The sequence below is a fragment of the Pan paniscus genome, chromosome 5, assembly GCF_029289425.2.
Source record: "Pan paniscus chromosome 5, NHGRI_mPanPan1-v2.0_pri, whole genome shotgun sequence".
In the NCBI taxonomy this organism is placed as follows: domain Eukaryota; kingdom Metazoa; phylum Chordata; class Mammalia; order Primates; family Hominidae; genus Pan; species Pan paniscus.
The window spans coordinates 122,139,796-122,428,153 of NC_073254.2; positions in this window are offsets into that span (position 1 = coordinate 122,139,796).

Here is a 288,358-nt window from a genome sequence, read left to right on the forward strand (position 1 = left end):
CTGTGAGGGACCATGCCATGAGGGACGGTGCTATCTGGCTCAGATACTAGCTTTTGCCATGGTCTTCACAACCCACAGACCAGGAGATTTCTTAGGGTGCCTACACCACAAGGACCCCGGGTTTTAAGCACAAAACTGAGTGACTGTTTGGGCAGACACCGAGCTAGCTGCAGGAGTTTATTTTCATACCCTGGTGGTCCCTGGAACACCAGCGAGACAGAACTGTTCACTCTCCTGGAAAGAGGGCTGAAGCCAGGGAGCCAAGACTCTTTCTAAAGTAAATAAAGTGCATAGTTTGTGTGTGTGTACACACACAACACAAATATATATATACCCACATACATATATACACAGTGTATATATATATACAAGCTATGTATATGTATGAAAAGCTGATACATCTATGTTATTATCAGAGACGATAGAATTTAAAGCAGAAAACAATACTAGAGAAAAAGAGGAACATTTCATAATAATAAAATGATTAATTCATTAAGAAGATATAATATTATTAAATGCATATGTAATCAGTAACAGCAAAAAATTCTTAGAACTAAGGCAAGAAATAGATAAATCCAAATTCACAATCACAGATAAACATAATTACAGTGAAAACAATCATGGTTTAAACCTATATTCTAAAGATCTTTCCTGGTAATTCATATAACAAATAAGTCAGCAAGGATGTAGAAAATTTGAAAATCATTAATCCATTTGACCTAATTGAGTGTTAGGGAACACTATATGCAACAGTTGTAGAGCTCTCATTATTTTGTGCATATGAAACATTTACTAAACAAGAACATTTTCTTGGTGTATTAGGTTATTCTCACATTGCTATAAAGAAATATCAGAGACTGGGCAATTTACAAAGAAGAGAGATTTAATTGGCTCACGGTTCTGCAAGCTGTACAAGAAGCATGGTCGTATCTACTTCTTGGGAGGCCTCAAGGAGCTTTTTGCTCATGGTGGTAGGCAAAATGGGAGCAGGCACATCTAATGGCTAGAGCAGGAGAAAGACAGAGGGGGAAGATGCCGCACACTTTTCAATACTCAAATCTTGCAGCAACTCACTATCGAGAGGATAGCACCAAGGGGATAGTGCTAAACCATTCAGGAGAAACCTGCTCCAGTGATCCAGTTACCTCCCACCAGGCTCTATTTCCAATACTGGGGATTACATTTCAACATAAGATTTGGGCAGGGACACATATCCAACTATATCACTGGCTCATAAAAAAAAATAGTGAAATTAAAAGTTTTGTAATCTTTGACTACAGGGTATTAATAGAAATCAAGAGCTTAATTAATAATGCAATATCTAGTACATCTGCAAATAATTGAAAATTAAATAACACACTTATAAATTAGCCATAGTCAGAGAAGAACTACAAAAGAATGTAGAAAACAGTTTATAATAATTTAGGTGTCTATACAAGAAAAGAAAAAAATAAAATTAATGATCTAAGCATTCACATTAATAGGCTTAAAAAAGAGCAGATAGTATGCAAAATGATTTTGAAGTAATAATAAACATTGAAATCAATGAAATTGGAAATAAACAATCATTAGAAAAACATTTAAAAGCCAATAATTTGTTCTTTGAAAAAATTAAAAATATTAACTTCTAGCAAAACATCACAAAAATCAGAGAGAATACATATTAACATATAATAATTGAAGGACAAGAAATCACTATAATTTATATAGAACAAGGATAATATAAAAATATGAACAATTTGGCTGACTCTCTTTTCGGACTCAGACCGCCTGCACCCAGGTGAAATAAACAGCCATGTTACTCACACAAAGCCTGTTTGGTGGTCTCTTCACACCGACACACATGAAATTTGGTGCTGTGACTCGGAACCTCCCTTGGGAGATCAATCCCCTGTCCTCCTGTTCTTTGCTCTATGAAAAAGATCCACCTGCAAACTCAGGTCCTCAGACCCACCAGCCCAAGGAACATCTCACCAATTTTAAATTGGGTAAGCAGCCTCTTCTTACTCTCTTCTCCAACCTCTCTCACTATCCCTCAACCACTTTCTCCTTTCCACTCTTTAATCTCTCCCTTCTCTTAATTTCAATTCCTTTCATTTTCTGGTAGAGACAAAAGAGACACGTTTTATCTGTGGACCCAAAACTCCAGCGCTGGTCACGGACTGGGAAGGCAGTCTTCCCTTGGGGTTTAATCGTTGCAGGGAAGCCTCTCTGATTATTCACCCACGTTTCAGAGGTGTCAGACCATGCAGGGACACCTGCCTTGGTCCTTCACCCTTAGCGGCAAGTCCCGCTTTTCTGGGACAGGTGCAAGTACCCCAGCCTCGTATCTCTGCACCCCGATCCCTTATTTTCATGCCCTAACTTCTTATATCTCTGCACCCCAATCCCTTATTTCCATGCCCCAACTTCGTATCTGTGCGCCCCGACCCCTTTCCTGCTTTTCTGGAGGGTAAGAACCCCCGAACCACTTCCCTCCGTGTCTCTACTCTCCCTTTTCTTTAAACTTTCCTCCTTCACTATAGGCAATCTTCCACCCTCCATTCCTCCTTCTTCTCTCTTAGCTTGTGTTCTCAAAAACTTAAAACCTCTTCAACTCACACCTGACCTAAAACCTAAATGCCTCATTTGCTTCTGCAATGCCGCTTGACCCCAATACAAACTCGACAGTAGTTCCAAATAGCCAGAAAACCACACTTTCAATTTTTCCATACTGTAAGATCTAAATAATTCTTGTAAAATAAGCAAACAGTCTGAGGTGCCTGATGTCCAGGCATTCTTTTACACATCGTTCCCTTCCTAGTCTCTGTGCCCAATGTAACTCGTCCCAAATCTTCCTCCTTTCCCTCCCACCTGTCCCCTCAGTCCCAACTCCAAGCATCGCTGAGTCTTTCTAATCTTCCTTTTCTACAGACCCATCTGACATCTCCCCTCCTTGCCTGGCTGAGCTAGGTCCCAATTCTTCCTCAGCCTCCATTCCTCCACCCTATAATCCTTTTATCACCTCCCCTCCTCACACCCGGTCAGACTTACGGTTTTGTTCTGCAACTAGCCCCCACCCCCCGCCAAACCTGCCCAGCGATTTCCTCTTAAAAAGGTGGCTGGAGCTAAAGGCATAGTCAAGGTTGATGCTCCTTTTTCTTTATCCGACTTCTCCCAAATCAGTTAGCATTTTGGCTCTTTTTCATCAAATATGAAAAACCCAGCCCAGTTCATGGCTCATTTGGCAGCAACCCTGAGACGCTTTACAGCCCTAGACCCAAAAAGTCAAAAGGCCGTCTTATTCTCAGTATACATTTTAGTACCCAATCCACTCCCAACTTTAAATAAAACTCCAAAAATTAAATTCCAGCCCTCAAACTCCACAACAGGACTTAATTAACCTCACCTTCAAGGTGTACAATAATAGAAAAAAGGCAATTCCTTGCCTCCACTGTGAGATAAACCGCAGCCACATCTCCAGCACACAAGAACTTCCAAACGCCTGAACTACAGCGGCCAGGCATTCCTCCAGGCCTGCCTCCCCCAGGAGCTTGCTACAAGTGCCAGAAATCTGGCCACCAGGCCAAGGAATGCCTGCAGCCCGAGATTCCTCCTAAGCCGCGTCCCATCTGTGTGGGTCCCCACTGAAAATCGGACTGTTCAACTCACCTGGCAGCCACTCCCAGAGCCCCCAGGACTCTGGCCCAAGGCTCTCTGACTGACTCCTTCCCAGATCTTCTCAGCTTAGCAGCTGAAGACTGACACCGCCCAATTGCCTCGGAAGCCTACAGGACCATCACAGACGCTCTGGGTAACTCTCACAGTGGAGGGTAAATCTGTCCCCTTCTTAATCAATACGGAGGCTACCCACTCCACATTACCTTCTTTTCAAGGGCCTGTTTCCCTTGCCTCCATAACTGTTGTGGGTATGGATGGCCAAGCTTCTAAACCTCTTAAAACTCCTGAAATCTGGTGCCAATTTAGACAATACTCTTTTAAGCACGCCTTTTTAGTTATCCCCACCTGCCGAGTTCCCTTATTAGGCCGAGACACTTTAACTAAATTATCTGCTTCCCTGACTATTCCTGGGCTACAGCTGCACCTCATTGCCACCTTTTCCCCCAGTTCAAAGCCTCCTTCACATCCTCCTCTTTTATCCCCCCACCTTAACCCACAAGTATAGGATACCTCTACTCCCTCCTTGGCAACAGATCATGCACCCCTTACCATCTCATTAAAACCTAATCACCCTTACCCCACTCAATGCCAATAACCCATCCCACAGCACGCTTTAAAAAGATTAAAGCCTGTTATCATTCACCTGCTACAGCATGGCCTTTTAAAGCCTATAAACTCTCCTTACAATTCCCCCATTTTACCTGTCCTAAAACCAGACAAGCCTTACATGTTAGCTCAGGATCTGCGCCTTATCAACCAAAATGTTTTGCCTATCCACCCCGTGGTGCCAAACCCATATACTCTCCTATCCTCAATACCTGCCTCTACAACCCATTATTCTGTTCTAGATCTCAAATATGCTTTCTTTACTATTCCTTTGCACCCTTAATCACAGCCTCTCTTCACTTTCACTTGGACTGACCCTGACACTCATCAAGCTCAGCAAATTACCTAGGCTGTACTGCTGCAAAGCTTCACAGACAGCCCCCATTACTTCAGTCAAGCCCAAATTTCTTCCTCATCTGTTAGCTATCTCGGCATAATTCTCATAAAAACACACATGCTCTCCCTGCCAATCGTGTCCGACTGATCTCTCAAACCCCAGTACCTTCTACAAAACAACAACTCCTTTCCTTCCTAGGTATGGTTAGCGTGGTCAGAATTCTTACACAAGAGCCAGGAAAACACCCTGTAGCCTTTCTGTCCAAACAACTTGACCTTACTGTTTTAACCTAGCCCTCATGTCTGTGTGCAGCAGCTGCCGCTGCTTTAGTACTTTTAGAGGCCCTCAAAATCACAAACTATGCTCAACTCACTCTCTACAGTTCTCATAACTTCCAAAATCTATTTTCTTCCTCATACCTGATGCATATAATTTCTGCTTCCCAGCTCCTTCAGCTATACTCACTCTTTGTTGAGTCTCCCACAATTACCACTGTTCTTGGCCCGGACTTCAATCCGGCCTCCCACATTATTCCGGATACCACACCTGACCCTCATGAGTGCATCTCTCTGATCCACCTGACGTTCACCCCATTTCCCCACATTTCCTTCTTCCCTGTTTCTCACCCTGATCACACTTGGTTTATTGATGGCAGTTCCACCAGGACTAATCACCACTCACCAGAAAAAGCAGGCTATGCTATAGTATCTTCCACATCTATCATTGAAGTTACCGCTCTGCCCCCCTCCACTACCTCTCAGCAAGCCGAACTAGTTGCCTTAACTTAAGCCCTCTCTCTTGCAAAAGGACTACGCGTCAATATCTATACTGATTCTAAATATGCCTTTCATATTCTGCACCACCATGCGGTCATATGGACTGAAAGAGGTTTTCTCACTACACAAGGGGTCCTCCATCATTAATCCCTCTTTAATAAAAACTCTACTCAAGGCCGCTTTACTTCCAAAGGAAGCTGGCGTCATTCACTGCAAGGGGCATCAAAAGGCATCAGATCCCATTGCTCTAGGCAATGCTTATGCTGATAAGGTGGCTAGACAAGCAGCTAGCTCTCTAACTTCTGTCCCTCACGGCCAGTTTTTCTCCTTCACATTGGTCATTCCCACCTACTCCCCTGCTGAAACTTTCACCTATTAATCTCTTCCCACACAAGGCAAATGGTACTTAGACCAAGGAAAATATCTCCTTCCAGCCTCACAGTCCCATTCTATTCTGTCGTCATTTCATAACCTCTTCCATGTAGGTTACAAGCCGCTAGCCCGTCTCTTAGAACGTCTCATTTCCTTTCCACCATGGAAATCTATCCTCAAGGAGATCACTTCTCAGTGTTCCATCTGCTATTCTACTACCCCTCATGGATTGTTCAGGCCTCCTCCCTTTCCTACTCATCAAGCTCTGGGATTTGCCCCTGCCCAGGACTGGCAAATTGACTTTACTCACATGCCTTGAGTCAGAAAACTAAAATATCTCTTAGTCTGGGTAGACACTTTCACTGGATGGGTAGAGGCCTTTCCTACAGGGTCTGAGAAGGCCACCACAGTCATTTCTTCCCTTCTGTCAGACATAATTCCTCAGTTTAGCATTCCCACCTCTATACAGTCTGATAACGGACCAACCTTTATTAGTCAAATCAGCCGGGCATTTTTTCAGGCTCTTAGTATTCAGTGACAGACTAATGGTCTATTAAAAACACACCTCACCAAGCTCAGCCACCAACTTAAAAAGGACTGGACAATACTTTTACCACTTTCGCTTCTCAGAATTCAGGCCTGTCCTCGGGATGCTACAAGGTACAGCCCATTTAAGCTCCTGTATAGACACTCCTTTTTATTAGGCCCCAGTCTCATTCCAGACACCAGACCAACTTAGACTGTGCCCCAAAAAACTTGTCATCCCTACTATCTTCTGTCTAGTCATACTCCTATTCACCATTCTCAACTACTCATACATGACCTGCTCTTGTTTACATGGCCAGTTTACACTGTTTCTCCAAGCCATCACAGCTGGTATCTCCTGGTGCTATCCCCAAACTGCCACTCTAAACTCTTGAAGTAAATAAATAATCTTTGCTGGCATGACTATGCTGAATCTCCTTAGGCACTCTCTAATCAGATGTCCTGGGTCCTCCCAATTCTTAGACCTTTTATACCTGTTTTTCTCCTTCTCTTATTCCGTTGAGTTTTTCAATTCATACAAAACCATATCCAGGCCATCACCAATAATTCTACACGACAAATGTTTCTTCTAACAACCCCACAATATCACCCCTTACCACAAAATCTTCCTTCAGCTTAATCTCTCCCACTATAGGTTCCCACGCCACCCCTAATCCCGCTCGAAGCAGCCCTGAGAAACATCGCCCATTCTCTCTCTCCGTACCACCCCCCAAAAATTTTCGCCACCCCAACACTTCAACACTATTTTGTTTTATTTTTCTTATTAATATAAGAAGGCAGGAATGTCAGGCCTCTGAGCCCAAGCCAAGTCATCACATCCCCTGTGACTTGCACATATATATGTCCAGATGTCCTGAAGTAACTGAAGAATCACAAAAGAAGTGAAAATGCCCTGCCCCACCTTAACTGATGACATTCCACCACAAAAGAAGTGTAAATGGCCGGTCCTTGCCTTAAGTGATGACATTACCTTGTGAAAGTACTTTCCGTGGCTCATCCTGGCTCAAAAGCCACCCCCACTGAGCACCTTGTGACCTCCACTCCTGCCCGCCAGAGAACAAACCCCCTTTGACTGTAATTTTTCTTTACCTACCCAAATCTTATAAAACGGCCCCACCCTTATCTCCCTTGGCTGACTCTCTTTTCCGACTCAGCCCGCCTGCACCCAGGTGAAATAAACAGCCATGTTGCTCACACAAAGCCTGTTTGGTGGTCTCTTCACAGGGACACGCATGAAAGGCCCCTTTCCGGTAACAAAGGTGCTATCAAGAAACAGAGAGGGGTTGGTTGATGCTTCTTAACCTTGTTAATATCGAATTTTCTGCATCTGAGTAGTGCTTTGAAAACCCCGGTAAGGTGTAAGACATGGGAACTTTTGTGCCTATTGGAAACCAGAATATGCCACACCAAGGTATACAGAATTATTGAGCCAAAGGCAATGAAGGAGGAGATGCAGGAAAGCACTCTGCCCTCCATGTGCCTAAAAGCAGGATATAAATGTGCAAAGGCAAAGGGTTTCCATGCCCTCACCTACCACAGAGAAGAAATGTTAACCCTTTAAGACAACATTAGCCGGTGGAGATGGTAGCAGTGGAATCTACATTAACCAGCTTTCCTAACTTGCTGTTAATTGCCCTTAGTTTACCTTTCCACAAGTTGCTATTCTGCACATTCAAAGTTCCTTTCCTTTGTTTTGTCGCTTCTCTAAAATTTTCCTTTACTTTGTTAAAGATGCTATATAAGCTGTAATTCAAATTCACCTCTATGAGAATTACTCATTCCCTGGTATCTCCCATGTATATATAAAATATACATGTTAATAAAAAAAATGAACAATTTCTTGTCAAAATTGGAGGGCATATATTATTTAGTTTTAGGATGTAATATAAAACTATAGCAATCAAGATAAAGTGGTATCGGCATGAGGATAAACAAATGAATTGATTGAACAGAATAAAGAGTCCTGAAGTGGATCTACAATTGATTTTTGACCAATTTGTTGAGGTACAATAGTCAGCAGTCTCTGAATTGGAGATGTAGAGCTGTGGCTCTGGGGATTTCAAAGCAGGAAAAGTTCACAGGAAAGAGTTCTATAAAAGAGAAAACTGCACATGGAAATAACTTGGGAAATTTGTAAAGTCTACTCTTTAGGAATCTGTAAATAGTTTTAATTAATGAATGTGTATTTTAATTAATTAATGTATATAATTAATGTATGTAATTAATGAATGTGTATAAGAAACCTAAACAAGGGTAGCAAAAGAACCACACAAAATAATCAGGGCAAATTATACATAAAGTTCACAAAGGGCAGAAAATAATACCTGTTTACAATAGCTGAAGTGGAAAATCTTTTTATTCCAGTGATCAGTTAGAGCTGGCTTTGGCAACTTTGGCCTGTTAGTCAAATCTGACCTATGATCTATTTGGGGATAGAATTTGAGATAAATAATTTGTACATATTAAACAGAGGTAAAAAGCAAACATACACACATAGAAACAAATAAATACGTTACAGAAATCATATATGACTTACCAAGCATAAACTGTGCACTGTTATATACAAATACAATTATACATGTTTCTTTTACAGAAAAATATTTGCTGGTCTGTTAGCTAGAGTATGATAAGGGTCTTTCTCAGCAGTGAGGGAAATTAATACTAGATCAATGTTTCCTCTTGAAAAAATAAAAATTAAAGCCTTGAAAGCAGGACTCAAAAATAACAAGTTATTTTCAAATAGCGTAACTGTGTTCTGAAATAAATCTCAAGAAGAAATAATATCCAACATCTACAAATATAAAATTCACAATGTCCAGCATCCAAAAAAAGTTACTAGATATGTAAAGAAGCAGCAAAATACTACCCAAGTGAAACGAAAAGTAAATCAATAGAAACTGACCTAAAAATGAAATAAATGATAAAAATCATTTAAATAGCATTGAAAACATATATATATATGTTAAAGAAATTAAAGTATGAAGATCCTAAGTCGAGAAGTCACACACACACACACACACACACACACACACACACACACACACACAGTCTCCTAGAGATGAAAACTGCAATGTCAGAGAAAAAATACACTGGATGAAATTTATGGTAGATTAGACACTTCAGAAGAAAATATTAGTGAAATTAAAACTTAGCAATATGAAGCTTACAAAATAGAATACAGACAGGAAAAACTTTTAAAAAATCGAGACAACAATGAACTGTGAGACAACTTTAACTGAACAACTAGATGTGTGATTGGTGTTCCTGAAGACCGAAGACAAAAATTATTTGAAGAAATAAAATAAGAGCTGAAAATTATCCAAATTGAGTGAAACTAGAAAGCCACAGATAAAACCAGCTTAATAAACTGCAAGAGCAAGAAACATGATGAGAACCACTAAGGTCATTAAGGTTATATTGCTTAAACCCAGTAACAGAAAACCTTAGAAGCAATAAGAGGAAAAAAAGCAAATATAAGGGTGACAAGTGGCTTTTTTTTCAGAAACAATGCTAGTATACCCAGCATTATTAAGTAAGTTAACTAGCATAATATACCTTGGTATAATTCTTATCTTTCAGTAGCATAAAACAGTGGAGCCACGTCTTTAAAATAATGAAAGAAAATATCTGTCAACTTGGAATTTTTTGCCCAGTAAAAATATTTGTCTAAAACAAGAGGGATAATGCATGTTTCAGACAAAAGGATATATGCACTACAAGAAATGTTAAATGGTCTTTTAGAAAAAGAAAAATAAGGGGAGGAAAACTGGATCTACAAAAGGGATAAAAGAGTGTTAGAAGTGGCAACTACATGGGTTAACAAAAAGACATTATTTTTCAACATCTTCAAATAATAATTGACTATTTAAAGCAAAACTAATAAGAACGTTTTCTTGAGGATTATAACATGAAAAGTAAAATACATGACATCAATAACACAAAGCTCTGGAGAGGAGAGATGGAAGTAAGCTACTCTGAGGTCATTATACCATACATGAAGTAGCATGATATCACTTGAAGAGAGAGTATATTAAGCTAAAGATATATACAATAGATGCAAAACAACCACTAATATAAAACAACAAAATTATAGTTAATAAGCAAACAAGAGAGTTGAAATGAACTAAAAAGGATTGCTCAATTAATCCAAAAACATCAGAAGAAAAATAACAAAGAAGAAATATCATACACAATAAGAAGAAAATAAATAATAAGAGGGTAGATATAAATTCAAACGTATTGATAATCATAATTAATGTAACTTCCAAATTATCCAATTGAAGGGAAAATATTGTTAGATTGAATAAAAAATAAACAATATTTTCTACATACAAGAAACTCACTTTATATTTAGGTACTATAATCTGTCAGCCATCAAAGAACAAAAGAAAGATACAGTATGCTAACACCAGAAGAAAGTTCAAATGGCAACATTAATATCAGCAAAAAAATAGATTTCAGATCAAATAATCATACCAGGGATATGGGAGTTTATTTCATGAAAATAAGGGTTTCAATTCATCAAGATCATGTAGCAATTTTAAACATTTATATACCTTAACATAGTTTTAAAGTATATTTAGCAAGTTTTTATAGAACTTCAAACATAAATAGGCAAATTTTCAATTATAGTCAAAAATTAGTAAGGGTATAGAAAACTTGAACATTACCATCAATCAATTTTGTCTAATTAACATTTATAAAACACTTTCAACTGACAAGAACAGAACACATTATTTTTAAGTGTACATGGAATATTTACCAAGATTGACCGTGCATCAAACCATACAAACTGTCTTATTAAATTAAATAGCCTTTAAGTAAAACAAAATACATCCTCTGACAACAATGGAATTGAGTTGGATATCAATAACATTTTATTTCAGTGTATTCAAGAATTTAAATATATTTAAATATTTGAAAAATACTACATTCTAAACAATTTATGAGCCTAAGAAAAAAATCAAAAGAGAAATAAAGATATTTTAAACTAAATGAAAATAGAAACCTAACATTTCAATATTTGTTTGGTGCAATTACATCCAATCGCAGGAGAAAATTTGCAACACAAAATGCTTTTTTAGAAAAAAAAATCAATAACTTCAGTTTCTTGTTTCCTTTGGTAATCTAGAGAGTGTTCTATTGATCTTGTTTATCTATTCAAACAATCAACTCCTTGTTTCACTGATTCTTTGTTTGAATTTTTTGGTTTCAATTTTATTCTGCTGTAATTTTGATTATTTCTTTTCTTCTGGTAGCTTTAGGTTAGTTTTTCCTGTTTCTTTAGTTCTCAAATTATGATGTCAGATCTTTATTTTGAGATTTTTCTAACTTTTTGATGTAGGCATTTAGTACTATAAACTTTCCTCTTAATGCCACTTTTGCTACATCCCAGAGATTTTGGTATGTTGTGTCTCTATTTTCACTTATTTTAAAGATTTTTTTTTTTTGCCTTAATTTTGTTGTTTAACTGGAATTCATTGAGGGGCAAGTTGTTTAATTTCCATGTTATTTTGTGGTCTTTAGAGATCTACTTCGTAGTGATTTCTATTTTTATTCTACAGTGGTCTGAAGGTATTGTTGGTATGATTTTGATTTTTTTAATTTATTAAGAGTTGCTAAATGACCAAGCATGTGGTTGGTTTTGGAGTATGTCCCGTGTGCAGATGAGAGGAATGTATATTCTGTGACTGTTGGGTGAATTATTCTGTAGATGTCTACTCAGTCCAAATGGTCAAGTGTTGAATTTAAGTACAGAATTTCTTAGTTAGCTTTCTGCCTTGCTGGTCTTTCTAGTGCTGTCAGTGGGTTGATGAAGTTTCCCAAGATTATTTTGTGGCAGTCTAAGTCTTTTTTAGGTCTAGAGGTAATTTTTTTAATAGATCGAGGTGTTCTAATATTGGTTGCATGTATATTTAGGATAGTTAAATCTTCTTGTTGAATTGAATTCTTTATCATTATGTAATGCCTTCCTTTGTCACTTTTTACTGTTGTTGGTTTAAAGTCTGTTTTATCTGATATGAGAATAGTGACTTTTCCTCTTTTTTGTGTTCTATTTGTGTGACAGATTTTTATCCAACACTTTACTTTGAGCCTATTGGTGTTGTTACATGTGAGATAGCACTCCCGAGGCCAGCAGAAAGGTGGGTCTTGTTTGTTCATCCTACTTGGCACTCTGTGCCTTTTAAGTGGGGTGTTTAGACCATTAGCGTTCAAGGTTAATATTGATACATGAGATTTTGATCCTATCATGGAATTGTTTGCTTTGTAGTTTCTATTGTGTAGTTGCTTTATAGGGTTTGTGAACTACATGCTTTAGTGTGTTTCTTGTGGTAGCAAGTATCTTTTTTTTTAAAATTTCTATGTTTATAACTCCCTTAAGTATCTCTCATAAAATTTATCTAGTGGTAATGAATTCCCTTAGCACTTGTTTGTCTGGAAAATATTTTATTTATCTTTCACTTATAAAGCTTACTTTGGTGAGATATGAAATTCTTGGTTTGAATTTCTTTTCTTTCAGAACGCTGAAAATAGGCACCCAGTCTCTTCTGGTTTCTAAGATTTTGGCTGAAAAATCCACTCTTACCCTCATGTGGTTCCCTTTGTACATAATCTGACCTTTTTCTCTAGCTGCCTTTATTATGTTTTTTTTTTTTTTTTTTTTTTTTTAGCATTGGTCTCGAACAGTGTGGTGACTATTTGCCTTAGTGATGTTAGTTTTGTATAGCATCTTGCAGGTGTTGTCTAGATGTTTCTTGAATGTGGATGTCTAACTCTCTAGCAAGATTAGGAAAATTTTCTTAAATTACTCCCTCAAATATGTTTTCCCAGTTGTTGTTTTTTTTCTTATATTTTTCTCAGGAATGCAAGTAGTTCACAGGTTTCATTGCTTTACGTAATCCCATATTTCTCAAAACTGTTCATTTTTAAAAATTCTTTTTTCTTTATTTTTCTCTGAGTTGATCAGTTTGAAAGATCATTCTTCAAGCTCTGAAATTCTTTCTTCTGCTTGGTCCAGTCCATTAATAAAGTTTTCAATTGTATTTTGAAATTCTGTAAGTTTTTTTAATTCCAGAATCTCCAATTCATTTCTTTCTGAGATGATTATCTCTTCATTTATTTCCTTGATTGCTTGAAGAGTTTATTTGTGTTGATGTTCGACCTCATCTTGAATCTCATTGAGCTTGCTTGAAATACATACTTTGAATTCTTTATCTGTCATTTCTGAGTTTCCATTTTGGTTAGGGACCATTGCTAGAGATCTAGTGTGATCCTTTGGTGGTATCACTACATTCAGATTTTTCATTTCGCAGAATTCTTGCTCTGGTTCCTTCTCATCTGCGATACTGGCACTTGTAATTTTTGTAAATTTTTCATGCAGGTAGGATATTTTTTTCTTTCTTTCCCCATGATATTATTTTCTTCTTCCTTCCCCTTTCTCTCCCCTCCGCCCCGCCCCCTACCAGGTGGTGTGATTGCAGAGAATATTGTGTAGGGTCTTTTGGCTTTGCTTCTATAGCCCTATGCACTTCTCTCAGCAGGTTTATATTATGTGAAGTTCAACCTACAAGCCAGTAGAGGGCCCCGATGGGTCAGAGCTTGTGGTAGTCAGTGCTGCTGGGTAAATATTTCATCCTTGTTTACCTGGAGAATTTCTCTGTTACCTTAGGCAATGGACTGACTTATGGAGCACTCAGTGGTCTGAGCTCCCTCTTCAGCCCAGGAGGGAATGGGGCAAGATGGGCAGGTCTGGACCAGGCAGGTTCTCTTATAGACCCCTCAGTAGCAGGCATAAGAACCAGCATTGAGGGAGAATCAACTGGGCAGCCACCAAGCATTCAGAGGTGTGCCTGGGAATGGAGTTGAGAAAACTCACCCCAAATTTTCTGCACACAGATGGGGACAGCCTAAACTCTTAATCCAGGAGAGTGAGTGCCACAGATGCATGGAGATCTTCCTGAGCATGAAGCAGAGAGGGCCTCCTTGCACTCAGATCTCTGCACAGGAAGGGCGAGGTGGCTCAGGCTGATAAAACAGGCAAGCAGGTGCTCCGAATGCTGAAAGATTTATGTGGGCATGAAGCAGAGAGGATTCCCCTGCACCAGAGTATATGCATAGGAAGGGTAGGCTGACTCAGGCTTCTAGTCTGGGTAAGCAGGTGCTTTGAATGCCTGGAGATCTGCTTGGGTGTACAGTAGAGAAATCCTCATTGCATTGTGATCTATGTCCAGGAAGGTTGAGGTGGCTTAGGCTGCTGATCCAGGTGAGTGAGTGTTCCAAATGCCTGGAGATTTGCCTGGACATGGAGTGGAGAGAGCTCTGCTGCACTAAAATCTATGCCCATGAAGGGTGAGGAGGCTCAGCTGAACCAGGTGAGCAAGTGCTCCAAGTGCCTAAACATGTGCTTGGACATGAAGCAGAGAGGGCCCCCTGCACAGGATCTCTGCACTGGGAAGGTAGGCCAACTCAGGCTGCTAGTCCATGTGAGCAGGTGCTCCAAATGCCTGGAGATCTGCCGACATGTGGAGCAGACACGTAGGTGGGTTGGAAGGGTGGGTTGGCTCAAGCTTCTGGTCCAGGCAAGTTAGTGCTCTAAATGCTTGGATTTCTACCTAGGGCAGAGTGAAGAGGGTCCTGCTACACCAGGATCTCAGGGAAACAGGCTAGGACACCCAACAATGACACATGAAGACTGATTCTAGGTCACCGAGCTGGCCCTGGCTGCAAGTCTTATTGTCCAGGAGAAACTATAACTGTAGCAACTCTCCTCCCACCACAGGCCTGTGACAGAAGACAGCATAATTCCAGTACCTACTTTTGAGATGCTTTCCACAGTACTGGTTGTGGAAACCCCTACTGTGCTCCAGAGCAGACACTTCAATCTCTGGCCTGAGATTAAAATGCCTGCACAGCTACACTGTTGAGGCACTAAAGAATGGCTGACTTTGTCCCTGGATTAAAAATAACATGCTGCTCTCAGTTTTATGTCAGGGAAAATGCCTGTAGCTTTTCCTGGCGTGTTTTTCTCACAGCATCTTTAAGTCTCCCTCCCAAGTTAGCTCCAGGGCTTGGAAGAAACAAAGTTCTTTCCCATAGCCTGGGTTGTTTAGATCCCCAGTGAAAAGGTGAGTCACAGTGCGAGGCTCCCTGCATGTCTCATGTCTTGAGGCCTCACTCACCTTTGTCAGGTGGATGTCATCACAGGGTTTATTTGTCTGCATTTTCCTCCCCAGAATCTGGGATATCCTTCCTTATTCCAGTGGATTCCCATTATCCTTCCTGAATTAAAGCTCACAGAGTTGATCTTTATGCACTATCTAAATATTTTGAATTGGCAGAAGTATGCAAAAATCCTATAATCTGCCATCTTGGAAAAAATACAAATTCAAGAATTGTATTCTTGAATACAAAGACAAATACAATAATTTATTTTTTTCAGATGAGAAACTCTACTTGATTATTTATTTATTTATTTATTTATTTATTTATTTATTTATTTTACTTTAAGTTCCAGGATACATGTGCCATGGTGGTTTGCCATTGAGATTTTAATAGGAACTTCATGAAATTTATAGATCACTTTAGGCAGCATGGACAGTTTATCAATATTAAGTCTTCCCATTCATGAACACAAAATGTCTTTCCAGTTGTTTGTGTTTAGTGTAATTTCTTTCATCAGTGCTTTGTAGTTTTTAGTAAACAACCCTTTTCCTTGTTAAGTTTAAGTATTTTATTCCTTTTGCTATTGTAAATTACATTGTTTTTCTAATTTTTAAATAAATTTTATTGTACTGTATGGAAGCACAACTGATTTTTCCATGTTGATTTGTATCCTGCAAATTTACTGAATTTGTTGATTCGTTCTACCAGCTTTTTTTATGGAGTCATTAGGGTTTTCTACATAAGCAAATGTTATCTTCAAACAGGAACACTTTTCTGTCTTACTTTCTATTTTGAATGCTTACCTTTAATTACTTCTTATTCTACCTTTAAGATGAGTCTTTCTACTTATAATCTGAACCATTCTGTTAATTTTATACTTGAATTACCTAATGGAAATCTTCTTGCCCTCATTTTTGAGTTCTTTTTTTTATCATCCACACTAGAACACATTCGAGACTGAGTGGTGCACTATTAATAGTGTCATATTAATAATATGACAAAACAATAGTCATAAACCTATTTATGGTTTATGGACTGCTTGACAAATTGAGATGCCACATTACTTATTTCCAGCTCTTGGAGGACATTCACAGTGGCATGTTTTGAACCCCTCTCCAAACACTCCCCAACACAGTAGCTGAAAGGCCATGCTATATATTCATTTTCTGACTATATATTCAAATGTTGGTGGTGAAACAATTATGAAAACAGAATCTTATTTAAACATTTTAGAAGGAAGAGAACGTAAGAATGGACAAATAGCTAAATAAAGCTAAATTCCTAATCATGGTATTAAGTACCTAAGCCCTATATGTCTCTGAGATAATTGATATATTATAAATATGTAAAATATGACATCTTTTTGAACTTATTTGGATGTCTTCCATGAAGCTATACATTCCGTTTATAACTGTGAGAGTTCTGATCTGTTTCTATTTGTAATTATCCAAGTTCAATATTGATTTCTGGTTCATTTGCCCTGTCTTTCTTGCTCCCATCAATTCAAAATATGTGCTCTTATAAGAGATTTTTGTTTATCTTTCTTTTTCATGAAGTTCCAATTATTGAGTTTCTAAATACACTCTGATTTCACATTAACATTTTATTTTTCTGTAATATGAAAATAAAAAAGAAACAGAACCAGCTCCTCTTTACGCATGTAGAGATACATCCACAGATAAAAAGATGCATTCTATTTCATGGATTTTCCAACGTCTTTCACCTGTATAAACTATATTTTTCTCATTGCTTGATATTAAAATAAGAAAAATTATCTTCTACAAATAATTAAGTTTGAGTCAAAATACCAAGTCAAAGTGAACAGAAGTTATGTGAAGTATTTCCAACTCATTAAATTTTAACAAAAATTAAAATTAGGTCATGGGAAAAGAAATTTATCTAAATTCATATGGTACTTTTTTGAAAAAGCATGGATATGTCTATATTCTCAGTTTACTAACATTCAATATAACAGTGATTCTTGAGGTGACTTCCTCGATTTTCCATTAGGAATATAAAAGGGAAATAAAAAGAAGTAACGAAATGGAAAAAGAAAGAAGGAAGGAAGGAAGGAAAGAAGGAAAGAAAGAAAGACAGACAAACAGGAAGAGAAGGAAAGAAAGAAATAAAAAGAAATAAAGAAAGAAAGAGGGGAGGGAGGGAGGGAAAGAAAGAAAGAGAAAGAAAGAAAGAAAAAGAAAGAAAGAGAAAGAGAGGAAGAGAAAGAAAGAAAGGAGGGAGGGAAGGAAGGAAGGAAGGAAAAAGCAGAAAGAAGAGAAGAGAAAAGGAGAGAAGAAAAGGAGGAGAGGAGAGAACAAGAAAGACAGGAAGAATGAGGAGGAGATGAGAGGGAAAGATTTAAAGTTAGAGTGACAACAAAGAAAGATTCAGAAGAGATGGCAATTTTTTGATTCATAATTATAGTTGTGCCTTTTTTAGGAGATTGTAGCTGGCTACCATGATGAAGAATGGGACTTTCTCCTCCTTTTTTTTTTCTCAGATTGCGGTATTAAGCGTGGATTCTCTAAATGGTTCTGTTGCTGTATTTAGCTGCTGCTGCCACCCAGGCCTTGTCTGGCCACCCATGAAAGTCAATTTGCCACAACCCCTAAGCCTAGGGGCTTTTTTACAGGCCCATTATGACAGCTGTAGTGGAAACCCAAGGAGTTCCAGTACACAGGCCTGCCATGACTAGGTTCATGGATGCTTTGACTTCTTCCGCCACTTCTGGACTTACATGAATTGCCTCCCTTCTGGGCATGGGATCTGCAGTCTCCAGCAGCTGACCAAATTATCTAACACATCCCGGAAGCATAAGAGATTTAGTGCTTCCTGGGGAAAGCTTTGTGCTATGTGAAGCAGAAGATGGGAAAGAACGTGTAAGTGCCTTTTGCCTCTCTCAACCTCCAGGGTGTTCTGATGTTGAGTTTCTACACATCTCATGTGACTGACCAAACAGTAGTTTTCTTGTGAAGTGGAACCAACTCAGTAACTAACCAGTCTGTTGCATTTTCTTCCAATACCTTTCCTCTCATTATTGTCTTTCTTACCTATAATTCCACCTCTCAATAAAACCGTGGCATATAAGCTTTGCCTTAAGCTGTTTTCCAAGGAAACTATCCTAAAACAGAGCATCTGTTATTCCATATTGCTAGAAAGAAAAGTTCACTTTTATATAGACTTTTATAGATTTCATAAATTCCTTTTATTCAATCAATCATATCAACTTTTTATCATTTTTATCCTAAATGTATCTGAAATCCGTCTCTGTTTCTGCACCCCTACTCACACTGCCTCAATGTGGACCATCATCATCTCTGTCCTGGAATATAGTACCAGGCTTCTATTTACTATATAACGTCTTCGTGTATTAATTCTTTTTGAGTTATTCTATTTTCAGTGTTCCATCTGCAACATGAAAAGAACCTTAATGTTGTTGGACAATAATACTTTTCTCTGATTCTCCTAGATGCTTAGTTCCTACATTATCAGATCTTCTCACGTAATCTTCTCCATGTGGACCATCATCATCTCTGTCCTGGAGTATAGTGTCAAGCTTCTATTTAGTCTATAAACCTCTAGTCTAGTTCTCTGATTCATCCCCCATGCAACTGTCCAAGTGATTTTTCTAAAGCCTAAATTTGAACATGCTTTTATTTTGCTTTAAATCCTTTCAATAGCTCTCTGTTGATGATTAAGTAAAGTTTAGTGTTATGATAAGCACATTGGGCTCTGTGATCTATTTCTGATTCTCTGTGTCTTTGTATCTTTACTCATCCCTGCCCTGTCTGCCTAGGAAACTTTACCTGCCTTCTCTTACTCTAGTTAAATCTTACTCCTTCTTTAAGGCAGTAGTTCTTGACTTGTTGGGAGTCATAGGCCTTTTGCTTTTCAAATGAAACATATGAAGTCACTCTTTCAAGAGAAACGTACGCATATAAATATTGCACAACATTCTAAAGTAGAGTAGACTTTCACCCTGTCCCCAAATCTACTCATGTATATAGAAGTTCATCTCCTCTATATAATTACCCCTACATTGGGGTTCCACTCTCTTTACGCTGAGATCACTTTGAGAACTGATGCTGTGCTTACTTCATTTCTGATTCAGTAGTGCCTGTCACATAAGTGGCGTATATTTATTTGTTGAAAAAACAACCAACTGAATTAAGCTCAGTGGACAGGCTTAACAGTAGAATGTAAGACATAGAGGAAATAAATTGGTTAACAGGGTGTTAGAACAATTTAATTCACAAAACGTTTAAACAATAGAGAGAAATATTTAGACCTAATATGAATATTTTAAGTGGCAGAAACCCAACAATAACAAATTTATTTTTCAAAATCGTTTGTATCATTGTGTTCAAAAGATTCAAGTAAACATATTGAATTATAATACCCAGCTAGTTATTTTGAAATTAAAATTACTACCTTAGTTTATTACACTTCTCTATACGAAGAAAAAAATGAGACTGAAGAAAAAAATAATACAGAGGGCAGGAGGAAATCCTTGGAGGTGATGAATATGCTTAGAGCATAGATAATGGTGATGGTTTCATGGCTGTATACATCTCTCCAAATCATCAAAATGTATACATTAAATATGAACAGCTTTTTGTATGCCGATTGTACCTGAGTAAGTTTTTTAAAAATAATGGCACCCTGATTTGGGGAAAGATTCAATGTTTAGGATTAATACCGAAGTAATTATTTTTCTGCCTTTAAATATAAACCAGAAACATTTAAATTAGGCTTCTCAGCTAAATCCTTAAAATAATACAGTAGATTCAATGATCACCTGGGTTAACTTTTTCCCCTCAAAATCATAAAGTAAGTATATCTAAAATAACATGTCACCTTTCTGCAAACTTGTATATAAACTCTGGTGCTATCATCTTATATTTACAGACATAAAATAAATGCTAAAATTCTTTGGACTTGACTGTATCATTTTTTATTATCTATTAAATCACTCTCAATACACCATAATCACAACTTTGCAATTCTGCTTTCATTAAAAATCTCTAAAACATTTTTTCTGTCAATTTTTAAATAATAGGACAGCATGGCCTTAAGGATAAAATTGGAAAGCGATTATTAAATTGGACATGCCTGTCTGTAATGTGAAACACTATACTTCTCGGCTCTTCATTCAGAGAAGATCAAGCTCAACAATACATAGTACAAATACACTACCTATGAAATGATAATAATAAAATGATAATGTGTAAAAGCACCTTATGAGTAAAAACTCATAAAAATCTTGTTATTGTTGTTTTAGACTTGCTGGTTCTATGACCATGTGAACCAACTCTAAAATCTCAATCTCTGTCTCGCTTTCTCTCTCATCCACATATCCTATTGATTGTTTCTCTGGAGATTCCTGATTAATACACTGGCTGTTACTCATTCTTGTACTACTCAGATTATGATATCTTTGATTCCTAAAATGTCCTGATTTACAGTTTCTAAACTTTCCTCTCTTCCAGTGATTTTGTTTCACCTTTTTAGCCACTTAAAACAGGAAAATATCCTAGAGCTAGTTGTTACTAAAATGGCAACATCTCCATAATCTCAATTTTAAATATCCCACCCCCTAAGCACTTTCTGATTTCTTTGCAGCTTAATCCCTTTAGTACTTCTGTTCTAACAATCCTTCAACCTCAATAAGACCTATAAACTTTGGTTTACTCTCTTTCATTTGTGAGTGTCCTCTGTTCTCTCCTTAAGAGTTAACAAAAGGTTAACAACGATAATAACAAGAATACTTTCTTATGATTACTCTTGAGTTTTAAACACTATTTTGCATAAACAAGTCTTTTGGTCTTCTCAAACTGCCATAATTTGCAGCCTCACTGAAATCCAGCTTTTTTGCTACTTTTTGTCTGAATATAAACATGGCTGAAGAAAATAAGTGTATTGATTTTTCTAACTTTAAAATTATGATTAATTGCCTCAAGAGGAGGTCCACTCTTTTTAACTTTCTAAATGCTTCCTTAGAAGATCAAGGCATATGGATTCTATCAACAGGATCCCTTACACCTTCAAACTTCACTTTCGATTTGACAAATGGTAAACCCTAGTACGCAACCAGAGGGAAATTGGGAGAGTGAAGATAGATAATCTATTCTCTTGGTTCCCTCCCTCAAATTTATCTTGAGCTGTCTGTCTTTTGCGGAAATGTCATTGATAGCTGCCATTCTACCAGTACTAGTAAGTGTTCTCAGTTACTGGTAGCTTCTCCCAGTTTTAGCAATTCTTTTTCTCATGTCTTTCAGACTAGCAGTGAATTCCTGGAACATTCTACCCCTGACATACTGCATTAACCATTATAGTTTCTCTGCACCTGCACCTTTGTAAATAACCTCTTTGTGTATTAATTCTTTTTGAGTTATTCTATTTTGAGTGTTCCATCTGCAACATAAAAGGAACCTTAATGTTATTTGACAATAATACTTTTCTCCCATTCTCCTAGATGATCAGTTCTTACATTTTCTAATCTTCTCAAGTAATCAGCAACTCCCTTCTACAACCTCACTCTCAGTTTATGATCTCTGAAAAATCAAAAAGAAAATCTCAGTAGAAAGTTCGTAATCTCCCACCTCCACCAATAGCTCTACTCGATATATTTAAATCCATACAATTTACTCTTTAGCATTAATTCTTCCATCATGGCTAATTGGAAGTCATAAATGTGGTGCCACTGAGGTTGTAACAAGGTGAACACAATCACCTCTTAGGATGAGCCATGCTAACTGGCTCCATCAGACACTGTGTAGGTAGGAATTTTATAAGTTTATTCACTACTCTTTACCCAGTTTCTAAAATAATGTCCAGCAAATAGTAGCCGATTAATTAATATTTTCTGAACAGGATGAAAATAGTAGTTACTATAATGAATTAAGTAGTTAGTCAATACATTATTTCTAAATATCGTTAAGTAAACATGATTATGTGCAGGCACTTGGGTGTATACTTTTATTTAAACATATCTGATTAGCTATTACTTTAAATTATGTTTTAAAATTCTCAACTTTAATTGAAATGTTTCATTTTCTAAGAAATATTTTATTATATTGTTAATAATATTGATATTATTGATATTAATAATTAATCATTAATATTATTAATATCATATTAATAATAAGTTGTTATATCATATTTTACTTATATTGTTAACTTGAGTCTATCTAAGAAAACATAATTTTTTCTCTACTTTACTATATTAACTTTTCCACCTAGGGAGTAAATAGTTACATTAAGAGAAACAGCAAATGCTAACAATTATTTTGTATTGCGAATATAAATCACAATTAGTTAAAATAAAGACTGTGTTCTACAAAATACAATTAATACTATATTTATATTCCAAGTTTTCAGCAGAAGCTGTGGCAGAGTAGAATAACTCAAAGTGGAATATTTAAATAGTGAGACATGAAAACACCCAATAGACCTGAGAATATTTTTATATAAACATTTACTTACTTATTTAATATATTTCCTGCTCTTTAAGCACCTTGCTGATAATTTTCTTTCAAAGCCAAATAGTGTGATAAGTACAGGCAGAAGAAATCCATGAAGATAGAAAGTCCCCAGACTCTAGATTAAGGTATATTCCTCAAATTTTATAAATTCTATAGACTATGAGCTCCCTTTTTAAAGCATACTTTACAGTCCTTCTGGTAGTAAAGATAGCCTTCAACCTGAAAAATCAGTGTATATTAAGTGCTGAGAGTGAATTTCCTTCACTTACTTAATGTAATTCCTTATACTTATTTTCTGAATATTTGTATGTGTAGAAGAGAATAATACATATTTAGTAAAAAAAAAAAGCATGGGCAAAAATAGATCAATTATAAATGTATCAAACTGTTCTCAGGATATTAACAATATTTTGACAGTTGAAATTTCAGAAAGAAAAAATATAAGACAGATTTCTGCATGGTGCAATATATTGTTCATTAGGGTCTATTATGTGAAAAAATAGACCTCTTTTTCAAAGAGTAGATAAAACTTTACTAATTTCCAGACAGAAGTTTCTATCATATTTTCTCATTTTAAAAGTTAAATTGATGCTTCTTGTGGTAGGCTAAATAATGGCCCTCACAGACATCCATGTTCTAATCTCTGGAAGGTGTCAATATGTTATTTTATATGGTAAAGGGAATTTGCAGTTGTGATTGGGTTAAAGATATTTAGATGGTGATATTATATTGGAATATTCAGGCAAGTACAGTGTAATCACCAGTCCTTATAAAAGGGAAGCAGGAGGCGGGAGCTTGGTGGCTCATGCCTGTAATCCCAGCACTTTGGGAGGCCGAGGCAGGCGGATCACCTGAGGTCAGGAGTTCAAGACCAGCCTGGCCAACATGGTGAAACCCTGTCTCTACTAAAAATACAAAAATTGGCTGGGTGTGGTGGCACATTCCTGTAATCCAGGCTACTAGGGAGGCTGAGAATTGCTTGAACCCGGGAGGTGGAGGTTGCAGTGGACGTTGCAGTGGAGGTTGAACCTGCCACTGCACTCCAGCTTGGGTGACAGAGCGAGACTCTGTCTCAAAAATAAATAAATAAATAAATAAGAAACAAGAGAGAAAAGTTGGTGATGTGACCAAGGAAACAGAAATTGGAGTGATGGAGCTACAAGCTAAGGAAAGCCAGCAGCCTCTGGAAACTAGAAGAGGAAAGGAACAGATTGTTCCCTGAAGCCTTCAGAAGAAACCAGTGCTGGCAATCCCTTGATATTAGTTAGCCTTGCAAGACTCATTTCAAACTTTTGATCTCCAGAACTAAAAGAAAATGAATGAGTGTCATCTTAATCCACTATATTTGTAGTAATTTGTCACAACACCAATAAAAAATTAATATACTTTCTTTAAAAGTAGTGATAAATATCTTTAAGTGTATGCATTTAAAAATAATTTGAGGTGTTAGAAACCTAAAACTATCTGTGAATGCAAATTGTATATATAGATAGATGTACACACATATATAATGCAGATTATATACATACATATAATTACATATATGATGAAAACATAAAGAGATAATTTGTAATCTCCTCTGGCACATTATGGATAGGAAAAGTTTAGAGCACTTATGATAAGTTTACTTTCTTTAGTGATAAATGTTTTCCACAAACTGTATAAATTATTTAATTTTTTTTTAGCTGGAGTGCCTTATTTTTATTTCAAACCCACTGTATACAGTACGCGTTTTAAGTTACAGGTATAATAATAATACTCATTGAAATCATCGACTATTTTGCTTTATAACCTCATAGATTGGAATTATCTAGATACTAAATCTTAGTACATTATACCATATACTCTGTTCAAAAATATTTCTATTTTGTTTCAATCTTTTTTAGCTGTTGGAATGCCTGGACTGGGGAAGAAGAGAGATGTAGAAAAAGACTTGCATAGAAACAATTATATAAAAGATAGTAAATTTCTTAAACATATAATATAATAATTATTATTATACATTATATTAGCAAGCATATTAAAACTTGAAAGAAAATCATTTATGCTGAATAAAAATCAATATTTAGTGGTAGAGATAAGATATGAGAAAACTTGATTATATTGATTGTAACATCAATAAAGTTAAATACCAATCCTTTCTGCTAAGTTTTATTATGTAATTTTATCTTTTGAATACTACCTTCCAGTAAATATGGATTTTTAAAAGAACAAATCATGAGTCATTGTCTATTGATAATTGCCATACTGAACAGTTATTAATTTAACAATACAAAATAAAAGTAATTTTATAATTTTAAATATGTTAACATGGATCACACTGAGAAAGCAAATATTTTTTCTTTGTACATTACCTTTTTGGAGAAGCATAGAAAAGAAGCATTTAAGTGTTCTTTTGAGAATCTTTTCTAAATTTACACAGTAATTGAATTAATAGCAAACATTTTAAGGTGGGCAAAGGCATGAATCTATTTAGCACAGAAGAAAGAATAAATGATGAATACACATAAAAATAGGTAACAATATTACTAATAAACAAATGCAGCATTAATAGTATTTTCAGATCCCTTATGTTGTGTATTAAACTGGAAGATTATTTACAACATAATAATCATCAATTTTGTTGTAATTCAAGACAATGACATACTTCTACTCCCACAATGTTGGAGGGAGTCTACAGTGGTATAGACATCCTGGATGGTGAGTTGGCAATAAGTGTGTCTCAAATTCCTGGCAAGTATTAACTATAATATTTAATTTTAAAAATGTGAAAGTGGAATAATAATACCAATTTAATGAAGCAGGAATAATCTAGGAAGGAAACCTGAAAATATGATTCCAAATTCTTCTGATTTTGTGTAATATGACGATATTAAATTGCTAGGAAGATTGTGTAAACTGCAATTAAGGTTTTCCTAAACTGCTAAATGAGATTATTTGAGTATGAAACCTGAGGGAGATAGTGAAAAGCAGATTCTTTCCATGTTTTAACAGAAGAATCAATACAAAAAGGAGTTAAGAACTTGATGTAATATTTATAGAGAAACAAAAGTAATGGAGAGTGTGATGCTTTTAATAAAAATCTCATTGATATTACTATAGGATATGTTAAAATAGTTTGTTTTCCACTATCACAAAAGATAAGCTGTGTCTTTCAAATAGCTGGATTTTACATACCTCCCACCATACTGTGTAAACAAAGGCCCTTTGAAGTGCTCACTGTTATCCATGCAGGAGTAAGTCATTAGTATTTGTGAGAGAAAAAGATGAAAAAATTGCGAGGGAGAAAGCATTAGAAAGTACATTTTTTATTTATTAAAGTATTGAACCATAAAACTTAAATTTTATGAAATATTTTAAATTCCTAAGATACATAGTGTTACAAAAACACCACTTCAGTAGCTTTACTTTTACTGGAAAGCTACAATCTTTTTTTTGTAGCTCAAGAGTTTTGCACTTGCTTTCATTTTCTATAGGATCTGTCTATGTGAGGAAGATTTATCAGGATTCTGGCATTGCAAATAAATGAAAGGTTGATAAAAACACAACAACCTCTGAAAACTTTCTAAAAAACTATGTCAGTGTTGTGGACATGGTGCATTTAACATGAGCACTGCTTGAAACAAAACAAATTGCAAAACCTTTCTCTCAAGAAAACTAAAAAGTCGGGTTATTTCTTTGTATACATAATCCACCACTTTATCCTTCAAGATAACTTGCATTATTCTTTTTTCTTATTTAGGTTTACATTGCTATATTAACAAATTATCACAAATTTAATTACTTTGTGTTAGTCCACTGTGCATTGCTATGAAGGAATACCTGAGGGTGGGTAATATATAAAGAAATTTACTTGGCTCGAGGTTCTGCAGGCTATATAAGCATGGCACGAACATGTGGTCTGCTTCTGGTGAGGCCTCAAGAAGCTTTTGATGATGCAGAAAGCAGAGTGAGCCAGCATATCACATGATAGGGAGCAAGAGAGAAAGAGGAGGGAGTTGCCACAGTCTTTTAAACATCCAGATCTTGCATGAATTCATTTCCATTCCTTGTTGTGGGGAAGGCCCCAAGTCGTTCATGAGCGATCCCCGCCCATGATCCAACACCTCTCACTAGGCCCCACCTCCAACACTGGGCATCACATTTCAACATGGGATTTGGAAGGGACAAATATCCAACTCATATCAGACTTAAAGCACAAATTTATTTTCTCACAGTTTCCATGTGTCTTGAGTTTAGGCATGATTTAACTGGGTCCTCTGTTCAAGGTATTACAAGGAGGCAATCAAGTTGATCTGTCTCTACGGCTTCTTTCCTTTCTGAAGTTGAGATCCACTTTCAAGCTCACATTGTTGTTGGCAGATTTCATTTCCTTGTAGCTTCAGGAAAGGTAGATGCCCCTGTTGTTTGGTTGGCTGTCAGAGGGTTTGCTCTTAGCACTTATTTCCTAGCTCTCCTCCCAGGTTCTTGCTGCAGGGTTCCATTTTATCTTCTGACTACAAGAAAGGCTCACCTGATTAGATCAGACCCAACCAGATAATCTTCCTTTTGATGAACTCATAACTAACTGATTAGTAGCCTCATGATGAGAGTAATATCCCACGATATTCACAGGTTTTGATGACGCTCAATGTTGAGAATAGGGATTACACAAGGTGAGAATACCAGGGAGTAGGAAACATTGGGTCCTCTTAGAATTCTGTCTATCACAGATGTATAAGTGCTTGTTTGTTGCTTGATTTAATATATACAATCATTAAACTTTCCACTTAAGCATTGTATGCCTGTATCAAAATATCTCAGAAATATATACACCTACTAGGTACCCACAAAAACAATAAAAAACACACTAAAAAACTAAAAAAGTAAATGATGATATTCATTCTGCTTTACAGAACCATTAATTTTGCCAATAAAACGCAAAACGATTTTCTAAGACTGCTGCTTTGAACTTTTGGAAACCATCTTAGAATTTCACATATTCATTTAAGTTCTTACTTGAAGATATTTAAGTTTCTTTTCTAACATTTTTTATCATAAAATAAACATCTCCATAAGATCTATTGGCATGAGTAAAAAAGTTTTTGATTACTGTTTTGTTAATAATGACTTGATTAAATTTTATGAAGTTATGCAAGAGAAATGTGAACAAACATAATGCAATATTAATTCATAACTTCATAAAATTTACTGTAATATATACTGTACTACTGCAATAATTTCATAGCCACCTCCTGTAGCTATTGTGGTGAGATCAAGTGTTGTGAGCTTAAAACGCCATGTGATGATAGTCATCTCCCCATGAGAGGTTTTCTTTCTAGTAAGTTGCGTATTGTAGTAAAAGGTGATCTGTTTTGGTTCTCGCATACCTTTCATTGTGTTTAGTGCAAAACCATAAACCTGAATAACACCATGACACCCATATGAAGTGCCCCTAGTGATACTGGAAGTGATTCCAAGAAGCAGATAAAAGTTATGACATTACAAGAAAAAGTTGAATTGAGTGATATATATCATAGATGGCTGTCTGCAGCTGTGGTTGCCTGCCATTTCAGACAACTCATTTTGAAAACAGACAACACTATTGTAAGTTTATGTTGAAACTCTAGAAGTTTATGTACTGTATCGAAAATATGGCAAGATACTATAAATATATTTTCTCTTCCTTGTTATTTCTTAATAACATTTTATTTTCTCTAACTTCCTTTATGAATATGGCATATATTTAACATGCAAAATATGTGTTAATCAACTATGTTATTGATAAGGCTTCCAGTTAACATCAGGCTATTAGTAGTTAAGTTTTTAGGCAATCAAAGGTTATAAATGAATTTTCTACTGAGCAGAGGGTTGTCACCCCTAACCCCCCATTGTTCAATGATCAAATACACACACACACACACACATATATACAGACAAATATATATGTGATATGACATGTAACATATGTCATATATAGTCTGTATATGTGTGTGTGTATATATATGTATATAATTGTTTTCTAAATTATTTAGGAGAAACTTGAAGATATTATGTCCCTTTATTTTTGAAATGCAATATATTGAAGGCTTATTTAACTTTCTAAAAAAACATTCTTCCTCTAATTAGGCAAAAATTTCATTTTTGAACATTTATTCACTGGCTATAGTTTTGCTACTGTGGCCACAGATAGTAAATATAATGATTCACATACAAGCCTCTTAATTTTTGAAACCCTATTATGTTTTTAAATCTTTCCTTAGATTTCATTACTATTACTCAGATAACCTGAAGTGAGACTGCTGCTCCTTTTCCACACGAGTTGGATTATTGTTGTCCTTAAATTTGTTATCTTCCCTACACTTTCACCACCAGGTCCTGACCAACAGGTACTTTTTCTGCATAATGGAATTTCCACATTTATTCTTCTGGTTACTGTGTTGTACTCATGTACAACATGTACTCATGCCTGTTTAGGGCAGACAAATAGTCAATTTTAAGAACTAATGATAAATTATTTTCCAAAGCGCTGGTATCAATATACACTTATACTGTCAGTATGTTAATTACTCTGCTCTACAACCTCGGCAAACATTTAAATTTTGCAAAGTTGTTAAGTATAAAATGTTTTCCTGTTGTAGCTTTAATATACATTTCCTGATGTTGAACATCATTCCTTATATTTATTATTTGTGTTTCTTTTGAGTAAAATACCTACTCATATTCTTTGCTCAGTTTCCTATTAGATTCTTTTTATCCTACTAATTTGAAAAAGCAATTACACTAGTTTGTATACAAATGCACTAAGAGTTTCTGTTACATCTTATGAAATATTTCCTTCTTATTGGCAGGGGGTAGAAGGGGTGTGAAGCTTGTCTTTTCATTTTTATAGTGTCTTAAGATAACAAAATTTTATAACTTTATTGTAATTTAATTTATCATTTTTTTCTATTATAGGTTGCCTATCTTGCTCATAATAAAAACAAACAGTTTTCTTTCCCCAGAATAATGAATATATTTTCTACCTAGTTGTGAAGTAATTTAAGCATTTGTATTTCACATTTCAACTAAAAATCCATTTGGAATTGCAGGTACTGATAATTCTGTTTTGTTTTGCTTTAGTAGGGAAAAACATTTTTTATTTAGAAATTTATTCTAGCATGTCTTTTGATAGTTTTCTTCACCACTGATTATAAATACCTCCTTGTTACATATGAAGTTTCCATATATATATATGTATAAGGATCCGTCTTCCAAAGTTCAGAGACCACAGTCCCGATTGCACACAAAGGTTCAGGAATGGTACCTGTTCTTACCAGCCAGATTGGAAAAAGCCATAATTCATGAGATATTACATAGAGTATAGAAAAGAATAATGACTCAAAAGTGGAGAATAAATATTCCTAGACTAAGCACCCATTTAGAGATCCTAAAAGCAAGATTTGAAAAATATCAAGTGTTTTCCAAGTAACTTGACTGCATTGCAGGAAAAAGCTCAAGAATATTTATAGAAACACAGAAATGTCCAGCATCTAAAAGGGTAAAACCATAATAATTGGAATCAAATAAAATTTACAAAGCATGCAAAAATTGGAAAACTATGACACATAATGAGGAGAAAAATCAGTCAATCCAAACTGTTAATTGTAACATCTGTCATTTTTGATAAATTTTTCTCTTTGTGTCATATTTTTCTGTAACCATTATATATAATATGTAATACAATAAACAAATCTAAAATTTTGTAATACAACAGATAACTGAATTATAATGGGCCAAAAGTTTGACTTGATGCTTTGCTAAGAATTATAGTACAGTCACTTCATCAAAGAAGATATGCAGATGTCAAATATGCAGATGAAAAGATGCTCAACACCATTAGTCACTAGTAAAAAGCAAGTTAAAACCACAATTAAATACCAGAATAAAAGTATTAATATAGCTACAATTAAAAAAACAAAGATTGGTCATAAAAGTGTTGGCAAAGTTGTGGAGGAACTAGAGCTTGTATAACTGCTAGTAGAAATGTAATATGTTACTACAACTATAGAAAATTAAGCAGTATCCTAAAAAGTTAATTATATCCTTACTGCATGATGTAGGTACTCTATTCCTACATATGTACTTAAGAGAATTGAAAACATATCTCTACAAAGACTTGTACATGAATGTTCACTGCAGCTTTATTTGTAATAACCACAAACTAGAAATAAATCAAATGCCTGTCACTGGGTAAATGGCTAAATAAGCTGTGAAATATTCCTATAATAGAATATTATTCAGCAATAAAAACTGAGCTATTGATACATGCTTTAGCATGAATGAATCACATATTAATTAATCTGATTAAAAATGTCCAACAAGAAAATAGTGCATGTTGTATGTTGTAATGTGTATACAATGTTAGAAAATGCAAACTAATATATAGTGGCAGAGCAAAGCAATGTTTTCCTCAGAAGTAGGATGTGGGAAAGGGTATGAGGGAGGGACTCCAAAGGATCAAAAGAAAACTTACAGAGCAATTGAAACATTTATTATCTTGAATGTGGTGAGTTTTCCATAAGTTTATATATTTTTCAAAAGTTATCAAGTCATTCACTTTAAATATGTGTGGTTTATTCAACGTCAATTATACCTCAATGAAGCTATTTTAAAAAAATAACTAGATCCAGCTCCTGGGGAAATTAATATCTCACCTTATTATCTGTGAAATAAAATATTTTTTAAAATATTTATCTATTTTTGTTGCTTTTTAATAGCAAGGTTTTTCAGGATTTGTAGTTTGTCATATTGCTAGAAATGGAAACATCTTCCTAGATTTTTTTTTTTCTCCACAATTTCGGCCATGAGCTATTGATGAAATATGGCTTTCAAGCCTAATTATAAGAGCACAGTTGTACCTGTCATTTTTTTTCTAGTTTTTCTTCCTCATGAATATGTGCCCTGGACTTTTGAAATCTTTATTATTTTTTAAATCACAACTCATTAACTAATCTTACCACTCTTGGGAACCACCTCTCAACTAAATATTCCCTCTGTGCTTGTGTCCTGTTCACCAAAAAAATGTTAAACAGGACAGAGACATGGAGAAAGGCTAAAGAATTCCACCAACTATTACCTTCCATTGGAACTGAATCATCAGAATGTTTGTTTAACCTAATTCCAAATTGCCTAACACACTATTGCCATATCCTTTATAGAAATTTGCTTATCTATAGTAATATGATGATATACCAATGTATTAACTCTGAAAAATAGGAAGAGGATTCGATTATTGCTTTAACAGCCTCTGGGGTACCCTACTTAATAATAAATTCCAGAATTTGGGAAATCTTATTTGCTAAATCATTTTTCACAATTCATGAATATTTTCTTCTGCCGTTACCCTATAATCTTTGCTTAAAGATTTTCGGTAGCATTGCTCTTATTATCGTGTTATTTGCCTGGAATGAAACTAGCCAAGATCAATATGTCTACTCCATGGAATTACCTTAGTGCCCCAGATTTCAATATCATGATTCCCTGAAAACTCTTTAGTTATACTTAATGGTCAACTTGCTATGCTTAGACTAAAATTCTCCTATGAATTGGGGGGATATTTCAAAATGCAACACAGGTGCAGAAAATATTACAAGTTTTTATCACTTGGGATAATTCATTTAGATATGAATTCACATATCTAATTCAAATTTCTTAAGTAAGATTTTTGATTTGAGATGGATTTTTCCAGTATTAATGATGTCTTTCTTCTTTAGATTGAATATTGACATTATTTATTTTAAAATCTTTGTTCACACTTACACTCACATTCCATGAATATAAGTTATGGAACTTGAGATACAGCATTTTTGTGTTTCCTGTCTAAGAAAATTTATTGAGTAAAACGAACTATCTGGAAAATAACATACATCATCTTTTGTTATTTTGTAAAACCTATTTTAACACTCAGCCCCAAGCAGAGATGGTATCTACATTTAATAACAGCTACTTCAAAGATATGCAGCAACATATTTGCATATGCTACCACTAGAATAATTTATCTGCTTAATTTATGGATATTAAAATTAATTGTAAAATGCCACTAAGGGAATTTGTCTTTTGATGTTCTCTGTAGGGGCAAATTTACATTTTGAGATTAGACATTAAAAAAAAGAAAAACAAAGCAGAAAAGAATGTATGTTATGTTTTTATCATGTGATTAGTGAGTAAGGCACCCGTATATCTCAACATATTATTAATTGAGTGTTCTTAGGGATCTGTGTTTGGAATATACCAGAGGAAGATATTTTCAGTACTTTATGAAGAGCTCAATTTCCCTTCTTAATACATAATGCTATGGCTGCTGCATTTTGCTCTAAAGGATATTATACCAGGCATGTGAATATTATGGAGGTATTTGCTGGTAATTTATCATTTAAAGGTTAAAAAACCTTTTAATTAGTAAGTATGTAATAAGAAACTTAATGAAAATGTCTAATGAATTTCATTTCACATAAAAGGATTTTTTTGTCCGTGAGAGTCAAAGTCAGAAGTTGACCTCTTGGCCTAGAATCATCACATCCTTCTTCATAATTAAGTTTTCAAGTATTTTCACGGCCCTTAAGTAACACACTCTTCTGGGTTGTCAGTTCATTTAATTCTCTCCATCCAATGTTTCTAAAGAATTTTTCAATCTCAGTGGATATGGCTTGATAATCTCCCAACAATACACCACCATATCACTGGTCTCTTAAAGTGCTGCCAACTCACGCATGGTGCTAAAGTAGCCTCATTGAAGTGTGCTGAGAGGACAGAGTCAGCCACTTTATTGCCCAGTAGTGGCCTTAATAAAAAGGAAAACAAAATAGAATATCTGAGTGTTGTTTATGAGATATAAAATCAGCTAGTTGAAAAGTGGAAAATACAGTCTGTTTTGGGCTAAATTTAAGTATGCACCTGCTTTTTTCTTAAGCTACAGAGGTAAGGAATTTCTATGAGTTCATTGTGAAAGCATAACTATTCACAGGGTAGGAAGAAAATGAGAAGGATGGTAGAAAGCAAGAGAAATGTACAGAGGGAGTAAAAAGAATAAAGGGGATAGGTGCACAAATAAAAAACGGCAGTGTGACATGGGTTTATAGTGGATACTCTGATAGATGTCTGGCCCTTGTGCTAGCAATTAAATTGAATAATTGACTCATGCAAATAAGAATAAATATAACCTCATTTTTGTAGAGCTCTTGATATCATCCTCTAATATGACAACAGGTTATGTCACATTTTTTCAAAATGAGGATAATAAAAAAATTAATGAGAATTGTCTTTGAAAATTTGGTACCTATATCAATGACCTTTTATACTCATCTGGCTGATAGGTGTCAGGGATAGGATATTAGTTTCCTAATCTTATCATTTAGACAGCTACTTTATAGGGTTTCCATATACACTCAAAGCTATATGCTACTATGAAATAAAGTATTATTTTATTAACATCTAGGGAACAGCAATGGATAGGTCACATACCCCAGAAGGGCAGTTTTCTTCTCTGGCCTTCTGTAGTATAAGTTTTTCCATCAAGCAAATGGATTTCTGAGGATATAAGTAAGATCTCTTTCTCCTCCCTCTAAGCAAAAGAGGTTTTGGCCAGTAGAAACAAACACAAACCCATTTACTAATGGAACAGAATTAAAGGTCAAGCTCTAGAAAGGAGGACAGGAAATGGAAGGAAGCTGATTGTATATGGATTTAGAAAGATTAAAGGTAGCTATTGATTTTTCCTCTTGTAACTGGAGGAGAAAATGTGAGATAAATGTTATAAATGTCTTAATATTCTGTACCTTATCATGAACTTTATGAAGGTGTTCAGAAGAGTCACATGGAGGAAAGAGTGTCTTGTTTACATGAGTCACATAATCAGAGGAAAGAATATTAGTCCAAGGATTATTATAAAGTCCTGACTCACAAGTTTGTCCACCTTTGAGTAACTAATAAACATTCAATAAAATTGTGCCTTCAGTAGTTCTCAGTGCTGAAATGAGTGTTCCCTATTCTTGTGAACATTACAATTTGCCTGGAAAGATGAAGTGTCCTCATATGATACCTTAGGTATCTCATCAAAGTTTGGTAGGTAACAGTAAAAAGCAATTCACAAGTAGGCAATTGTTGATAAGGAAGAAGCTGGAATATACTGCAAACCTTTCTCAACTCTTCCCTTATGTGCTTTGTGAGTTCAAGCAGAATAAATCTAAAAGAGACTTTTGGAGATACCCGTACCCTAATCTCCATGCTGTCCCTTCTTTTCAATTTTCCTTCCTACTCCACACTTCTACTATCACATTGTCAGTATTTTCTTAACTTTTCTCTTTACCCCAAAGTGCTGGTTCTCTCAGAGAGAGATAGCAACAAATCCTGATATTTTGATTGTAACTTTTCACTCTATCCTGGTAAATTTTCATCATGGATTTACTGGATTTATTATTCTAAGGGGGAGCTTTACATCTGTAATTAGCTTTGCATGAATTATCTACAAATAAAGCTTTTTATCTTGCTAACATTTAGTGTTTTTAATAATAAAACTTCAAAATCTTACTCAACTAGTGAATCTTGTTTTATTTACTTACACTAGGTTTAAAGAGAGATGGAAAGAAAAGGAGAAAGGAAAGAGAAAAATACGATTAATGAATACACTAAATAAAAACTTTTAAGAAGAAAGTTAAAATAATGAATATTATACTGAAGTAATGACTGTATATCTGATGCTGAAGGAATGACAAATGAGAAAAAGGTATGTGTAGAATGAAATAAATTGGACAGATCTTATGTGAATGTTTGTATTGTGTATTTTAAGAAAAGTAAACAACCGTATTGCTGGAAAAAAATAAAAAAGTATATTTCAGGTGAAGAGAAAGAAGGATAAGAGTGAAGGCCAGGAATAAGGACTGGGGAGAAACAAGCTATACAGAAAAGATAATGAGAAATTCCGAATAACTGGAATTGAAAGGTCAAACAGAGAAAACTTGAGATGAACATTTACTAGACAAAATAATGGGAATTAAAATATTTTAGTCCAATTTTGAAACATTTTAACCAACGAATCTTCTAGAACAGGGGAGGACAACCAGTTATTTGTCAAAACCTATTTTTTTCTTCTGCCATAATTAAGGGATTTTCAGCTGGGTGTGTTTAAGCCATTCTTGCACTGATTTGAGAAAATGCCTGAGACTGGGTAATTTATAAAGAAAAGTTTAATTGATTCACAGTTTTGTAGGCTGTACAAGAAACATGGCAATAGGCATCTTCTCAGCTTCTGATGTGGCATCAGTAAGCTTAGGGGAAATCATAGGGGAAGGTGAAGGGGAAGGGCACAGGTCACATGGCAAAAGCAGGCACGAGAGAGAAAGAGAACACGTGTGACGGGAGAGGTGTCATACAATTTTAAATGATCAAATCTCACGTGAACTCAGAGGAAGTGCTCACTTGTCACCAAGGAGATGGCCCAAGCTATTCATGATGGATCTGTCCCCATTATCCAAACACCTCCTACTAGGCCCCACCTCCAACACTGGGGATTACATCTCTGCATGTAATTTGGGCAGGGACAAATATCCAAACTATATTTTTCTGCCCCAACCCTTCCCAAATTTCATATCCTTCTCACATTTCAAAATACAATCATGCCTTCCCAATAGTCCCCTAAGGTCTTAACTCATTCTAGCATGAACTCAAAACTCCAAAGTCTCATCTGAGACACGACAAATCTCTTCCATTTATCAGCCTGTAAAATGAAAAAACAAGTTAACTACTTCCAAAATATGATGGGAGTATAGGCATTGGATAAACACTTTCCTTCCAAAAGAGAGAAATCTCCCCAAAGAAAGAGGCTACAGGCCCCACGCAAGTTCGAAACCTAGCAGAGCAGCCATTAAATCCTATAGCTCCAAAATAATCTAGTTTGACTCCACATCTAATATCCAGAACACGCTGGTGCAAGGGGAGGGCTCCAAGGTCTTGGGCAGTTCAACTCCTATGGCTTTGCAGGATTCAGTTCCTCAGGCTGCTTTCACAAGTTATTGAGTACCTGCAGCTTTTCCAGGCACAGCATGCAATCTGCCAGTGGAACTGCCATTCTGGGGTCTGGTGCCTCATTCTCCGAGCTCCACTTGGCAGTGTCCAATGGGTACTCTGTGTGAGGGCTCCAACCCTACATTTCTCCTTGGCACTGCCCTAGTAGAAGTTCTCTGTGGGGGCTCTGCCCCTGTAGCTGACTTCTGCCTGGGCACTCAGGGTTTTCCACACATCCTCTGAAATCTAGGCAGAGGAGGCCAAGATTCCATCACTCATGTACTCTGTATATCCACAGGTTTAACACCACGTGGAAGCTGGCAAGGCTTATGGCAGCTTGAGCTCTCTGGAGCAGCGGCATGAGCAGTATCTAGGGCCTTTTGTGCCGAGACTGGAGCCAGAGTGTCCTGGATGTAGGGAATAGTGTTTCTGTGGCCTAGCTCAAGAAAATATTCTTCCCTCTTAGGCTTCTGGGCCGTGACGAGAGGGAATGCTGCAAAAGTCTCTGAAATGCCATTGAGGCCTTTCTCACATTCTCCTGGCTTAAGCACACACTTGGTTCTCTGTAAGTTATGCAATTTCTCTAGCAAGTGGTTGCTCCAAGTCTGCCTGAATTCCTCTTCTGAAAAAGCTTTTCCTTTCTCTGCCACGTGGCCAGTCTGCAAACTTTCCAAACTTATATTCTCTGTTTTCCTTTTAAATATAAGTTCCAAATTTAAGTCATTCTTTTGCTATTACATCTAAGCATAGGCAGTTAGAAGCAGCCAAACCACAGTTTGCTGCTTAGAAATTTCTTCCACCAGATACCTTAAATCACCACTATGAAGTTCAAACTTCCACAGATCCACTGGGCATGAAGAGAATGCAGCCAAGTTCTTTGCTAAGGCATAAGACAAATGACCTTTGCTCCAGTTCCCAATAAGTTCCTCATTTCCATCTGAGACCTCCTTAGCCTGGATTTCACTGTCCATATCACTATCAGCATTTTGGTCATAACCAATTAACCAGTCTTAAAGAAATTTTGAACATTCCCTCATCTTCCTGTCTTCTTTGAGCCCTCCAAGCTCTTCCAACCTCTGCCTGTTACCTAGTTTCAAAGCTGCTTCCACATTTTCAGATATCTTTATATTAGGTTAGTGCAAGAGTAATTGTGTTTTTTGCCATTACTTTTCCCCCAACCTAATAGCAATGCCCCACTCCTTGGTATCAATTTTCTGTATTAGGCCATTCTTGAATTGCTATAAAGAAAGAACTGAAACTGGGTAACTTACTACACAAAAGAGGCTTAATTGCCTCGTGTTTCTGAGGCTTTATACAAAGCTTCGTCCTGTCATCTGCTTGGGTTCTGGGAAGGCCTCAGGATGTTTACAATCATGGCAGAAGGTAAAGTGGGAGCAGCCACTTTACATGGCCAAAGCAGGAACAAAGAAATTGAAGGGGGGAGGTGTCACACACTTTTAAATGACCACCTCTCACAAGAATTCACTATAATGAAGATAGCATGAAGCCAGGAGGGATCTGCTTCACATGATCCAAGCACCTCCCACCAGGCCCACTCCCAGCATTAGGGACTACAGTTCAACATGAGATTTGGATAGGGATAAATATCCAAACTATAAAATATTGCATTTATGTGTCTTTGTATCCTACTGGTTTTGCTTCTTTGAATCTGTACTATTACATCTGCTTAATGGGAATATACTGTCCCTTCACTTCTTCATGTACACCTACAAACCTACTTGGGATAAAAACACAAAAGTGAAGCAAGGCCAACTGAGACCATGCAGAAAAGGACAACACACTAGAGGATAACATAACAAGTTGGAATTTAACTGTGTTTCTAAGAAAAATCCTATGGAACCAAGTTGTCTATCCATCTTGGACTGCCTACCAATTTCTAGACTTTTATAAAAGAAACAAACTTCTATTTTATTTGAGACACAATATTTGGAGGTCAAAATACTTACCATAGAAGCTTATTTTATATGCAGTAATTACAGCACTATGTTTTTAATGGATAAAAAAGGCATTTTAGAAAGGTTTGGGCACTCATATGTTTGGTCAACTGGATCAGAAAGACTGGAAATGAGGTAACATTACCTGGGATGATGTTGCTGCCATGCCAGTTGGATATTGTTGTTTATAAAGTCCCTTACAACAATCAGGAATTGCATCTTTATATAGGATGCTGAAATATTTTCAATATGAAAAGCAAAGGAATATCAGAGAAATATACTTAGAGGTGGTTATATAATTTTACCACATATATAGTTCTGGAAAATGGTGTGGACACTGGCCAGTAGAATATGTTCAAACTTTTATGTGACCATTGAAATGAGTTAATTACTCTTAGGACTTCAGTTTTGTCAGACGAGGGATTAGCTAAAGTTTCTTCTACTTCTGAAATTCTATGACACTACGTTTGTTCTTATAATGAGGTATACAAATTATGGGGGGAAAAGGTGTTCAAAATTGTTTATCTATACTCGTGATTATTGCTAAAGAAAAAAACATTTCACATAAAATGCTAACTTCCACATGGATGCTAAAAAAAAAAGCCTGCCTACTCTGAAGGGTGATATATTAAAAAATTTAATAAATAGTACCTAGGATTGTCAGAATTAGTAGCAGGAGTTTATTTGAATGCAGAACTGGGAACTAAACTCTGAATTAGAACATATCACAACTTACTAACTATTCCTCTTGGCTGTTTCTTCAAGATTTGAAGCCACTTTTTAAAGAGTTCAATTGTTGAAACTAAATAATTTTGTTCCTTATGATTACAATGCATAAGGTATACCTTTAAAATTAATTATCCCTGAAGATCCACGGAAAGGAAGACCACACTGTAGCCATATTAAGTTACACAGTGTTTCCTAATTATCCCCAAACTCTTCCTTTATTCTAGACCTTTGTTTATGCCAATTTATTTTTCCCAGAATGTAAATCCTCCAGAACCTTTCATGTCTTCAAGACATATCATTATGCTGTCATTGTGGCTTCTCCCTAGCAAGATTGGATTAATGAATGACTCATGTACTAGACTAGTCTTCTGTATTATTCTCTTTTACATGAAGTATATACTCTACTAGGTTTCAATTGCTATTGCCCATCTGTGATTGGAACACTTAGCCCTGCTCTTGTGAAACCTCAAATAGACACAGTGGCATGCTAAAAAAATGGAATGCAAATGTGTAACTGTGACATAGCAAGAATATCCTTAGGTAGAAATTTGAATGTTAATGTAGTACTTTCTGGGTAAAATGGTGTTTAAGACAGTAAGTCCTCAGTTTTGAGCTGCTCTGCATGGTGTATTTTTCACTCCTTATTTCATACAATTAGAACTTTGAGCTCACCCCATTAAAAACAAGGAAGCCATTCTCTTAACATATCCTTTAAGACCTCTTGTGTATTATTTGCTAGTTTAGTAATAAACCAAAGTAGACAAATACACTTTTTTAATTAACAAAATTAACAAAATTTAATTAACAAAATTTAGTAATAAACCAAAATAGACAAAAACACTTTTTTTAATTAACAAAACCTAACTTATTATTTTTATCAGAGACAGCCTGTGTGGTTTTTCCTGGCTCATGCTGCTAAATAAAGTCTCTGGCAGGAAAGAGAGAGAGTATTTTGCCTTATTCATTGTCATAGCACAAGTCTCTTTTCAGTACCTGTCATAGAGTATGCAAAATAAAATATTTATTAAATAAAATGTGAGCTAACATGGCCAGACTCCTTTTCTTTTTCTTATTAGCTTACTGACAATTTCAATATGATGCCCAAAGGCATATCAGATCCAGAATTTCTAAAATTTGACTTATTAATTCCCAAAACTATGTCTTTTATATGATTTGTTATCCCATTAAATGACAACATAAGACCCAATATTGCTCCACTAGAAAAACAGGAATCTTCTGTTCTCCCTATTCAGCAGCTTTCTTCATTTAGTCATCAATGTCATCAACTAAAGTTCATCTGAAGAGGTATCTCTCTATCTAAATTTCGTCTTACTCACTGTGGAATTCACACTGCTTATATTAGTGGCCTCTTGTCAGGAAAGTTAGTATGTATCAGAATTGCTACCTTCCTAGGTAGTGTTAAATGTTTTAAATCATAATTCATTACTCTTGCTTTTCAAAAAAAAAAAAAATTACCACTCCAAATTCCAAATCCTTGCAAATGGACTCTTATAATTAATCTTAAAGTTAAATCTGAACAGCAGCACCTGCTACTGCCTCTTATCTCTATAAATATATATCAAAATCAGAAGACATAGAACAGAAACCCAAACTAGATATGAGATTTGAACTATTAATAGCATTTAGGAAACATATCTATTAATAACAAAAATGATGGATCTGGATTGCAGAAATCAATAAACAACCACACAAAATACCAATTAGATAAACACACAACAATGGGGAAAATGTAGTAATTCTGTTTTCTGAAAGATAACAAGTGAATCCACTTCTTTTTTTTTCTTTTTTTTAAATTATACTTTAAGTTTTAGGGTACATGTGCACAACGTGCAGGTTAGTTACATATGTATACATGTGCCATGTTGGTGTGCTGCACCCATTAACTCGTCATTTAACATTAGGTATATCTCCTAATGCTATCCCTCCCCCCAACCCACAACAGGCCCTGGTGTGTGATGTTCCCCTTCCTGGGTCCATGTGTTCTCATTGTTCAATTCCCACCTATGAGTGAGAATATGCGGTGTTTGGATTTTTGTCCTTGGCGATAGTTTGCTGAGAATGATGGTTTCCAGCTTCATCCATGTCCCTACAAAGGACATGAACTCGTCATTTTTTATGGCTGCATAATATCCATGGTGCATATGTGCCACATTTTCTTAACCCAGTCTATCATTGCTGGACATTTGAGTTGGTTCCAACTCTTTGCTATTGTGAATAGTGCCGCAATAAACATATGTGTGTATGTGTCTTAATAGCAGCATGATTTATAATCCTTTGGGTATATACCCAGTAATGGGATTGCTGGGTCAAATGGTATTTCTAGTTCTAGATCCCTGAGGAATCGCCACACTGACTTCCACAATGGTTGAACTAGTTTACCGTGCCACCAACAGTGTAAAAGTGTTCCTATTTCTTCACATCCTCTCCAGCACCTGTTGTTTCCTGACTTTTTAATGATCCCCATTCTAATTGGTGTGAGATGGTATCTCATTGTGGTTTTGATTTGCATTTCTCTGATGGCCAGTGATGATGAGCATTTTTTCATGTGTCTTTTGGCTGCATAAATGTCTTCTTTTGAGAAATGTCTGTTCATATCCCTTGCCCACTCGTTGATGGGGTTGTTTGTTTTTTTCTTGTAAATTTGTTTGAGTTCATTGTAGATTCTGGATATTAGCCCTTTGTCAGATGAGTAGATTGCAAACATTTTCTCCCATTCTGTAGGTTGCCCGTTCACTCTGATGGTAGTTTCTTTTGCTGTACAGAAGCTCTTTAGTTTAATTAGATCCCATTTGTCAATTTTGGCTTTTGTTGCCATTGCTTTTGGTGTTTTAGACATGAAGTCCTTGCCCATGCCTATGTCCTGAATGGTATTGCCTAGGTTTTCTTCTAGGGTTTTTATGGTTTTAGGTCTAACGTTTAAGTCTTTAATCCATCTTGAATTGATTTTTGTGTAAGGTGTAAGGAAGGGATCCAGTTTCAGCTTTCTACATATGGCTAGCCAGTTTTTCCAGCACCATTTATTAAATAGGGAATCCTTTCCCCATTTCTTGTATTTGTCAGGTTTGTCAAGGATCAGATGGCTGTAGATATGTGGCATCATTTCTGAGGGCCCTGTTCTGTTCCATCCATGTATATCGCTGTTTTGGTTACTGTAGCCTTGTAGTGTAGTTTGAAGTCAGGTAGCATGATGCCTCCAGCTTTGTTCTTTTGGCTTAGGATTGACTTGGCAATGTGGGCTCTTTTTTGGTTCCATATGAACTTTAAAGTAGATTTTTCCAATTCTGTGAAGAAAGTCATTGATAGCTTGATGGGGATGGCATTGAATCTATAAATTACCTTGGGCAGTATTGCCATTTTCACTATATTGATTCTTCCTACCCATGAGCATGGAATGTTCTTTTATTTGTTTGTATCCTCCACTTCCTTATCATGTCTGATTCTTGGCTCAAAAAATAGATAAAAAGGAGAAATTAATGGAAGTATTCTATAACATTTCTATATCATGTATATTGTGTTTTGAGTGACTGAGAGTGCTTTTTCTCATACCACCATCACTATCCCTGTTGGTATGTATATATAACCACCTGAAAATGACAAATCACAAAATCATCTGGACAAGACACAGAGCAATGGGAAAAAAAAAGGTTGGATGAGATGGTGTGGCAGAAAGTCACTTCTCCAAAAGTCTATTATTCACAATTATTAAGCTACAGGTCGGGGGAGAGGGAAGAGGAGTCCAAATAAAGAGGTATTGTACACTTTAGATGATCTTTTTTCTTATTCTTTTTCTGATTAGGTTTGCAGAGAGTCAAGAAACAGTGGTGGTGAGGTAGGGATGGAGAGAAATAAAAATAGTTGCCGACATTTTTATAGCACTTTCTAGGTGACAAACAGTATTTTTATTTTATTTTATTTTATTTTTTAGTGAGAAATGAGTTGAATATTTAATTGCCTGTGTTTTAAATGGAATCACAAATTTTCTTTTTATTACTTTTTTTTTTCTTTTTGAGGTGGAGTTTTGCTCTTGTTGTCCAGGCTGGAGTGCAATGGTGTGATCTCAGCTCACTGCAAACTCTGCCTCCAGTTTCAAGCGGTTCTCCTGCCTCAGCCTCCCCAGTAGCTGGGATTACAGGCACCTGCCACCACACCTGGCTAGACAAACATTATATAAGGACTTTATACACATTAATTTAGTTAACTCTCACAACAACCAATAAAGAAGGTATTCTTTTTATTTTCATTTTTGAATGAGGATATTGAGTCACAAAGGTTTCAGGTAACTTATTCAAGGTCAAACAGAAAGTGGCAGAGTTGGAACTCAAGCTGTGGTTTCAAAATCCATGCTCTTAACTATGCTACACTAGTAAGATAATCTTGGTTCAAGAATGCTTACTAGACATTAGGGATCAAGCTAGGAATTATGCTTTCAACCTGCTTGTAAGCTTATCTGTGAAGGAGACTTGAGCAGGCCTCAATAATTAAGGTTCCAGACCAAGTGGAGTACATATATTTCTCTGAATGTGCAGAACAACCAGTAAACTTTAATGAACACTCTATAACTAAAATATAATCTTGATTAGGGTATAATCATAGAGGCCTCTGAAAGTTATTTAATAAAACTTACCTTAGCAAGATTATTTAGAAATATATTTACATCATTGATAATATTCAAGCAACCCGCCATGATAGAGAAATGAATAACATAAAGAGGATACAAACTGAGATAAAAAATAACACATTGTGTGTGAGATGAATGAATGAAAATCACCTAAACATATCACAACATAATATAAATATCACAGTAATATAAGGATGAATAAATAGTGTAGAAATTGGAATGTGTACTTTAAGGGTAACATTCGTAGAGATTGCTTAAGAATGAACAAAAATGATTAGTGAGAGGCTAGTATATATGGAAGAAGCAGATATCTGAGCTGAAAATTGTATGTGTTTCTGTGAAGGCAGAAAATTCGAAATGGAAGTCATAATCAAAAACGTGATTGAAGAAAACATCAGTGAAATAAATATTCTCAAAGGATGGCTCACTGCAGCTCCAACAAAAGCATTTCTGCAGCTCAGATGAAAGCTGTTAAACTATAGCTTTCTAAGTTGTCCTAGTGCAGAAAATCTTCTAAATGAATAAAAGCATGGAAATTATGAGGGTACCACCCAGTGAAACCTGGAATTAACATATTGTATATATGTTAGATATACACACAATTATATAATTCCCTTGTTTTATAGCCTGAATTTTTATCTGAAATATTTTTAATTTATTAAATATACGTTTACCAAAATAATTTCTAAATTCTTCCGGGCACTACTTATTTAATGAATTCTGCAATTTTATTTGCTCTTGGTAATGATATACTAAACTTTTTTATGGTAACATTATGGCACATATCCATTATTTTATTCTTAGAATAAATTGAGGTTGATGGTTTACTTAGTGTATACATTCTTAGGGATTTTTCCACTAAGCCTCAAAATATTTAAAATGAATAAATGGATTGGCAAAAGGAGTGTCTTAGGATCCAGTTTTTAAGTGAAAAATATAGATAGATAGATAGATAGATAGATAGATAGATAGATACATACATACATACATACATACATGCATACATACATACACACATGCATAAATAAAGCAAATATAACACTGTCTTTTAAATTTATTTTATTTTATTTTAATTTCAGGGGGTTATATGTGCAGGTTTGTTACATGGGTAAAAACTGCATGCCACTGAGGTTTGGTGTACAAATGATATCATCATCCAGGTAGGGAGCATACTACCTGCTAGGTAGTTTTTCAACTCACATCCTTCTCCCAGCCTCCCACCTCAAGTCGTCCCTTGTGTCTAATTTTCTCCATCTTTGTATCCATGTATATTCAATGTTTAACTCTGGCTTATAAGTGAGAACATGTGGTATTTGAATTTCTGTTTCTGCGTTGATTCACTTAGGATAATGGACTCCAATTACATCCTTGTTGCTGCAAAAGACATGATTTCATTCCTTTTTATGACTGCATAGTATTCCATGGCATATATATTGCATTTTCCTTGTCCAGTTCACTATTAATGAACATCTAGACTGATCCCATGTCTTTGCTGTTGTGAATAGTGCTGCAATATTCGTGAGTATGCGTAATGAGTGCATGTGTCCTTTTGGTAGAACAATTTACTTTCCTTTGGGTATATTCCCAGCAGTAGTATTGCTGGGTCAAATGGAAGTTCTGTTTTAAGTTCTTTGAGAAATTTCAAAGAACTGACAACAGAAATATCAACTTAAAACTGAGCTGCTTTCCACAGTGGCTGAATTAATTTACACTCCCACCAGCAGTGTATATTGCTCCCTTCTTTCTGTAACTTCACCAGCATCTGTTATTTTTTGACTTGTTAATAATAGTAATTTTGACTGGTGTGAGATGGTATCTCACTGTGGTTTACATTTGTATTTCTCTAATGACTAGAGACATTGAGCATTTTTTCATGTATTTGTTGGCTGCATGTATGTCTTCTTTTGAGAACTGTCTGTTCATGTCATTTGCCCATTTTTTTTAATGGGATTCCTTTTTGCTTGTGGAATGGCTGAAGTTCCTTATAGATTATGGATATTAGACACATAGACCAATGGGACAGGATAGATAACCCAGAAATAAAGCTGCTCACCTACAGCCATCTGATCTTCAACAAAGTTGACAATAACAAGAAGTGAAGAAAAGATTCCCTATTCAATAAGTGATGCTGTAATAACTGGTTAGCCATATCCAGAAGATTGAAACTGAACCCCTTCCTTTCATCATATACAATAATCAACCCAAGATGTATTAAAGACTTAAATGTAAGATTTAAACTATAAAAGTCCCCAGAGCAAAATTTAGGAAATACCATTCTGGATATCAACTTTGGCAAATAATTTGTGACTGTTTCCAAAAGTATTTGCAATAAAAACAAAAAATGATGAATGTCACCTAATTAAAGAGCTTATGCAGAACAAAAGAATTATCAATAAAGTAAACAGACAACCTATAAAATTAGAGCACTATCTTTTTTGTTGTAACTGATTTTGTTTTCTAATGTCAAGTAGTTTTGCAATATAGATTGAGGGTAAATGTTTATCTTTCTCCTAATTCTATAAATTCCTTAATAATTGGCATAATCAATTTTTATATATTTTTCCATATTACTGGATCTCACACAACTTTTTTTCTGTACTCCAATTGTCAGACTACAAATGCTCCATCTATCTTTCCCATAAATCACTTAATCAAGTGAAAATATGCATTACTATGAATTATTCATTGAGGAACTTTTTCTATTACATTTGTATAAATCCTGAAGATATTAATAAATCTGATATATAGCCGCTGTCTTGGTGCTATTGGTGTATATATTAATTGTATAAAGGAACCTAGAAGTATATATTCATTTATATGCTTGGTTTCTAGAATGAGAGATTTAGCAAGCAGGGTATTAAATAATCGTGATAGCTTGCAATTTGAAAACATCAAAATATACATTTTTTCATGTAACCTCAGAAAATATCAGGGCACATAGCCTGTATCACTCTAGAAGATAGATACCTAACCGATAATATAACAAAAACTTGGAGAGAAATATGCTGGCTCATGGAAAAAAAAAATCACTCTCATTGTCACTGCCACCATTGAACCCATGTGCTTTTCCATCTTTGGCTTCATCCAACATTATCTCAGACTCCTCCAAAGTTAATTTACCTGAAGCTCTGTTCTGACTGTGTCATTTTTTACGCTCTAAAATTTCAATAGCTTCTCAATAAATAGCAAACACCTTCGGCTGGCACGCTAGATTCTTAGTAATCTGGCTGCAGCCCACATTTCTTGCTTTATTCTCTCACAGTCATCTTATTGTAATGGACATACTTTTATTGTCCATAATCTAAGGGTTACTTTTGTCAATTTTTGTCCACTTTATTGTTTCATCATGAATTTTTTAAACACACGTTGGACTCTATTAATTTTCCTTTTCCTTTAAGATTGGTAAGATATTACATTGTGGAAGTATTAGTTTAGAAACAATCTACGTTGAATTCCAGATCCACCACCAACTTTTTGTGTGGCTTTAATATAGTATTTGACACTCTGCTCTTTGGCATCTTTATGAATAATATGTAGAAGATGACAGTCTCTACCTCACTGAGCCCCTATTACCCTTACGTGGACATTTTTTGGCACAGAGGAAAAAATTCAGGAAATGTTAGCTCTTGATACTTCACTAAATGCTTTTACAAAACTTAGTCTTAATTTGCATTATGCTTATTTGCATGCAAACATTATTTTTGTCTCTTCTAGACTATGAGCAACTGATGTCTCCAAGTGTGACTTATTTCTCCTTTTATTGTCTTAGTGCTTAACAAATCATCTGGCTCATAGTAAGATAAAAATATATGCTAATTGAATAAAGTAATCCCAGGTTCTATTAAGGTTGTCTAGCCAAGGAAATTTTGCCTCACAGAGCTTGTTGCTACTTAAAACATTCAGAGAGGTTGGTTAACTCACGCAGTAGGATAATGCAGAATATTAACAAAGTTAGAGGGAGATAGGAACAGATGAGCTCTGAGACTTAATCTAATGCTAAGACTCTTAGATCAGTAAATATCTAACTACAGTCATACAAAATAGAGAAAAAAACAATTATTTGTTGGTGTTAGAGCACCATATTTATTATAAAATTACATGATATTTGGGGTCAGATAAATGAATAAGGGGGAAATAGAAATTATGATGTTTACATTATTTTAGCCAGGAATTATATTAAAATATATAGTTTCCAAACATAATACTTGCTTAATTATGCCTACTAAAAAGTCTTTGTCTGGTGGCAGTTAGAATACACAGGAAATACTGAAATTTAGATGTCCAGTGAATTAGCTGTGTAGTTTTGAAACTATCCCTTAACCACTCAGGATCTGTTTTCTCATCTATAACACTTTACCTTGGACCATGTAACCTTAGAATCGAAAGTTTATAAAAGAAATGAGGAAACTCCAAGCTCTTTAATATACAAAATGTGAAATATACAAAAATTATATTTCTTAAGAATTGTAGAAATTTAGAAGCACATAAATATTCAGCAAAATATGTGGCCAAATTCCTGACAAGCAAACTCTGGTGTATTTGCTCATCAGCCTAAATTAAACTGCAATTGTACCCAAAACAGCCTTATATGTCTATGAGCTTCTGCCAATATGCAGTTGGATCTCTCTTCTGCAGCTGTCTATAATCCACCAAAGAGACAAGTGAATACTGTTGTCAAATTAGAAGTGAAGAAAATGGCATCATTAAAGCAGAATGAATAAATTATGATAGCTCTAGAAGAGCATCTTTAACAAATAAACAGACATAGCAAAAGTATCAACTACTATTTTTGCACATGTACAACTTCAAAAATTTTTAAAAGATGACATTTTAATTTAATAGTCTGTAATTTTATTTTAGTTATACACATTACCTTTGTCATTGTTAGGAAGTTTTATTAAGAAGCCCTGGGAAAATTAAGACTAATAAAAAGATTCCTAAATGTGAGGTCAGAAACTCTGACATTTTAATTTTGGTTCTTTCACTGAGGATCCACTATTAATAGTATTGGATCTTGGCTTAAGTGTAAATTAAGACTAGATTGTATAAAAATTTTGGATTTTTGTAAGCACTCTATTTGATGTTGGATATATAAACCAAAATACATTTATTTTTACATTGCATGCATTACAAAAAAGGTGTATATAATTATTTTTCTATATTGTAGATTGGTTGAGGTCAATTTGAGGTTATTGATGGAACCAACTTGGTAAACACAGACAAGTTATATGTTTCAGGGAAATGGGATTAGAAACTAAAGCAGATGAAAGATTTAAATATTCACTGCAAATATCAGATAGGATCAATGCAGATATTACTTATATCAGTGCTAGAGTCACCCGAACAAATAAAGCATTCTTGTGTTTTTAACAAGTGTATTTGAACTGCATACTCTCTTCAGATATTTAAAAGGGGACTTGGCAGCACTAGCAATTGTTAATAGCGAAAATATGAGAACTGGCAGCAACAATTCAGCAGGTAGGCAATATTACAAAGGATCACTTAAATTGGCACTCAGAATTTAAATGAAAAGCTACATGAACTATGTATTTCAAAATAAAAGCTGCTAGATTGTCTGTCACATCTTAGACTACTTTTAAAGGTTATGTTTAGAGAAATGATGAAGGAATGAGATGGCAGGTGGTCAGAGCAGGCAGCAGAAGTAGTTTGTTTTTTACTTGAAATGATGCATAGACAGGCAGCAAAGTGGGAACCTGAGCCTGCAGTGCAGGTGCTAATTATTCTTTCAGTGGCACCAACAGAGGTCAGGATTGAAGCCTGATTTATAGCCTATCTTGGCTAGTACTGACCAGGCATAAGTAATGCTGGATGCCAAATGCAATGGGGACACTAGAGGGGCTCAACAATAAATAGCAATGATAATTTTTTTAGATGAAAATTTTTGCACCTCTGTCCTATTACTCTTTTCGCTAAGTAAGGATTATTCTGAGTTATAGAATGTGGATTTGTGCTGACATTGACTTTAAAGTTTGTACTAGATTTCAGTATAGCCTGACTAAATGTATTTGTCCTTTCCCCACTTACACCCCACCCAAGTGTCTCACTGTCAGCCTAGATCACATAGTGACAAGCATCTCTTATGATAAAATTCTTCTAAGAAATTAAGTACCTAAGTACCTATAATTTACATCTTTCTAAGAAAATAAAAATTAAAAACAAAACAAAGAATATGTTTTAGAATGTTCTTCCCTACATGCCTCACTTGTCAAATTTGTACTTGTAATTTGAGACTTGAGTTCAACACTGCATGGTGTATGCAGTGAGAATGAGCCTTCTCTTTAACCTTCCACCTCAAAAGTTAAGCACATTTATGTTATACTTCAATTTGTGTTTATTTGTTACTTCTTGTACTAGGCCTTGAAATCCTTCATAGCAAGGAATGTATCTCAATTGTAAGTGTTGAGTGAATGTAAAAATAATCTATAGATGATCGGGTTGCTTGACAGACAATGAGCTTAATCCTACTATCTTGACAACCAAAAGTAACAAGTCCAGGCTTATGGGTTGAAAATGGTGGGATTGCCAAAAAAAAAAAGTAATAATGAGTAACTTTTAAAGTCAAGGAAAGCATAACAGGGGTTTTCAACCGTTGGTATGCATCAGAATCTTGTGAGAACTTTTTTTAAAGTGCTTATATTGGAGTCTTACTCCAGATGATCCTGATGTATAATAAAGTTTGAGAACAATTGTGAGATTCTGACTCAATTGATCTGGAGTGCAACTTAGGCATTCATATTTTCTCTAGAGCTCTTCAGATGATTCTGATACATAGCCAGAGCTGTGAACCATGGGAATAATAAAAGGGAGAAATAAAAAGTATATACATAGAGAAATATATATATTCACAAGGGGCAAGAAGAACAGAATAAATAAAAACAGAATGAAGAGAAAAGAGTGTATAAGATTGTAAAAAATGTTGATTCAGCTAACTTTTTGTTTGTGTTGACTGTGCTGACAAGATGAGCACATTACAGAGGGAAGTAGAGTGTAGAGCCTTCCACTAGGAGTGATTAGGTTATTCTATAAAATATAGTGACAGTCTGAATGCCATATTATTCTACTTTGTGAAACAGCTTAACCTTAGGTCTATGTTTTCCCAGATCATCATTTATACTTACATAACTATACATCAAACACAATATTATTTAAACCTTAAACAGTCCTTTGAGGAGTAAGCATTCTTACACTCATTTTTTTATAGATATGTAAACTGAAACCCAGAGCATTTAATTAACTTGCCTTGAGTCACACAACAAGGGAGTGATGCAGCTGGGATTAGAACTCAAGTCTCTTTCACTGTACCACCCTGTTTCTCACAGGCAAAACCCTTAGGATATTAACATCATAGAGTATGAATCATAAAAAAATTCTAAAGGCTGTAATTAAAGTCCAGTGTAGAGATGTTACTCTAAATGGTTTATATTCTATGCCTATTTCTTTACTTGTGTTGAGACATACACAAGAGGAAACCAAAAGGAAGTAATATACTCTAATGCCTATTACTAGCTGAGCATTTAATATCCATTAATCCATACATCTTTTAAAAATCCCAAATAATGGGCCAGGCACAGCAGCTCCCATCTATAATTTGAGCAATTTGGGGGTCTAAGGCAGCAGGATCTTTTTAGCCCAGGAGTTCGAGACCAGCCTAGGCAACATAAGGAAACTCCATCGCTACAAAAAATTTTTTTAAAAAATTAGCTTGGTGTGGTGACACGTGCTGTGGTCTCAGCTACTCAAGAGGCTGAGGTTGGAGAATCTGCTGAGCCCAGGAGGTTGAAGCTGCAATGAGCCATCATTTTGCCACTGCACTCCAGCCTGGGTAACAGAGACCTGTCTCGAAATAAATAAATAAATAAATAAAATAAAATAAATCCTGAATGGTGAGTATTATTATAACTGTTTATAAACAAGGGAATTCTCATTTGAAATTGATGTGAATGATAACCAATTCTCTCCGAAATAGATATGAATGGTGACCAAGTTCACACAGCCAGGCAGCACTGGATAAAAATCCAAAACCAGATCTGTATAATCACAAAATAATTTGACTACATTCATTCTCAGCATAATGGCACCTCCTTTCCTCAAACATCTGGAAGGAAAAACAATGAGAAATTATGCCTGAATTATTCTGAGTCTGAAAGAAATGACAAAGAGTAGGATAAAACAAGGTAAGTTTGGAATGAAAATAGTATGAAAAAGTGGAGAAATGTGAATGTCAATTTAAAAGTGCACATTTAAACGTTATTAAAAATGACAGGCTTTTCTAAAAACAAACGGAATCTAGGGGGGATTCAGAGCAAAATGGCAGAATAGAAGCCTCCATCGATTTTCCCCTGCATAAGGACACCAAGTTAACAACTATCTGCACGTAAAAAAACACCTTCATAAAAAACAAAAATCAGGTGAGCACGCAGAGTACCTGGTTTTACTTTCCTATCACTGAAAGAGGCACTGAATAGATAGCAAACACAGTTGTGATTGCCAACGCCACACCTCCCCAACACCAGGCAGCCACAGCTTGCAGAGAGTGTCTCTTGAGCACTGAGGGAGAACGAACATGGCAATTTTGAAACATTGAACTCGGCGGTGTCCTATTAGAGCAGAAAGGAAAACCGGGAGCATTGAAACTGACCGTAGACAGAGAGGAATTACCGATCCCAGTAGTTTGAACTTGAGTGCCTGCAAACCTTGCCACCAAGGGCTATAGCACTCTGTGTTTCCAAGTAAATTTGAATGACTGTCTAGGCCATAAAGACTGCAACTCTTGGGTGAGACCTAGTGCTAAACTAGGCCCAGAGACAGTGGACTGAGAGAGCATACAGCATATTGAGACACCAACTAGGACAGCCAAGGGGGTGAGGGCATCATTCCTCCCCTAAATCCAGTTTGCACAGCTCGTGGCTCCAAAAGAGACTCCCTTCCTTCTGCTTGAGAAGAAAAGAGGGAAGAGGGGGGAAGACTTTGTCTTGCATCTTGGATACCAGCTTAACCACAGCAGGATAGGGCACAACACAGAGTTGTGAGGCCCCCGTTCCAGGCCCTAGCTCCCAGATGACATTTCTAGACACACAGTGGGTTAGAAGGGAACCTGCTGCCTTGAAGGAAAGAACCCAGTTCTGGCAGCATTTATCACCTGCCAACTGAAGAGCCCTTGGGCCCCAAATAATCAGCAGTGATACTCAGGTACTACATTGAGGGATTTAGATGCACCTCTGAGACTTGCTGGCTTCAGTTGTGACTCAGCACATTACCAGGTGGGGTGGTTACGGGGCAAAACTTCTTCTGCTTGAGAAGAACAGAGGGAAAAGTAAATGGGGTCTTTGACTTGCACCTTAAGTATCAGCATGACCTCGGAAGGCAGAGCACCAAGTGGACTCTTGGGGTCCTTGATTCCAGGGCTTGACTCTTGGACAGCTTTTCCGGACCTGGCCTGGGCCAGAGGGGAGCCCACTTTCCTGAAGGGCAAGCTCCAGGCCAGGCAGCATTCAACACAAGGGGATTTAAGAGCCCTTGGGCCTTAAAAGAACATTGGCTGGTAGTCTGGTGTATGACTCATGGCCTGGGGTGGTGGTGGCTAAGAGGTGAAGCTCCTTTGCCTTTGGAAAGGAGAGGGATAAATGGGAAGGACTGCATCTTGTGGTTTCAGTGCCAGCTCAGATGCAGTACAACAGAATACCAGGTAAACTTTTAAGGTTTTTGACTCTTGTATCTGACTTCTGGCCAGCAACTTTGGACCTACCCATGGGCTTGAGGACCTCACCAACCCAAAGGGAAGTACACAGACCTGGCTGGCTTTGCCACCTGCTGATTGTAGAGCCCCAGGGCCTTGAGCTAATATAAGCAGTAGCCATGGAGTGGTTACAGCAGAACTTGGGTGATACTCAGTGCTGTGCTGACTTCAGGCCTGTCTCAGTGCAGTGATAGTGGTGGTAGCCACAGGGGTGCCTGTGTCACTTTACTGCCAGCTTTAAGTGGCTCATAAAGACAGAGTGAGAATCTGGGAGAAAGGGAAGGGAACAAAGAATCTCTGCCTGGTAGTTCAGAGAATTCTCCTGGAACTTGTCCAAAATCATCAAGGGGATATTTGTATAAATCCATAAGATCCACAGCATTACTGAGTTTGGGGTGCTCCCTAAAGTAGATACAGCTTATTATATATACAGATAACACCCAAGTCCTTTCAAACATTGGAAAAGCCTTCCCAAGAAAGATGCTAAAAATAAGCCCAGATAGAGAGGACTGTAATAAATACCCAACTCTTCAATGCCAAGACACCAGAGAACATCTACTTGCATCAGAACCATCCAGGAAAACATGACCTCGCTTAACTAAACAAGGCAACAGAAACAATCTTGGAGAAACAGAGATCTGTGACCTTTCAAGTAGATAATTCAAAATAGCTGTGTTGAGAAAAATTCAAAGAAATTAAAGATAACACACAGAAAAATTTCAGAATTATATCAGATAAATTTAACAAAGTGATTGAAATAAAAAAAAGAATCAAGCAGAAATTCTGGAGGGGAAAAATGCAATCGGCATACTGAAGAATGCATCAAAGACCTTTAATAGCAAAATTAATCAAGCAGAATAAAGAATTAGTGAGCTTGAAGACAGGCTATTTGAAAACATAGAGTCAGAGGGAGAAAAAGAATAAAAAACAATGAAGCACACAAAAAGGATCTAGAAAATAGCCTCAAAAGGGCAAATGTAAGAGTTATTGGCCTTAAAGAGGAGGTAAAGAAAGAGATAGAGGTAGAAAGTTTCTTCAAAGGGATAATGAGAGAGAACTTCCCAAACCTAGAGAAAGACATCAATATACAAGTATACAAGTAGGTTATAGAACACCAAGCAGATTTAATCCAAAGGATACTACCTGAAGGCATTTACTTTTTAAATTCCCAAAGGTCAAAGATAAATAATCCTAAAAGCAGCAAAAGAAAAGAAACAAATAACATACTATGAAGCTCCATGATGCCTGACAGCAGACTTTTCAGTGGAAAGCTTACAAGCCAGGAATAATGACATGACATATTTAAAGTGTTGAAAACAAACAAACAAACAAACAAAACCTTTTACCTTAGAATAGTATATGCAGCAAACATATCCTTCAAACACGAAGGGGAAATAAAGACTTTCCCAGACAAACAAAAGCTGAAGGATTTAGTTAATACTAGCTAGACCTGTACTACAAGGATTGCTAAAAGGAGTACTTCAATCAGAAAGAAAATGACATTAATGAGCAATAAATAATCACCCAAATATACAAAGCTCACTGGTAATAGCACAGAGGAAAACACAGAATATTATAACACTGTAACTGTTGTGTGTAAACTACATTTATCCTAATTACAAAGACTAAACAATGAACCAATCAAAATTAATAACTACAATAACTTTTCAAGACATATTCTGTACAATAAGATAGAAATATAAACAACAAAAAGTTAAGAATCTGGGGGACAAGGTTAAGGCATAGAGTTTTTATTAGTTTACTTTTTTGCTTGTTTGCTTGTTTATGCAAATAATGTTCAGTTGTTATCAGGTCAAAATAATGGGTTATAAGATAGTATTTGCAAGCCTCATGGTAAATTCAAACCAAAAAATATACAATGAACACACAAAAAATAAAAAGGAAGAAACTAAATCATATTGCCAGAGATCACCTTCCCTATAGGAAGGAAACATAAAAGGAAGAGAATACTACAAAACACCTGGAAAATAAATAACAGAATGGCAAAAGTAAGTCCTTACTCATCAATAATAGCGTTGAATGTAAATGGACTAAGCTCTCCAATCAAAAGACAGACTGAATGGATTAAAAAAGAGACCTATTGTTCTGTTGCCTACAAGAAATGCACTCCACCTATAACATACAAAGACGCACATAAAGTGAAAATTTAAAAAATGGGAAAAGATAACCTATGCCAATGGAAACCAAAATAAAAGCAAGAGTCTCTATACTCATATCAGACAAAGTAGATTTTAAGACAAAAACTAACAGAAGGGACAAAGACAGTCACTACATAATGATAAAGACGTCAATTCATCAAGAAGATTTAAGAATTTTAAATATATATGCACCCAACACTGGAGCATCCAGATATATAAAGCAAATATGATTAGAGCTAAAGGCTACAGTACAATAATAGCTGGAGACTTCAACACCCCACTTTCAGCATTGGAAAGATATTCCAGACAGAAAATCAACAAAGAAACATTAGACTTAGTCTGCACTCTAGACCAAATGGACCTAATAGATACTTAAAAAAACATTTCATGCAAGAGCTGCAGAATAACATTCTTCTCCTTAGCATTTGGATCATTCTCAAGGATAAACCATATGCTAGGTTACAAAATAACTCTTAAAGCATTCAAAAAACGGAAATAATAACAAACACCTTCCCTGACCAAAATGGAATAAAACTAGAAATTAATAACAAGAGGAATACTTGAAACTACACAAATGAATGGAAATTAAACAATATGCTCCTGAATGACCAGTCAATAAAATTGACAAGGTCAATAAATAAATTAAGAAGAAAATTGAAAAATGTCTAGAAACAAATGGTATTTCAAGCACAACATACTAAAATCTATGGACTATAGCAAAAGCAGTACTAAGAGGCAAGTTTATAGCTGTAAGTGTCTACATCAAAAAAAAAAAAAAACCGGGGGAAAAACCTCCAATAAACAATCTAATGATGCATCTTGAAGAACTAGAAAAGCCAGAGCAAATCAAACCCAATATTAGTAGAAGAAAAGAAGTGATAAAGACAGAGCAGAAATAAATGAAATTGAAATGAAGAAGGAATACAAAGTATCAATGAGACAAAACGTTGGTTTTTTCAAAAGTTATACAAAATTGAAAAAACCCTTAGCTAGACTAAGCAAAAAAAAAAAAAAAAAAAAAAGAGCAAGAGAGAAGATTCAAATAAATTAATCAGATATGAAAAAGGAGACATTACAACTGAGACCACAGAAATTCAAAGAATCATTAGTGGCTAATATGAACAATGATATGTCAATAAATTTGAAAATTTGGAAGAAATGAACAAATTCCTAGGTACATACAACCTACCAAGATTAAGCCAGGAAGAAATTCAAAACCTCAACAGACTAATAAGAAGTAATGGGGTCGAAGCTGTAATAACAATTCTCCCAGGAAAGATCCAATAACATCATTCTGAATTTTAGCAAACATTCAAAGAAAAACTAATACCAACCTTACCCAAGCTATTCCAAAAAATACAGGAGGAGGGATACTTCCAAACTCATTCCACAAGGCCAATATTACCCTGATACCAAAACCAGACACACACACCCCTGACACACACAAATGACAAGCCAATGTCTCTGATAAATATTGAAACAAAAACCATCAACAAAATACTAGCAAACTGATTTTGACAACACATTAGAAAGATCATTTATCATGAGCAAGTCGCATTGATCCCTGAGATGCAAAGGTGATTCAGCATATACAAATCAGTGTATACTATATCAACAGAATAAAGACTAAAAACCATATGATATTTTCAATCATTTCTGAAAGAGTATTTGATAAAATTCAACATCCCTTCATGATAAAAACCCTCAGAACACTGGGAATAGAAGAAACATACCTCAAAATAATAAAATTCATATATGACAGACCCACAGTTAGTATCATAGTGAATGTGAAAAACTGAAAGGCTTACCTCTAAGATCTGGAATGCAACAAGAATGCCCACTGTCACCAGTATTATTCAACATATTAGTGGAATCCTAGCTAGAGCAAATCAGACAAAAGAAGGATATAAAGGACATCTACTTAGAAAGGAAGTAGTCAAATTATCCTTGTTTGCAGATGATATGATCTTATATTTGGAAAAGCCTAAAGACTACACAGGAAATCTGTTAGAATTGATAAACAAATAAAGCAAATTTGCAGAATACAAAATCAACCCCAAAACAGTAGCATTTCTGTATACAAACAATGAATGATCTGAAAAAGAAATAAAAAGTAATCCAGTTACAGTAGTCCCACATAAAATTAAATACCAAAGAATTAACCAAAGAAGTTTAACCAAAGGAATTAACCAAAGAAGTAAAAGATCTGTATAATCTAAACTATAAAACACTGATTAAAGGAATTGAAGAGAGCTCCAAAAAATGAAAAAATATTTCATGTTCATGTATTTAAAGAATCAGTACTGTTAAAAAGTCCATATTGCTCAAAGCAATCTATAGATTAAATGCAATCCCTATCAAAATACCAATGGCATTTTTCACAGACATAGAAAAAACAATTCTAAAATTTATATGGAATCACAAAAGACCCAGAATAGCTAAAGATATTCTGAGCAAAAAGAACAAAACTGGAAGAATCACATTACCAGGCTTCAAATTATACTACAGAACTGTAGTAACCAAAACAGTGTGGTACTGGCATAAAAACAGACACATAGACCAATGGAACAGAATACAGAACTCAGAAAAAAATACACACACCTACAGTGAAACTATTTTTGACAAAGGTGTCAAGAACATACAATGTCGAAAAGACAGTCTCCTTAATAAATGGTACTGCAGAAAGTGAATATCCATGCACAGAGGAATGTAACTAGATAACTAACCGTTTTCAAAAATCAAATAAGAATGGACTAAAGACTTAAATATTAGGCCTCAAATTATAAAACTACTCCTAGAAAACATTGGGGCAAATCTCCAGGACAGAGGTCTGGGCAAAGATTTCTTGAGCAATACCCAACAAACACAGGCAACCAAAGCAAAAATAGACAAATGGAATCACATCTAGTCAAAAAGCTTCTGCACAGCAAAGAATACAATCAACAAAGTGAAGAGACAACCCAGAGAATGGGAGAAAATATGTGCAAAATACCCATCTGACAAGAGATTCATAACCAGAAGATATAAGGAACTCAAACAACTCTATAGAAAAAAAGAAAATCTAAGAATTTGGCCAAAATTTGGGCAAAAGATTTGAATAGACATTTCTCAGAAGAAGGCATACAAATAACAAACAGGCATATGAAAAGGTGTTCAACATCACTGATCAACAGAGAAATGCAAATCAAAACTATAAAGAGATATCATGTCACCACAGATAAAAATGGCTTATATCCAAAAGACAGGCATTAACAAATGTTGGCAAGTACATGGAGAAAAGGGAACACTTGTACACTGCTGGGAGGAATGTAAATTGGTGCAAGCACTATGGAGAACAGTTTGGAGGTTCCTCAAACAACTTAAAATTGAACTACCATTTTATCCAGAAATCCCACCACTGGGTATATAACTGAAGGAAGGGAAATCAGTATATTGAAGAGACATCTGCATTTCTATATGTGTTGAAGCACTGTTTGCAATAGCTAAGATTTGAAAGCAACCTAAGTGTCCATCAACAGATAAATGGATAAAGAAAATGCGGTACATATACACAATGGAGTATTATTCAGCCATAAAAATATAATTAGATCCAATCATTGGCAACAGCATGGAAGGAACTGGAGATCATTATGTTAAGTGAAATAAGCCACGCATAGAAAAATATCACATCTTCTCACTTATTTGTGGGATCTAAAAATGAAAACAATTAAACTCATGGAGATAAGGAGTAGAAGGATAGTGATCAGATGCTGGGAACAGTAGTGGGGGGTGGGGTCAGGTGGGGATAGTTAATGGGTACAAAAAATAGAAAGAATGAATAAGACATACTATTCATGAATGACTAAATAATATATACTTGAATAAGATATAGCACAATAGGTGACTATAGTCAATAATAACTAATTGAATGTTTTAAAATAACTTAAAGAGTATAATTGGATTGTTCATAACTCAAAGGATAAGTGCTTGAGAGGATGCATACCCCATTCTCCACGATGTGCTTATTTCACATTGCATGCTTGTATCAAAACATCTCATGTACCCCATAAATATATATACCTACTACATACTCACAAAAAATAAAAAAGGAAAATTAAAAATATTAAAGCAAAGGGAATCTAAATAAATTCAATGCAAATGAAAAATGGATGTGAAAAATTACTTACAGTGCTGTGGAGGCTAAGAAGACAGTACATATTATGACCTAGACAATCATGAATGAATTCTTTAAAGAGGTAGTCATGAAGAAAAAGTCAGGGTGCACCAGACAGAAGAGATTGTGCATTTCATGTAGAAGCAAAGTTATGAAAGTGCATCGGATGTTTTGAGAAGCAAGTACTAAGTATGGTTGGAGATGAAGGTTTGGGGGATATCCAGGGAATTGATACACACATGGTAAGGACCAGGTCAAAATATTTCAATGTGCAAAATGTTCTCTGTACTATTTGATCTGTACTATTAAGTACTTTTGTGAAAACAGATGACTTGAATTCTGAAATAGAGAAATGCCTGGACTTTCAGGGACCAGTAGAGGAATAGAGGATTGGTCTGAGAGAGAGATAACGGGTGCTTAAAGTGAATAGCAGGTATCACAAAGGGAAAATTAATTCATATGTTTTGAGAAAATACAGTGTCTTAGTCTGTTTGGAGTTCTACAGCAAAATGCCATAAATTGATGCATTTATAAAGAGAAAATTTATTTGTCACAGTTATGGAGCCTGGAAAGTCTAAGATCAAAGCACTGGCAGATGCAATGTCTGTTGAGAGGTCATCTCCTCTTTCATACATGGCACTTTCTAACTCTGTCCTCACATGGTGGAAGGGGCAAACAAGCTCCTTTTTGCCTCTTCTATAAGAGCACCAATCTCACTCATGAGAGCTCTGCCTTTATGACCTAATCACCTCCCAAAAGCCCTGCCTCTTAATACCATCACATTGGGGATCCATTTTCAACATATGAATTTTAGGGGGACACACACATTCAGACCATAGCATAGGGTCAATGTTTTTTGTTTCTTTTTTGTTTTGTTATATTTTGTTTTGGCACCACATATAGGATAATGAGAAGAGGAGCATACTTCTTGAGAAGTACAGGTAAAGAGAGGAAACCACTATCAAGAAAATAGAAGGAGTTATTTGAATAATGGGGTGGACCAGAAGAAAAACCTCAGTTGAAAAAATGTTGCATCACTTTTCTAAATTTCAGTTCTTCAGGTAAAACAATGACATTTTTACTATGTCTTTATACCACTTGCACTTTCATTTACTTAATATTTTTCTTCATATTATTGCTATTTTTGCATATCTTAAAATTGAACTTTATATTATTACTATGAATGGAATGCCAGCATTTTTCTAGTTTGCATTAAAACATATATGCAACTGCATTATCACAAGGTGGCAATGATTAAGAAAGATATTGCAAAAATCCCAGGCAAACATTCCTCTCTATGCAAGAAAGGCCCTCAGGAGACAGAGCAACACCCCCAGGTGGAAGGAAAAGCTTCCTACTTCAGATCCCAATGCTTCTGATGTCATTTGACCTGTATATGGATCCCATCAAAGGTGCAAAAAGTTCACTTTGACATTTGCAAAGTGGGGTTTCTACCCTTCAGCTATCTTCCAACTGCTTTGAGGACTAGTCACTTTGGCAAGTCAGTGATAACAACATCAAGGGCACTGGCGAGTTTTCCCTCAGAGGTGAAATTCCCATATTTACCCTTCCTCTAGGATTCCCAGATAGGTATTGTCCTGTATGTCACAAAGCTAGATATAAATAAAGATGATGTCCAAAACTGATAACGAACCTAAACTCAGAGAGAGAGACAGACAGAGAGAGAGTGAGAGAGAGAGAAGAGAAAGACAAGTGCATGAGAGAGCTGGCACTTTTGGATTACTTTCTGAAAAGCAGTGCTAGCTTGTTTGAAGAGAACTACATCATTAAAAAGCACTACATTAGTTAGAGCAGGTTTATTCTTAAGAGTTTCATATCCTAGGGAAACCTTCATAGTAAATTTACAACTTTGGATTACATAATTTAAAACATCTGTCGTTTTCTTTTTTATCCATGGCTTAAAAAACAACGGACTTATTTCACCTACTAATTTTTAACAAAAGGCTTATTTTAAACAAAGAAGTTTAAAAAAATGTTTAAGTGTTGATGTCAGTATTGTTTTGTAATTATGAATATGACCAAAATTATTTTCATTTCTCAGTTATCCATACTGGAAGATAGGCAAGTTTAGATAAAATCTGCTCTCCAAAACACAAGGCCCTCCTAACATTTGAGAAGCATTGGCTGCAACTGAAGGCCATAGGCCTGGGACAAAAAATTTCACTGACTGGTGAGGATTTTAGGTTATTGTTGAACTTCTTCAAACTGTATGCAAAGTATTAGGCAAAATTATTAGGCAAATTATTGACATATTGTTTTCTCAAATTAGAATACACAACTTTCAACAGAATTGAAAATTGACTTGTGAATAACATACATATACTTATCTATGTAAAATGAAAGAGAGCTCACTCCTCCTTACAGATTACTTTCTGCAAATATAACTGATCTAAATATGGGAAATGGTAAAATTTGTAGGTATCTGAAGTTGGATTGTGAATCGACATATATACCCTATAATTCATCATATAATAAGTTGATTTAGATTTTATTTTATGTAAGTTTTTAGAAGATCACCTGTTTCCATTCGAAAATTTAATCCCCAACTTTGTCTAGGTAGCACATTTCAGGACAGCCCTGCGAAATGGTATTTTAGTTGATGTTGACATGTATGTACTATTTTCTATAGTTAATGAATTAAAATGGAATATTCTTTTGTCTGCCTTATTCACTCCTTTTTGCAGTTTTCTCAAGGACACTCTAAGAGAACTAAAAATCAGTACTGGAATACTGGTATTAGATCATCAGAACACGGTCCTCTGAGAATCTCAATAGGCTATGAATATTATCAAGTGTCCTTGAGTCAGTCATCTCATACAAATGAATTAGAAATTAATTTGTCACTACTTCCCCAATTAGAGTAGATATTCAAGGATTGATTGCAAAATTATGAGAATAGAAATCCAGTTTTTGTGTAGTACAGCTGCAAATAGTTTATTTTAAGATTTCTGTCCCTGGAGATACTCCTCATGCCTTTTCTATTATTTCTTTTTTCTCAATAATGATTTAGTTCATCACCTTCAAAGCAATTTGACCTTTGCTACCTCCACCCGCCATTGTTATCTGTCCCAAACTCAAGTGAGAAATAGAAGCAAAAGATGCACTATAGAAAAGGCAGTGAACTGTAAATTTCTCCTATCATTTGGTGGAGACCTCTCTTGCTGTGAAACTGACCTCCTTTTTTTCCCATTAAAAACTCTATTATAATGTTCCTTAAAGAACTTTCAAAGCATTTAGTTGATAGTAGTTATGAGTTTGCTATAATGTAAAATAGGAGATTTAATATTGCATTGATTTTTTATTACAGCTTTTGACATTCCTAAAACACTAAATGTTTGATGTTTAGAAGTTTACTATAAAATATCCAGTTTACGTGAACCAGGGTATCATTTTATATTAAATTACATCCTCTTTCATTGAAACTCATAAGAAGTAATAACATAAAAATTTATTAATCTGGACCTTTGCAATAGGTATAAAATTCATTTGTGTGCATCCAGTTTCTCCCATTTTGATCTATTCCACAGATGACTGCCAGATTAAGTGTTCTAAAGCCACTTGGATTCTGAGTCCACAGATCACAGGCCTTCAGATTCTTCACATAATTAAAATGAAAATTTAAAATAACTTCCAAGACCTTCCAGGATGTAACCCTACTGTAATTTCTAAAACCTTTCTCATCACTCTGCTAATTATTACTACCCCTTATGCGCTGGCACAACCCCGGCTCCGAATTTTTTCCCACAGATATCAGCGCACATTTGTCTACTCTATCTCAGTTGCTCTCTTGCTCATGGTCAAATTGTAGGTCTCACTTTTCTGACTATAAGTGACTTCTTTCTGCTTTGAAGTTCTTTTTTTTTTTTTTTCTCTGAGATGGAGTCTCGCTCTGTTGCTCGGGCTGGAGTGCAGTGGCGCGATCTCGGCTCCCTGCCACCTCTGCCTCCCAGGTTCACGCGTTTCTCCTGCCTCAGCCTCCCGAGTAGCTGGGATTACAGGTGCACACCACCACACCCAGCTAATTTTTTGTATTTTTAGTAGAGACGGGGTTTCACTATGTTGGCCAGACTGGTTAAACCTCTAACTTAATTTGCCTTTTCCTAAAAGAAATTTTAGCATGGCATGTTACTCATGTCGACAACTTCAATTTTCTGAAAATATTATTTTAGAATATATTTTATTCCTTTAAAATTAGACTTTAGTCAAAATTAGAAATCATACCCTTAAAGTACAGGTAAACTTAATATAAACTTTGATTGTGGTGGATAAGCTTTTTGATGTGCTGCTGGATTTGGTTTGCCAGTGTTGTTTTGAGGATTTTTGCATCGATGTTCATCAGTAATATTGGCCTGAAATTTTCTTTTTTTGTTGTATCTCTGCCAGGTTTTGGAATCAGGATGATGCTGGCAGGTTTTGGAATCAGGATGATCCTGGACTCATAAAATGAGTTAAGGAAGAGTCCCTCTTTTTCTATTGTTTGGAATAGTTTCAGAAGGAATGGTACCAGTTCCTCTTTGTACCTCTGGTAGAATTTGCCTGTGAATCTGTCTGGTCCTGGGCTTATTTTTCATTGGTAGGTTATTAATTACTGCCTCAATTTCAGAACTTATTATTGGTCTGTTCCAGGATTTGACTTCTTCTTGGTTTAGTATTGGGAAGTTGCATATGTCCAGGAATTTAATCATTTCTTCTAGATTTTCTAGTTTATTTGCGTAGAGGTGTTTATAGTATTCTCTGATGGTAGTTTGTATTTCTGTGGGGTCAGTGGTGATATCCCCTTTATCATTTTGTACTGTGTCTATTTGATTCTTCCCCCTTTTCTTCATTATTAGTCTAGTTAGCAGTTTATCTATTTTTCTAATTTTTTCAGAAAACCAACTCCTGGATTCATCGATTTTTTGAGAAGTTTTTCATGTCTCTATCTCCTTCAATTCTGCTCTGACTTTAGTTATTTCTTGTCTTCTTCTAGCTTTTGAATTTGTTTGCTCTTGCTTCTCTAGTTCTTTTAATTGTGATGTTAGGGTGTTGATTTAAGATGTTTCCTGCCTTCTGATGTGGGCATTTACTGCTATAAATTTCCCTCTAAACACTGCTTTAGCTGTGTCCAAGAGATTCTGGTACATTGTCTCTTTGTTCTCATTGATTTCAAAGAACTTCATTATTTCTGTCTAATTTTGTTACACAGTGGTCATTCAGGAGCAGGTTGTTCAGTTTCCATGTAGTTGTGTAGTTTATAGTGCGTTTCTTAGTCCTGAGTTGTAACTTGGTTGCACATGGTCTGAGAGGCTGTTTGTTATGATTTCCATTATTTTATATTTGCTGAGGAGTGTGTTACTTCCAATTATGTGGTCAATTTTAGAATAAGTGCTATGTGGCGCTGAGAAGAATATATATTCTGTTGATTTGTGGTGGAGTGTTATGTAGATATCTATTAGGTCTGCTTGGTCCAGAGCTCAGTTCGAGTCCTGAATATCCTTGTTAATTTTCTGTCTCAATCTGTCTAATATTGACAGTGGGGTGTTTATGTCTCCCATTATGATTGTCTGGGAGTCTAAGTCTCTTTGTAGGTCACTAGAGTCTAAATCTCTTTGTAGGTCTCTAAGAACTTGCTTTATGGATGTGGCTGTTCCTGTATTGGGTGCATATATATTTACAACAGTTAGCTCTTCTTGTTGCATTGATCCCTTTACTTTGTTACATTGATGCCATTCTTTGTGTTTTGGTCTTTATTGGTTTAAAGTCTGTTTTATCAGAGACTAGGATTGCAATCCCTGCTTTTTTGGTTTCCATTTCCATTTCCATTTGCTTTGCATTTCCATCCCTTTATTTTGAGCCTGTGTGTGTCTTTGCACATGGGTTGGGTCTCCTAAATACAGCACACCAATGAGTTGTGACTATTCATCCAATTTGCCAGTCTTTGACTTTTATCTGGGGAATTTAGCCCATTTATATTTAAGGTTAATATTGTTATGTGTGAATTTGATCTTGTCATCATGATGCTAGCTGATTATTTTGCAAATTGATGTAGTTCTTCATAGTGTTCTTGTTCTTTATACTTTGGTGTGTTTTGCAGTGGCTGTTACTGTTTTTTCCTTTCCATATTTAGTGCTTCCTTCAGGAGCTCTTGTAAGCCAGGACTAGTGGTGACAAAATCCCTCAGCATTTGCTTGTCTGTAAAATATTTTATTTCTCCTTCACTTATGAAACTTAGTTGGCTTCATCCCTGGGATGCAGGGCTGGTTCAACATACACAAATCAATACACGTAATCCACCACATAAACAGAACCAATGACAAAAAACCACATGATTATCTCAATAGATTCAGAAAAGGCCTTCAATAAAATACAACACCCCTTCATGCTAAAAACTCTCAATAAACTAGGTATTGATGGAACATACTCAAAATAATAAGAGCTATTTATGAAAAACCCACAGCCAACATCATATCGAATGGGCAAAAGCTGAAGCATTCCCATTGAAAACCGGCACAAGAAAAGAATGCCCTCTCTCACCACTTCTATTCAACATAGAATTGGAAGCTCTGGCCAGGGCAATCAAGCAAGAGAAAGAAATACAAGGTATTCAAATAGGAAGACAGGAAGTGAAATTGTCTCTGTTTGCAGAAGACATGATTGTATATTTAGAAAACCCCATTGTCTCAGCCCAAAATCTCCTTAAGCTGATAAGCAAATTCAGCGAAGTCTCAGGATACAAAATCAATGTGCAAAAATCACAAGGATTCCTACACATCAATAATAGACTAGCAGAGAGCCAAATCATGAGTGAACTCTCATCCACAATTGCAACAAATAAAATAAAATACCTAGAAATACAACTTACAAGGGATGTGAAGGAACTCTTCAAGAACTACAAATCACTGCTCAAGGAAATAAGAGAGGACACAAACAAATGGAAAAAAAATTCATGCTCATGGGTAGGAAGAATCTATATCATGAAAACGGCCACACTGCCCAAAGTAATTTATAGATCCAATGCTATTCCCATCAAACTACCATTGACTTTCTTCACAGAATTAGAAAAAAATTACTCTAAATTTCATATGAAACCAAAAAAGGGCCCTTATAGCCAAGACAATCCTAAGCAAAAGAACAAAGCTGAAGGCATCATGCTACCTGACTTCAACTATACTACAAGGCAACAGTACCCAAAACAGCATGGCACTGGTACCAAAACAGATATATAGACCAATGGAACAGAACAGAGGCCTCAGAAATAATGCCACACATCTGCAACCATCTGCTCTTGGACAAACCTGACAAAAACAAGCAATAGGGAAAAGATTCCCTACTAAATAAATGGTACTGAGAAAACTGGCTACCCATATGCAGAAAACAGAAACTGGATCCCTTCCTTACACCCTGTACAAAAATTAACTTAAGATGGATTGAATACTTAAATTTAAGACCTAAAACTGTAAAAATCCTGGAAGAAAACCTAGGCAACACCATTCAGGACATAGGCATGGGCAAAGACTTCATGACTAAAACACCAAAAGCAATCACAACAAAAGCCAAAATTGACAAATGGGATCTAATCAAACTAAAGAGTTTCTACTCAGCAAAATAAAATATCATCAGAGTGAACAGGCAACCTAAAACATGGGAGAAAATTTTTGTAATCTATCCTTCTGACAAAGGTCTAATATCCAGAATCTACAAGGAACTTAAACAAATTTACAAGAAAAAAACAAACAACCTCATAAAAAAGTGGGCAAAGGATATGAACAGACACTTCTCAAAAGATTACAGGTATGTGGCCAACAAACATGAAAAAAAGCTCATCATCACTGGTCATTAGAGAAATGCAAATCAAAACCATAATGAGATATCACCTCCTGCCAGTTAGAATGGCAATCATTAAAAAGTCTGGAAACAACAGATGTTGGTGAGGATGCAGAGAAATAGGAAAGCTTTTGCACGGTTGGTGGGAGTGTAAATTAGTTCAACCATTGTGGAGGACAGTATGGTGATTCCTCAAGGATCTAGAACCAGAAATACCATTTGACTCAGTAATCCCATTTCTGGGTATATACCCAAAGGATTATAAATCATTCTACTACAGAGACACATGTACATGTATGTTTATTTCAGCACTATTTACAATAGAAAGACTTGGAACCAAGCCAAATGCCCATCAATCATAGACTGGATAAAGGAAATGTGACACATATAAACCATGGAACACTATGCATCCATAAAAAAGAACGAGTTCATGTCCTTTGCAGGGACATGGATGTAGCTGGAAACCATCATCCTCAGCAAACTAACGCAGGAACAGAAAACCAAACACAGCATGTTCTCACTCATAAGTGGGAGCAGAACAGTGAAAACACAGGGACACAGGGAGGGTAACATCACACACAGGGGCCTGTCTTAGGGTGAGGGGAAAGAGGAGGGGGAGCATTAGGACAAATACCTAATGAATGCAGAGCTTAAAACCTAGATGACGGGTTGTTAGGTGCAGCAAACCACCATGGCACACATATACCTATGTAGCAAACCTGTACGTTCAGCACATGTATCCCAGCACTTAAAGTCAAATAAAATAAAACAACAACAACAAAAATTAGGATAGTAATACTGCTTACTCCAGAGGGTGGGTAGGAGCATTCAATAAGATAACATTATAAAGTGCTTTATGTAGTGCCCGGTACGTGTTACCTGCTCAATAAATGTTGGCTGCTATTACAGCTACACTGAGTTAAAATAAAAAAAAAAATTATAACCTTTGCTTTATACATACAAGTTTTGTTTATTTTGAAAGACAAATACATTGGCAAGTACTGCATTTTCTAGTACTCAACAAAGTGCCTGGCCTAAGGTAGGTCCTTAATATGGTACATATTTACTGAATCATTGAAATTTCATATTTTGATACATTAGAAAATAATGCATCCTTACCTCAGACATTAAAAAGAGCTTCCACGTCGCGCAAGGGGTCAGGGAGTTCCCTTTCCGAGTCAAAGAAAGGGGTGACAGACGGCACCTGGAAAATCGGGTCACTCCCACCCGAATACTGCGCTTTTCCGACGGGCTTAAAAAACGGCGCACCACCACGAGATTATATCTCGCACCTGGCTCGGAGGGTCCTACGCCCAGGGAGTCTCGCTGATTGCTAGCACAGCAGTCTGAGATCAAACTGCAAGGCGGCAGCGAGGCTGGGGGAGGGGCGCCCGCCATTGCCCAGGCTTGATTAGGTAAACAAAGCAGCTGGGAAGCTCCAACTGGGTGGAGCCCACCACAGCTCAAGGAGGCCTGCCTGCCTCTGTAGGCTCCACCTCTGGGGGCAGGGCACAGACAAACAAAAAGACAGCAGTAACCTCTGCAGACTTAAATGTCCCTGCTGACAGCTTTGAAGAGAGCAGTGGTTCTCCCAGCACGGAGCTGGAGATCTGAGAACGGGCAGACTGCCTCCTCAAGTGGGTCCCTGACCCCTGACCCCCGAGCAGCCTAACTGGGAGGCAACCCCCAGCAGGGGCACACTGACACCTCACATGCCAGGGCATTCCAACAGACCTGCAGCTGAGGTCCTCTCTGTTAGAAGGAAAACTAACAAACAGAAAGGACATCCACACCAAAAACCCATCTGTACATCACCATCATCAAAGACCAAAAGTAGATAAAACCACAAAGATGGGGAAAAAACAGAACAGAAAAACTGGAAAATCTAAAAAGCAGAGCGCCTCTCCTCCTCCAAAGGAACGCAGCTCCTCACCAGCAACGGAACAAAGCTGGATGGAGAATGACTTTGACGAGCTGAGGGAAGAAGGCTTCAGATGATCAAATTACTCTGAGCTATGGGAGGACATTCAAACCAAAGGCAAAGAAGTTGAAAACTTTGAAAAAAATTTGGAAGAATGTATAACTAGAATAACCAATACAGAGAAGTGCTTAAAGGAGCTGATGGAGCTGAAAACCAAGGCTCGAGAACTACGTGAAGAATGCAGAAGCCTCAGGAGCTGTTGCGATCAACTGGAAGAAAGGGTATCAGCAATGGAAGATGAAATGAATGAAATGAAGCGAGAAGGGAAGGTTAGAGAAAAAAGAATAAAAAGAAATGAGCAAAGCCTCCAAGAAATATGGGACTATGTGAGAAGACCAAATCTACATCTGATTGGTGTACCTGAAAGTGACGGGGAGAATGGAACCAAGTGGGAAAACACACTGCAGGATATTATCCAGGAGAACTTCCCCAATCTAGCAAGGCAGGCCAATGTTCAGATTCAGGAAATACAGAGAACGCCACAAAGATACTCCTCAAGAAGAGCAACTCCAAGACACATAATTGTCAGATTCACCAAAGTTGAAATGAAGGAAAAAATGTTAAGGGCAGCCAGAGAGAAAGGTCGGGTTACCCTCAAAGGGAAGCCCATCAGACTAACAGCGGATCTCTCGGCAGAAACCCTACAAGCCAGAAGAGAGTGGGGGCCAATACTCAACATTCTTAAAGAAAAGAATTTTCAACCCAGAATTTCATATCCAGCCAAACTAAGCTTCATAAGTGAAGGAGAAATAAAATCCTTTACAGACAAGCAAATGCTGAGAGATTTTGTCACCACCAGGCCTGCCTTACAAGAGCTCCTGAAGGAAGCGCTAAACATGGAAAGGAACAACTGGTACCAGCCGCTGCAAAATCATGCCAAAATGTAAAGACCATCGAGACTAGGAAGAAACTGCATCAACTAACGAGCAAGATAACCAGCTAACATCATAATGACAGGATCAAATTCACACATAACAATATTAACTTTAAATGTAAATGGACTAAATGCTCCAATTAAAAGACACAGACTGGCAAATTGGATAAAGAGTCAAGACCCATCAGTGTGCTGTATTCAGGAAACCCATCTCATGTGCAGAGACACACATAGGCTCAAAATAAAAGGATGGAGGAAGATCTACCAAGCAAATGGAAAACAAAAAAAGGCAGGGGTTGCAATCCTAGTCTCTGATAAAACAGACTTTAAACCAACAAAGATGAAAATAGACAAAGAAGGCCATTACATAATGGTAAAGGGATCAATTCAACAAGAAGAGCTAACTATCCTAAATATATATGCACCCAATACAGGAGGACCCAGATTCATAAAGCAAGTCCTGAGTGACCTACAAAGAGACTTAGACTCCCACATATTAATAATGGGAGACTTTAACACCCCACTGTCAACATTAGACAGATCAATGAGACAGAAAGTCAACAAGAATACCCAGGAATTGAACTCAGCTCTGCACCAAGCGGACCTAATAGACATCTACAGAACTCTCCACCCCAAATCAACAGAATACACATTTTTTTCAGCACCACACCACACCTATTCCAAAATTGACCACATACTGAGAAGTAAAGCTCTCCTGAGCAAATGTAAAAGAACAGAAATTAGAACAAACTATCTCTCAGACCACAGTGCAATCAAACTAGAACTCAGGATTAAGAATGTCACTCAAAACCACTCAACTTCATGGAAACTGAACAAGCTGCTCCTGAATGACTACTGGGTACATAATGAAATGAAGGCAGAAATAAAGATGTTCTTGGAAACCAACGAGAACAAAGACACAACATACCAGAATCTCTGGGATGCGTTCAAAGCAGTGTGTAGAGGGAAATTTATAGCACTAAATGCCCACAAGAGAAAGCAAGAAAGATCCAAAATTGACACCCTAACATCACAATTAAAAGACATAGAAAAGCAAGAACAAACACATTCAAAAGCTAGCAGAAGGCAAGAAATAACTAAAATCAGAGCAGAACTGAAGGAAATAGAGACACAAAAAACCCTTCAAAAATTAATGAATCCAGGAGCTGGTTTTTGGAAAGGATCAACAAGATTGATAGACCACTAGCAAGACTAATAAAGAAAAAAAGAGAGAAGAATCAAATAGACGCAATAAAAAATGATAAAGGGAATATCACCACCGATCCCACAGAAATACAAACTACCATCAGAGAATACTACAAACACCTCTACGCAAATAAACTAGAAATCTAGAAGAAATGGATAAATTCCTGGACACATACACTCTCCCAAGACAAAACCAGGAAGAAGTTGAATCTTTGAATAGACCAATAACAGGAGCTGAAATTGTGGCAATAATCAATAGCTTACCAACCAAAAAGAGCCCAGGACCAGATGGATTCACAGCCGAATTCTACCAGAGGTACAAGGAGGAACTGGTACCATTCCTTCTGAAACTATTCCAATCAATAGAAAAAGAGGGAATCCTCCCTAACTCATTTTATGAGGCCAGCATCATTCTGATACCAAAGCCAGGCAGAGACACAACCAAAAAAGAGAATTTTAGACAAATATCCTTGATGAACATTGTTACAAAAATCCTCAATAAAATACTGGCAAAACGAATCCAGCAGCACATCAAAAAGCTTATCCACCACGATCAAGTGGGCTTCATCCCTGGGATGCAAGGCTGGTTCAATATACGCAAATCAATAAATGTAATCCAGCATATAAACAGAGCCAAAGACAAAAACCACGTGATTATCTCAATAGATGCAGAAAAAGCCTTTGACAAAATTCAACAACGCTTCATGCTAAAAACTCTCAATAAATTAGGTATTGATGGGACATATTTCAAAATAATAAGAGCTATCTATGACAAACCCACAGCCAATATCATACTGAATGGGCAAAAACTGGAAGCATTCCCTTTGAAAACTGGCACAAGACAGGGATGCCCTCTTTCACCACTCCTATTCAACATAGTGTTGGATGTTCTGGCCAGGGCAATTAGGCAGGAGAAGGAAATAAAGGGTATTCTATTAGGAAGAGAGGAAGTCAAATTGTCCCTGTTTGCAGAGGACATGATTGTATATCTAGAAAACCCCATTGTCTCAGCCCAAAATCTCCTTAAGCTGATCAGCAACTTCAGCAAAGTCTCAGGATACAAAATCAATATACAAAAATCACAAGCATTCTTATACACCAACAACAGACAAACAGAGAGCCAAATCATGAGTGAAGTCCCATTCACAATTGCTTCAAAGAGAATAAAATACCTAGGAATCCAACTTACAAGGGATGTGAAGGACCTCTTCAAGGAGAACTACAAACCACTGCTCAATGAAATAAAAGAGGATACAAACAAATGGAAGAACATTCCATGCTCATGGGTAGGAAGAATCAATATCGTGAAAATGGCCATACTGCCCAAGGTAATTCATAGATTCAATGCCATCCCCATAAAGCTACCAATGACTTTCTTCACAGAATTGGAAAAAACTACTTTAAAGTTCATATGGAACCAAAAAAGAGCCCGCATCGCCAAGTCAATCCTAAGCCAAAAGAACAAAGCTGGAGGCATCACACTACCTGACTTCAAACTATACTACAAGCCTACAGTAACCAAAACAGCATGGTACTGGTACCAAAACAGAGATATAGATCAATGGAACAGAACAGAGCCCTCAGAAATAACACCACATATCTACAACTATCTGATCTTTGACAAACCTGACAAAAACAAGCAGTGGGGAAAGGATTCCCTATTTAATAAGTGGTGCTGGGAAAACTGGCTAGCCATATGTAGAAAGCTGAAACTGGATCCCTTCCTTACACCTTATACAAAAATCAATTCAAGATGGATTAAAGACTTAAACGTTAGACCTAAAACCATAAAAACCCTAGAAGAAAACCTAGGCATTACCATTCAGGACATAGGCATGGGCAAGGACTTCATGTCTAAAATACCAAAAGCAATGGCAACAAAAGACAAAATTGACAAATGGGATCTAATTAAACTGAAGAGCTTCTGCACAGCAAAAAAAACTACCATCAGAGTGAACAGGCAACCTACAAAATGGGAGAAATTTTTCGCAACCTACTCATCTGACAAAGGGCTAATATCCAGAATCTACGATGAACTCAAACAAATTTACAAGAAAAAAACAAACAACCCCATCAAAAAGTGGGCGAAGGACATGAGCAGACACTTCTCAAAAGAAGACATTTATGCAGCCAAAAGACACATGAAAAAATGCTCATCATCACTGGCCATCAGAGCAATGCAAATCAAAACCACAATGAGATACCATCTCACACCAGTTAGAATGGCAATCATTAAAAAGTCAAGAAACAACAGGTGCTGGAGAGGATGTGGAGAAATAGGAACACTTTTACACTGTTGGTGGGACTGTAAACTAGTTCAACCATTGTGGAAGTCAGTGTGGCGATTCCTCAGGGATCTAGAACTGGAAATACCATTTGACCCAGCCATCCCATTACTGGGTATATACCCAAAGGACTATAAATCATGCTGCTATAAAGACACATGCACACGTATGTTTATTGCGGCATTATTCACAATAGCAAAGACTTGGAATCAACCCAAATGTCCAGCAATGATAGACTGGATTAAGAAAATGTGGCACATATATACCATGGAATACTATGCAGCCATAAAAAATGATGAGTTCATGCCCTTTGTAGGGACATGGATGAAATTGGAAATCATCATTCTCAGTAAACTATGGCAAGAACAAAAAACCAAACACCGCGTATTCTCACTCATCAGTGGGAATTGAACAATGAGATCACATGGACACAGGAAGGGGAATATCACACTCTGGGGACTGTTGTGGGGTGGGGGGAGGGGGGAGGGATAGCATCAGGAGATATACTTAATGCTAGATGACGAGTTAGTGGGTGCTGCGCACCAGCATGGCACATGTATACACATGTAACTAACCTGCACAATGTGCACATGTACCCTAAAACTTAAAGTATAATAAAAAAAAAATTGAAAAAAAAAAGAGCTTCCACGTCTGTGTATTTATCTCCGTATGTGTGAGAGAGTTTGTATCTGTTTGCAAGTGTGTGTGTGTGTGTCTGTGGGTGTGTGCGTGCACTTCTCTACAAGTTTAAGAGTGTTTGTATGTGTATCTTCTTCAATTGTAAGACTGTACTGGTCTTTCTGGCTCCTGTTCCAGTTTCTACTCTTCAAATATCTGTGTCTATTTCTGTCTCTATGCATGTGTCCAATCTATCTGGGCTTTACTTATATATATATCTTAATAATGAGAGGAGTTGTTTTAAACTATATTTAAATTTCCTCTTCCCTCTACACTCTGAGATTCTATGAATTAGATATTCCTTTCCCCTTTTTGTTTTCCTTGGATTTGCTTATCTTTTCCACAGGATACTAAGGCATTGACTATCTTACTAATACAATCATAGTAGAAAGAATAGACACAGATTTTTTAAAAAATCTGCTTAATAAAAAGGTAATGATGCATGAGTAAAGTTATATTTTACAACTTCTTATTTCAAAGTTTGCTTTGAAAGTAGATTATTAACATATTGCTATTACCAGCTAGCTACTGAATAAGGAAAGACAGAAACTGATGATAAAATTATTTCATTAAAGTGGGATTTGATTTTAATCTGAATGTCAAGTGTATAGATACAGGCTTAGAGCAAATCTGGGCCGTTTGGCAGTTGCAGTATCTACGACTTTGCTCATCCCTCTGGACTTTTTTTTTCTCTTCTACTCTGTACCGTTATTTATTTCCTCACAACTTTACATAGCCTAATTATAAGCTCCTAAAGATATGAATCATGTACATATTTTAATTAAAGCTTTCAGTAAATTCAGGATGCTTCTATAGAATATCAATCATTCAAAAATAATATAAATTGCATCAATTAGCTTTAAACTTTTTAATCCTTAAAACTTTACTGATTAGCAATTTTATTTGAAGGAATTCCATTTGCTGGTAACTGAAATCAATGAATCTTATAAAATCTTGCTGCTTAATTTGAGTCCATTATTTTGGCTCTGTTTCTTCATACTAAGCCTGGGGACTCAGTCTTCTCTTTAGATATATTTTCATTTGCCTCTTGGCAAGGATTCCCAGCAATGGTACTGGGTTAGAAGACTTAGAACATCCCTTGTATTAGTCAGAGTTCTCCAGAGAGACAGAAACAATATGATCTACACAAAGATTGATATATGAGAGAGGATTTATTAGGGGAATTGGCTCACATAATTATGGAGGCTGATAAGTCCCATGATAGGCCACTTGCAAGCTGGAGATCAAGGGAAGCCGACAGCGTAGCTCAGTCCAAGTCCAAAAACATCACAACTGGGGAAGCCAGTGGTGTAACTCAGTTCAAGGCCAAAGACCTAAGAACCCTGGTGGGCGTTGCAGAGAGGCTGGTGCAAGTTTTGGAGCTCAGTGGCTGGAGAGCCTGTAATTCTGATGTCCAAGGGCAGGAGAAAAAGAGTGTTCCTGCTTCAGGAGAGAATGAATTCACCTTTCCTCTGCCTTTTTGTTCTATCTGGGTTACCAGGTGACTGGAAGGTGCCCACCCATATTGAAGGCAGATCTTCTCCCCTCGGTTCACCAACTCACATACCAATCTCCTCCAGAAACACCCTCACAAACATACCCCAAAATAATACTTTACCAGTTGTCTAAGTATCTCTTAATCCAGTCAAGTTGATGCCTAAAATTAACCATCACATCGACTTTACTCCCACTTTCTGAATGTCTTTCCAGTTGGTGGTAATCTAATACTCTCTCACATATATCTGAGGGCAGGCAAAGCAAGCCACAGTAAAGAGAACAAGCTTTACTAAGAGCGACGCCTTACCAAAATATAAGCTTCTTGTGAGCAGAGAGATTTTTGTCAGCTGAGTTCATTGATATTTGTCAAGCCCCAAGAGCAGGGCTTCCACACTTCAGGCACTTGTTATATGTGGGTTGGTAAAGTAATGTTTATACCATTCACTTTAAGCCTCCAGTTCCTGTGGGTCTCTAGCATGTGCTCTAGAGACAATAGGAATGAACAAAATGGCTAGTGTTTGTCAATCCATTATGCAGAATCCTTCTTTGGATCCATTGCATTTACACTCACTTATCTACATATTTTGATGTATATTTTAGTTGAAAAACCTTAATTTTTTTGTATTTTAGGTGGCATTACAAATAAGTAACCAAATAAAATCATTTAATTTACTTTAAGACATGCTTAATTTGTGATAATGATTCTAGGCTGTCTAGTGAAAGTCAAACATTGGATCTGAATTTCCAAAAAAAGTAGAATCAATTATTTGAAAAATGTCAAGACTCTTTCCTTTTTTTGAGATGGGGTCTCGATCTATCATCCAAGGTAGACTGCAGTGTCTATTCACAGGCGTGATCATAGCTCACTGCAGCCTTGAGTCTTTGGGTTCAAGCTATCAGATTACAGGCGTGCACCTGGCTAATTTTTTGAAAAACAATTTTTTAGAGATAGGGTCTTGCTATATTACCCAGGCCCATCTCACTACTGGTCTCAGGCAATCCTCCTACCTCAACTTCTCAAGTTGCTGGGATTACAGGCATGAGCCACCATGCTCAGCTCTTTCCACTTCTTCTCTGCCTTCTCTGTGTGTTTTCTATCTTATCTCTCCTTACATGAGCACTACTCCTTCCAATGTGTGGTTCACAGAAGTATTCAAGGTCAAGAACAGTTCTAGGATCTTTATCTTACAACATTAGCAATTTTATACCTTCTTCTTTTATCCTCAGCTCATCAGGGCATTTAAATTTTTGAAGAGCCCTTTTCAAAAAGTTAAAAGCATAATTCTCATATAAATATAGAATAAATTAATGTCAAAATATATTAAACATCTTATCAGAAACCAAAAGGATAATAAGATTACTTTTAAAAATGTGAGAAAAAGAAAGTTTTTATTTTCACAGGAATATAGAATGCTGGAATAAAATTTATAAATCACAGGTGAAACTGGTTGATGCTCTATTGGGCAATAAAAAATAATGACAAGCTTTGGAGTAAAATCTTCAGCATGCTTGAATCTCGATTTGCATTGTTCTCACTAAGAATTCACTTGCATTGCTATCTGACATGAGGCATCTGTAGTACTATCAGTTTTATATGAATCAGTATCTATGCTTATAGAGTTGCAAAACACAGTCAATAGAGAGTAGTAAATAAAATAAAATTTATATAACCTCAGACAATCAGAGAACTCTGGGCTAGTCATGTGAGACACTAGTGTGATTGTGAAAAGGCATGTAATCATCCTTTACCTATATCCATGATATAAATATTTTTTAAATGCTATAAGGATATTTTAATTACTTATTTTTTTAGGGACTGTGTTTTAGAGATGGGGTCTTGTTATATTGCCCAGGCTCATCTGGAATTATTGGCCTCATGCACTCTTCCCACCTCAGCCTCCCAAGTTGCTGGGATTACAGTCATCAGCCACCATGCTCAGTTCTTTTAATTTATTGTGAAAATTTAAAAAGAAATGCATAGAAAATGCATAATACAGGTTTGGCACAAAATAAACTCACAATAATGTACTTATCATTAATACTGTATTTATTAACATTGTATTACAAAAATACAGTCCCTAAACTTCTCTTTATCCAGAGAGATTTGACATACTACAGACAACATTAGAAGACCTATTAAACATTGCCAACATTTACCCATATCCAGCGTTCTTCTACTTCTGATTATGCTGAGGAGAAATTTCCCCTTCTGTTGAATTTAGGCATAACCAGCTCATGTATCTAATTCTAAAAGTTGCATGTGTCATTTTGGAACCACTCATTTATTTGCTAGCTATCAACACTCCAGCTTTCTCTGTTTTTCCTTGTCATTGCAAACTATGTTGCAGTATGTTGAAATGGAAGCCTCCCTCAGCAATTATCATGGATAAACAGAGCTCTCCTGTAGTATCAAAGAGAAAAAAATACAAACAAGCTTTTGTTTACACTATAGTTTTTGGATTGGTTTGTTACTGAAGCGTAGCCAAACTATTCTGATCAATACAATGACCTATGTCAGTATTTTTCAAAATGTCATTGAATATTAAATTATTCTTTAAATAAAAGGTCTTATGTTAAATGAATGTGCTAAAGTCCTACAAAATGTATAAGATTACAATGTATGTTATATTAAAAGTTCTAAAATCTTCTCTAACACAGAAGCATGATTGGCTTTAACACAGAAATTTATAAGTTTATTTGAGAAAAAATCTATGGCAACATATTTATTGACATTCTGCAGAAGAGCAATGTAAAGATCACCAGTATGGAAACTTTTACCTCAGAAAAGATGAGATACACCTAATTGAAAATAAACAGAAAGGATGGTGTACAAAGAAATGCCATGAAATTAAAATATTCTATTGAAAACTATTTTTAATGCATTCTAAAATCTGGATATAAGATATTTATTAAACTGTAACTGTAAAACAAATAATAGTAATAACAGAAAACACTTATCACTGAATTGCTAATGAAATTATCATTGCACTTAAATTTGAAGAAAAACAAACCAGTTATAATATTGTTATATCCAAATATATCATGAAGAAGAATTAAAAACAATGATAGGTTTTTATTGTTTCTATGAAATTTAATTATTTATTGGTTTTGAAGTTGTCTTTACAACAAAAGTAATGAGTGAATTTTTATGGAATTCAAGTTTGAGGATATAAAAGAAGAAACGAAATATATTACATTATTAAAATGTTATTGCTGTGACAGTCATCCATTTTATTTTTTTCTTCTTTCCTTATTTTTTCTTCCTTTCTTTGTTTTTAATTTCTTTCTCATTTTTACAATTCTGATTACATAGTAAAAGAAGTTTGCTACTATGATTTCACAGAAAATTATAATGACAGCTAGAGTTGTCAGTGATCCTGAAAAAGTAAGTGTAGCTCAATTGCAATGATTAGAAGCAGCTCTCTTACTTTGTAAATTTAGCTAAAATCAATGAGCAAAGTTAGTGTTTTGTAATAATATGTTTTACTTAGACATCAATACTCTTAATATCAGTTTAATATTTTAAAAGATTCTCTACAATAATAAATAACTAAAAAATATTATAAATATTCCATTAGGTTCTGTATCCTGGTATACTTACAAGTAGAAAAGAATTTATATTGCCATGTCATTTCATAAGGATTATTCTAAAATGTACTTCAGATTCTGAGAGATGTTTTTTGGTGTATGCATCTGACATATCTTTAAGAACCTTTAAAGCATCACCAGAAATAAGAGAAGCTTTAGATTTTCAAGTGCTTTCAGAGTAAACATGCATTTCAATGAGGAACTGTTTCAAGAGAGAATGAAACAATTTATAGTACTATATAGGCTCCCTGCAAGCTAATAATCCTCTATTATCATTCCATAATTATTTTTCACCGTTTTTTTTAACTAAAAAAACACGGGGAAGCCAGGATTTAAAAAGAAAAAAAATAAATAGTATCAAATTAGAATAGCATCTTCTTTAAATAAAAGAATTATGGATGGATGACAGCCTGTAGGCATGCCAGGTTAAGCAACCAAGCAACGGGATTTAGGTAAGCTGAAGGGTAAACATTTCCACAGAAGATAAACACTTAAACAGAAATTATAAGACATTAATACACTGATGAAATTTCAGCAACATAAAGGGCAATCAATAGAGTAGAACTCCAAAGAACTAGAGTCAACAAAATAATCTGAAATTATATATGTATATATATTATATCTTCAAAATATAGGAAAGGCTTCCCAAAAAAAAAAAAAAAGAAAACAATAAACAAAGAAAAAAGAGACACATGTGAAAAGAAGCAATAAGAAACCTTAAATGTGAAAAAAGGTATTTTTTTACATTAGTTGAATAAAAACTATTTTTTTCAATTAAAAAATCTGAAGAGTAGATTGGCTAATCTGACTATTTTCTGGAGAATAATATGACACAGCTGGAGAGAAAATTATTAAATTAATAAAAATTAATAAGTACATATTCTAAGACATACTATGAATAAACGTATTGTTGATGAATGAATAAAGAAAAAATTATAAAAATTAAAATAAAAAGAGGAAGGATAAAATGAGAAGCACAGATGCACAACTATTATTTGTGTATAAAGATAAAGCAGAATGAGAAAAATACAATAGTCAAACAGATAATGACTAAGAATTTTGCAGCATCGAAGAGAAACATGAGACTTAGATTTAAGAAACCCAGTATGTGCTGAGAAGATAAAGTAGAAATAAATACTATTTAGATATAGACATTTTCTAGTAAAAAGGTAAAACACTAACGAAAAAAATTAAAAAAAAAAACCTTTAAAAGTACCAGGTGATAAAGGCAGGTTAACTACAGGACAATACAACTCACATGAGCAACACATTTGTTGTTAGAGGTCCCTGGACTCGAATTCTGTTCAGTGATTTCTAAGTTGTGCAAGCTCAGTTGTTTGCTACTCCATCTTTCTGTGCCTTGGACTCCTCATTTAAGCACTTTGCACATATTATCTCACTTAATCCTCAGAACCATCCCTGGCATGTAGAGAAAAACTGATATATATTAGAGATTGCAACTTATTATTATTTTAAAATTTATTATCAGTTGTTAAGGAGCCAGAAGACAACAGAGTAATGTATTTCAAATGATGAGGAAAAGAAATATGAACCCAGTATCCCCTAACCAAGAGCCAGGGCTAATTAAGATAATTTTAAACACACAAAAATTTGGAAATATTTCTGATCAGCGCCCTCATGATAGCAGCATTAAATACTTCAGGAAGAAGAAAAAAATGTATCCAGAAAGAAGAAATGGGAAGTAAAAAGCAAAAATAATTTAAAAGTTAGTAAAATAAGTTTGTGAATAAAAAAGTGCTTATTGTAATAAATGAAAGTATTTCATGACATACTACATTGCTTTCTCTTTTGCATTTATGTTTATATGACTGTTTACCCAAAGAGTCTGAGGTTTCCATCTGTCCCTAGATCATACACATCCTAAGTAGATTATAGGAAAAGAGACGAGGTAAAATACAAGAAATGGACTGCCCAAAACTTTTATTAATGAAATGCCCTTAACATCTAAATCATTGAGGTCATGTTTTTATTAACGAGTAGTAGTTCATGCTTTCCATAGTCAAAAAGATCATGGAACTATGATAAGCCCCATTTTGCCCTGGGTAGCCCATTAAAATTCAGATTGTGTAATATTTAGAAATACTTCATTTCTGTTCAAAAAGAAAAGATAAAAATTGTAATTACTTGGGAACACCAAACCTAGAAGTGAATCAACATGCACTATTAACCTTCTTGCTTGGCAACAAAATTTTCACATATGAGCTAGGAGATACTAAAATCAAAGGAATATACAAAGTGCCCTAATGATTCTGTGAAATTAGAAATAATCCCTCATAGATTTTCAAAGGAGTTATTATTTTTGCATTTTTAATAATTTCATATTCTGAAAACTTTATTAAAACTTCAGATTCTAATACCATCAGGATTGTTTAATGTTCTATTCAAAATGCAGCCTCAAACCAGATAGCATTGACACTTGATAAAAATGGAAAGATCTACACTCATTTTAAAGAGAAGTTTCTAATATTAATAAGTTGTTAGAATGAGAATATTTGAGTTTACTACATGTTATTTGAGGCTATTTAATATATATATAAATCTCTTTTAAGTAGTACAGTTTTTACCCTTTCTTTTGTTCCTTTATTGATTTTTCCTTTCCTCCTTTTCTTCTTTATTTTCCTCCTCCCTCCTTCCCTCCCTTTTCCCTTTCACTCAATGAGACTGAGGTTTCCATCTGTCCCTAGGTTATACACATCCTAAGTAGATTAAAGGAAAGGAGAGAGAAGACAAGAGGTAAAATTGAAGAAATGGATTGCCCAAAACTTTTATTAATGAAATGTCCTTAACATCTAAATCACTGAGGTCATGTCTTTATTAAAGAGTAACAGTTCTCTCTCTCTCTCTCTATCCCATTTTCTTTTTATATTCTGGCATGTACCTGTTTAGCTAAGCTATTTGTCTCCATGGAATTAAATCAGAACATTCTGTTTCAATCCTCTGTCTTCCATTCCTGCTATACTTGCCTTGCCTCACTCTGCCTCAGACACATTAGTCTTGGGACATTAGGACTTTTGTGATGGCTCTTATCTTTCCTGGAAACTTTCAGTCCTTGATTTTCCTAAGCTTAATTCCCTCATCTCCTCAAATCATTTGTTCTCCTGTCACCTTCTCAGTGAGATCTGCTCTGACTACCTGATTGAAAATTGGCCACCTCCATCTCATTTCTCCTCTCTTTTCACTTACTCTTTCTCTTGCGTAATGCTTAACCCCTAGAAGATAGCATGTAATTTAATTTTATACTGTTTTTATTCTTTGATATCTGTCTCTACTGAATCCTAACCAAAAGACATACTGGAATGTAAGCTTCACGAATATAGATATTTTTGTCTATTTTGTTCACTTTATATCCAAAAGGTCTAGAAATGTTCTTGGTACATAAAAGCTGCTAGATAGAGATAGATATTTATTGTAAATTTGTAGAAAATGACTAAGTAAAAGTAGGAAAAACAATTCAACTTTCATAAGAAAAAGCCTTCCAGTGGGAACAATCTGCTAAGAAAGGCAAGCTAATATGGACACAACTCTGAGATTCACTATCCCTGTTTGAGAAGCTACTAAATAGGACATTTAGAATCAGTGGTCAAGGCACGATGCATCTCTTTCCCTGAGTGGAATTCTTTACTATGGTTATTCTGCTTTTCTTTCACATTTGTGTATCAGGTATTTTGAAAGTGGCTAAATTTATTATTTAGACAAGAGATTGTCAAATGAAAGCTCTTTGCCCAAATCCTGGCCACTGCCTGTTTTTGTACAAGCTGTGAACTAAAAATGGTTTACACATTTTAATTGTGGGAAAAATTTTATAATAATATTTCATAGCATACAAATATAATAAAATACACATTCCATTCAATGTCTATAAATAAATTTTATTGGAACCAAAACACATTTATTTATGTGGCGCTATGGCTGTTTTAGTGCTACAGTGGTACAATTGAGTAGTAGTAACAGAGGCTGTATGAGTATCAAGCCTAAAATATTTACTAACTGGCCTTGCTGAAAAGAAAGTTTGCTGACCCTTGATTTAGACCATATGCTTCAAGATAGAGAAGAAGTAAATCAAAGAAAGACTGAGACTGACTAGATGAAATAGCAACAATATATAGAGAGTGCGGATTCAGAGAATACTGTCTGTGACACTGTCAAGGAGTCTTGAACTAAACATAGCAATAAGTGACTACCAATAGTGGGAGAGATGAGTAGATTTGGTGTTGTTTTTTGAGGTTTTTGGTGTGGTTTTGGTGTAGTTTTAAGAAATCTTAAATATAAGGTAAGCGGGGACATTCTGAGAATTTTATATGAAAAATAACAGACAACTATTGTGCTGGAAAGATGAATTATGATGATCACCAAAGTGAATGCCAGATTAGTACCCACCTCGCACCAGTTTTACCAGCAACTTTCTCCATGGCTTGAACAGGGAGCTGGATAAAGGCCTAACATGTAAAATTCCAGGGCTTGACGTGCACCTGTTTCCTAACATGTGGAAAGAACAGAAGAATGTAAAGACATGGTTTGCATACAGAACGAATGCTAAAGGGGGAAAAATCAATGTACTAGTTACTTAGAACAAGAAAAAGTGATGTAAGAAAACAGCTGGTGTTAAGTAATATTTTATAATATTCAGGTTTTTGGTTCTAGTTGTTGTGGAAGTTTAGATGCATTCTTAGCTTTAGATTTAGTGAAATTCTTCAAGATCTTTATTAAAACTTCCTCCACTGATGGGAAAGAGAGGAAGTGAACTAACGGACTTTAGAAAACAGAATTTTGACTGCATATTATATAGCATAAGGCAAAAATAATCGTATGCAATCATTGTACTCTAGTTAGTAAATTTGTTTTCCGTAAGACTATGAGTTAGGAATTCTGAAGCTACTTTGTTTGTTTCCTAGGGTTGAACAAACAAGTAAATATATTGTAGATAATGAAAGATATTCTCACCATGCACATAAGCAGTTATAAATCAGAAAAAAGGAAAGGCCAAAATGAATTCTGTGATGCTGGATTGAAATGAGAAGCATCAAATAAACTCTTTGTAGATAGAGAGATTTATATAGATGTATGAGTGAACTAGTTACTGTGTTTATGTGTATGTGTGGAAATATTTATGCATTATATGTATTTTATATAACATATTGATATATATTATGATACATATGATATATGGAGATATATAGATATATACCCTTGCTCTATCCAATCAGAAACGCTAGCAGCAGTGACATCATAGTAACAATGAGCACATCATCTACAGACAAGATTTTGGTTTCTAAATACCATTATACTTTAAAAGGAACGTGGACTCCTTGGAAAAACGGCAAAGGACAAGGTGAACCTGAAGCATTTTATTTTGCCTCAACATAAGGAACTGCTTAAAAATAGCTTTTAAAAGGACAGGTAATATCAGAAGGAGGCAAGAATTATTCTGAAACAACTCCCCATAGCCAAAGTTGAAATACCTTATACTATAACAATGGTATTAAATTATATCTCCCAACATAAAATAAAAACTCATTGGACTATATAATACAAAAAACGACAAAATAAATCAATAGATGGAGGAGATAGACAAATATTTCCTATGGAAGAATTTCATATATTAATGATGGAAGGAAAGCAAGAATTAAAAAATCACCAATCCACTTTTCAATGTAGAAATTGGTGAAAAAAAAGTTAAAGCAGAAACAGGATATTTACATAGTCTTGATGTATTTCCTATTAAATATTTAGTAATTACAAAGCAAAAAATAGTAACTTTACATTGGAGAATCCTAGCAAGTGCCTAATGGTCAAAGTTAATATCATCAGTAATAAGACATAGGAACATCATATATCCTCCTGATAAGATTCATTGAGAAAGGCATATCACTCTACTATGTCAGTCCAAATAAGCACAGCTTCAGTCTAATCAAGAGAAACTATCAGATAAATCCAAGTTGAAATACATTCCAAAAAATAACTGGTCACTATGTTTCAAAAGTGTCAGGTTTTTTAAAGAAAAGACCCATACTGTCTCTTAGATTGGAGGCAACTAAGAAGGCATAATAAGAATATGCAGTGTGAGATCCTGGCTTACATTCTAAATCATAAAAAAGGCAACAGTAGAAAAACTTTGATGAAATTTAAATATGTTTTGTGTTTTTGCTAATATGATTATATCATGATTATATCAGTGTTAATTTCGTAGTTTTGATAAAAGTTCTACGGTCACATAAGTTGTTAAGAGGAAGCTAGTTGAAATAGATATAAAAACTCTCAGTATTATTCTTGCAACCTTTCTGTGAGCCTAAAACCATCTCAACATAGAAACTTTTAAAGAATGTATCTTCTTCCCCTTTGCCCAAAAGAACCCTAACAGTACTGAAGAGAGGAAATTATTCCACAGTTTCTTATTGAGCAGGCAGAGAACAGAAAAACCAGCCCAGATAACATATAAGCTGCTTTCTCAGCTTCCTGACACTTTCTATTTCCTTCAGGAACAGCCATAGCCAGAAGAAACAAATGAGCAGAAGGAGACAGTCAGAGTGGCTTATCTTCATTTCATGCCCAGAAGGAAGAACAAAGACAGCTCTTAGAAACGAGTAGAGAGGAAAGCTGAATAATATGTATTATTTCTCAGCTTTTCTATTTCTTTTAAATAATAATTATTTTATTGCCAAAGGAATACTCTCCAAACATAAAATCTAGGCGTTGTATTAAATTGCAATTCAAATATACATTTAGCATATTTATCATTTTACTCTTGTTCTTCATAGATGTTTAAATAGAATAAAAGCAAATGCCAGTCTGATTCCCTTATGTACAAAGAGATGATTGGAATAACATTGCTGGCAATATTAATGAAATTTAGATTTCCAAAGAGGAGAGGTGGTATAATTTTTAAATAATCTTATTAAAACATAGGGGAAAAGGTTTTTAATTTACATTTGTAATTTAAACTACAGTTATCAATAGTTTCTTTATTTTACTATTTTCAACCTAAAGTAAGACGTAATGTTATTGGATATTCAGGAGAAGAATACTATGAGTACAAGCAGCATTTGCATTCTAAGCTATCAATGTCATCAGAAGGTAGTTTATTCATGAAGTAGCAAAGTAATTATGGGCAAACTTCCACCTAAATCATTGGCGATGACTTGTTATCTGAAGTGAACTCTTATCTCTATAAGTCCCACAGCAAAGATAAGCTCATAAATGTACAGGGGGAAACAGATTATAAAATAGAATGAATTTAACTAAGGTGGGCACTGTGGCAAAAGAAGAGCCCTTGCCTCTGCAATATGGCAACCACTAATAGGTCAGTGTTAATTGTTGCCTTGCAAGAAGGTAAGTGCATTCTTTTTAGATTTTTTTAAGGGAAGCCAAAACATAATATTTTTATATACAATCTCAGCAGCCTGTGACTTCCTTTCCACAGGATTGTTAGTGGCATTTGGGATATATAGTCCTGCTTTTCTTCCAAAGATAGAACGGGCAGCAGGGACACCGACATAAAAGAAGAATAGGGTAGGTGTCTGTCCCTAGTGGCAGACTATATACTTTTTGGACATTTTAGAAAAGTCCTTGTTCAAGTAAGAATGGTTAATGAAGTCTTAGGAAAAGTTTTATTTGCTCTTGGACATTTTAAGGATAATTTATAGGCTAAAGTACTTGCCAATCTCCAAGTGAAGACAATGGTATCCAATTTTTTCCCCAAAGTTAAAATAGAAATTTCATGACATCAGGAATACTAAAATGCCATACATGTCTATATATTTGCGTTTTTATCTATTACCTATATTTAAAATGTTTTTTCTGAGTATTTAAGTACATTTGAATATATATGCAGATATGTATTTCTTTCCACTCTCATGTTTCAAAATTGACATCTAAGTTTGATAAAGTGTGACCAGCAGATTGTTTTACCCTGAGCAAATGTGAATAGTAATCTTGAGTTGGGTTAAAGCAGATGTTTGCAAAGCCTTTGGTCATATTTCTGATTTCGGTACTCTAGTCTGTTCTTTATGCTATGATTATGTCTCAACACTCTATAATCATGCCTCATCAGTTCATGCTGGCTCAATGTATCCTTAGCATGTTTCTTTTGTGAACCTCCCTGGTCGTTGCCCTACTCCAGCTGGATTTGGTAGCCTGCTGAGTGAGATTCAATTTTCTGCAAATGCCCTTGCAAGAGCAATTGTCGTTTCAGCATATTTAGATAAGTTTATATGTGTATATATAATTTTGATTCTTTCGTTTGAAACAAAATTTTTATGCTATTTAAAGTCAAACTTTGACATGTTTCAAGTGAAATCTCACTGAATTGCCTTTAACTGGTAATCAAAATATCTTGATTTTAATTTTGGCTCTGCCACTTGTTAATTATCAGAACTTCAAAGGATAAAATATACTTATCTTTAGTCTCTGTATCTATGAAAAGAGGAAATTTTAAGTGGATGCTTCTGTCTTCCAAGTACTGTAAGGCATTAGTTTCTAAATTGAGAATATATTAGTATCACCTTATGTAATACTAGATTGCTAGGCTCCAATCACAGATATTTGATTTAGTAGCTCAGAGGTGGTCTTGCATTTCCAAAAAGCATCCAGATGGTGATGATGGTTTTCCAGACCGCACATTGTGTAGCAGTACTTTATAAAATATTTGGCATAAGCATGATTCTATATTCAACTTTCTGTAATATATTAGCTGTGGAACACTTCCTGATTCTACATGATTTTATTTAATATTTTACAAGATCGTGTGGGCTGGGCATGTAAGACACAAGAGTACAGTAGTAAGAATAGGGACTTTGAAGACTCTCATACTTGAGTTTAAATCTCAGTTATTTTGATAAACTCTTTGAACACCAATTTATTTATTTATAAGGGTTGTTACAAAGGTTAAATATACGTAAGTTTGTGCATTACATTTACATTCCAATTCCTTCTTCATCACCTTTACCCTGTTCTTATTTTACTACAAGTATCATCTGTCTATGGTTCAGGTAGCTAACACAATAAGAAAGTTTAGTTATTACAATATTTAAAAGATGTTGTCAAAGAAAAATAAAAATGGAGGCCGCAGTTTAGATATATGCCAAGGCCAACCACCTATAACAACATAGCCCAAACTTAAGTCATTCTGATTTCTGGAACCACTACCTCTATTCATAAACTAAATATAAACTGTAAGCTTTGTGACCTTGTCCAGGTTGTAGTGCAGTGGTGTGATCTTGGCTCACTGCAACCTCCGCCTCCCGGGTTCAAGCGATTCTCCTGCCTCAGCCTCCCAAATAGCTGGGATTACAGGCAGGCACCACCTTGCCTGGATAATTTTCTTTTGTATTTTTAGTAGAGATGGGGTTTCACCATATTGGCCAGACTGGTTTCGAACTCCTGATTTCGTGATCTGCCCTTCTTGGCCTCCCAAAGTGCTGGGATTATAGGCATGAGCCACTGCTCCCAGCCTTCATTTATTTTAAAAATGAATTTGAATAATTAGATAAGGAAGGTCTTCCAGAAGTAATAAGGAGAAGTAAAATAATTGAGTCACAAACTATGTGGCTTTGGAATTCAAGTATAACATGTATATGTGTATCCATTATGACAATATATATTGCATATCTTGATAGTATTTAACTTACCCTGGTTTGACTTATGATTGTTTGACTTTATGATAGGTTTCTTGGGATATATTTTGGACATAAAATGGGTTTATCATGAAATGATCCCACTGTAAATTGAGGAGCATCTGTATGTATTTAAATATATGTGTGTGTGTAGCTTTTCAAGCATGTGTGTTTTAATTTCTTATCAATGTGGAACAAACACCTGGTTCTCTTCTATGTGGGCCTCTTCATACGGAAGTTTGGACTTCCTCACAGCTGGATTCCAAGGATTACTGTTCCTAGCATTTCTTCCAGGGGAGATCTAGTGGTAACAACTACCCTTAGCTTTTATTTATCTGGAAATGTCTTAGTTTCTTACTCAATTTGAAAGACAGTTTTGCCAGATAATAGGATTCTTGGTTAATGGGGATTTTTTTTTGAGGGGGGGTATGTTGTTTATTTTCTTTTAGCACTTTGAATGAATCAGCTCACTGCTTTCTGGCCTCCAATATTTCTTAAGAGAAATCTGCAGATAGCTTTAGTGAGAATATTTTGTATTTGAAAAGTTGCATTTCTCTTGCTGCTCTTAAAATTATTTTTTTAATCTTTGGCCTTTGAAAGTTTGATTAAAATGTATCCCAGTGTAGATTTCTTTAAGTGAGTCCCTTGAGCTTCTTGAATATTAATATTTATGTCTTTCCTCAAATTTGGGATTTTTCCCTGAGTATTTTTCTTTTGAAATATCTTTCTGCTCCTTTCTAAGACTCCCACGATGTGTATATTGTTATACTTGATGACGTCCACGGGTCCCATAGGCTCTGTTCAGTTTTCTTTAGTCTTTTTTCTTTCTGTTAGACTCCATAGTTTTAATTGTCCTATTTTTAAGTTTGTTGAGTTTTGCTTTTGCTTGCTTAAATTTGCCTTTTAATTCTTCTAGTGATTTTTTTATTTCACAGATTATACTTCTCTGTCATGAAAGAAGTGTCCCCATATGAGAAGTTTCCTCCTGGTTGCACATGGGTATAGATGGATGTACAAAACATCATGAATTTTCCCTCCCCTTTTGTGGAAACCCTTCTTGCTTTTACATTTGCCTGAGTACTGTAGCTTGTCAAATACGTTGAGGCAGTCTCTAGCATTCTTGCAGTGGCATTATGGTCCATATATTGGTGTTTCTGTGACTTGGTGTTTCTGTGAGTAAAAAGAGACTTCCTAGTCCACCGTCTTGCTAATGTCAGTCCTCCATCATGATCTTTTGACATCTTGGACTTCAGCCATAATTTATTAGATTGTATTTTTTTCTCTTCCTTGGTTTATTTTGTTGTTGTGGTGGTGGTGGTGGTGGAATCAGTCCCGAAGGTACTTTTAAGAATGGTTATAGGGTAGAGTATGGAGTTTATGTGTGGAAAGTTTACGGGAATGAATATTTAGCTATAGATTTTTAAGTAATCTTTAATTTCAGTTTTCCTCTTTACTGTTATCATACTATGCCTGCCTTTTTGAAGTTCTACGTATCCCAGGTATACTTTAGCCCTTCTGAGAGTTAGAGGCCCAAGTCTTCTAAACCCGTCTTTGTTAGACATTGCTTCTTTATTCATTGTCCATCTTCCAACAATGTAATTCAATTCTGTGTTCAATAATAGTCACATCCTGTTCTCGTTTTGGTTGTTGTCTTAACTTTTGTTCCATCTATCTGCTTTTAATGGAGTCTTGGGCATAAGAGGCGATGGGCATGTACTCATTCAGTGTAACAAATTGAACTAGTTTTATTTTTCTTTTAAATTACATTTTAAATATACTGTACGTGTAATCCCAACACTTTGGGAGGCCAAGGCAGGTGGATCACCTGAGGTCAGGAGCTCAAGACCAGCCTGACCACCATGGTGAAACCCCATCTCTATTAAAAATACAAAAATTAGCCGGACGTGGTGGTGCATGCCTGTAATCCCAGCTACTAAGGAGGCTGAAGCAGGAGAATTGCTAGAACCCAGGAGGCAGAGGATGCAGTGAGCTGAGATCGTATCATTGCACTCAAGCCTGGGCGACAGGGTGACACTTCATCTTAAAAAAAAAAAAAAAAAAAAGCCGGGCGCAGTGGCTTACGCCTGTTATCCCAGCACTTTTGGAGTGCAAGACGGGCGGATCAAGAGGTCAGGAGATCAAGACCACGGTGAAACCCCGTCTCTACCAAAAATACAAAAAATTAGCCGGGTGCAGTGGTGGGCGCGTGTAGTCCCAGCTACTCAGGAGGCTGAGGCAGGAGAATGGCATGAACACGGGAGGTGGAGCTTGCAGTGAGCAGAGATGGCGCCACTGCATTCCAGCCTGGGCGACAGAGCTAGACTCCGTCTCAAAAAAAAAAAAAAAAAAAAAAAAAAGGAAGGTAAATATACTGTAGAGTTCATCAATTTTTTGTTTGTTTGTTTTTGTTTTTTTGAGATAGATTCTTGCTCTGTCACCCCAGGCTTGAGTGCAGTGGCACAATTTCTGCTCGTTGCAACCTCTGCCTCCCGAGTTCAAGCAATTCTCCTGCCTCAGCCTCCTGAGTAGCTGGGATTACAGGCCCCCACCACCACACCCAGTTAATTTTTACATTTTTAGTAGAGACGGTGTTTCTCCATGTTGGCCAGTCTAGTCTCAAACTCCTGACCTCAAGTGATCCACCCACCTTGGCCTCCCAAAGTGCTGGGACTACAGACATGAGCCACCACATCCAGCCAGTTCATCAAATATTTACTGAGCAATACTAGCTTGCTTTATGCTGATAATATAAGAATAAAGATTATTTTAAATATGAGATAATATAAGTTTAAACATGTTAGATACCATGAGTTCAGAATTTTTGAAAAGCTTTTATTGTAGTACATTGAAAGAAACAGATGAATAAACAGGAATATGCCATTCAATATAGTAATAATGTCAAATATCATTTTGAGCACCTAAAACATATTGAATGTTGAAAAGTAAATTACATTTGCAGTCTCTTATATCTCATATTTATGATAGCTACCCACACATTTCCCACAAATTACACAGGCAGACTTAGGCATATTTTTTTATAATCAATTTCAAGAGACTCATTGAGCCTATGAAGCCAATCTGTAAACCAGATAGAATCAACAATTCTCCGGTTAAAAGTCCTTAATATAAATAATTCACCCATTCATTTGTTTACTCAAAAGTAATTATTGAGCACTTACTACAAGCCAGGCATTATTCCAAGTATTATGGAGTGTAGGTGTGGATACACCAGTCAATGAAACAGACAAAATTTTTTTGTCTTTTTGAAGTTAATAGTCTAGGGTATAGTATACAGTATGATATAACAGATAATGGTGGGTGTTATGGAGGAAAATAAAGTCACAAATGAGTTTGATGCATGATTGGGGAACTTCATTTTAAATAGAATATTTGGATTAGACAAAATTAAGTAAATGACATATGAGGAAAGATATAAATGAGGTAGGGGAGCTAGATTTGTTGCAACTGGAACAGAGTGTACCCGGTGATGGAACAGCAATGGCATGACCCTGAGAAAAGAATATGACTTGTATGTTTGATAAACAGCAAGGAAGGCAGTATAGCCCACTGTTAGGAGTGAGAGAAGGAGAGGGTGAGGTATGTGATGTCGGGAATCTAATAAGGACACATGTGTTTATCCAGTAGGGCCTTGTACTTTAGCTTTAATGAATGGGGAAGGAATTGGTCAGATTGGATAGATTAGTGACATAATTAAATTTTCCTGAGAAAGTGAAACTTAAACAAATGCATGCATGATAAGCATTAGCTAGGGAAAAGAGAGAGGAAAAGCATCCAGGTGGAAGGCAGAACATAAATGAAGACATGGAAGCATTCCCTTTAAGGTATTGATTATCCCTTGAAAATGCTGATTTCGCTTCATTTCTGTTCAGTGAGTCACCTGAGCAGATACCTAGGTTTTTTGGTATATTTTTTCTTATGATTATACAGGTTAGCAATCCAGAATAAATTTCCTAGTGAAGAAACTAAGGCAATTAATTAAAGGCAACTAATTAAATAGAGGATAATTTTTTAAAAGAACCAACTGGAGAGCCAAAAATGTAGTTGTTACTACTTGGATCAATATAAATCAGTTACATTTTTTTTTCAGTGAAATTGCTGCAAGCACAAAAATATGACTAATTTCAAATTTGTAACAGCCAAAGCAGCATGTGGGTTTCTAATGACCAAATTATAAACAGCTTATGGGATGTCCACATATAGGCCAATACCCAGAGCTAACTCCATGTTTTGTCTTGTCTTTAATTTTTAGAACCATTAATTGAAGCCTTAGTAAATTTAAGGCAACACACACGCATACACACACACACACACATACACACAAACACAACTTAATAAGGGAGTTTTAAATAAATCATCTAAGGCCCCCAAAATTATTGTTGAATGGATAAACAAAAACATCTTTTTTTGTAGAATGAAAAATACTACATGATTTCAGTCAGATATGGAATCTGAAGAAAAAAACAAAAGTAGTATCATAGAAGCAGAGAGTAAAGCAGTTTTTACCAGGGATTAGGGAAAAATGAGGGGAGAGAAGGGTGGAGAGAGGTTGGTCAGTGAATGTAAAGTTACTATTAGTTAGGAGAAGTAAGTTCTGGTGTTCTATTACACAGTAGGAGGAATGATACAGTTTGGATATTTGTCCCCGCCCAAATCTCATGATCACTTGCAATCCCCAGTGCCTGAGGTGGGGTCAGATGGGAGGTGTTTGGATCATGGTTAGTAGATTCCTCGTGGCTTGATGCTGTCTTCGTGATTGTGAGTTCTTGTGAGATCTGGTCATTTAAGTGTGTGGCACCTCCCCTGCACTCTCTCTCTCCTACTCCTGCTTTTGCCACGTGATGTGCTGCCTCCCACTTTGCCTTCCACCATGTTTGTAAGGTGCCAGAGGCCTCCCTAGAAGCTTTCTTTATTCTTTGTTTACATTCTTTTTTCTTTTTTTTCTTCTGACTATATTTTTTCAAATACTCTGTATTCATTTTCACAGATTCTTGTTATGTTTGATCAATTCTGCTATTGATACTTTCTATTGAATTTTTTATTTTGTTCATAGTATTTTTCAGTTTCAGGATTTCTGCTTGATTTTTAAAATGATTTCAATCTCTCTGGCCACTTATTGTTTTCCTCATTTCACTGAATCATTTCTATGCATTTTTTGAAGCTTAATGACCTTCCTTAAAAACAATTATTTCAAAATCCTTTGTCAGACTGTTCATATGACTCCTTTTTTTTTAGCATCAGTCACTGGCACTTTATAATGTGCATTTGATGATTTCGTGTTTTCTGAATTATTCTTGATCCTTGTGACTATGCATTGATACCTGCACATTTGAAGAAGTGCATCATAATTCCTGACTTCCCAGACTGGCTTTGAGAACTTTTTCAGTAGTAATCCCTTTCTTAAATTCTGGGGAGCCCACCTGGCATGGTCCCTAATCCTGGGACCGCTGTGGTCATTGCCGCACAGGGAGAAACCCTAAGCACTGGGGTACCAGTGGAGTGCAAGGATGGAATCTTGTCTCAGGTAGATTGGTGAAGTGCTGGGTCAAGCCCGAAGCACATTGCCATTGAGGCCTGCATGTTACTGAGCATTGTCTGGAGCCCAAGACTACTGTAGTCAGCTGGCCCTGATGTAAACTGGAGATTGAATTTGCCTCACAGGGACTATAGGTTCCTGCTGGTGTCAAAATAGGGATGGAGGCTCATTTCAGGGTATTGGTGTGGGGGTCTGCCCAGTGCTGGCTTTTACTCTGATAGACTGGTGTTAGGGGTTCAAGACAAACTCCTATCCTTATTTCCTCTTTGCCCCTTAAGTTGGATGGTAATTCTCTCCATCCTGCACTGCCTGGGTTTAGGGGAGGGGTGACATGGGTAACATAAAACTGTTACCTTTATTGTGTCTTTTCTTATTATTGTGCTAAACCAGGTACTGTAATCTGTCATTTGGTTTCCTTAGCTGTTGTGAAGTTTATATGTATGTATGTTGATAAATATTAGTTTAAATTGATGTTTCTATGGAGAGACAATTGCTGAAGAATACTAACTGCCATCTTGCCCCACTTTTTTCTGGGTCTATTTTATTTAACTGATAAGCTTCTCTTCTCTCTTTCTATTGTGTAGTCCTTCCATGGATTTCTCCTTATTTTAATAAAATTCATTTTTATCGAAACTAAAAATGTGTAGATGGTCAATGAAATACATTTGGTACATAAATGCAATTAAATGGGAAAGTATTGAGATAACATATTTTGTATACAGAGATGTAATTACTGTTAATATTCATACTTGATATTATTATATCAATTTTTATTTTCCATTTTTCTATATATGTAATTCTTGTAACATTTAAATTTAGAAAGATGTAACAGATCTTTCTAAATAAGATCTGTTGGGGGAACCAGCCCCCAATATTTCAACGTAGGTTCTTTTCTATTTTCTCTAAGTGTTGGCCAGTCTGAGAAACAAAGAGAAAGAGTACAAAGAGAGAAATTTTACAGCTGGGCCTTGGAGGGAGACATCACATGTCGGCAGTTTCCGTGATGCCCACCTGAGCTGCAAAGCCAGCAAGTTTTTATTAGGGATTTCAAAAGGGGAGGAGTGTATGAATAGGGAGTGGGTCACAAAAATCACATGCTTCATAGGGCAATAAAAATCATAAGGCAAATGGCAGAACAAGATCACAACGCCAGGGCGAAATTAGAATTACTGATGAAGTTCCATGTCCTGCTGGGCACGCCTTGTCATTGATAAACATCTTAACAGGAAAGAAACCGGGTTGGAGAGCAGACAACAGGTCTGACTAGAATTTTTCAGGCTGGAATTTCCTAATCCTAGCAAGCCTGAGGGCACTGCAGGAGACCAGGGTCTCCTTATCTTCATCCCTTATCTTCAACCACATAAGACAGACACTCCCAGAGAGGCCATTTTGGAGACCTCCCCTGGGAACGCATTCCTTTCCCAGGGTTATTCCTTGCTGGGAAAAGAATTCAGTGATATTTCTCCTATTTGCTTTCTGCAAGAAGAGAAATATGACTCTGTTCTGCTTGGCCCTGCAGGCAGTCAGACCTTATGGTTATCTCCCTTGTTCCCTGAAAATTGCTGTTTTCCTATTCTTTTTTTAGGATGCCCAGATTTCATATTGTTCACACACACGTTTTACAAACGATTTGTACAGATAACACAATCATCACAGGGTCCTGAGGCAACATACATCCTCAGTTTACGAAGATGATGGGATTAAGAGATTAAAGTAAAGACAGGCATAGGAAATTATGAGTATTGATTGGGGAAGTGATAAATGTCCATGAAATCTTCACAGTTTATGTTCAGAGATTGCAGTAAAGAGAGGCTTAAGAAATTACAAAAGTATTAATTTGGGGAACTAATAAATGTCCATGAAATCTTCACAATTTATCTTCTTCTGCTGTGGCTTCAGCCGATCCATCTGTTCCGGGTCCCTGACTTCCCACAACAAAGATCGAAACAGAATAAAATTCCTATTTTTAATTAACAGAATATCAGCAAAGTTTTAACATTTTATGAAATATTTTTCTGAAAATGCTCTTATTATTCAAGGAATTTGCCATAATTTATTGAAGTAATCCCTACTATTAACATATAGTTTTCTTTTTATTCCTATTATAAATAATTATATTGCTAAAATTCTTATACATATATTTTTGTGTGCAAAGTGATTATTTGCATAGGATATTTTTCAAAGAAAGGTCTTACTAGTCCAGATAGTTTAAATTTTTGGAGTTGGTTGATAAATATTGCCAAATACTCTCCAAAAGGATTACCAATTTACATTTATACATGTAAATAGGCAATTTGGAATTATTTATTTGATCTCTTCATTCCAAACTTTGTTAATCACCACCATCTTTATCTGAGTCCTAGATAAAATAAACTTTATTTTAATATTAAAATAATACTTTGATTCCTCATTTAATTACAAAGTCCCACTAGCCCAAGTTTAGGGTTGTGCAGTTCTGGCTTTTAGCACAGCCATGTCCAGGGACTCTTTCTCCATTTCTCTGCTCTGTACATCTCTGCATGAGTCAGTCTTTACAAAACTTCTTTCTGGAGAGCAGGAGCAGCGGTTGCAGCAAGCTTCATTGTCAAGCCCTCTTAGTTTAGCTAGCCCCGTGGAGAAGAAGCTGTCTTCCTGATGAGTTAAGCCAAACTGAACAAATTTTCAATGCCAATTGGCCATTTACATGTTTCTTTGGGTATCCATCTTTTTATATCTTTTACCTTTTTTTCTATTCTTGTCACTTTTTAATAGTTTAAAATAAATATTACCATATTAAAACAATAACCCTTGTATATATGTGCACATGTTTCACTTCTTGTGGTTTTCCTTTTATTTCCTTTTTACATGGTTCCTTAAGACATAGATATTCTTTATATTGTGTGTATAACAGGAAGAAATCTAATATATTTGTATTGCCAAGTGGCTGTGTTAATATATTTAAGCCATACTTTGCAAATCTATTGATGTTTCATAGACGTGTGTCTTTGTGTATGCCTGCACACATAGACCTATGCAAGTTTACACAGACACAATAAGTTTCATATTTTGAGGTGCAAAAAAGAATCAATTGGAATTGCATTAAATTTGTAGCTTCATTTTTAGAGAGTTAGAATCTCTACGATATTTAATCTTCCTATGCACAAACATGAAATGTTTCTGATGTTTATTTAAAAATTCTTTTATTACCCCTAATAGGTTGTTATTTTCATTTTATAGGTTTTACTATTTCATTTTAAATGTAGTCATAGGAATTTTAATGTTATTGTGTATGATTAAATTATCCAATGAAAATTGTTTTTAAATTATTTATAGTTTTTATGTTGGCAACGATAGCTATTAGCTGTTTTATATCTATTTTAAAACTATCCATATCATTCAACTTTTATGTTGGTCACTTCATTTTACAGTTGATATTCTTGGGTTTTCATAAGAGGTACTCCAAATATGCATAGAATATTTATTCTATTTCCTTCTTTTCAACAGTTACATTTATTGGATATTTTACTTCTTCTGTTGTATTAGCTAGAATTCCCAAAACTATTTTAAATAATAGGAGTAATATAAACATTTTGTCTTATTTCTGACTTAAAAAATTATTTGTCAGCTAATTTACCAAAATATTTCTATTAGTAATGAATAATTAATTTTCTTGAATTTATTTTTATGTCCCTGAAGATCCTTTTTATTTCTTTTTATACCTTTTGACTAATGCAAGTTTTGCATTCCATTTATAGGTTTATACTGGTAGGTATTGTAGTATGATTATCAAAAACTATAGCTGATATACTCTGGTTTTATTTTTTATTTGATTGGCATTTATTTAATATAAATGTATTAATATGCACAAGTAACATTGCTTGAAACCAGTGTTTTCTAACAATTTTTAGCTTTTGAACACTTTGTTCAAATTAAATCCTATTAGAAAATTTGAATATAAGAGGACTAACTTATAAATGTTATAAATAAAAGGGTTGGGAGAAGGGAGTACTTCTTCCATTTTCTCTTTCTATTCTTTCTCTGTATATGTTCTGAAAAAACATTTATCCTTCTTGTGTATATTTACTAAACTTAATTTGAATTTTTAATTGTTCTAACCGTTGCCTTGATTGCTTAATGTTGTTATATTCTTTGTAATTCGAGAAGGAAACTACAGTAAGTCTTCACTTAATGTCGTCAATAGGTTCTTGGGAACTGTGACTTTAAGCAAAGCTATATATAACAAAACAAATTGTTTTTCTCATCAATGTCACAATGAAACAACACTAAAAACGAAATGTTGTTTTTAAAGGACTACTGGAAGATGTTTTGCTTAAAGTTGCAGTTTTCAAGACCCTATTGATATCATTAAGTGAGGACTTACTGTACTTTAAACTGAGCATTTTTATTTAAATATAGTTTGGGATTCATTCTAAACATTTTTGACATACCATTATTTTTTAAACATGTATAATCACAATTTTGTGGTTTGCTTTTTCAGAAATATTTAAGTTTAAATATTTTCAGGTGGTTGGGTTCTTCATGTTGGTATCTTTAATAATAATTTAAATATAAATACACTCTAATTTTTAAAACTTCATTTTCTAGTACTTAAAATTATTTGAATAACTCAGATTCTGTGATTTCTTATTTATTTGTATATCTAGAGGGAAGAAGTAGTGAGGTACAGTCTTCTACAACCATATAATTATGTTAATTTCTTCTTCTAAGTTGATGTGTTAGAAGTTTGCTTTTGTTCTATCAATCTTTGTTCAACTTGTGAACTGAAAGTTTATGGTATTATATCTGCATTGTAGGTTATACTATCTATAAAAATCAAATGACTGTACCTTTTAATGATTTTTGCCTTTAATTTTATTTTTCTTACATTATTTGAGTGACCTAGTTTTCTTTTGTTGTATTTGCATAATCTATTTGCCTCACATTTATCATCACATAATTTATATGTCTGTGTTTTCATATAGCTACACATGCTTTGCTTTGATTGAGGTTCTTAGCTATATATACTATTTTTAGGTCTACTAGTAATAATATTTACTAAACACATCATTCATCTGATTTATATTTTATTAATTATGTTAATCAAGAATGTGTGTTTTGAGTTCCTAATGTATCAATCCAAATATAAAGTATGCCATTTCCTTTTTCTACTTACTCATATTCTTTTTTGTTGCTTTTCATTAATATAATATGGGCTTTAGACCTTTATTATTACTGTTCTCATTTTTTTATTTTGGGATTTTTTTGTTGTTGTTTGCAATTGTTACATATTCAGTTTTCAACATATTTAAAAACTTCTTACATTTAGTGTCACTGGTTTAAAAATATCTCTCTGTCTTTCTAATAAGGCATGACTCCTCAATTTTGTCTCATTTTCCACAGATTTGTATCAACTAGATCATAATTGGTATGGTTTGGCTGAGTTCCCAACCAAATCTCATCTTGAATTGTAGCTCCCATAATTCTCATGTGTTGTCGGAGGGACCCAGAGATAGATAATTAAATCATGGGGGATGTTTTCTCCATACTGCTGTCATGGTAGTAAATAAGTCTTACGAGATCTGATGGTTTTAAAAGGGATTTCCATTTTTGCTTGGGTGTGAGACATAAAGTCAAAAGAGATCATTTTCAAGCTTTAAGATTTGACTGCACTGCTACATTTTGGACTTGCAGGGGGACTTTAGCCCCTTTGTTTTGGCCAATTCCTCTCTTTTGGAATGAGTGTACTTATCTAATGTCTGTACCTTTCTTGTATTTAGGAAGTAACTAACTTGCTTTTGTTTTCACAAGCTCTTGAGTAGAAGGAACTTGATTTGTCTCAGACAAGACTTTGGACTGTGGACTTTTGTGTTAATGCTGAAATGAGTTAAGACTTTGATAGCCAGTGATGATGAGCATCTTTTCATGTGTCTTTTGGCTGCATAAATGTCTTCTTTTGAGAAGTGTCTGTTCATGTTCTTCACCCACTTGTTGATGGGGTTGTTTGTTTTTTTCTTGTAAATTTGTTTGAGTTCTTTGTAGATTCTGGATATTAGCCCTTTGTCAGATGAGTAGATTGCAAACATTTTCTCCCATTCTGTAGGTTGCCTGTTCACTCTGATGGTAGTTTCTTTTGCTGTGCAGAAGCTCTTTAGTTTAATTAGATCCCATTTGTCAATTTTGGCTTTTGTTGCCATTGCTTTTGGTGTTTTAGACATGAAGTCCTTGCCCATTGCCTATGTCCTGAATGGTATTTTAGCCTAGGTTTTCTCTAAGGTTTTTATGGTTTTAGGTCTAACATTTAAATCTTTAATCCTTCTTGAATTAATTTTAGTGTAAGGTGTAAGGAAGGGATCCAGTTTCAGCTTTCTACATATGGCTAGCCAGTTTTCCCAGCACCGTCTATTAAACAGGGAATCCTTTCCCCATTTCTTGTTTTTGTCAGGTTTGTCAAAGATCAGATAGTTGTAGATATGTGGCATTATTTCTGAGGGCTCACACCAGTTAGAATGGCGATCATTAAAAAGTCAGGAAACAACAGGTGCTGGAGAGGATGTGGAGAAATAGGAATACTTTTACACTGTTGGTGGGACTGTAAACTAGTTCAATCATTGTGGAAGTCAGTGTGGCAATTCCTCAGGGATCTAGAACTAGAAATACCATTTGACCCAGCAATCCCATTACCAGGTATATACCCAAAGGATTATAAATCATGCTGCTATAAAGACACATGCACACGTATGTTTATTGCGGCACTATTCACAATAGCAAAGACTTGGAACCAACCCAAATGTCCAACAATGATAGAATGGATTAAGAAAATGTGGCTCATATACACCATGGAATACCATGCAGCCATAAGAGATGATGAGTTCATGTCCTTTGTAGGGACATGGATGAAGCTGGAAACCATCATTCTCAGCAAACTATTGCAAGGACAAAAAACCAAACACTGCATGTTCTCACTCATAGGTGAGAATTGAACAAGGACACCGGAAGGGGAATATCACACACGAGGGCCTGTTGTGGGGTGAGGGGAGGGGGGAGGGATAGCATTATGAGATATACCTAATGTTAAATGATGAGCTACTGGGTGCAGCACACTGACATGGCACGTGTATACCTATGTAACAAACCTGCACATTGTGCACATGTACCCTAAAACTTAAAGTATAATAATAAAAAAGAGAAGACTTTGGGGGACTGTTGGGAAGGCATGATTGGTTTTGAAATGTGAGGACATGAGATTTGAGAGGGGACAGGTTTGGAATGATATGGTTTGTCAATGTCCCCACCCAAATCTCATCGTGAATTGTAGCTCCCATAAACCTCTTGTGTTTTGGGAGGGACCTGGTGGGAGATAAATGAATCATGGGGGTTGTTTCCCCCATACTGTTTTGGTGTAGTAAATAAGTTTCACAAGATCTAATGGTTTTATAAGGAAAAACCCCTTTTGCTTGGCTCTCTCATTCTCTCTTGCCTGCTGCCATGTATGATGCCACCATGCCTTCTGCCATGACTGTGAGGCCTCCCCAGCTACATGGAACTGTGAATCCATTAAACCTCTTTTTCTTTATAAATTACCCAGTTTCGAGTAATTATTAGCAGTGTGAAGATGAACTAATACAATAATCATAGGTAAATACATAATCACAGAGTTAAGGTGGATTACATCCTTTTTGTACTTTTGTTAGAAACAAAAATATGCATAAATATCTGTATCACTTGGTTTTAATTTCACATAAATCACTTTAAACTTAGGGACTTAAAGGTACGTAGCTGATGATTTTCCTAGGGATTATTCAGGTGCAGGTGATCTAGGCTAGTATCTTTCATCTGGCTAATTGTTGAAGGCTTTACTCACATGTCTTGCAGTTGGTTGGCTGTGGGTTGTGGCATAGAGATGACTAGGACCACTTGTTCCTCATATCCAGCTAGTTAGTCCATACCTCTTAGCATCAGCATTCCATGAGCAGCAAGAGAGGATAATCTGCAAGACACAATCGTTTTTTAAATACTTACCTCTCATTCACTGATGTCCCATTGGAAAGCAAATCACAGGACAGGGCACAGAGTCAGATTGAGAGTGCCCTCAAAGTTCCATAACAAGGGTGATGGTTACAAAGATAGGAATAATTGCTGGCATTTTGTAATTATTCTTCATAAAATCTTTCTGTCTATGATAACTTCTTTTATGTTACAGAACGTTTTACAGCCCAAAACACATTTATCCCTTTTCCTTATTTTGTTCTTTCCTTCTTTAAGGTATTTTGTGACTGTTCATTTACATTTGAATTTCTATATACACCCCATCTTGTATATATTATAATTAGTGTTGGTGTATGTTGTTAAATTTCCTTACTGTTTACCTACCTGCTATTTTAGGGCTCTCCTCAGATCATATGCTGGAAGCCTTGTTGATATAAATTTACATTTCCTGTATAGCAATTTAGCAAAGTGACTCAAACAGCAAGGGAACCATAGCTCTGGGCAATTCTAACAGAGGAATTTCATTTCTGCATAGTTTACTTTCTGTGTTGATGAGGTGGTTGCCCTGGGAGCAAGGATGCTGCATTTAGCTTTATGATTGACCTCGCTTTCTTGCCAGCTATCCTTGTATCTGTTTCATAGCTAAACTCAATTGCCTTTCTGGAGCATCAGGGAAAACCCCAACCACTTTGTCAGGCATTGGATAATCCTGATTCCTCTCTATTCAGATGCTTTTGAATCTGTGTAGTGATAATAATTTCAGTTATCATATTCTCTGTCAGGTCTGTGGTCTACTCATGTTTTGAGGCATGGATAAATTAGGAAAAGTTAGTGTGATCCTGCCAAGATATCCCATGCTTCCCTGGATGCCACATTGCTTCCATAGAAAATGCAGTTACAAGATGACCTTATGTTTCTATCTTCATGCCAATCCTATCTGAACCATGGCAGAAAATATTAGAACACCTGCTTGAATTATGTTCTCTTGTTTTATATTTGATCTCTACATGCTCTCACCCATACCCATGAGTTTATCACCTGTAGTCAAAATAATTATAAATGATTATATTAATTAAATACACTTTCTATTAATGAAGACCTGGCAACTTGGCATTTCTTTCTATGTGTGTTAAAACCATCACTATCTGATTATACCTAGAATGATATATGTTGTAGATCCTCTTTTGGATTCGTACAAAAGTGATTGCAGTTTTTGACATTAAAAGTAACGGCAAAAATGGCAATTATTTTTGCACCAACCTAATATCTATACTTTTTTTTTTCATTTTCATGCTTATATAACAGTAGATGGGACAAGGTACCAGATTTCTTCCTTTGAATATCAGTTCTATTTCACAAATCAGAAGCCTAGAAGTTAAGTACATTCTAAACCCTGGCCTCTCTTCCTTAATGCTTCAAGGCATAGGTAACCCATGGCAATATTCTATTGATCAGTATGTTCTAAATATTTTTAAACCCTGGCTGATTTCTTCATGTTCATCACCACAATCCAAATATATATTCTGTCTCTGCTATACTATATCAACAGTTTCTTAACTGCTTTACTTGAATTTCATTTATTTTAAATCCTACATTTAAAAATGTATTTTAGTTAGATTTGGTAAAAACTGTTAGTAAATTTTGCTTAAGTGACTTTAATTTTTAACAAATATGTGGTATGCTTTGCTAAATACTGTACTTTGCTGGTCATAACACCTTTAATTTTATTCTGGTTCTAACCCATGGTCCACATTTTCCTTTAATTTTTGGCATGGACATCACCAAAACTTAATACTATTTTTTGATCTCCCTGCTTTTGTCTTTGCTCCTGTTCAATTTATTCCCAACACTTCAGCTACGGGCTTCTTGTTAAATGTAATCCAGTTCATGTTAATCCTCTATTCAAAACTCTCTACTGATTGCAAATTATTCTGAGTAAAACATCAAATTCTCCACCACCAAATACAGGGATGTGCATGGTTGGCTCCTGTCTGAACGCATCTCCTGTTGCTTCTGTCTTGTATCGTCTGCTCCAGCCACACTGTCTTCTTTGCTGTTTCTTGAACACATCAGGCATGCTCCTGCTTCAAAGGCTTTTCAGCCACTCTTCCCTCTGCCTGGAACATTGAACCCCAAGACATGGTCTCTCCCTCATTGTCTGTCTTCAGGCTTTAGTCAGCTACCTTTACTCAGTGCTCAAAATTTTTGGCCATTTTAATTTACCTATGGACTTCATAAGAATATTAGATTGATTTCTTTTGTTTACTGTTAGATCATTTGTTAAGGTTACTAAATTAAGAAGTGTGATAGTTATCTAAAATACATCAATTTTTTAAATTATAAATATCAAATGTTTTTCTGTAATTCTGAAATATTAGAAGATTTTCTATGAATACCTTTTAAAATGGCAATACCTTTTATTTTATCAAAGTTTTTAGCCTGTAAAATGTCACACAGATATGTGTTTCTCTGTAAAACCCAACCAAATTTTCTTAGAGTCAACCTTTACCTTCCTTAAGCTCCATTTAATAGAATCTCATCATTTTAACTTCATGCCTTCTTGCACAGATTACTATGTTTCTTAACCAGAAATAAAAACTCTAAAACTTTCTTCAATCGTTCACTTCATTGTAGTCAAATATGAGATCAAAATGCATTTTATTTGAAAAGGATATAACACATTCTTAATACATATTAAATTTATAAGCTTAAAAATTGCTTTGTACAGATATAGAGGTTAGGAAATGAAAACTTAAAGTTTTGCTCTGATATAAACAATTATATAATTAGTATTACTTAGATTCTATACTGAAGCAAATATATGTTTTCCAATATCATAAAAAAGTCATTTGCAATTTTATATTCACATATTTTTATGAAATACCATATGTAATAGATATATAAATTATTTTTAACATGTGAAAATTTATACTATTCTATTATTATCAAAATTCCAGCAAATCTGAAAGTTCTATGAAATATATAAAGCTTAAGTGACAGTTTTTACTTAGCTAATTTTACTTTCTCATCAATCTTTGATACAGATATTAAAACTGGTTTGTTCTGAATAATGAACACTAATGCCAAGAAAAGTAAAGAAATGTACAATGCCAGAAACTAAAGTAAAATGAAAAGAGATTTTTATCCTAGAATATAATAGCTTGTATTTTTTATTTTTGATCTTTAAAACAAAATCTCAAAAATAGTTTATGGTTTTATTTCTTGGCTTTGGGCAAGACTGCATACAGAAATGACCTTCTGTTTTGCTCTGTATTCACTGTAGATTTTCTAGAATATCTGCTGTTTACTTTGATATGTTTTTCTTCAGATCTTTTTTTTTAGGGAGTAGGAAGTAAACCAGGATTTTTCAATATCTTTCTTATAATCATCTTTTATTTTCTTTGATTTTTTTTCTCTTTACAAAAGAAAACAAAAGAGAAAAATTGTTTTTACTTTCTTTCTATATATATCATTTCTAAGTTGGCATTTTATTTTTAAGGTAGGAATATATAATGTTACATCCAGTTCAATTTAAGCTCTTTGGCACCTTGGTTCTGATGCAAGAAATTAAGTGTGGTGAATATAAAAGCTAGAACATGGAAAAATTTCCAAGTGAAGAAAATGACATAAGTGAAGGCACAACTGTGAGAAATTTTGGACAGATTTGGGCATCCTTAACTGAGCTGCCTTATATGAATCGAAGAGGAAAAGCATAAGCATAGACTTGCATGTTAGGATCATGTGAAAAGCCCTGAATGTCACGTTAAACTTTATAGCAAACAACAAAATAAAATGTTTTCAAGAAGCAGGGATGGGAAAAAAGTATGCGTAGGTTATGTAAAATATTCTAAAGAGTGTGAACGTGGCATTGCAAAAGTGAGTGGGTGCTTTCTCAGTGTATGAAGGGAAAAGCAGCATAGCAATGCATGGACAAAGACTCAGCTTTCTCTTACACACACACACACACACACACACATACACATATTAACACACTGTAAGTTTTTCAATATACCCATGTTCAAATATAGATAGAAGAATGTGTTATCATGGCTGGTTAATTTAGCTAAAGGAGAAATTGATTGGAGTTCAACTGTTACTGCAATAATGTTCATAGCAAAAGGCATCAAAATCTCATTGGCTGGCAACAAACAAAATTAGTATTTTCTCACTCACATGTTGGCCAGAGGCAGGGATGACATTTAGATACAGATGTACCTCAAATGTCTCCTTTATCTCTTTGACTAACACCTTCTTAGTACATGCATTCTCACAGCAAATGGCAGAACCATTATAGGTGCAAATGAGAACAGGCAATAGCTATTAAGTGTTCAGCTTGGTACTAATCATTTTCTGTCTTCTACACACCTTCCATTGGCCCAAACAAATCATATGGATACCTGATATTGTTTGACTTTGTCCCCACCCAAATCTCATCTTGAATTGTAACTGCCACAATTCCCACGTGGTGTGGGAGGAACCCAGAGGGAGGTGATTGGATTATAGGGGCGGGTCTTTCCTGCACTGTTCTCTTGATAGTGAATGAGTCTGATGAGATCTGATAGTTTTACAAATGGGAGTTTCCCTGCACAAGATCCCTTTTTGCCTGCTGCCATCCATGGAAGACATGACTTGATCCTTCTTGCCTTCCACCATGATTGTGAGGTCTCCCAGGCAATGTGGAACTGTACTTCCATTAAATATCCTTCTCTTCCCAGTCTCATGTATGTCTTGGTCAGCAGCATGGAAAGGGACTAATACAGTACATTGGTACCAGTAGAGTGGGGCACTGCTGAAAAGATATCCAAAAATGTGGAAGCGACTTGAACTGGGTAACAGGCAGAGGTTGAAACAGTTTGGAGGGCTCAGAAGAAAACAGGAAAATGTGTGAAATTTTGGAACTCCCTAGAGACTTGTTGAATGGCTTTGACAAGAATGCTGAATGTGATATGAACAATAAGGTTCAGGCTGAGGTGGTCTCAGATGGAGATGAGGAACTTGTTGGAAATTGGAGTAAAGGTGGCTCTTGTTATGTTTTAATGAAGAGATTGGCAGCATTTTGCCCTGCCCTCGAGATTTGTGGAACTTTGAACTTCAGAGAGGTGACTTAGAGTATCTGATGGAAGAAAGTTCTAAGCAGCAAAGCGTTCAAGAGGTGACTTGGGTGCTGTTAAAGGCATTCAGTTTGAAAAGGGAAACAGAGCATAAAAGTTCAGAAAATTTGCAGCCTGATAATGAGATAGAAAAGGAAATCCCACTTTCTGAGGAGAAATCCAAGCCTGCACAGAAATTTGCATAAGTAACAGGGAGCCAAATGTTAATCCTAAATACAATGAGGAAAATATCTCCAGGGCATGTCAGGGGTCTTCACAGCAGACCCTCATGTCACAGAACCAGAGGCCTAGGAGGAAAAAGTGGATTCACTGGCCAGGCCCAGGGCCCCTGTGCTGTGTGCAGTCTAGGACTTGGTGCTCCGTGCTCAAGCTGATCCAGACTTGACTAAAAGTGGCCAAGGTAAAGCTTAGGCCATGACTTCAGAGGATGCAAGCTGCAAGCCTTGGAAGCTTCCATGTGGTGTTGAGCCTGTGAGTGCACAGAAGTCAAGAATTAGTGTTTGGAAACCTCTGTCTAGATTTCAGAGGATGTATGGAAATGCCTAGATGTCCAGGCAGAAGTTTGCTGCGGTGGCAGGCACTCATGGAGAGCCTCTGTTAGGGCAGTGCAGAAGGGAAATGTGGGGTCAGAGGCCCCACACAGAGTCCCTACTGGGGCACTTCCTAGTGAAGCTGTCAGAAGAGGGCCACTTTCCTCTAGATCCCAGAATGGTAGATCCATTGACAACTTGTACCGTGCACCTGCAAAAGCAAAGACACTCAATGGCAGCCCATAAAAGCAGCCAAGAAGGAAGCTGTACCCTGCACAGCCACAAGGGTTGTGCTGCTCAAGACCATGGGAACCCACTTCTTTCATCAGCATGAACTGGATGTGAGATATAGAGTCAAAGGAGATCATTTTGGAGCTTTAAGATTTGACTGCCTCACTGGATTTTGAACTTGCATGGGGCCCCTTTGTTTTAGCCAATTTCTCCCATTTGGAATAGCTGTATTTATCCAATGCCTGTAACCCTATTATATCCAGGAAATAACTAACCTGCTTTTGATTTTACAGGCTCATAGGCTGAAGGGACTTGCCTTGTCTCAGATGAGACATTGGACTGTGAACTTTTGAGTTAATGCTGAAATGAGTTAAGACTTTGGGGGACTGTTGCAAAGGCATGATTGGTTTTGAAATGTGAGGACATGAGATTTGGGAGGGGGCAGGAGTGGAATGATATGGTTTGGTTGCGTCCCCACACAAATCTCATCTTGAATTGTAACTCCCACAATTCCCAGGTTTTGTGGGAGGATCCCAGTGGGAGGTGATTGCATTATGGGGGCAGGTCTTTCCTGCACTGTTCTCATAATAGTGAATGAGTCTCATGAGATCTGGTGGTTTTATAAACACGAGTTTCTCTGCACAAGCTCTCTTTTTGCCTGCCACCATCCACGTAAGACATGACCTGCTCCTCCTTGCCTTCCACCATGATTGTGAGGCGTCCCCAGCCATGTGAAACTGTAAGTTCATTGAACCTCTTTTTCTTCCCAGTCTGTGGTATGTCTTTATCAGCATTGTGAAAAGGGATTAATACAATAACCAACTGCAATGGGCGAAAATTATATTATAGGCCCAGTTAACTGTGATAGTTAATGTTGAGAAAGGGTGGAAGAACTGTAACAAAATTAAATAATCTTTCACAGTCTGTTAGAGGCCCATTTTGTTAATGGTAAAGCATATTCTACATATCAAGTTTACAAGTCAACACTGTTTACAAGCCAGAACCTAAGTAAAATTATTAGGGCCCTTCTCCTACCAATATTTGATCCTAAATTTCTGTCTTTCTAGTTTCTGCCACAGAAATTCATTTATACACTTGCAAAAAAATTTAAAAACCTTCATATGTGATTTGACTAATATATATTTCCTTTTATTCTGTTATAAAAGACTGAAGCTTAAGAAACAAATATTTAGCTCTTAAATTTAAGGAGTTATTATTTTATTTATTAATGAGGGCAACTGAAAATTTATTATATTGGTTGTAATCTATTCCACATGCTTGCATGCCAACCCTGATGTAATACTTTGTGTCAGTGATTTCCAAATGGTGGTAACTAAACAAAAGGGAGTTTTTAAAAATATCTTTAAGAATATTTTAAGTGGTCATTATGGCCATGCTTAATACATGTATGCTTTCTCACTTCATTTTCAAGTTATGTACTAAAATGTCAAATAATTTGAGATTACAGAGAAACGTATTAAAAAATGTAAAAACTATTTTTCTTGACTTTTTTCTACTTAATATATATTAGTACCATTCTTTATAAACAACTTAGAATGTATTATAGTTTCTACCCAAAAATATATTGTCTTTTTTAACACATACATAGTAAAGATAAATGTAATTTGTCTCCTTCTTCTAGATTAATTTTCCTTTAAACCTTAAATTACATGTTTTTAAAGCTATGCAAATTAAAAATAAAAGAAAACCACTAAAATATCCCAAAGGTAAATTATAATATAACTGAATACATAGATCATCTGGCCCTTGTCAACGTCATGTGAGATCAAAGAATAGACTGAAAAGTTTCTCAGAGTCAACTTAAAATAAATGTCTCTGTGGCCTTCTAATAATCAAAGCACAGTAAAAATGTATATATATCATATATTATATATATAATGTAATTTCAGACATTGTGATGGTTAATTTTACTCATCAACTTGACTGTCTATAGGGTGCTGAGATTAAACATTATTTCTGGGTATTTCTGTGACAGTGTTCTTGGAGGAGATTGGCATTTGAATCTTTAGGTTGAGTAAAACAGATTGTACTACCCAATGTGAGTGGGCACCATCCAATCCCTTGAAAGCTAAATAGAACAAAGGTGGAAAAAGGAAGAATTCACTTCTCTTTCCCTGTCTCAGTGACTGAGCTAGAACATCTCATCCCAGCTCCTCTGGCCCTTGGACTGAATTTTACACTGTGGACTGCCCTGGTTCTCAGAACCTCAGATTCAGGTGTAAGGAATTATACCATCAGCTTTCTTAAATCTCCAGCTTACAGACAGCATATCTTGGGACCTCTCAACTTCCACAAGTATGTGAGCCAATTCCTCACAATAACATATATATATTAGAATTATCTCACATAATATTCTGTATATAATATATATAATTGGGCCAGGCATGGTGGCTCATGCCTGTAATTTCAGCACTTTGAGAGTCTGAGGTGGGCAGATCACTTGAGGTCAGGAGTTAGAGACCAGCCTGGCCAACATGGTGAAATCTCGTATCTACTAAAAATACAGAAATTAGCCAGGTGTGGTGGCATGGGCCTGTAGTCCCAGTTACCTGGGAGACTGAGGTGGGAGAATTGCTTGAACCCAGGAAGCAGAGGCCTCAGTAAGCCAAGACTGTGCGAAGACACTTCAACCTTGGAGACAGAGCAAGACTCCATCAAAAAAACAAACAAACAAACAAAAACAAACAAACAAACAAAACCTATGTATCTATTTCTCTATAACTGAATTATATATAATTTGTGTGTGTGTGTGTTTGTGTGTGTATCTCCTACTGTTTCTATTTCTCTGACGATCCCTGACTAACGCAATATTCATCATTATAAAAATTTTTATAATCATTTTGAACACAGCACAGAAAAATTTTACAATGATATAATAATTTTCTGTTACTTTATTGTCTTTTCAGAGTAGTTTTAGGTTCACAGCAAAATTCAAAGGAAGGTATGGAGATTTCTCATATGCTCCTTTGTCCCTACCCATGCATAGCTTCTTCCATTATTAATATACCCAACCAGAGCCACCAGAGTGGCACATTTGTTATAATTGATTAACCTACACTGCTGTATTATAATCACCCACAATCCATGGTTTACATTATGGCTCACTATTGCTACTGTACATTCTATTGGTTTGAACAAATGCATAATGACATGCATCCACTACTCTAGTATCATAGGATAATTTCACTGCCTTAAAATTCCTCTGTGCTCTGCATATTCATTCTTCCATCCTACCCAGCCCCTGGCAAGCGATCACTGATATTTTTACTTTCTGTATCATTTTGGCTTTAACAGAATGCTGTAATATACCTTGATTTATTTATCCATGATAATTTTTTTAAATGTCATATTTCCTTATGGCTGAACATATGAATAATTCTCTTTCTGAACATATATGTGATATTTAAACTTTAGAGTTTACTATATATGTGTGCTAGATGTAAATAACTACTACTATATAAATATGGCTGTATAAATAAAACTAGTAAACCTCAGCAATCTTGACATTCTAATAGCTACTCCTAAATCAGTGAAAACAAAACTTACTCTGAATGTTTATAAGATTTCACAACAATATGTTAGCGGAAATAATAAAAACACAAATTCTCAAATTGGCACCAAAAATAGTGACCACAAGGAGCCTACAGTTTTACATGCTCATCTTGGTTTGCTCAAAAATTAAGTGCAAAAAATCAAGAACAAATATAAAATACTGTCATGCATTGCGTAATGGCATTTTGGTCAACAATGAACCACATATAAGAAAATGGTCCTGAAAGATTGTAATATATTTTTACTGAAACTTTTAAATTTTTAAATGCACAATATTTACCATTGTGTTACAACTGCCTGCAGTATTCAGTAGAGTAACATATTGTACAGGGTTGTTGGAGCAATAGGCTATATCATATAGCCTAGGTGTATGGTAGACTGCATCATCTAGGTTTGTGTAAGTAAACTCCTTGATAGTCACACAATGATGAAATTGCCTAACAACACATTTCTCAGAACATATTTCTGTCATTAAGCAGTGCTTGACTGCAATGGGGCAATTTTTTTTTTTTTTGAATGGTCTGTCACTCTGTTGTCCAGGCTGGGGTACACTGGTGCAATCATGGCTCACTGCCTCTCCAGGCTCTGGTGATTCTCCTGCCTCAGTTTCTGTATTTTATTTATATGTTTACTTTTTCAGTAGAGGTGGGGTTTCATCATGTTGCCCAGGTTGGTCTCAAACTCCTGGCCTAAAGCAATCCACTTGCCTTGGCCTCTCAAAATGCTAGGATTACAGGTGTGAGTCATTGCACTCGGCTGAAAAAGTTTTTAAATCATGTATTTCTCAAAATCTTAAAATTATTTAAAAAAATATTTACTCATTCCTAAATTATCATATAACCTGAGGAGTTCTGTTGCAGTGAAAGAACACATATTTTAATAAATTCAATAATGATAAAATTAAAGTATAAATTCATATTAATCATAATTATTCTTCACTTATATTTGTTTGCATTTATGAGAGGTTTATAAGCCAGAATGAATATTTTTTATTGCATTCCCCCAAACTTAATTTTGAAACATCTGATTCTAGTAATTTATATTACTCATTTTATTTATTTGTGGTGTCACCTTGGGCTCATTAGTTTTAGAAGAAAAGCAATTTTTAAAAAGTCATTTGCTAAATAAATATTGGTATTGATAAACCTTTTTGTTGTTTCTGTTTTTACAAAAGAGCAGCCAAATAATTTTCAAAAATGTCCATCGTTAAGGAAATTGATACAAATTTGTTTAAAACAATAATAAATATAAGTAATAACATTTTTAAGTAAATTAAACCAACAGCTTAAAGTATGACTGATTGTAGTTAACACTTATGCTATTTAATAATAGACAGTGGGAGTCAATTAAAAACTTCTGTTAAGCATATTTTTCTTTTTATTGCATAATATTCATTCTACTTTCACTATCCATTTTTGGAACATGCCTTTTAAAGCTTGAAATCAGCAGCATTACTTTTTCTGCCAGTTCTATACGCTCTTATGCGGTACCTACAGAAAATTTACGTATTTTTTATTACAACTAAAACAAGTTTAATACTGCTAAAACTTGTCAAAGTCAACTTACATATTCTTAAATAGTGTGATTTAAAATATTTTAGAGGTTTAAATTGAAATATAGGAAAGCTAATTTGAATCTTTAAATTGAAGTTTTTTTCTTTCAAAACTAAAAGTTGTCTCTGGATAAAAAAAATCAAATTGACAAATATGATCATGCTTCTGCTATGTAGCAGATCCTTGAGCAGTTCACTGTGAAGGTAAAGACATTTTGTACCTTCCATGTTTGCAATTTTTATCTTAATGTTAATAGTTTACCGCCAATATCCAGTGACTTACTGTTGCATGTTGGTACATGAAGTTTCTAATAGTTTCCTGCATTGGGTCAGTCCAATTTCCAATTAAAGTGGGTGATGGAATGCTAATATTTGCTGTCACTTCACACCAGGTGTGTTAAATGTATGCTAGATAAAAAAAAATGTTAAGGAACAACTCACAATTCATTTTGCTCCTATTCATGAGGTTGGGGGACACACTTGAGATAGAAAGAAGGCAGGTGATCCCGGTCTAATCTCCTAGTGAGCACACTAATAACTGACCTTCTGGCAAACTAATAACATATGCCAGCAAGATTCTTTATATGAGCCTAGAAAATATGCTCCTGTAAACATCTTGAATGTCAGATGTCCCTGATCTAAGATTGCTTACTATAAATAAATCTGGAATCTTTGGATTGCTAGGGGATGGCTCTCTGGAAAATGCCACACGATTTATTTATTTATCTGAATAATAAATGGAGATAGTTCATGACTGAATTGGCTTCAGATTGTGTCAGTAAGGAGACCACACACTTCCTTAACTTGAGACCTCAACTTTCAACTTGGCCAAGAGGGTGTATCCAGTGTGTGTAGAAAGGCACGTAGAAAATCCTCACTTCTTGTTTCATCTATGCCTCTTAAAAGCTTGTTTACTTGAAATTATTAAGAAAGCTTGAAACAGTAAAGTCTCTGATTTGTGTGTCTCATTTGACAACTTGATATTTTATGCTAACTCATTTGCTTAAGTGTTTGGTGGGATTGTGATGCAACTTTTCTAATGATGAAAATTGTACACAAAAAGAGATTTGCTTCCTTGTCAACTTCTGGCTGAAGTAGAGAATACATTATTTATTTCTAAAAAATTACTAAACATTTCTGACTTTTCTGGAGTTTTTCTCTGTCTTCAGATGGCTTTAGAAAATTTCCAGTTTACAGAACATTTTGGAATTATAGTTATATCTGTGATTTAGGTAATAAAATAAATCGCTTTTTTTGGTTTAACTAAAATGTACCATGCGACATTTGGCTTAAAAATCCATTTGTGAATTTATATGCTCAATGAAAAATTAATTAGGCTGAGATGAGTTTTCTCTAGGTATATTTGTTCTTGTTGGTTTTTATTCTTATTTTAATTTCAGTCTAAGGGCAGTGCCTCTGCTGGTAAAACTGTGAATAGTTAACATGCTTAGTGAATGTGATCTCTAGTTTTAAGTGCCCCTCACAGATGAGCAAACTTGGCATCTATCTCCCCTTCACTGTTTTTGCAACCACTTGGATTTTCCTCTTCCCTGAAACACTTTTTTTGAATATTTATTTATATAATCATTCCCAGGTGAAAAGGAAAACTTCCATGTATTCTATGTGCTTGAATCTCATACCTACATACCAAAATGAGAAAACTAAATATCAAATATCTTTATAAATAATTATCAATGAACTAGAAATATGCAGTATGGTATAGAAAGAGATGAATATTCATGAAAAATAGAATATGTGGCATGTAGTACAAGATATGCCAGTATTTTAAGAAATAACTGCAACCCATGATTTCAGGGAGATATTTTGCTAGATAAACGACAGGATAGGAATCAACTTTTTAAATCAATTGTTTTAAGCTACCAACTTAGGAATAAGACTCAACTATATAAATAAAAAATAAAAGATCAAAATGACAGCAGTAATTTGTACTCTTTTGGGCCAATAGATCAGATGTTGTGACTATAAGAAGCCATTCAATAGACCTCATATGCCCCATACAATGCCATGAAAGTTATATCATTGTTCAAATCCAAATATTTCAATATTATTTTGAAATTATAAGAGACATTTTAAGAAAGCATAAGTGGTAAAATTTTTATTTCCCTCAAAGGGTTATCAAGTATATTTTGACTTTGTAATCAGTACTCTGAAAGATTATTTTTGTAATTCTTTCTCTTTATGATGAGCCAGATGGTGGCATCATTTTCATTCAAATTGTAGCTTTGAACTTTATTATCTAAATATTTTGGTTATTTGTGTCACAATAGATTCTGAGTGGTGTTTTTATGGCAGATTTTAGTTTACACAAATTTATAAAATGTCAACTCTGATTTGGCATCTTGCTAAGAGATGGGGATAAAATGATGAATGTTGCCTGCCCTTACAAAACTTTTATTTTGCTGAGAGAGGCAAAACTTTCAAATAAACAATTAAAATTATTATTTTATATGTTTTTCTAGAAATATGTAGAAACAAAACTGGTACCAGGTACAGTGATTATCTTCATCTATTAATATTTCTATTCGGAAAGCAATATAAACACAAAGGAAAAAGTGACATCTAACTTGGCTTCTAAGGAAACACCTAAGGAATAGGTATTTACTGAGCAGAGGAAAAGGATATTTGGGGCAGAACTGGAAGTTGGTGTAAAGCCATAGAGGAAAACTATAATGCTGGGTTATGACTTTGCATGTAGAAGAGTATTATGGAAAATAACAACGAAAACTGAGAATGTAGTACCGAGTCAACAGAAGTCAAATATATGGTCAGAGAACATACACATAATGACTGGAGGTATGAGACTGGATCATCGGTAAGAGTGTGGCTCTTCTGTAAACGATTTGATTTTGGGTTAAGGCCAAGGGATAAAGCAAGAACAGATGTTAGGTTCTGGGAGAGGGACCCAGCCCTTGGGCTGTGGGGCTATTTAAACTGCATAATTAAAAATCACCATCCCCTCCAAGGTAAGATTCTATAGCACTCTGATTGGCAGAATGTTAGTGCAAGACCAAATTTCCCAGATCAGCATCCGTGGTTAGAGAAATACCAGTGTGGAGAAGCAACATGGTGTGATCAGAAGGCTGGGTTCTCAGACATGTGATTGCATCAGTACAACGTACTAGGCCGGTGTCTCGGTCCTTCATCTCAGCCTCATACAAGGTTGGCTGCCTGAGAGCTCAGCAGTTGTTGGTTTCCATGGAGGTTTGGAAGAGACCTAACTTCAGTGACCTCATCACAGGAAAATTGACTCTTATTTATCTAAAGTGTTTACAACCCATTCTTGCATAAAATCACATCTGAAAATATTTATTGTTTTTTGTAAATATTTCCAGTTGGTTTGTGGTAGTTGGCATTTAAATTTAGTCCTGCTTGACTTTTCAGCACACATTTTTAAATACTATACTATGATGACCTTGGGATCATTCAGTGTATATTCATTCATGTTTGGGAAGAATAAGGTGATCTTTCATTCCAGATAGTTTGAGAAAAATAAGGTGATTTTTTTTTAAATATTTCCCTTCCATTTTCTGAAGTAGTAGAAATGACTGCAGTAAGAAACAAAAGAAAGGGATTATATTGCATTGTTTGCAATAAATGAATGGAAGAATCAAACACAATGCATTTGCTAAATAGGTAGTGTTGAACAAAAGTAATATTGAAAATCATAGACTATAAAATATGTTGAATATACCCAAATATGTTCTTGAAATTTTGGGGCGAAATTTTGAAGAAAGAGAATAAAGACTAAATGTTATGGTCATTTTTTAAAATCTTGGAGTTTGTAGCTGAGGCAGTTCATGCAATTTGAGAGACATTTTCAGTTCAAAATCAATCTAGGCATTACTTCCCCATCAAAATTCCAAGAGCATTACAATTATTTTATTAAGGCAAAGGAAGAGATGAGAGAGTACACACAGAATCTTAGCAGGAACACAGGATGGACTCTATTCCTAGGCTTTGGTACTCAGAATATGTTGGAGGCTGTAGGGGCTTTACAATCTGCATAATTGAAAATAGAGATAGCTAACATATTGGAAATACATTTTACAGAAACCTTTAAGTAAGCTTATGTTTCTCTCTTTCTTTGTCATCAAAGGAAATAGTGCCATGCGGACCGGAGTGGAACAAGATTCTCACAGAACAGAAATTTTAAATGAATCACAACCTCTGACTAAAAGAGTGGAATAAATAAAAAGATGGAATCCAGTAGAACCCTCAAGTTTCAGGACTTGGTAACTGAGTATATACTTATGACACTAGCCAAGATAAGAAATGGATAGTAAGAACATGTTCATTTTATGATATGATTGGTTCCATTTGTGGTATTTTGAGGTAATTCAGATGATTAATAAAAATGCAGTACGATGGAGACATTTAGTTGTATTATGAATCCAAAGCTAGGCAAAGGCTCAAGACTAAACTGTCCAATTAGCAGAACATTAAGATGACAAAGAAGTAACTTAAGCCCTAGCCAATTCTGTGAGGAGCAAGAAAATCCAAGAAAGACATAGTTTTTCATTTTAGAAAAACACAACATGCTGAAATGTATAAATACATTTTAGATTATTAAATTCTTATTATTGTTAAATATTCTTGATTTTTTACTCCTTTCTATAATTTTCATCTATAATTTTATCCCTATATATTCTAAAATATAATGAATCCAAGCATTACACTTCATCTATACTAATGACTTTATCTATAATGACTTAGCGGAGCTAACTATTCCAAGTTTCTGAAATATTTTGAACTTATTGGTTGATATCTGTTTACTTGATTCAGGTATGAATCTCCAAATATATCTAAAAAATTGAAACTGTATAGAGACAAAAAATTTAAGTCTACACACTCATGAAATAAGTATTTGGTATATTTTGATACAAATTTGATTTTAATATGAGTATGATATATAATCGGTATTTATTCAATATATAGGCATATACTATGTATATCTATTCAATATATAGGCATATGTTATGTACTGGATCAATGCATACAAAAATAGACAAAACTAACACACGCTGTAATGCTGTTACTAACATTAAATCTTAGACTAAGTGATTTAAAAAATACAAACAGGAAGCCAACATAATTCTTAGTATTGTAGATAATTCTACATTCCAGTTTCTTTTTTTGGGTGGGGGTGGCTATTTCATTGTCTTGACTTTTCTCATTTACATCCCTGACAACACTGGCTTTCGTCATTTCTCTGCTGGTTTATTGCATTTACCTATGACTATCTGCCCTAACTTCAGTCTTTTCTTGGCTTAGAAATATTGTCTACTTAACTGAAGAAGAAATTACCCAAAACAAAAATCTGACCATGTAATTATTAACTCTATATCATTGATAGTGTTCCATTTACTCAGACAGGGAAAGGAGTTAACATTTGGAAAGTAACTGCTATGTGGGAGAAATACAGAGGAGTCTTGCATGATTCACTAAGCTTCATTAACTCAGTTAGCCGAAATTATCACGGAAAAGCAAATATAAACAACAGACAAGCATGGAAATAGAAATACCTGTAAGTAAAATACATTTTGTGCATGTGGAAACCAGGTGTTTGGATTGCTTCATACTAGAAAAACAAAAGCAAAACCAATGAATTCAAAGATGACTCAAATATTAAAATCACAGGAACTCTGGTAAATTGTATTAATCTATCCCAGGATAATCTTCCCACTTTTTGCTTTGTATTATATCTCTTCTCTTTCCTCAGGATTTTACACCATAGATTATTTATTCTCACTCCTGTATATTTACCTCTTTTCCCTCTCCAATGGATAATTATCCTTTAAGTTAAATTCATTCATTCAATTCATTCACATTCTTTCAATGAAGCTGAATGTATAGATAGATAAATGGATAGATAGATATGTACATACATATGTAGATATACAGATCTCCACTTGACAACTCATGGTCCCGGAGTTATTGCACTTTGTCTGTTTTCTTTCACAACCAAGTATTGAAGATTTTATCCATAATGTTGCACTAATTCTCCAATCTCTCATTAACTCTTCAAACCACTCCCTTCTTGCTTTCACCATAACACTCTTCTGAAAATGGGAAATCTCACTATTTTTTTCAAATACTTGTTACTGCACACAATTGATTATTTCATCTGCCTTTGCTTCTTTTTTTGAGATGGAGTCTTACTCTGTCGCCCAGGCTGGAGTGCAGTGGCGCGATCTCAGTTCACTGCAACTTCTGCCTCTCTGGTTCAAGCAATTCTCCTGTCTCAGCTTCCCGAGTAGCTGGGATTACAGGTGCCTGCCACCACGCCCGACTAATTTTTGTATTTTTAGCAGAGACAGGGTTTCACTATGTTGGCCAGGCTGGTCTCGAACTCCTGACCTAAAGTGATCCCCCCTCCTCGGTCACCCAAAATGCTGGGATTACAGGCATGAGCCACTGCACCCGGCCTGCCTTTGCTTCTTAACAGCATTCAGACCTGTTCACCATTTCCCATATTTTGAAGTGTTTTATGTCCTTGAGTTTAATAATGCAAACTCCTTGGTCTTCCACATTACTTGTCTGGTCATTATTTCTCTTCTGTTTAAAGATAGCATTCTGCAAGTAGCAGCTCTATTCGTTACTCTTCCTCTAACACCTTTATTTACCCCTTTCTGCAGGAAAATCACAAATTGAATTTTTACCTAGACCAGTGTACTCCCACAGAATTATCCACTAAGATGGAAATTTTTTATATTGGGACTGACTAAAACAGTAGCCATTAGCTACACTTGGCTATAGGGCACTTGACATGAAGCTAGTGAGATTGAAAAACTGAATTTTAAATTTTATTTTAATAACCACATGTCTACTGTCTACTGATTGGACCATACAGATGTAGACCTCCCAACAGTCTATTTGGCCTTACCTCTTGAATGTCTGCATACCACCTCTCGCTAAAGGAATCAGACTGAATTCATCTTCCTCCTATTCAAATTTGCATTTCTTCTAGATTCTACAACTTGTCTATTATGTAAATGGAAAATCCAGGAGTTATCAGACAATGCCCTCTTCAACTTTCCTGCGGACTTTCCCTTCAAAGTACATCTCAAATCAGATCACTTCCCTGGTATCTACCAGAAACCACTCAGTCTAACTACTATTTCTACCTGTTTTGCTTCATCAGCCTCTTATTATTATCTAATTTACCTAATTCATGTTTAAACACACCACAGTACTCTTGATGAAACACAAATCTGATGGCATTCATTGGCCCCACCCTCATTCCTGTCTATCCAATTTAAAACTTTCTGAGAGTTATATTTGTTTTAAAGTGCAGACAGAATTTCTTAAAATGGCCTACAATAGTCTTACATTTTGAGGGCCACGTGTACCTCACTGGCCTCTTTGCAAAGCACATTTACTCTTGTTCAACTTACAGACAATATTAAATATATAATTGTTCTTAATATTTGCAATACCTTTTATCAACTATAAAGCACTTTTTTTTTTTACACCTATCTGGTTTAATGCTCACATTCTCCTAAGCTGCATCCATTCCAGCCACACAGGGTTTTTTTGTTTTGTTTTGTTTTTCTTTTTTTTTCATTTCATTGAACACACTATACTGCCTTCAACCACAGGGTCGTGGAACACATTTCCTTCTTTCTCACTGTATCCAACTTTTATCTAAGCATCTCTTTCTAATCTAGCTCCTTTTTTTATTATAAATTTTGCAAAAGCTAATAAAATTTAAGCTTCAGAGTCTCTCATTTGCATGGGCTGCTTCCAAGACTCTGTGCTTAGTTTGAATTATTTTTCTTAAAGTGGGCCCACAAATTTTGTAAGATTTTGGTATACTAAACTGGACTCAGTGATGGCCACAAAATGCAACAATTTTGCTTCTTAATCTTTTAAAATATCTTATGATAATTGCCAACTGGGTGAATTCTTATAATGAATTGGGAGAAATCTCTATAATCTAGTATTTAATTTTTGTAAGACTGTCTGGAGCTTATTCTATGTACAAAGTCAGAAGAAAATGAGTTTTTGAGAGGTTAAGACATTTTTCCATGGCAATCAACTAGTGATTTCCTAACTACAATCTAATTCTTCTCCTACCTAGTAGAGGGCTCTCGCATGCTTTATACCTCAGAGAAGAAATGTTGAAAGTATTAGTATATTGTTATTTTGTTATAATATGCTTTTATCTTAAAAACTGCATTGCTAAAAGCTTTTGAAAAATAACCCAAATAACAAAACAATGATTTAATAAATAGAATGTAATATGCATTCAATTGGCTGTTAAAATGTAATCATGTCTGTATTTTAAGAGTAAGTTTATATATTATTTGAAATAAAAAAGAGAAAATTACTCACTGGTTATTCAAAGTAATATAATAATAATTTTATTCAGAGTATGTAAAAAATCAAATATATTTCATCTATCTTGCTTAAAAGATCTTAAAAGCAGATTGTAAATTCAAAACAATAAAATTTGTTATCTTTTATTTCATTAGATTATGCATCTGCTAGAGTGCACTGGACCTTGAACAAAGTGGGTTTGAACTGTGCAGGTCCACTTATGCATGGATTTTTAAAAATAAACATATGGGAATAATTTTTGGAGATTTGTGACAACTTGAGAAAACTCACAGATGAACTGCGACCCTAGATATATCAAAAAATAAGAAACTGTTATGTATGTCATGTACGCAAAAATATATGTAGATATAAGTCTGTGGTATCATTTCCCACCACAAATTATACACAGATTTTAATAAAAATGTAACATTTATAAAAACTTAACACGCACAAACACAGAGAGTACATGGTGCCATTTGCAGTGGAGAGAAATGTAAACAAATATAAAGATGCAGTATTAAATTACAACTGCATAAAATCAACCATAGTACATACTGTACTGCTGTAATAATTCCATAGCTGTTTCTCATTGCTATTGCAGTGAGCTTAAGTGTTGCGAGTATATGCTTAAAACGCCGTGTGATGCTAATCATCTCTGCATGAGCAGTTCATTTCTCCAGTAAATTGCATATCACAAATAAAGTGATCTCTCATGGTTCTCACGTATTTTTCATTGTGTTTAGTGCAATACTGTAAACGTTGAGTAACATCACGGAACTCATGCAAAGTGCCACTAGTGATGCTGGAAGTGCTTCCAAGAAGCAGAGAAAAGTCATGACATTACAAGAAAATTGCTTGATGTGTACCAGAGATTGAGGTCTGCAGCTGTGATTGCCTGCCATTTCAGGCAGACGATTCATCTTTTAAAGAGATAAGGTAAAATTATGGTATCAATAAATACAGTAAAGTACTGTAAATACATTTTCTCTTTCTTATAATGTCTTAATAACATTTCTTTTCTTTAGCTTACCTTATTGTAAGAATATATATAATACATATAACATACAAAATATGTATATAATACATATAACATACAAAATGTATGTTAAATGACTATGTTATCCATAAGGCTTCCAGTCAACATAAACTATTAGTAGAGATGTTGTTGGGAGCCAAAATTTATAAATGGATTTTCAACTGTGACAACAGTTGGAAGGGGATCTGCGCCCCTAAACCCTGCATTGTTAAGGATTAACTGCATTTAGAATGGCTCAATTAACTTTTTCATTGTGAAAATTGAGCACTATTTTTTACATTATAAGGAATGACTGACATATACTCTTCAAATGTAGGTTCTCTATGGAACGTTGAGGACACGTTTGAAGAACCGATCAGCAATGAGCAAAGAAGTGGGTTTACTTATCCTTTTACTGGAGTAAAGTATTTAACATGAGAGGTATAGAGTAATAATTTGTTTAAATCCTTTTGTATTTATGGAAGATGTAAAAATGCACAATGATTTATAGGGAGAGGTTTTTGAAAGCATAAAGTCATACAAAAAATCTGATGAAATCTCTCCAAAGATTGCAATATTATTGGGGAGGGGGAAGGCCTTCGATTTTTGTTGTTTAAAAATCTGGCGACATTTTTTAAAGCTTGTCAATTTTTTAAAGCTGACACCAGATGTGTGGGGGTTTTGCCACACCAAGTGATTCTCCAATTCTTAGTGGACACTGATTGAGTATCCTACAGTCTAACTCAATTCTGACACTAACTTTATGGATTTATTGCCTATCCCACAGGTTAACGGTTCAGTCCCACAAGACTATCCCTGACCTCAGACACCAATTACAAGTCCAGATTGTCACTTGTGTGTCTAACAGACTGCCTGCAAATCAGGCATTCCTACAACCTCCTCCTAAAACTTTATAATATGCTAGAATGGCTCATGCAACTCAGGGGAACATATACTGACATTTACCAATTTATCACGAAGGATGGGATAAAGGATACAGATGAATAGTCATGAAAAGGTATGTAGATGGAGGTCTAGGAGGGTTTCTATTGCAGGAGTTTCTGTCCCAGTGGAGTTGAGGTGCACAACCCTCCTGGCATGTGGATATGTTCACCAACCTGAAACAATTTTGTTCAGAGTATGAATTATGGAAGCTCTCCAAACCTTGTACTTCAGGTTTTTTTTTTTTTGAGGCTTAATCACAGCGTAATCGATAATTAACTCAGTCTCCAGCTTTTCTCCAATTCCCAGAGGATTAGGTGGGCTGAAAATTCCGATCTTCAATAATTATGGCTGAATCCTTTTGGTGACCAGCCCCTATCCAGAAGCCCAACAAGAGTTGCTTCATCGGAAGAAAAAATGCTCCTATTACCCAGGAGGTTCCAAGGAGCTCTGTGTGTGAAACTGATGTCAAAGACTAAATATTTTTTAAAATACTATTTTAGCACCCCTATAACTCAAGAGATTAGGAGAGTTTTAGGAGCTCTGTGTTAGAAACTGGGGGCACATGGCTTATGACTGTAATCCGAGCACTTTGGGATGCCTGAGATCAGGCATTTGAGACCAGCCTGGCCAACACGGAGAAACCCAGTCTCTACTAAAAATACAAAAATTAGCCCAGCGTGGTGGCGAGCACCTGCAGTCTCAGCTACTCGAGAGGCTGAGGCAGGGAGAATTGCTTGAACCTGGCAGGCGGAGTTTGCACTGAGCCTACATCATGCCATTTCACTCCAGCCTGGGCAGCAGGGCGGGACTCTGTCTCAAAAAAAAAGGTAAGGAAAGAAACTGGGGGCACAAACATATATCATACAAACATTGCATTTACATATATAAGTGCATAAAATGAATAAGAATTTTCTAAAATTCTATACAGAGTTTACACCTCTGTTATTGGAAAATGATGCAAAGATTAAATACATAGCATAACAAATTGTTTTACCAGGTTCTAGATATTTCTTAATCTCAAATTAACATCTAAAATTAATTCAACTAGTCCACCCACTGTCAGCTTGGCATCCATATGCATCAAACTTAATTTTCAAGTAAAGACAATGACAAGTTACTAGTTCTATCTAACATATAACATGATGATGTTGTGCTGTGATTGTGATTGTGATTTTGGGGATTTCAGACATTAGCGATTTTTTACTTTAGTGATTTAGACTTTAAAGATTTTGATATTTTGAGATTTTGACATTTGGTATTTTTGCATTCAGCACTGTATTTTTCAGGATTATGATTCAACCCCCAAAATTATTATAAAAATAAACATTTAAAGGAAAAATATAAAATAAAAGATAAGGTGTCATTCTTATTATGGGACCACTTACATGTTTACCTGTGAAAGCAAATAAAAGTTTTGTTTTCACAGACAATTATTTGATAAAATTTGATAAAATTACAATCACACAATTTTCTCATACTGCATAATAGTGAAACTATGCAACCTGTTCATGAGGAATTAGTGTAGGAATCTGTTTGGTACTGAAGAAATCACTCAAACTACTAGCAGGGAGAGAGAGATACAATGTAAGGTATTTTTCCTCAAATGTTCACCTGGAAAAATCTCATTACCTAGATGGTGAGACCTAAGCCCAAGAGTTTTAAGCGATGTGCCTAAAGACCATTGTTTTCTAGCTGCTTCTCCAAAGGTCATCTAGAGCACAGATTGCTTAAGGAATGGACAGTTCTAGTGCTCAGTAATATAGGGAGTTATTTAATCAATCACCATTATCTATCAAGATAAGATTAACCATTTTTGTATATTTAACCGAGGTATCAAATGAATAGCTTAGATTGATCTCCTATTTTGGTGGAGATAACTATTTTATAAGACTTTCTGTATATTTGGTAAATAGCACAGTGCTCGGTACACGGTTAATACACACTATTTTTTTCAATTAGCCTGAATACATCTCCTAAAATTCTAATGTTTGAATATCTATTTTAATAAAGTTATACATAATGCTTTTTAAATAAAAACTACATCTATTAACTTTGCAATAAGAAGGATTTGAATTGCAATAAGAAGGATTTAAACAATTAACATACTCAATAACTTTCCCTATAATATACAATAGATTTATTTGAGGATAATATGATTCCTTAAATTTCTATGTAATAATATATTTCAGAGTTTAAAATTGCATTCCACTCGAGAAATTTCAGAAACACAGTATACAACAATGCTTTACATAGTATGCTTGGAATAAGCCAAATTATAAGAAGTAAAACTATCTCAGAGTTAATATTAGGAACAAATTGGTAAAACATTAATGAAGCTTATAGCCATTGTGTTTTATGTATTGAAATCTAGGCACTGAGATGTGCAAATGCTTTCCCCCACTTAATTGAGAAAGGCACAAATAAGATGGGATTCCTCCAAGGTCAGTACTGAGAGAAGTAAAATATACGCAAGATAATCATATTGAATTTACACAATACAGAATAGGAAATACATATTCTTTGCCTGTTCAGATTTTCAAATTGCCTCCAGTTAAGGATTTTTTTTCTCCTGTGGCAGGAAAAACAACTTTTATTTAGCAAAAAGTAGACTTTTTTGTGTGTGTGAAGATAATTGAAATGTCAAGAAAATGATGAGAAGGAAATTGTTTGGAAAATTGCAAAAGATAACATAGGCATGAAAACTGAAAAAGTTCTTAAAATGTCGTAAAACTCTAAATTAATGCCAACGTGAGATTTTGCTAGTTTCATCACACTCTTTATATATACGAAACTTAATTCATTTTTGACTCACATTTTGAGCAGTTTCATAATTAATTTTTATTATTTTGTCCTCAGAGTATTTATGTAGTTATTTTGTCATTTAGTTTTATCATAATATATAAATTTTGAGTATATTTTAATAAAATCTTTATTTGAAGCTTGATTTGTTGAATTTCAAGCAATGTGGATGATAAATCTTGTTAGGGTTTTCATTTGGAGCACTTCTCTGGTTTGTTATGTTTGAGAAAAAGCAAATTCATATCCTTTGTGAAATATGATGAGAAAATTTTGAGAAATTATTTTTATTAAGAAGGTTAAGGATTCAAATTTTACATTCAAATTGCACAATTCTTCAGTTCTCATTCTGTCTAAATTGCTTTTAAGTAATACAAAATATTCAAAATAGTTTTTTAGGATATTAGTTTACATTCTTCAATAGATTAATAAATTGGTAAATCCTCAAGCGAGAACCACTTGTGCAAAAATAGTTTAAACTAAAATTTTATATTTATTAATAAATATGGCATTTTGGCAGCTTTTGAGCATTTTAGAAAATATAGATAAGTTTAACATTAAATTTTTCTCATAAGGTTTCCCATTCCTGATTTTGCCCGAATTTATTTTTCCAGTTCTTTTTTTTTTTAATTAAAATTAAAGCATAACACAAGTACAAGATTCTTGAGATTGGTAACCCTAAAATGTGTATTTTTTTGCTCAATATTCTGAATCCTCAGAGCAAGTTGGGCAGCCAGTAATTCATGATGTCAGGCTGAATACCCATTACTTATTTTATTGAAAACTTGCATTTGTGTGAACTTCACTTAAGTCCGTTTTAATGTAAATGATTGTTAAATAGAGTATTGTTTGTAAGGTACAGACAGTGTTTGTAAGATTTCATTTAACTTGATATTGTAAAATATGAAGAAATTTTCTAAGAATAACATTAAGTACTAAACTATCACAAACCTGATCCATGATTTTCAATAAACTTTGTTTTTTTTAAATTCAGAATTACGGTTTATAAAGCACCAGGCACTCTCTTTGGAAAAGAAACTTTAAACTGTAAATGGTTAGAGAAATCAAAATCATTTACTATTTTCAGAAAACTCTTTCGAAGATTAGATTTTAAATTTAAGTGGTAGTGATTTATTTTATTACTTCAATAAAAACTAGATCAGATAAATGAATAGGAAAATTCTGGACATGTCAGTTTCATGTGCATAGTAAATATGATGTTTATAAGAAAGTGTGTGGTTAATTTTATTGATTTAACAATGCAAAATAGTTTTAAAGATTACCAAACATAGCATTAAAGGAGATTTTATTAGCTTGTGCACAAGGGAACTAGTCCCTAGAAAGGAAAAAGGAGCAGGCTGCTCCATGAGGGTGGTGCGTAGCTCAGAGTCTTTTCATAGGGAAGGGTCACTTCAGGGCATGTATAAGAGGAGTCTTCTAGCACTTGTGCAATTGATCAACATGCTTCTTCATACATTGCATGTAACATTGGCATTTTAAATCTCTACCCCTCAGCATGAATCTTAGCATTAAAATGAGGAAAAGGTAACTTTAGGTTAAAGTCTAACTGCACATGTGGGGCTCCAGGAAAGTCGTTAGCCCCTGAAATAGAAACTTATGATTAATAGCTTACTGAGCCTTTTGTTACTGATTGGCTGTGGGTTAGATAAGCTAGAGCTTGATTGAAGGGCTTTTATCCTTTTCCTTAGACCATCTTAAAATAGGAAATCAGCCAGCCCACCTATCCCAAAACACTGAAGAAACTTTACTTGCTTAACTTTTCAAAATAGTGTCAGATAAAAATACTTCAAATGTATAATTACTGAAAAAAAATAGTTTTCATATAAGGCCAACACTCTTTATGTTTAAATTAAAAAGAAAATTGTAGAGATAGGTCTCACTATGTTGCTGGTTTCTAAATTCCTGGGCTCAAGCAATTTTTCTATCTTAGTCTTCCTGAGTGCTATGATTGCAGGCATGAGCCACCATACCAGGCCTCCTTTATCTTTTTAAAGATGTATTTTGTTTTTGAGAAATTTATAGATTAAAAAATAATTTATTTGTGGTTTCTTTATCCTTTGCCTGACTTTGTGAGATCTTTTCTAACCTAGAATTCACATATGAGCACAAGATTCTTTTATTTATCTGAAATTTAGTTTTGGAATGGGGTAAGATACACTTTTTTAATATAAATAAATAGATGATTACCTTAATAATACTAAAGAGAACTTTCCTTGTTCACTAAATGTGAAATGACACATTTATCACAAGCAAAGCTCACATATATTTGTATATGTATACACACATATACATTTGTCTATTTTGCATAAATATCACACAGCTATGATATATATAAAATAATATGATCCCACTCAGGAATGAAATATAGAACCCTGATTCGGACACGGATCCTAGAAAGAAAATGGAACTTGCCTAAGATCACATAATTAGCAATACGGTGTTTGAACCTTAACCCTACCAATTGCTAATTATGTGATCTTAGGCAAGTTCCATTATTTCTCTGTTTTTAGATTCTCATCTTATAAAATGGGTATAATAAGTATATCATATAAGATTGACATAATGATTAAATGAATATATGTATAGTGTTTACAATGTTGTTTAGCACATAGCATTATATGTGTTAACTCTTGTGTTATCAACAAATTTTCCAATTTTAAAATATTTTAATTCATTTTCTTTGTGAAGCACATCATGGGATTCATAAAAATCTTTTGGAATTTTGATTGGGATTATACTAACTTTTAAAATTTATTTGATTTTGAAAGTAACACTGAAATACATTTTCCTTCCAAAATATATTTTTTAAATGTTAAAAAGAGGAATGTTATTTGATTACTGATAGTTTGGGATGTAGCATTGTAAATATATTTTCTATGCCTGTGACAACATAAGCATATGCCCAGTCAACACGTTGCATTATATATTATAGTTGGTATTATTTTTCTTTTACATGAATAGTATATAGCTGTAATTCATCTTGGTAATATTTGGTTGCTCAAAAATATGTCTTTCAGATATTTATATTTTGTTTTAAAACCTTCTTAATACAAATATTTTATTGATAAACATATAGAATGTTTCAAATAGATGGAAAAATGCTTAAGTTTTACAGTAGCTTGCATGCCTCCTTTTGTGCATATCTGTAAGCTATTCTTTGAGTAAATATAAAGAGAGAATTTACTGGCATTTTGAAACAATTAAATTTGTTTTAAAGACATAGGGCAAAAGATGTGAAGAATTTTCCTGTGGCCTAAAAAAGTGTCAGGTATGAGAGATAGTGTTTCAAACATTGATTTGGCCTGAACCAGAGCTGGCTGATTAATTTGAGCAATGTATGCACTTATGGGCTCTTTTTATTTTTATATAAACTATTTTATTACAAAACAAAAAACAGATTTCAAAGGTCACATGAAGTAATGTAGAATTCAAGGTGAAAATATTTGTAACCATCACCCAGGTCAAGAAAATAGTCCTGGGCTGGGCGTGGTGGCTCACACCTTTAACCCCAGCACTTTGGGAGGTCCAGGCGGGCAGATCACCAGGTCAGGAGTTGGAGACTAGTCTGGCCAATATGATGAAACCCTGTCTCTGCTAAGAATACAAAAAACTTGGAACTTAGCCAGGCATAGTGGTACGCACCTGTAGTCCCATCTACTCAGGAGGCTGAGGCAGGAGAATTGCTTGAACCCAGGAGGCTGGGGTTGCAGTGAGCTGAGATCGCGCCACTGACTCCAGCCTGGGTGACAGAGTGAGACTCCATCTCAAAAAATAAATAAATAAATAAATAAATAAAATAAAATAGTCCCTCATTGTGATCTATCCTAAACCTAATTTCCTTCTATTCTCCAAAATATAAATGCCTTTCTTTCATTACTCTATACTTTTAATTTCTCAGTCTATATCACTAGATTTTATAGCTTACTTATGTGTCCCTCACTTTTGTGATAGTTCTTTAACAAGTTTATCATTTAATGTGTATATATTCTCTTGACCTCACTTTCAAACAATTTTTCCCTTGGTTCCTAGGCTATTTAACACATAGGTTTGAATTTTCTAAAAGCAAATCCCTTGTTTCTTTGTTGACTTTCTGTCTTGATGACCTGTCCAGTGCTGTCAGTGGAGTATTGAAGTCCCCCCACTAGTATTGTGTTGCTGTCTATCTCATTTCTTAGGTCTATTAGTAATCTTTGTAGACATTTCAGAGCTCCAGTGTTAGGTGCATATATGTTTAGGATTGTGATATTTTCCTGTTGGACAAGGTCTTTTGCCATTATATAATGTCCTTCTTTGTCTCTTTTAACTACTGTTGCTTTAAAGGTTGTTTTGTCTGATACAAGAATAGCTACCCTGCTTGTTTTTGGTGTCCATTTGCAAGAAATGCCTTTTTCCACCCCTTTACTTTAAGTTTATGTGAGTAGCTATGTGTTAGGTGAGTCTCCTGAAGGCAGCAGATAGTTGGTTGGTCAGTTCTTATCCATTCTGTGGTTCCATATCTTTTAAGTGGAGCATTTAGGCCATTTACATTCAATATTAGTATTGAGATGTGAGGTACCATTCCATTCATCATGCTATTTGTTCCCTGTGTGCCTTGTTTTTGTTTTTTAACTTGTATTTTTGTTTCATAGGTCCTGTGTGATTTATACTTTAAAGAGGTTCTATTTTGATGTGTTTCCAGGATTTGGTTCAAGGTTTAGAGCTTCTTTTATACTTATTATTCATTTTATATTTTTCAGCCTGCTATCAATTTAAATACTTTGTGCATTTGTCATGTTTTTAATATTTTTCTTTTTACTTTGAAAGATTTTCCTTTAGCCCTTGTACCCCACATTCACCCAACAAACACACACACGCATACATACACATTTCTCTATAACTTCTTCTTTTATCCATTTATTGTGAATTTTTAAGATTACAGCTTTAGGATTTTAGAGATTACAAATAGCTCTTCCAGATCTGTGATTTATGAAATAATTTTGGTTGTGTTATTTTTCACAGAACACAAGGCCTTTGTTTTTTCTTTGTTGCTTCTGTTTTGTGGGTATTACAATAAATCTTTTTCCCACTCAGTTCTACATTTTTTAAGTTACTGTTTTGGTTTATTATCCATAATTGCAATCTCTTTTGGTATAATCTACTGGGAACTTATTATTTATATGGTAACTATATTTTATAAAGTGATCTAGTTATACAATGTCATCAGTGTTGTCTCCCAGTGATTTTTTACACAATATCTATCAGTTATTTTGTTGCTTTTGATATCTAAGTCCATTTCTCGGTTATGTAATTTTATTGTTTTATTTCTTTGTTCCAGTAAAATATTTTTATTATTATAACTTTGTAGGATATTTAAAATCTGGTAGGGTAAATCCTGATATTTTCTTTATTTAAAAAACTGTGGGCCTTATATTGTAAATTTTAATTTTTCTACATAAATTTTACATCTATTTAATTTGATATTATTGAAATCATGACTGGAATTGCATGTAATATATACATTTTAAAAATCAAAGCTCATATAATTTAATGTTATATAATTCTATGTATGAAAATGATATATTTTGTGTCTATTAGAAAAATTTATACTTAACTGTAATTTTTATCTTTCTCCTTATCTTAAATTCCAGGTCTTTACTTTATTTTCATTAATTTTTCCTGGGTATTGCCCAGCAAATATCCTTTTTAAATTTTTTTAAAAGGACGTATAGTAAATATAACTCTAAAATTTCCAAAGTATCATTATTTTGCCCATGTATACCTTTGAAGAAATTTTTCTAAACTCTTCTGGCATCTATTGATGTTAACTTGATTTCCATTATGCTGAAATACATTCTTTTTATTTTTTGGAAGATTTTACTAGCATCTTCATTCTTATCAATCTACTTATTTAGAAATTATTAACAATTTTGTCTGTTTATGAAACTTTCAAATTTCCTTTGGTTTTTGTAGACATGGATATGCTTATGGATGTGGATAGATTTATATAGATAAGGATACACAGTTAACTAGCACAATGTCTATTTTTAAGGGATTCAATGTATCTGCCTAATCCACATTAATTCAGAAGCTCTACTTTGATTTGTTTATATTTGTTTATTCTCACTCCTTTAAGAAAGTTTATCTATTCCCTTAATTAAAAAATAAATCTTCAAAAATGGGTATCTGTAAGCTCTGACTTTAGTCTTTTATTCCAAACATTTTAGATAGAATATATTAACTGCTGTTATAAAAACCTCTAAAATCATAGAGATTTACTTAAAGAAGGGTTATTTCTTACTCATGTTATAAGACAGTATGAACTGGAAGAGAGGAACACTCTATGTTATCATTCAGGGACGCAAGTTCCTTTCTTTTTGTGTTTCAGGCATCCTCATGGTCTTCAGAATCCTCCACTGGACCTTCTACATTCATCAGTAAGAAGACTGATGAGAGCATTGCAGAATCCTACCAAATTTTTTTATGTAGTCAGACAAGTATCTTCTCACCAAACTGCAGAGAATTCTGAGGAATATATTGTAGCTTTGGGCCCAGAAACACGAGGAATTAACTTTAATGAATGGCTACAGTCTCAGTCTCAGTTTCCCTTTCTTGTCACCAAATGTGTCAGTATGCTTAGAGTAGAAAGGCAGAACCACTATGAGTGAAGAATATATAACTGGGGCTGGGCGCAGTAGCTCACACCTGTAATCCCAGCACTTTGGGAGGTGGAGGCAGGCAGATCACGAGGTCAGGAGTTCGACCAGGTGTGGTACTAGCCAGGCGTGGTAGTGCATGCCTGTAATCCTAGCTACTCAGGAGGCTGAGGCAGGAGAATCGCTTGAACCCAGGAGGTGGAGGTTTCAGTGAGCCAAGATGCCAGGGCAACAGCGTGAGTGTCCGTCTCAAAAAATAAAAATAAAATAAAATGAAGAACACATAATTGGGATTCAATCTTACACAAGTCTGAGAGCAGCTGTGGTGGCAGCATCGACTTATTGGACATGGAAAAAAAGACACCAAACAAAGACTGAAGAGCTGCTGATGAAGAAGTCTACAGAAGGCTGCTGTATCTGCATCTGGTGGTTAATTTGAAGGTGTTGTAGGTAAGCCATACAAGTAGATAAGAAAATAAGCTCAAGCAAAATAGGGAAAAAGTAGAACAGACAGGATGACAAAACAAAAAACAAACAAACACAAATTGTAATCTACAAAGACAAAGTGGAATTTCTGAGAATGAGCTGGAACCCACTTCAGTGTCTCCTGATATTTAACACTGATAACATGAAAGACTTGCAAAAAATACTAAGTGCCCTTTTATACAGAACTGCACATGTGCTTAATCTGGGACTCAAACTAAAGGAGGAGATCTTGCAGGTGTAGAAGGACCTGTAATCTAGTTGTCTACCTCAGAGCCAAATTAGTAAATGTGAGCTGCAGTGATGCCTTTGGGTCTGCCCTGATTGTTGGGAAAACTTACTGCTCCTTTACTTCCACTTTCCAAATCTAGCACAAATTTCTCTTGTGACCAAGTCTAACCTAGAACCACAAAGGAAACGAAAATCAGACAATATAATTGCGATTTAACTTCAACTAACCACAAAATAATTTACAATGATTTTGAAAACCCCACTGTACTATATAGACATATAATTCTGACTCTGTGGTTACAAAATTACATTGGCAAAATAATTTTTTAATGTGCCTTGAAGTTCTTCATATTAATACATTCTTACGCGATAGACTCAGTAGTGCCTGTCAAGTATATAATTACATATTAAGCCCATTTAAACATGTCACAGGAGACCGGTTGCAGTGGCTTATGCCTGTAATCCCAGCACTTTGGGAGGCTGAGGCAGAAGGATCACCTGAAGTCATGTGTTTGAGACCAGACTGACCAACATGGTGAAATCTCGTCTCTATTGAAAATACAAAATTAGCCAGGTGTGGTGGCACATTCTGTAATCCCAGCTACTCAGGAGGCTGAGGTGGAAGAATCGCTTGAACCCAGGAGGCAGAGCTTGCAGTGAGACGAGATCCTGCCATTGCACTCCAGCCTGGGCAACAAGAGTGAAACTTTGTCTCAATAAATGAAATGAAATAAAATAAAAATGTCACAGGAGAGAAAACAATGTGTCATTTCTTTCTAGACTCATGGAGGAGAAGTATCATTGACATAGTTGAAAAATCATAACAACATTTTATTATTTTATTAATTAAAGATTTTCGTTATTTTCCTTAAAATTAACTTTTCAGATTCTGCAGTCTTAAAGAATGTAAAGCTGCAGACTTAAGATTTAAGCCTCTTAAGTTCAGCAAACTTTTGCTAACAAAGTTTGCTTGCCAAGCAATTTTTCACCAGTTATCACAGCTATCTAAACACAGTTCCTTTTGTCAGTATCTGACCTAAATGTATTTTCTTTAAATGGAAAGAACCTAAAGAACAAGGCCTCAGGGATATGGTATTACTTGAGCCATTCACTTTGAGACAAAGAAAACATAAATTCATTCGTTCCAAGGTAGTGGGGGTGTGGGAGGCACTGTAAATTGTTTTGTGATAGATGAACCCTAGGAAAATACATTGGCTATGGAAGAACAATCAAAGAAACAATATTCGAGTAAAGAAATACACCCTAGGGTACATAGAGACATTATGTTATGAAGCTGGTGGGATATGACCCTTCTATCTATGGCACAGTTGAGACGATGGTTAAGATGCTATATATAGTGCCACAGTACCTGAAAGATGCCACATCCTTACAACCAGGAAAATGTCAACAGAGTCGAAGTAATCATATAGCCCAAATACAACAGCCAGGCAGGATGACAAATGATTCCTTTAAAATATAAATGGATATATTAAAATCTCACAATTCTGAAACAATATACACTCTTATGCAGTGCTTTAGAATTATCAATTTTTCACATATTTGCTGTTACAGGGAGAAGTAAACATTTGTCATTCATCCCGGCATTCTCTTTCTGGGTTTGTAGGTTGTAACATCCATCATAGCTGATGAAAATAGAAACCAAAGAAATATTTTGCTTTACATTTTTCCCATGTTGTTTCTTTTAAGTAATCACCTACTTTTGCTTTGAAATATGATTTTTTCTTTATAAATTTCTCAGCTAAATGAAGTTACATAATATTGTAATTGATGTTAATTAAGAGAAAGGAGGAAAAGACGATGGCAGATATGGAATATTTATATATAAATGGAATCACATATAATGTTATATAACTTATGCAATTATATATTGTATATGTAATATGTACATATAACATATAAATATATTAACATATAAAGAGATACATGTGTACATTTCTAAATATATAAATTATCTGTTTACATAAATGTATAAACAAGTTATATACATATGTAATATATTAAAATATATATTTACTTTCTTTTTCACATTCTTACTTGAAAAATAGAGGACTATTTTTCTCTTGTTCAATGTGAGGTGGTGGAGAAACAAAATGGGAATATGTGGGGTCCTTGTGACTACCTTTCTGTTGATGGATTGATGAGACTGAGATAAAGAAAACCAACAGATCCATTTCTGAATGATTTTTCTGGGGTTGTTTTATTCTGATTTGGGTTTAGCATGAGTAAAATTAAAGAGAAATGACTCTGTGTATTCCAATACAAGGAGGTTAAATAAACACCCTTGAGTAGGGAAGAAATTTTCCCTTTACCTTCTAACTGTACTTAACTATGTTATGGAAAAGGAAACAATGAAAACAGCTTCTCCTTAGAAGAGCAATGCTAATACAATGTAGTCATGACTCCATAATAGCATAGTTTGACGTAACTTCCCAGAAATAAATACTAATTCATGTACAAATTTTATATTACCACAAAAGAATAATAGTTGTACAAGGGACTGAATTATTTGAGAAGGAAATACATATCCGGGTCATCAGCCCAAAACATACACACAAATATTCAGCATGCACAAAATAGCAGGTGGAATAGAGTTAAACTTAATATATATAATTCTTATATACACAATATATAGAAAATATTACTGTTGTGTTTAAAAGCAGAATCAACCAAAATAAGATTAACAGATTTGCCTCTATAAACATTTAAAAGTTTCTGTCAAAATAATAACCACAGAACCACAATGAACTTATAATTAAAATGAAAGGACCAACGCTAATTTAGGTGAAAAATTTTTGCCAGAAGTATGAAGATGATCAATATTTATAATAAATAAATTCGTATCAATCAATAAAGACACTGATACAAGCTTAACTAGAAAAAACATAGATCAGAAAGAGAACATCTATATAAAAAATACAAAGGGCTTTCAAATATTTTTCAATGTTCAGCTTCAGGAAAATAATAACATAAAATAATAATCATTAAAAATTTTTCTATACCTAGAAAATTAACAAACTTTGGAAACATTATAATATTATAATATTTAATTCCATTTAGTAATGTCAATAAAGATAGTTTTGGCCAGGCACGGTGGCTTATGCCTGTAATCCCAGCACTTTGGGAGGCCAAGGCAGGAGGATCATGAGGTCAGGAGATCGAGACCATCCTGGCCAACATGGTGAAAACCTGTCTCTACTAACAATACAAAAATTAGCCAGGTGTGGTGGTGCATGCCTGTAGTCCCCACTACTAGGAGTCTGAGACAGGAGAATCTCTTGAACCTGGGAGGCAGAGGCTGCAGTGAGCTGACATCACGCCACTGCACTCCAGCCTGGGCGAAAGAGTGAAACTCTGTCTCAAAAAAAAAAAAAAAAAAAAAAAAAAGGTAGTTTCAAGTAATATCAGTAGGAGTTATATTTATTAAAACATCTTGTAAATTTTTTAGAATATTAATTAATTTATTTATTAATTCTATTTAGTGTGATAATTTTATTCCTGAGAAATCTGTTGTTGAAACTAGCCAGAATTGCCAATCAGTGTCAGAAAAATATTCTGAGACTTAGATGTGGGCAAAAGAGACTACTGGGTATCCTTTTGTAGACACTTTATAATAGCCTCTTCTAAGATAATCTGATAATATAAGGAAATTAATTAGGATATGAACCTTAGTATTTATTAGGATATAAGCATTTGCACTTTCGATTTTCATTCTAATGTCTAGTCTAGTTGATAGCTCTGTAAGTGTACAAGCTGTGTTGTTGAATAATGATAATACAAATTACTCTTATCCTTAGCAAAGCAAATGGATGCCATCCACTACAGATAAAATGGGCTTATCACCTCAAAAACATAACCCTAACCATTACATTTTATATTCTCAGAGGATACTAAACAAAATTACATTATTAATATATTAAGTTGAACATTTCTAATTGTTTTTATTTATCTCTGGTTTTCAAATTTTCCTTTGCAGTACTTAACATCTCAATGGTTTCCTCATTGATCAACAAGTTGAATAAAATATTTGATGAGTGATTGATTATATTTGCATGATACTCATATTTTAACATTTTGAAAATTACATTTTAACAAAAGATTATGCTCTACAACATGCATTGTAGTTTTATTTACACTAATAATTTTATAATAACCAACAGTAATAAAATGGGTAAAGGTAAGATCTTAGGATGGAGCAACATACTTGAGAATTTGTAATAACCTTGCAACATTCTTATGTTATAATGTATGGTAATTAAAAGCAAATATCACATTAAACTTGGAAAAAGAGGGAGTCTAGCAATAAATACATCAAAGCTAATAGAGCTTTCTCTTGTTGGTGATTTATTTTTCTTTTCTGCATTTTTTCTTTTTATATTATAATCAAGTTTTATATTTTATTTTATTCACTAACCTTACATCTAAAAATGTTGTTGATTAGAAATAAGGTAATAGAAATATAAGATATCATATACTTTTGCTAAACAAATTCTATATAATATCTAATTTGTCAATATGAAGTCTTTGTCTAAGGAGTTAGATGTTACATTTACGACAAAATATGCTATGCACACTTTTCTAAACACACTGGTCTACTTTATAGTGTAATTTAGAGAGGTACTTCATAAAGATCTCACTCATAATCCTAATAAATACATACACTGCTTCATTATGATTTTCTAAATCCAAACTAATATTTTAATGGATGACTTAACATGAGACCACTTCCCAAAGATATTTGCAATTTACTGGGAGTTTTCTCCAATATTATCTAAATCCACAGCTCCAACTTTTCATTAAAGCACCTTTCTAATTATTCAAGTGTGAAACATCAAGGGAAGCAGTGGTGGGGATAATCTCTGCAGCTAAGTTAAGACCATGGATTCAACTACCTTCAGGAAAGCCTGAACCCAGACAGGAAAAAAAAAACTTCTGCATCAAATTGAGCTTGATATTCTCTGTATTAAAAAAAAAAACAACAGTATTGGCTCTCCTCAAGACTTGTAAAGTCCTTTTGGTAGTTTCATACTACCTTATTCAGATCATTAATTTTCTGAGGATAAATGTGTTTTTATCATGTTCATGTGCCTTCCCAGCACTCTCTCTGTATATAGTCTTTGAGTGTTTGAAATATATGACATCAAATTTGAAGAAACTATTTATATACTTCATAATTAATTCTGACTATAAACAGACTATGTGAAGAAGTCACAAAGAACATTAAGAAATTGAATCAAGGATTAGCCATCAACAATGAATTTGGGCCCAAAATAAAACAAGACTGAATTACCCACGTCAAAGATGAATTCGAAGAAAATATATGTAATGGGAGAGTCAGCAAAACATTTACGTATTAACATAACTTAAAATGGGAATGAACTGATAAATAACATTGCATGGTAAAGAAGGAAAGAACCTTTTGTAGAAGTGATATATTGAAGAAAGAAAGTATTTTCCTCCTCTAATAAATACTTCTAACTCAACACAATGGAAAAGGTGATGTAATAAGGATTGCAAAATCAATTAAAAGAAAACTGATTAGGATGAAAAAGCAAAATTATATAATTAAAAAATGTATTTGACTCCAAAGAGATTATTATTATATAATCAATAGAGGAACAAAAATCACCAGGCCGAAAACTCAATCAGATAATTAGAAAAGGTTCTTGGTAATGATAAATGCACTGCAAAGAAAAAAGCAATTGGAGGAGATAGTAGTTTTCAAAGACAGGTAATCGAGACAGATCACAGAGGCTGAGAGTATTTTATAACTAGATAAAAGATTATATACCAACAATCTTAAAAGTGTTATAGATAAAAAGTTGTCTTAAATGAAGAAATAACAGAATCTACACATTTAAGACAATATATCACGCTAACGAAAAATTCAATTCAATCTAATCAACATTACTTAGATTTTGACTAAGTTTTTTTCTTTTTTTAAGCATGAAGGAAAAAACATCAAGTCCATAAAAGAGAATGTGTCAGATGGCTGCATAGCCTGTATATACACATTCAAAAAAGTTAAGTAAGGTCTGAATGAATTAGCATTGAACTCAATAATTTTCCAGTCAAATTTCCTTTCAGTCATAAATGCAACAGAGAAATTTTTAAACAGTCAAGGCCTTGGGGCACAGTTCCATTTCTTCCCTCATCCTTTTCTTTCTGTACTTTTTATCTTAAACAAAAGGTAACATTTTTATCTAGACTGAGAGTTGGCATATGTAGGGTATAAGGGAATACTTTAACCTTGTGTTAATTCTACAGCCTTTTAATCTATATTAGAAATCTTTTGCAGCTTCCTATAGATTAAGCAGTTTGGCACAGCAAATTTAGTTTTAATTATACTTTTTGTCCTGGTGCATCCTTCCTCTAAGGTAAAGAAGACCGAGTGATTCATCTGATTTTATTATGATGGGGTGGGGAAAATAATTAGAAAAAGCAGGAACAATTGTTAATCTCAAATAACTAACACAGAACAATCTATTAATAATAAATATTTGCATCCTTATTATATCAATCAAGGTCCCATCAGGAGGCAAAATTATACCAGTAATTTGAACAGGGAAAATTCAATGTCAATGTGTTAAATAGTAAAGGGGAATTAGCTACTAATAAAAATAAACATACATTTATAAGAAACAGGAATAGCAGATATGAAGGTACAGTCAGAACTACTGGGGCTGAAGTAGATTACCTAAGGAAGAAAAAGACTTGGGAGAGTCACCAACCTCCTACCTCTAGTATCCTGAAGCTAAAGTTAAAATGTGTTAAATCAATTTTAACCTCTTACCTCCAATACCCTAAAACAGAGCTTATTGCTTTAGCACACTTCATAACAAAGTTAACTGAAGAGAAATTTGCTGTAGTGGAGAGCAGAAAGCGTCCCACTGGGGTGCTGGCTAGAGTTGTTGGGAATCTACTCAATAAAATATTGCAAAAATTCCCTGGAAGCCAATGGTGTGCCATAGCCCATATCGAGTATTGCAAAGGAGAAAAAAAAAGGGTGAATATTAATGAAGAGCCAGTAATTTGATAACCGGTAAAACCATAGAAATAATTACTATATCCAAACTTTCTCTCCTAAAAAAATTAGAACTTGGACATCTATACTGCACTGAGTTCACCATAACCAAAACTGCACCACTAAAAATAGAACAAGACTATATGAATATTTTTCTCAAAGGTTACTTTGAGTTGATAAATCAAGACTCAGGGTGAAAGTTTTTTCTTTTTAAATATGAGGATAACTAATTTTCCCCACTCCATCATCACATGAATAAGTTCCTTCTAGATTCTAGTTTCTTCATTCTTCTGCAAGCCCTCCTCCTTCTACTCCCTTTCCCCTTTTTTTAAATTTTAACATTTTTATGTGTCTCCTGATTTTTGTATTACCACTGATATGGTTTGTTTCTGTGTCCCTAATCAAATCACATCTGAATTGTAATCCCCATAATCCCCATGTGTGGAGGTAGGAAGCTGATGGGAGGTGATTGGACCACTGGGGCTGTTTTCCCCATGCTGTTCTCATGGTAGCGAGTTCTCCTGAGGTATGGTGCTTTTATAAGTGTTGAACAGTTCCTCCTTCACATACTCTCTTGCCTACTGCTATGTAAGATGTGCCTTGCTTCCCATTTGCCTTCTGGCATGTTTGTAAGTTTCCTGAGGCCTCTCCAGCCATGCAGAACATTGAGTCAATTAAACCTCTTTTCTTTATAAGTCACCCAGTCTCAGGTATTTCTTTATAGCATTGTGAAAATGGACTAAAACACCCACCTAACATGTGACTCTGACTTTACCATTTTTTAGCCCCTAGTGAGTTAGGATTACTAATTATCAGCTTTATTTTGGTGACTGTTCCTAGTCTCTCCTCTGGAGAGTATAGAAGTAAATGTTCCAATATGTTTTCCTATAGGTCAAGGTTATTCCTTGGAATTATTTTTACTTGTCCTTCTCCATTCTCTTTCCACACCTGGTAAATGGGAGAATTTCTGAATATTTCTGAGATGATGCCAGAATGCTTGTGCAAGATATCTAAAGTGTTTACAGAATATCTTCCCTTTCTCTGCAACTACCAAGGCCCTGTGTGATGCTAACAGTGAGAATAGAAAGGATTTGAAGTTTAGTGGAGATATATATATATATATATATGTGTGTGTGTGTGTGTGTATATATATGTGTATGTACACATATACATATATACACACACACACACATATATATATCCACATATACATATATATACACACACACACACATATATATATATATATCCACATATACATATATATACACACACACACACACACACATAATGGTTGGAAGTCAACTATTTCTTCATGTTCTGTGATCAACATAGAAGTCACACCTCAAGAATGGGGTTAATTAACAAGGATTCTGTCTTATACATCATCCTCCCCAGAACCTAAAACAGTGCCTGAAATATTTAGTGCTTAACTGTTATACACTGAAGGCCAGGTGCTATGGCTCACGCCTATAATCCCAACACTTTGGGAGGCTGAGGTGGGCAGATCACTTGAGGTCAGGAGTTGGAGACCAGCCTGGGCAACACGATGAAAACCCATTTCTACTAAAAATACAAAAAAATTAGGTGGGCATGGTGGCAGGGGGCTGTAATCCCAGCTATTTGGGAGGCTGAGACAGGAGAATTGCTTGAACCTGGGAGGCAGAGGTTGCAGTGAGCCAAAATCGCCCCACTACACCCCAGCCTGGAAGAAAGAGCGACACTCCACCTCAAAAAAAAAAAGTTATACATTGAATAAGTGAATAATAATTTTATTTTTTCATTTCTTCCATATTTTGTCATGTTTTTCCAGTTATTTTCTAATAAGCTTAAATAGTAATGCTTGTGGAACTCCAGTGGTCTCTGCCTCTTCTTGAAATGCTACAGCTAAAATAGAGAATTATCTTGCTCACCATAGGTCATTAAGCTCTCTATATTATGCTCTCCAGTTTACTCTAGCCTTTATTTTTATTGATGTATCCGTATTTTTCATTTTTTTTTAAATTACAGAATTACCAAGTAGCCAAGGTAAGCCTAAGAATGTAGCCTCTACACTGTCACATTTAAAGGCCACTGGCAGCTCATGATCCGTTTTAATTTTTGCTTTGTTTCTACCTTTTTCTATTCGATTATGTGTCCAGGGCTCTCTCTTTTTGGTTTGTTTGACTTCATTTTGTTTTTGTGTTTAATAGAGATATTTATCAATCAGTATATGTATAACTTTGTTTATGCAAGCCTCTACTTTATTTTTCTTGATACAGTTTATCCACACAACCTGCCTTCTCTAGAGTGAGCATAAATTTGAATTTGTGCAGAGCAACTTATTATTTTAGGACCTTGGGAAAAATAGTTAATTTCCAGTGAAATTAATCCGAAGATAAGTCTCTTATTGAAAGAGTTACTTCTATAACGAATATTCATGGCATATATTAATAGTTATTACTATTTTTAAATGCTGCACATTCCTTTATTATTTAAGGACATGTATTTAAATTCAGTTCATACACTTCTCTTATTAAAAAATTAAGTTTATACATTGTTTTTCCAAGTACTATTGCATTGAGTTTTTCTTGTTTTGTTTGTTTGTTTGTTTGTTTTGGTGTGTTTTTGTTTTCTTTTGCTATCAAGAAAGGGGAAAAGCAAACAAAATTTTACCTACATTGATCAAGGGTTAAACAAATGAATAAAAACAGTTGAATGTCACCAAGGAGATTTGAAGAGAACCTCATAGTTATAAATAATTAACAAATCCCTCTGATTAAACTCCACATGATGTGATCAGTGGCAATGAGAAATTGTTAATAAAGGTCTTGATTAATTCAGAGACAAATCTTAAAACAAGTGAGAGTAAATAATCAAGTTACTTTGCTATTCTGACAAATTGGTGATATGTTTGATCAAGAAATATGAGATTCAGCATGATTTATAGTCATTTGGGTATATACCCAGTAATGGGATGGCTGGGTCAAATGGTATTTCTAGTTCTAGATCCCTGAGGAATCGCCACACTGACTTCCACAATGGTTGAACTAGTTTACAGTCCCACCAACAGTGTAAAAGTGTTCCTATTTCTCCAGCACCTGTTGTTTCCTGACTTTTTAATGATTGCCATTCTAACTGGTGTGAGATGATATCTCATAGTGGTTTTGATTTGCATTTCTCTGATGGCCAGTGATGATGAGCATTTTTTCATGTGTTTTTTTGGCTGCATAAATGTCTTCTTTTGAGAAGTGTCTGTTCATGTCCTTCACCCACTTTTTGATGGGGTTGTTTGTTTTTTTCTTGTAAATTTGTTTGAGTTCATTGTAGATTCTGGATATTAGCCATTTGTCAGATGAGTAGGTTGCGAAAATTTTCTCCCATGTTGTATGTTGCCTGTTCACTCTGATGGTAGTTTCTTTTGCTGTGCAGAAGCTCTTTAGTTTAATTAGATCCGATTTGTCAATTTTGGCTTTTGTTGCCATTGCTTTTGGTGTTTTGCTGCTATAAAGACACATGCACACGTATGTTTATTGCGGCATTATTCACAATAGCAAAGACTTGGAACCAACCCAAATGTCCAACAATGATAGATTGGATTAAGAAAATGTGGCACATATACACCATGGAATACTATGCAGCCATAAAAAATGATGAGTTCATGTCTTTTGTAGGGACATGGATGAAGCTGGAAACCAGCATTCTCAGTAAACTATTGCAAGAACAAAAAACCAAACACCGCATATTCTCACTCATAGGTGGGAATTGAACAATGAGATCACATGGACACAGGAAGGGGAATATCACACTCTGGGGACTGTGGTGGGGAGGGGGGAGGGGGGAGGGATAGCATTGGGAGATATACCTAATGCTAGATGACTAGTTAGTGGGTGCAGTGCACCAGCATGGCACATGTATACATATGTAACTAACCTGCACAATGTGCACATGTACCCTAAAACTTAAAGTATAATTTAAAAAAACAAAAATAAATAAAAAATAAAAATTAAACAACCACAAAAAAAGAAAATAAACAAATAAATAAATAAAAATCAAAAAAAAAAGAAATATGAGATTCAATAAAAGATGAGAACTTTTAAGTATGCTACTTCTAGTCAATGCTCTCCAAATTAGCGGCCAGAAATTTCCTCCAGGTGCAGCTACAAAAAAGTCAATCTCCACCTGGTTTCTAAATTATACATCCTTCCTGAATGAAAAGTCATCAGCCTAATCTCTTACCAAGCACACAATTGTTTTTAACAGGATGAGCATAATATGTTTGAGAGAACATGCTGTGGGTTTCTTGTCAATAGTCATCTAAAACTCTGGTTTCTTAATATTTGGCCAACATCATATTGGCTTGGTTCGCTGGATTTTTACATTAGAATTTTAAAAAATTTTCCCAAAAATCTATTGATTTAAAGATAGAAATTTTATTTTTAATTAACTTGCTGGTTTTGGCCTGTTCTAAAAGATAGGATAATGGATTTTAGCTTCTCAAAGATGGAAATATCTCTGTAGAATTTTCTATTTAATTATTAGCAAAATTAATCCAACTTCATATTGAAATTTGAAATTAATTTGATATTGTTTGGTGCATATTTTATCAACTAATTCTATTTAAATATTACATTTATATAATCTTCATACATCATGACCAGGTGGGGTTATTCTAAAAATGCAAAGGTACACAAGACAAGGATGCCCTGTTCTCACCACTCCTATTTAACACAGTATTGGAAGCTCTGGCCAGGGCAATCAGGCAAGAGAAAGAAGAAAAGGATATTCAAATAGGGAAAGAGGAAGTCAAACTGTCTCTATTTGCAGATGATAAGATTGTATATTTAGAAAACCCCATCGTCTCAGCCCCAAATCTCCTTAAGCTGATAAGCAAATTCAGCAAGTCTCAAAATCAAGGTACAAAAATCACAAGCATTCCTATACACCAATAACACACAAACAGAGGGCCAAATCATAAGAAAACTCCCATTCACAATTTCTACAAAGAGAATAAAATACCTAGGAATACAACTTACAAGGGATGTGAAAGACCTCTTCAAGGAGAACTACAAACCACTGCTCAAGGAAATAAGAGAGGACACAAACAAATGGAAAAACATTCCATACTCATGGATAGGAAGAATCAATATCATGAAAATGCCCATACTGCCCTAAGTAATTTATACATTCAATTCTATACCCATCAAGTTACCATTGACTTTCTTCACAGAATTGGAAAAAACTACAGTAAATTTCATGTGAAACCAAAAAAGAGCCTGGATAGCCAAGACAATCCTCAGCAAAAAGAACAAAGCTGGAGGCATCATGCTACCTGACTTCAAACTCTACTACAAGGCTACAGTAAGCAAAAGAGCATGGTACTGCTACCAAAACAGATACATAGACCAATGGAACAGAACAGTGGCCTCAGAAATAGTGCCACAGATTACAACCATCAGATCCTTCACAAACCTGACAAAAACAAGCAATGGGGAAAGGAGTCCCTATTTAATAAATGCTGTTGGTAAAACTGCCTAGCCATATGCAGAAAACAGAAACTGGACCCCTTCCTTACACCTCATACAAAAATTAACTCAAGATGGATTGAAGATTAAATGTAAGACCTAAAACAATAAAAAAACCCTAGAAAAAAATGTAGGCAATACCATTCAGGATATAGGAGTGGGCAAAGACTTCATGACTAAAACATCAAAAGCAATGGCAATAAAAGCCATAATTTAAAAATGGCATCTAATTAAACTAAAGAGTTTCTGCACAGCAAAACAAACTATCATCAGAATGAACAGGCCACCTATAGAACGGGAGAAAAATTTTGCAATCTATCCATCTAACGATAGTCTAATATCCAGAATCTTCTAAGAACTTAAACAAATTTACAAGAAAAAAAACCCCATCAAAAAGTGGGCAAAGGATATGAACAGACATTTCTCAAAAGAAGACACTTATGCAGTCAACAAACATATGACAAAAAGCTCATCATCACTGGTCATTAGAGAAATGCAAATCAAAACCATAATGAGATACCATCTCACACTAGTTAGAATGGTGATCATTAAAAAGTCAAGAAACAACAGAGGCTGAAGAGGATGTAGAGAAATAGGAATGCTTTTACACTGTTGGTGGGAATGTAAATTAGTTCAACCATTGTGGAAGACAGTGTGATGATTCCTCAAGGATCTAGAACTAGAAATACCATTTGACCCAGCAATCCCATTACTGGGTATATACCCAGAGGATTATAAAACATTCTACTATAAAGACACATGCACACGTATGTTTATTGCAGCACTGTTCACAATAGCAAAGACTTGGAACCAACCCAAATGCCCATCAGTGATAGACTAGATAAAGTAAATCTGGCACATATAAACCATGGGATACTATGCAGCCATAAAAAAGGATGAGTTCACGTCCTTTCCAGGGACATGGATGAAGTTGGAAACCATCATTCTCAGCAAACTAACACAAGAATAGAAAACCAAACACCACATGTTCTTACTCATAAGTGGGAGTTGAACAATGAGAACACATGGACACAGGAAGGGAAACACCACACACTGCGGCCCTTTCGGGGTGGGTGGTTAGGGGAGCGATAGCATTAGGAGAAATACCTAATGTAGATGATGGGTTGATGGGTGTTGCAGACCACCATGGCACATGTATACCTATGTAACAAACCTGCATGTTCTGCACATGTATCCCAGAACCTTGAAGCATAATAAAAAAGAAAAAAATGCAGTTAGTTCAATATTTTGAAATCAATGAATATAATTAAAATATTAATAGAGCTCAGTAGGAAAAAGTCATATTATCTTCACTGATCTAGATAAGGCATTTGTCAACATCCAATACTTTTTTCTATTACAAAAGCCTCAATAAAATAAGAATAGACAAATATTTTCATATGTGTAATATACACTATAAATATTTATACATTACATATAAATTAATATGTATATTTGGTATGAAAAGCAGTATCTTAGTTGGGAAATGATGTAATTAGGAGTAAGACAGGGATGCTCATTATCTTCCTATTTAGTGTTATGTGGAGGTATTACAGAATGCCATTTGACACAACAAAACAAACTAGAGGCATAATAATTGGAAAGGTTAGATGGTATAATTGTATGTGGAAAATACAAAGAATTCAAGGGAAAACCACCACAAAAAAATCAAAGAGAATTAATAATATAAGAAATTATAAAACCAACATAACAACGAAAAATTTTTAAAGGAATGATGAAAATTTGTCTACAGATAACAGAAAAGAGAATTTGAAAACAAAACAGAATAAAAACTGTAAATGCAAACTTAATAAAAACTGTGGAAAACATATATGAGACCTATAATAAAGTGCTCTTGAAAGGCAGAAGACTTGAACAAATGCAAAGACATACTATGTTCCTGGATAGGTAGATATAATGTCGTAAAAATATCACTTATCTTTAAGTTATAACCAGAATTTTCTTTCGAGCTAGAGCAATGGATTACAAAGTTCATTTGGAAGAAATTTGCGTGGATAAAAAGGGAAATTATGATAAAAGAGAATCAATGAAGTGGGAAAAGATTGATACTAAAACATAAAAATCTCTGTAATTAAAACATGACATTTGCACATATTTGTGATAAAAAGGAACAAATCTGAGATCATTTAACCTAGGTAGTCTTACCTGCAATATAAAATGATACAGTTGCAAAAACATGAATTTAAAAACACTTGGAACAGACTTAGATAGACATTTTTGTATTCAGAGTGTGGTGCAGCTGACCATATTGAATGAGACCTCATTTACTCTCTTTAATTACGGTTTAACTGTAAGTTAAAAGTCATTTTTAAATGGTTGGTCTTATATATTCATATGCTTTTATAATACATTCTAAAAATTCAAATTCATTCTTGATTGAAGTCACTACATAAAGTTCAAATGTTATCTCATGGACACTAATTTTCTCCTCCATAACTAGTTGTGTGAGTCTACATTTCAATTCTAAAGCCTTTTCCTTTTCACTGTAATGTATCTTGAAAGATTTAAATCACACATTCAAAAATAATTGCCATTTTAAATTGAACTCAGAGCAGAACAAACCAATTACTGTAGTTGCATCAGTGTAAAGCATTTTACTCTTCTATCAGCTGTAGAAGTGTGCATACTTCCTCTATCACAATTATTATTACATTACTATTGCATTTGTATTCACCTCCTGAAGCAGACTAAAAAGCTTCCATGGGGATGAATATTCTTGAAGTTCATATTGGCTTTTAATAGTCTTATTCGACAAAATTTAAAATAAGAGAAACCTATAGTTAAACTAATTTCTATTCCTCCTCAAATCCTTGGCTAAATTCTGATAGTAGAAATGGTAAAAATGAAAACATATACACATACAATACACATTTTATGATCCTATTTAACACAGATGTTTAACTAGAGAGATCAAAATCTATAAATGCATATTAAAGAAGAAGAGCATCTTAAAACCTAATGCTTTATTTATGACATATAATAGTTATAAATATCAGATAATCTGACTAATAATGTTCTATTATTATTTTTATCTTTTAAATCAACTTTGTTGAGCTATAATTTACCTATAATAGAATGTACCCTATTTTAAATGTATATTGTGATTCATTTTGACAAATAAATGTACTTTGGTAGCCACCACTGTAATCAAAATATTGAATATTTCCTTCACTCCGAGAAATTTCCTTTGCCTCTTCACAGTTAATCTCACTTTCACTCTGACCCTTGGTAACCACTGCTTTGTTTCCTATCACTATAGGTTAACTTTGAGGATTTTAAAATTTCATATTAATGAAATCATACAGTAGGTACCATTTCTCTGACTGGCTTCTTTTGTGCAACATAATGTTTTTTAATTTGTTCATAGTGCTGTATTTATCAGTAAGTCATTCCTTTTGACTTTAATTTTAATTAAATGACTCTACCTGTATTTATTTATTTATTTGTTGATGAACATTTGAATTGTTTTCCGTTTGGGGCTATTAAAAAATAAGTGTGTTAGAAACATTCATTTACCAGTCTTTTTTGAGCACATATTTTAATTTCTTTTGGGAAAATGCCTATCAGTGAAATTGCTGGGATATAATGGTAAGTGTATGTTTAACTGATATGGTTTGGATCTGTGTCCCTCCCCAAATCTCATGTCGAACTGTAATCCACAATGTTGGAGGTGAGGTTTGGTGGGAGGTGATTAGATCACGGAAGCAGTTTCTCATGAATTGTTTAGCACTATCTTGTTGGTGCTATTCTTGTGATGGTGAGTGAGTTCTCAGGAGATCTGGTTGCTTAAAAGTGTGTAGCACCTCCCCTTTCTCTCTCTCTTGCTGCTCCAGCCATGTGACATGCCCGCTCCCCCTTCCCCTTCTGCCATGATTGGAAGTTTCCTGACACCTCCCCAGAAGTGTCAGGATGACAGCATCGTTCCTGTGCAGCCTGTGGAACCACCAGCTAATTAAACCTCTTTTCCTTGTAAATTATGCGGTCTCACATATTTATTTACAGCAACATGAGAAAGGCCTAACACATTATGATTATAATAATCTGCCAAAGTGGTTGTACAATTTTATCATCCAAGCAATAATAAATGAAATTCCAATTGCCTCGCAATCTCGCCAACACATGATAGTGTCAGTCCTAGTGGATGTGTAGTAATATTTCAATTTGGTTTTAATATGTATTTCTCAGATGTCTAATGTTTATCATTTTAAAATGTGTTTATTGCCCACTTACGTCTTTTATGAAGTATTCGTTCAAATATTTTATCTGCTTTTATGCGTTGTTTCCCCTTATTATTACTAAATTATAAGATTTCTTTACATATTGTAGGTACAAGTGTCACATTGGCACCACTAGCTATAAGAGAGGCTACCAAAGCAATTACCTAGCTTTTTATAGCCTTTATAGTGGAAGACAGGCAAGTATTAAAGAGCTGGTTTGCATTTGCCTTAGCCAGTCAGGATTGCTTTCTATGGTTAGAAATTCATATTTATAACAGTTAGCTTAAGTAATTATTATAAATTGACATGCAACAATATGTGTGGTTATAAAGACACATGTGTGCACATACACACACACATACATAGCTATGTATACAGTATGTAGTGTCAGGTAAGGAATCAAAGAGCACCCTATTTGCTTTCTGATTAAAAACAAAATGAATAAAACAGCTAAATAAGAGAACACCAAATATTACCAAGTTTTACCATTTTAATGTGATAGCTAATTAAGAAAATATTACATTATTACATTTTATTTGTAATATACTGAGATTGATTGGTGGCTTAAAATATCAATTTACCATCTACTTAAGGAGAAATGTGATGGCATATGGATTCAAATGCTATGCCATATAAAAACACAAACAATAAGATTTATAGGCATTCATTGTAAGCGATAGCAAATAAAGTATTATAAAGCAAGTGTGGATTCAACAAAAATTAGTACAGACAACAACAAAAAAAGCAGGGTTTTCTATGTAAAATGAGTCTTGGCTGGGAGCGGTGGCTCACACCTGTAATCCTAACACTTTGGGAGGTGGAGGCAGGTGAATCACGAGGTCAGGAGTTCAAGACCAGCCTGACCCACAGCGTGAAACCTCGTCTCTACTAAAAATACAAAGAAGCTAGCTAGGGTGGTGGTGGTTGGCACCTGTAATACCAGATACTTGGGAGGCTGAGGCAGAGAATTGCTTGAACCCAGAAGGCGGAGGTTGCAGTGAGCCGAGATTGTGCCACAGCACTCCAGCCTGGGTGACAGAGTGAGAATCCGTCTCAAAAAAGTCATAATAAAATAAAAAAATAAATGAGTCTTAAGAGATAGAAAGGAAGGCATTGAATATTAGAACCAAAAAAAAAAGATGCACATTCTTTCCAATTTGTCATTAGGTGTACCAAAGTGATTCATATAGTTAGAATCTATATAGTTAGTATATGTGTATGTATGTATCCAGCTATATGCAAAAAGAAAACAAAAAAACAAACAACAACAACAATAAACATTTAGGGAAAAATCAGAGAACACGGTATTTGGAACCAGGCTGCATTAGTCAGGTTCTCCAGAGAAGTAGAACCAATAGGCTATTGAGTTAGTTATTATAAGAAATTTGCTCATGTGATCACAGAGCCTGAGAATTCCAAAGATGTACAGTTTGCAAGTTAGGGATCCAGGAGAGCTGATGGTATAGTTCAGTCTGAAAGCTGGCAGGAATAAGACCCAAGAATGGCTGATGTCTTAGTTTGAGCCTGAAGGCAGGAGAAGACAGATGTCCCAGCTCAAGGCAGTCACACAGGACCTTTACTCAGCCTTTTTGTTCTATTTAGGTCTTCAATTTATTGGATGAGGCCCACCCCCATTAGAGAGGTTTATCTGTTTTACTCAGTCTACAGATTCAAATATTAATCTTATCAAGAAATACTCTCAAAGATACACCAGAATAACATTTGAACAAATGGGCATTTTGGGGCCTAGTCAAGTTGCTACAAAAAATTAATCATTATGGCTACATTTCTTTTTAAATATAGGGTAAGTCTCTACATTTACTACCACTTATCTCAACTTCGGTATACAGAAAGTGCAATAAATGTGAATGATGTAACATTTTCTTTGTTACATACAAGTAAAAAAAGGTAGAATTTGATAATACTTGTTTCTTTGGCTTTCTTGCTTAAAGGCACATAATGGGACTGCTTTTCCTTTTACTCTCTGTTTAGTCTTCTCTCATGTTACATGTTACTATTTGCGTGTTTTATTATTATATTTTGGGCCATTTTCTTGGATTTAAAGTTTACTGAGGTTAGAAAACATGCTGCAATATGTATTTCTATTTTGTTACAATGCCTAAAAGAATTCACATACTTTGGGTTCAGTCACTCTTGCAGGTTAATTTTTGCGGTAAGTAAATATTTGGTGGTAGAAATTAATTTTGCTTCTGTATTGTATGGAGGTTGATGACACATGAGGATTTTGCTGTGTAGTCAGTATTTCTAGACACTGAACTTTCCATTGGGTATTCAGGAGTCCAGTATTGCATTACTACCATCTTTTCTCCCTTTGAAGAGTTTTCTGGAATCTTCACTTGTGATGTATTCCTAATCCTATATTCTCTTTCTGGTTTCTGTTGAAGGAAAAACAAATATATTCAAGCTTCTAAACATCTCCCCGGCTTCTAGTCCACTTGGCCGCTTACCATGCCAGACTTGGTCTTTCTGTATGATCCTGTATTGTGGTTGTAATAACTCACCTGTTTTAACCCAATTGATACCATATTTCAACTTGGTTGTGCTATCCTGTGTGTGAAATGAAACCATATTTCAATTCAGGTTAACAAAAAATTGTAATAATGTACAAGAGTAAAGATGAGAGGAATAGATACATCTCAATCTAGATCCATAAAGTGGAAGAGATTCAAAAAGACAATGCAGTCCTTAGAGCAAAGAGAACAGAACTGTAAAAGAAACAGAAGTGAAATGGGTCATAGCACTATTACTCCACTGAGAAGGAACTATTATTCATTTTCTTTTGATCATCTTTTTTGAGATGCCATTAATTTTTTTTGCCAAATTACACTCCATTCTAAATAGTAAGTTCAACCTCAAAAAGGAATACCTTGAATGTGACATTTGCCTTTTTCCATTTTGGTCCATGTCAGTACTGCATCTAATCCGTCCTGGAGTACAGATTATTCTACCTTTGTTAATCTCTCAAATGTGTGTCATTATCTTTCTTATTGTTCTTATTCACTATTTGTCATCTCTCAGTGTCTACTGCCTGTATTCATTTATTATTACCTAAAATAACATCCATTATATCTAAAGATATTTCCTCTTGCATTGATATCATTAAAATACCATCAAACAACTTAAAACCTTTATATATTGGCTAGTGAAAATACAATGCCAAATAAATGGCAGTCCCTTTTCCCTAACTCCCTTTAGACTAATGGACTTGGGTTTATATTTTCATATCAAATATGACAATTAGAGTAATTTTAAACATTTGGCATATAGCAAGTTGAATAATGATAATTTATTACACTCTAAGGTACCTAGATCTACACGGTAATTAATAGCAAAGTCCATTAAGTGCACACTATTCATCCTTTCGAATGTCCGCTCCTGTTAACATTTGTCTTATTATAGTTATTTGTGTGTTTGTTTCTTTTTAGTGATGAAAAATAAGACAAAATAGACATATGTTCAAAATTATAGGAATACAAAGACTTACTTGGTCTGAAACTTTTTTCCACACACAAAAATTTAGAATCAGATTGGCAAGATGACTCAAACACTAGAAAAATGAAATGGCATTCAACTTGTTATTAAATGTAAGGAAATTATGTCATTTATTAAAGAAGTAGTTAATGAAATTTTTACTAGGTACTTCAAACATAAATGGCAACAAGGCACAGTCTCTAAATTTAGAGTTCGTGTAACAAAAATATTGAATCATAGTATAAAGCAATATCATACAAATACCATTACATTGAAAACACAAAGTAAGTCTGTGACTTGAGAGAAGAAAAATGATCCTTCTTCATGAAGCAGATGATGACATAAGACCTAGCTCTTGATAGATGTCAGGAGTTTGTCAAATCATAAAAGGATAAAAAAAAATTCTGTGTAAGAAATGAATAAACACAAGGCATAGATATTTGAAAGATTCTACCATGCCACATTTGGTAAAGTAGCTGGAAAATAAAAACAATTTGGTATGCTCTTTCCACTCCTTGCTGAGTAGTTTAAATTTTATTCTCCTTCAGCGTTTTGTGTGGGAATAATATGAGCAACTCTCCCTTGATGCTAGGTGACTCTAGCATCAGTATGAGAGTTCAGTGAGAGTATGGCAATTTTCTACCATTCTAAGCAAGAGAAAGGACTAGGAATAAGATATATTGAAAAGAATGACAAAAAATAGGGTCTATAAAATGTTTGAGAGAGACATAAATAATTCTCTGACAGCCTGGATAAAAGAAAATAAAATGATAGGTAGAAATAAGGCATGAGTTTGAGTGTTCTATCTTGAGCCTGAGATGATCTTATTAATAGAGGTAGGCAATACAAAAGTAGAAGTAAATAAGTCAATCAGTTGGGGGCAAAGGAAAAAAAATAAGATTACATTCAGATGCAAACTTCAGGGCCACCTGTTTTTCCAGAACTTTTCCAAGATCCTAGGTGGTGGTCTTCGTAGAAATGAATTCACAGGATTATGTATTGTTTATATTTCATATATTTTTTAAAATTTGCTTAAGTATTTTAATTTGAATTCATTATGGTTGCTATCTTTTTTCCACCCAAACTACCCTTCTGTCACACTTATTTTTGTAATTTATTATACTCTAAGTTCTGGGATACATGTGAAGAATGTTCAGGTTTGTTACATAGGTATACATGTACCATGGTGGTTTGCTGCACCCATCAACCAGTCATGTAGGATTTAAGCCCTGCATGCATTAGGTATTTGTCCTAATTCTCTCCCTCCCCTTGTCCCCACAACAGGCCCAAGTCTGTGATGTTCCCCTCCATGTGTCTGTATGTTCTCATTGTTCTACTCCCACTTATGAATGAGAACATGTGGTGTTTGGTTTTCTGTTCCTGTGTTAGTTTGCTGAGAATGATGGTTTCCAGCTTCATTCATGTCCCTACAAAGGACATGAACTCATTCTTTTTTATGGCTGCATAGCATTCCATGGTGTATATGTGCCACATTTTCTTTATCCAGTCTGTCATTCATGGGCTTTGGGCTGGTTCCATGTCTTTGCTACTGTGAATAGTCCTGCAATAAACATACGTGTGCAAGTGTCTTCATAATAGAATGATTTACAATCCTTTGGTTATATACCCAGTAATGAGATTGCTGAGTCAAATGGTCTTTCTTGTTCTAGATCCTTGAGGAATTGCCACATTGTCTTTCATAATGGTTGAACTAATTTACACTCCCACAAACAGTGTAAAAGCATTCCTATTTCTCCACATCCTCTCCAGAAATAACACCACACATCTACAACCATCTGATCTTCGACAAACCTGACAAAAGCATTGGGGAAAGGATTCCCTATTTAGTAAACGGTGTTGGGAAAACTGGCTAGCCATATGCAGAAAACTGAAACTGCACTGCTTCCTTCCACCTTATACAAAAATTAACTCAATATGGATTATAAACTTAAATTTAAAACCTAAAACCATAAAAACCCTGGAAGAAAACCTAGGCAATACCATTCAGGGCATAGGCATGCACAAAGACTTCATGACTAAAACACCAAAAGCAATTGCCATAAAAGCCAAAATTGACAAATGGGATCTAATTAAACTAAAGAGCTTCTGTACAGCAAAAGAAACTATCATCAGAGTGAACAGGCAACCTACAGAATGGGAGAAAATGTTCACAATCTATACAGCTAACAAAGTTAATATCCAGAATCTACAAGGAACTTAAACAAATTTACAAGAAAAAAACAAACAACCCTATTAAAAAGTGGGCAAAGAATATGAACAGACACTTCTGAAAAGAAAACATTTATATGGCCAGCAAACACATGAAAAAAAGCTCATCATCACTGGTCATTAGAGACATGAAAATCAAAACCACAATGAGATATCATCTCACGCCAGTTAGAAAGGTGATCATTAAAAAGTCTGTCACACTTCTTATTATGCTGCTGGCATACATTGTATAGGCTAGAGTATTAGTGGGATTTGACTAAGGAGGATTTGAGTTGGAGATACAGTTAATTTTTAGAGAGTGATATGGCTACAGACATTTCTATATTCAGATTTTTAAAAAATAGCCAGCTCTCCTCTTGTACAAATAACTTTCAGAAATATTTATTTTGTCCAGTGTGTGTCAACATACCTACAATGTGACACAAAATCACAGGGCCAGACGTAGTCTTGTATTAACATAGTTTTTGTTGTTTGGCAACAGCAGTATGTATTTGTGGAAGAGAAATAGGATTTGAGACATACAGAGTCAGAAGCTAATCTTTGGACTATTCTTCTATTTATCACATAAATAACATTGTCAGTGTGAGGAATTAGTTCTTACTGATGCCTAATGAAAATTGATCCCTTTTTCTGTCATTCAGTAATGTAGCATAAAAATCATATACATGCTAGATTTCCATATTTTTTCTTTCTTTCTAAATAAATAATTTAGAAGGACTCCTAAGTTTGTAAAGAACACAACTGTAGTAGCTGTATGATAGAAGGTTTATCTGTAACAGTTCATGTCTGAAAATACTTGATAGAAATTTTCCAAAATGTAAGAAAATTTCTAAGAATTATATGCACCCCAATTGCCCGTGAGAGGAGTTTCATTTCCCATAGGAAGGGTTCAGAACTATTTCCTCTGCCAAGCTCTGTTACTGGTTAGGAGTGGCCTAGGAGAAGTGTGTCCTTGGCATGAATACAGAGGTAAATTAGCAGGATGATAGCTGGAGCTATTAGTCAAGTATGTGCCCCAAAGCAGTAAATCTGAGTGGTACATTTCTATGGTCACTATATTTCACCGCTTATGTTTCAAAATCTCCTTTTTCATGTAGGTTTGAAAAATAGCCCCTCCATTGCTACCATGTGACCCTCTTTCAAGTGTAAACTTAAAAGAGGGAGGTTAGTGTGAAGAACTATGGATCCTGATACTATAGTTGGCCTTGGGGTGGCCTAGGGATGCCGCTGGTATTCATCTTCTTGGTCTTCCACTATGCATCTGAAATTAAACTCACCCCCATCTATCACCTGGTGATGTGATTCAAACCAACATTCCGGAGCAGTCTGAGACAAATCTTACCCTTCTCAGGCTGGTGCTGTGCCCATTCGTTTACAGATATAACAGGACAATTGAGTGCTAGGAGACACAATAATTGATCTCCTGTGCTCCACATATATTTTTTTCTCTTTAACTCTTGAATAAAATCTGCTGGTATTTGGATATGAGGAATCCCTATCTTGTTGGCTGCCATAGCTTATAGTTTAATGTGGCCTTTGTGTGCCCTGGAGAGAGTCTTTCTCCTTTGGGAGCCTGGGGGATATCTAAACCTAAAGAGCTAGAAGTTGTGGGGACTGAAATTTTCCCACAAATTTCCACCATGAGTTATTGGAGGTGATAGAAAAACAGGTTACTTCTATTTTAGCCTTTCATTCCTGGACCAATATATTATTTTTATTGGGAACATGACATCACTTAAAGATCTCTGATTTAATGAATACTCAGTATATGGAAGGATGACACTTCTTTCTTTCAGAGGATTGCCTCCAAACTACGAATTTAGCTATGTCTTGAGCAGATCATTCCAGGCTTCCACGTTGATGGCTGCTTCTGGGTGACACACTGATAGGTCCCATGGTCATGGGCCTCTCTCCTCTGCTGTAAAGTGAGAGGCCTATTTAGATGCTATGCTTACTCCTGTGGATCTGGCATTCCATAAGTTCCATGCTGGCTAAGGCTGTAAATGCAGGAATAAATACCTATACTCAGAAGAGATATTTATTCCTATAAAGACAAATTTTTTCCCTCTAGGATAGAAGGGACTCAATATAAACAACTTACTACAAAGTTACAAGTCGATCTCTTTAAAGGATAGTTTTGTTTGAAGATTGAATACTGATCTCTGTTGCTAATAATTTGGATATTTATTGGCCATAGTAACTAAGCTGGCATTGGTAATTTGGAGTCTATGCTCTCAGGCCTATATATGACCTGCCTATGTGGCCACTCTTTTCATGTGTTCATCATGCCATTTCCGTAGTACCTTCTTCTTTGTGGTAGAGGATGCGGCATGTGTTGATCTGCTTTTTACAATAAGGAAGATATCTTGGCATGCTCCTACATACAGGAACCTAAAACTTCACTGAATGCTCCTGAAACTTTGTAGGTTTAGCATGTGTCTTTTGGATGTTATGTGTCTTACCAAGGTCTCCAGGCATCATCTGTTGGATCAACATGATGTTGCTAAGGTAATGGCTGTAATGTAAAGCATAATGTTACATGAGATATCCAGGTGGTACAAATCTCTTCAGACTCTATTGTGTTGTAAGATAAAATCGTTCATATCCCTCAGGTAAAATGGTAAATAGCTATTATTTTCTACTCTATATGAATTAAAACTATTTCTGATTCTCTTTTGTAAGCGAAATAGGAAATAATGTGTTCACCAATCCCATGGCTCTATGGCATGTACCTATGTTTGCAGTACAGCCTAGTAATCTTCTCTAGCAATAAGACCTCATTACAGTGATTCTCCAGGATCCATTCTGTTTCTGCAGGGATTTTATCATAAGTCAAACCATGACATGACAGGGACCACTGCTCCTGCATAGTCTTTAATGTTGGCACTAATTTTTGCCAACCATCCCTCTAGAAGGCAATATTGATTATAATTTAGTCTCAGAGGTTTCCACTTGGGTTTCCCCACTGTAATAGCTTATTCTCAAAGGGCAAAAAAAAAATATGTGGTGGTTACTTAACTTCCAGATATGTCAACTCTAATTATATATCCAGGAGTGGGAAAATGATCATGGACTCAGTCCACAGAACAAGTGAGTTAGACTTCAGCCAGAACTCATTTATTATTTGGTCCCTGAAAATCTTGACTCTGACAAGTGGGACATGATGGTAGATTGGATTTCTCGATATCAGTTGTTTCAAACAGGCCTTAAAATGTCTTGATATTCATCTTTCTTTAGTTCATAGGGTCATTCAATAGTCATAGGTCCCCTTGGAAAAGAAATGGCATCAGTACTTTATATAGTTATTCTGGTGTTGCAGTGATTTTTTTTCTGGGATCCTAGCCACCTCTTTAGTCAATGGATTTTGAATCTGAAAATTGGTTCAAATCTGAGAACTTAGCAAGTGATTCATAACATTTTGTTGGAATGATTGCCCTTAGCCTCCTGCACCTTTATTCTTGTCTTCTGGTTATGAATGTTAAGAAGTTCCCTTGTTCTCTGCCCATTCATTTCTCTCTCAGGGTTACCAAACTGTTGTAATCATAAGATTTAGCTTCTTTGTTTGTCCCTCTGAACTGCCATTATTTATCATGGCAACTATGGCCTCCCGGCTTCTGGTGATTAAGTGCTGCCATAGGGCCTCTATTACTTCAGGACCCCATCATCCCTCTATATTAAGGAGTCCAAATCTGTTAATACCTCTCCTAATTCATCACTGTCCTGCTGAGAGGAGACATTATTGAATGCTTAGTGGTTTTGTTTGTACTCTTACCAGCAGATTTCTAATGGCTTTGTGAGTGGCATGTCCTCTTGGTCATCTCATGGAACATAATCCCTGGCATGTCTTCTGGCACCACACAAAATGTCTATTACAGTGTATTTACTTCCCCTTATTCTCCTGTACCATCTTCCAGAGAAATTTAGGCATTTTTGTTTTGCTCAGTATTCATCATCATTTTTTATTTTTTTTTGGTTTCTAATATAGAGCCACTGCTCCTGGAGTTATTTCTAGAATGTGTAATCCCATGTCATGAGAAAGCATCCCTAAATGGATGTCTGGTCTATCTACTCTTAAGTTCTAACTTCATTTCCTACCAATATAACACCCTAAAAATCCAATCCCAGGATACTCTCCTGGCTTCTGTTACTAAATGTTGCCAATTCTTGCAGCTCCTCTAGTGCACAATCTTTTTCCTCCCCTATCAGGTCACCTGTATTTCCTGCAGCAGGATGTCTGAGAAGTGCATTTTCATGGTCACCAAAACATAATTTCACATTTAATATTGTGTATTCTTTATCCTAACAAGTACCTCTCAAATCATATATGATTTACTTGTAACATTTTGTTAACTACTAGGCGGAAAAATAAATTTGCATTCAGGTAATTTCGTGATATTCTCTTATTTTTTTCTGCCAGTGAAACAAAAACTAGTTTGACTGTTGATAAATGGGTAGGAGTCAAATATTTCAGAAAACATAAAGAGATTTCTAAGTAAGGAAAAGGGTAATGTTATAGAAAAAACAAAAACAAAAAACAAACAAACAAACAAAAAACAATGGCATTAGCAAACTGAACGAGTTGGCTGGAGCAAAGAATACTATGCAAAGAAACAGAAAATTGAAGAGAGAATTTTAGCACCAGAGCTCAACTGAACAAAAGCATCAGGTAAAGGAGCAGAGAAATTATGCTGAAAGGGTCATTCTAGGGAGATGTGTCTGATGGCTTTGTAAAAAATAATATTTGGAATGTGGAAGCTGGCCTTACACAAAGTGAAGAAAGTAAAGAAGAAGGGATAGAATTTTATGAGCAAAAAATGATTAATTCACAAAGAAATTCACTAATCACCCCGTTTATAATCACAGCCAGCAGAAAAATTTCTCACACATTTGAGTATTGGGAACAACACACTAGTTCTGTGCTGGTGAAAAATTAATAACTGTTTCTTCAGAAAAGAAAAAAGAAAACAAGGAAGCAAACAAAAAAATCAATTTATTATACTTGCCAATATACATGGTACAAATATACTATTTCCAATTTCCAACTACCAGTGTGCTCACAAGATTCCTGAACATTAACCACTGGCTCTCAAGGCCTGATAGGAGCCTGCTTGTTCACTTCACTGCTGAAGCTAAAGAATGACTTCCATTAATAAGGCTACCAAGATACATAGTACAAATATCCTATTTCCAATTTCAAACTACCAGTGTGCTCACAAAATTCCTGAACATTAACCACTGGCTTTCAAGGCCTGATAGGAGCCTGCTTGCTCACTTCACTGCTGAAGCTAAAGAATGACTTCCATTAATAAGGCTACCAAGATACATACAGAAAAACTAAATTCCCTCAAATGGCCCTTATTTAAAGTGAGCATAGAAGAAAAAAGTGAACCAAGAATATAAAGTGTAATTAAGGATAATTTCAGATATTGATTAAACCCAGGAGTGTTCTTTATTGACCATCTAATGTATGTTTTATGGGGTTTCTGTAAATTTGAAAAACAACTGTTGTGGCCTTATAAAAGCTATGCTTTTGGGAATATTATTTCTGGAATAAAGTAATTATCCTTACAAAATAAGTATTTCCATTTTCATTTTTCAAAAATGTTTTTCCTCCGTTTGAATGAACTTAACAAAGTAAAATGCTTGTCTTGTGGCCTCTGGCAGACTAATTACCCAGAAAATGAAAATTCTATTATATATCCTTATAATTCTTGTTTGGTACAGGCACAAGAGCATATAACTCAATACAGCATCTGTTCTTAAATATATGGCTTTAAACATTTGAAGCAATTACAGGAAGGTAGGAAAATTAAATTCTGTGGAGCTAACAATCTAATTTTGAAAATTCTATTTTGAAATATTTGCTGAGTAAGTATTTTGAATTTTATCTTTTAAAAACTTGGACTTCAACTACATGTTCTTGTGTGTGTGTGTGTGTGTGTGTGTGTGTGTTTAATTAAGTCTCTTTACCAAATGTATTGATCTAAAAATCCCTTTAGCTAAATTTCTTATATTTATGCTACATGAACTTAGCAGTAAATTTGTTCTACTTTTAAATGTCTCTTCAATGCAAAGTAAGTCATATAAATATTAAATATATTATAAATATTAAATATATAGTTGAATCTCTTGTAATTATGTGGGTTTTCATAAAGATTATTTGATTGATATATAGATCAGTGACTAAGAATTTAAAAAGCATATAATTCATCAAAATATGTAGATTAAAACAAAAGATAGGCATTTAAAATATGAAATTTCATTAAGGCATATGAGCCGTATGTTTAACAGTTCTGCTAATTATATCTGATGACTTTTTCACTTCATAAATTCTCACATTTTTGGTGCCATAAGAGCTAGCCTAGTGAACATAGGAACTTTGATTACTTTGCAAAGGCATAGAAGGATGTGCAGTCTGCAAATTAACATTACATAAAATAATCTTTGACCAAAGTTTTCCAAGAATGCTAACTTTAATAAGCAAAACTCTTTACATATTTTAGATCTCTTAAAATGGACTTGAGTCTTACCTAAATGTAGATTTAACTTAAATTTTTCCCAGTTTAAAAAAATATTTATTGGAGTCTAGCAATTAAATGCCTACAAGTAACATAAAAAACAATTCGATACTTTAATATAATTTTTAAAATGTGTGATGTGCTTTATTTTGTTTCGTTTTGTTTGGCTTAGTTTGGCCCAAATGCATGTTGTGTTATTCTAGGTTTAGAGCAAACAAACTATGAAGGAAAACTTTGCTTGGTAAAATTTCCCCTCTACCTGACCAACAGTAGTTCTTGAGTTTAGGTTAAAAATTAAAAGTGTGAAACACAATAGCCTTCAATGAGCACCACATATACATAGACTTCAGCCACAGTAGAGGAGAGGTCTTGTGGTTCCCAGGCATAGATGCTGATGTACCCAGGTCACTGTGACTTTGGACATACTGAGCTTATGCAGACTATGCCAAATGAGAGAAGCCATCAGCTCCTTAACTTTTATTTCCTCATGATAAATATGTAACTTCTTCAGGGGGACAAGTCCAGCTTCCATTATCTGGCACAATTATAGTTCACCAACACTTTTTTCCATCTGTGCTTGATAAATAATCTTGATAATAAGAAATATTTACTTGTTCCTATATATTACAACCCCTGAAATACTTTCATTTATGTGGTCCTGGAATATGAATGCTCATAAAATTATTGAGTAATTTTTTCAGCGAAGATTTAATGGAGGTTAAAATCTTCAGACATCCCTGGGGCTAGGCGAAAGCCCAGAAGGTACCTGTAACTCTTTTCTTCCTTTTGGCTTCTAGAACAGACCAGTACAAGCACAATCCATGCAACCTGGCAGCATGAGTATTTTCTTTTTTCAAAATGAAATACTGAGGTTTCCAAAAGAAAACAACAACAACAACAAACAAAAACAAATGGTGAACTTTAGTCTGTAAAATAAATGAAAAAACATAAAAATTATTAGTAATAAATAAATAGTTTTAAGAAATACAGCATCACCACAGTTTTCAATCCTCAGAAAATGGGAAGTCAAAGCATTCTTAAAATTATGTTAGATGTCAATATGAAATTTGATTGACTTAGACTTTGTTTTTACTTGGATAACATTGTTCTTACTTTAAAACAATTTTTAAATTATATTGTCATTTTTATGCCTTAAGACCCATATTTGATCTGGAATAGAAGGATTATAAAATAACCAGGATTTGCTAAACATTTTTAGCAAACCAAAATACATCTATGCTGATATAGATAAAAACACTACTTCACTACTCAATTACCTGTATATTTTGAAAGTATATTTTGAAATATTTATCATGAAAGTAAGCTAATTATATTAGCCTAATATGTTTTATACTAAAATATCATATTATAGTACATTTTTGTACTAAAATACAAAAATTAAAAAAAAAATTGTAATCTCTAGTTCCAGCAGTGTCATTGGTAAAATATTCCTCATTAAGATTATAAAGTTTCTTTTTATAACTTTTTATAAGAGCAGTTATTTGGAAATTAATCTAAAATATGAACCAAAGGTTATAAGGTGTACAGTGAGAATTTTTAATATTTTTATGATGAGATTCTATATTATAAAATAAAGTAAGTTTATGAGAGATGATATAACACAGTTTGTAATATGGCATTAAACTGACACATGAACACATAATCAAACAAAATTAGTTTGTCTTAATTTTAAGAGAAATACAGTCTACACTGGAATGATAATATTTGAATCTGAAAATGAATAATGAGATGATAAGTGCTAATTAGGTTCTATTTTCTATCCATATATTTTAAGTCTCATTGTATGTTTCTTAGATGGTAAAGAAGGACAAAAATATCAGTATTTTTACTGATACATTAGATACTTTTATTCATTTGTCAATTTATTTTTACCAAATTTTCGATTCTTAAAACCAACATGTTGATCACATTTCTTTCCATGGGCAAGCAGATCCACTTTGTACATAGTAAGGATAATAAGTCAGAAGATTTCTTACTATGTTTGGAGTCAGAACAGAAAAAGTTAAATATATAAAGTGTTTGATATTACTAAGATATGACAAATGATTAATATATTTAAAATAAAAATTACATTTGCAGCTGAGATTGAAAAACTTAAATACATCAGCCACAACCAACTATATCTATCACCTCTTTAGGAAAGGCATTATAATGAGATGAAATGCTAAATATCTGATAGCTGAGGTTCCTTATGCCCCAGATAGTGCTAGGTAGGCACTGTCTTATTTTATCTTATTCAATTATAAATGCAAACATACATACTTGAAGAATATAGCAAAGACACTTTAAACGTAAAAAATAAATTTTAAAATAATTTAAAATGTAATAAAACTCTCCAGATCTCTCCATCTTGCCTCTGTCCTCAGCCTGAAACCACTCTCAATTGATAGTTGTTTTGAGCAGAACTAAATGAGATAAAGACACGAAAAAACACTCAAAAAAATCAGTGGATCCAGGAACTGGTTTTTTGAAAAGATTAACAAAATAGCTAGCTAGACTAATAAGGAAGAAAAGAGAAAAGAATCAAATAGACACAATAAAAAATGATAAAGGTGATATCACCACTGATCCCACAGAAATACAAACTACCATCAGAGAATACTATAAATACCTCTACTCAAGTAAACGAGAAAATCTAGAAGAAATGGATAAATTACTGGGCTCATACACCCTCCCAAGACTAAACCAGGAAGAGGTCGAATCCCTGAATAGACCAATAACAGGTTCTGAAATTGAGGCAGTAATTAATACCCAACCAACCAAAAAAAAGCCCAGGGCCAGAAAAATTCACAGCCAATGCTACCAGAGGTACAAAGAGGAGCTGGTACCATTCCTTCTGAAACTATTCTAAACAATAGAAAAAGAGAGAATCCTCCCTAATTCATTTTATGAGGCCAGCATCATCCTGATACCAAATTCTGGCAGGGACAAAACAAAAAAAGAGAATTTTAGACCTGATGAACATCGATGCAAAAATCCACAATAAAACACTGGCAAACCGAACCCAGCAGCACATCAAAAAGCTTATCCACCACGGTAAAGTTGGCTTCATCCCTGGGATGCAAGGCTGGTTCAACATATGCAAATCAATAAGTGTAATCCATCACATAAACAGAACCAATGACAAAAACCACATGATTATCTCAATAGATGCAGAAAAGGCCTTCGATAAAATTCAACATCCCTTCATGCTAAAAACTCTCAATAAACTAGGTATTGATGGAACATATCTCATAATAATAAGAGCTGTTTATGACAAACCCGGAGCCAATATTATACTGAATGGGCAAAAGCTGAAAGCATTCCCATTGAAAACCTGCACAAGACAAGGATGCCCTTTCTCACCACTCCTATTCAACACAGTATTGGAAGTTTCAGCCAGGGCAATCGGGCAAGCGAAAGAAATAAAGATATTCAAATAGGAAGAGAGGAAGTCAAATTATCTCTGTTTGCAGATGATATGATTTTATATTTAGAAAACCCCATCGTCTCAGTCCAAACTCTCCTTAAGCTGATAAGCAAATTCAGCAAAGTCTCATGATACAAAATCAATGTGAAAAATCACAAGCATTCCTATATACCAATAATAGAGAAACAGAGAGCCAAATCATCAGTGAACTCCCATACACAGTTGCTACAAAGAGAATAAAATACCTAGGAATATAACTTAGAAGGGATGTGAGGAACCCCTTCAAGGAGAACTACAAACCACTGCTCAAGGAAATAAGAAAGGACACAAACACATGAAAAAATGTTCCATGTTCATGGATAGAAAGAATCAAAGTCATGAAAATGGCCATACTGCCCAAAGTAACTTACAGATTCAATGCTATTCCCATCAAACTACCAAAGACTGTCTTCACAGAATTAGAAAAATCTACTTTTAAATTCATGTGGAACCAAAAAAAGGCCCATATAGACAAAACAATCCTAAGCAAAAACAAAAAACAAAAAACAAAAAAACCCAAAACATTGGAGGCATCACACTACCTAACCTCAAACCGTACTACAAGGCAACAGTAACCAAAACAGCATGGTACTGGTACCAAAACAGATATACAGACCAATGGAACAGAACAGAGGCCTCAGAAATAATACCACACATCTACAACCATCTGATCTTTGACAAACCTGACAAAAACAAGAAATGGGGAAAGGATTCCCTATTTAATAAATGGTGCTGGGAAAACTGGCTAGCCATATGCAGAAAACTGAAACTGGACCCCTTCCTTACACCTTATACAAAAATTAACTCAAGATGGATTAAAGACTTAAATGTAAGACCGAAATCCATAAAAACTCTAGAAGAAAACCTAGGCAATACCATTCAGGACATAGGCATGGGCAAATACTTTATTACTAAAACACCAAAAGCAAATGCAACAAAAGCCAAAATTGACAAATGGGATCTAATTAAACTAAAGAGCTTCTACAAAGCAAAACAAACTATTATCAGAATGAACAGGCAGCCTACAGAATGGAGAAAATTTTTGCAATCTACTCATCTGACAAAGGGCTAATATCCAGAATCTACAAGGACCTTAAACAAATTTACAAGAACAAAACAACCCCATTAAAAATGGGCAAAGGATATGAACAGACACTTCTCAAAAGAAGACATTTATGCAGCCAATAGACACATGAAAAAATGCTCATCATCACTGGCCATCAGAGAAATGCAAATCAAAACCACAATGAGATACCATCTCAGGCCAGTCAGAATGGTGATCATTAAAAAGTCAGGAAACAACAGATGCTGGAGAGGATGTGGAGAAATAGGAACGCTTTTGCACTGTTGGTGGGAGTGTAAATTAGTTCAACCATTGTGGAAGACAGTGTGGCGATTCCTCAAGGATCTAGAACTAGAAATACCATTTGACCCAGCAATCCCATTACTCGGTATATACCCAAAGGTTTATAAATCATTCTACTCTGAAGACACATGCACACATATGTTTATTGAAAGAGTGTTCACAATATCAAAGACTTGGAACCAACCCAAATGCCCATCAATGATAGACTGGATAAAGAAAATGTGGCACATATACACCATGGAACAGTATGCAGTCATAAAAAATAATGAGATTATGTCCTTTCCAGGGGCATGGATGAAACTGGAAGCCATCATCCTCAGCATACCAACACAGGAACAGAAACCCAAACACTGCATGTTCTCACACATAAGTGGGAGTTGAACAATGAGAACACATGGACACAGGGAGGTGAAAATCACACATTGAGGCCTGTTGGGGATGGGAGGATAGGGGAGGGATAGCATAAGGAGAAATACCTAATGTAGATGACAGGTTAACGGGTGCAGCAAACCACCATGGCACATGTATACCTATGTAACAAATGTGCACATTCTGCACATGTATTCCAGAACTTAAAGTATAATAATAATAAAAAAAGAGATAGTTGTTTCGCTTCTAATTTTTTTGTAATTATTTTTATCTCTAAAGCTTTTACCTCTTTTTTTTATTTATTCATTTGGTATTATTTTTTCTCTCATAAATAAAACTATGAGGAATTTAGTACATTTCTACAGACACCCAACTCTTTTCCTTCTTTTTCAATTCTTTGAGTTTATATGTATATGCACACCCATCCCCCCCTCAACAAACACACACACACACACACACACACACGACATATTTAGTTTTCCCTATAGTCACCTTTATTATGAAATGACATAATTAACTCTGCTCATCATTGGAGATAAACAGATTAGGAAGACGTGGATGGCCCCATAATAATTAAATAATGGGAAAAGTAGTCATTGACAGCAAAATATTTTTACTTATTTTTGTCAGAGGAAATAGAATACATGTGATAGAATAGAAGGCCTCAACATGTGTCTGCAATAACAGCAGGAAGCAATTTGGTTATTGCAATGCTAGCTATTTGTCCTGACATCAGCAGGGACAACTGAGAGTGGGACTGAGAAGGGTTACTTGAAGTTCTATATAGTGTAACTATGTTTCTTGGCCATCCTAAACTCTCTTCCCCAGAGTAGAGCTAATAAGGGGTTTATTACCTGACAAAATCTCTATGTCCTTTACGTGAAATTTAAAAAAATTAATAATTTTCTATAGAAATAATGCTAGTATTGCTGTGAATGCCTCAGAACAAGGCCAGTCCTTCCTGGCCTTACAACACATTTAGGACCATGCGTTGTAAACTGAATGCTGCCATCTCACAAAACTTGCATATCACTCAGAGTTTATTTTCAATAGAGAGGCCAATCAAGGTAGTAGTATTCATCTAATAGCAGAGGGAACCCGCTCCCACTATTTTTCTTTTATTTATAACCATGATGATATTATTATATTCACTTGATATACGGGGAATGTCACTAGCATGACAAAGAAAAATAAACAAGTTAATCTAGAGGGGAAAAAAGAGGTAATTTAAAAATAGAAGGAAACTTTAAACAAATTCTAATTAATACACTCAGTATCATATAAAGTGCTTCTTTTAAGCCTCTAAGTTATGCAGTAATTACTTTTGTAGCAATAGTAATTAGAATATTCATCATAACGTAATCAGCTATTCCATAATCCTTAATTTTTTAACATACATATAGTATTATTGTGATAATAGTAAATAAATACACATGAAAGTAATAGGTCAAAAAAAGTAATATGAAGATAGTTAATCATCTATGTTACAAGCTATCAACTTTGAATCAAATCATGGAGAACATTCTAAGATTTAAACAATGGATTATTTTTTCTTAAGTGCTATGACTATTTATAAATTACAGAAAGTTTTATTTAATTTTAATATTGATTATATCATGACTTCTCTATTTTTTGGAGTTTGCAATTCTATTTCTTCTGTTTATTATTATTGTACAAACTCTATGTATTAGTCCATTCTCACACTGCTGATAAAGACATACCTGAGATTGGATAATTTATGAAGGAAAAGAGGTTTAGTGACTCACAGTTTCACATGGCTGGGGAGGCCTCACAATCATGGCAGAAGGCAAAATGCACATATTACATGGTGGCAGGCAAGAGAGAGAAAGAGAACCAAGTGAAAGGGGCTTCTCCTTATAAAACCGTCAGATTTTGTGAGACTTACTCACTACCACAAGAACAGTATGGGGAAAACAGCCCCCATGATCCAATTATCTCCCACCAGTTTCCCCCCACAACATGTGGGAATAATGAGAGCTACAATTCAAGATGAGATTTGGGTAGGGACACAGCCAAAGCTGTAACTAGCTTCCTGTTTTAACTAGAAACACTGTGTTCAATGTTCAATACATTTTCTTCTTGAAGCTATTTTTCATGTATTGTTCCAAATTTCTCATCTAATTTAAGATAATTTCCTTGTGGCTTTCTTATACATCTGTCACCACAAATTTGTTTATGTGCATATATAGTTATATGTAAAAACATGCCCAGATATATATACACACAGTCATATATGTATATGTAAATCTATATAGTTAGTATCATAGTTTTAAAAAATGTCTCAGCAAATCCACAATATACTTTACCTCTGAAATCCAAGAGTAATTACTTAACATATTTCTGAAAAATTCTGAAATATTTTATGTCTAAAAATGCATTCTCAATTTTTCATGGTATACAATTATAGGTTGAAGAAAATACTTTTATTCCTTAGAAATTTGAGCAACATTTTCTCTTATTATTATTATTATTTGCACATAGTATTGCTGATGAAGAACCTGGTTCTGCATTTTCCTTTCTGTGATCTATCAGGACCTGAGCTATATTTTGATTTTCTAAAATTTAACCAAAGCATGCCTAGATGTGATTCTTTTTTAATTCATGCTACCCCTCCAAATTTGTGAATAAAAGAATATGCCACTGGTATAGACAACTCTTGTCTTTTCATTTTGAAATCAGAAGTCCCCAATTTGTCTCTCCCCAAATTGGAGGCACACTGTAAAACTGGAAGAAAAATAGTCTTACAGTCTTCATTTAAAAAATGCATGGGTAGAGGAATAGACAAGCAGGCTGTGGACCTACTCGGTCTAAATGCCAATTTTAGAATGACTTTGTAATCTAAATACAGCACTTTCTGTAGTTCCCTTATGGAAACAACTGCTTTCTTTCTTTCCTCCCTTGTAATTCCATATATCATTTTACCCATTAGTATGATGATCTTATATATTATCTATTTTCAGAAATCTACTGATTGCATCTATTTCAAATATCAGTTGCAGGATTTTTCCCTGTTGATAATATTTTCTGTTGATATAAGAGGATATTTACTTGTTTATTTAATTACTTTAATGGAAGAAAGTAAACAAAATTATTCATACTCTTCTCTTGAACCAGACATTCAAGTTCATTAAAATTTCTTCAATTCCTTATGAAATAAGCAATGCCTAAAGAAATAGCAAAATGTTATTTAGTGGCAGAGGTATTTGAGGGCATGTAAATGTAAGTAATAAAGCCAATGTCACCTTTGCTCAAATTCTTAAATTACAAACCACTTTGTTGATGGTGAAGAGAAAGGTATATGTGTATCTGAATCAGTCTGGACAGTGTTGAGGCTGACTCACACGTAGGACAGTGTTCAGTGTGCAACTCATTCTTGTGGGTGAGACATAGTCATAAATAGCCGAGATAACAGACTGAGACCTGGGGCACATGTAATGCCGTGCTCTAATTCACCCCCTTTCTCTCAGTCCTTCACTGCTTGTCACGGTGTGATGACATAGTGGTTGATAACCACTGGTTTGGAGAACTGGATATCACAGAAGCTTGTCCTCTTCTGCCAGTGGGTATAACAGGCAGTTTGTAAAAAATAGTAGCAGTAACAAGTAAAAAGCTGTGTCATGATGCTTGGTCCACTTTTCGGGGATCATGTCTAAACACATTTTTAAAAATTCTAGGTATGTCATGCAATGAATCTATTTCATGTTTGTTATAGTTTTGATCTTATTGTGTTTTTTACATATGTTTAAAAATAAACATTTAATTTTGAGATAATTTTAGATTCTCATGAATTTTTTGCTTGTTTGTTTGTTTTTTGTTTTTGAGACTGAGTCTTGTTCTCTCGCCCAGGCTGTAGTGCAGTGGCGCGATCTCGGCTCACTGAAAGCTCCGCCTCCCGGATTCACGCCATTCTCCTGCCTCAGCCTCTCCGAGTAGCTGGGACTACAGGCGCCCGCCACCACGCCCGGCTAATTTTTTTGTATTTTTTACTAGAGACGGAGTTTCACCATGTTAGCCAGGATGGTCTCGATCTCCTGACCTCGTGATCCGCCCACCTCGGCCTCCCAAAGTGCTGGGATTACAGGCCTGAGCCACCGCGCCCGGCCGATTCACTTGAAAATTTGAAGGAATAGTAAGGACAGATCCCATGCACTCTTTACTCAGTTTATTCCAATGGTGACATATTCTAAAACTATAGTATATCACAGGCAGGATATAAGCATTCATACAGTCAAAATAGAAAAAAAATTAAAAAGTTTTTTGACACATTTTGGAATTAATTCTGCATTCACAAGAAAATAGATATAAAATCTCATTAAATTTTGATATTATCATAATTTCTCAGTGAATCTTAAAACAAAATAGTATCAGAACATTGTACTCTTGATTACTACTTCTCTTTAAACACCCACCAACCTAAGAACATTCTTTCCTGTTTGGATATAATCACTGCCCCAAGTGACCACATAAAACATCTTCTGGCTTCCAGACCTTGCTTTGGATTCAATGTCAAGAAGAGGTTTGCAATGTTGATCATGCCTCTCAACAGCAGTCCCTTAATTCACTCCTCACTAACTCTTTTAGGATTTCTCACATTCTCAATACCACTTTTCTGGCAAAATGCTTTTTGAATAAGCTTGCATTTTGGATATAATTCATTTATTTAAGAATCTTTTATTCTGTATAGCCACTGTGTGTCTGGCTCCATATTAAGTGCTAGGGATACAAAGATTACTAAACTGAGGATCAAGCCTTCCAGTACTTCACAAAATAATGAGTAGACAGAAAAGCAAAGAAACGTAAGTCAATATATTGTTTACAATTGCATAATAGAAACACAAGTGAAATTGTTTTATGTGGTCCAGTGAGATATAGTTACTAAAAATTACATGAAGATGGTCGGGCGTGGTGGCTCACGCCTGTAATCCCACAACTTTGGGAGGCCGATGCGGGCAGATAACGAGGTTAGGAGATCAAGACCCTCCTGGCTAACATGGTGAAACCCCGTCTCTACTAAAAATACAAAAAATTAGCCGGGCGTGGTGGCAGGCGCCCGTAGTCCCAGCTACCTGGGAGGCCAAGGCAACAGAATGGTGTGAACCTGCGAGGCGGAACTTGTAGTGAGCCGAGATGGTGCCACTGCCCTCCAGCCTGGGCGACAGAGCGAGACTCCGTTACAAATAAAAAATAAAAAATAATTACATGATTACTTGAAGATAAATTTTGGTTCAAAAGATGAACTCTGTAATAGTCTTGATGGGAAGGTGCTGCCTCAAGAGATGGTGAGTTCTCTGCCACTATAGGATTTGGGGCATAGACTGCAACCACTTGGTGGGGATCTAGTAGAAGAAATCCAAACATTGTGTAAGCACTTACTAGAAGCCTTTAAAGGAGGCTTCAAACCCTGATACCTTATGAAATCTATTCACAGCTCTGCTTGGGGCTACTGCCTAATTTGGAAACCACTGGCTTCTAAAATCTTGAGTTATCTTTAAATATTAATAGAACACTCTTAGAGCAAATGTATTAAGTAGCACTTTAACACTTTCCTATTATTCTGAGAAGAGTGTTTTATCTACCTAGTCCAATTCTTTTCATACAATGGTAAAATGACACTCTACTTTTTATCTTAACAGAACCAAAAATATGGAAAATATTAATGCTGCATAATTTTTTATTTTTTTGTCTATAATATAATAATAAAATGTATTAAAGAATTTATTTAACACAATTGGCATTATACTTTCTCCTTTTAACTGCCTGGTTCCTTAGAAAACTTGAACATAGAAATGATATTTCAAAATGCTTTTTCCTGCAATTGATATAGCTAAAGTAAAGCTACTTACGAAGGGGGAAATTTCTTCCCATTAATTGAATATTTTGCTAAGAATACTGAATGAAGTTGTCCTGTCATGTACAGCCTGGAATTATTCATTCCCAACCTGAACCACAATCTGGAGTGACCTGTAGGTTGGGTAGGTTTTGGAATTATGGAAAACATTTCTGGAATATAGTCATTTTTTTAAATTATACTTTAAGTTCTATGGTACATGTGCACAATGTGCAGGTTTGTTACATATGCATACATGTGCCATGTTGGTGTGCTGCACACATTAACTCACCATTTACATTAAGTATATCTCCTAATGCTATCCCCTCCCCCTCCCCCACTCCACGACAGGCCCCGGTGTGTGATGTTCCCCTTCCTGTGTCCATGTGATCTCATTGTTCAATTCCCACCTATGAGTGAGAACATGCGGTGTTTGGTTTTTTGGCCTGGTGATAGTTTGCTGAGAATGATGGTTTCCAGCTTCATCCATGTCCCTATAAAGGACACGAACACATCCTTTTTTATGGCTGCATAGTATTCCATGGTGTATCTGTGCCACATTTTCTTAATCCAGTCTATCATTGTTGGACATTTGGGTTGGTTCCAAGTCTTTGCTATTGTGAATAATGCCGCAATAAACATACGTGTGCATGTGTCTTTATAGCAGCATGATTTATAGTCCTTTGGGTATATACCCAGTAATGGGATGGCTGGGTCAAATGGTGTTTCTAGTTCTAGATCCTTGAGGTATCCCACCCTGTCTTCCACAATGGTTGAAACAGTATACAGTCCCACCAACAGTGTAAAAGTGTTCCCATTTCTCCTCATCCTCTCCAGCATCTGTTGTTTCCTGACTTTTTAATGATTGCCATTCTAACTGGTGTGAGATGGTATCTCATTGTGGTTTTGATTTGCATTTCTCTGATGGCCAGTGATGACGAGCATTTTTTCATGTGTCTGTTGGCTGCATAAATGTCTTCTTTTGAGAAGTGTCTGTTCATATCCTTCGCCCACTTGTTGATGGTGTTGTTTTTTTCTTGTAAATTTGTTGGAGTTCTTTGTAGATTCTGGATATTAGCTCTTTGTCAGATGAGTAGATTGCAAACATTTTCTCCCATTCTGTAGGTTGCCTGTTCACTCTGATGATGGTTTCTTTTGCTGTGCAGAAGCTCTTTAGTTTAATTAGATCCCATTTGTCAATTTTGGCTTTTGTTGCCATTGTTTTTGGTGTTTTAGACATGAAGTCCTTGCCCATGCCTATGTCCTGAATGGTATTGCCTAGGTTTTCCTCTAGGGTTTTTATGGTTTTGGGTCTAACATTTAAGTCTTTAATCCATCTTGAATTGATTTTTGTATAAGATGTAAGGAAGGGATCCAGTTTCAGCTTTCTGCATATGGCTAGCCAGTTTTCCCAGCACCATTTATTAAATAGGGAATCATTTCCCCATTGCTTGTTTTTGTCAGGTTTGTCAAAGATCAGATGGTTGTAGATGTGTGGTATTATTTCTGAGGGCTCTGTTCTGTTCCATTGATCTATATCTCTGTTTTGGTACCAGTACTATGCTGTTTTAGTTACTGTAACCTTGTAGTATAGTTTGAAGTCAGGTAGTGTGATGCCTCCAGCTTTGTTCTTTTGGGTTAGGATTGACTTGGCAATGCGGGCTCTTTTTTGGTTCCATATGAACTTTAAAGTAGTTTTTTTCCAATTCTGTAAAGAAAGTCATTGGTAGCTTGATGGGGATGGCATTGAATCTATAAATTACCTTGGGCAGTATGGCCATTTTCATGATATTGGTTCTTTCTATCCATGATCGTGGAATGTTCTTCCATTTGTTTGTGTCCTCTCTTATTTCGTTGAGCAGTGATTTGTAGTTCTCCTTGAAGAGGTCCTTCACTTTCCTTGTAATTTGGATTCCTAGGTATTTTATTCTCTTTTTAGCAATTGTGAATGGGAGTTCACTCATGATTTGGTTCTCTGTTTGCCTGTTATTGGTGTGTAAGAATGCTTGTGGTTTTTGCACATTGATTTTGTATTCTGAGACTTTGCTGTAGTTGGTTATCAGGTTAAGGAGATTTTGGGCTGAGAGGATTGGGTTTTCTAAATATACAATCATGTCGTCTGCAAACAGGGACAATTTGACTTCCTCTTTTCCTAATTGAATACCCTTTATTCCTTTCTCCTGTCTGATTGCCCTGGCCAGAACTTCCCACCGATCCCACAGAAATATATACTACCATCAGAGAATAATTTAAACACCTCTATGCAAATAAAGTAGAAAATCTAGAAGAAATGGATAAATTCCTCGACACATATACCCTCCCAAGACTAAACCAGCAAGAAGTCGAATCCCTGAATAGACCAATAACAGGCTCTGAAATTGAGGCAAGAATTAATGGCCTACCAATCAAAAAAAGTCCAGGACCAGACAGAGTCACAGCCGAATTCTACCAGAGATACAAGGAGGAGCTGGTACCATTCCTTCTGAAACTATTCCAATCAATAGAAAAAGAGGGAATCCTCCCTAACTCATTTTATGAGGCCAGCATCATCCTGATACCAAAGCCTGGCAGAGACACAACCAAAAAAGAGCATTTTAGACCAATATCCCTGATGAGCATCGATGCAAAAATCCTCGATAAAATACTGGCAAACCGAATCCAGCAGCACATCAAAAAGCTTATCCACCATGATCAAGTGGGCTCCATCCCTGGGCTGCAAGGCTGGTTCAACATACACAAATCAATAAATGTAATCCAGCATATAAACAGAACCAAAGACAAAAACCACATGATTATCTCAATAGATGCAGAAAAAGCCTTTGATAAAGTTCAACACCCCTTCACGCTAAAAACTCTCAATAAATTAGGTATTGATGGGACGTATCTCAAAATAGTAAGAGCTATTTATGACAAACCCACAGCCAATATCAACCTGAATGGGCAAAAACTGGAAGCATTCCCTTTGAAAACTGGCACAAGACAGGGATGCCCTCTCTCACCACTCCTATTCAACATAATGTTGGAAGTTCTGGCCAGGGCAATCTGGAATATAGTCATTGAAATACCATTTATTTTTGACAATGGATATTCCTGAATTGATTTAAAGATAAATTTCTGGCTGTGATTTCAACTTATAGAAGAAGTATTTTAATTAGTTATATTATTTTTTATGATTAATACTAATTTTGTATTTATCATTTTCTAAAAATTTAACTTGTGTTGTTAGTTACAAGAGGTATCTGCACAGATTTGTTGCATTAGAATATTGAATGATGCTGAGGTTTGGAAAATGGATCCTTCACCCTAGTAGTAGGCATAATACCCAATACGTAGTTTTTAAAACCACCCTCCTCCCTCCACATTCTAATAGTCCACAGTGTCTATTGTTCCCATGTTTATGTCCATGTGAGCTCAATGCTTATCTCTCACTTATAAGTGAGAACATGTGGTATTTGGTTTTCTATTCCTGCATTAATTTTCTCAGTATTATGGCCTCCAGCTCCATCCATGTTGCTGCAAAGGACATAATATCATTCTTTTTCATGGCTGCATAGTATTCTATGGTGTACATGTTTATCCATTCTATTATTGGTGGGCACCTGGTTTGATATTCCATGTCTTTGCTAATGTGAATAGTGCATTGATGAACATATGAGTGCACGTGGATTTTTTTTTGGCAGAATGATATATTTTCTTTCGAGTATATATACTCAGTAATGGGATTGTTGGTTTGAACAGTAGCCCTTTTTTAAGTTCTTTGGGAAATCTCCAAACTGTTTTCACCAGTGGCTCAACCAGTTTACATTTCCATCAACAGTTTATAAGTATTCCCTTTTATTCACAGTGTTGTTTTTTGACTTTGTAATAATAGCTATTCTGGCTGGTGTGAAATGGTATCCCATTGTGGTTTTGATTTGCATTGTCTGATGATTAGCTATATGAAATATATGTACATATGTTGTTGGCCACCTGTATGTCTTCTTTTGAGAAGTGTCTGTTCATGTAATTTGCCCATTTTTTAATGGACTTATTTGTTTTTCTCTGGTTGGTTTAAGTTTCCTATAGATTCTAGATATTATACCTTTGTCAGATACATAGTTTGTGAATATCTTCTCCCATACTGCAGGTTGTCTGCTTTCTCTATTGATAGTTTCCTTTTCTGTACAAAAGCTCTTTAGTTTAATTATATCCCATTTGTCTATTTTTGTTTTGTGGCAATTTATTTTGTGTACTTAGCCAAAAATTGTTTGCCAAGGCTGATGTTGAGAAAAATATTTTCAAGGTTGTCTTACAGAATTTTTATAGTTTCAGGTCTCACATTTAAATCATTAATCCATTTTGAGATAATTTTTATATATAGTGAAACATAGGGGCTCAGCTTCGATCTGTTGCATATGGCTAACCAGTTATCCCAACACCATTTATTGAATAGGGAGGGCTTTCCTCATTGCTTGTTTTTGTTGGTCGTGTCGAAGATCAAATCGTTGTAGGGTGTGTGACTTTATTTCTGAGTTTTCCATTTTGTTCCATTAGTCTATCTGTCTGCTTTTGTACAAGTACCAAGCTGTTTTGTTACTGTAGCTTTATAGTGTAGTCTGAAATCAGGTAGTGTGATGCCTCTGGCTTTGTCCTTTTTGTTTAGGATTGCTTTGGCTATTTGGTTCTTTTTAGGTTGTCTATGAATTTTAGAATAGTTTTTATTTTCTAATTCTGTGAAGAATGATGTTAGTAGTTTGAGAGGAATAACATTTAATTTATAAATTGCTTTGGGCAGTATGGTCATTTTAACAATATTGATTCTTCGAATCCATGAGCATGGAATATTTTTTCCATTTATTTGTGTTGTGTCTTGTTACTGTAAAGAAATAAGTGCAACATAACGTGATTGGTTTAAATGTGTGCATAGTACTATGGGATATTTCCTAACAGGCAATTTTTATAGTACGTTAGCCACAAAAGTAAACAATATTCTTATCCTATTATCTGCTTTCAATAAGTTTTTCACTCATAAACTATGAAAGGCCATTTAAAAATATTTTTAAAGTTTGTTGATTTAGTTGCAATAATTACATGTAGAATCTTTCACATTTAATCTGGTTATTTGATTACTTAGGTAAATAACAATGTTTGGAATTCTTTCTATGTGGTAATATGTATTAAATTTTAAGGGATTCTTTACAAATGAAATGTAGTAATCAAGAAAAGTTGCGATGTACACACATATAAGCATGTAATTTTTTAAAACTACACTTAATTTGTCAGAAAATAGAGCTTTAAATATCAATTTTCATTTTTCTTATATCAAGCTTTGCCACATTTGTGAATTGTTTATTTGCCTACCTTTTTAATGTAGGATTGCATTACTATATTTTCTCATTTCCTATTCCACTGAATTCTGAATAAGTTTTAAGAATGTGGCAAATTCTGGTGGTGTTCTGAGTGTTATTGGATCATTGTTTCCCCTTTATATGTTTAATCTCTCTTGATTTTTTAATATACTCCAGTGGAAAATATTTCATATGCAAATTGTTTTGATAATCATCTGTCTACATTTTTCTTTAATATTTTACTTTTTCACTTTATAAAGAATAAAATCCCATTAATTCCATTATATTAAACTTTTTTGTTTGTAGAAATTTGTAATGTAAAATTATATATGCAGTCAGAAATACGGGGAGAAATAGAAGCCCATGCAACAAGAAAAACCAAAAATCTAGTCCTTTGGGGTTGACAGCTATTTATGGCTACCTTTCTAGCAACTAATTGCCTTTCTCAGTAAGGAAAAGTTTTAGTGCAGATTCAAATCTCTTTTATTTTTAATAGAAATGATTATTGTAACTGTCATGGGTATATCCTTTTTAGTTTGTTAGAAACGCATTTATCTCTGTGTGTGCGTGTATGCGTCTGTGTCATATGTGTGTGAGAGTGTGTGTGTGTATATGTGTGTGCGTCTGTTAGTATGTTCAATATTTTTGCTTTCTTTCCTTTTCTTTTTTTAATTTTTTGACCAATTGGTTTCAGGAGTGTGTTATTTAATTTCTAGATATTTTTTATTTTTTCAAATTTTCTTCCTGTTACTAATTTCCAGCTTCTTTCCATAATATTTGAGAAAGACAGTAGATATAATTTCTATCTTCTTCAATTTCCTAAGACTTGTTTTGTGACCAAACATGTTATATTGGAGAATGTTTCTTATGCACTTGAGAATAAAGTGAATTCTGCTGCTATTGGGTGGAATATTCTGTATATGTTTGTTAGGTTCATTTGATCTACAGTGTTGGTGAAGTCCATTATTTCCTTATTGATTTTCTGTCTAGATATTCTAGCCACTGTTGAAAGTGAGATATTCAAGTCTCTTACTAGTATTGTATTGCTGTCTCTCCCTTCAGTTTTGTGAATTTTTTTTATATATTTAGGTGCTCTAATGTTGAATGCATATATACTTATAATTGTTATACTTTCCTGGGAAATTGACCTTTTATCATTATATAGCTTCCTTCATTGTCCTGTGACAGTTTCTGATTTAAAATATATTTTGTCTGATAGAAGTGCAGCCAAATCTATTGTCTTTTGGTTAACATTTGCATAGATATTTTTCCATTCCTTCACTTGCAGCATATGTGTGTCTTTTTTTATTTATTTATATATTTATTTTTATTTATTTTTGAGATGGAGTCTTGCTCTGTCATCCAGGCTGGAGTGCAGTGGCTCAGCTCACTGCAACCTCTGCCTCCCAGGTTCAAACAATTCTCCTGCCTCAGCCTCCAGAGTTGCTAGGATTACATGCACATGCCACCATGCCCAGCTAATTTTTGTATTTTTTTAGTAGACAGGGGATTTCACCATGTTGACCAGGCTGGTCTCGAACTCCTGACCTTGTGATCCACCCACCTCAGCCTCCCAAAGTGCTGGGATTACAGGAATGAGCCACTGCACCCGGCCATGTGTGTCTTTAAATCTGAAGTGAGTGTCTTGTAGACAACATGAATTTGGATCTCATTTTTTAATCAATTGAGTATTTTTAATCCATCTGTGTCTTATAATTGGGGGCTGTAATTCACTTAACATTTAAAGAAATGATTGATAGTGAAAAACTCATTATTGGCATTTTGTTAATTATTTTCTGTATGCCTTATTCTTCTTTTGCTACTCTTTTTTTTCTCCTTTTGTCTTCCTTTGTGTTCTGTTGATTTTTTTGGTAGCGATATGCTTTGATTCCATTACCTTTATATTTTGTGTATCTTCTATAAAAATTATTTTTCAGATACTCCAATGCTTCATTAAACATTTCATAATTATAATAGTCTACTTTATGTGATAATAATTTAATTTCAATCACATACAATAACTCTCTTCAGTTTTACATCCCCCCATTTTATGTTATTGATGTCATAGTATATATCATTTTATATAGCGTATCAATCAATAAATTGTTGTAGCTATTATTCTTAATACTTTTTGTCTTTTAGCCCTTATAATAAGATAAAAGTGATTTACACACCACCATTATAGTATTACAGTATTCTGTATTTGATTATATATTTATCTTTTACTAATGAGTATTATACTTTTATATATTTCATGTTGCTATTTTTAAGGAAATACAAGTTCCTTAAAATGACAATGGCAATTTTTATTGACATGCATCTAGGAATGTATGTAGTTGTTCTATGCTTCATATGAACTGACTAGGGACCAATAATCTAAGTACCAATTATATACTTAGATATATATTTATTACATATATAATATATGCATTATATATATAATATATGTATAATTGGTATTTGGATTATACACAACACACACACACATACCATATATATATATATATATATATATATATATATATATATATATATATGATCAGGTAATGGCTAGTGAAGTTATTTTGACTTATTTAAAAATTTTGTCATTAGCTCTTATTAGATATTAAATTGTAAAGCAATTCTAATAATTAATTTTATATAATATCCACAACTTATATTCGCCTTTACATTTTTTTCTCCAGTTATATTGTTCCCAACCTCTGTCTTCTACATCCTTTTTTTCCATAGTCTGTCAGTACAAGGACTTTCTTCCACCTTTCCCCAGATACTACCTCTTAACTGTTACCAAATTCTCAAGTACTTTTTCTGATCTTATAAGTGTGATATTATTAGTACTATATATAAAACAAAGGCCATTGTCTCTTCATTCAGACCCCAGATCCTGACCTTCTGGCTCTGTGAATACAGACAAGTTATATAATATTGAGAGTCTCAGTCTTTTCCTCTGTACAATGGATTAACACATTTTTTCAGTATTAATGCATTATTGAGATGAAATAGATGAAAGAAGGAATTTTGCAAATGGTATTTATTGTTTAAGGTATATTTTAAAGCTAAATCTAATTTTTGTGGGAAATTTATATCATGAGACCCTTGTATTTTGATTATTTGGCTACTAATAAAAATACTATGTTTTGAATGACTTGATTTCAATCCGAATTAAAAATTGAAAGGGCAAATCTCTCCTAATTTTGGGGGTGATAGCCAGGGAAGTGATGGGAAGCAGGCACAAAGGACTCTAGATGTCCAAAATTCACATTTTATATTTTTGTTTGAGAATTGCCATCTCAATTGAAATTTCTAAATTTCTATGATGAGGTTGCAAATTTACTCCCATTGTATTTAGATGGCAAAAAAAATTTAGCTTAGCTCTTATATAATTGATTTGTTCTTCTCCCATGGGCTCCTCTCTGAAACTATAGGAAAGTATACTATTAAATACACTCACACTCAGGTACACATACACAACAGACACACACTGCATCTGTAATATTGTGAGAATTGAGAAACTTAGAATGGCCAAATGATTTGCATCATTAGTTTATGCAATCCAATCTGTTCATGACATTTCAGTATTTCATATTCAAATATTTCCTCTGACTCTTTCCAATATAGTATCTGTGTATGAAAGTTTATATAATCATGTCTTGGGGAATGTATACTGGCTAGTATTTTCAGTGAAGATGTTGGGCAAAACCTATTCTTGGGCATTCTGCAGGCAAAGTTGGTGGCTTCTGCAATCTGTAATCTGGTTTCCCAGAGGAGTCACATCACCTCACCTTGGCTATTGCCAGCATTTTATATTCCCATAGTTCTGACTCAAATTATCTGTCCTGCAGCTTTTAGTTTCAGGGTAGCTTCACACTTACTTCAGCAAAATCCCCAGTGAGCTTGACTAACAGCAACCTCAGATTTCATACATTGTCCATAGAGCACAGAAGAACTTCTGAATGCCATTTATGTGACACAGGAACTGAAAGAGGCCCTACCTAGCAAAACATGAAGGGGAGCACAGCATGTCCTCTCTCTACCTTCTTGAAAATCTTCATCCTTCATTTCACAATGCTACTGGATGTTTGGAGTCAGTTTTCTCTGTCATTTTTCTACAATTCACAGGAGCAGAAGAGATGTCCTGTCTTTTGGCCCTTTTTCCTAGTGGAGATGCTCATAAATATCTCATACTGCATGTCTGAAATAATATTCATGTTCTCTCTTTTTCCCATATCTGCCAGAAAAGAAACTAGATTGTTATTTTTATTTTTAATCGATACATATTTGTATATATTTATGAGCTTCACGTGATATTTTTATAGATGCATAGAATGTGTAATGATCAAATCAGGATATTTATGTTATCCATCAACTCAAATATTTATCATCTGTTTGTGTTAAGCCTTAACATAATGACCTCCAGTTTTACCAATGTTGGTATAAATTACATAATATATAAGGAAAACAATGACTCAACAAGAACAAAAAATCCCATTAAACAGTGGGCAAAGGACAGAAATGGGCATTTCTCAAAAGAAGACATACAAATGGCCAATAGATATATAAAAAAACACTCAGAAAAGGCAAAAAAAACCACTATAGTACATAGACCAGAGGCACTATGAAACTACGAAGCAACCACATAAAATAGTCGGCAAAATAACCAGCTAACATCATGATGACAGGATCAAATTCATGCATAACCATACTAATCTTAAATGTAAATGGGCTAAGTGCCCCAATTAAAAGACACAGAATGGCAAGCTGGATAAAGAGCTAAGACTCATCAATATGCTGTCTTCAAGAGACTCATCTCGTGGACAAAGACACATATAGGCTCAATATAAAGAAATAGAGGAAAATTCACCAAACAAAGGGAAAACCAAAAAAAGCAGGGTTTGCAATTCTAGTTTCAGACAAAATAGATTTTAAACCAACAAGGACCAAAAAAAAGAAAAAAAAAAAGAAGGACATTACATAATATTAAAGGTTTTGATTCAACAAGAAAAGCTAATTATCCTATAATTATCCTAAACATATAGGCACCCAATACTGGAGCATCCAGATTCATAAAGCAAGGTCTTAGAGACCTACAAAGAGACTTAGACTCCCACACATTAGTAGTGGGAGATTTTAATACCCAAATGACAATATTAGATCATTGAGACAGAAAATTAACAAAGATATTCAGGACCTGAACTCAGCTCTGGTTCCAGTGGACCTGATACATATCTACAGAACTCTCCACTCCCAAAATATTGAATATACATTCTTCTCTTTGCCACACAGCACTTACTCTAAAATTGATCACACAATAGAAAGTAAAACACTCTTCAGTAAATGCAAAAAACTAAAATCATATAAACAGTGTCTCAGACAACAGCACAATAAACTTATAACTCAATATTAAGAAATTCATTCAAAACTACACAACTACATGGAAATTGAACAACCTGATCCTGAATAACTCTTGGGTAAATAATAAAATTAAGGTAGACATGAAGAAGTTTTCTGAAACTAATAAGAACAAAGAGACAACACACCAGTATCTCAAGGATGCAGCTAGAGCAGTGTTAAGAGGGAAATTTATAGGCCTAAATGCCCACATCAAAAAGCTAAAAAGATCTCAAATTAGCAACCTAATGTCACAACTAAAAGAACTAGAGAACCAAAAGCAAACGAACCCCAAAGCTAGCTGAAGACAATAAATAATCAAGATCTGAGGAGATAGAGACATGAGAAACTTCAAAAATCAATGAAAGCAGGAGCTGTTTTTTTGAAAAACATTAACAAATTAGATAGAACACCAGATAGACTAATAAAAAGTAAAACAAATCAAATAAATGCAATCAGAAATGATAAGGGAATATCACCACTGACCCCACAGAAATACAAACAAGCACCAGAGAATACTATAAACACCTCTATGCACATAAACTTGAAAACCAAAATAAAATTGGTAAGTTTCTGGACATATTCACCCTTCCAAGACTGAAAGAAGAAAAAACTGAATCCCTGAATAGATCAATAATGAGTTCTGAAATTGAGGCAGTAATATATAGCCTACAAACCAAAAAAAAAAAAAAAAAAAAAAAAGCCCAGGACCACACAGATTCACAGCTGAATTCTACCAGAGGTACAAAGAAGAGCTAGTACCATTTCTACTGAAACTATTCCAAAAAATTGAAAAGGAGGTACTCCTCCCTAACTCATTCTATGAGGTCAGCATTATCCAGATACAAAAACCAGGCAGAGATACAACAAAATGAAAACTTTAGGCAAATATCCTTGATGAACACAAATGCAAAAATTCTCAAGAAAATACTGTTAGGCCTAATCCAGCAGCACATCAAAAAGCTTATCTACCATGATGAAGTTGGCTTCATCCCCAGGATGCAAAATTGGTTCAAAGTATGCAAATCAATAAATGTGAATTATCACACAAAGAGAATTTTAAAAAAAACACGTTTATCTCAATAGATGCAGATAAGACTTTCAATAAAATTTAATATTGCTTCATGTTAAAAACTCTCAGTAGACTAGATACTGAAGAAATATACTTCAAAATAATAGCCATATATGACAAACTCACAGCCAATATCATATTGAATGGGCAAAAGCCTGAAGTGTTCCCCTTGAAAACCAGCACAAAATAAGGATGCCCTCTCTCACCACTCTTATTCAACATATTGGAAGTTATGGCCAGGGCAATCAGGCAGGAGAAAGAAATAAAGGGTATATAAAATAGAAAAAGAGGAAGTCAAATTATATTTGTTTGCAGATGACATGATCCTAGATCTAGAAAACCCCATTGTCTCAGCCCCAAAGCTTCTTAAGCTGATAAGCAACTTCAGCACAATCTGAAGATACAAAAATCAACATGCAGAAATAATCTGCATTCCTAAACACCACCAACAAGCAGAGAGCCAAATCATAAATGAATTCCCATTTCCAATTGCTACAAAAAGAATAAAATACCTAGGAATAGAGCTAACCAGGTAAGTGAAGGACCTCTTCCAGGAGAATTAAAAGCTACTGCTCAAAGACATCAGAGAGAACACAGAAAAATGGAAAAACATTCCATGCTCATGGATAAGAAGAATCAATACCATGAAAATGGCCATACTGCCCAAATTAATTTATAGTTTCAATTCTATTCCCATTAAAAACTACCATTGACATTCTTCACAGAATTAGAAGAAACTACTCTAAAATTCATATGGAACCAAAAAAAAAAAAAAAAACAGCCCCAATAGCCAGGATAATCCTAAGCAAAAAGAAGAAAGCTGCAAGCATCATGGTACCTGACTTCAAACTCCTACAAAGCTACAGTAACCAAAACAACAAGGTACTGGAACAAGAACAGACACATAGACAAGCGGAACAAAACAGAAAACTCAGAAATAAGTCCTCACACCTACAACCATCTGATCTTTGACTGACAAATGCAAGCAAGGGGGAAAGGATTCTCTATTTAATAAATAGTGCTGGGAGAACTGGCTGGCAATATGCAGAAAATTGAATCTGGACCCCTTCCTTATATCATATGCAAAAATTAACTCAAGATGGATTAAAGACTTAGAGGCAGAAATACCATTTGACCCAGCAATCCCATTACTGGAAATATACCCAAAGGAATATACGTCATTCTATTATGAAGATACATGCAGCGCATGTTCATTGCTGCCCTACTAACAATTGCTAAGTAATGGAATCAACCCAAATGCCCATCAATTATAGACTGGATAAAGAAAATGTGGTACATATACACCATAAAATACTATGCAGCCATAAAAAAGAATGAGATCATATCCTTTGCAGGGACATGAATGGAGTTGGAAGCCATTATCCTCAGCAAACTAACACAGGGACAGAAAACCAAACACCACGTGTTCTCACTTATAAGTGGGAGCTGAATGATGAGATCACATTGACACATGGTGGGGAACAACACACACTGGGACCTGTCAGAGGTAGGTGGTAAAGAGGAAGGGCATCAGGAAGAATAGCTAATGAATGCCGGGCTTAATACTTAGGTGATGGGATAATCTGTGCAGCAAACCACCATGGCACATATTTACATGTATAGCAAACCTGCACATCCTGCACATGTTCCCCAAACATAAAATAAAAGTTGAAGTAAAAAATAAAAATAGGGAGAAAAAAAATGTTCAACATCACTAACCATCGGGGAAACGAAAATTAAAACCACAATGAAATATCCTCTCGTCCTAGTTAGAATGGCTACTATCAAAAATAAAAAATAAATGCTAGTGAGGATTCAGAGAAAAGGAACTTTTATACACTCTGCTTGAGAATTTAAATTAGGGCAGCCATCATGGAAAATAATCTGGAGGTTTCTCAAAAAACTAAAAATAGAACTACAATATTGTCCAGCAATCCTACTACTGGGTATTTATCTAAAGGATATGAAATTAATATATTGAAGAGACATCTGCATCCCCATGCTTACTGCAATGCTATTCACAATAGCCAAGAAATGGAAAAAATCTGAGTGTTCATAAACGGATGAAAGAATAAAGAAAATGCAGTACATATACACAATGAGATACTATTCAGTCATAAAAATGAAAAAAAATTGTTAATCAGATGGAATTCCAGTAATTTAAAGGCCATATTATGACTTTTATTAGTGTATTGATGACTAACTCCTCTTATTATATTAAAAAAATGTAGTAAATATTGGGGAAATTAAAACTGTAAAAATAAATTTGGATTCCATTGTGATGAATGAAGGGACTTAATCCATATTTATGTGATTTAAAATAAGATTTGTGTAAGACATGTGGTGTGTGTAAAACATATATGTATATATGCATATATATACATACACATATTTATATGTATGTTTACACTCATATATACTACATATATTTAATATATATGCAATGCATATATAATATATAGCGCCATGTATATATGATATTTATATACTTGCATAATATATACATAATATATTAATATTTATGTGTTGAAAACCGAAGGCCATGTAATTTAAATGAAAAACCTCAGACAGCAAAAACAGGGGAGAAAAATGCAAACCTCAGGTACATCATTCCTTTTCAAATGTGTTCCATTAGATTGTAGAATGTAACAAAAAGATGTTAGAGTGTGATAGCTATCCTGTATGTGATAGATATTTTTAAAGCACTGATTTTAAGAATAAAATAATTTATGTCATGACCAAGAGATGTATCTTGCACTTATGCTTGCATTTTAATCTAATTTTTAGGGAAAATTTGATACTGAATATAACAGATTAATTTAGTTTTGTATAGCTGTTTTAGCTCTTCATGGCTTATAACCACAGTGATCTCAATGGACGAATAGTCTTGCTTGCCTATTTCTCAGAAGGCCTTCAATCCTTATTTAATAAATAATTATTCCTTTTTGAAAAATCTTTTAACTTAGTCCTCAAAGAAAAATAAATAATTGTAAATGTGAAAATGTTTTAGTTATTTCTTTTGCTACGGATTCTGAATGATTAAATTCTTTGGTGTTTTAAATTTGTATCACTTCTGAAAAAAAAAATAAAAAGAACAAAATCACAGTGACTTGAGCTCTTAGAAATGGGCCTGGATATACTACTGGGAAACTCATGTGCCAAGGGAAATAAATAAGAAAAAGGATTTCTTTTAACGACTTATAATCTGTTTTTAGTGCACACTGAAGATGCATTTATTTATACCTGATAAAGTTATTTGATTTAGAATACAACTGTGCTACAATTTAAAAGACTAATTTTGATATATTATAATACTCTAATATGGCAAGAGACCTAAAATATAAATTAAAGAAATGCCACTGAAATTTTTATAACTTGATATCACAAAATAAAGCATTGACTTAAAAACTTTTTAGAGAATTTTATGTGCATAAATTCATGGCAGGAATTTAAAAAATTCGAGTTACCGTGACCATGATTTTGATTAGGTAGAGGTTTTCAAGCATCAGTATGACACACAAATTGTTGAAATTGTTGTCTCAGTTATTGGTTATCAAATTTTACCTCATTGGAAAAAATGTGTGAAATTAAAAAAAAAATACTAAGATACTGGATGAGGTGACTTTTGAAGAATGTTAGAACTAGGCACAGAGAAGTGCCATTCAAAGGTATCTCAATTATTTTTTGAAATTATATTTAATTTTATTTATGACTGACACATAATAGTTGTACATATTTATGGTTTTGATACCTCTAATATATATATAGTGATCAAATCAGAGTAATTAGAATACCCATCACCTTCTTTGTGATGCAGATATTCAAACACCTCTCTTTGGGTCAGGCACAGTGAGTGGCTCACACCTGTAATCCCAGCATTGTGGGAGACTGAAGCGGGGGAATTGCTTGAGCCTAGGATTTGGAGACAAGTCTATGAGCTCGTTTCTACAAAAAATTTTTTAAAAAGTTAGCTGGACATCCACCTGTAGTCCCAGCTACCTGGGAGGCTGAGGTAAGAAGATTGCTTTAGCCTGAGAGGTTGAGTCTGCAGTAAGCTGAGATCACACCGCTACTACAGAATGAGACCCTGTCGCAAAACAAAATCAAAACAAACAAACAAACCTCTTTTCTAGCTATTTGGCAATACAGAATACATTATTGTTAATTCTAGTCATCCTACTATGCAATACATCACCAGAACTTATTTCTCCTATCTAACTGTAGCTTTGTACCTGTTGTTCATTCTCTAGCCATTCTGCTTTTCTTCCCCCTTTCTGTTGATAGTTATACACATTAAATCTATTTACTGAATCTGCAAGTATCAATTATATGTCAGTGTACAATTAAATGTGAGTTTCCCGCTACTGTAAATAAAACATATCTAGACTGCTGAGAATGTAAAACTAAACTATTTAATGCTGTTATCTTACAAAATATTGTTTTAAAATTTTTTAATACTTTTTTTGTGAAGTGAAAGAACTATTAGGACTGGAGACCAATTGTTATGAAATCATGGGCTGGTACTTGACGAGAAGGTGCTCCTGGCACGTTTGGTGTATCTTGGTTGTACATCTGGTATGAGTCAGATAAGGGACAGAAATCAGCACAGGCAATGAATTCCAGAGAAAGACAGAAGGAAGAGTACACCAGGATCCTCCATGCCAGCATGGAAAGGAATTCAACATGAAGGTACGAAAGCAAAATAGAGGGACTTTACACGGTGAGTTAATCCTAGAATATTCCCTGTCTCAATAGAGTCCAAACACTGTATATTTCATTTTTGAGCTGTATAGTATATTATGTTCATTAACGTTTTCAAGTCTTTATAAAAAAAGAATCCAACTGTTTCTGTTGTCACTGTAGTTGAGGCTGAATGCATGAGACATATGTCTCATCCCTCCACTTGAATTTCATGGTTTACAATGTTATTGTTTCTTCACTTGAAGTAAAATCTACTGTTTAGCTGTTAGAGCACTACTTTTCCCAGTGCTATAATTAACGTTTCATCACTTCCAATGTAACCCTATTTTTCAAGGTTTTAACCTGTACTATGAAAATTTGAAAATTAGCTCTCAATGTTTAAAGGGTAACTGTACATTTCTGCAATTATAATAGAAAAAATAATTGGTTAATTTAAAGTGATGAATAAGTATATGAAGGTATTTTCATTATTTTTAAGCTACTATTTAAAGATTTGATACATTTTAAAATGCACCAGCATGTCTATAGTAAGTGTCATGCTACGGAAGACTCAAATGTAATGAAATACACAATTCTCAGGGTTCCCTCATCTTCCTGGAGAATAGTTCTCAACAGATAGAGAATACCTCTCCGTGGTATTGTGAAAGGGATTGACTGAGGGCATGCCCTTAGGAGAAGAGTGCAGGAAGCAGGGAAAATCACAGGAAGGAAGAAGGTGAAACAAGAATGTTGAAGAATATTACCCTCTCCACCAAAGAAGTACAAAACTCTAGCCCCATGGAGTGAGAAGGTTTCAGTTATTTGGTATAATTTGTACTCCAGAGCTTTCCTGTGATTAATCTCCATGCCAAGAAAACATTCTTGTTTTACCTTCTTCCTTTTTGTGATTTTCCCTGCTTCCTACAATCTTCTCCTGAGAGCATGACCTCAGTCAATTCCTTTCACAAGAACACTGTCTATTTTTAGGGAACCCAATCTAAGGCATTAACCCACCTCCTTTTGTTTTTTAATGGAAATTCAACTAAGCTCAAAACAAATGCTGCTAAATAAAGGGTAATCTCAATTTAAGATTTTCCCTTTAAATATGTAAATTTTTGCACAGGCACCATTTTTTTTAGTCAACAAAGTGCTTTTTATAATAATATTTTTATGAAATGAAACAAAGAAGTTCCCTGCATGCTTCTTTTGAATAGTCTCCCAAATTCATGCATTGCAAAATTATAGGCTTTATCAAATCTTTTCTATTTTGCTGTAGAACAGATATTTACCCAATTAAAAATAGGACTTCCATGAAAAGACTCTTCCTACAACTTAAGATATTTTGTAGTGCAAATAGGAAACTTGAGGATTTGTACACATATTTCATGTAGTCCTAAAATACCTTTTCATACCCAAGTGGTTTCATCAAATCCTGGCCTGTTGAGCAGTGGGCCTCATACCACCTGTAGGTCAAGTCACTGGTCACTTTGGTACAACATATTGCTGTGCCACTGATGCTTCTCTTACCACCACCAACAGAGAATATGTTATTGCTCATATTTTGGTCATTTTTCTTTGTTATTTTATTAGTGAATGCCCTGCTCTCTGTTCTTAAAAGAGAGGCTCTTGTTACATTGATTCTTAACAGAGTAGGGGAAATAGAGATCAGTCAGATTTCACCATGTGTCTATGTGAGCACTCTTCACTGCAACATGGATCTCCCGTATTACCAGACAAGACCATGTTAGAGCTTGAAGTACCAATTATCAAACCAATTTTGGCTTATTTTAATAATAATACTTTGGTAAGAATGTAAACAATCTGGGCCAATTTAAAAGTATATGGGACACAATAACCTACCCCTACCAGTGTCAGGCCTCTGAGCCCAAGCCAAGCCATCACATCCCCTGTGACTTGCACGTATACGCCCAGATTGCCTGAAGTAACTGAAGAATCACAAAAGAAGTGAAAAGGCCCTGCTCCGCCTTAACTGATGACATTCCACCATTGTGATTTGTTCCTGCCCCACCTTAACTGAGTGATTAACCCTGTGAATTTCCCTCTCCTGGCTCAGAAGCTCCCCCACTGTGCACCTTGTGACCCCCACCCCTGCCCCCCAGAGAACAACCCCCTTTGACTGTAATTTTCCATTACCTTCCCAAATCCTATAAAACGGCCCCACCCTTATCCCCCTTTGCTGACTCTCTTTTCGGACTCAGCCCGCCTGCACCCAGGTGAAATAAACAGCCATGTTGCTCACACAAAGCCTGTTTGGTGGTCTCTTCACACGGACGTGCATGAAATTTGGTGCCGTGACTCGGATCGGGGGGCCTCCCTTGGGAGATAAATCCCCTGTCCTCTTGTTCTTTGCTCCGTGAGAAAGATCCACCTATGACCTCGGGTCCTCAGACCGACCAGCCCAAGAAACATCTCACCAATTTCAAATCCGGTAAGCGGCCTCTTTTTACTCTCTTCTCCAACCTCCCTCACTATACCTCAACCTCTTTCTCCTTTCAATCTTGGTGCCACACTTCAATCTCTCCCTTCTCTTAATTTCAATTCCTTTCAATTCCTTTGGTAGACACAAAGGAGACACGTTTTATCTGTGGACCCAAAACTCCGGCGCCGGTCACGGACTGGGAAGGCAGCCTTCCTTTGGTGTTTAATCATTGCAGGGACACCTCTCTGATTATTCACCCACGTTTCAAAGGTGTCAGACCATGCAGGGACGCCTGCCTTTGTCCTTCACCCTTAGCAGCAAGTCTCGCTTTTCTGGGGGAGGGGCAAGTACCCCTCAACCCCTTCTCCTTCACCCTTAGCGGCAAGTCCCACTTTCCTGGGGCAGGGGCAAGTACCCCTCAACCCCTTCTCCTTCACCCTTAGTGGCAAGTCCCATTTTTCTGGGAGAGGGGCAAGTACCCCTCAACCCCTTCTCCTTCACCCTTAGCGGCAAGTCCTGCTTTCTACGGGGCAAGAACCCCCAATTCCTTATTTCCATGCCCCAACCTCTTATCTCTGTGCCCCAATCCCTTATTTCTGTGCCCCAACCTCTTATCTCTGCACCCCAATCCCTTATTTCTGTGCCCCAACCTCTTATCTCTGTGCCCCAATCCCTTATTTCCACACCCCGACCTCTTATCTCTGCACCCCATCCCTTATTTCCATGTCCCAACCTCTTATATCTCTATGCCCCAACCTCTTATATCTCTGCACCCAAATCCCTTATTTCTGCATCCCGACCTCTTATCTCTGTGCCCCAACCCCTTATTTCCACACCCCAACTTCTTATCTCTGCACCCCAATCCCTTATTTCCACACCCCAACCTCTTATATCTCTGCGCCCCAATCCCTTATTTCCATGTCCCGACCTCTTATCTCTGTGCCCCAACCCCTTTTCCCACTTTTCTGGAAGGTAAGAACCCCCAAACCCCTTCCCTCTGTTTCTCTACTCTCTCTTTTCTCTAGGCTTGCTTCCTTCATTATTGTCAACCTTCCACCCTCCATTCCTCCTTCTTCTCCCTTGGCCTGTGTTCTCAAAAACTTAAAACCTCTTCAACTCACACCTGACCTAAAACCTAAATGCTGCTTGACCCCAATACAAACTTGACAGTAGTTCCAAATAGCCAGAAAATGGCACTTTGAATTTTTCCATCCTGCAAAATCTAAATAATACTTGTCATAAAATAGGCAAACGGTCTGAGGTGCCTGACATCCAGGCATTCTTTTACACATCAGTCCCTTCCTAGTCTCTGTGCCCAGTGAAACTCATCCCAAATCTTCCTACTTTCCCTCCCACCTGTCCCCTCAGTCCCAACCCCAAGTGTCACTGAGTCTTTCTAATCTTCCTTTTCTACAGACCCATCTGACCTCTCCCCTCCTCGCCAGCCCAAGCTAGGTCCCAAATCTTCCTCAGCCTCCACTCCTCCACCCTATAATCTTTTTATCACCTCCCCTCCTCACACCTGGTCTGGCTTACAGTTTCGTTCCGTGACTAGCCCTCCCCCACCTGCCCAGCAATTTACTCTTAAAAAGGTGGCTGGAGCCAAAGGCATAGTCAAGGTTAATGCTCCTTTTTCTTTATCCCAAATCAGATAGCATTTAGGCTCTTTTTCATCAAATATAAAAACCCAGCCCAGTTCATGGCTCGTTCAGCAGCAACCCTGAGACGCTTTACAGCCTTAGACCCTAAAAGGTCAAAAGGCCGTCTTATTCTCAATATACATTTTATTACCCAATCTGCTCCCGACATTAAATAAAACTCCAAAAATTAAATTCCGGCCCTCGAACTCCACAACAGGATTAAATTAACCTCGCCTTCAAGGTGTACAATAACAGAAAAAAGTTGCAATTCCTTGCCTCCACTGTGAGACAAACCCCAGCCACATCTCCAGCACACAAGAACTTCCAAAAGCCTGAACCGCAGCGGCCAGGCGTTCCTCCAGAACATCCTCCCACAGCAGCCTGCTACACGTGCCGGGAATCTGGCCACTGGGCCAAGGAATACCCACAGCCCAGGATTCCTCCTAAGCCACATCCCATCTGTGTAGGACCCCACTGAAAATCGGACTGTTCAACTCACCTGGCAGCCACTCCCAGAGCCCCTGGAACTCTGGCCCAAGGCTGTCTGACTCACTCCTTCCCAGATCTTCTCGCCTTAGCAGCTAAAGACTGACACTGCCTGATCACCTCAGAAGCCCCCTAGACCATCAGGGACGCGGAGCTTCAGGTAACTCTCACAGTGGAAAGTAAGCCCGTCCCCTTCTTAATCAATACGGAGGCTACCCACTCCACATTACCTTCTTTTCAAGGGCCTGTTTCCCTTGCCTCCATAACTGTTGTGGGTATTGACGGCCAGGCTTCTAAACCTCTTAAAAACTCCTGAAATCTGGTGCCAACTTAGACAATACTCTTTTAAGCACGCCTTTTTAGTTATCCCCACCTGCCCAGTTCCCTTATTAGGCCGAGACACTTTAACTAAATTCTCTGCTTCCCTGACTATTCCTGAGCTACAGCTGCACCTCATTGCCACCCTTCTCCCCAACCCAAAGCCTCCTTCGCGTCTTCCTCTCATATCTCCGCAGCTTAACCCACAAGTATAGGACATCTCTACTCCTTCCCTGGCAACCGATCACATGCCCATTACCATCCCATTAAAACCTAATCACCCTTACCCCGCTCAATGCCAATATCCCGTCCCACAACACACGTTAAAAGGATTAAAGCCTGTTATCATTCACCTGCTACAGCATGGGCTTCTAAAACCTATAAACTCTCCTTACAATTCCCCCATTTTACCTGTCCTAAAACCAGAAAAGGCTTACAAGTTAGTTCAGAATCTGTGCCTTATCAACCAAATTGTTTTCCCTATCCACCCCGTGGTGCCAAACCCATATACTCTCCTATCCTCAATACCTCCCTCTACTACCTGTTATTCTGTTCTGGATCTCAAACATGCTTTCTTTACTATTCCTTTGCACCCTTCATCCCAGCCTCTCTTTGCCTTCACTTAGACTGACCCTGACACCCATTAGGCTCAGCAAATTACCTGGGCTATACTGCCGCAAGGCTTCACAGACAGCCCCCATTACTTCAGTCAAGCCCAATTTCTTCCTCATCTGTTAGTGATACTCCTATTCACCGTTCTCAACTACTCATACATGCCCTGCTCTTGTTTACACTGCCAGTTTACACTGTTTCTCCAAGCCATCACAGCTGATATCTCCTGGTGCTATCCCCAAACTGCCACTCTAAACTCTTGAAGTAAATAAATAATCTTTGCTGGCAGGACTATGCTGAATCTCCTTAGGCACTCTCTAATTAGATGTCCTAGGTCCTCCCAATTCTTAGTCCTTTTATACCTATTTTTCTCCTTCTCTTATTCCATTTAGTTTTTCAATTCATACAAAACCGTATCCAGGCCATCACCAATCATTCTATACGACAAATGTTTCTTCTAACAACCCCACAATATCACCCCTTACCACAAGATCTCCCTTCAGCTTAATCTCTCCCACTGTAGGTTCCCACACCGCCCCTAATCATGCTCGAAGCAGCCCTGAGAAACATCGCCCATTCTCCCTCCATACCACCCCCCAAAAATTTTCGCCGCCCCAACACTTCAACACTATTTTGTTTTATTTTTCTTATTAATATAAGAAGGCAGGAATGTCAGGCCTCTGAGCCCAAGCCAAGCTATTGCATCCCCTGTGACTTGCAGGTATATGCCCAGATGGCCTGAAGTAACTGAAGAATCACAAAAGAAGTGAAAAGGCCCTGCCCCGCCTTAACTGATAACATTCCACCTTTGTGATTTGTTCCTGCCCCACCTTAACTGAGTGATTAACCCTGTGAATTTCCTTCTCCTGGCTCAGAAGCTCCCCCACTGAGCACGTTGTGACCCCCTCCCCCTGCCCACCAGAGAACAACCCCTTTTGTCTGTAATTTTCCATTACCTTCCCAAATCCTATAAAATGGCCCCCCCCCATCTCCCTTTGCTGACTCTCTTTTCGGACTCAGCCTGCCTGCACCCACGTGAAATAAACAGCCATGTTGCTCACCCAAAGCCTGTTTGGTAGTCTCTTCACACGGATATGCATGAAAACCAGTATGATATATTTAACAAAGTATAACTTGTACCTGGACCTCCAGTCTTGATCCACTCCTATGAATTTTCCACACTACTGAAAAAGGGATATTTATAAAATTCAAATATGATGATGTAAAAGAAATCCTTCTGTGGTCCCATATGCTTCAGAATAAAGAACAAGGCCCTTCCTGCTGTTCTGCCTCTCAAGCTCAACCTGGCCTCTCTACATTTGCTTCCTCAAACATACCTGTTCCTTCTGATGTTTTTGCACTTTCCTGAATTGCACTTCATCTCCCTTCCCTACTCTTTTGCATACTTTATTCACCTGCCTCTTACTAACTTTCAAAACTCATTTCATGTATCATCTCTTCCAGAAAACTTTGTCCTCTGGATCCACATGTAGATTTATCCACACATGGATTTCTTGTATCTCCTTGGGCCCCCATGGAACACTATGTATACCTCATCCTGGTAGTTATGGAAAGGTATTAAACTGATAGGCTTAACTGTTTTTTGTAAGCAACTATAGTGTAACATTCAGATGGAAGAGTCTAACTTTTAGCAACATGTCCAATAAAATCTTCCTTAAATATTTGACAAAAATATGGAAAAATACTTTAGCTAATAAAAATGGAGAGAGAGCATTTTCCCTTGTCCCTAAAGAGATGGTTATCTAGTGTGAACAACAGATACTTTTAAACATACTAGTCTATGTGCAACCATTAAGAATCAATTTTATCTACAATTTTTTTAGATTTAAATCCAGAGTTAACTATGTTTTTTGCCATGGAGAGAAAAAAAAAAAAAAGAAGAAGGTTTCAAGACTCTAGTATACTTGTGATGACATTTCTTTTTTTTTCTTTCTTTTTTTTTTGGCTGACATATACACTTTTATGTGCCAACTGTGGATCAGATAACACCCATCTGTTCTGAGCACACAAGACCTTCTTGTCAGTGTACTTGAAACACCTAAATGGGCATCTACTCAAATGTTCTCATTGGAAAGTTGGCTTTATGTACAAACAGAAAAACTGAAGAGGGACAATAGCAGTCAAACTTTGGTGAAGGACAACAAAAAATGTGATAAAATATTATTTGTGTGTCATGAAAGGAGCTGGCCAAATGTAACTGAGAGTACAGGAAGGGAAGAACAGTTATGGATGCAGTGTAATGTTGAACATTGACCCTTCCTTGTGGAGGTCCAAAACTCTTTGCTCATGCTTCTGCATTGCTATTTATCAGTGACTAAGAAAATGAAGCTTCATCAAAATCACAGTGGTAGAGAGTCGGGTGGGATGAATTTTTCAACCAATACACATTCCCTGTAAATAAAGGTGCAATGTTTTTGAGTTTATTTTCTTTACATGCATCTAATTATACTCTAATTCTCCCCTCCCCACACACACACACACACACACACACACACACACACACACACACTTGCCATTAGAATTATTAAGTGATGATTCACTGAAAATAATAGAAATATGCTACATTCCTCAGATAATAGCCACAGAAAAGATTGAGATCTACTAGTCTATCTATCCTTAAATAAAAGAGAATAAGAATATGATTGTAAAATATGGTGGAAATAAAGGAAATTGCTAATGTATTGAGCTACTCCACATATTCAACCATCAATAATTACTGTATATTACAAGGGTAAGGTATTTTTGGTTTGCTTACTTTTTAAATTGTTGATCACTAGAGTTTGGCAAGCAGACAATACGGTTAAGTTATGGAACTGAAAGATCATGGGAGGGCCAGAACCATTTCCTTACTAGGGCAGGGAATCTGCAGTGAAATTAAAACAAGAGGGAACCACAAAGGATAAGAAAGTTGACTGAACTGCTTGAGGCAAATGCAATTATTTTGATCAATTGTTTTCCCTCATCCTTATTTCTAAAGAGCCTCAATTCAGGGAAGGGAAAGGACCAAGTTCTTCAAATAGCTGGGAGGTCTATTGGATTTAGAGACATACTATTAAGGCAACTCTTACAGGAAACACAAATTGATGAGATGTAGAAGGCATTTTATACATAACTCTGCAGTTATGTATAACTGCAGATAACTCTGCAATTATGTATAACTGCAGATAACTCTGTAATTGTATTCAGCATTGATTGAACACCATGACAATTATTATACAAGATTTGACTTTATTGAAATTAGTTAATGAAACTATTGCTTTAGCATTTTTCCCCAAGCTCCAGAGCTTGTTATATTTAAAAATAATCTGTGTTATAAAAGTGACAAAATTATTTATTATTGTGTGATAAATTGTATGTAAATACTCTATGTAAATAACAGAATTAGAGGGAGCTTCAAGATGGCTGACCAGAGGTATCTAGCACTCACCACCTACACAAATAAGAGCCCTAATATCAAGTAGATAATCACACTTTAATAGAACACCTAAAGAAGAACACTGAAACACAATAGAGAAGTGATAGGAAACACTGAAGGCATCGAAAGAAATGGAAGTGAGGCAATCTGCTCTGCTAGAAACGGGGAAAGCCTAGAGAAATTACCCAAGGTGGGAAAAAGGTAAATGAGAGATCTACAGTGGTCAACATGCCCACTGTGGACTCCTGCCATCCTACCCATAGGAGAGCTCCTTTATCCTTGCAGACCCTGATACTAGCAGAGGGAGCTGTCTAGAGACAGCATGAAGACATTGCTCCAGAGTAAGAGCCAATTCTGGAGACCACACAGTCCTGAGAACTTTGCAACTGCAACGTGGCACCATTTTGAGGCCCTGGCCACCACCACACTGCATAATTTCCTGGGTCCCAACAGCCCGGACATCCCCACATCCCTGAAGCCCTACTGATATCTTTCAGGTACATTTGAAAGGCTGCAGTGGTGTGATGGTGTGTCTTTTCCTTTAGGGAGGGAGTTCCATTTTGGCCCATCATGGGTCTAGAAATGCTATCCAGGAGGTAGAGCCTGGAGTCAGGAACTTTAGGAATCTACTTGGTGCTTTATTTTATTGTGACTAGATGGTGCCCAAGTTGTAAAACAAAGCCCTGTTTACTCTTCCTTCTCTTTTCCTTGGGCAGAAAGAGTCCCTCCCTCTTGCCACCCTCACGCCAGACTTCTTGGATAGCATTTCTAGACCCGTAATGGGACAAAATGGAGCTCCCTCCCTAAAGGAAAGACACAGCTGGACTCACTACCTGCTGACTAAAGTGCAGTTGAACTTTGAATAAAAATCAGCGTTAGCCAGGCAGTAGTCACTGCAGGTCTTGGGCAAGAGCCAGTACTATGCTGGCTTCAGGTCTGACTCAGCATAGCTCCAGTGGTGGTGACCACAGCGGTGCCTGTTTCACACCTCCACCAACTCCAGACAACTTAGCATGAAGAGAGACATCATTTGTTTGGGGGGAAGGTAAGGGAAGAGAACAAGAGACTGACTGGAAATCCAAAGAATTCTCCCAGATCTTACCTGAGACAACTAATGAGATTATCTCTATGAATCTAAAGACTGAGAATATTACTGGGTTTTGGTGCACTTTGATGCTGCTGCAAAGCAGATATGGCTGCAAAGTCCAAAGTTTTAGATCACAATACTCAGTTACATTTGAATACTTGGGAAGCCTTCTCAAAAGTGAGGGGTATGACCTAGCCCAGACTGTGAAGATAATGATAAATACCTAAATCTTCAATGTCCAGATATTGACAAACATACAAAAGCATCACGACTATCCAGGAAAACATGACCTCACTAAATGAACTTAAAAAGGAACCAGTGATCAATCCCAGAGTAACAGAGATATGTGACATTTCAGAGCAGAAAAAAAATTCAAAATAGCTCTTTTGAGGAAATTCACCAGAATTCAAGATAACACTGAGAAGGAATTCAGAATCTTATTAGACAAATTTTATAAAGAGATTAAAATAATTTAAAAAAATAAATTGGAAATTCTGGAGTTGAAAAACCCAATGACAAAGAATGCATCAGAGTGACTCAAAAGCAGAATTGATCAAGCAGAAGAAAACATAGGGAGCTTTAAGACATGCTATTTGAAGATACAGTCAGAGGAGACAAAAGAAAAAAGAATAAAAAACAATAAAGCATGCCTACGAGAACCAGAAAATATGCTAAAAGAGGCAAATCTAAGAGTTAATGGCCTTATAGAGCAGGTAGACAGTGAGATAGGGATGGAATGTTTATTCAAAGAGAAAACAACAAAGAGCTTTCGAAACCTAGAGAAATATATCAGTATTCAAGAACAAGAAAGTTATAGAACGTCAATCAGATTAACCCAAATAGAAGTATCTCAACACATTTAATAATCAAGCTCCAAAAGCTCAAGGATAAAGAAAGTATCTCAAAGGCAACAATAGAAAAGAAACAAATAACATGCAAAAAAGCTCCAATACATCTGGTACCAGATTTCTCATTGGAAACTTTACAGACCAGGAGATATGACATATTTGAATACGGACATATTTAGAAGATAGGATATATATAAAGTGCTGAAGCAAACAAAACAAAACAAAACAAAGAAAAAACTCTTTTATCCTAGAATAGTATATTCCATGAAAATATCCTTCAAACCTGAAGGAGAAATAAAGACTTTCCCAGAAAAACAAAAGCTGAAGGATTTCATCAAGACTAGACCTGTTATATATGAAATGCTAATGGGAGTATTTCAATCAGAAAAAAAGGGACATTTATGAGAAATCAGAAATCATCTGAAGGTACAAAAGTCACTGGTAATAGTAAGTACACACCAAAATTCAGAATAACACTGTAATTGTGGTGTGTAAACTGATCATAGTTTGACTAAGAAGAGTAAAGATAAACTTATCAAAAATAATAGCTACAACTTCTAAAGACATATCATAATAATACATAAATAGAAACAACCAAAAGTTAAAAAGCGAGGGAGATTACGTTAAAGTATAGAGGGTGGTGTTGATGTTGTTTTAGAGATGGAGTCTCTCTACGTCACCGAGGCTAGTCTCAAACTCCTGAGCTCAAGCAATCCTCCTGCTTTGGCCTCCCAAAGTCCTGGGATTACAGGCATGAGCCACCATGCCCAGACTAGAATTTTTATTAATTTGCTCTTTGCTAGTTTGTTAGTTTTTTTATGCAACTAGTATTAAGTTGTCATTAGTTTAAAATAATGGGTTTTAATATGTTATTTGTAATCCTCATGGTAACCACAAATTAAAAAAAACTACAAAAGATACAAAGTAAAAATAAAAAGCAAGAAATTAAAATATATCGCCAGAGAAAATTACTTTCAGAAGAAGGAAGGAAGGGAAGACCACAGAATAATCAGAAAACAAATAACAAAATGTCTGTGGTAAATCTTTACCTATCAATCATAATGTAGAATGTAAATGAACTAAATTCTCCAATCAAGACATAGAGTGACTGAATGAATACAAAAATGAGCTCCAACTATCTGCTGCCTGCAAGAAACATACTTTACTTATATAGACACACATAGATGAAAATATTAATAAAATGATGGAAAATGATGTTCCATGCAAATGGAAACACAAAAAGAGGAGCAGCTATGCTTATATTAGATAAAATAGATTTTAAAGGAAAACCATTAAAAGAGACAAAGACCATCATTATATAATGATAAAGTGGTTAATTCAGGAAGAACATAAAATAATTATAAATATATATGTACTCAACAACAGAACACCCAGGTTATTAAAGTAAATATTATAAGAGCTAAATAGAGAGTTAGATGTCAATACAATAATAATTGGGGACTTCAGCAGTTCACTTTTAGCATTGAACAGATCATCCAGACAGAAAATCAACAAAGAAACATTGGAAAATTGGACTTAATCTAAAATATAGAAAAAATGGGCCTCATAGATGTTTACAAAACATTTTATACAACAGTTGCAGAATACACATTCTTCTCCTCAGCACATGGAACATTCTCAAGAATAGACCATATGTTATGCCACAAAATAAGTCCTAAAAATTTAAAAAATTGATATCATATCAAGTATCTTCTCTGACCACAGTGGAACAAAACTGGAAATCAATAACAAGAACACTGGAAACTGTGCAAACACATAAAAATTAAAGAATATGCTCCGTAATTACCAGTGGGTCAATGAAGAGATTAAGAAAAAAATTGAAACAGTTACTTGAAACAAATGAAAATGGAAACACAACATACCAAAACCTATGGGGTAGAGCAAAAGCAGCAGAAGAAAGATTATAGCAATGTGTGTACATTAAAAAACTAGAAAAACTTCAAATAAAGAAACTAGTGAGGCATCTTCAAGAACTAGAAAAGCAAGAGCAAAGCAACCCAAATATTAGTAAAAAAATAAATAAATAAAAATCACAGCATAAATAAATAACACTGAAACAAAAAATACAAAATATCAATGAAATGAAAAGTAGGTTTATTTTAAAAATAAACAAAATTTACTAACCTTTAGACAGACCAAGAATGGAAGAGAGAAGAAAAAGTGAGAGACTAAAAAATGTATTACATCTTATACCCCAGAAATTCAAGGGATCTTTAGAGACTAAAATGAGCAACTATATATCAGTAAATTGGAAAACCAAGAAGAAATGGATAAATTTCTAAACACATACAACATACCATGATTGAATTATAAAGAAATCAAAAAGCTGAATAGACCAATAACAAGAAATGAGATCAAAGCCTATAATAAAAAGTCTCCCATCAAAGAAAAGCCCAGGGACAGAAGGCTTCACTGCTGAATTTTATCAAACATATGAGAAAGGACTAACGCCAATCTTACTCAATATATTCCATAAAATAAAGGAGGAAGGAGTACTTCCAAAGTGATTCAACAATGCCAGTATAACCTAGATACCAAAACCAGACAAAGACACATCATCAAAAACAAACAAACAAACAAAAACAAAAAAACTACAGGCCAATATCTTTGATGACCATTGATGCGGAAATCCTCAACAAAATACTAGCAAAACTGAATTCAACAGCACATTCAAAAGATGATTCATCATCACCAAGTAGAATTCATCCCAGGGATGGAAGGATGGTTCAACATCTGTGAATCAATCAATGTTACCCATCATCTCAACAGAATGAAGGACAAATAACATATAATCTTTTCAATTGATGCTGAAAAAGCATTTGATAAAATTCAATATTCCTTCATGTTAAAAACACTTTTAAAAAACTGCATATAGAAGGGACATACCTCAACATAATAAAAGCCTTATATCACAGACCCTCAGGTAGTATCATGCTAAACTGGGAAAAACTGAAAGCATTTTCTCTAAGATATGGAACACAATAAGGATGCTGTTATTCAACATAGAACTAGAAGTCCTTGCTAGAGCAATCAGAAAAGGGGAAAAAATAAAGAGCATCCAAACTGAAAAATAAGAAGTCAATTTACTTGTATTTTCAGATGATGTAATCTTTTATTTAGAAAAACCTAAAGACTCCACCAAAAAACTATTAGTGTTGATAAATTCAGTAAAGTTGGAGATTACAAAAGAGACATACAAAAATTAGTAGCATTTCTATATGCCAAGAGCTGTCAATCTGAAAAAGTATCAGGAAAGTAATCTTATTTATAATGGCTACAAATGAAATAAAATGCCTAGGAATTAACTGAAGAAGTGAAAGATACCTATGATAATAATTATAAAATATTGATGCAAGAAACTTATGAGGACACAAAAAATGGAAAAGTACTCCACGTGCATGGATTGAAAGATCTATATTTTTTAAAAGTCGATACTACCCAAAGCATTCTACAGATTCAATGCAATCCTTATTGGCATGCCAGTAACATTCTTCACAGAAATAGAAAAAATAATAATTCTAAAATGTATGGGGATCTACAAAATCCAGAATAGCCAAAGGCATCCCAAGCAAAGATAATGTAACTGGAGCAATTACATTATAATACTTCAGAATATACTACAGACCTTTATTAACTAAAACAGCATGGTATTGGCATAAAAACAGACACATAGACGTATGGAACAGAACAGAACACCCAGAAATAAATCTATATATCTGCAGTGAGCTAATTTTTTAACAAAGGTGCCAAGGACCTACATTGGGAAAAAAATAGTCGATTCACTAAATGATGCCAGGAAAACTAGTATCCATATGCAGGATAATGAAACAAAACCCCTATCTTTTGCCATTTATAACAATCAAATTAAAATGGATTAAATAATTAAATTTGAGACCTCAAACAATGAAACTGTTACGAGAAAACATTGGAGGAACTCTCTAGGACATGAGACTGAGCAAAGATTTCATGAGCAATACACCAAAAGCACAGACAACCAAAGCAAAAATGAACAAATGGGGTCATATCAAAGTAAAAAGCATCTCCATAGCACAAAGAACAATCAACAAGGTGAAAAGACAACCCACTGAATGGCAGAAAATATTTACAAACCATCTAACAAAGGATTAATAGCCAGAATAAATAAGAACCTCAACTCTATTGGAAAAAATCTAACAATCTGATTTAAAAATGGGCAAAAGTCTGAACAGCCATTTATCTAAATAAGACATACAAATGGTAAACAGGTGTATAAAAATGTGCTTAATATCACTGATCATCAGAGAAATGCAAATCAAAACTACAGAGATATCATCTCACTCAAGTTAAAATGGCTTTCATTCAAAAGTCAGGCAATAACAATTGCTGGCAAAACAGGGAGAAAATGGAGCCCTCATACACTGTTGTTGAGAATGTAAGTTAGTACAATCACTATGAAGAACAGTTTGGAAGTTCCTCAAACAACTAAAAATTGAGCTACCATGTGATCCAGCAATCTCATCTCTAGGTGTACACCCCAAAGAAAGGAAAATAGTGTATCAAAAAGTCATCTGCACTGCCATGTTTATTGCACCACTGTACACAATAGCTAAGATTTGGAAGTAACCTTTGTCTATAAACAGATGAATGGATAAAGAAAATACAGTACTACTTAGCCATACAGAAGAATGAAATCCTGTTCTCTGCCACAACATAGATGCAACTGGAGGGCATTATAAGTAAAATAAGCCAAGCACAAAATGACAAAGTTCACATCCTTTCATTTTTTTGTAAGAGCTAAGAATTAAAATAATTGAATTCATGGAGATAAAGTATAAAATGATGATTACTAGAGCCTGGGAAGGGTAATGGATAGGGGAATTGGGGATGGTTAATTGTTAAAAAAATATAGTTAGATAAAATGATTTAGTTTTTCATAGCACAACGTGGTGACTACAGTCAACAATAATCTATTTTACATGTTAAAATAAGAGTACAATTGGAATGTTTGTAACACAAATAAATGATAAATGTTTGAGGTGATAAATACCCCATTTACCCTGATGTGATTATTACACATTGTATGCCTGTGTTAAAATAGCTCATGTATCCCATAAATATATCCACCTACTGTGTACCCATAACAGTGTAAGAAATGGATATCTGTACCCACCATGTTTATTGCAGTGCTCTTTACAAAAATAAAGATATGGAATCAACCTAAGTGTTTATCATTGGATTAACATATAAGGAAAACATGGCATATATACAGAATGAAATAATATTCAGCTATAAAAAATAATGAAATTCTGTCAGTTGCAGCCACATTGGAAGTTATGATGTTAAGTGAAATAAACTAGGTACAGAAAGACAAATATCATACGGTCTCACTCATATTTTGGAGCTTAAAAATTGATCTCGTGGAGGTAGAAAGTAGGATGGTAGTTACCAGAGGCTGGGAAGGGTATGTGTTTGAAGGTAGTGGGAATGAAGACAGGTTGGTTAATACAAACATACAGTTAGATAGAGGCATGTTATAATGTTTGATAGCAGGTAGGGTGACTGTATTAGTCCATTTTCATGCTCTTGATAGACATACCCGAGACTGGGCAGTTTACAGAAGAAAGATGTTTAATGGACTTACAGTTTCACAAGGCTGAGGAGGTCTCACAATCATGGTGGAAGTCACATCTTACATGGATGGCAGCAGGTGAAAAGAGAGACCTTGTGCAGAGAAACTCCCATTTTTAAATTCATCAGAACTTGTGAGATTTATTCACTATCATGAGAACAGCACAGGAAAGACCTGCCCCCATAATTACCTTCCATCAGGTTCCTCCCATGACGTGGGAATTTTAAGAGTTACAATTGAAGATAAGATTTGGGTTGGGTTGTAGATAAACCATATAATTCCACCCCGGACCCTCCCAAATCTCGTCCTCACGTTTCAAAACCAATCATGCCTTCTCAACAGTCCCACAAAGAGTTAATTCATCAGCATTAACTCAAAAGTCCACAGTCCAAAGTCTCATCCAGACAAGGCAAGTCCCTTCTCCCTATGAGCCTGTAAAATCGAAAGCAAGTTAGTTACTTCCTAGATACAATGTGGGTACAGGCATTTGGTAAATACCATCTTTCTAAATGGGAGAAATTGACCAAAACAAAGGGGCTTCAGGCTTCATGCAAGTCTGAAACCCAGTGGGACAGTCAAATCTTAAAGCTTCAATATGATCTCCCATGACTCCATGTCTCACATCCAGGTCATGCTGATGCAAGAGATGGGTTCCCACGGTCTTGGGCAACTCCACCCCTGTGGTTTTGCATGGTGAAACCTCCCCCCTGGATGCTTTCATGGGCCGTTGTTGAGTGTCTGCAGCTTTTTCAGACACACAGTGCAAGCTGTCATTGAATCTACCATTCTGGGGTCTGGAGGATGGTGGCCCTCTTCTCACACCTCCACAAGGTGGTGTCCCAGTAGGGACCCTGTGTGGGGGCTCAAACCCCACATTTTCCTCCTGCATCACCCTAGCAGAAGTTCTCCATGAGTGCCCTGCCACTGCAGAAAATTTCTGCCTAGACATCCAGGTGCTTCCACATATTTTCTGAAATCGAGGCGCAGGTTCCCAAACCACAATTCTTGACTTCTGCACACTGGCAGGCTTAACATCACATGGAAGCTGCCAAGGCTTGAGGCTTGTACCCTCTGAAGCCACACTCCAAGCTCTATGTTGGCTTGTTGGCCCCTTTCAGCCATGGCTAGAGCAGCTGGGACGCAGGGCATCAAGTCCCTAGGCTGCTCACAGTAGGAGATCCTGGGCTTGGCCCACAAAAACACTTTTTCTTTCTATGCCTCCAGGCCTGTAATGGATGGGGCTGCTGTGAAGACCTCTGACATGCCCTGGAGATATTTTCCTCCATTGTCTTGGTGATTAACATTCAGGTCCTCATTACTTATGCAAATGTATGCAGCTGGCTTGAATTTCTCCCCAGAAAATGGGATTTTATTTTCTGTAGCATTGTCAGGCTCCACATTTTCCAAACTTTTATGATCTGCTTCTCTTATAAAACTGAATGCTTTTAACAGCACCCAAGTCACATCTTGAATACTTTCCTACCTAGAAATTTCTTCTGCCAGATACCCTAAATCATCTCTCTCAAGTCCAAAGTTTCATAAATCTCTAGGGCAGGGGCAAAATGCTGCCAGGCTCATTGCTGAAACATAACAAGAGTTACCTTTGCTCCAGTTCACAACATGTTCCTCACGTCCATCTGAGACCACCTCAGACTGGATTTCATTGTCCATATCATTATCAGCATTTTGGCCAAAGCCATTCAACAAGTCTCTAGGGAGTTTCAAACTTTCCCACATTATCCTGTCTTCTTCTGAGCCTTCCAAACTGTTCAAAGCTCTGCCTATTACCCATCTCCAAAATCACTTCCACATTTTTGGGTATCTACAGCAGCACCCCACTCTCAGTACTAATTTACTGTATTCATTCATTTTTATGCTGCTGATAAAGACATACCTAAGACTAGGCAATTCACCAAAGAAAGAGGTTTAATGGACCTAGAGTTCCATATGGCTGGGGAAACCTCACAATCATGGTGGAAGATAAGGAGGAGCAAGTCACATCTTACATGGATGGAAGCAGGCAAAAAGAAAGATCTTGTGAAGAGCAACTCCTGTTTTTAAAACCATCTGTTTCATGAGACACACTCACAATCATGAGAACAGCACAGGAAAGACTCACCCCATAATTCAATTACCTCCCACCAGATTCCTCCCACAACACATGGGAATTGTGGTAGTTACAATTCAAGATGAGATTTGGGTGGGGACACAGCAAAACCATATCAGTGATATAGTTAATGACAATGTATTATATATTTCCAAACAGGTAGAATGGAAGACTGGAAATGTTTCTAACATACGGCAATGAAAAACACTGGAGATGATGGATACCCTAAATACCATGACTTGATAATTACACATTCAATGCATGTAACAAAATTTTGCATGTTCCCCATAAATATATAAAAATACGTGTATTAATAAAAAAGTTCTGAGCAGGAGGATTGCTTGAGGCCAGGAGTTTGAGACCAACCTGGGCAACATAGCAAGACCGATCTCTGCAAAAACATTAAAAAATTAGGGGCACATGGTGACATGGATGTCCATAGTCCCTGCTACTAGGGCAGCTGAGGCAGGAGGATTCCTTGATCCCAGGAGTTTGAGGGTACAGTGAGCTGTGATCATGCCATTGCACTCTAGCCTGGATGATAGAGTGAGACCCCTCTCTATAAATAAATAAATAAATAAAAAACAGAACTACTTATAAAATAGAAACAGGATAAGATTTCCTAATTACCTAATGTATGATTTTGGTAGAAATTATAAATAGGTCATTTTAGTTTCTCCCTTTGGTATGAAAGTTTGTCATGAATTAAATAGTCATACCATATACAAATAATTGGGTTAAGTAGAAAAGATATATCCAACAAGGATAGAAGTGGAAACCAGAGATATCTAACCTCATTTGATTATATTCAGCTTACTTAACTGTGCTTTCAAATGTATAAAAATAATATTCTTGGACATTTATATAATGTTTTTTGTTTAACTCTTGGTTAAACAACTGATGAAAGATGTTAGAATTCAAAAGAAACACAACTCTAATCTGAAACTGGACTGTATTATTAACCATAGCTCTCATTTTCATCTCATTTATTTTGTTGCTTGTTTTAGATTTTTAATATTCATTATTACCCAGGATCTTGGGTCATTTTTCCTTTATTGCCATCTTTTTTGCTTATACTAATCTACGGCTGAAGAAACGGTATTAAAAAAATTAATACACATCTGCTGCTGATTCTGCTACTTAAATACTCCCAAAAAGGTATCAAATTTTCTCAAACAAAACTCTCTTCAGCTCTATTTATTTATTTATTTTTGTTAATCTTCGGTGTCTGTTCTCAGCTTTTCACTTTACCAAGCTCCAAGCTTTGGTCTCCTAAATTAGCTACTTCTCACTGTGGGTTTCAACCATCATGAAAGATAAGCCTACCTTTTGTTTTTGTTATGTTTTTCCATATTATCTAAGATAGTCATAATTGATACAAAATACCAGCCTGTTCACCTAGAGCTGGTTTATATTTTTGTTGGAAGTGTGAAATTGTTAAACCATTGAAATAACACATGCTTTTAAACAGAGCATATTACTTTATTATGATTTCCATTTAAAATGCATTGTTAGCTAGATAAACTTTCATCATGTCAAAAATGTAGCTGTGCCATCTAGGAAAATGCAGTTGTATAATTATTAATTTCAAAAGCTCTGTAACACGTAGTAACATTTTGACCCATAAATCTAATTTTGCACACCACAGCTCCTTTTATTATCTTGTAAAATTCCCAGGTATGTAAGTGTTTACCACTGAAATCTTTTGCAACTCCATTAATTTGTTGAGAATAGGTCAAATTAATTTAAAATATCCTATGTATCTCTTGCAATGACCATGTGGTTTCACAATATTAATATCTTCTAATACTATTTACCCAGCTCATGATTAATCTTGATCTTGAGGTAATTAGTGCAATGTGGATGAAGAGATTTCTAGAAAGACTTCCTTGTTGTTATTCTGGTGTTTGATTAAAAGAAAAAGTATAAGGCTTAAAAAATGTATGTCAAGGAAGTTATGTTGAAATGATTTCTATATTATATTTTATTATCAAATTTTAAGAGCCATTACACTCATTATAACACAATTTTTCATAAGCTTCCTTCATTTTCAAACTTATTGCTTGCCAACATAATTATTTGCTATAATAAAATAAAAATATTTACACATACATGGAGAATCATTTATGTCTTGTATATTTAAACAATTACTGGTCTAGGAAAGTTTAAAGTATATTTTTTAGGGAGAAGAACAGAATTTAAAAGTACTAACTTTTTAAAGACTAAAAGTGTATTCCATATTTTCACGGATTATATTTTACAAAATGTGGTCACAGTGACACTCCCAATCCCACATACTCATTTTTACATTTTAAGCTCTCCACCCTCCCATCAAAAGATGAGATTTATATTCCTTTCCCTTGATTCTGGGTGGGCTTGTGTCACACTTGTAACCTACAATATGTGACAGAGTTGACGCTGTGTTACTTATGAGGCTAAGTCATGAAGGGCAAGGTAACTTCTGCCTCGTTTGCTACTTGGATCCTAAACAGTCTGTATAAGAAGTCTGACACCACCATGCTGGGGAGGCAATGCCCTGATGCTCTTATCAACAGCCTCAGCTGAGCTCTCAGCTTACAGCCTGCTGGCCGTGCAAGTGAGCCATCTTAATGGTCCAGCCCACTAGAAAGTTCTGATGACTAGAGCCCCAGCTGACAAGTGACTACAAGAGAGATAACAATTGAGAACTGCCTAGCTTAGTCGTTATAAATCCCTGTCTCACAAAATCATGAGCAAAATAAATGGTTGTTTTACAATGTCAAGTTTAGAGGTAATTTGTTACATAGAAATACTATTTGACATAGAAATTTGGTATGGGGTACTGCCATTAAAATAACAAAACAAAAGTAAGCAAAAACTGCATGGCATTTGCTTTGAGAATGGGCAGTGGACAGAAGACAGAATATAGGAGGGCCATGAGGATGTGGTTAAGACACCTGAGGGGCCTCAAGGATGCTTTTAGTGTAGACTTAATGTGAAGTAAATAAAATGCTAGAGGTTAGAAGAAGAGTAGATCCTTTTGCCTACCCAATTATCATGTATGAGAAATAGTAATGACTAGTTCTTTCTACTTTTGTCAGAGTTTAATTGTACCAGTTTTGCCATAACATGGCATTCCCATCTATGTATATGCCTTTTGACATATCCAAATAAAGACAGCAATACATATTTATACTTTATAGACAAATACAACATTAGTTAGTTAAACAGAAGACCTATATACAACTACAGGAAAAATCTTTTTATTTCCATTCTTTTCCTTCTGTTCTGGGGATTTTGGAATTTAAATTAAAAAAACACGTGTGTGAGGTAGTTTGGACATATAATACATAATTAGTACATGCCAGGTTCCACTCCTACTCCCCCTGGACCATGGGAGTCCCTGAAGACATCCCCTTCCTTCACTCCTTTCACAATGGCTCCACCACAGGCTGCCATGCTGCACCGGCTCAAATGCCTGCTGCCTTGAAGAACATGGAACAAAGTACAAATCTGGGCAGTGGCTTCTGTGGTATAACACTGGTGTCTAGAAAAAGTGAGGTAAAATTCCACAACAATAATAAAGAAAGGACATCAGAAAACAAAAGAAGGCAAACCAAATCAAGGAAAACCAAACGGCACACAGTCCCATTACCCTCCCCTACACAACAACTATTCACTTTACTGATTCTATCAACCGTGCAGAGCAGTTTTTACTTATCTCATGAGATATGAGAAAACTGAGACATGGAAAATTTAAGTAAACTGTCAAAAGTTACACAGCTACTAATTGTTAGAATTTGTAATAAGAAAACAAACAAAAACAAAAACCCAGACAGTCTGATTTCGGAATGAAAATCATTAGCATAATCGTATATTGCCTCTAGAAAAGTGGCATCTGGAAGATAAAAGAGTGGTCTGTCAATTAATAGTTTTCTTAACATTGAGAAATTACTTGACCTAAGAGGTCTCTCAGTCCTACTTTTAGCAAATGTAAAATTAAATATTTACATATATCACAGATTCCATCATATACATTGTAAAATAGAAAAGATTATAGAAAAGGTCATAGTTTTACTGTCATTGTGGTTGATACCATAAGAATGTTTCAGTATAGGTATGCTGCTATTCCTCAATCATGGAATAATATAATTTAATAAGAGAAAAAGGCCTGAATGCCTTCTCATTTGTTTCACTATCAATTTGCACAGTAATGTTTATTTATGTTGTATAATCACAGAATCCTTATAGAGAGTTAGCCTATAGAGGAAAGACTAGAGTCTGGGAGCATATTTGAGTGTGTGTTTAATTTAACTATACCTATTATTTCTAAGAGTATTTATTTTGAGTAAGATGGAACATATCAGGAGGGAAGCAATAAAAATTATTTTCTGTGAAGAATCATAAAAAAGTATATAGAAATATAAATCCTTTGTAGTTCTACTTGGCAGAGTAAACTAAGACCTCAGAACAAATAGAGGACTTCTTAAGCCTTTTGTTTGTCTCCTGAGTTAAGATATAAGCAGTGAGCAAGCTCTATCTGCTAGAAAAGCATTACATAGCAGCCAGTGATTTATGCCTTGTCTAATGCATATGGATGTGGCAGCTTTTCATGATGGCAGTAGCTCTGCCATGGGTATAAGAGAGAGAATAAGTTGTCTAATTCTAAGCTAAGGCCAGGAAGGTCAGCAAGAGGAGTGTGCTTGTTTCATTTTAAGGACTCTTGTATGGTTGCAACTGTGGCTGGGAGCTTACTGAAATACGAGCATGACAAGAAAATATATTAAAAAAAAAATACAAGTGAGACAGCAAAAACATAAGGGAAAACAATAGCACATATATGGTAGTGTTTTTTTTAGATCTGTATATTAAGTGAATTGATTTGTCATCCAAACTATAACATCAATGAGAACTAAGTAAATACAAAACTTCTCATTAACCTAAATTTTTACTCATTACCTAAATTTTCACTCAACAAAGTACAGTATTAAAATGTCAATAATAATAACAATTTAGGAAGCTGGAAGCAATAGGTTCAATGGCCCACAAACAGAATCATATTAGAGTAGCTTAGATGATGGGAATTTCCATCATCTTCAGGGGCATCATATTCAGGGGCATCATCTCATATCTGTAATATTCCAGGAACAGAAACCCAAATACGTATGTTCTCACTTACAAATGAGAGATAAACGATAAGAACTTAAGAATAAAAAGAAGGAAACAACAGACACTGGGGTCTACTGGGTGGGGAGGATGGAAGGAGGGAGAGGGACAGAAAAGATAACTGTTAGATACTGGGCTTACTACCTGGTTTGTGAAATAACATGTACAACAAATCCCTGTGACAGGTGTTTACCTGTGTAACCTTCACATGAGACCCCAAACCTAAAATAAAAGTAAAAAACAAAGTCTAGTAATGTCAGAAAAAAAAGTTTTAAAAGAAAAACTTAAAATTCTGAGTCTCAGTTTACATAGTAACACATTGTCTGAATGTATGAGTCTGTGTATCATACTCTTTGATAGTAAATTTAATGTAGATATTTCTCAACTTAACTAATGTATTAAACCTTTGAGATTTTTTCAATAAATATTATAAAATCTGTATTTAGTATTTGATACAATAATTACCATGTTTTTTGATTTAGTGGTATTGTTATTTGATTCCATGTTCAAATAATATGCTAAAGTGTTTTAAAAAACATTTGGAATGTGTTTATTCCAGTGTGCTTATTATTTTTAATATACAATATGTTTGTGTAACAAATTGAACACAGACACATTACATTAGATAATCTAGTAACTTAAGAAAATAAACTTTTTAGAGCCTGGGATATTATAGATCTTAAATATTGATCTTTAGAAAGACTAAATCTTAAGAGTTCAATTGAATACCAAAAGACATTAGAGCTAAGAAGCAATAATTTAAAAAACAAATATAAAACTAGACTGAAATAGAATATGGACTGTGTAATTGTCAGATGAAGCAATTATGGGATCTTACACACACACACGCACACACACACACACACACAATTGATTATTTATGAGAGTTAAATAAAGCATCTCAGAAGAGATACTACTTAAATTAAGCCTAGAGAAATAAACAACTTGATTGAATCTCTACTTTAGTAAGGTAATTCCATCAGCAAAGTGAAGAGTCTATGAAGACAGAAAAGCTGGAGGTAGAAAATTTTTCAACATTTTAAAATAAAAAGTTTCAAAAATATAGACAAGCTGAGTGGTTAGTTCAATGAACATCTAAATGCATGTCAGCTAGATACAATATTTTTAAACATATTGCCACATTTGCTACATATACATGAAACAACAATTCAGCCTACATCTACTAAAAAATGATATTTCATAAATAATAATAATTCCATTTAAGCAAAGACTATTATTACTATTTCTCTAAAATGGTTAATATTCAGTCCATATTCAAATTATCATAATTGCCTCAAAAATGCCTAAGATTTTCTCAATGTTCACACCTTGTATACTAAATATTTCTTTAGCCTCCTTTAATCTAGAAACAGACCACTCCCTTACATTTTCCACACGGCATTACTTCTTTGAAGAGACAAGTGCTGTTGTCTTGTAGAATGTCACACAGTCTGGATTTGTCTGATTGTGTCTTGAAGTGTTAAATGGATTTCTCCATCTTGTGTTAATTCCAAGAAAATGGAAGGTAGGTTTAAAAAATTGATTAGACTCACGTGAAACTTTATTTGGTGTGAACCCTTCACAGGTGATGGTCCATCTGGAAACACATGAGGTTGGGCAGACCATCTGTTAGCAATGCTATATAACATTACTTGATTGAGATGGTAACTAACGTATCTTTCAATTTTAAAGTACACATTTCACCTTGTGAATAGCAAAAAATGTGTAGGGTGTTATTTTCGCACCACGTGAATATCTAATGGTTTCTATTGATAATCCTGTCCTGAGTAAACTGTTTTATCAGAGACTGCAAAATGGACATTAAAAAATTATGCTATTTCTTATGTGTTAATTAGCTGGCTTTCTTCCATAAGAAAAGCTGTCCTCATCAACTGGGATTGAGAATTAAAGCTTAATTTGTTGCTTTTAATCCCTATTTTCAGATTAAGGAGCTAATATCATAATTACTACAAATGATTATCAGGGAAGTTTTTCTTTCTTTTCTTTTTTTGCATATCTGTATGGAAGCACAGAATTTTTAAGTTTTATTTATAGCTATTAATTAAAGGCGTTATTTTTAATGCTTAAGCTGTAACTTTTGCCAGTATGAGGCGCTTCAAACTGGGTTCTGTGTCTTTTTTTTTCTATCCTCACTACCTTTTGTTTTCTTACTTTCTTTCACATAATAAATATTCCATGCTCACTTTGTAACCTTACATGTTCCAGATCTCATCATTAATTATTAGCCCTAGAATGCAAACAAGAGTCCAAAATTGAGACACTAGGTTAGATTCCTGAACAATAGCTCATAAGTACATTATTCCCTGTGTTCCTGCACATTTAAGTGTTATTTTTAAAACTTAGACAAATGAAAAGAGTTTATCTGGGTCTATAATCCTTAACTCACATATCATATATATGAGTTTTTTTGGATGTATAGAAAAGCTGCTGTAATTTTTATATGTTACTCATGAGATACATACTGCCATCATGATTTTCTACACTTTATCTAGGACTTGGATCACCTGGATGCCTAGGGTCTCGTATTTTATTATTTAAAAATATTTAATTCTCATAGTTTAATATGTATGTATCAGAACTGACTCTTTGTTTGATATTTTATGTACATCTATAGATGCAAGTCTTTGTTTATTCCTAAAATGTTTTATTGAATTAGTAGTACATTAACAGTAATTTTTTTTGAATTAGTAGTAGTAGTAATTGGTAGTTCTGTTTTTTGCTATGATTTTCTTGTTCAGATACTCCACTGTTTTGTATGCTAGATCTTCTAAATATTCATATTTTTTCTGAACTCTTTTATCTTTTTCTTTATTTTTAATTATATACGTATTTGGCCTAATTATTTGTTTCTTCATCTCCTCTTTATCCTTTATTGTGCTTTTCAGTACTATAGTTATTTTCCTTTTGTTGCCTTTAATTAATCTCTTTTTTATTACTAAAGTGATATTTTTTTATTATTATTAGCCTCTGTCCTGAGCTCCTTCTTATTTTCTTTGTCTGGTTCTGTCTTGAATTTTGAACTTCTGTTTCATGTAATTTTTATATCTGCAACTGTTTAATTATATTTGTTATATGGTCATGTTATTAATACTTTTTGACCTCCTGACCAGGATATTTATTATTTTTGTTTGATTGTCCTAAACCAATATAGTTGGTGATCTCAGGTGGGGATATGGAGGAATGGAGAATTAGAGACGTGGCTGACTTTCTTATTGCTTTGTGAGGGATCAGTTCCTGCTTTTTACTTTTTCTAAAATGAAGCCATCATTTCTGTGATTCTTTGATAGTATCTTATTTCAATGAGACCTTTATTTCTTTAGTTTTCTTTTATTTTTATCACCAAACCTCTAACCAAACCCAGTTTCCAACCTAAGAGAGGAGAATATATCAGTACTCCCGAAGTTCCATTTTCACACCTCTTGAATTTAGTTCCGCTAACATTTCTCCCCAGAGCAAAATATAGTATTGAATTATTCATTGCATTATTTTTCTACCTATATTCAATTACATATATGTACACATTTGTATATATTAATCTCTAAAGATGCTTAAATTTTTTGAACAAATTTGCATCACATTTTATATATACATTTCATAATTGTCGATGCATATTGCTGTGGCTTATTTTAACAGCCCTGTAATAGTCTTTTGTTAATATTCATTCTCTTTTTGAAGGATAGTTTTGCTGCCATAAGCAATGTTACTATAAGCATATAGCTTATGTATATGAATATGTATATGTTTATCTAAGATATACATCTAAAATGGGACAACAAAATTATAAACTATGCTTATATTCAATCTAAAAAAATGGCAAATCATTATTCAATTTAATTGTAACTATTTACATGCCCATGTTATATTTTTCCACTCAATTTAATCTTTACCATATTTCGTATTGTTGGGCTGGTTTTGACAATTGCTTCCTTTTAAGTAGAACACTTCATGGTTTTATATGTTATTAATACTTATAGGCAAAAATGTATAATGTTACCTTAGACTATGATAATTTAAAATTTATATTTAGAGTTTATAAACTCTAAAGTAAGCACACATACTAAGAGTTATATGTGCTTTGCAGTAATCTTGGGGTGTTTAAACTCTGCACATTAAAAACAAATGACTGGATCTTGATCAGCTCCTAGGAGACAACAAATAAACTCCTGGAATATCCTGCCTGATAAATATTGTAAATCTGGGGTCTTGGACCATGCCAGATAATTTATGCTAACAATTTCATTTATGCTGAATGCCAGCTTTTGTTCTTCCGGGACATATAGTGTCCCAGGGGACACTATATCAGTTTGACCTCAGTGGGGGTGGTGGCTAAAAACTGAGTAGTCAAGGTCAGTCATCAGGTGTTCTATGCCTATGTTACTGGTATGGTTTAGCTCTGTGTCCCCATCCAAATATCATCTTCTACCTCCCATAATTCCCATGTGTTATGGGAGAGACCCAGTGGGAGATAATTGAATCATGGGGGCAGGACTTTCCCATGCTGTTCTTGTGATAGCAAATGAATCTCACCAGATCTGATAGTTTTAAAAGAGGAGTTTCCCTACACAAGCTCTCTTTTCTCTTGCTGCTGCCATGTAAAAAGCACCTTTCACCTTCTACCATGATTGTGAGGCCTCCCCAGCAATGTGGAACTGTGAGTCCAATAAACCTCTTTCTTTTGTAAATTGCCCAGTCTTTGGTATGTCTTTATCAGCAACGTGAAAACAAACTAATACAATAAATTGGTACAAGTAGAGTGGGGTGCTGCTGTAAAGATACCCAAAAATGTGGAAGCAACTTTGGAACTGAGTAACAGGTGGAGTATGAAACAGTTTGGAGGCTCAGAAGAAGAAAGGAAAATGTGTGAAAGTTTGGAACTTCCTAGAGACTTGTTGAACGGCTTTGACCAAAATACTGATAATAACATGGACAACGAAATCCAGATGAGGTGGTCTCAGATGGAGATGAGGAACTTGTTGGGAACTGGAGTAATGGTGACTCTTGTTATGTTTTAGCAAAGAGACCGCTGGCATTTTGCCCTGCCCTCAATGTGTGGAACTTTGAACTTGAGATGATTCAGGGTATGTGTCAGAAGAAATTTCTAAACAGCAAAGTATTCAAGAGGTGACCTGGATGCTGTTAAAGGCATTCAGTTTTAAAAGGGAAATAGAGAATAAAAGTTCAGAAAATTTGCAGCCTGACAATATGATGGAAAAGAAAAATCCCATTTTCTGAGGATAAATCAAGCCAGCTAAAATATTTTTTATACGTAACAAGGAGCCAAATGTTAATCACCAAGACAATGGGAAAAATATCTCTAGAGCATGTCAGAGACCTTTGCAGCAGGCCCTGCCATCACAGGCCTGGAAACCTAGGGCTAAAAACTGATTAGTTAAGGTCAGTCATTCAGGTGTTTTATACCTATGTGACTGATATGGTTTGGCTCTGTGTCCCCACCCAAATTTCATCTTATAGTTGCCATAATTCCCATGTGTTATGGGAGGGACTTGGTAGGAGATAATTGAATAATGCGAGCAGGTCCTTCATGTACTGTTTGCATGATAGCTAATGAGTTTCATAAGATCTGATAGTTTTAAAAAGGAGAGTTTTCTTGCACATGCTCTCTTCTCTCTTGACACTGCCATGTAAAAAGTGCCTTTCACCTTCCACCATGATTGTGAGGCTTCCCCAGCAATTTGGAACTGTGAATCCAATAAAACTCTTCCTTTTGTAAATTGCCCAGTCCCAGTTATGTCTTTTTTAGCAGCATGAAAATGGACTATTACAGTAACTGACCTGAAATAAAAGATTGGACAACAGGGCTCAGGTGAGCTTTCCTAGATAGCAACACTCCATGAGTTGTCAAACATCATTTCTGGGGGAATTAAGCGCTCTCTGTACAACTTCACTTGGAGCACAAAACTGGATGCTCACACGTGGTTTCTCTGGAATACTGCTATATGCACATTTTCCCTTTGCTTATTTTAATATGTATCTTTTAACTATAATAACCAGCAAGCACGAGTACAATAGCTTTTCTGAGTTCCGTGAGTTTTTTGAGTGAATCATTTAACCTGATGGTGGTCTTGGGGACTCCCAACATAGGCAATAAGCCAAAAAGGAGATAAAATGCAATCATAAGATTACTTAATTAATCCAGAAGAAAGGCAAAAACAAAGGATTGGGGTGGTGAAGGAAAGGAAACAAATACAGATGGAAAAAGTTAAGAACTACTACCCAGTTGGTAAATTTAAATCTGGCCATATCAATAATCATATTATGAATAAATTGTCTAAATATCCTAGTTATAAAGTAAAGACTGTCAGATCAAATGAAAGAGAAAGCCTCAATATAGGCTGTCAGCAAGAAATCAACTTTAAATCTAAAGAAATAAATAGGTTAAAAGCGAAAAGAAGGGGAATGATACACCATGACTACACTAATCAATTAGACATCTATAGTGGTAAAATTCATCTCAGACTCAGAAATTTCTAGGAGGAATAATAACAAAGAAAACTAAAGTTATTTATTAGTGGCAAAAGGGCCAATTAATCAAGAACACATAACATTCTAATGTTCATGAACCTAATACAGAATTTAAAATACATGAAAAAAGTCTATAATTAATAGTCAGATTTCAGTACCAGAAAAAGTAGACAGTAAATGTATAAGGATACAGACGATGTGAACACTACTATCAATCAACTTTACCTAATTGATATTTATGGGACACTCTATCCAATAACAACTGAATACATATTTTTTCAAATGCCTGCAAACATAGTTCATAGCAAAGGTGCTGCTGTCATACCAGTAGACCAGAAAACTACAGAATGGACTTTAATTATTTCTAAAACATATCTGACAAGGACTTTCATATAGCATGTATATAGTGAATTCTTTGAACTCACTATTAAGATAAAGCAATTTAAAAATACCAAGCAAAAGATTTGAGCTGACTTCAGCACATGAAATATAATAATGGCTAGTAAACTCAAGAATAATACTCAACACAATCATATAAGAAATGAACAGTAAACCACAATGCAATACCATTATATACCTACTAGAGCAGCTAAAATTAAAAAGCCTCAGCAAAACAAGTGTTAGCAGTGATGTGAAACAACTGAAACTCTCATACACTGCTACTGGCAAGATAAAATGGTGCACAATTTCCAAAAAAAAAAAAAAAATGGACGGTTTCTTAAAATACTGCCTACACATTTACCATAATACTTGATATTCTCTTCCTATTTCTATTTACTTAAGAGAAAGCAATGCATGTATCCACACAAAAACACAAATGTTAGTAGTCATTTCATTTACAATAGAAAAACTGAAAACAAGCCAATGTTGTCAATGGGCAAATTGATCTACCACAATGGAATACTGTTTCACATTAAAAAGTAATAGACTATTAATACTTAACAACCAAATGAATAAGTCTCAAAATACAGGAAGTAAAAGTAGCAGAACAAAAGTGTGTACATACAGTAGGATTCTGTTTACATAAACTTATAGAAAATGCAAAATGATCTATGCTGACACAAACCACACGGGTGGTTACCTAGGGATAATAACGTAGGTAGAAGCAGAAGGAAGAAATTAAAATGAGGCACAAGAAAACTTTGGGGATAATGGCTATGTTAATTATCTTATTTGTGGTGATAAGTTCAATGGTTTATATATCAAATTGTATATTTTACATATTTACAGTTTATTATATGTTAATTATACCTCATAAAACAGAGGAGTCTTTGAATTCATAAAAGAAGTAGAATGCCATTCCTAGCTGATCCTGGTCCACAGGTTATCTCAACCTAGATAATTCTTGTCCCCTGTTGCACAACTCACCTATAGTTAGTCAAGTCTTTCAGTTGAGTTCCAGATACCACAAAAATGTTCCTAGATGTACCCTGTCAGATTTCCTGCCCCATACAACAAAATGGTTATTTTATGCCACTCATTTTGGAATAGCTTTTATAACAATAACTAAAATACATATTAATTACTACAGTCATTACATTTCCTCTCTTGGATTGTTCTTGTTTGAGTGTGGTAACAAGGTATAATGCAATAAGTTTATATGAGTTAGGAGAGTGTTCATCCTTTAACTTTGTTAAAGTTTCAGATGAACTCTTCATTCTTGATTGTCTTGCTTATTCAAGAGAGATTTACATTTGATCTAAATCATTTTATCTTTTTTCTACATATTTTTTCTAAGACTATGGTCTCAATTATATTTTCCCATATTATGCATTTTCACCTTTCTAGTTTCTAATCTTTTGAGATTTGAGAAAAAAAGAAGAAAAGACTCACAATTGCAGTCAGCATCCCTTTGTTTTTTGAAGTGTCTTACCACGTCTTGAATGTTCCTATTCGTAAGAGACATTTTTTGATGATTTGACTTCCTACTTATTTTCTTCTCTTTAGGCAGGCATTTGGTGTTGACTCTAAATGTGTAGTGTAGCTGTGAACAAATATCCTTGCTTATATAATTTATCTTTGAGCAACACTTAGCAACTGACTTCTTCTGAAATTTGTTTTAAGTGTTTGTTTCAATGTTTAAAGTGGCAGCAAATCTTACAATAAATATAAACATTGAAACCATTGAGTTGAAAATATTAACCAGGCTTCAGCCTATTTCTTAGATCAGAAATGCTAATGAAAGGAAAATAAGCTTTTTGGCAGGTGTTTCCATGTGTATTGCTTATTTAATCTATACAACGCACTTCTTGTTATTTGTTATTATTATTACACTTTAAAGGTGAACTTCCTGAATTATACAGAGATTAAGTTATTGCCTAAGGTCATACAGCTAATAAGTGACAAAACTCAAATCTGAAACTGAAATCTTCTGATTCCCAAGACTTACTTAAAAATATTTATTTCATTTCCTGCTATGTATAAAGCAGTCAAGAAATATTAACTGTCATTTATAACATTATCATTTATGTATTGCATTATACATATTTTAGATTAATAGTGTTATTGTTTCTAATTTTTCTAGAAGCCATGTTGAAGTAAGTACACCTCTCAGTAAAATGGTATTGCCATGCTAATTTGCTTTGTTTTAAAGAAATTTCCACCACTTTAGTTTCTCACAGTCAATATACAATGATCCTTTTAAAAAATACAGTTCTGTAATAAACAAGCTTTATTATTAAAATAATTTTTGTTATTAATTAAATATGAATAATTGATTTCTATGATTAAACATTTTTATTTAAGCATAAAAATATCCCAGCCTAGATCTTCACCTTGTGTTTGCTGATGGTCTCCTTCACCATTTGCTTTATTTTTTTTAATTAAGTATATATGCTATTTTGATAATTGCTAGTAAATGTTTATATTTCGAGAGAGATTTACATTTGGTCTAAATTATTTTATCTTTTTCTATATATTTTTTCTAAGACTGGTCTCAATTATATATAACACAAGTAAAATATATGTTTTGTACTGAATCTTTAGAACAATATTCTTTTGGCATTTGTTAATTTGCCTTTTATATGGTCTCCTAATTATGATTTTTTAAAAAAGTATTCATTTTATATATACGTTAGCTAGACATTTGCTAAGAAATGGGATAAATTAAAACCAGGCTCTGCCAAGAAACAATGAGTTGAACGTTTCGTGTCACCCACAGTTTCAGTTTGGGCAATAGTAAATTTTGTATCTCAGATGTATACTTGGAGAGGACATTGATGTACATGGCTCCTGATCAAAATTCCAGGTCCTAATTGACAATATCATTAATTGAGTTGTCTGTTGAGCTGAGGTGGTGCCTATTTCTTTGGCAAATGTTAATTTTTTCTGGGAAATTAGAATATTACATGCAATCTAAAGTTCTTTCAGCTCCATATCCATCAAAATGGTTTTACCACAATCTTTCCCTCTTTCTATTTCCTTTGAAGAATTTCACATTGCATTGGAGAATTATAACTCCAAATTTCACTGTGCTGTTAGAGGGTTGGGACTAATAGCTGATATCTCAAAAGAATGTAGAGTGAAAAGTTTGAGAGAGAGTATTTGATAAATACTGTTTCAGAAGATAGTTATATTTCAGTGTGTGGTTGGGTGCCACTAAATTGGTCAATAGAGAGTACTGGCAGCAGGCGGTTTTAATGAGTGGGTGAGTTAAATTTTCTTTTCTGGTTTTCTAGTTTTCACGCTACTTTGGTTCTGAGAATAAAGGACAGGTAGTCAATGAGTAAGTTTCGCTATGCTAACTTATGCTTCAAACAATTAGAGAAAATGCCCTCCATTATTTGAATATAATCTTTCTATCTCTCTGTCTCTCTCTCATCCTAACGTTTTCACTATATATAACTTCTGAAAAGTGTTGAGTAACTTTAAAAAAATTGTTCACTGTCAGGTTAATTTCAAATTCAACAGATTATATAACTGAAAGATAATTATAGCAAATAGGGTTAACCATATAGATATATATGTCTTATTTGTTTTACATTATATAATTTCATTTTCTATGAAATGAATTGTTAGTAGAGACGGAGGTTTCACCGTGTTAGCCAGATGGTCTCGATCTCCCGACCTTGTGGTCTGCCCGCCTCGGCCTCCCAAAGTGCTGGGATTACAGGTGTGAGCCACCGCGCCTGGCCCATTTTTTCTTGTTTTTCAAATTCCTCTGGGTGTAATTTTAGGTTGTTAATTGAGATCTTTGTAGCTTTTTAATGTAGCCATTTAGTGCTATAAAGTTTCCTCTTAGCAATGCTTTAGCTGTGTCTCAGAGTCTGTTATGTTGTATCTTTGTTTTCAATAGTCTCAGATAATTTCTTGATTTCTGCCTCAATTTTATTGTTTAACCAAAAGTCATTCTTGAGTAGGCTGTTTAATTTACATACAATGGTATGGTTTTGAGAGATCTTCTTGGTATTAATTTCTATTTTTATTTTACTATGGTCCAAAAGTGTGGTTGATAGTAAGTTTCTTTTTAAATTTGTTGAGAATTGGTATATGGTCTATCTTAGAGAATTTTCCATTGACAGATGAGAAGAACCTATATTCTGCAGTTGTTGGGTGGAGTTTTCTGTAGATTTCTGTTAGGTCCATTTGGTCAAGCGTTGTGTTTAGGTCCGAATATCTTTGTTAGTTTTCTGCCTTGATAATATAACACTGTCAGTGGAGTATTATAGTCTCTTACTGTTATTGTGTCATTATATAACTGTCTTCACAGGGCTCTGAGAACTTGTATGTATCTGAGTGCTCCAGTATTTAGAACAGTTAAATCTTCTTGTTGAATTGAACCTGTCATCATTATGTAATGCCCTTCTTTTTGCTTTTTGATCATCATTGGTTTGAAGTCTCTTTTGTCCGAAATAAGAATGGCAATCCCTGCTCTTTTCGGCTTGCCATTTTCTTGTGGATCTTTCCTTATCCCCTTACTTTGAGCGTATGAATGTCCTTGCATATGGGATGGGTCTTTTAAAGACAGCATATAGTCAGGTCTTGCTTATTTATCCAACTTGCCACTGTGTGCCTTATAAGGCATTTATCCTATTTATGTTCAAGGTTAATATTTATATATGAGAATTTGATCCTCTCATCCTATTGTTAACTAGTTGTTATGTAGACTTGATTGTACAGTTGCTTTATAGTGTGACTGGGCTATGTACTTAAGTATGTTTTTGTGGTAACAGGTAACAGTTTTTCATTTCCATGTTTAGCACCCCCTTAAGTACCTCTTGTAGGGAAGATCTGGTGGTAATGAACTCCCTCAGTGTTTGCTTCTCTGAAAATAATTTTATTTCTCCTTTGCTTATGAAAGTTAGTACGGATGGATATGAAATCTTGGTTGGAATTTCTCTTCTTTAAGGATGCTGCATATAGGAACCCAATCTCTTCTGGTTTGTAAGTTTTCCACTGAAAGATCCAGTGGTAGCCTAATAATGTTCCTTTGTATGTGACCTATTCCTACTCTCTAGTTGCCTTTAGTATTTTTTTCTTTCATGTTTACCTTGGATAATCTGATAACTATGTGGCTTTGTGGTTATTGTCTAATGTAGTGTCTCACTGGATGTGTCTGAATTTCCTGAGGTTTGCATGTCAGCCTCTTTAGAGGAGTTCAGGAAATTTTCATGGACAATATCCTTAAATATGCTTTCCAAGTTGCTTATTTTCTCTCATTTCATTTCTGGGATGCTAATGAGTTATAGGTTTGGTGTCTTTCCATAATCTTATCTTTCTTTGAGGTTTTGTTCAATTTTTGTTTGTTTGTTTGTTTGTTTTCTGAGACGGAGTCTTGGTGTGTTGCCCAGGCTGGAGTGCAGTGGCCCAATCTTGGCTCACTGCAAGCTCTGCCTTCCCAGGTTCACGCCATTCTCCTGCCTCAGCCTCCCAAGTAGCTGGGACTACAGGTGCCCACCACCACGCTAGGCTAATTTTTTGTATTTTTAGTAGAGATGGGGTTTCACTGTGTTAGCCAGGTCTCGAACTCCTGACCTTGTGGTCCGCCCACCTCGGCCTCCCAAAGTGCTGGGATTACAGGCATGAGCCACTGCACCCGGCCAATTTTGTTCAATTTTTAAAGTCTTTTTTCTTTATTTTTGTCTAATTGAGTTGATTTCAATAACTGGTCTTCGAGCACTGAGATTCTTTCTTCAGCTTGGTTTGTCTTGCTGTGTATACTTCTAGTTGTGTTATGAAATTCTTATAGTGAGTTTTTCAACTATAGAAAATAAATTTGGTTGTTTAAGAAACAACCAAATGGCTATTAAAATGGCTATTTTGTCTTTAGCTCTTGCGTCATTTTACTGGATTCCTTAGAATCCTTGAATTAGGTTTCAACTTTCTCTTTAATCTCAATGATCTTTGTTGCCATACAGTTACTGAATTCTATGTCTTTCATTTCAGATATTTCAATTGCTGGGCATCTAGGTGGGAATTTACAGGTAAGAAGACACTCTGACTTTTAGAGTTGTCAGAGTTTGTGTGCTGGTTCTTTCACATCTGTGTGGCCTGTTGTTCCATTGACATTTGAAGTTGCTCTCCTCTGTGTGGGGCTTTTTCCTTTTGTATTATTTGATGCCTTTGAGGTTTTGACTGTGGTATAATTTGGGTCTAGTTGATTGTCTTCATTTCCGGATTATTTTAGGGGGCCAAGGCTCAGCTCATCACTCCTGTGCTGTGTGCTCTAACCCTGCAGGGCTGGAAGTCTGTGGTTCTTTTCTTTGGCCTCTCAATGTTAAGCATCTGTTGCACTGGAAGGGCCGAGGTGTTCTCAGTCCACTGGCAATAGCATTGACAGAGGTGGGTTGCCGGCAAACACACTTTGGCAGAATGGTGGTGTGGTAACTGATATCTCACATATGAATGTGTGCTGGCAGCTGGGAGGTGGTGGGTCCCACACATGTGTGTGCCAGCTGTGGGTCCTGTTTGCATATGCCCACTGGGGCAGTAACAGTCCTACACATGCATGAGCACTGGTGGTGGGTGGGGGTGGAGTCAGCACCTCAGGAGGAGACTGTAGGTGGTGCATGCCTGGGGGACGCATCACAGAATCTCTCTATTAGGCATGGTCTGCTTGTAAAAGAGTTACAGTTGTGGCTGCTGGCAAGTGGCTTGGCTGAGCAGCCAAGGATATGCTACAAGCAGGTGTGGCCAGTCAGTGACCCTGGAACAGACTGGCAGACAGGAGTGCTCAGATCCGACTGGCCCCATGGCATGAACAAAATATTCCTGCTCTGTTCAGATCCAGAAACCAACAAAAGCTAAAGCCGCTGATATACTTTGGATATTTGTCCCCACCCAAATCTCATGTTGAATTATAATCCCCAGTGCTGGAGGCGAGGCCTGGTGGGAAACGTTTGGGTCACAAGGGTGGATTCCTCATGATTTAGTGCTCTCCTCATGATAGTGAGTTCACATGAGATCTGCTTGTTGTAAAGTGGGACACCTCCTGTTCCACCATCTCCTGCTCCTTCTCCTGTCATGTGATGTGCCTGCTCCTGCTTCACCTTCTGCCATGAGAAAAAGCTCCCTGAAGCCTCCCCGGAAACTGAGGGGATGCAGGTGTCATGCTCGTGCTTCCTGTACAGCTTGAAGAACTGTGGTGAGCCAATTAAACCTTTTTACTTTATAAATTATCCGGTCTCAGGTATATCTTTATAACAATGCAAGAATGGCCAAGTACAGCCACCTGGATGAGTATGATGAGCCGTGTGGGATGGGCACACATGGCCATGCTCCACTGCAGTTATCCCCTCTATGCTCTGGGCAGGCTGAAGTTCTGTCTTTACCAAGTCTCTGGACAATTCTCCCTACCAGTTCAAGTGCCTGTGGGGGTCTCAAAGTTTCCTACAGCTAATACCCTGGAGGTCGATGATGTGAGTAGGTCACTCCATGCCTCTTTTACTCCCCTCTTCCCACTCAGGGCCAGGAATGAGTCCTGGTGCTCAGCAACCCTGTTCAGGGTTCCCAGCTTCCTCCCATTTCAGCCCAAAGTCTGCATCCTCCCTCCGCCCACTCCCAATGCCTTCTTGCCAAAGATTTTAATCAAAAATTTGAATAGATATGTAAATTAGACAAATAGTTAAATAGAAACTGTAAAAGTTCCTATGCTTCCATTATTTATATTTCTGGGTTGCATTCCCACTTGGAAAGTGAACTCATACTTTATCTCATTTTATCATTGCACAGCCTAGTTAGCTTGATTAGTGTTTTTCATTCTGCTTGTAAATGCTCTGTGGTAGGAATACAGATTGCCTTATTTATTGCCCTTACTTATTGCCCTCACAAGCAATATTAGTTCTTCTGCTGCATAAGTGGATATTTAGTGATGGTGTCTAGCAAGTCAGAGGATAAGTAGAGTGTAAGCACTGAACAACTGTGTTTCATTCCCAAAGTACCTCTTAGAGCAAAAATAGTCATTAAGTATTCAATATTTACTGTGGAAAAAAAGTATTTCGTTTTCATAGTCATTTTAATCTCTGGACACATTCAATAATTAAAGTGGTAAAATATAATAATATGAGAAAAATAATCTATTTTACTTCAAGATTTAGAACTATAAATCAGAAATTCTGCTTTGCATAACAGATTTTTTAAAAGTGACATTTTGATTTTCCAAGTAGGTCATTACTAAAACATTAACAATTTAAATGATTTCATTATAGTGAAAGAGATTATTAAAGATTAATTTTGAAAACCTGATATTGACATAAATACTAAGAATATTTGCATTAGTTCTTGGACGGTAATAATGTAGCACTAAAATATAGTTAGGCTCCTTGTAAAATTGCATTTGTCAATATATTTTGAGTATGTGGTGCAAATCACAGCACTGAAAGTTTTAAGTTTTCAAAGGAACACAAGTCTGCAAACAGCTTTCTTTTTGGAAAAACATAAGATAAAAAAGTAAAAGAAATATGAGAAGTAAATGCTTGCCAAATTTGTAATAAATATAATACTATACACATTACAAAGCAACTGATCGGAAATTGTGTAGGATGAGATAAAACACTTCTTTGGAAATCTTGGGCATATAGATTTGAAGTCACATAATGGGAGAATTTTAGTAGGCACAGATTTTAAAGCCTGAGTGAAAAACTGGATGCCCAAGAGGAAAATTGATAGGAAGCAGTAAGAACAGTAGAACCAGTAAGCCAACAGTTTCAAATGCTCTGGAAAGTCAAGTAAAATAGGAGCAGAGAAGTGTTTTATCAACAAAGCAGTGTTATGGTGTTTGGTGATTTTAATTCCAGTTATTGTAGTTTCAAGTTGTAAAACAAAGATTTCATACTTCTTTAACAGTTTACAGTCTATCGTTGACATTTTAAATTTTCTTTTTTTTATCATGCTTACTTAATTATAGTTACTCTAAAGTCTGAATAGGGTGATTGCATTATCTGGATTCTATCCATGTCTATTCCCATCGTCTATTTTTCCATTAGGTAGTTTTGGCTTATTTCATCTCTGGTTACTTTTGTGGTTCATCTTTTTAAATGTTTGTGTTTTGAAATAATTTTAGATAAATAGAATAATTCCAAATTTAGTACAGAGAAATCGTATACACTGTTCATCCAGCTTTCTCAAAAGTTAATAGCTTACATAAACACAGTACATTTATCAAAACCAAAAAGTAAGCATTGGTAAATACTGTTAATTAATTATGCACATTATGCAGAATTCTCCAGTCTTTCCATTGACTTCTTCCACAAAATACATTCCGTAAAATCACATTGAATTCAGTTGTGATATCTATTCGGCTTTCTCCTATCTGTGAGAGTTTCTCATTCTGTTTTTACTTTGATAATTTTGAAGAATAGTGGTCCAATTTTGTAGAATGCCTCTCATTTGAGTTTGTCTGATGTTTTCTTATGATTAGAATAATAACACAAAGGTGATATGCCCTTCTCATCACATCATATTAGAGGACACATTTCAACAAGACTTATCACTAGTGGTGTTAAACTTCATAGGTTAAGATGTGGTGTCATCCAGATTTTTCTACTCTAAAGTTACTATTTTTCACTTTTACCGCGTATTGTTAGAACAATTCACTAAGTCCAGCCAACATTTAAAAAGAAGAAATTTATGGTTCAACTTTAGTGGGATTAATAAATTTTTAAATACATGATAAACTACCACAGCAATTAATAGATTTTGAGAAAGATTATTCAGAGATATGCAAATATTGTGTTTCTCCTTAATATTAGGTTTCCATTTTATTATGTATAAATAGATGTTACTTGCAGTAATCATTACTGTGGTATACTAATGGTGATTTTCTATGACTTCATTCTTTCAACAATTTTTGTTTGGAATTTTTCTGTAATGAAGATTCAAACTTTTTTTCATTTTCTTTATTCAATCATATATCTATATTAATTTGAATTCATATTCACGAATATATGGATATTTATTTTATTCTTTGAGTTATAATAAAAATTATGGCTATTCATTTTATTGTTCTAATAGTTTTGGCTTTGGCCATTAGTAGTTCTTAGAGGTTGGATCCTTTGTTCTTTTGACATGCCATAAGTCCTTTTACGTTTATTTTTCTGTTTGATAACCTCCTTACTTTATTACACTGCAAAATGTTCCAGGCCCATCTTGGCTGTTCCTTTTCCTGTTATTTGAATCAGTAATTTCTTCAAGGAATCTTGGTACTTTTTATTAGAGAACAGCATTTAGAAACCAAGATCTGAGACCTAGGATTATTTCTCCTGAGTAGGATGTCACTGCTTGTTTTTGGTTCTTAAGGCAAAGAACTAGTAAATACATATACACAAACATACACTTACATACAAATATCTACATTTATTTCAACATTTGTCTATTATATATCTATTAAAATGAAATGAGTTTATTCTAATATTTTGAGAATTCTTGCATATATTTCATGAAGTTTATTGGTCTGTAGTTTTTTTCTAGTGCATTTATTTGCTTTTTATGCTAGGGTAACTTCTCCTACTCTGTATCCTAGAAGATACTGTTAAAAATTTTATTATTTATTTCTTATTTAGAAGAATTTGGCAGTGCAGTCATTTGGGACTAGAATTATTATTTTTTATTTTCTCAAGCAAAAAATTCAATTTCTTTAATAGATTCAAAAGTAGTCAGGTTATTTACTTCTTCAGTGAATGCTGGTACTTTGCATTTATAGAGGAATTGGTTTATTGTAGCTAAATTGTCAAGTTCATGTGTATCGAATTGTTGCTAGTATTTCTTTATCTTTTTTTAATGTCTACGAGATCAGTAGTGATATAACTTCTTTCATCCTGATGTTCGCATTTTTGTCTTATTCCTTTCTTTTTCTTTGGATTACTTTGACTAAATGTTATGAATGTCATTGCTCTTTTCAAAGATCCAGATGTTGCTTTTAATGATTTACTGTATTGTTTTTGGTTTTATTTTTATTGATTTCTGTGCTAACTGCTCTTATTTTCCTCCTGCTTTCTTTGGGTTTAATTTGCTTTTCCTTCAGATTTGTTATGTTTTTCTAACATAAGTATTTTCATGCAGTAAATTTCACTCAAATCTCTGCTTCAGTTGCATATCAGAAACTTGATATTGGATTTTCATTTATATTTGGTTAAAATAATTTTAATTTAATTTGAATCTTCCCACTTGGTCCGTGGACTACTTAAAAGTGTATTGTTTAATTTTCTATTATTTGGGAATTTCTATCTATGCTTCTGTTACTGATTTATAGTTAATAAAACTATGGTCTAAGAACATTCTTTGCACTATTTATATATTTTAAAACTTGTTCAGGTTGTTTTATGGCCTACAATATGGTCTATCTTGGCAATTTTATACAGTCATGAAAAGAATGTGCAGTTTACTGTTTTTCATTGGAATATTCTCTGGTTATTTTTGTTTGAATATTCAGACTAATAGTATAAAAATTACATGAATAATTTGATGCCTGAAAATGATATTATATTCTCCAGAGAGGCATTATATTTGTTTCTGGCTGGCATTGAATGGTAGCTAATCCTGGACCCCTAGACCTGGACTAGAATCAAAGGGTACTTAACCTGAGGTTTATACATATGATTTGGAAAATGCCTGAACATTAATAGAAAAAAAAAGACTTTTTTTCACTTATATCTAACAAAATTCAGCACTTTTAAAATTATGGTTGCCTTCTCCAAATCACCATGGTATTATCCATAACTAATTGCTTTGTCGCCAATAGAAATAGCAGATATTTTAATATCACAATACATATGTTGCAGATATCTGAACATATTGTTTATATTCATTACTACTTTGAAATTCATTAATAAAGAAGTATGCAAATGTTTTGTATTTTTCTTTCTTTGAGATAAACAGCCTCAAAACCAGTCTCCTGATATCTGGCCTAGCTATCCTTTTCAACATTTTAATCTCTGTACTACTGTCACAGTAAATTATAAATGAATAATGGGATTCTTTTACTTAAAATAATTCCATATTTCCCAAGTGATTTATTATTTACTTCGAATTTCTCAGCAGACAACAAAAGAGCCTATTGAAGTAAATTAAAAAAAAAACTTTTTAGTTTTTATGTTAAAATGTTTTCCAACACTGTGTCTGTGTTTTCTTTCCCAAAGCAACCACAGTGTTACAAATCTCTCAGTCTGGAACACTCTCCCTAACCTTTTCCTACTAATGCTATTACATTTATCTAATTCTATTAGCTTATTCAAATATCAATTAATTTTGAAAGTACTTCCACAGTGTGATTTTTCTACCCCATCCACCTGTGCTCCTGAAACGGGAAATTTGCCTTGACCCCTTTATGGGTCTTGCCACAGGAGTGACTACTTTCCTCACCTTGCAGCTCTCAACCCCTTGTGCGAGGAGAACACAGGGGCAAGTGAGTGCAAGAGTTGTGATGAGCCCTTCTGGGCACTGGCAGGAGCAGAACTCCGTGCACTCCGGCGGCAGCATCTAGTGGGTTACCCGCCACCTTTGGAGTCCCAGAGGACATGTGTTACAGTGCTCTTTTAGCTTTGCACTCTGTGGACAGTTAAGTGTTAAATAGCTCATGTCTGCACCTGTAGCTCCCGAGAGCTCTTGTTCGGCGTCCAGGAAGAATCAGATCACATGAACAAATTGAGGGGTGGTGAATATGGAGGATTTTATTGCCAATGAAAGTGGCTTTTCGCAACCTACTCCTCCGACAAAGGGCTAATATCCACAATCTACGATGAACTCCAACAAATTTACAAGAAAAACAACCCCATCAAAAAGTGGGCGAAGGACATGAACAGACACTTCTCAAAAGAAGACATTTATGCCAAAAAACACATGAAAAAATGCTCACCATCACTGGCCATCAGAGAAATGCAAATCAAAACCACAGTGAGATACCATCTCACACCAGTTAGAATGACAATCATTAAAAAGTCAGGAAACAACAGGTGCTGGAGCAGATGTGGAGAAACAGGAACACTTTTACACTGTTGGTGGGACTGTAAACGAGTTCAACCATTGTGGAAGTCAGTGTGGTGATTCCTCAGGGATCTAGAACTGGAAGTACCATTTGACCCAGCCATCCCATTACTGGGTATATACCCAAAGGACTATAAATCATGCTGCTATAAAGACACATGCACACGTATGTTTATTGTGGCATTATTCACAATAGCAAAGACTTGGAACCAACCCAAATGTCCAACAATGATAGACTGGATTAAGAAAATGTGGCACATATACACCATGGAATACTATGCAGCCATAAAAAATGATGAGTTCATGTCCTTTGCAGGAACATGGATGAAATTGGAAATCATCATTCTCAGTAAACTATCGCAAGAACAAAAAACCAAACACCGCATATTCTCACTCATAGGTGGGAATTGAACAATGAGAACACATGGACACAGGAAGGGGAACATCACACTCTGGGGACTGTTGTGGGGTAGGGGGAGGGCGGAGGGATAGCATTGGGATATATACCTAATGCTAGATGATGAGTTGGTGGGTGCAGCGCACCAGCATGGCACATGTATATGTATGTAACTAACCTGCACATTGTGCACATGTACCCTAAAGCTTAAAGTATAATAATAATAAATAAAATTTAAAAAAAAAAGAAAGAAAGTGGCTTTCAGTGGGAAGGGGAGCTGGAAAGGAGAGTCTGTCCCCGGCTGAGCTCTTCTCCGAAGTCCCACCATCAAGCCATCCCTCTGAAGTCAAGCTGCTTCTCTCCTACATTTGGCTGCTTCTCTTCTGTCCTTTACTGCTCTGCCAGTGGAGTCTGGGGTTTTTATGGGTACAGGATGGGGGCGGGCAGGCCAAAAAGGCAACAGTCAAGCCAGAAAACAGAGATAGCAAGTTCTCACTTTGGGCCACAGTTCCACGCTTGAGGGTGGAGCCCTCACCTGGAACCCCTCCCTTTTCTAGTTAGTATTTTCCTGCCTTCTGTCCTTATCACTCCTATATATACTTTTTAAAGTTTCCATATCACACTGTATTGAAATTAATACTCTATCTGTCTTGCTTTATAAAATAATAACAACCTATACTCTTTTCATTTTCCTTTTATTGAAGTTACCCTATTTAATCAATATGTATTAGATCTTTGATATATATTTGTTGAATGAGTAAATGAATGACCATCAGAACCTCAAGGAACAGTAGATATTGAGCAGAGGTGGAGAGTTGAAAAAGATAACCAATATGAAAAATGTTGGGGAAAAATGTATGTTAGTTGTGTATTAGTGAGCAGACTAAATCAACTGGAACAAAAATTATTTTTTGAATAACCTAAGAGATGTCATAAAGGTAAATATAGATATCAGATATATGAAGTACCATATAAAAATATATGTATTTTTTTACTTGGTGAATGGAAAGCTAGTAAATATTTCCGAGAAAATATGAAACAATGAAATACAAAGCGTTTTTAAAAGTAAATTTGGTAGCAGTTTACTAAATAAATTATAATTTAGGAGACTATTTAAATTACACCAGTTATTTACAATAGTGAATTGCCAACTGTAGATGAATAAAGTCTAATAAAAATGTGAAGAGAGGGATATTTGTTAGAGATATAATGTAATTAATTTCAATTTTATTAATTCAAGTTTTCTATTTTCTTCTTTTTATTTTCATTGTCAATGAAATTTGAACATAGAAAAGTCATGTACTGCTCAAGAATTACGATGAGATTTATCAGATAATTGCATTAATTTACTGAAGTTGCTGGGATAAATTACACTAAATGTAGTGGCTTAACATAACACAAATTTATCTTATGGTTCTGTGGATCAGATGTCTGACATGGATCTCACTGGACTAGTATTAAGATGTCAGCATTCCTTTCTGAAAGGAGGCTTTAGGATCTGTTTCCTTGTCTTTTTCTGGTTCTAGAGGCCTCCCGTTTTTTCTCGTTGCTTGCCCTCTTCCTTCCATCTTCAAAGTCAGCAATATCAGGACACATCCTTCCCATGCAGCCATGGCTCTCCCTCTTGATTCCCTCTTCTACTTTTAAGTTTCCTTGTAATTATATGGGCCCACCTGGATAATTAAGGATAATCTATGTACCTTAACATCAGTTGATTAGCAAATTTAATTCCATCTGTGACTTTAATTTCCCTTTGCCATCTAACCTAACATATTCAAGATTCTGGGCATTAAAAGGGTAAGATCTTTTCCTCAGAAAATTTTTCAGTCTAAACGGAGGAATAGATGCATAAACATCTTTGAGGGGAAGAATTATTCTGTCTACTGAAATATTAATAAATGATTCAGGCATTTGTCTTTTTCATGTACTAAATGCAAGAATAAAAGCTGGAAATATATCTGAAGAGTATACTTTGATGTGGCAACAGCATATGGATGAAAGATTATATTATACTTATAAAATCATACAATATTGACTAATTTTTAAGTAGTAAAAACAGTTTTTTTCCACTTAGAAAAACTATTCAAAATAAAAGTTTTACTTTTAATTTTTAAACTTAGTAATATATCCGTATTTCTTTTATACTTATCTTTATACGTAAGCCGGTAAAGTGACTACTTTCAATATAATAACTACAATAAGATCTGCATTTGCAGAGACCATCTACAAGTAGTATTTTCATCATGTATTATTCCAAACAATCTGGAAAAAGTATCCAAAAGTATATGCACCATTTAAAATTATTGATTAGATGTACTTAATGTTATTGTCTATGTTTCATCTGAGTACATTTTGGAGCCCGTAAAAGAATTCTGAGATTGATTGAACGTTCAATATATGTATTCCTTTATTATAATCATTACTAATGAATTTTTATCAATCACTAACAATAACAATGCTAACAAAATTTTTGGGGGACAATCGTAGGGAGTTAGTGAAGTGAGGAAATTGTTAAATTAATTTGTCTATTTCAACCTTCCAATTTTAACAATTTAGTTTGTGGTTTTTCAAAGGTTACTAAATCCAAATGGGAAAGTCTTATTAATTTAACTACAATCCACTGAGGCGTCTTACTTTCATCTGATGCATTAAATTATCAAATGTTAATATTATTTCTATGTTATTATGTCAGGCTGAATTACATTATTATGTCCAGATACAAGTATGTATATTTTGGGGAGGTTAAATTATACAGTGTTATAAATTTTTGTGAAATGAGATACATATAACTCTGAATCTCCTTTAAGATGTATATTACTGAGCTGTTGCTATGTATAAATATAGTTTTTGAGATTCTTTACTGAATAATCTGGAATTGATAAGTATCCTGTAATTGATGACAACTGTAATCTCAGTGGCTTTCAAAGCAAAGGTTTATTTTTCTCTATCATTACATGTAAACTGCAAGTTTGCTGTGCTTCTGCACTATGTCTTTTCAATGGGATTAACGGTATTGGGGACATGCTCTCTTTATAGCATAGGGAAAAATTTAACTAAATTACTAAAATATATAATCACTATTAAAGGTTCTCTTCAGAATTGCCATATATTACTTCCACTCAGATTTTCTTACCCCAAACAAATTTATGTGGCCAAGTCTAACAACAAAAAAGAGAATTGTACTCCTCCCACAAGAAAGCCCTATGATAGCAATGGTCAGGGATGTGCAGTCTTCTTACAGGGACTCAGCATGTAAATAATAAATAATGAAGATACAAAACAGCACAGGTGTCTTTCTAGCGCCCAAATATTTTCTTTCTACCTATCAGCAAGAAAAATGTATACTCCATGAAGAATGCATTCCAAAATTCCCACCCAAGTAATGTTACACCTGTGTGAGATGTTTTGCTTGCCTCAGAGACGAATAGTATGTTTAATGTATAAAAAGCATTTGATATTATCTAGTCAATCCCATTTGTTTTACAGATTAAAAATCAGAGGTCTGTAATGTCCGAAAGTTAGTGAATAGTATTAGAAAATGGGTCCCTATTCTCCTAGTTTATTTTTCTTCTTTCACATTAAACTAGGCAATATTGGGAACAGAAAAATTCTTAAGGTCAGATCTTTACCCTCAGAACGTTTTTCAGCCTAAACAGACAGGAATAGGCATATACAAATAGATTTTATGGTCGGTGTGGTGGCTCATGCCTGTAATCCCAGCACTTTGGGAGGTTGAGACAGGTGGATCACTTGAGATCAGGAGTTTGAGAACAGCCTGGCCAACATGGTAAAACCCTGTCTCTACTAAAAATACAAAAATTAGCCTGACATGGTGGCCCATGCCTGTAATCCCAGGTACTCAGATGCTGAGGCTTAAGAATCACTTGAACCCAGGAGGTGGAAGTTGCCGTGAGCCAAGATCACGCTACTGCACTCCAGCCTGGACGACAGAGTCATACTCTGTCTCAAAAAAAAAACAAAAACAAACAAACAAACAAACATTTAGATGAATAGATTTTATATGAACATTAAAACAATTTAACATTCCACAAGAAAATAGAAATGACATTTATGGGAGCCTTTGACAGTAAGGAATCAACTTTATGTATTTCCAATTAATTCAACTACATAAGCTTGGTAGAACCTGGAAAGAAATGGTTAAACAGCTGCCTGGTAAGTCTTTTCTCTGACAACAAGGGTATTTGAGAATTTGACCCTTAGTTTAAATCTTACAAAACGTATTTAAGTGATATATAGGAATATACCAGATACAAAATAAAGATCATCCTGTTGAGTTTGCCATGTAGCCATCTGGTTGTTGAGATTGTTTATTAACCACCTGAAATTAATGAGTAATGAACAATTGATGGGATGGCCCTTCACTAGCAAGTGGGGGCTAGTCATGTACTTCCGATGGGACTATCTAATCAGAAGGTATGAAGCTTGAAGGGATGTCAAAAATGATTATTTCTTAAGCTGAGATGTTCCGCATCCACTTGGCTCCAATTATCTTGATCACTTGTGTTTCATAGCTGAGTCATGAGGACGTTCAGAAGCTTCACTGAAAGTCATGAGACCTCCGCTCTTCTGTTGAGCGTGCTGTATTTGTTGTCCTCTATTATTAAAGCTACATAAACTTGGTGCTGAGTAAAGCCTTGTGTTCTGAAACACACTTGTGTTTCAGAAGTGTGATCACCTTTTCAAGCCCACGACTATTACTGCTGGTAGAGAATAGTAGATATTTCAGCATATATTTTGAAGGCAACTTTATGTGTATTTCTGGATTTTCCTTCAAATATATCTGTATGAGGTATTCACTGGTTAACAGAAATCATTAAAGTCACACAGGAAGTTTAAAATTATGCAACATTTAGTTCACATTTCAGCTAATTTACTTACCAGATAAATTAGAGAAGTCACTTAGCCTAGTTACTCAATAAATTGATTTTTAAAATATTATTTTTATAGTTCTTAGTGAATTAAGATTATATATTTTATTTTCCTGGTACGTGCAGATGCTCCTCAATGGTATCTGTTATAAATTGGCTTCAATTTCCTGTAATTTTAAAACAAAACTATGTTCACATCTCTGTATAAATATTTTTTCTATTTTGCATTTCATAGATTGGGTTTGGGCTAATCTAAGTAATCACTTAGAGTGGACAAAGCCCCTAGGTAGTATGTAATTAATGTACCTCATATTGAAGAAAACTGACTCAAAAACAAATAAAATATATTTTCATGAAAACATATTATATCTTTAGAAAAATATATAATTAACTTTAAAGAATTTACATATCTAAATAGTATTACACAATAACTTTGTAAAACCTTCATTATTCAGATATGTGTATCCCTTAAATTAATTCTTACTGTGAACAGCTTTGTTACTTTTGTTATGTTAGTAAATGTGATTATTTATTTCATAAAATGGAAAATGTATTACAATTATCTCAGGATTATTTTTACTTTTGCATATTCCCTCACATAATTATGACTAAAGATTTAACATTATTTAGAATGAACACTTTATTATGGTTGCTGCATGCTTAAAGTAATCCTATCACAAAAAAAAGAAGACATAATTCTTTGTAGATTTGGCCTTGGAGGGAGGTTGAGAATTAATATACAACATCTGTGAGGCACTCTGCATTCTTTGAAGTAAGAGTTGTAGTATAATGTAATATCACAGAAATCTAAGCGATTATGAAAGAGCAATGTATTAAAGACAGTTTATCCTTCAAGAGATTAATCGTTGACAGAGCCACAGGCAACATCTAAGATGCTGGCACCACTGTCAATTATGCTCCTGAACAGACAGATGTAATAGCTACGCAACTACTTGCTATATGCTACTTTTTACACTTTATGACTCTGATGCTGGTAGAGAAAAAGAGAAAAAAATGGTACAAATAAATCAGAAACATACATGCTACCTTCTTTAGTCTTTTAAATCTCTTGTTCATTTTAGACATTTTGCAAACTAGAAAAGATGTAACCAGACACTTTAAATTCAAAAATTGTATGATGGCTTAAGGTTACAGAATATTTTCTGAACCCCTACACTTTACACATGAATTCTTCCATAAATAATTTTTATCTCAGAAAAGAGCCTCAATATAAAGCTCCAATATAAATAAAACAGAGAAATTATCTTCCACTTTAAAAGTTTATTATAAAATTTTATATTAGTGTACCTGGTTTGGCATTGAAACAAATGCTTATATTTTAAGAACTTTATTATATATACAGTTGTAACTGATATTAGAATTTATAGTATATAATAAAAGGCAATAGACTTATAGAAGGTAGCATTTTTAATATATATTTTATCTAAAATTTACTGTAAGTACTTGATTATTAAAACATTTTTCCTCTTTGTGATGCAAAGATAGTGTCAATTCTGTAATTTTTGTTTTGCTAGTACTCTAATATGTTATTTAAAGATGTTGTAATGAGTAAAAGAACAAATTTACACATAAAGGGTAAACTTTAAAAATCATAAATATTCAAAAATATCTCTATCAGCACAAAATTAAATGCCAATTAGTATACAGATTATAATACAAATATATTGGTAATTTAATATAAATAAATAAATAATAAAAAGATGATGGTATTTGGAGGCCAGAATGTCTTACTCTACATCAACATGATTTATTACCATAACATTATTCAATAAAATAAGTCATCTACTATGTATAAGGCTTTAAAGCTTTATATAGTTGCTTTAAGTAACAAAAAAAATTTATTATATAATCCCTACTTTTTCTATGTTAAAGCTGCTTGAAGAAATGATATGGATTCCTAAAACTTTAGTAACAGAAATATGTATACTTTGCATACACATTTGTGTAATTTTATGAATATTTATCAGTTTTTAAATTTTCACAAGAGCCTTATATATAGTTAAGATTATCCTGCTTTACTGAACACTGAAATTTGGATCTCTTTGTTAGGGCAATTTTACCTACTGAAATACATACAACTTAGAGCCTTAAAGTGTTAATTTAAAGGATGTTCATTTTTTGCTTATGGTGTTTTGATAGCAGCTTGGAGGATGGGATATGAGAGGATGTTTTCTGTTTCACAAAGACATTTCAGAATGCAGTTTTACAGAGTCTCTGCTGCTTTCAATATGTGGCTTCTGGATTTATCCTGTAAGTTAACATCTAACCAGCAGATAGGATAAAGAAGGTAATGGAGGACAATTCATGGGAAGATTCTATTAGCCAGAACTGGAAGAGGTGTACATTACTATTGCACGTATTTCTTTGGCCAAAACTTAGTCACATAAATGTAATTAACTACAAAAGATGCTAGAACATATGTAGTCTAACTTTATGCCAAGAAGTAAGCAAAATAAATTTTTGAAGCCAAATATCCTACATTGCAGAAATAGTGACTCACTCAATGACATATAGTTAATAGATACATTCAGAACCCGTAACTGTCTTCTGATCCAGTGAAAAGTGCTACATCCACATCTTAATAATTTGTTATTTGGTCATTTTATTGCTTTCTAACTCATAAAAATTCACTTTCATTATTCTGTTTGAACCATACAACCATTCCATGTGAAAGTGATATTCTCATAGAAATTTTTATTGTAAAGTATTACTAACACAAATTGTACAGGCACACAGGATTGGGCATAAAGCCTTGTTCTATCATTTTCCAGCTGTTAATTTTATGGAGATTAGACTTTATCAGTTGCTATTTTCTTAGAGGCTGAAACACTACCAGCATATGCATAAAAATTCAACATAACAAAACATATGTGAAGTATATAGACAAATAGATGCGGAGAATGTAATTAAAACTCTAGAAATAGATCTGTATTTATATGGCTTACAACGAAATTTCTACTGAAATTTGAAGGAGAAATAATATCTCTTTAAAGCTAATGCCAATGGGGTGTCACTGCTCTGCCTATAAGGCAGCCACTTTTATTCCTTCACTTTTTCTAAAGGATATTTCTTTCAGTAAATAGAGCATTCAAAGATTTTTTATAGATGAAATTTTATTTCCTTGCAAAGCTACACAAAAATATAATTGGAGACAGGTTATTGGCCTTAATAAAAATATAAATCATAATAATTCTAGGATTTAAACATTTGAAATATCTTAATGGCCTTCCTTGAAGTAGGCTCTCTCTCTCTCTCTCTCTGTGTATGTGTATATATAATATATATATACACACACACATACATATACACTATATATACACATATACATATACACTATACATATACACTATATATACTCTCTATGTATTATATATATTCTCTCTATATATAGAGTATATTATATATATACTCTATGTATACTCTCTATATACATCATATATAATTATATACATTATATATACACTCTATATACATAATATATATAATTATATATATTATATATACACTCTATATATACTCTCTATATATTATATATACTCTATATATAGAGTATATTATATATAGTATATTTTAGTATAGTATATAATATATGAGTATATTATATGTGATATATAATAGAGTATATGTGGTATATAATAGAGTATATTATATGTGATATATAATAGAGTATATTATATGTGATATATAATAGAGCATATTATATATGATATATAATAGAGTATATTATGTGTGATATATAAGAGTATATTATATGTGATATATAATAGAGTATATTATCTGTGATATATAATAGAGTATATTATCTGTGATATATAATAGAGTATATTATATGTGATATATAATAGAGTATATTATATGTGATATATAATAGAGTATATGTGATATATAATAGAGTATATGTGATATATAATAGAGTATATTATATGTGATATATAATAGAGTATATTATATGTGATATATAATAGAGTATATTATATGTGATATATAATAGAGTATATTATATGTGATATATAATAGAGTATATTATATATGATATATGAGTATATTATATATGATATATAATAGAGTATATTATATATGATATATAATAGAGTATATTATATATGATATATAATAGAGTATATTATATATGATATATAATAGAGTATATTATATATGATATATAATAGAGTATATTATATATGATATATAATAGAGTATATTATATATGATATATAATAGAGTATATTATATATGATATATAATAGAGTATATTATATATGATATATAATAGAGTATATTATATATGATATATAATAGAGTATATTATATATGATATATAATAGAGTATATTATATATGATATATAATAGAGTATATTATATATGATATATAATAGAGTATATTATATATGATATATAATAAAGTATATTATATATGATGTATAATAGAGTATATTATATATGTATACTCTCTATATACTCTCTCTCTATATATATACTCTCTCTATATACATATTCTCTCTCTCTATATATAGAGAGAGAGAGAGAGAAAGTCTTGCTCTGTCATCTGTGCTTAAATGGTGCAATCATGGCTTATTGCAGCCTTGACCTCTTGGACTCAGGCTATCCTTCCACCTCCGCATCATTAGTAGCCAGAACTACAGGCATGTGCTACCATGCCTGTCTAATTTTTATTATTACTTTTTTTAAGATGAGGTCTCAGTATGTTGCTCAGGCTGGTTTTCAACTCCTGAACTCAAGCAATCATCCTGCCTTGGGCTCCCAAAGTGCAGTGCTGAGATTACAGGCATGAAACACTGTGCCTGGTCAAAATATGCTAAATAGAATACGAAACACTAGATGTAAAAGAAACATTGTGGACCTTATTATAATTAAAACTTTTCTCCTAAAAGATACAATTATGAAGAAGCAAAACAAGCCACATACTAGCATACAACATGAGCAAAGGATATATTTAACAAGGAATATATACCTCAAATATATAAAGAGCTCCTAAAAATAAATATGCAGAAGAATTAAAACACAGAAACAGGGGACAAATTTATATAGATACGCCACATAAGAAGATTTTCAACTGGTAAGAATCCTGACCTCCTCAGCAACACACTCACTTTAAAAATGCAGATTATAGCCTCAAAAATATGCTTATTTACATTCACTAGGATGGATAAAATTGAAAGTGTGTACTGGAAACTTCAAGTATTAATTAGGGTGTGGAGGAACTGCAACACCTATGTATTGGTGCAACTATTTTGAAAAACTGTTCAACAGTTTACAAATGGTAAACATATGTTTGGTAGTTCATCTCTAACAACGACTTCTAAATGTACTGTGACTCCTACTATTCAGACCTTTGTGTTAATTGTAGTTGAATTTGGCCTGCCCTTTGTTGCTGGCTGAAACAATTGAATGAAGCAGTTGCGACTTTTTTGAAACTTCTAAGGCTATGTCATCTGAAGCCTTGCAACTTCCTCCTTGATATTTGGAAAGCTTACTTTTGGGAACTCCCTCCTGGATCTCAGTGTTCATATCAGTGACAGTCAGGAGTCAGTATAAGTCACGTGATTAAGTTATTTTTAATATCTAGGTCCATTGAGTATTTAAATGATTCTAGACACAGTTAAACAGAAGCAGCAATAATTAAAAAACACACTTAAGGTAGTAATATTATTTCTAAATACTTAAGAAATGTTATGTATATCCATCAAATCACACGTACAAGAATATTGATAACAATAATACTCATAATATTTTAAAATGGAAAAAAATTAAATGTACATTAATAAGAGAACAGATAAAGCAAAAAATACATAACTATAATGACAGGGATAAAGCTACAGACATTCTTTTCCAGCAAAACAAGTCATACCCAAAGAGTACATGTGGTATGATTTTACATTACAGTATGATATACATTTTATATGAAGATCAGGTAAAATTATTTATTAGTGTCTGAAGTCAGAATAGTGAATACACTTAGTGCTTGGAGATCAGGATTGATCTCCAAAATGAGAAAAAGTATATCACAAGAACATTGTGAGCATTAAAGTAAGTTGTGCATGTAAAGCATATATATTTGCTTGGTATAAAAAGTAATATTTACTGCTTTTGGGTCCTACCTTTTTCATTTACAAATAACGACACTAAACTCTGGTTAAGTGCTTAATGAAGCATGGAATAAGGGATCTTGGAAATAAGACAATGGCACTGAGACAGGAAAGAAAGATGAATTAATAAAGCATTGTGACTAACTACGGGGCAAGAATAAAAACCACCAAAAATAGGTTTTATGCAGAGAATAGAGACAAAAGTGATATCATTAACCAAAACAAAGCAAATATATAAGGAGTAAGAAGTTGGAGAATTTACACATTTGTATTAAAGCATGTAGCATTTGAAGTGACAACAGACTAATGAGATGTCATGTATACAATAGAATAGATAGTAGTGATGACATGACTGGAGTGTCAGGTTGGGAATTACCTGCATAGATTTGGAACTTTTAAACCTGTAATAATTGTTGAGATTTCTTTGTAAGGAACATAGAGGCAGATTTCCAGAAAAATGTGGTACACATTTAATAGCTGATTGTTCACAAACTTTAATACATTGGTATTTGAGGAATAAAGGTTTTATTATCCCACAATAATAAAGAGAAGCAGAAAGAGAAATAAGTGAATAAAATATTTAAAATACTATTTGAAGATAGAAACTAGAAGGAAAAATATGAATTGACTATGAGAGCCAAAGAAATTATAATTGAAGTATGTAAAAGGAGGAGATTAATATAGGTATCAGTTTACTTACAGAACCCCTGAAATACTCTGAACTTGAAGTAAACAAAATATTATCTACCAAGTATCCAGATACCTAAGCCTTTGTGTTCTTAATAGGAAAATAGAGGTTTATTCACAGGAGACGTTAAACCTGAGGACTCCAGACAACAGAGGCCACTAAATTCATGTCAGGCACAGGACAAGGGGTTTGAAGTTATATTTAATTATATTTTATGAAGTGAACTATGGAAGTTTTGGCCTTCCTTTTCCTATTTTACTTTCTTAAAATAGATAAACGGGCATATAGCTCATTTCCCCTATCCCCAAAACTTGCAGAAACGGAACTACACTTCGAAAATAGATTTTCACATCTGGGACCTGGGAGTCTGCAAATAAGAATGTTGAATTACACAAACCATGAAAGCCCACTGGTTGTCAAATCCTTCACACACTATTCTATATACACGGAGCTCCCAGTCACCTGTTCAGTGCTTCAATATTAAATAGCAAAGAGAGTTGAAGATCACTTAACATTTAAGTAGCTCCTTGCAATTGAAAGGAAGTGAAGAACAAATCAAAATGAAAAAACAAAAACAAAAAAAACCAAACACGTTCAGAAGGAGCAAAACTTAATATAAGGAGTATATTCAGAGAAATAAGATATTTTTGTTTCTGTAAAACAAGATTATAATGCTATAATAAATATTTTGAGGACATCACCTTTAAACAGTTAGGACATACTAAAATGTTTAAATAAAATTGTCATATAAGTTCAAGGTAACAGAATAAATGACAAAGACAGAGAATAGGCCAAAAAATAAAGGTCTGATATCCAGCATCTATAAGGAACTTAAACAAATTTACAAGAGAAAAACAAACAACTGCATTAAAAGGTGGGCAAAGGACATGAACAGACACTTTTCAAAAGAAGACATACATGTGGCCAACAAACATACGAAAAAAAGTTCAAAATTACTGATTATTAGAGAAATGCAAACCCAAACCACAATGAGATACCATCTCACACAATCAGAATGGCTATTATTAAAAAGACAAAAAATAACAGATGCTTAAGAGGTTGCAGAGAAAAGTGAACACTCATACACTGTTGTTGGGAGTGTAAATTAGTTAAACCATTGTGGAAAGCAGTACAGCAATTCCTCAAAGAGCTAAAAGCAGAACTACTATTGGATCTAGCAATCCCATTACTTGGTATATACCCAGAGGAATATAAATCATTCTACCACAGGACACATGGACATGAATGTTCTTTGCAGCACTATTCACAATAGCAAAGATGTGGAATCAACCTAAATGCTAATTAATGACAGATTGGGTAAAGAAAATGTGGTGCATATACACCATGGAATACTATGCAGCCAGAAAAAGAATGAGATTATATCTTTCGCAGGGATACAAATGAAGATGAAGGATGTTGTCCTTAGCAAACTAACGCAGGAAGAGAAAGCCAAATAAGGTCGGTTCTTACTTATAAGTGGGAGCTAAATGATGAGAACACAAGGGCACATAGAAGGGAACACAATACACTGGGGCATACTGGAGGGTGGAAGGTGGGAGGAGGGAAATGATCAGGAAAAATAACTAACAGATACTAGGCTTAATACCTGGGTGATGAAGTCATCTGTACAACAAACTCCCATGGCACATGTTTACTTACAAAACAAACCTGCACATCCTGCACATTTACCGCTGAACTTTAAACATTTTAAAAAATGGTGTAAAAAGATTCAAAATTTTATGTCCTGTATAGCTGTCCCTATGAATCAAGTATTCTGATTCAGAAAACAAAAGATGAACCAAGAAAAAAAAATAATATTGTAATATGGTTTGGCTCTGTGTCCCCACCCAAATCTCATCTCCTACTGTAATTTCCATGTGTTGAGGGAGGAGCCTGATGGGAGGTAATTGAATCATGGGGGCGAACTTTCCTCTTGCTGTTCTTGTGATAGTGAGTGACTTCTCACAAGATCTGGTTGTTTGAAAGTGTGCGATACTTCTACCTTCTTGCTCTCTCTCTCTCTCTTTCTCTCTCTCCTGCTGCCATTGAGAAAACATGCCTTGCTTCCCCTTTACCTTCCACCATGATTGTAAATTTCCTGAGGCCTCCCCAGCCATGTGGAACTGTGAATTAATTAAACCTCTTTTTTTAATGAATTACCCAGTCTCAGGTAGTTCTTTATAGCACTGTGAAAATGGACTAATACACATTGCTTTAAAAAAGAATCAAGTGTCAAAAGGAGGAAAAGAATAACGGATGGAAGTCCTAGAACCAGGTTTGGAAATTTACCTACATTTCAGATTAGAACAGGACGCTGTGAGCTCTGAAACTGGTAGGTTGTCAGTATGTTTAGGCATTTGTAAAAGAATAAACCATTTTCATGTATTCAAAAAGCTGATACGGAAATTAAGAAAAAATAGTAATTAATAGAAAAATTTTGAAAGAGAAATAAATAATTGCTAACTCCAGAAATGACAATGATGAATTAGTTGTTGAGAATGGAGAGATCAATTCAAGAATGAATAATAATATCCTCACCAAATGTTTTCTAGAAGAGGATGTATAAATATACTGCATATATATTTATAGATGTGTATAATATCTAGTTTATTTATATATACATATATGTTAGAAGAACAAAAAGAGGAAGCAAAAAGTGAAAGGTATACACTGTTTAACTTTTTATCATGTAATTTCATAGAAGTGTCATTTCATACACAGACACTATTTTTCAAGCAATCATTCCAATCAGAGAAATTATAGGTTATATTGCAGGTTTTAAGACAGCATAGATGGAAAAATGTAATTTACAATTGCAGAATAATTTTCCTTTACAAGTACAGCAGAATGTCACAAAAAGGTATGTCTTCTACCACATATATACATGGTTAAATTTGGTGTTATTAAGCCCTTGTTTGCAGTTGATAAAATTGATAATCTATTTTAGCATCAAAATATATAAAATAGATCGCTGAAATTTTTTTCAATATATATTGAAATTTTTTCAAAATATATAAAATAGATCATTGAAATTTTGTGTTCAGTTACCATTTTCTTATCACAGAAAAGTATTTCAAATAATATCACTGGTACAAATTTAAAATTCTATAGTACCAGAGTGACTGAGTCCTGAGTATGAATTTTTATCTTTGTTGTCTTCTTTATGTATGAACACTAGATACAAGAAAACATATAAGAGATATTTAAAATAAATTAAAACCCTAAATAAATGGAAGTAATAACATTTTATAGATTGGAGGACACATTGAAAAGATGATCGTATTTTAAAGATGTCAATTTTTCAATGATTCGACGCATTCATCATAATCCCAACAGGAGTGTGTATGTGCATGTAGCATCCTCTTCCACATTTGAGGATCCTTATGATTGATTACATTGGGACCACCTGGATAATTCAGAATACTCTCTATATTTTCATGTCGACTGATTAGCAACCTTAATTTCCTCTGTATTATAATAAATCCATACATCAAAATACCTTACAGCAATCAAAAAGAATGAACTACTTGAAACAACAACATAATGATTAAGGCATATATGAAATTAAGCCATAGATCCTAGGAAAAAAAGAGTGCATACTGTGCGGATTTCATTTACATAAATAAAGTTCAAAAACTGTCAAAACAAATCAAAATACTACAACTCAAAATAGTAGTTAATTGCCATAGAACTATTATCTGGGAGGAAGAATAAAAAAGATGTGAGGTTTTTAATGATATAAATCCATTTAAGGTTCTAAAGCCAGTTAATGTTCTAAATCACTCAAAATTTAAATATTAATTAAATATAAACTATTCACTTAAGATTTTTACATTTGATTATGTGAATGTTAGGTATTACATCTCAAAAGTAGTTTTATATAATTTCATACAAACCTGAACAATGTTAGTTTTATCTTGAGCTTTTCAGAAGTGATCTGAGCTAACACAGGAAATGAGAATCTTAAAACGTGTAGATATAAAAATACATTCAAAAACAGCTTAACGACTAGTTTTAATTTTTCAGTTTATTATACATTAATTTTTACAAAAATAGATTATAAATTTGGTTCACACCAAATATTTTCTTTTCTTTAGTATTTACATGTTTCTGGTGAATTACTCATTTTCCATTGCTGCTGTAACAAATTATTACACATTTAGTAACAAGAATTTGTTATTTTACAGTCTGTAGGTCAGAAATCTTACATGAATTCACCTCCCAACTAACTGAGCTAAAAACCAATGTGTTAGTAGAGCATTTTTTTTTCCCCAAGGGGCTCTAAAAGGAGAAACTGATTTCTTACCTTTCACAGCTTTCACAGACTGCCTGCATTTCCCTGACTCCTGGCCTTTTCGATTGTCTAAGCAATATCCAGTGGTCTTTCTCTCATTGCGTCACTCAAATACTGTCACTTCTCTCCTCTTTTGCATTTAACATCCTCGTGATTATTGGGCCCACCTAGATAATCCAATATAATCTATCTATATTAAATTCATCTGATTAGCAACCTTAATTCCTTCTGCTACATTACTTCTTCTCTGTCATATGATATAATATATTCATATGTTCCAGAATTAAGACGTGGACAGATGCCAGCATCTGAGTGGGAAGTTCTTATTCTGCCTATCATATTGGGTATGTAAGGTTCCTTCTTAAAATTTAAGTCTAGAATACAAAAGATGTAGCATGCCATAGTTAATTTGACAGTCTAACTTATAGTAACTCTGGTTTCTCTCTGTGTCTGTTTTTTGTTGGCCTGTGCTTGTGGAAGACGAACTGCACTGTAAAATTTTAATATGTACCACTCTGACTTTTTAACATAAAAATATTTAAACAGATTGAGTAAAATAATAAAAGATCTTAAGGTATCTGGCTAGGAATGCTAATTTTGACCTTTACATTTCTGCTTCCATGTTTACCAATTGTTCATTGAGATTTCTCCATCTTTTTCCAATTTCCCTTGTTTTCAATAAATGGTTCATAAATACTGTTAATCAGAAAAAAAAGCTACTGTTTTCAATAAATGGTTCATAAACACTGTTAATCAGAAAAAAATGCTTCTGTTTTCAATAAATGGTTCACAAATACTGTTAATCAGAAAAAAATCCTACTGGTATTATGAAAATATAATAATATGTCAAAGGACTTTCTTGTAAAGTTAAAAATCTATACTTACATAAAATTGCATCGATAATGTTTTTAATAGTAGATAATTTCATTCAGGTGTTTTTTAATAAAAATATATGTTTCCTGAAGTTCACTTACAAGTATTCATTTCTTAAAAATGAGACACTTGCCGCTCTGAAATTAAACTTTTATTTTTAAATTTAGTTGATTTTTACTCAGTTTCAACCCGGAGTTGTCTAAAGTTTCTCAATGAAAAGAGGTATTAAAGATGAGACAAAAGAGAGTTAAATAGTTCTACATTATAAGGCTCTACATTATAGAAAACCCTATAATAAAGATGTACTTTATCTACATAATTATCCTGGAACTATTATTACCAAAAGGGCTGAATAATGTTAATGTTGGCAACACTAAACAGCAGCATGTGGACCTAACTCACAGAAATAGTTGTAAATAATAAGTAAATCCTCCAGCTTGCTTGCTAAATAACATTCTAGTTTTTGAAGACAAACAATTTACCTTCCATCTACTAAGAGTGTATATATATATATATATATATAAATCTTGTATGTACGTGTATGTATGTGTGTGTGTACTGATAAACACACATATATATAAATGGTGGGGCAATAATTTTGGTGTCAGAAATCAAATAATGATCTAATGATAGTGGGAAGAAATTTCACTGCATTATTTGTTATTTGTTGCTTTTTTTCCTATAATATCGTTCACTCTTTTTGAAGTGTACATTTTTTTAAAAATCTAAGTTTTATATCTTTCAATTTTTTGACCTGTCCTATTATTTTAATACTTACCTAGGCAAATATATATACATAGACTTTACTATCAGCACATTGTATTGTGAGTTTTGTCTTTTTACAGGTTTATACATTTTACTTGGTAAGTAGATTTTCTTAGATGCTTTATAGCAGAAGGTAAAGAATCTGTTTAAGGATACTTGTATACCTCTTCTGTTTTCCTCACAAATTATTTCCATAACTACAGAAAAAAAAAGTGTGTCTTTGTTGATAATAAAGGCTTTCTATTGTTTACATTTCATTAAAAAGTAATAGATTATTAATGTCAGTTCTTTTAGAAGAATGATAAAAGGGCAGCTTCCTAGCCAGAAATCATCAACTTTTTGAAGCTGGGATGGAATTCACCAGGCATAGGCAAGTATCACTGTTGTAGGACTTTTTCCTTAGTTCGGCTGACAGCCAGGTTCTTCTTCAGAGATTAGACTCGCAGACACTTTGAAAAGTGAGAAAAAAAGGAATTTATTGGGAAAAAAAGGGGAAACAGGGACCCTCCACAAAGCCAGAGTCCTGCCAGTGAACTTCCTGTCTCGCAGATTGAATCCCTGTTGCCACCCAGGAAGAGGAGGGACCAGGCTCCACTGCACTGCAAACAGCATGAACTTGCTGAGGCTCTACCCCAGTGCGCACTCCTCCCAGTGCGCAGGCAGTGGGGGGTTCTCAGTAACCCCTTTATACTTGGCTGTCTCTTTTTCCCCTCTAAAGAAGTACATCTAACTGCCTTCGGAATAAAGATAAGGATAAGGACAAATATCTATCCTAACTGCTTTCTGCTGACAGAGGGTACTGTTTTGAAAAGACAGCAGTCAGATCTCCCTCAGAGGCCGATCTAAGGGTGCCCAGCAAAAGGGGTCATCTGAGTCTCCCGTTGCATGTCCCTTTGGAGTTTGATGGCATGAAGGCAAGAACAGACAAACCAGGTTATTGGAAAACTGTATCAAAATGAAATGAGGGGAGGGGTAAGGACAGACCAAAAATCCCAGGCTCTTTTACCAGTTTGCATGGGGAGAGGGAGGCCAAAAGCCCAACTGAAAAAAAAAAAAAAAAAAAAAAAAAAAAAAACTTTACCTTTTCGCTGGCATGTTGGGCTTTTGGATTCCCTTCCCCTGAGACCAATCCTAAACCAACCAGTTTAAGGTTTGGGAAATTAACTCTCTCCAGTTTGAAGGATGCATCTGAGGGGAGTATCCTGTAGTACCGAGACATAATTATCTGTTAGCGAAGAGAGAACAGAGGAGGAGGATAGAAAAATGAAGGCATTTTTAGGAGTCCCAGAGGTTCAGGATGCATTCGAAAGGGGTACAGACTGAAGAAGAATGGCTACCCATCTAGAGAGAGGAGAGCAGGCATCCCTGGTGCCCTTCTCTTCCTGGCAGATAGCCAGGGTGCATGAGGGAGAGAAGAGTTTCCTCTTTCTCTCTTCCATTCTTGTATTCCCGAGACCCAGTGACCTTGGCAGGTGCTGCCATGGGTGCCAAAGCGGCTTGCACCCATGAAGCATAAAGGGCCTAGAGAATAGGAATTATCTGCTCTCACCTATGTCTCTATCCCACCTACTGACAGTAGCCTCAGAGTTCCCCAGACCTCATTTATGCCATGGATACTAGCATGACCTTTATCCAGAGGCCTGTCTTAATTGGCAGGAATTAGCCATGCTCACCTGTGCTGTGCCTTTTAACCTCTGTAATTGTCTCTCTCTGGATCCCTTAGTTCCAATTTCCCTTCCTAGGGCTTTGACCCAAAGCTTAGAAATTAGTTTGGGATAAAAATATGTCTTACGGGGGGTTGCGTGGATTCCTTATCATAAGCCAAATGCTAAGGTGAAGCTATGGAATTGAGTCCTCCTCTGACAAGGAAAAGGATGTCTTGTGACACACCCAGATAACTGGTGGCTATAGTTATGCTTGTTAGGATTTGGGGGCATGGTGCTTGGCTTTGTTCAGCTCCCTTAGTCTTACTTTCCCAAAAACGAAACCTCCAAGTTATGGACATCCTGTTTATTCCCATTATCTGGCAAGATTTGCAGCACAATTGCTCAGAACTAGAATATTGATCCAGGCTTTTACCTTACCCATCCCCTTTTGTTCTTTCTCAGCTGCAGCCAGAGATTGCTGGTTGGTTCACAGGAACAAGCAGGGTTTATCTAAAAATGTAGGCAAAAACTTAAAAACAACTAATGAGTTTAGAATTTAATGACAAATGTATGATAACTTTTAAAACATAATTTCTCTCTCTCCAGTCCTCATTTTTGTTAAGGAAACAAATCATCAATGATCTTGATGAAAACAAAAATCAATAATTTTTGCAAACAACTTTAAATAGACTTTAGTCTTACATTTGCAAAATAGACTTTAGTCTTATATTTAGCCTGATTATTTGCATAAAGTGCAGCAATAATAACTATTTCTACACAGGTCTTTTGTATTGGCTTTAAAGGAACTCTATTCCACAAGGAATCTCAGATAAGAACTTTTAAAGCTGAACCCAGCCATAGGTTTGTATCCTCAAATACCTGTGAATTGGATGATCCTCTTCTCTTAAGGTCCCAGGATAAACTTTGAGTTCCTAGACCTGTCAGAAAGTGACATTCTTTACTCTGATTGCAGTCAGGAACCCTGTATAGGGACTGCATAGGCAAGGGTATAAGGCCAGTCTCTCCAAGGGGCTTTTATTGGCTCTGCAAGTCAAGATTGACTCCTTAAAGGGAAGCATAGCCTTCCAGTCAAAGCCTTGGTAAGATGACCAGTTTCTCCAAGTGTGTCTTGTTGAAAAAGAAAAATGGATTATTATTGCACTGACGCAAACAACTATATTGCCATAAGTTAAGAATACTCACAGATAGTTGTTCAAATTCTAGAGGAACCAAGCAGAGAGAATCAAATATGCTCCAAATTTTGTTCACAGGAATATACCTTACTCAATTATTAAAGACCATAAATAGTTCAAAATAAGTTTCCTTGACTGAGAAAAACAAAATGAGAAAAAGCAATATTCCAAGCAAAAGCCAAAAAGATTTGCTTCAGTTTTCTGAGTTCAGTCCATTTAGTTAATACTTGTTTTGCTTGATATTCGTGAACATTTCAGCACTTCATGAATCCTGTACATTTTCCTTTATTCCAATGTCACAATATCCAAAGTTATCAGAAGCCTGTCTTGAGAGGACCTGTCAAAGTTCTATGGTTTATTATAAACCATCTTTTGAAAAGGATTAAAACAAGACAATTGTCTGTAAATAGAAAAATGTACAGGGTAATTTTGTTAGAAACACAACTGACGAAGTTTGGTTATCTTTGTTGTTTACAATAACAACGTAACAACCTTAATTATGACTGATAGCATATATGCAGACATTAGAATTTTAGAAATCCCATACAATTTTGGAACATATATTAGCATTATTCACAAAAAAAACCTAAAGAAGATTGACCATCATTTTGGCAATCCTAAGTACGTCTTCTAAAAGGAAAAGAAAACTAGTTTAAAAGTTAATTGCTATCTGGATGAAGAAGAAAACATGATTCCTGGGGGAAGAACCTCTTATTCTTATGTAAATGGTTCCTTCACCAGGGGAGAGAAGCTTAATTACTGTCCTATGGAGTTGAACCACTTGGCCAAGGAAGGGGAAGATGCCATGGAAGCAAGGCCTTCCCCATACCCAGCTGGGAGGGGTGGGGGAGTGAGGAACCCCCGCTTGACTGTCTACCACCAAAAAAGAAGGAAAAGGCCATGTAAAGACCCCCAACCCCCAGGAGCAACAGGGGTGGGGGCATGGTTTCCCCTGCCCTCAGAAGTCTGAGGATGAAAAGGCTTAGCAGGGACAGTGAGAGGTTTTGAGTCCCCATTTCCCTCACCCCTTCTCAAGCCCCATGTTCTGGGAACCAAAGCTGTTGTAGAACTTTTTCCTTAGTTCACCTACGAGTCAGGGTCTTGTCTCATGGCCATGAGAGATTAGGCTTGCAAGACACTTTGGAGGGTGAGGAAAAAATGCAATTTATTGGGCAAAAAGGGTAAAAAAAGGGGAACAGGGACCCTCTGCGAAGCCAGAGTCCTGCCAGTGAACTTCCTGCCTCGCAGATTGAATCCCAGGTTCCACCCAGGAGGAGGAGGGGCCAGGCTCCTCCCAGCTGCAAATTGGACGAACTTCCGAAGGCTCCATCCCAGTGCACACTTCTCCCAGTTTACAAGCTGGTTGGGAGTTCTCTGGTGACCCCTTCAAACTCAGCTGTCTCATCACAGGCAGCGGTATGACCTTGTATAAACCGTGAGGAACCTGCAAGGCTGACCTCCGGCTGGGAATACATTGTGTTGCTTCCTGTTGGGTGGGTTCATCTCCATGCAGCAACATTATCTTCCTTACATCTCTCTATTTGGATCTATCATTACTCTGCTACTGCTGCTGACCATGTAATCATTTCAGGAGCACTCTAATGAATCGTTCTGCAACTTAAAAAATCTAGTAATTTTATGGGGTGTAAATAAATAAGCCTGGGTTATAAAAATGAAGGTGGATGTATTATATTCAGTTATTCACTGAAAGAAATAAGCAAGTATTTCTCGTCTAGGAAATGTGTGAGAAGAGATTTTTCTGTAATATTGGAAAAGGAGGACTATGCTTTCTCATATGTCAAAATCTCTGGCCCATATTAGGTGAGAGGTTTCAGCTTCATAAAGAATCCAAGAAATATCTTATTTTGTTTCTCATATTTTTATTCTATAAACTCATGGAACATGCCAGTCATTTCACTTTGAAAGTACATGTCCAGTGCTACATTTGGTTCGGATAATTTCTGTACATATTTAATGTTTATCAAAATATTGTATTTTAAACATCCTTCTATAAATCTTCAAATTATTTTGCACATTAGATTACTATAATTAACACTTGTTAATATATTGAATGAGCCTACTTAAAATATTTTGAGTTCTCATTGCAATAATAAATATATTAGTCATTCACCCATTTTTTTCTATACAACATTGGTTGAGCACCCTTAATTTGTCAGACACTATTACAATTTATGAGAATGTCACAGTGAGCCAAACAAATTGCTCCTGTACTTAGAATACTTAAATTCTAATATGGAAAGGAAACAAGTATTTGCCAAATGTTAATAAGTGACATTGAGAAAAATAAAACTTGGCAGGAGTAGGGAGCTGTCGACAGGGATTGATATGTTTAAATTGGATAGTCTTGGTAGATTTCACTGACAAGGAGGTATGAGCCCAGACCTAAAATAAATGAGAGGATGAGTTATGTGGCTTGCTTGGGGTAAGTACGTTCCATGGAGAGAAAACAGCAAAGGTGAAGACTCACAATTGAGAGGGTGCATGCATGCTTTAGAAACACTGACAAAGTCACTGTGGTAACTAGATGGAGGGAGAAAGTCTTTGGAGATGAGGCTTGAGTGTGGAGGGTTTTTGGTAAGTACTCTTACAAAATTTGAAAGTTTTTGGCTCCTCTTAATTATATGAATTGCCATAAAAATGGGAAGTAAAAATATTAAACAATGAGAAACTATTTAGGATCAAATTAGAGATTAGCAGCTCAAAAACATAAGATATTTTGTATGTTATACGTAGCACTAAAAATGGCAGAAATATAGGTAAAATGTAACATTATTATGTGGCATTTGATATATTGGTAGTTCTAACTGGTGCAATCAGGCATCAAAGGAAGTGAAAACAGCCAGATTAAAACAGGATAAGAAACCTGATTTATTCACAGAGTATATAATTGTGCATTTAGAAAATCTTGAAGGATCTTAATAAAAAGTCACTGGAAATGAGTGAATTTAACAAGGTTGGAAAATACAAAATTATAAAAAATCATTATTTCTATATATTGTTAGCAATAAAAAATTGGCAAATAAAATGTTAAGCAATAATATTAAGAGGCCAGCTCTCTCCAAATCTATGTACAGGCTCAGCACACTACCAATAGCATTTTATAATTAGAAATTGACCATGTCATTCTAAAATTTATATGTAAAAAGTACCTTTCACAAAAGAATTCATTTTGAGCATTCATAATGTCTTATTTGAAGACATACTGGGTAAAGGTATAGCAACCAAGGCAGGGTGGCATTGACATTATCATAAGGGGAATCATATAGGTCTATGGAACAGATTAGAACATAAGTAGATTTCTGAAACTTATTCTCCATCTTAAGGGGACACCATTTAGTCTTTCACCATTAAGCATAATGAAAACTAGAGCTATCATTATGAGATTCAGAAATTTTATTTACATTGCTAGTTTGCCTAATTTTTTAGGTGAATAGGTGTTAAATTAGTCAACTGTTTTTACCTACTAATATGGGCATCTAATTTCTCCCCTTTATTTTTTAATATGGTGAATTACATTGAATTTTTTATAATAAACCAAAACTTGCTTTATTTGAATAAACCCCACTTGGACATGAAGCATTATTCATCTTATATATGCCTGGATTTGGTTTGCTAATATATTTCCTTTTGAGGTTAAGCTCATGAATGTCATAGTTCCATAGTTTTCCTCTCTTGTGATGATTTTGTCCGTTCATAGAAATATTAGTCTTATAAATTGGGAAATAGTCTTTTTCTATTTTCTGAGAATTTATATAGAATTACTATAAATTTTCCTTAAATAGTTTATGGAATTTTATTGGTGAAGCCATCTGTGTCTGCAGTTTTCTCTGTGGAAAATTGTTAAGTTGTAAATTCAATTTATTTAATAGATAAAAAATTACTTAGATTTTCTTTCTTCTTACACTTTATTGGTAAAATATTCGTATTTCAAATAATTTGCCTATTTTATCCTGGCCAGGGGTCAGAAAAATTTCTCTAAAGGGCCAGATAGTAAATGTTTTAAGCTTGGTAGGCCAAGAGTCAACATCAAGATTATTAACTAAATATTTATGTAATAAAAAATAAATTTCATAAATAGTGATAATAGAGTATATTTTTATGTATTACAGATCTACTACACTGGGTAATACAGGTCAATGAATAAGAATAATTAGTTTCTTCTTTTGAGGGATTATATTTCAATTACTTGGAATTGAACTTAAAACACTGTAGAGTTACAACTGCTTCACTGAAATCTGTAGTATGCAGAAGAGCAGTGTGATACAATGACATAAAAAGTCTGTATAGCAGCCACTCAACTCTGCCATTGTAGAATGAAAGTTATCAAAGTTGTCATTTCTATATATAAAAATGATATGTGTGGCTATGTTACAATGAAACTTTATTCATGGGCACTGATGTGAATTTTATGTGATTTCCACATCTCAAATATTATTCTTCTATTGATTGTAGTCCATGAGCTAATATACAAAATAGGCAGTGGGAAGAACTGGACCATGGAATGTGGTTTGCTGACCCTTGTTCTAGGTGGTCAAAATTATTGATATACTTGTGTTGTTAACATTGCCTTATAAATGTTTTAGCATCTGTAGTTTCTCTGGTGATGATGTGTCTTTCTTTCTTAATATTAACAATGAACATGCTGTTTTCAAAAGAATCATCTGAATGAATGTGAAATAGATAAATTTTAGAAAATTTATCAAATTTTTCATATATATTTTAAAGCAAAATAAATTTGATTTTTTAATTTAAGTGTTTTGGTTTTGGACAAATGTTTTCAATAAATTGAGTAATAAATAAAACACACATTTTAGTAGTTATTTATTTCCATGTACAGAACCCTATAAAATTAAAGAACATTGAATAGGAAAATACCACAACAATCCAAGTGGCATGAGATCATGTGCTATGGCAGTAGAGGATTGAATGTGGAGATAGAAACAGATTTCAGCATTCTTTTAGAGTATACCAGGTATAAAAGGGGTCTCTAATATGCAAAGTTAATAAGAGCATGGGGAGTTTATGACCAGAAATTTAAAAAGGCATATACAATCTTGAACTGAAATTAAATTAGCAACTAAACTACAAATTCGTGAGAAGTATTAATTTTATATAGAAAATAAAAGGGAAGCACTCCATAAAAATCTTTGTATGCCCTGTGATAAAGGAATTAACTTGATATTTTAAATCAAGCTCTTGCATATAAAACCACATTGATAGCATTACTTAAGCTAATCATGTTCATTAATCTTTTAAGTTTGGTGGTTTATTATAACTTCATAACATTTTGAATATTTAAAAATCTATGATAATATTTATTTCAGAAAAAACATTTTAATATTATATTTTAATAAAAATAATGTTTCCCGTTGGAAATAAAAGTTCTTAATTATTTTATTCTAAATTTATTAAAGCTTAATTATTTCCATATAAGTGCAAAACATATTATTAATCGAATATTTCTTAATTTTCATAAAATTCCTGTTTTGAGTCCATAACCTTCAAATTGTAGTGCATATACTTTGAGATTAAATATTTTTTCCAGACATTAGATATGTCAGAGACAGTTTTCCGTTTTAGAAATTAGGCAAGTGAAACACTCAGTGTCTGATGATTAAACCAGGATATTACCGCACAATTAAATGCTCTGGATTTTTAAGAATGTACTATAGTCACTCATTGTTTTCTTTCACTTTGTTTTGTCACATTTTCATTTGATCTTAAAAGTAAATTTCATGAAGGTAATTATTTCTAGTCTGATTTAACGTACTGTACACAGTCTAGGGATTATATATCTACATTTTCAATTATTTATAGAAGCTCTTAACCTTCATTTCCAATTTGTTCTCCGTATTCTGTTTCTCAAAAAATACAGGCTAATATTCTTTGTTTTTTTCTGTGATTTAAAAACTTAAAAGTTTCTAAAACTATAACATACAATTTTTTGAAGTTTGTCATAATTGTATTTGGATAGAAAACCTGACCTGAATGAGGCTATTTAAGTTTATATTTATCCCAATTAGTGTGAATACTCATATATTTTATTTAAGTCATATGATTACAGAGTGTTGAGTCAGAATTTGTCAGAGTTGTCTAGTAATAACCAATTCATGTACTCTAATCGTTTTCTAAAATCTGGAAAAAAATATTAAATCCAAAACATATCTCTTCTCTGGTGGTTTGAACAATGAATTTACGGACTCCTACAATCAAAGAGATCCACAATCCGTATACAGAACACAGATTTTGATTCCTTGCCAATAGTTTCTCTATCAGAATGACCTGGGTTTTATTTGGCTTCTTCCTGATCTCTTAAAATAGCTCACTCATGTCCAAAAACTTGTACCCCCACCAATTACTTATTTTAATATTTTATTCTTCCGAATTTAGTACCTTGTGCCAAATTACTAATAATACTCCAAGGTATCCAATATTTGCAAACAAGTTTCTTTCAGAGAAACTTATTCAGTGGCATACCATTGTTTACTTATCATCAAATTCTCCCGATGTCCATTATACTGTCATTTTAATGGTGACATCCTCCTATTATAGCTGCCTTTGCTGAATTCTTCATTCATTCATTAATCCATTCATTCATTCATTTATTCATTTATTCATTCATAAGATCATCTGAGAAAATAAGCTATGATCTGAAGGAAGAGTGAGAATTAGGATGAAGGTAAACTTTTGTGCAACTTAGCTTTTCAGGGAAATCAAGCATTATCTGCAGAGTTCCTAAGAAAATAATAGTTTTGGTAGCTTGATTAACAGTGAAAGAACGATAATGTGATTAAAACATATGGACTAAGGATGAGCATAGGAAAAATATAAAGTTAGAGAAATAGGCAGGGACTAAATATTTCAAGTTCTTGTGAAACGTTAAAAATTGTAATTTTTATTCCAAGGGAAATAGGTTACAATGAAAATTTTTAAGATGATAAAGAATATAGTCAAATTTACATTGTGATAAAGAATATGGCTGCTATATGAAGACTTGATCAGAGAGGTGCAACAATGGATGTAACCAGTTTAAAGGCTATTGCTCTAATTTAGGTAAAAACTAATTATAGTTTGGACAAGAACATGATATGAATCAGGATAATAGTTATATATATGTACACACACATATATAAGTGTGTATATATGTATATATACATATTTATTTAAGTAAAAAGATTTGTAATAGGTTTCTCTTTTTTTAAGTTGATACGTTCTGGTTTTATTTCTTCATAGGAATGTTGAGGAAATTCAACAGTTTGAGAAATAAATTTGTTTATATTAATGATGCCAAAGGAAAATTGCACTAACGAAGTTAAACCAGAAAGGAAGCCTTTATTTAAGACTATTGCAATGGGGAAGAGAGATTGAATGGAAAAACCACTGAAAACAAAAGTCAGGAGAGGTTTTCAGTGCTGCGATGAGCCAATGGAAAAATACTCAAGGATTTTACACAAGAAGTTGGTCAATGTGTTAGGCCATTTGTTTGTGAATTGGCCTTCTTAAACTCCTACAGATACTGGGAAACGGGGCCACTATCTTTCTTGATGATTAGATCTCAAAGGATGTCTTAGAATGTCCTAGAGAAAGACATTCCTGGCTTGTAAAATTGTCAAAAGTGTGGAAGAATATTTACACCTCAAAGGGACAGAGAAAGAATATGCAATTGCAACTTTTATAAAATAAGTACTCTAAGAAAATGGGACTCAGGTGCCTACAGTTAGAAGTAAACTTTTCTAACATTTATTCAAGCTGATGGGAACATTAAGGCCTTCTCCAATGGGTAGTAAGCAAATTCAGGTGAAATAATCTGTAGGTCCTGAAGAAGTCCAAAGCTGATTGTGTTCTGAATTCTGTAAAGCAAGCTTATAGAAAAGATTTGTGATCAAAAAGGTAAATACTGGTTTGAAGGTATAAAAGTCACCACTGTGGACAGGTTTGAGCATAAATAAGGTAGTAGAGGAAAACTTATTGAAAATAAGACATAAGTAAACTGAGGAGTAAGTAGTCTAATGGATTTGTGAATTATAGAGATGGCAGGTAGCAAATAAACATAAAATCTAGGTTACCAGGACTTCATTAAATGAACAAGAGTGCCTGGAATATTACATGATGTCAGAAGGAAAAGGGAGAGAATGTTCTAAAAAATGGTAGTAAGCCTCAGAACAAAAGCTCTTTATAGGGGAACAGAGTCTGGCAACAGCTGAGTAGCCTGCTATTTCTGAAGTATATGGTGAAAGGAACCAATAAAGAATCAGCACTTCAAGGTCATAAGGGAGAGAGTGTCCTCAGCCAAACCTTCGGCTTTGCTTAAAGGAAGAAGGTGGAAGTGAAAAGAGACTGAGTGTTTAGAATACTTGCTAAATATGAGAGAGAGCTCCAGAAGGTAAGTGTAAATTGTTCAGAAATAGGGAAATTGAATACTGGGTCAGTGACAAGAAAGTAAATAGAATTAGGAAGATAAAGGTGCAAGTGGATTGAAGGTGAAGAATATTGGGTCCTATAACATGGAGGTTGAGAGCCATGGGGAATTCAGCAGTCTTGGGAGTAAGATGAACAATGAAAATCTTGGAGGGAGAGATGAGCAATGAACCTACATGATAGAAGTCTAAGCTCACTCACTCAGGAGCAGTTGTGGACTTAGAGGTTACAGTATACCATTGCCTTGGGGTACTATGGGTAAAACCTTGCAGCTGTAGTTTGGGTCGTGTGTCCATCCATAAGTATTAGCTTTCTCAGATTTAGACCATGTCTATGATTGGTTTACAGTTTTTCTCTAAAGGTTTTTCATGTGAGAGAAATAGAATGTAGGCAATTTTCATGTTTCTTAAATGTGAATGATTGGGATATCCTTTTAAAGGCACAAGAGCATTATTGTAGGCCTCCCATGTTAATTCAAAATAAATTCATTACAATGTGGTTTAAGTTTGTATACACATAACAGAGCTATTTATTGAAATGTTAAATTTTATTATCCCTATACTTTTTCCTTTTTGGATTCTGCATTATCTTCTTTTCCTTTTGGATGTTTGGTAAGACTAAGAACATAAGGTCCTTATAGGAGTTCCTCTTAATTGCTTAACTATTTAAGACATAGGGTCATGAATAAAATTTAAGGGATATGAAAATTATGAGGTAATTTTAGAGTTTTTAATAATTAAGATGCTCATGGAAAACCCAAGTTTAAGATGTCTATTAGGCAACTGGATATATGGATCTGGAGTTCATGAAACAGAACTGGGATAAACATATATATTTAGAATTTATCATCATTTAAATAATAAAAGAGGATATAGATATCACCCAAGGAAATAAAGTAACAAGAGGAAAAACAGGTTGTTACCAGAGGACAACAAGCACTGAGAGTGTTTAAAGAGAAAAAGAAACATATTAATTAAATTTAGAAGTGGCTAGAGAAGTAGCAGGAAATCCAGAATGGTGTTACTGGAATAAATTAAAGGGAAAATATCAAGACACAATTAAAAGTAGAAAGCTAAAGTGTTATCTGGTTTCAAAACAGAAAAATGATAATGTCATTTTTACTTTTGCTATAGTAGTTGACTATTTCAATGAAGAAGTGGTTGGGTAATGAAACAAAGGAAAGAAAGAGTGAAGTAGTTTAGGAATTCATTAGAAGTATGGAAGGCAAAACCTCAAGTAAAAAAGCAAATTTCTGAAAGAATGTAGAGATATAGGCTGGTACCTAGAATAAGGTACAGAATATTGAAATTATCTGTTTTTCAGAAAATGTGCAAGAAAACATGTGTTTAAATGTTAAAGAGCCAATAGTAACAGATGCCAGATAATAAAAGACTTGGAATACTTTGTCAGGAGACCTTTAGTAAAGTGGTAGCTGACTTACATGGTAGTTTTATCCAGAGCATAAGTGAAGAAAGACAAATGTGACTTATTAGATATGAAAAAAGGATGTGTGGACAGATGGATGGAATTTTGGGCACAAAAGGCAATAAGTTTCTACATGGGCACAGAGGAATGATTATGTTTGATAGATTCTATCTTCTCAGTAAATCAGAGATAATCTATTTAGAGTGAGGAAAGGTGGTAGGTGTAGGGAGTGGAGTAAGTGAAGAAGGTTTGAAAGAACCCTGGAAAATAATGATAGATTAAACTTATTGGGAAAACAGAACAATTGTCTGGTAACACTAAAAGACCATGGAGGCTGAACCTCAAATTTTCTGGTGTTAAAAATCCGTTGTATACACAATGAAATTTTTCTTTGGTCAGGTTCAGTTGCCTTGGTGAAGGGGTGAAAATAGCATGTATTTTAGTTACCCTGGACTGGCGGTTTTACATACTGCATTTGTGAGTATACATAGAGGCTTAGTTGAATTGATCTACAAGAAGAATAGCTTATATGGGAAAATAACAATACATGATAGGGTCTAATAGATTGAGAGAAAAAGGTGAAGTTTGAAACTAGATATTGAATAGGTTAAAGAACACCTGCACAGTGAATAATTGAGGGAAAGAATGGAAAGAACAGCATTCTTTTCAGATATTAATTTTAATTTTAAGATTTGCATACAAAACATTTGCAAGATCATTAAACTACCATTTGAAAGAACAATTCATTATCTGTTCTTGTTGTTGTTTATAACTTTAGTCCATAATGTTTGTGTAAATTATTTTTTAAAAACTGTTTATTTGGAGAATGAAAAATAAAATTGGGACAGTAGTATTTACTTTAAAGAAAAGTAAATAAGCGGAGATTTTTTTCCAGGGAAATATAGACCATGGAATCTTTCATAAGCACGTAGGAATTTTATTTCCCTAAAGAGACAGTTATAACAAGCAAAATTTCCTTAGGACATCATGGCATCTATGTACTTAAGCACTGATAAAAATTCTCATGTGAAAAAGGAAAAAAAAAACAGTAACCATTTGAATATGAGTGAATGTTCCTCTAAAATATGTAAAAATATGAAAAAATATTGTTAATAACATAAATAAAACAAAACATTTAATTGAAATTAAACACATATGCAGATACACGGTAAACCTTCCAATTGTTTTTAAATAAATTATTCACATTTAGTTTATTTTTCTTCTTGCTCACTTTCTCATCTCCCATTTATTGCTTACCTGGCTTAAAAGGTACTTATTTAAAGTTAATTATTGCAATAGAATGAGAGTCCACAAATTTGTGATAATTTTTGAAATCTCTGGCAAATTTAATACATTTTTAAAAATAAAATTTAATGATTTGTCTGTATATGATAAACATTTTAGTGTGCCTTTAACATCCAGGTACATTTTCTGAAAATAATAGAGCAGGGTACTAAGCATTGGGCTGTATCCACAGACTTTTAGCCCTAGGTTAAAAATCTCTTCTAACTCATATTACAAGTAAAAAATATGTTTTTTTCACCTTAAAAATTCTAATATTATTATTCATCTCTAAAGGTAAATGATAGTATGTGGTATTTTCCAAATCATTTGAATATGTAATAACAGTGTTTTGTGGGACATTTATGTTATCTAGACTCAAGTAAAATATATATATAATATATATAAACTATATTTTTCCTTCAACTGTAATGTTTTATGATTTCAGCATTAATTTTATTAGAAAAAAGTTTGAGTTAAAAAGACAATTGAAATCAAATTTAAACAAAATTTTTACAGTGATCAGAGAGCGATCTAAATTTAATTCTTTTTCTAATATTGTTAGATTGATGTGATACATTGTAAAGAATAGAGAAAACATACGCATTTTCAAAATAAAGTAAACCTCACTTCAGAATTCCATAATGCAGAGATACAAATTATTAACATTTTTGTCAACTTTAATATACTTAATATTTCAGTGTAGTCTTTTATAAAATTGAAATTATATTGTAAATATATTTTATATCTTGATTTTTTAAAACTATAATATCAATAGCATTCTTGTTTTTCTAAGAGATCATATTTTAGGTACATTTTATATCCTGATTTTTTAAAGCTATAATATCAATAGCATTTTGTTTTTCTAAAAATATCGAAAGCATTTTGTTTTCTAGTGTGTTACTTACTTTATAATATCCCATGATATAATTTTTTATAAACACTATTTTTTTTACATTTTCTTAGGCAGAAAAATGAGAAATATAGGAAACACTGAGTATCATTTAGGTTAGTATTAAAATTTTCTCCACAGATCTCTGAAGTTAATTGAGGAATCTCTAAAGGTGATGGGAATTGGGAAGATCTGAAGAGGTGGGGTGTCAGGACTGTCATTAATACTTTTACCAGATCATAGCAGATTTCATATATTTTATGTTGGGCTTGGCATTTTATTTAAATGGAGAATTCTAGGACACAGTTTAAAAAGATTAATGATTTACATATGTAGGTTCATAGTAAAAGTTCAGCATAATTTTGTTATTTTTCTTGGTATTTAATTTTTTGTATCAGTCATATCCATAATTTTATATACGATATAAATTGCTTAGTCATATCTGTATTTTACATATCAAATAATAAATTGTGTAAGCCTTAAAATATTATTGTCTATTACTTTAGGTATGTATGTGAACTTTTATCTTTTAAATATACTACTTGAATAGAAGCCTATTCTAACTATTCTACTTTCTAAAACAGTACTTTTTGGTTACAAATGACAAATATAATCAAATTTAACCACGAGGAAAATATTCAGCTGGCCTTAACAAAGACAAAAAAAAGTTAACTAAAGTTAAATTCTTTTAGTAAAAACAAAGCTAAATATGTAATCAGAGGTAGCACAAATGACTCAGCTTGTTCACTATCATGACTATATTCTTTGCTGCTCTCATTCAGAAACATTGAGTCTAAAAAACAAGTAAAAAAGTCAACTCACCAAAAGCTGCAAAGAAGGAACTGCCTTTGTTTCTCAATCTCTTCTCTCAGAACTTACAGCAGAGAGGAATAATGTAAGATGAGAGAGTTTTCCAATCGTCTACTCAATGCTTTGGGAGCCATAACAGGACACGGAGAAGCTTTGTAGCTGGACACTTGTGAAATCTAAAAGCAACGGAAAATCTATGAGTTAGACTTACGTCAATAAATGAACTTACTTTCCACTGGGAAACAAAGTTGACATAATACAGCTGATAGCTGTTATTATGAAAACCCTGAACAATAACAAAGCCAACAAATATAAACAAACAAACAAAAACCTTATTCAAGTTGAAGCTTAATGAGCTATGCCCCGCAAGGCCATAGAGGATACCATTCCTATCTATTTCTCCAAACTAATCTAGGGCTCTTCTCCATCCTGCTTAATCTTTTTCTTCAACATTTAAAAAATTATTTTTAGAAATTAATGTTTTATATTATTTTGAAACACCTAAAAAATGTTGCAAGACTAGTACAAGAAGCTCCAATATATTATTTACCTATATTACACATTGTTTTCATTTTGTACTACTTGGTTTTCTTTCCATCTTTGGCTTTATTAACTCTATTCCTCTAAATATGTGTGTGCACACACATACACACACATTGTTTTTATTTTCTGAACCACTTTAAAAATGTTATAGGTATTGTGCATAGCTGACAACATCCCACTCATGCCATTCTAGAATGGAAACCTCTATAATAATTTATTTTCAAACAACCTACAAAAAAGAAAGTCAATTCCCTGTAGTTTTTTCCATCTGTCCCCGCCCCCCCCCCCCGCCCCGTCTTCTATTATACACTGAGGTCATGCTTCTTGGTTCATGTAAGAACAATCTTACAAAAACTCGTGCTGGAGACAAGGCTGTCAGTTTAAATCCCAAATGGGCCCACATCACGGCTCTGTTTTGCATATTATTTTGATTGATTGATGGGTCTGAAGTGAAAGTAAAAACTATAAGAATTAGAGATCATAGGTAATGCAATAGTATTAACACATTTGGATTATGGTTTAGTGTGACTGAAACTGTGGTAAGTCCTGTTTAAGACAAATCTTAGTTGGAAGTACAATTTAGTTAGATAATTTGTATGGTCCGGAAGGAGCCATGATAGGCCTGCTAATTTTGGCTGGAATATTTTGTGATGTAGTATCAAGTAACATTATTCATGAGTATATATCTTTAAAAATGTTGTCAATAAAACTATCTCCTTTTTATTGCTGCGCTTCAGATCTTCAACCTTCGAGACTTCAAGAGTTGGGTATCCTTAGAAGCCAGGCATGTCATTATCCGAAATGGCTGATTTTTTAAATTGATTTGGATTCATATAGAGTTCTCATGTATGGAATGAAAAACAGAATCCATGATGCAGTACGTCCTTGGCAGACAGAATACCAATTTTTTTTTTATATTTCAACTAACATGTTTGCAGTCACTTGGAAGATAAGATCCAGTTCTACAATTTTTGAATGAATTCTAGATCCTACAGCATAAGTATGTAATGCTCATCCCATTTTAGGTAACCTACCAATAAAAATTTCCAGAAATAATGTCAGTACTATAAATAATCATTTTACAATATATTACTGAAACAAAAGGATGAAACAAATGAAAGAGATAAGGGAAGATTTAAACCAGTTTGCTACTCATACAGGATATACAGACACTGATAAAAATGAGGTTGGTCGACTGCTTTGACTGATTAACCTGGAATGATACTTCAGAGTATTGTTGGAAATGGGGTTAGGAAAATAATATGAGACACTGAGGGAACTAGGAACATCTATTATAAATACAGTAAGAACTTGGAAAATATAATGCACTGAAAGCTAAGGTAATGATAAATTCCATGAAGGAGACTGTGATGGATTCCTCAGGCAATTAGGTAGGGAAAAAAGTAAGGAATTGAAAGAGGAAAGACTGGAGAATTTGAAATAAACTAGTTTTGTTTTCCAGATAGATTATCAGCAAGAAAAAAAGTATATAGCAGTAGCTAGTGTAGGCAATGGTGTTAGCTAAGTTCCTTCCTACCTCTCTCTTTTAAAAAATCGTATACATTTTGAAGGCCAGTAGTTGAATGGAAAGGGAGAAATACTTTAAAGAGAGAACAAAACCTAGCATCACTGAGAGAGACAAAGAGGTCATTGGCAAGCAAATTTCTCCTTCTAGTTTTACCATTATAAAATAAAAAGACTTGAGAATAATCAACAGAAGTATTCAATGAGCACTCTGTTGGTGTCATATGTAAATAATACTATAGTCCTAGAAAACTGATTTATAGTTGTTAAAATATTTTAAGGAGAGATGAATAATATATCATCGTGACCCATTTCAATATTAAACTGATTTTCAGTATGTGTGACAACAGATTTTCGGCAATAACTTGTGACAGTATATGCTACATTTTTAACAGTCAACATTGACCAGGGTCCACGCAAATTAATGTTTTCATACAATCAAATTTATTTTATGGGAACATGGATCTTTTAGATAAATAAGAATAATGCATAAAGAGGAGATCCAGATTAAGGAAATAGGACAGCAAACATTTATCAATATATGAAAAACAAATTCATACTTTACCCCTCCCTGAAAAAAATCACATTTAAAAGTTTAGAAACAAAATTTCCAAGAAGTCAAATTTTAAATAGGATATTTAAAATATGTTATATATGGTTGTAATATATACTTAAATATAACCAAATTATCCCAATAAAATTTAAATCCCTTTGGTTTTATTATATCTACAATGGAGTTAAATTATTAGCTTTTCTTCTTTTTCCTCTCTGTAATATAAATTGTATAATTCAGATTTTATATCCATGTCTATTTTCTTTACTTTTAGTTTAGTTCTTTCTTAATTCTACCAAAATAATGGAACACTAAAACCTATGGCTTTTTCTATTGTGAGTGGATTATCCTTTCTTACACAGAAAAATGAATAAATAAAATGGCTGAATGAATTTCAAGTTGGGTTTTCATTTAATCTTCTGTATACTTAAGACATAAAATACAGTTCACTTAAAGCCTTCTTTGTTGTTTCACCTCATTTATTTGGCATAACAGCAATAAATGTTCTATTTCATGTGTTTTGCAATAGGGAAATAGCTCTCGGATTTATAAGAAAACTGGAGAGGTTTATTATATAAGAGTTGTTTAATGTGCCACTGATACATGTACTAAAGGTGGTATTATTTAATATATTAGATTTAGATAACATCAGAATACCATTTCCTACCAGCAGGAAAGCTTACAATAGAGGCTTCAAGTAGTATTTTATATATATATATTTATTATTATATATATGAATATATATAATAATAAATATATAAATATATAGTTATACATATATATTTTTATATATTTATATATTTTTATTTTATTGTATTGTATTTTATTATATTTATATATTTATATATATTTATATAAATATATATATTTGTGATATGATTTTACAACTCAATTCTTTATATAATTTTTCCAGGGGTTTTAATACTTAATTATCAATGTATTATGGTTATATATATTTATACAAATATTACAGGGATAATAGCAATAAATCATTTTTGAGATTATATACCATAATAGGAATAAAGCATTTATTACCATCTGGTATATACTTAGGCTCCACTTTTATGTATTTCCTTTGTGTTTTATAATTTTCAAAGGTTTATGCATTTTATTTTATATGAGATCTCACGAGATCTTATGGTTTAAAGTGTGACACTTCCTCCCTCGCTCTTTCTCTCTCTCTCAGCACCATGTAAGATGTGCCTTGCTTCCGCTTTACCTTCCCCCATGATTGTAAATTTTCTGAGGGCTCTCCAGCCATGCTGGAGTCAATCAAGCATTTTTTCATCATAAATTACCTGGTCTCAGGCAGTATCTTTATAGCAGTGTCAAAACAGACTAATAGAATAACCTATCTAAGGTAGCATTTGTCAGGATTTTCTACTGTACGGTAACTCTCCCCTCTCCTCCTCTACCTTTTATACTTCCTTCTGTGGAAGGAAGTCACAATGTGCAGCCCACTGTTAAGGAGAGAGTTATTGTGCTTCAACTCGTAGAGGCATAATGTCTATATAAATCATTTGGAATTATTCTGAATAGGTGGTATTAATTTATGCAACCTTTTATTTATATTAGTATGAGCTCATGCATATGCATGTTATACATTAAATTATACACTAAGACTCAACACTTCTTTACCAATTTTATTCAAAGTTCTCATGTTTGGGCAATTGGAAGCTTTTACATTGGCACACGTGTCCATTTGACATACTCTCATCATTATGTTTTTGTTTTGTTTGAGCATTTTCTTACTTTCTGAAACAAGGCGATCCAAGCTCATCTTGTATATTTCCTGCCCCAGTCTTAGAATCACCATTTATCCAAGCATCTCTAGTTTCTTTTATTAGGGAATGGTAATAGAAATTAAAATCCACGAGCTAGGCGCGCTCCTTGTTATTGCATTTAGGACATCTCAACTGGCAGAAAAGAAATGCACGTGTATATGCTAGCCAGTATCTACACATAAATATCTACAGGCATACTTCATTTATGGGTATACTTCCCTTTATTACACTTAGCAGAGATTGTGATTTTTTACACATTGAAGGCTGTGGCAACCCAGCAAGTCTATTGGCAGCATTTTTTCCAACAGCATGCTCTAATTTTGTATATCTGTGTCACATTTTGATAATTCTCAAAATACTGCAAACTTTATTGTTATTATATTTGTTCTAGTAATCTGTGATAACTGATTTTTGATGTTTTTATTGTAATTCTTTTGGGGAACCATGAGCCATGCTCATATGAAATGACGAACTTAATTGATAAATGTGTGTGTTCTGACAGCTCCACTGATGGACTTTCCCCCAATCTTTCTCCTTCTACTCCAGCTTCCTTAGACCCTGACACACAGCAATTTTGAAGTTAGGTCAACCAATAGCCCTAAAATGGCTTCTAAGTGTTCAAGTGAATGAAAGAGTTTCAGGTATCTCATTTTAAATCAAAAGCTATAAATAATTCAGTTTAGTGAGGAAGGCATATGGAAAGCCTATATTGGAAAAAAAAAATAAGCCTCTTGTGCCGAACAGCCAAATTGTGAATGCAAAGGAAAAGTTATTGAGGAAATTAAAAGTGCCACTATAATTCAACATGGTAGATAAGAAAGTGAGACAGATTTAGTGCTAATATGGAGAAAGTTTGAGTGGTCTGGATAGAAGATAAAACCAGCTACAACATTCCCTTAGCCAAAGCCAAATACAGAGCAAGGCTCTAATTCTCTTCAATTCTATAAAGGCTGAGAGAGATGTGGAAGCTCCAGAAAAAAAGTTGGAAGATAGCAGAGATTAGTTAATGAGGGTTAAGAACAAAGGCCATCTTTGTAATATAAAAGTAAAAGGGAAAGAAGTAAATGCTGATGAAGATGCACCAAGTTATCCAGATACAGGGAAGATCATTGATGAAGGTGGCTACAATGAACAATGTATTTTTAATGTAGATGAAATGGCCATATATTGGAAGAAGATGCCATTAAGGACTTTCATAGCTAGAGAGGATAAGTCAATGCCTAGCTTCAAAGCTTCAAAGGGTAGGCTGACCCTCTTGCTAAGGGCTAATGCTGGTAGTGACTTTAAGTTAAAGCCAATACTCATTTACCATTTCCAAAATCCTACTGCCCTTAACAATTATGCTTTGCCGGTGCTCCTTAAATAAAACAACAAAGCATGAATGATAGCACATCTGTTTAGATATTGTTTACTGCATATTTTAAGCCCACTGTTTGGAAGAAATAATGTCTTTTAAAATATTACTGCTTGTTGACAACACACTTGGTCACACAAGACCTCTGAAGAGATTAGTGTTATTTTCTTGCCTGCTAAAATAACACTATGAAGAGATTAGTGTTATTTTCTTGTCTGCTAAAGAAAAATCCATTCTGTGGCCAGTCCATGGGTCAAAGAGTAATTTTGACTTTCAAGTCTTATTATTTAATAAATAAGTTTTATAAGGCTATAGCTGCCATAGACTATTATTCCTCTTCTTGACTAGGGCAAAGTAAATTGAAAACCATCTGGAAAAGATTCACTATTCTAGATGTTATTAAGACCAGTTATGGTTCATGGGAGGAGATCAAGATATCAACATTAACAGGAGTTTGGAAGACATTGGTTCCAGTCCTCATGGATAATTTAGAGGGGCTCTAGACTTCAGTAGAAGAAGTAATGACAGATATGATAGAAATAGCAAGAGAACCAGAATTAGAAGTAGAGCCTGAAGATGTGACTGAATTGCTACAATCTCATGGTAAAGTTCAAGTGAATGAGGAGTTGCTTCTTGTGTATGAACCAAGAAAGTAATTACTTGAGAAGGAAACTACTCTTGGTGAAGATGCTGTGAACATTGTTGAAATGACAACAAAGGATTTAGAATATTACATACACTTAGTTGATAAAGCAGCAGCAGTGTTAGAGAAGATTGACTCCAATTTTGAAAGTTCTACTGTGGCTACAATGGTACAAAACAGTATTGCATGCTGCAGAGAGAACTTACATGAAAGGAAGAGCCAATTGATATGACAAACTTCATTGTTCTCTTATTTTAAGAAATTGCCACAGCCATCCCAGCCTTCAGCAACACCCTCCTGATCAGTCAGCAGCCATCAACACAGAGGCAAGTACCTGCACAAGACAAAAGTTTAAAACTTGCTGAAAGCTCAGATGATCACAGCATTTTGTAGCAATAAACTGACTGATTTTGTTTTGCCTTTTCTCTTGTTTTCTAAACAATCTTGCTTTGTTGCACAGGCTGGAATGCAGTGGCATGGATACGGTTCACTACAGCCTTGAGCTCCTCTGAGCTCAAGCAATCCTCCCAATTCAGCCTCCCAAGCAGCTGGGACTGCAGGCACACACCAGCATGCTGGACTAATTTGTTATTTTATATTTTTATAGAGACATGGTCTTCCAATATTGCCCAGGCTGGTCTTGAACTCCTGGGGTCAAGCAATACTCCCTTCTCAGCTTTCGAAAATACTAAAGTTATAGTCATGAGCCACTGCATAATTAAGGTATATACACTATTCTATACACGATTCTTTCAGACATGATTTTATTGCACACTCAATAGATAACAGAATCATGTAAATGTAACTTTTTCTTTTTTTTTCAAAATTTCAACTTTTATTTTAGATGCAGGGGGCAAATGTGGAGGTTTGTTACCTGGGCAAATTGTGTGATACTAAGGTTTGGGGTATGAATCCCATCACACAGGTAGTGAGTTTTGTACCCAATATCTAGTTTTTCAACCCATGCCTCCTTCCCTTCCTCCCCTCTCTAGTAGTCCACAGTGTCTATTGTTCTCATGTTTATGTCCGTGTGTGCTCAATATTTAGCTCTGACTTACAAGTGGTATTTTTTTTTTGTTCCTGCATTAATTTCCTTAGGATTATGGCCTCCAGCTACATCCATGTTGCTGCATAGGACATGATTTCATTCTTTTTAATGTCTGCGTAGTATTACATGGTGTATATGTACCATAGTTTCTTTACCCAGTCCACCACTGAAGGGCCACCTAGGTTGATTGTGTCTTTACTATTGTGAATAGTGCACTTTAGTTTTTAAAGAAATTGCCAAAATATATTCCAAAATGTCTGTATTATTTTGCACTCCCGTTGCTCTGGTATCCTCACAGCAACTGATATTGTGAAGTTTTTGAATTTCAGCAGTTCTAATAGGTGTGAAGAGGTAGTTCATTGTTTTAATCTGTGTTTCCTAATGACCAGTAAATGATTTTGAGCATTTTTTCATAAACTTCTTTGCATTCTGTATGTCTTTGGTGAGGTGTTTGTTTAAATATTTTGCCCATTTTAAAATTAAGTTTATTATTTTAAGTTAAGTTTTAAGAGTTCTTGGTATGTTTTTGGCACACATCTTTTTCAGATATTTGTTTTGAAAATATCTCATTTTCTTTTTATTTCTTAATGGTTTCTTTTACATAATAGAATTTTTTAATTTTAAGAAATTCTGGCTTGTATATTTGTTCTTTCATGGATGAATTGTTCTTTTGGCATCACGTCTAAAAACTCAACATCAAACCCAAGTTTCTTCAGAAAATATTTTTCCTTTCTTTTCAAAAAAGTTTAATAAGGAAATTTAATAATAAAACCAGAGAGTTATGACAGTATAATTAAACCTCTAGTGTCTATCAATCAGCTTTAACATTTATCAACATTTTGTCATTTTACCACTCCTGCTTCTTTTATTTATCCACTGTCATTCTTTTTTTTTTGGGAGAGATGGTGCAGTGAATACATGCAAAGGTGAGGAACTGGAATAATTTAAAGCAAGTATCAGATATCATATTTATTCACTCATAAATAATTTAGTTTATGCTGGTTCCAACTGATAGAGCCCTTTTAAAAACAGCCATTTTTGTTTGAACATATTTTATCATAGCTAAAAAATTTAACATTAATTCTTTAATTTTTCTAATAATGAGTCTGTATACAATTGTCTTTGTTTTAAGAATGGCATTTTAAAATTGGCTTTTTGAAAATCAGAATTCAAAATAAAGTAATGAATGATATTTTTCTTAAGAAAAATGCCATTTGTTTGTTCAAAATAAATAAATAAATAAATAAACAAACATGTATTAGTTGCCCTGAAGAATTTCCCATATTCAGGATTTGGTGATTATAACCTTATGGTGCCACTTATGAAAGTCAATTCTCAGGCTGGGCTTAGTGGCTTATGTTTGTAATCTCAGCATTTTGGGATGCAGAGGCAGGTGGATTGCCTGAGTCCAGGAGCTCGAAACCAGCCTGGGCAACATAGCAAGACCCTGACCCTATTTAAAACACAAAAAAATTAGTGCTGCATGGTGGTGGGTGCCTGTAGTCCCAGCTACTTGGGAGGCTGAGGTGGGAGAATCACCTGAGCCCATGAGATGAGGCTGCAGTGGGCCAAGATGGCACTGCTGCGCTTCTCCTGCCTGGGCAACCAGAGTGAGACCCTGTCTCAAAAAACAAAGAAAGAAACAAACAAAAAAATCTGTTATCAAATTTTCAACAAAGGTATTAGATCTTTATTGAAAGAAAAAGAACATACCTGAATCTATCTAATTCAACCTCTAGTTAGATCTGGTTATATATAGAGGTTGAATTAAATAGATTCAGATATGACTTTGTCTTTTTTTTTTTAAGGAATAACACATAGTGCTATATGCTTACTGTTGCATCATACAAGAAGCAAATAATGCCCATTTATGTCCTTATAATAATAAAGCAGTATTATATTTTCACAGCATTTTATTCTCTTTTTTGTTCCTATGTTTTAAAATTTTTATTTTGATTTCCCATATAAGAGAAATTATTTGTTGTTCTGTCTTGTATATTTCACTTTACTTCATGTATGTTTTCACAAATTGATTGATTTTCTTCTTTTTAAGGCTAAATAATATTCCATTGAACATACACATTTTCTGTATGTATTCACCCACTGACAGACATTTAGATTATTTTCATATGTGGCTATTGTAAATAATACCAATATGAATGTGGGAGTGCAGATATCTCTTGGAGATATTGATTTTATTTCCTTTGGATATATCCCCAGAAGGTATGTATTTTTGCTGGATTATAAGGTCGTTCTGATACGTCTATTTTGTGTGATGTATAAGCTATGAGTTCTATGTCTAGGTAAGTTTCTTTTCTGAACACGGACTTTGCATTAATCACCATCTGTTGAAAATGTTTTTTTCTCCATTGAATTGCCTTTGCATCTCTGCCAAATATCAGGTAACTATATTTGTATTCTTCTATTTCTGAGTTTTTCTTTTGGATTTTATTCATCCATGTGTCTATTCTTTCACCATTCTATGCTATATTGATATACTATGGCTTTATAAGTATTGAAATCAGGTAATGTCAGTCTTCTAACTTTGTTCTTTTTCAGTACTATGTTGGCTATTCTAGACCTTTGCCTTTTTGTATACACTTTAAATTCATATGTCAATATCTACAAAATAGCTAGCTGGGATTTGGATTTGGGATAATTACCCCCTTTAAACTACATCCTTTTTGTTGGAAGATTGCTGGTTTCTTAATATATGAAGAGTTATGAGAGGTAATCCTTTATATTGTCTTCCCACGTGATATAGTTTTATCTCCTTTATATTTTGCTCTTATTCTGGGACAACACTGTCAGCAGTTTCTATTAATGTCCATTTATAAGAATATAAGTCTCAATTTAAACTTTGTGATCTCTATATAATTATGTAGAAAGTGTGCCATGAGGATAAGTAGTTAAGATATAGGTCTCAATCCATGCCCCACTTCGTTGAAAATCAAAATAGAGAAATTATACCCTTTGAAATGGAATATAACTTGAGGAGACATGTGATTTAGAGCAACTAAAAATGTCCTCCTTCAATTTGGTTTAATCAGAACAGGCTATCTATGCTTCTTTGAATATTCCAATACAGAACAAATTATTGTAATTATGCTTGAAATGTTCATGAGCCAAACTAAGAAATATTAGCATAAAAAGAGCACGTTGAGAACACTACAAATAGGAATGTATGAAAAACTGTTTTGAAACATCAAGTCACATGAAGATGTTTTGCTTCTAACTTTAAACGTTTAGTTTGTTGTGTTGCCATAAAGGACACAGTTTTAAATATCAATAACAAAGTAAAGTCGAATAGATTATTTTTCTTAATTTGAATGTATTTTGATAGAATTAAATGATAAAATAAAGAGCTGTTAATTACCTGGACAGCTAACACTATCCCCTTAAAGAAAACATTTGTAACTCAAAACTTAACATACTTAAAAATAATTTCTTAATTCCCATCACAAATTTAGTTAAGGAAAAATAACTTAAGTATTGGAATCTCAAATGCATGGATGTTAGATACTTCAGTTTTAACTATTTAATATCTAAACAATGTAGCTATTTTTTAATTTAAAAATGCCTGTTAATTACAATGATCAAAAGTAAGATTTATTGTCTTAGTAGTATTTACAGATTAATTTACTCTGTTATTCTTGAAACCATTTGCTCTTCTTTGTCTTTTACTGTTATCTTTTTATTGCTTAGTTTCGTTTTTATTTCCTAGAAGTTGTAATAAATCTCCTCTAATAAAACAGTTGGCTAAAATTTTATGTTATTTCCAGTTACTCTTTGTTTTAGCAATTTAGAGGAAAATAACAATTCCAATGTTGCGTGTATTACTATGCTTAAAACATTTGACATTTTTGCACATAAAAACTGTGTTAGCATTAGCTTAAATATTAGAATCCAAATCATTTCAATTATACCCTTAGGCTAATACTTAATATTTGCTCATGTATTTTAGACCTCTGCCATTTGCAAACTTCTATATACATCTCCCAGGTGAACTTGAAGTTGTTTATTACATTCAGTTTTAATCCATTTTTTTCAGTTACATTTGAAAATCCTACAATGAAATTGGGAGCAAATATCACATTGGGATATTTTCAGGCTCAACACATGAAATATCCTGCTTTTCTAAGCATTCAGAAACTGCTAAGAGATGATGACTATGCTATAAAAGTGACTATAAAATTAGTCATAGCAGAGATTATAAATCACTTGGTAATCATCCTAAAAGGAAAGAGAGGTCAGGTATTAAACTGCATCAGGGTTAAAAATTTCACCAATAAACATTTTCAATGATGTGAAGTATTTAAATAGACTCCTACTACTGCAATAGCTGAATATTCAAGTTCATATAAAGTAAAAGTCCACTATAAATACTATGGACTGAATTCTGTCCCCGCAAAACTTTTACCTTGAAACTCTAACCCCCAGTGTGACTGTGTTTGGAGCTCAGGTCTTCAGAAGGTTATTAAGGTTAACTCAGTTGATAAGGGGTAGGACTCTAATAAAACAGAAAAGGTAACTTTATAAGAGAAGAAAAGAGAGTGCCCTCTCTATTCACACACAAAGAGTTCACACGAGTATACAATGAGAAAGTAGTCACCACCTACAAGCCAAGAGAACAAACCTCAGAATGAAATCTACTTGCTAGCACCTTGATCTGGTAGTTCCCAGCCTTCAGAACTGTAAGATGTAAATTTCTGTTGTTTAGGCCACACAGTGTACAGCACTTTGTTGTGGTAGTCCAAGCAGACTAACACAGTAAATTATACTAAAACTGAGTTATATTATAAAATTGAATACATTCACATAGAAACCCCGATTTCTGACCAGCATATATGTTCTCAGAATTTTTGCGCTATGCACTCTATAATGTCGCTCAGTGTGTTGCATGCACTTTAAAAAATATATCAAATAAATTGTTGTTGTTTTCATTTAAAATACAATGTTATCACAATTAAACTATATCCAATAGACACTCTGGATTCATGGATAAGGAAAGAAAATGAGAAATTTTTCTCATTATCAAGAAAAATGGCAATAGGATGAAGGAGAAATAAAGATATTTGTTGAGATTGAAGAATGAAGCTGAGAGGCATTCATTCCGGGAATCCAGAGTGAGTGGTTTGGAACTGAATGGCATTAAGAAAGCATAATATGGTTCTGTTGAGCTTCATAAGTTTCTTTAGATTTCTTGTACTAAAGTTAAGTAGAATGAAACATCTCAAAACAGAGATGAAATCCAGAGTTATATTTTTACACTGTTTTAGTAGACAAGTAAAACGTATTTTGCTTCCAAATGAATATATAGGAGCTTCTAATTAGATGTTAAATAAAGATTGTAGTGCATCTACAAAACATTTGAAAATATAGTGTTCAGGAAATGTAAATAATAACAATCATACCTAAGGAATCATGAAGAGATGCAAATTGATCATAAGGAGACCGAATTCTACAATATCTAGTCTAGAAAATAGGGGTTAATAATTTTCCCAAGCCAAATTTGATGAACAGTAGACATGATTTAGATGTATTACTCTTCTTGTTGGCTTCAGACCCATTAATAAATTAAATTGCTATTGGTTATATTATGGACACGTTCTGAATAGACCTATTTTTACACACATTTAATGAGATATAATTCACATGACATATAGTGACATATTTAATATGAACTATTCAATGCTGTGGATTTTTAAAATATATTCATAAAGCAGTGCAACCATTACCATAATCTAATTTTAGAGTATTTGTATTGCCCTCCAAAAAATCCCAGAGTCACTTCTGCTTTCAGATTGCATGTAAAGTGTTTGGAAGTTGTCAGTCTTATTATTTATTATTATTATTATTATTTTAGATGGAGTCTTGCTCTGTCACCCAGGCTGTAGGGCAGTGGTGGCATGATCTTGGCTCACTGCAACCTCTGCCTCCTCGGTTCAAGCGATTTTCCAGCCTCAGCTTCCCAAGTAGCTGGGATTACAGGTGCATACCACCATGCCCAGCTAATTTTTGTATTTTTAGTAGAGACAAGGTTTCACCATATTGGCCAGGCTGATCTTGAACTCCTGACCTCAAGTGATCCACCCACCTCAGTCTCCCAAAGTGTTGGGATTATAGGCATGAACCACCATGCCCTGCATTGTCAGTCTTATTCTTAAAGCAAGAAAAGCTGAACAAACTGAAGTGACTTTTCATAAACCCATCAGATGACTGAGATTGCAGGGTAAACTGCCACCCAGAAATTTGGAGAGAAAGGAACATCCAGAGAGGTATGGCTAATATCTACTTATCTAGATGAAAAGCTGGCAATAAACTGGTAGGAACATGTAAATGGTAACCTATGAATTGCTGGAGACAGTGTGACCTAGTATGATAGTGAGAAAGTCCTGGGAACCACAATCTTACAGGACTCTAGTATTTATATGGGTTATACCAGCAACAATCCCCTCCAGGTTCATGCTTGGTGAAGATCTTAGAGATCTCAGATCTCTATAAAATACAGATTATTTTACAATAATCACTGTAAAACTCTCCAGGGGAAAATGTAAGAATTTTTCCCATCTAGAAGAAAATATTTCTCCTATATCAGCCCCCTTTAGACTTCCTGTCTCACTTATGGAGGATGGGGGAAGCTGTCACACTAGAGACACACTTGTGACACAGGCTCAAAGACAAGTCCCACCAGAGAACTGAGACTTACTCATAAGTTTACAGAATGATTCCCATCATCTACACCTACATATGAAAGTACTATAGTGTTACTTAAAGAAGGACTTAGAATGTTTAAAAAGGCACATTGCAAACTCATTGGAAACTACTTAAATATTTTTTTTAAATATTATGGATGTGATAAGTGAGCAGTTATGATGAAATCAAATAAAATATTCAAAAGTAAAACAACAGAAGGGAGAAAACAGAGAGAACAGAAGGAAATAAAAAAGGCAATAAACAGAAGATAGTTAAAATTGTGGTAGCTATTAGGCCAACTATATAAATAGTCATTTCGCATATCTCATAATTTGTGTTGCAAATAGAATATTTAAAATATTGCATTGTAGCAACTCTATGTACTGATCTTCTTTCACTGGGCATTGTTATCATTGCTGTTTGCTTATTTAGTGTTTTAATGACTTGGCTGAATTATTTCACCGAAGTGCCTTTACTTTGCCTTGTGCAGCCTCTCATGTCAGCCCTCAGAAGGCAGAGTCTTGGTCATGTATACAGCCTTCCTGACTCCTCACTTCCACTTCTGAGAATGCATGTGGTTTTTAGCTAAACTCTGTTTGAATGCCTCTCTCCCCAGTCCTTCCGTAAAACTTCTAGAGGGTCTGGCTCTATTGGTATCATTCCCGGATATTAGCATCCCTTTATCGGTACCCTGTATGAGACTACTCTAATCTTTGGGATTACCTTGGGGCATAAATTGCCCCACAATCTGATCCATTTGATAATTAGACCCTTTATAGGGGTAGTTTTGAGGTCAATTTTTGAGACATGCTAGAATCCAAGCAGAGATCTTGTTATGTGTCTAACTCTTTTGTCCTCTCTGTTAAATTTTTTGCCTCTCTACCATTCATTTTATTGCTATCATGGAGTGACCATACTCCTCTTAATTTCTCACCACCAATATCTCTATGATTTTGGCAGAGCCTTTAGGCTTGAATGTCTTAAGCTTTCTTGCAAATAAATACAGTTCCCTTGGTAAGAACTACAGAACTTTGTGTTATTATAGTCTGCAGCTCTTCCTGGACAGAATCTTTGTACCACTGCTTACCAGTGTTGGGGTAGAGACAGTGGCCTGCTTCTCTGGGGGGTGACATGTCTATATTACTAGTGAGGCACTGAGTGGTGATGGTAGTCCTTGATCTTCTCAGGTGGCCTCTCTTGGCACAGAACTCCTACCCTAAGAGCCAGTTTGGATGAGAACAGTCAAAGCCCAGTGTCCCTGGCCTTCCATAGCTAAGGTAAAGCTTCTACCCTACAAGTTGAGGCTGGGATGGAGGAAAGAAGCACCATTCATCTCAGTTGTATTTTCATAAAGTAAAGCCCCTGCAACCTTGGCTGGAGACATAAGAAATGCTGGTCATCTGCCCTTCCCACAGGAACCATCTCCTTAGACTAGAAGCTATTAGTGGTAGCCTCGTCTTCTTGGACCTATCTGCTTGAGCCTCCATCACACTGAGCTGGAGACAGTTTAAATGAAGGGAGAAGAATTCTATATAGAATTGAGGCAAGAAAAAGTAGAATATATTTTCAAAAATGAGAAAATACCAGTATGTCTGGAGCTATGGTGGCAGAGGAAATTGTGATCAGAGAAGTTCAGGTGAGGTAGGCAGGCCTGGTGGTTTAGAGGAGTGTAGGTCCTATTAAAATGTTTGAACAAAGGTGTAAATGACTAATTAAGACTTTACTTTTCTACCCAGGAATCTCTTAATAATAATGAAATTCAATCTAAATGAGTATTACAGTAATGGGAGAATTATGGTGTGCTAATAGCAGCTATCAAATTATTTAAGGGAAAGTAAGGCCTTTGACCATACTGAAATAGAATCACAGAGAAAATTTCTCATTGTTTAGTTTTATGTGTGATTAAATATAATCACCAGTCCTGCAGATAGGAGAAACAGTCCCAGGGAAAGCTGAATTTAAATTTTGAATCAGTTGATTCAAATGAGGATTTGAAATCAGAATATATATATTTTTAAATAAATCATATAGATTTTTTTTGCCACATATCTTGCTTCAGTATTTGGTAAATGAGCGACATATCACCTACTGCTACTATGACTATTAGCTGGCTGTCCTAATTTATGTTAATCTCTAGAGATAACTAATTATTTATATTTGTTTGTTAATTAATTCTCTAATTTCTAATGAGATATTCATTCAATGAACATGCAAGTGTTGCATAAAGTATGTAATATTTGGATTTCAGTTTAGTTAAAAAGAAATTCATAGATAACTTATCCAGAAAATCTCATAAAGATCCAATTTTAGAAACATTTGTAGGGTGCAATTATGTCTGCAAACAGTAAATACTTTGTAAGACATTCAGGGACAAAAAAAGAGTTAACTTGTGATACTTTGTGCTAACAAAAATAGACATAATTCCTCTATATTTGCATTTTTTATCATGTCCTTTTCACCTCACTAAAATCTTGAGATAAATTAGGCATTCCACATATGTGCTAGTGTTACAAATTACAATAAAGGTAATATAAGGGAGCTAGTTTCCTTTGTAACTATGAGGTGGTGAATATAGACCTTCAGTTGTTATGGCAACCTTCAATTAATGAAAGTATCATCAAAGTCATCTCTCTACAATATTTAATAAGTTATTTCCATTAAATATGATTGAATGTTCCATTCTGAATCCAATGACAGAGGTAAAGTTAAAAGTCATATTAGAAAAAAATGAAAATAGATATATCCTCTATTGTTTAATGGAGAAAAATCAATCAAAAACTTCTCTTAAGATTAAATTTTTGTAAAGACAGCTGCAGCTATGTTGCCAATAAAATATTAATAGCTTCTACATAGTTGGACTTTCATGTAGATTTATGACTCATTATGAATTTTCCATTAGGCTACTGGGAAAAATATGATGGTGATGATGATGATGATGATAACTGACAAAAAATTATGCTAACATTAAAAGTGTTGACAGAAAAATACTAACAAATAATTTTATTTTTATCAGAATAATTCTCTCCAAACTCTCTAACAGATTAATTAAAATAAACAAAATTTAAAAAGCCAAAAATTATTATATCATAGGATGTGGCTTTGAGAAACAAAACTTGAATTTATAATAGCTACTATTTATAGAATGACTATTCATATACCATCTCTAATCATCAACACAGGTAAGGTACATTTTTATTAGCCTACTTTATAGCTAGGGAAAAGTAGACATCAAAAGCTAAAATTAAAGTAACAATGTAGGGATCACACAATTAGTACTATTTGAGAGAGCATGCATTGTGCCAAGCCTATTCTGTGCCAAAATCCATCAGGCCATAATGCCTCCTTAGAGTTATTTTGAGATTGCAATGTAAAAATAATAGTGTAATATTTATAAGTCTGAAAACTATTTTCATAAAATTCTAGTGTATTTTAGCTACTTACAGTATGATAAAAATGAATATCTGAGTTTTTTTATTAGCTCTAAGCTAATAACGCTTCAGGATTAATGTTAATTCCTAAAATCTCCTTGGAGCACAACCCAGGATAATGTAAAAAGTAACTGGAGCATGATTAGAAAAGAAAATATTCTGTGATTCAGTGATCAGCAATGTCAACCTTGGGACAGAAGCTACAAGTTACAACTTGGAATAATAGGATTGTTTAGTGACAAAGGTGTTAATAGAGTCAAATAGGAAAGTGTCTTAGACAAGTGAGCCTTTTTATTTTTACTTTATGTGCCCGAAGAAACTAACCTAATATTGAGGTAATCTTTTCTCATGGCCATGGCCAAGAAGGCTGAATCTGTTATAATTTATACATGTAACACTGAAGGAACTGGAATAAATGAATAAATGTTCTACATTTTTGGCAGTAAGAATGAATGAATCTGGAACAGAGAACCTTGGCTGAAACTGTAGTTTGTCCAAATACTAAATTCCTTAAGGATGACAACATTTTAAAAATATTAGAATGCACTGATGATTTACTATGAGCCAGACACATGAGGAAGATATGTTTTACGTGTATTTTCAGGTAAGAAAAAAATGTACTTCACAGAAAATTAACCTCTTCACCCTGTTTACATATTAAACTGGAAGGGCATACCAATCTTATATTTTATGTAGAGTCTGCTGGAGGCAGTATACATTTAATTAAGAGCAGAGGCACTGAGACAGATAATTTTGGATTTGAATTCCAGTTTTCCCACTGTATAAATCTGCAATCTTGGACAAAGCACTTTGAGCCTCAGTTTTTACATCTGTGTGTTCAGAAACAATAAAGTACTTGCTTTATAGGATTTGCTTAGAAAATTAAATACATAGAAACACCTTAACACAATGCCTGACATATAGTCATTGTTCAATTAGTATTAGGTCGTATTATTATTAATAATAATGTTAGTGACATGTGTAGGCAGTTTGGCACATAGGAGTTGCTCACTAGAGAATAAAGACCTTTATGCTTTATGCATGTCTCCTGCCATAGACCATACACTAACTAATTAACCTAAACAGATGATGTCATTGAAAAGATCGCATTAGAGTCACATCAAATTAAGTTTAATTTCAAAACTATTTATTGCATGCCTCCTCCTCTCTCCTCCTTCTCTTTTTAAATAATCATATTTATTGAGTTTTCTACATATATTAAATTATTAATTATCCCAGTGATTACTTGAGCTAGACACATTATTATTATCATTGTATAGATGAAGAAATCAAGCAAAAAAAGGTTAAGAAATTTACCCAAAGTCAAATCAAACACTTTACTGTAATAAGTGGGAGTAAAGTATATAAATAAGTAAAAAATAATGTCCGAGAAGTTAAGAATGAATAAAACATTATTACTGCCTTTTAGAAACTTACATTCTAATGAGGAAAATAGTCTTATCTACAAATAATGTGCATACAAGACAAGAATGTTACAAATGTACAAATGTTACTATAGGAAAGACAGATTAATTCTTATTTAAATAACCTCAAGTATAAAAAAGAAAACTTTTAAAGTAAATAAAGTGAGTAAAATGGTTAATTACAAGTTTGTTTTAGATTCCCAGTACAGTTGACCCTTGAACAACATGGGGGCTAGAATTGCCAACTTGTTGAAAATGTCTGTATAACTTTTGACTTCCTGAAACTTAACTGCTAGTAGCCTTACTAATAACATAAACTGTACTGGAAGCCTTACTAATAACATAAACAGTCAATTAACACACATTTTATATGTTATATATATATATATTATATACTATATCCTTACAATGAAGTAAGCTAGAGAAAAGAAAATGTTATTAATTAAGAAAATCATAAGGAAAAGAAAATATATTTACTATTCAATAAGTGGGAGTGGATCATTATAAGGGTCTTCATCCTCCTTCTCTTCACATT